Genomic DNA, 288358 nt, shown 5'->3' on the forward strand with positions numbered 1-288358 from the left:
TAAAAGTTGGAGGCGTAACAGCTAATTTGGAGTTTTTAATTGAAAACCAGCGAGGTCTGCAAATCACTGATGTGTGAACACAGCTCTGCTTGATTCTCATGGACTGTGCTTGTAGCTGGAGTTCTTTAATCCTCATCTCTCAGCCTGAGTGTTCTGGTGTGCTCTGCAGCTTCCTGCCCATCCCAGCTGAGCTGGTTCTGAGGCCGTGGGATGGGATTTTGGGACTGGCCTGCCGTTATCCCCAGAGCCCAGCCCAGCTCCTCCTGCACCACCAACTCCCTGGCTGGGGCTGCAGGGGGACCTAGTCTGGAAAAAGCTGATTTTCCTGGAGGTTCTGCCCAGTGGGAGGAGTTTTCTGTGTCTCTGGAGTGGTTCAGCCAGGTTATTTCCAGGCTCCCAGTCCTCCTTCAGCTCTGGGACTGCTGAGTTACAGCTGGTGGCCACCAGAGCCTGGCAGAGCAAGAGTAACAGCTCCAGTTTGAAACTATTCCATGTAAAAATATGTTCACTTGATGAACCTCCTTAAATCCTTTAACTGTAAAGCTCTTGTGGCTCTTCTGAAACCTCAGATGTTTTCAAACCCACTGTAAAAGCTGGAATTGCTGCACACAGCCCCCGGGAGTGCTGCCAGCCCTGCTGGCTGTGTGCAGGAGGTGCAGGTACATCCCTGGACCTCTCTCTCGGTTCCTTGTCTGTTTATCCCTGCCAGGATTGCAGTTTTCAACCTTTCAGCCTCAGTTCTTTGCATTAAAAGATTGTAAATTTAGATGATTCTCCATCCTGATTGCTCAGTCCTTGGGGAATGGCTGCTGTGCCAGGATTTAGGATTCCATCCTGTAAGTACCACGGTGTCTGCAGGGGCCTAGATGCCACAAGGCTTGGATTCACCTGGAAATGTGACTTCATCTCCATCATTTATCACTCTGCCATCCTTGTTTTCATCACACCATCCATGTGCTTATACTTTGTACTGGACAGCTGAAAAAATATTTGAAGATCCTCTGTGGAAGAATTCCTGTTGAAGCCCATCAGGAACATCCTTCCTAATGAGGGAGTGAGTGCAAACTCCAGCTTGGTGACACAGAACCTGTTGTGTTGGTTTATAGAACAAATTCATCCCAGTAAGATCAATACAGAACTTTTGGATAGAAAGGAAATGTCTGTCTAGTGAAAAACACACAGGGAAGTGGCTGCAGAGTAGAGATACTGCTGAGAGTTGATCTCCTGAGGATAGTTGGTGTTTAACCTGAATTTTGGATAATTTATTTATTGGAATTCTCTCAGGGGGGCCCTTGTGGCTCTGCACAAGTCCCTGCCAGGAGGGCACAGCCGGGGGGGTCGGGCTCTGCTCCCAGGGCACAGGGACAGGAGCAGAGGGAACGGCCTCAGGCTGGGCCAGGGCAGGCTCAGCTTGGCCAGCAGCAGCAATTTGCCCATGGCAAGGGAGCTCAGGCCTTGGCAGGGGCTGCCCAGGGAGCTTTGCAGTGCCCAGCCCTGCAGGTGTCCCCTGCAGGTGGCACTGAGTGCTCTGGGCTGGGGACAAGGTGCCCATGGGGCACAGCTGGCACTGCATGGGCTGGCAGGGCTGGGCCAGCCTCAATGATTCTACAATTAGGACTAAATTCAAAGAGATCTTACAGCTCATCCAGTCCCACCCCTGCCATGGACACCTTCCACTATCCCAGGCTGCTCCAAGCCCCAGCCTGGCCTTGGGCACTGCCAGCCACAGCTGCTGTGGGCAGAAAGCAAGCTGATAACCAAAGAGCACATCACCAGTTTCTATGAAAAGGTGTATTTTGAACAGTATATGTTTTGACTCCTTCCCACTTCTCTGATGGTCCAAGTTTTACCAACCATGAGAGCAGCCTGCTTCAAGTCTTGCTCCTTTCCTCGGTCTCTTGGGCCTAAAATTTGATAATTTGGGCATGGGGCAGAGCTGGGACTCCATGGGCTGGGAGGGCTTTTCCAGCCTCAGGGATCCTGGGATATTTTACTTGAAATTATTCATGTTAAAGTGCACAATACCTGCCCAGCAAAGCAGTCCAACAGTGGTTTTCTGTTGCACATCCCTGTTTTTGTGGGGTTCTACAGGAACAGCTCCATGTTGGAAATTTGCAGTTGGTTTTTAGTTTTCCACCTCATGACGACTGCAGAGCTGTTCCTTCCTCACTGCTGAAGGAGCCTGGGTTGGATTTCAGCAGTTCTCTGTAGGAGCCCTGTCAAATTCATGGGGTCTGCCTAAACTTGAGGGGGTTTGCAGTTGCTGCTCGTTATCTTTCGTGGTGGATGTTCTGGAGCATCAGAGTTAATCCCAGCTGGGGTTGTTCAGCCTGGAGAAGGTTCCAGGGACACCTCAGAGCCCTTTCTGGTACCTAAAGGGGCTCCAGGAGAGCTGGAGAGGGACTGGGGACAAGGGATGGAGGGACAGGAGCCAGGGAATGGCTTTCAACATTAAGGAGCTGATTTAGGTTAAATAGAAGGAAGGCATTTTTCACCAGGAGTGGTAAAACACTGGCAAAGGTTGTGGCTGCCCCTGGATCCCTGGCAGTGCCCAAGGCCAGGCTGGGCACTGGGGCTGGAGCAGCCTGGGACAGGGGAAGGTGTCCCTGCCATGGCAGGGGTGGAAATGGATGATTTTGAAGGTCCCTTCCAACCCAAAGCTTTCTTTGATTCTGTTAAAAATGGGTTAAAAACTCCTCAGATTTGTTGTTGTGTGATCACTGAGTCCTGCTGAGCACTGATTTACGAATCTCTTGTGAAATCACAGGAATTTTAACAATTTCTTGAAACTTCAGGTTTTATGGGTATTGCTTGTGGTGTTGAGTAATAAAAGAGGAGCATGGCTAAGGCAGGAGAAATTAACAACCAAATCCCCCTCCTGTAGGCCTCCCCTTGAGAAAGGAGATGGATTTGATGGATGGGATTGTCCAAAACCAGGGAGTTAATGATTGGAAAATGATACATGGAAAATCAAATGTTTGTTCTAAAGAAATTCATGGAAGATCTCAAGCAGAAAATTAAAAAAAAAAAATCTTTCTTCAGGATCTGTCTTCCCCTTCCCAAGCTGGGGACATCTTTATCACTTCCTGTCATTTTCCAAGCTCTCTTTCCCTTCAGATTTTCCTGCCAGCTGGCTCAGGCAGGAATCCAGGACTCCTTCCCATCAATGGCAGCAGCTGGTGGATGGAATTGATGATTCTGAGACTGCAGGGATGATGATGATGATGATGATGATGATGATGATGATGGAGTTCCCTTTACCCAGGACAGGAAGAAAGGCTCGTCCTGAATGGAGCACGTGGAGCTGAACTCAACGAAGCTTTTCCTGATTTGTTCTCCAAGGAAAGTCCCATTTTGGAGACCTTTGGAGTCAAGAATAAGCTGAGGGAATTCATCCACAGAATCATGGAATGTCCTGGGTGGGAAGAATCCACAGGCATCACCCATTCCAGCTCCTGGCCCTGCCCACAGCCCCAACAATCCCAACAATCCCAACAATCCCAACAATCCCAACAATCCCAAGCTCCAAACTCTCCTGGAGCTCTGGCAGCCTCAGGGCTGTGCCCATTCCCCATTTAGGAATTAAATTCTCAGAGCCTGAGTGTCACAACCTCAGTGACCTGGGAGGAGAGATCAGGAGTCTCGGGAGCCAGGGCCTGGAAAAGCAGAGCTGTCCCAGAGCTCCTCCATGGGAGCAGGGATGGAGTTCTGTCAGAAGTCCAGCGCTGGCACTTTGGCTGGAAGAATTTCAGTGCCCTTTTCATCTGGTTTTCAGTTGAAGCTGTAATTATTTCCCTCTTCAGGAGCACCTCAAAGTATTTTCTGCCCCCATCCCAAATTCCTGTCCTTTCACAGTTCTTCCTTCCCCTTCCCCGCTTTCCACTCTCACCCTTCTCCCCTTTCCCAAACTTTTTCTCCCTTTTCACATTTTTTCCTCCTTTTTCCATCTTTCAGCTTTGAATTTTCCCTCTGCTTTTCTTTTCCTCCCTTCTTTTTCCATCTCTGCCTTTCCTTCTTTCCCCACTGCTTTTCCCTGTTTTCTCTCCCCTGTTGCTTTCCCCATCTTTCTGCTTTTTCTTCTCCCTGTATTTCTTTATTCTCTTCCTCTCTTTTTACAGCTTTTCCTGTGCCTTCCTTGCTTTTGTTTTCCTGCCATTCTTCCCCTGTTTTTTCTTGCTCCCCATCCCCTGCTCTTCCCTTCCTCTCCCTCCTTCTTCCCCTTTTGGTTTCCTCCCAAGTCTTTGCTTTTTCCCTTTTTCTTCTTGGTGCTTTCAGACTTTTCCCTGCTTTGACTTTTCCTCCCTTCCTTTGAGTTCTCTTCCATTATTTTTTCAGGATCTTTCTACACCCCCCTCCTTTATTTTCATTACTCTTCCCTGTATTTTCTTTTCACTTCCCATCTTTCCTGCTTGGTTTTTTCCTGTCTTTCTTTCCCGCTTCCTTTGCCACCCTTGATTTGCATTTGCTTTCCCCCCACTTTGCTTTCCCTTCAGGTTTTTCCCCCCTTTCTTTCCAATATTTTATCTTTTCCCCTTCTTTTTTCCTCCATCATTTCAATATTTTTGGGTGCTTCTGTGCTTCCTTTTCTCACTTCAGTACTTTTCAAATTTCTTCCCCCTTCCTTCTCCACTTTTTTCCAAATGTTTTCCAAGTGCATTTTTTCTTCTTTTTGGTCATTTTTCCATCCCCTCCCGGTTTTGTCTTCTTTTCCATTTTTTCCCATCTCTTCCATGCTTCTTCTGGGTAATTTAATTTCTTTTTCCCCCTCTTCCTTCCTTGCCTTTTCTTGCTTTTCTATTCTTATACTTTCCTTTCATTTCATGCTGTTATTCCCACTCCCTATCCTTTCCAATACTTAAGAGACTTTTCTCTACTTTACAGGTCCTTTCCTTGCTTTTCCCTTTTCTCTACTTTTCCTTTCCCATTCCCACTGCCTGCAGTGCTTTGACGTAATTTTCACTGATTTTTCAGGTATTTTCTTTCTTCTCCCCTCCATGAAAAATTCCCTGTTGTAACCATCTTGATTTCTTCCGTTCTTGATCTTTTCCTGCTCCTTTTCCTTTTTTCCTTTTCCTTTTCCTTTTCCTTTTCCTTTTCCTTTTCCCTTTCAATCCTTGTAACTCTTCCTGCTTATTTTCACTCCTTTGCAGGTCTTTTTCTCCCCCATCCTTGTCTTTATTTTCACTTCTGAGGAAGGAAAGAAAATCTTTTTTTTTAATTTTTTTGGTGCTTTTTCCCCCTATATAATTCTAATCAGATTCCACTGGACCTGTAAATGCTCCATTAATACTTTTTAGTTTTTATTTAACTATTTCCCCATTTTCTGTTTAGTTTTTTTGTCTTTATAACCTTTTGTTTTACAGGTGTGAAAATGGTTGAGAGAGCTTTTCTCCCTAAATTGGAAATTTCCTAAGGAAAAAGGGTTGCCCAGGGGAAAAAAAAATCTTGGGAGTCCCAACCTGTCCTGGTGCAAAGATTTTCTCATTTTCTGTATCCTCAGCAGACATTTGGGCAGAGGGTGCTGGCAAATCCCAGAAATGATGTGGCAAACTGGGACAAAGTTCATGAAAGCTGTGAGAAACCTGAGAAAGCTCCCTGGGGCTGGAATCCAGGGAATGGCACTGGGATTTCTGCAGCTCCATGGAAGGGCCCTAGGGGGAAGGAGAAGAAATGAGGGGAATGGAAAAGCTCCCCTGCATGGAGAATGGAAGGCAGAGATCTTGATTGAATGAACAAGTCCAAAAAAACAACAGGCTGAGTAAAGCAAAAGGTCAGCAGGCTGTATTTAACAAATGCCTCATTTCTGGGTAGCTTTGGAGAGACTCAGGCTGATCATTTAATGAGAAAAGACAAAAAACCCTCTAGAAACTAAAAATACACCCGGTATTTATATTTATATTTATATTTATATTTATATTTATATTTATATTTATATTTATATTTATATTTATATTTATATTTATATTTATATCAGACCTTCTGCACAACTTTGTCAGGTGAAACCTTCTGCACAACTTTGTCCTTATGAAATTGTTTTGCTTGAAAAGTTGCAATGGACTGGAATTTTTGAGTGGGAAAATCCAAATTTTTCCATGTGCCATAACTCACTGCCACGAGTCCCACTGGATCCACTGATGGACAATGGAAAATCAGAATTAACTCACTGAGCAGAGCCCCCCTCAGCCCTGGGAGCATCAATCCCAATTTTTGAAGGTTAGGATAAACTTCTTGGCTACTTCCAGGCACAAAAAGCTGCTTGAGCATCCTTGCTGCCTGTGGAATTTGGGAGAAGATCCACAGGAGATTCCATTCTGTGTCCATGAAAGGGCACAGGTCCAAAAAAACAACAGGCTGAGTAAAGCAAAAGGTCGGCAGGCTGTATTTAACAAGTGCCTCATTTCTGGGTAGCTTTGGAGAGACTCAGGCTGATCATTTAATGAGAAAAGACAAAAAAAACCCTGTAGAAATTAAAAATACACCTGGTATTGATATTGGTGTTTACACCTGGTATTTATATCAGACCTTCTGCACAACTTTGTCTTTATGAAATTGTTTTGCTTGAAAAGTTGCAATGGACTGGAATTTTTGAGTGGGAAAATCCAAATTTTCCCATGTGCCATAACTCACTGCCATGAGTCCCACTGGATCCACTGATGGACAATGGAAAATCAGAATTAACTCGCTGAGCAGAGCCCCCCTCGGCCCTGGGAGCATCAATCCCAATTTTTGAAGGTTGGGATAAACTTCTTGGCTACTTCCAGGCACAAAAAGCTGCTTGAGCATCCTTGCTGCCTGTGGAATTGGGGAGGAGATCCACAGGAGATTCCATTCTGTGTCCATGTAAGGGCTCCCAGGGCTGCCCTGCAGCTTCTCCCCATCCCAAATCCAGGTTCAGCCCCAGCTGCATCCCACAAAAAGCTCCTTGTCCCTCTTTTCTTGGGCTCTGGCCAAATTCCCACAGCTGGGAGCTGGGGCAGGCGTGGTTTAAAATCCAACCAAGGATTTTGGAGGGGTAATAGGAGAAGGAGGAAAAAGCAGATCTGAGCAGGGCCATTTCTCCTGACTTGTTTTCCTCAAATTTGGAAAAAACTTCAGAGCAGTAACTCCCCATCATTACCTGAAATAAACTTCACTCTGCCTGGGTGGAAGGGCCTGCTTGACAAACATTCAAAATATTGGAGTTGCAGTGGGTTCTTGACACATCTGACATGGTCTGCTGGGGTCTAATTTTAGCTGCTGCTCTGCCAGCCCTCAGCACTCCTCCCAAATTCTGAGCCTATCTTTAGAAGCAGCAGCCTGGGCCTCATGCTTTGCATTGAGGCTGCAGAAGTCAAAGCCAAATTGAAACAAGTGCCTCAGCATTCAATTCTTTTCACTTTTACTTGGTTTCACTTCACTTTAAGGTGTTCTCTTAAAGGGAGAATTTAAATGAAATCTGGTTTGCCCTGGGACACTGATGGTGCTTTTATTAACTGGGATGATGTTGGTTTAATCCCACAGACCCTGGTGCGATCTCCCCTCAAGTATTAATTTAGGAGAGGGAGAGAATGAACATTTCTTATCTGTGCCTTCATCCAAAGCTGTGTGGGCAGCAGGAAGGGATTGGGGTTGGGGTTGGGATTGGGGTTGGGATTGGGATTGGGGTTGGGGTTGGGGTTGGGTTGGGGTTGGGCCCTGCTCAGGTGATTCCCCACCTGCAGAGCTGCCCCAGGCCTGGGCCCAGCCCAGGGAGGAGCTGGAGCTGCTGCAGAGAGCCCAGAGGAGGCTCCAGGATGGGCAGAGGGATGGAGCAGCTCTGCTGGGAGGAAAGGCTGGCACAGCTGGGATTGTTCACCTGCACAGGAGAAGCTTTGGGCTGAGCTCAGGGTGGCCTTGCAGGGCCTGCAGGAGCCCCAGGAAAGCTGGAGAGAGACAATTTCCAGGGCATGCAGGGACAGCACCCAGGGAATGGCTTCACACTGAAAAATTACAGGTTTAGATCAGATAATTGGGAAAAATTTTCTCCCTGTGAGGGTGGGGAGGCCCTGGCATGGAATTCCCAGAGCAGCTGTGGCTGCCCCTGGATCCCTGGCAGTGCCCAGGGCCAGGCTGGACACTGGGGCTGGAGCAGCCTGGGACAGTGGGAGGTGTCCCTGCCATGGCAGGGGTGGCTCTGGATGGGCTTTGAGGTCCTTTTCAACCCAAACCATTCCATGATTCTGTGAAAGGAAATGTCTTTGGACACATGCCCTTGTCATGGGGTGAGTAAATTCAGGTGTGTCCAGCCCCTTCCTTCTCTCTGGAGTGATGGTGACTCCTGATTTTTGTGATTCTGACAATGAAGCTTCAGACAAACTCCGGTTTTTCCTGAGTTACAAACCCTGCTGCCAAAATCTGTGATAAGGGAGCTTTTTATAAAGGATTGTTTCAGTCTTGTGTCTTTTTGCTTCTGTTGGAATAATTTCTCTTTTGGGCACAAACTGACCCAGCAAATAAGACAAATGATTACAGTTCTGCTGGATGGGTGTCCCTGCTCCTTCCCTGTGGGAACAGGGAATGTGCTGAGCAGTTTGGGATTTATCTCAAGTAAGAGACAAAGGAAAAGCTCACAAGACTCTGCTGAAGAGACAAAAACCCAGAGCCCAAACCCAGAGTTCTGGATTTTGTTTGGGTGTACCACAGGCAGAGAAACTTCCCAAGGCTGAATTCCACAACCTGGGAAAACCAAAAAGATGTTTTGATGTTCACTGGGGAACTTTAAAAGCTCCAATGCAGCAAAAGTGGAATTTGTGCTGTTTCTGGGGCAGGAAGGCAGAAGTTCTAACTCAGACCAGGATGCATCAGCAGAACAGAATTCCAGAAGGGGAAATCCACACTTGATGGATCAGATAAAGTGCAGAGGCTGCAAGTGTCAACACAGAAATAACTGAGAGTGGATTTGAGGTAAGAGATACGAAGGAGGAGCAGCTATTAATAATGAGAGACATGGGAAAAATCCCACAGCCACCCAGGGGGGAAACCTGAGAGCACAAATGCTGCTGGGGGGAGCTGTAAAAATAGCAAAGGCATCTTTGCAGGGGATGCTTCTCAGTCCTGCCACTGCAGGAATGGAATACAAAATGCAGCTTTCTAGAGCTGGAGGTCCCCTAGCAAGTGAAGGTTTCTGGAGCTGAGCAAGCCCAGAGCAGAGGAAAAACCTTGGAGAAACAGCTGAGCTGTATCAGGTGACTGGGTTTGATCCAGGGCCCAGAGCAGGAGCACTTGGACACATCAGTCAAGGGTGGAACGTGACAGGAACGGAGGGGAGGGGATACAGCTCAAAGAAAAGGAAGAATTTAAGGGAGCCACAAAAAAGAAAGGAGTAAAAACCATTTTGAAATCCATCCACCCTTCTTGTGCAATTCTGATTTTTAATAGGCAAGGAAAGGGGTTTTTCCTGAGATAGGGTGGGGATATGGAGGGAAAAAAAATGAGTGGAAAAGGGAACACCTGGCTGGTAACAGGGATCTTTCCATGAAATACAGCTGAAGGAAGTGTCTGCTGAGAGTTCCCTCTTTTCTTCCCATCTCTGTGCATGATTGGAGCCTCTCTGACTGATTTGCACTTTGTAGGAGAAACATTTACCAAAAATCCCCACTTTCCTCTGCTTTTCAGTACTAATATAAAAATCCAGGCTGTCATGGAGGAGGTTTGGAGTCACTGTCTGTGGCAGTGCTCAGGAGCAGTCTGGATGTGGCCCTGGGGACAGGGTTTGGGGTGATGCTGCTGGGGCTGGGCTGGCACTGGGTGATCCTGAAGGTCTTTTCCCACCTTCCATGTGAAAATGGTAAATTGTGAACCAGTGGTAGCATGGACACTTCCAAGTACTCCAAATCTTAGGACATTTAGAGGAAAACATCAATTTTCATGGATCAGAACAAGACCAAACATAAAAAAATCCCCCTAGGGAATGAAGTGTTCCACATAAAATCTCCTTGTGCTTCCTGCTGTTCACTGAGAACCACCAGGACTTCTCAAAACCAGCAACATCTTCTTTCTTTTGTTGTTGTTGCTCCAAATAACCCAAATTTACCCAGAATGATTCCAGCCAGCTTTGCTGGTGGCTCCTGCTCCTTGTTCAGGGCTGATCCCATGGGACAGCCTGGCCTGGGATGGGCTGGGATGGCCCAGGCTGCTCCAGGGAACCCAGGGATGTGGCACCACCAAACCAGGAGGGTTTGAGGCCATCCCACAACTGCTGAGCAGCTCTGGTGCCACTCCAGCTCTCATTTGGGAAAGGAATCCCTGCACACCCCTGAGCTCAAGGCACGACGCCACTCCTGAGCCCCAACACCAAATTTCCTGATTTGGTGTCACAACAACTTCAATTCCCTTGAGAAAAAAAACCAACAAAACCAAAACAACCAAAAAACCAAACCCAAAAACAAAAAACCAAAAACAACAACAAAAAAACCCCAAAAAACCCACAAAAAAAAACCCCAAAACCCACAAAAAAACCCACAAAACCCCCCCCAAAACAACCAAACAAACAGAATTCAAACACTGATTAAAATGTTGCTTTCTTGTTCTTCTTCCAGCACATTTTAGCAAAATATTTATCAGCAACACGGCTGTGTTAATGCAGATAATGTGTCCCTGGTTTTGGAGGGTGTGGGTTCGTGATTTCTCTGTATAAAGGCAAATTTTGCCTGAGTTCTGTGCAAGGTGATAATTTTCCCTGAAAAGTTGGTGATTCTTTTTGTCATCTTAATCCTTTTTCCAGGAGTTATGTGATGTAAAATTTGGGGTGAAGGGATTAATAATCTGTTGACACCATATAAAACTGGTTCTGAGTACACTCAGTTCTTTAATACCAGCAGGGGACTGAAAAATAGAAAATTCTCTTTCTCCTCTTCTTTTTTTTCCACAAAAAAAAAATCTCAGAGCCTGATTTTCAGATTTTTATATTTTATATGTAATATATACATAATATAATGTATATAATACATATAAATACATTATATGTACTGTAAATATAATATAATATAATTAATATAATATAATATAATATAATATAATATAATATAATATACCCGCAGGTGTAGGGCTTGGTTTGTGTTTTAATGATTCATAACCCCAGGATTGAGAGAATTTTTTGGCACAAAGAATTTGCTAAAATTCTTACCCATTTTTCATGATTTTTAACAAGAGCAGTTTGAATCCAACCATTCAATCTGAATGTTCAGTGCAGAAGGGATGAGGTGCAGTGTTTGACCTCCACTCTTATGGAATCACAGAATGGTTTGGCTTGGAAAAAACCTTAAAACTCATCCAGTTCCAAATCCTCCTTAAATAATAAACATTATTTAAGCTGGGGGCTTAAATAATATTTAAAAATTAAAAATTTAATTTTTAAATATTATTGAAGCCCCCAGCTTTGTCTGCTCTGGCAGTTTCTGATTATCAGGCTGCCAGCTCCAGGTTTCTCTCCAATCCATCTCTGCCTTGTCCAACTCTCCCCTGTAGTTCAGATAAAGTACAACCCCTGGCCTGGCCATTCTTACATCAAGTAAACTTTCAAATAATCCACAACTGTCAACATCTGGAAAAAGCTGGAAAACAGCCAGAATTTTGGAGAAAAAAACCCCAACCAACTCATGGAAAACAAATTTTACTTTGGGTTTGATTTTTCTCCTGGGAAGCTGAGAAGCCTCAGAGAAAAAGGAAAACAATTCTTATCTCATTTGCTTCTCCTGTGTTGTGCTCATGTGGAATGTGTTTGGAGATTGTTCACCCACAGGTGATTGTTCCATTGCATTCTGCTGGGAGTTGTTTTCACTCTTTGGCCAATCAGGGCCAAGCTGTGTCAGGACTCTGGAGAGAGTCAGGAGTTTTCATTATTATCTTTTTATCCTTCTGTCTGTGTCCTTTCTGTATTCTTTAGTACAGTTTAGTATAGTATTCTTTAATATAATATAGTATCATAAAATAATAAATCAGCCCTCTGAGAACATGGAGCCAGATTCATCCTTGCTGCCTCCATCTGGGAACCCCACAAATACAACACCTCCATGTGCCCCAGCTTGGTCTTGGGGCCTTTGGAACACCCAAACTCGTGGAGCTTCTGGAACACCAAAACTCCTGGAGCCTTTGGAAATCCAAACCTCCTGGAGCCTTAGGAACACCCAAAACTCCTGGAGCCTTTGGAACACTCAAACTCCTGGAGCTTTTGGAGCACCAAACCTCCTGGAGCTTTGTGAACCCTAAAGCCCCTGGAACTCCAAACCTCCTGGAGCCTTTGGAACACCCAAACTCCTCCTGGAACTTTTGGAACACCCAAACTCCCTGAAGCCTTTGGAACTCCCAAACCTCCTGGAGCCTTTGGAACACCCAAACTCCTCCTGGAACTTTTGGAACACCCAAACTCCTCCTGGAGCCTTTGGAACACCCAAACTCCTCCTGGAGCCTTTGGAACTCCCAAACCTCCTGGAGTCTTTGGAACACCCAAACTCCTGGAGCTTTTGGAGCACCCAAACTCCTCCTGGAGCTTTGTGAACCCTAAAGCCCCTGGAACACCGAACTCCCTGGAGCTTTTGGAACACCAAACTCCCTGGAGCTTTTGGAACACCAAACCCCCTTGGAGCCTTTGGAACACCCAAACCTCCTGGTGCTGGAGGAGCCTTTGGAACACCAAACCTCCTCCTGGAGCTTTTGGAACAGCCAAACTCCTTGGAGCCTTTGGAACACCAAACCTCCTGGAGCCTTTGGAACTCCAAACCTCCTGGGTTCTCCCTCCCTCTGGGTTTCTGCAGTGGCACCTCCTGGAGATCTTCCCTCTGGAGCTGCTCCTGCAGCTTTTCCTCAGAGGATTTACCTCCAAGTGTGCTGGGGGAGCTCCTGTGTTCTCCTGGATCCCTTCTCTCCTCCCCACCCGTCCCCATTTCTGTCCCACCCCATCCTCTGACGTGGGGAAAACTCAAATCCATCTCTCTCCTCCTCCCTTGTCTGTTCCTACAGCTCCACTCAGACTCAAGGCCTCAGAAATTTAAATGGAATTTATATTCAAATGCAAATTTCTACATTATAAATGAAAAGTGTAAATTATCAAAAGTGTTCTTTTCTTCCTCCTGTTTCTCTTCTGCACTGGAGAGTAACTCTCCATAAATAATAAACATCATAGTTTTATGTATAGATTTAATTTTCCTCCTTGAAACTTCTACTTTTTTAGTGTTACAAAAACCATAATAATGGTATTTACTGATATTGAAGCCTTATCTAATTTAACAAAAATTCTGCATTGCTGCCTTTTCTCTTCATATTGTTCTGTTATCTCTGTCTCTCTTTGTAGCTGAGATTTGTCTGCTTAGGGAAATTTATCTAAATTAGCTGCTGGAATAATTTGAAGTGGATTTGTTTGATTGCACAGAATCAGTTTGTGGCACTTCACTCAAAATCTCAACAGCTTCAATTCAGTTTATTCCACTCCAAATAATGATCAAATAAGGTTTAGAGTTCACTCTCTTGGGCTTTTCAGAGGTAAATTTTAAAGAATTTGAAGAGTGAGGAGTGGGATGTGGCCCAAAGGATGGGCAGGATTTAGTGCAGGACAAGGACCAAGGACAAGGAATGGAATAAAAGGCTGAGCTCTCATTGAGAAAATGAGTTCTGGTAAATTAAAATTAAAATTTTCCCAATTATAAAGCACATTTAAATAAATATTTTGTCATTTGAAAGCTGATTGTGGTGTTACATGATAATCTGCTGGTGCAACATTTAGAGGAGGTATAAAGAGAAATAAACATTGATATCACGGGAGAAAAAACTGTGCAAAAGCAGCTTTCAAGCTGTCCCAGAGACTGAGATCACCTCACCTGAAATTATTGTCCTAGAACATATTTTCACTTTTTTTTTTCTTTTATTTGCTCTCAAAATACATTATTTGATGTGCTTTTAAAATGGAATACTCTGATCTTTACCCACTGCCAGGTGTTTGGAATTATTGCTGCCTCAAATCTGCTCTTACCTGGCAGGACAGGACCAGGGACACTCTGGGTCCCTGGAAAATCAGGAATTTTGATGGTTCCTGTTTATTTACTGAGCTGATTTGAGCAAATATTGTTTTATTAGTTTATTCCTAAATTTCTCTGTGAGTATTTTAAGGCAGATACAATTTCCTAAGTTTCTAACCTAGTCCTGTTAATATTCAACTTCTGAGATTCAGGCAGAAATGCAGAAAAAATGAGTTTGATATTTGGTTATACATTATTATTTCTTATCCTTCTGGGAATGAGTTTTTCTCTTCTGTTGTCTTCCCCTCTTTCCTTTCTCTTTTTAAATTTTTTTTTTTTGGCAGATTTTCCATTTTCTCTCTCCCCCCTCCACTCTTTTACCCTTTATTCCCATTTCTTTTTTTCCTTTTTTCCCCACTTTTCCCCTTTCCCCATCTTTCCATTTTCCTTTCCCCCCCTTTCCACTTTTCCTCTTTTCCCCTTTATCCCTTTCCTTTTTTGCAATTTTTCTTTTTTTCCATTTTTCTTTTCTTTAAATTTTTCTCCCTTTTCCCCTTTTTCCCACTCTCTCCCTTTTTCCCCCTTTTTAATTTTCTCCCATTTAAAATTTTCCTTCTTTTGCCCCCCTCCTTTGCCTTTTCTCTTTCTTTTTTCCTCTCTCTCCTTACCCCATTTTTCTCTCTTTTCTCCTTTTTCCTCCTCCACTTTGATAATTTGTACCCTGCTGGGAGGAACCTGCCAGCTGAGGAAGGAGATGAGGTCTGAGCATCTGCAGTTCCATATTTAAGATAATCCAAGATTTAAAAACTCTCTCTGAGTCAGTTCCAGCGGGAATCTGAGCCCCCACTTCCTAAATCCCAAGTGGGTCCTTGACATTTTGGCCCAAACCCTTCCCAAAATCCAATTTTTGGAGGAAAATGTACAGAATGTCAGATTGGGAATAGTTTAATTTTATCTGTGATCAAAGTCTGGCAGTGACTGACTCATTGTAAGGGCAGGTTTCTTCATTTCCAGATATCTCCAGCAGTGTTTTTTATTAAAATAACAAAAATTAATGCCTATTCCATTTTACAGTAGGAGAACTGATTTAATTTGATGCCTGAATTTGTTCATTATCTGCAAAGTTGAGCAAAAATTGGTTTTTTTCAACTTATTTCAAGCAAGTCTCCAGATGAACAAAACATTTGTTCTCATAGCAAAATGCTTCATTAATTTATTTTGGAAATGTGAGGGGGAAAAAAAACCTGTGAATGGAAGATTCTGTTCTGATCTGTGAAGTGCTGGGATTTAATTTTTGGGATTTTTTTTCTCTGAGACAGTTCACTGGATTGATCTTGTTTTAATTATCAGCTCTAATCCACAGATTCCTCAGTAATTAATAATTAAAGACCTAAAATAATAAACTACTTTTTTACAAAACTAGAAATACTCTTGGAAGGTCACGTTTTCATGGCAAATCAGTCAGAACTGACACAAAGAGAGAACAAACGCTGCCTAAAAAAGAAAATGGAATTTATTATTTAAATTTGATGTAATAGAGCCACACCCACCCTCTTCTCTGCCAGTTTCCTGGGAAATTTCAGAGTCATTTTTGGTGACAAAAATGAAGTTGGAGTCTTGGAGAGGCCAAATGATTTTTGTGCATGGAACAGATCCCTCTTTCTTTTGAATCCAGGGAGTTTGGAAACAATGGCATCTCTCTTGGAGTTACTCTCCTGCATTTCACAAGGGGAAAAAAAATTCTCTGTGGGGTTGAAATTGTGAATTTTCTCCCTTGTCTGTCCTCATCATGGAGATTTGATGGTGGTGACTTGTCCAGCCGAGAATTTTAAGCAATAAATTTGGTCGTGCTTTATTTAATGCATTTATTAATAGGAATTCTGTGGTGATGATTTGTCTGGCCAACATTTTTAAGCAATAATTTTGGTCATGCTTTATTTAGCGTATTTATTAATAGGAATTTTGTGCATATCAGAGAAATGACACATTAAGCTGTGAAAAATGGCTCAGCGTGGCTGAGCTCTGAACTCCTGATTCCTGCCCTGTGTCCAGGAATTTTCTTGGCTTCATCTGTGGACTTTGCACTCATTTTTATTCCTCCTTTCCAGGAATATTTTGGATTTCCATCCCTGGCAGTGTCCAAGGCCAGGTTGGACACTGGGTTTGGAGCAGCCTGGGGCAGTGGGAGGTGTCCCTGCCATGGCAGGGGTGGCACTGGGTGGGCTCTGAGGTCCCTTCCAACCAATTCCAAGGGATTTTGGGAAGAGCTGGTCCATGTTCAGCATCCCTGAGGAGCACCAGCAGAGATCCAGCTCCATGATCCCATCCAGCTGAACCAGGAATGCTGCTGTGAAAAGGAAACAACTTCCACCACCATCCGAGCAAGATTCCTTGGAGCGACTCCAAACTGTGACAGTCTGGGCTGCCCAGCCCAAATCTCACTGATCTTCTCACATTAGAGACTTCTCATTGTGGTAGCAAAACCTTCTTTTTTTAAAAAAATGCTATTTTTAATTTGGTCAGAGTTACATCTTGGGAAGATTTGGGAAGATTGAAGAGCTGTGGTAGGGATGTGATGCTCCAGTGAGGGATTTGGGACGTGATGATGGGGAAATGGCCAGGGAAGGTGACTGTGAAAGGAATAATCCTTCCCTGAGCTGGAAGGAGCCCAGAGGACTCCAGTGCAATACATGAAGGAAAATGTGGTAGGATAACAGTTCTCCAGCAGTTCTCACAGCTTAAATTCTCCAGGAAAGTCAGTGCAAATGATTGCCTGTAATCATTTGAATGAAAACAGCTTCAGCTGTGAGCTCGGAGCTGCTGCCGTTGATTTTAAAAAAAGAAAAAAGGAAAAACAGTAGGGAGAGCTCTCCCCATCCCTGCCCTCTGGAAAAAAATCCCTAAAAGCAGCTGATGTCACCAGAAACTCTGAAGTTTTTACTCTGTGTGGATGACACGTGAGCTGGGAGGAAGGAGGGATGAGCTGTGGTTTGTAGCTGTGAATTTGCCCGGAATAGAAACCAGATTTCACACTTGTGGTGAAACAGGAAGATCCGAGTCCCTCTGGAACTCTATTTTCGGATATGATGTCTCTGGGCTCTCCATGGGAAACTCTTGGAGCATCAACAGGCAACAAACAGGGCAGTAGAAGTGGTAAAACAACTGCACCTCTGCACTGGAGTTGCCACTGGATTATAATTTCTGGAAATCCAGAGGATCTGACAAAACTGTGAGGATAAATCGGGAGAAAGAAAAACTAAACCCAAAAAATGACTCGTGAACGTCTGACACCACCTCTCCCCTCCAAAATACCAAACCCTAGACGTTTCAAATCCACTCAGGAAATGATTAACAAATAACAGCTCTCAGGTCTTGTCCTTAAGAATCATTTGCAGCTCAAAGCCCAGATTTATGCCTGCTCTCCACATGCTTCTTTCCAAAGAGGTGTTTGGGAGCTGAGGGAACAAGAGTGGAAGAGGAGCCAACTCCTCGTGTTTTAGGTTTGATTTATGGCCTAAAAAGTGCTTGAGTGGGGTAACCTGGTGTTAAGGAGGCTGATATTCTGAAAGTGAAGATATTTTGATGGGCAGGGAGTGCCACAGCAGGAAAAATTTAATGTTTGACAGCCAGAAGCTCTGGTGGTGGCTGCTAAAGGAATGTCCAAGGTGCCCAAAGCACAGGAGACAAATTATGTTGAGCCTCTCATTCACACCCACATCAAAGAACTGGAGGAAATTCTATAAATTCACCACTTCAAATCTCCAAAAGGCAGGAGGGCCGGATATCCCAGGTTTTCTGGGAATGACAGAGTGCATCCCCCCAGGGCTGTGCTCTGCTGGACAGTGAGGATCACACAGCTCCAGCTGAGGAGGTGACAAACCTGTGAGGAGGTGACAAACCTGGGCATCATCCTGCCCCAGCCTTTTACCTGGAAATGCCTTGAGGGGTGGGCTGGGCCCTGGGAATGAGGGATATTCCATTCTTCCATCAAAAACCCCAAAGATTTCACAGAATCCTGGAATTACAGAATCGCAGCACCCTGGAATGGTTTGGATTTGAAGCCACCTTGAAGATCGTCCAGTTCCACCCTCTGCCAGGGGCAGGGATCCTTCCACACTCAAAGGTGAAGCTGGGCTGTTGGGAGAATTCCAGAGCAGGGCAGCCCTTGGCAGAGGGGCTGGAGCTGTCAGTGCTCCCGTGGCTCTTGGGTTTGTATTTGAGAGAAGTGGGATGTGCTTTAGGACATCCCTGGGCTGAAAGGAGCTCTGATTCCAGACCTTCCCCTCCCTAAACAGCCCAGAGTGGTGCCCTGTGGCTGGAAACAGAACAGGGATTTCAGGAATTTCATCCTCCCCTGGTTTTGGAAGGCCTGAGTGGCCTCTTTAACTCCAACAGAGGAACACGAGCAACCCAGGCTTGAAACCAAAACCCTGAAGTGAACTTCAAGAACTTTTTGTGTCCCTCCTGGGTTTGGCAGCTGCTGAATTTGTTGGGGTGGCTCCCGTGGCTTTGGTGTTGTAGAGCAAAGATGCAGATCAGAACAGCTATAGACACCCACCAGGACATCTGCATTCTCGGGTGATGCTTCAAAAATCACTTTGGTGATTTATTTTAATTCTGATAAGGTGGTATTTGTTGGGAAATGATAAAGCTGAGCTTGGGGTATTTGCTGAGGGTCACATTCTCACTCAGCAATGCTTCTGGTCAGTGAAGAAGGAATTGAGAGCTCCAGGAGGTAACTGAGAGCTCACATTTACCTCTGGAAATTCTTTCTCACCTAGAAATCTCAAGATAATCCAAGAAAAAGCCATAAAAATATATTAGTGAATGAAATAGAGGTGTAATGGGTCTGGATTAATTCTGTAGCCAATTACATTAAGATGTTACATTAGCCACGTCCCTTAAATATCATTTACCACAAATATTCCCACAGGGAATTGAGCTTTCCTTGAATATTGTTCAGGACTAAGAGCTGAAATTCCTGGGTGAAATGATTTACTGTCAATGAAAACACCACTCAGGATATACGGCTTGAAAATCCATTGTTAATTAACAGCATTCAATTCTTAATTGTCTCCGTACCAATTCAGTTGAAATCATTGACACAAAATACATTGTTAAACTGCTTAATCAATCATTGTAGAAAAATAGAGGTGTTTGATAGGGACATTCTAGTACAAAGTTTCCGTGAAGCTTCCCCGTTTGAAAGCTTTGGAGGCTTCTATATTTTTTTTTTTAAAGCTTATGTTACAAAAATGAGATCTCATAAACTTTACAGTCCGTACTACATGGATACCAAAGACGAGAAAATACAGGGGGGGAGAGAGAGAGAGAGAGAGAAAGAGACAAAACACACACACACCTTAAGCTGTAAGTGCCCTATTCACAAAAATAAAGCTTACACATGCGCATGCCCCAGTGGCGGAAAGTCTCTTTTTCCGTGCTGAAGGACACAAAAATAAAAAGGTTTCATCAGGGCCCTGAGCTGCAACTCAAATTTTCTCAACCTGCAGCAACGACTTCTAGAGTGGCCCAGTGAATTGTGAGAGCAAAAAGCAGGTTTGTCCTCGGAGGGAAAGCTTTGCTTTCAGCTCGTGCACCTTTGGCGCACGCGGGCGGCCCCAACGCTTCCAGAGGGGCTCTGGAGCCCCCAAAAACCCCAAAAACCCTAAAAACCCTCATCAGCCCTGCTGGGGAGCCATGTTGGTGGGATGGATGGGCTGGAGCACGGGGCTGATGCTGGGGCAGGAGGATGAGCTGTGGCCAAGAGCTGTCTCTCAGAAATGTCCCAATCTTCATCCGCCCAAAAATCCTCATCCTGCACCATTCCTTGCATCCTGGGAATGTCTTTTAGGGGAAAATGTCAGTGCTGAAACCATAAAAACCTCTTCCCATCCAGCCTGATCTGCCCTGGTGTGCAACCCTTCCCTTCCCCAGGCCCTGCTGTGCCCTCCTCACCTGAGGCCCCCCCAGATCAGCCACCCTCTCTGAAAATTAACAAGGGGCAGTGGTACCAGCAAAAAAGAAAATTTAAAAAAAAAAGGAAAAGAGGTGTGAATTTAATGCCAAAGCTATATCACAGTGCAAATTTTCCACCTGCCCACCAAGTTTCTCCTGAGGTTTATTTTTTTTTCTCTTTTATTTCAATGTAAAGTTTTAAATGTAAAGTTTTCTATACCAAAAAAAAAACCAAAAAAAAAAAAGCTTCAGATTCTCTTCAGTGTTTTCTTTCTTCCCGGAGTAGGCAGGCATGGAAAAAAACCCCCCAGAATTAAGGCTGCAGCTTCTCCTCCTTTGCTGGCAGAAATGCTGTTCTTGGTGGAGCTCCCCCACTCCTGTGGAAGCAATGTGAGTTCCCTCTGCCCTGGGATGGAATGCCCAGGGATTTCCAGGGATTTACAACAACCAGGGAGTCGCCTAAGGTGGAGGAACTCACTGAGGAAGGGCTCCCCTGAGCCAGGCAGGATCCACCTGTGTGTTCTCCTGGGAATCCTGGTGGAAGGACACCTCCAGGGACGCCGTGCCCCCCGCGCCTCAGCACCAGCAAATCGCAGATGTCATGGATTCCAGCTCCACACGAAATCCAGCTGTTTCTTTCCCAGATGAAGTAGCTAAAATCTACTGGCTGAGGTGCAACATTCATTTTTCAATGGCTTGTGTGTGTGGGGTTTTTTTTGTGTGTAGCAAACTACTCCACTGAAATCCCATGGGAGCAGATTCCCTGGATATTGCACGTTAAGGATAACACCTCCACATGACACATGCTTGTTCCATGAAAAGTACACAGGAAATTCTGGTTAGCCATGAATTTGCCACAGCCTCAATTTTTCAGTTGAACTGCCCCCAAAAAAGAGTAACCAGGAAGGGTTTTGCCTTATTTGTAAACATTTTCACAGTATGTCAGGAATACAATTCTCTACCCTGCCCTCTCCCAGACTTATGGCTTTTTAGAGTGAGTGAAACAATCTGTTTGGCCAACAGTGAGGTACTCTAAATAGCTGCCAGTCTGGTACACTGAAGAAAATGTTATGCACTAGAAGAGTCATAGAAGGGAGGGGAAAGAAAAATAAATTAAAATCAATTTTACACTGCAAATATTTGAAGAGAAATGCCTACTCGACGGGTAGTTAGTTTTTGCATCCCAATATTTCTAGAGCTCTGTTTCTAAACCTACATTAATTACACAGCTGTGTACATTATTTAGAAGTTCTTTACTACAGTACTTTTGTACATGCGGCGTTTATTACTAAATGTAGAGAGAAATAGTTACATAAGGCATATGTACAGGGTCGTGGGGGATTGCAGGTCCCTCTGTTCACCTTCCTCTTAAAGCTGCAAGGCCCATTCCACTGTCACCCAGTCTGTGAAAGTGTCCTGAAATACATAAAAACTCAGCCAAGGCCCATTGCTTTGGTGGGCATTAATCAGTCTTTCCTTTAAAATCCCTTGCATCCATTTCCTTTGCGTTCAGGGATTGGATTTTGTGTTGTTGATGTGGAAAAACCTGGAGGTCTGCACTGGAGAGGGGCCACCAGTCCCTGCCAGGGGGAGATTCCACCATCCCTGATGGGTGTTGCAGCTTTAACCCACGCCTTGGCTTAGTCTGGGGTTGAAGTTGGGATTTCTCATCTAAAATGTTTATTTTCCGTGAGTTACCAATAACAGGAAGAGAAAAAAAATTAAAGGCGTGTCGCAGAAAGAAACAGGGAGCAGAGAGGGAGGAGATAAAGGAGGTGGCCTTTATTTCTCCCCTGGTCCTACACTTTGGACTCATTCTCCAAGTTGGCCACGTCTCCGTTTCTTTCATTTTGGTCTTCTTGGTTCTTCTCCTCCTCCTCCGTTTCCAGCTCGGCGTGTTGGTCCAGCTTGCTGGAAACAGACCAGGTCAGGGGCAGTTCTGCTCGGCTGGCCATCTCTGCCAGCTCTTTGGCACTGTAAACGGGGGTGTTGGTCTCATAGGTTTCGTGAAAACTGTTGTAGTCAACCTCGTAAAATCCATCCTCCAGCGTGAGCACGGGCGTGAAGCGATAGCCCCAGAGGATCTCACTGGTGATGTAGGAGCTGCGAGCCTGGCAGGTCATCCCTGCAACAACAGAGAAGGAATAAGTGCTGTAATCAGGACCCATGGCTTCCCCAAGTCCCTTGATTTATAGTTTTTTCTGTCTGTAAGAAGGACAGAAGGAGGTTTGACATCACACGAGGTGGAGCTCACACAGCGGGTTTAGGGAGCGCAAACTGACGCCCTTTGCTCCTGCGTATGTGCTGAATAAGAAAGGCTCAGTCCGCCAGTGAAGATTTTAATATTAATTTCTTTATCAAAAATTTCTCTTCTGCCTGTGCTTCACCAACTCACCTGCTGTGGGTCTCAGGTGGGGTGGGGCACTGTGCCATCCTCTGTCTCCTGGCTGTCACAAACCCACTGCCACATGCCCATGGTAACAGGAACTGTCACCAAAGCTTCCCCCTGCTGGAGCCCACCCTGATCCCCTGATCCAAGGGTTCCCTTCATGCCTCAGGTTTTAAATTTTCTATTTTTCAGATGCTGTGCTGCTTTAGTGTGTGGGTCTGAGCTTCATATTATGGGATGGTGAGCTCTGTGCACAGAGCAGAGAGACAAAACAATTCCTGCTCCAGCTGGGTACTGTGGTATTTTCTGGGTACCCCGTCACTGGGAGGAATGCTGAATCTGACTCCATGTTTTTAGAAGGCTGATTTATTATTTTATGATACTATATTATATTAAAGAATGCTATACTAAACTATACTAAAGAATACAGAAAGGATACAGACAGAAGGCTAAAAGGTAATAATGAAAACTCATGACTCTCTCCAGAATCTGACACAGCTTGGCCCCGACTGGCCAATGAGTACAAACAATTCACATGTTGGATAAAGAATCTCCAACCACATTCCAAGGCAGCAAAACACAGGAGAAGCAATTGAGATAAGAATTGTTTTCCTTTTTCTCTGAGGCTTCTCAGCTTCCCAGGAGAGAACTCCTGGGCAAAGAGATTTTTCAGAAAATATGACAGTGACAGGGCACCAAGGCCAAATGATCCAAATCTCAGGCCTGAGAGCACAAACACCATGGGCTGGAGAGAGAAAAACAAGCAGGGTGGGACTGCATGGGCTAAAACTGGAATTGGAAAAATTGTTCTGCCTGGTGGGAAATAGGAGGGACAATTTTCTGCAGAAATCAAGAAGATTAATTGGACTATGTAAAACTTACAGCTCATTAAAAACAAACCCTCCTCCGAAATGTTGATCTCCATTTTTAATTGAGGCTCCCATTCAGCAATGATTTAATTCCCATTCCTTTTCCACAGCTGGATTAAACATTTTCAGTGCTAGAATAGAAGTTAGGATTTTTCAAGTCAGTGAAACTAAATTATGGGGATTGGGTAAAGGAGACTTTTAATTTTAGGCAGCCAAGCTACCTTGGCTTTTTGTTGTTTTATTGTTATTTATTATTATTAAAAATTTTTATTGGTTTGCTTTTAAATGGGATTAAAAAAGGTCTTTGTTTCTACAAGAAATTGAAGATTTCATGGTAGCTTAGACAATAAAATGTTGTGTCAGACACTCGTATCATGCAGTGTTTGCCTTTGGGATGAGAGCCATCAAAAATAAAATGCTCTAAAACAATCAGGGGGAAAGGTTGTTTCAGAACCAAGGTATCAAGCCCATGTTTGGGCTGAAATACAGCGATTTTCCAGCCCTGCCATTTCCACACAGTGAAAACCTCATTCAGCTTTTGTTTTATTCAAGACAGGCCTTTTTTACAGCAGCACCTTTTCTTTTCAAATTCCATTTCTGGGATAAAAAAAGGGAGATGAAATGAGGAGCCAAGAATTATGGCCCACAACTGGCTGCACCTCTCTGACAGTCACAGAGGTTTCGAGGTTCAGCAATTTGCTGCTGGCACTTGGCAGGACCAGGCAAAATTCCTGCTGCAGTAAATTATCTGGGATATCCCAGAAGAGTAGCTGTTTTCAATCATTTTGTGGGAATTCTGCTCCACAGTTCAGCCTGGAGTAAGACTCAACAGCAGATTGTGCATGGAGCACAGGGGTGTCCCCATGTTTGGGCTGAGTGGGTTTCACTCGTGTGCAGGAGAACAAAATTTGGTCTGGGGTCTCCATTTGGGAGCTGAGGCTTCCTGTGATGCTCCTGTTGAATTCCTTTCAGTCTGCATCCACAGCAGCCTTTGTTGAGGTATCCCTGCAGAGGTTTTGATCTATTTTGTCAAAAGGTTCATTTGGATCATGAGAACATCTCTCAGGATGAAAAGTGTGCCCGGGGCTGTGTGTTCTATCCCCATCTGTCAGAGCTGGGGCAGCTCTCTGCTGTCCATGGGGCAGTTTTTTCTTTCTCTCTCCCACAGCCAATCCTCCCTGCAGGAGATCTCTGCTGTCCATGGCCACTGAGTGTCCCTGCAGGGCTGATCCAATCCCAGCATCCCATGGGGAGATGCTGCATTGCCCAGGGGAGGAGCCAAGCATTCCTACCTGGATCCAATCTGAGGTGCTGGGACAGCCCAGCAGCCTCTGCCCAGTGCATTGCCAGAGGAGCAGCTTCTGCTGCCCTGCATGGCCAGAGGGAGCCCAGGCCCATCTCCAGCAGCCCTGGGGCTGCAGAGGAAAACTCCCCCCTTGTGCAGGATCCCTGCTCCAGCAGAGCCACAGCTGGCACTGCAGGAGGGCTGAGCCCCCATGGGATGGGGCTGTGCCACCCCCTGACACACAGGGGACAGGGACTGCTCTCACTCTGGCAGTGGTTTGTTTTGTATTACTGCAGTTTTGTTTTTATATTTTCTTTTTAATATTTTTCCTAGTAAAGAACTGTTATTCCCATATCTTTGCCTGAGAGCCCCTTAATTTCAAAATTACAATAATTCAGAGGGAGGGGGTTTACATTTTGCATTTTAGGAGAAGCCCCTGCCTTCCTCAGCAAACACCTGGCTTTTCAAACCTGGCTTTTCAGAACCTTTTGAAATCAAAACTAAATGTGGAGGAAGTTCTCAACCCCTTGAGGTAAATTCCTGCAGCCTCCTGATGGAGCTGTGGCACTCAGGAAGCAGCAGAATCCTTGTCTGGGGCAGGGGGGAGAAGATGGGAGAATTCTGCTTCACCACTGTGACCAAAGAATCCCAGATTGGTCTGGGTTGGAAGGGACATCAAAGATCTTCCAGTTCCAACCCCTTCCATGGGTGGGGGTCTTCTCTTAGGTCAGGCTGCTCCAAACCCTGTTCAGCCTGGCCTTGGACACTGCAGGGATCCAGGGGCAGCCACAGCTCCTCTGGGAAATCTATTCCAGGTCCTCCCCATCCTCACAGGAAACAATTCCTAATTCCCAACGTCCTATCTGGTCAGGGCTTTGGTGTTGAGGTGACTCTGAGGTGTTAGAAAGTTTCTTTTTCTCAGATATGAGACTGAGGAAGAAGATGGGATTATTTGGCTCTTTTCCCCAAGGTTGTTTAGTTGCTCTTATTTAATTCATTGTCTTTCTGACTCACTGAGGTCTCTTTCACTCACTGAGGTCTCTTTAGTAGGGTGGGTTGAGGTACTCTGACCACCCTCAGGGCGCTGTTATTTTTTAATACTAAAAACAACATGTACTTTATTTACAATAATTCTTCAATACTTGTCACTCATGTTAGACAGTTTGTCTCTACTCCAAACTAATTCAAAAGTGTCACTATCACAGCTGAAAATGGAGGACAAGAAGAAGAAGGAGAAAGATTTGACACGCCCAGATTCCTCCATCTTGCCTCTTGAACCCCCATTCTAAAAACTTCAAAATTCTACTTTTCTACTTTGTGATAAATTCACCATCATTCTACTCAAACTCTTGTGGTTTGTAACTCCTCACACAAATTTGGTAATTGTTTCCATGGGTTAAAATCAAAGGCACAGGTGTCTTTGACTCCGTGCCAGGGTCTCTGAGCCCCCTGCCAGGCTCTGGAGTCCTCCAGGGCAGCCAGGGGAATGTCCTGGGTCCTGACACCCATCCCTCCCTCCCTCTGGCAGTGGGAGCCATTCCCTGTGTCCTGTCCCTCTGCAGAGAAATCCCTCTCCAACGACCCCAATACTGAGGGAATTGGATGAACCTGCACCTTTCCTGTAGCTCCAGGAAACCCAGGTGGATTTCCAGGCTCCCACCTGGGACCCACCAGCTCTGCTCTGTGCCCTGCTGACCTTTTGCGCTCCAATCTGTTTGCTGAAGGATTTGTCACTTTTTGGGGCTATTTTTGGGTGCTCAGGAGAAGAAGAAAGCAGCGTGGGCTATTAAAAACAAGGCAGAGGCTCGGAGCCAGGACCCCCTGCTTGATCCCCCTCTTCTCCTGCAGACCCTGTGTGGGCTTTGGCAAATTCCCCAGCTTTGCTTCGCTGGCTCTGTTTCTCTGCTGTGCCACCAGGAACACGCTGAGATGGAGAAGCAGGAGATGTGCTGGCACTGGATTCTCTGCCTCCTCCCTCCTCTAGAATTTTTTTTTTTTTTGCTGTCAAATTTGTACTAAACAGCTCTCCCTGGTGTGAAAATGATTGCCTCAAGGAAAAGGAAAAAAAAGACAGAAATTTGGAATAAAATTTCCAGAGTGCCACTAAGTCAGTGTCAGAAACATTCCATGGGAGTTCATTGGTCCTCTTTAATCAAGCTAAAAAGAAGGAAGCAAAATGTTGTGTTGGACCCTGAATTCACTGCAGTATTTTAAAGCTGGAAGCATAAAATCATAGAATTTAGGTACAGCTGACAATAGAGATATGGTAGTTCAGTTTATTTGAGTAAAGACCCCACAAATATATATAATTTTATATAATATATATTTTATATATATTAACATATATTTATATATTATAATATATATTAATATAGTATAATATGATATGATATAATAAAATATAATACAATACAATATAATATAATATATAGTATAGTATAATATAACATAATATATATTATATTATATTATATTATATTATATTATATTATATTATATTATATTATATTATATTAATATATAAAATATATAAACATATATATAATGTATAAAAAGATATAAATATATAAAAAATATACTATATAATATATAATATATAAATATATGTAACTCTAAAAATATATATCATATATGAAAATGCATTTATATATATATATATATATATATATATATATATATATATATATATATAAAATCTCTCATTCAGAGGTAGCAAAGGGGAATTCCCAGGGTTTCTGATGACTTGGTTCAGAGCACACCTGGAAATTGGTTGTTTATCTCACCCTGAGAAATGTCAAAACGTCCTGAAAGAAGCCAAAACTGCACAGGTGCCTGGGAGCCTTTTAAATATTTTAAATATCTTTGCTTCAGCATGTCTGGAGTGGAACCCTTGTGTTGTGGGGTTGTGAGGCAAAGGGAGTGAGGATGGATGATTTTTATTCTTATTAGAATACAAGGAGTTAACTTTTGCTGGGTTTTGTTTGTTTTCTTTTTCCTTGTATAACATTAAAACTGGTAAGGTTTTTTTTTCCTGCCAAGGATACGTGTAATTTGATATTTCTATTTCCACCTTTCTTACTCGGGAGGAGATCACCATATTTGAGATTTTATTTGCTGCCACCATCTGTGAGTGCTGCTCAGGGGTCTCAGTGGTAGCTGGGGAGGGAGCAGGGACCATCTCCATCCCGAAAATCCAAATTGCCATGGAGTGAGTGGGCTGGAGCAGCTGCTCTGACCACCCCAGCCCGTAAGGAAATCACAGCTCTGCAGGAGAACATGCAGATTATCAGCTCCCATTTGCCCAGAGATGAATATGCACAGGAAACTGGAGCCATAATTTCAAGTCAGTTGAACTTTCTGATGCTCTGAATTCTATTTCTTGCTAAAACAAATAACAGGCATTAAAAAAAAAAATGAAGTTCATATTAAGTTAAATTCTAAACAAAATCTAACTTGAGTTGTTCAAAGCATTCTGGTTTCATTCTGACTTCTTCAAATGTGATATCTTGTGTAATGCAACACCTAAATAAGAAAGAAATGGGCATGCTTTAGTCTTTTACAAACTGTTAAAATGCATTTTTCCCCCCCTGCAGGAGATCTCAATGCCAGGGAAATGATATTTTCCAGTGGAAAAATGCTGAATTAGAAATGCTTGATTTACTTGGTTTCTGTTTCTCCTATCAGGAATTAAATGCTGGGTAATTTGTGTCTCATTTTTTGCCTTCTGACAAGTGGTACCTGCTGAGGCAGGAGAGTTTGCCCAATCCAGCCTCAAATGTGCTGCCACTTTTAGCAAAATGTACCAACATATTCTCAATAAACTGCTTGTAAAGAGATGGTAATTTTACCCAAAAATTGCAATTTTACCATAAATTTACAATTCAGCCAGTATTTAACCTCAATTTAGCCTCATACTCAGGCTGTGCCCAGCAAATCCTGATGTGTCTGAATTTTGATGTTGTTTTCCAGCTGATCTTTTCCCAATGGGTGATGATTACATTTTTCTGCCACCTAAATGTTGGAAATTTATTAAATCCAATAATGTCAGACCACAGAGAGAGGAGCTGGTTCCAGAACTGGCACTTCAAAACTGGGAGCTCAGTTCAGAGGAGCTGGGACATGGAATGCCAGGATTCTGTGCCCTGCTCTGTGCTTGGCTCTTGGGATGCATTTATGGATCCAGAGCTTCCCCAGATTTCAGACCAGCACCACACAAGAGCTTTATTTTTCCTTCTGGGTGCCCACCACGGGGGGATTTGTGGGAATTTTGGTTAAAAGAAGCTGCAGCTCCATTTTGCAAAGCACTGAGGGAGGAGAAGAGCTGTCCTGACCTTCTACAAACACACTGTTATAACCCAAGGGATTTCTCCCCATTCCTGCAGGTGGGATCTTCTCCCCTGCCATGGTTCACGAGCATCCTGCTCCAGAATTCCATGAAAATATCCAGGAAGAGGCAGCAAGGCTCTGATTGCAGCTGCTGCCTCCCTGGAGAAGGGTCCTGTGGGGTTTGACACTGAGCACTGGGAGCTGAGCCACCAGTGAGGGGCTGAGGGGACCCTGGGTGGATCTGGGTGGAGCTGAAATGATCCTGGATGGATCTGGATGGAGCTGAGAGGATCCTGGATGGATCTGGATGGAGCTGAAATGATCCTGGGTGGATCTGGATGGAGCTGAGAGGATCCTGGGTGGATCTGGATGGAGCTGAGAGGATCCTGGGTGGATCTGGATGGAGCTGAGGGGATCCTGGATGGATCTGGGTGGAGCTCAGATAATCCTGGGTGGATCTGGATGGAGCTGAGATGATCCTGGGTGGATGAGAAGCAGGTTCCTCTCTCTCCAATCCTCACAGGGGAGGCAGAAGTTGGGAATTGGGCACATATAAAATACAAGTAGGAGGTGAAGAATAGAAAACACCCGACTCAGAAATGTGCATTTTCATCCCAGAAAGGCAAATGTGACCTGGGCTGCATCCAAAGCAGGTGGGCAGCAGGAAAGGGATTGGGATTGTGTCCCTGTGCCCCCTCAGGTGATTCCCCACCTGCAGAGCTGCCCCAGGCCTGGGCCCAGCCCAGGGAGGAGCTGGAGCTGCTGCAGAGAGCCCAGAGGAGGCTCCAGGATGGGCAGAGGGATGGAGCAGCTCTGCTGGGAGGAAAGGCTGGCACAGCTGGGATTGTTCACCTGCACAGGAGAAGCTTTGGGCTGAGCTCAGGGTGGCCTTGCAGGGCCTGCAGGAGCCCCAGGAAAGCTGGAGAGAGACAATTTCCAGGGGATGCAGGGACAGCACCCAGGGAATGGCTTCAAACTGAAACATTACAGGTTTAGATCAGATATTAGGAAGAAATTGTTCCTTGTGAGGGTGGGCAGGCCCTGGCACAGGTGAAGCTGTGGCTGCCCCTGGATCCCTGGCAGTGCCCAGGGCCAGGTTGGACACTGGGGCTGGAGCAGCCTGGGACAGTGGGAGGTGTCCCTGCCATGGCAGGAAGATGGAACTGGATGGGCTTTAATGTCCCTTCCCACCCAAACCTGGAATTCTGAGATTCTGTGAAATGCATTTGGCCTTGAAGGAAAGGATTGAACATTTTTTGTGCAGGATCTCTTCCAAGATGGGATCCTTCAAGGAATGTGCATGGAAAGTCAATCTTTAGTGGAAAAATAAACCCAGCCCTCAACATCTGTACCTGTCCTGGGGAGCAGGCACTCAGCACCCAGTGCAGTGGGACTGACACCAAAACAAGGCACTGCTCAATTCCTACTCATGGGAATCAATGCCAAAGGGATGGCTGGGAGAATAAAACCCTTTCCTTGGAATGGTGTTTTCTGCAAAAGAAACATTTTCTGTGACACTTTGTACCTGCTGCACACTTGTGCTGTCACTGCTGGGGGATTTCATTAAAACATCTCATTAAAATAGAAGTGTGATCTATTCCACCACTTCTTCCACACCTAATTCCAGTCTGCATGTTTGGGTGGCTTTTGTTCCTCTCCTTAAAATGCTGAACATCCAAGATTTGCTCCGTGCTGAACTTTCCTGACTTGGAGCTTTTTCTAAAAATGTCACATTTTCCTGTGGAAACGTTTGCACGCCAGGATTAAAGACAAAACAGTGTGAACACGCAGCTTGGCATGCTGTAAAATCCAGGAAATAAGGCAAGATTGGGAGCTTTTTGACAGCAAAATCTGTGAATCACCCACCAAATATCCTGGGGGCTGTTTTGAGGTTTGTGGCTGAAGAGAGCAGAGGGGGAGATGAAAGAGAGCCCAAGGTAAAGCACTTGTTCCTGCCAGGCAGATGCTGGTGAGAAGGGATGCTTGGAAATGCAGCACAAGCAAAGGTTCCAAAATCACTGGAATTTTTGGGAAGCAGCAGCCCAGTTCCAGTTCCAAAATCCCTGGAATTTTTGGGAATCATAGCCCAATTCCTGTTCCAAAATCACTGTAAAGCCATAGCCCAGTTCCAGTTCCAAAGTCCCTGGAAGTTTTAGGAAGCAGCAGTCCAATTCCAGCTCCAAAATCCCTGGAAGTTTTGAGAAGAAACAGCCCAGTTCCAGTTCCAAAATCCCTGGAATTTTTGAGAAGGCACAGCCCAATTCCAGTTCCAAAATCACTGGAATTTTTAGGAAGCAGCAGCCCAATTCCAGTTCCAAAATCACTGGAATTTTTGAGAAGGCACAATAGCCCAATTCCAGTTCCAAAATCCCTGGAATTTTTTGGGAGCAGTAGCCCAGTTCCAGCTCCAAAATCACTGGAATTTTTGGGAAGCAACAGCCCAGTTCCTTTTCCAGAATCACTGGAAAGCCACAGCCCAAATCCAGTTCCAAAATCACTGGAGTTTTTGGGAAGGCACAGCCCAATTCCAGTTCCAAAATCCCTGGAGTTTTTGGGAAGGCACAGCCCAGTTCCAGTTCCAAAATCCTTGGATTTTTTGAGAAACCACAGCCCAGTTCCAGTTCCAAAATCCCTGGAATTTTTGGGAAGCCACAGCCCAGCTCAGTGGGGCGGCCCAGGCAGTTTTGTAACTCTGCCTCCTTTTAGGTGGGCTGGGACAAGCCACACGTGGGTGGGTGGAACTTGATTTTAGAAGAGAAAACTTGAAGAAATCAGCTTTTCTAAAGATATCCTGTGTGTTCAGAGATGATATTTTTGTCTTCTGCTTCACCTGAAGGAGTGGCAAGAGGGCTGGGGGAGAGGAGCTCCATGGTTTGCAGAAGGAAGCTCTGAATCCCAAGCTCTGGGAGGAGGAGGAGGAATATCTGGGCTGCTTTTGTTACTATTTTAAGTGATGGGCTTGGGTAGATCTTATCCCCTTTAATTTTCTTGGTGGGAGAGAATTTAAGCAACCTAACATTTGTTGATGTCATTATTTAATGTGATTGATCAAGGCCTTAATAAAAATCTCTTTAAGGGAAACCATTAAACACGTTAAGCTCCAAGTTCATCTGACACCACAATGCTCTTTAATTGAAATTTAAATGAGGGTTTATTGATATCTTGATCACAACAAAAGCCTCAGCCAATGCCAGGCTCCCTGCAGCTCTGATTTTTGATGAACTTTTGCAGGCCTTCTTGCAGTTCTGCACTGAAAATCATCTGTGCTGTAAATCCTCCCACTGAGTGGCAAGTGGGTTTTGATTTTTATTCTGAGTTGGTTTTTTTTTTCTGTTCATGGGATGAGAGTTATTAAGTTGATGCTTTCAGGTTAATAATATTTGGCTATCTGACAATGTGAGCAGCATATTTTGAGATGCAGGAGGGAGCAGAAAGTGGCTGCCTGGGGGAATGAGATGCAAAATCTTTCCCTTCTGAAATGCTGTTTAATATTCGAGTTATGTCAGATTTTGTATCCATATTTATCTGCCTGGCATCCTGTCTAATAGTAGAAGCTATTAATACACCTGCTGGTAGATCAATGACCATTTTGGAAAAATAAATATTCACTTGGTTTTCATTGACTTTGGTTTTATTGGAGGTGGTGTGGAAGAAGCTGATTAATCTTTAATTACTGTCCACATTTAGCAACAGGTCCAATGAAGGAGAAGAGCAGGAATAGGGTTGGGATTTTAGGAAAGCTTCAGTTTTACTCTTCTGATATTTCTATTATGAAAAAAAATAGGAACAACACACTTCAAGCTCTGGGCTTTTCAGTCTGGCACTTTCCTCAATGCCTAAATTCATTTAAAGTAGGGGAAGAGGGGACCAAAAAACAGCATAAAGCTGTTTTTTTTTCTATTTCTTCATATTTAAACAGACAATATTTAAACTAATTGTTTCTGGAGTAGTGCAGACAAATCAATCTATGGCAAAATGTGTCACATTTTCCTCAAACAGTCCAAACTGGTGATGGAGCAGAGAAATTCTAAGTTTCTTTGACACCTGCACCTCACTTGTGGAAGCAAGACAGAGTCATTAGGACTTTTTAATTTTCCTTAGTTTAACAATAATTATCTTGGATGAAAAATTTGAGGAAAAATTTGTTTGTTTTAGTAAGAAAAAAATAAAGAACTTGAGAAGAGTGTGTGTGGAAAGGGAAGCAAGGTGAGGGTGCTCACATCCAAACTGCAGAATTCCCACAGGAGAGCTGCTTAAGAGGATGGAAAAGAATCTGGAATTAAATGAGGGGGCTTTCAAAGCAGGGAAAACTTTGTATAAAAGCCTCCATAACGTCAGCTCTGCCGAGTAATGAATGAATTCCTGTTCAGCCCTGGTTTTGTGTTCAGCAAAGCACACAGCCACGGGTTTTGGAGGGGGGTGATGGTCTCGGGGTGGTGATGGATGAGAAGCTGCCCAGGGCAGGAGCTGTCCCTGTCTTGCTCAATCCCAGCTTCCCTGCTGGGGCTCCTTCCATCCTCAGCATCAGTCATGAGGTGGCACTCTTCTCCCAGCAGAGATGCCTTGGAAGGGAGAGTGTGTCTAAGGGAAAAAATAAAAAAAGCAGCAGTGCCTGGAAAATATTGAAATATCGTCGAGGGATTATTGCAGAAGTTGCTTTGGGAATGTTTGGGCAGGGAGGATGTTGTGTGGTGGTGGCAGGGATGGGTTATTTGTAGGGATGGGTTATTTGCAGGGTTTGGTTATTTGCCGGATGTACCTTGCTGAACTCTCTCTGAGCTCAGGATGGAGCTTTCCCTGATTTCCCCCTGATTCCCAGGTGGGTTTGGGGCGCTCATGGCAGCAGCTGCAGCCCAAATCCTCCTGCATGGCAAACACAGTGCCACAGCCTCCCTCCTGCAGCTTTCACTGCTGCTGTCAGAGCACTGCTGCCTTGGAACCCCTCCTTGATCCAGAGACAAGGAGCATAAACTGGACATCCCTCACTGCCAGGGGTCCTGCCTCACCCAAATCAGGGATCCCAGGCTCAGAGGGAAACAGGGAAAAAACCTAAACCTGAGCATTTCTGGCTAAAACCATCTGTCTTTAATGTTCATGTGAGTGTTTAATGAGAAATTTTTAAATTTCCTGATTCTAGCCCCAGTCAGCAGCAGATCAAACCAGCAGCACTTTCCAAGGAAGGACCTGGGGACACTGAGCACATGCAGAGGGGCCAAGGAGGCTGGAGAGGGGCTGGGAACACAAACCCTGTGAGGAAGCCCTGAGGGAGCTGGGGGTGCTCAGCCTGGAGCAAAGGAGACTCAGGGCTGCCCTCCTCACTCTGCACAGCTCCTGAAAGGGGCCTGGGCTCAGCTGGCCCTGGGCTCTTTCTCCAGCAGCACTGACACAACCAGAGCACACAGCCTCCAGCTGCACCAAGGGAAATCCAGGCTGGAGAGCAGGGAAAAGGTTTTTCCAGCAAGGGTGAGAAAGTTCTGGAATGGCTGCCCAGGGAGGTGGTGGAGTCCCCATGCCTGGGTGTGTTTAACAAAGCCTGGATGTGGCACTGGGTGCCAGGGTTCAGTTGAGGGGTTGGGGCTGGGCTGGACTCGATGGCCTTGAAGGTCTCTTCCAACCCAGGGATTCTGTGAATTCTGTGAATTCTGTGAATTCTGTGAATTCTGGGAATTCTGTGAATTCTGGGAATTCTGTGGATGGGTATTTATTTTTCTGTTCCACACTGCAGACCTGACCCAGATCTCCACAGTTTTACACCTCCATGGGATCCTTGCTAAGTCCCAAACACCCTAACAGATGTCTGCTCATGGGGCAGCATCCCCTGGCTCCTGCTGGGTTCCTGAAGTGTGTTTAACCTCCAGCGTGGGAAACAGAAATAAAATTTGATGTGGTCTCTTTGAAAACTTGCCAAGTGCTTAGACAGGACAAGGGGAATGGCTTCAAACTGACAGAAAGTAGGGTTAGATGGGATATCAGGGAGAAATCCTTCCCTGGCAGGGTGGGCAGGGCTGGGATGGAATTCCCAGAGCAGCTGTGGCTGCCCCTGCATCCCTGGCAGTGCCCAAGGCCAGGCTGGACACTGGGGCTGGAGCAGCCTGGGACAGTGGGAGGTGTCCCTGCCATGGCAGGGGTGGCACTGGATGGGCTTTGAGGTTCCTCCAACCCAAACCAATTTGGGATTCTGTGATTCTCTCCATGCTTGCAGTGGATCAGGTTTGGGTGCTGGGGGAGCTCAGGGATGGGTTTATTCCCTCTGGTGTTTCCTGCAGAGTCAGTCACAACATCTGGGAGGACTCATGGGACAGGCAGGACACAAGGCAGGTGATAAAAGGGATGTGAGCCTGGGAGATGTTCAAGAAGACATTGGGGTAATGCTGAATCCAGCCAGCTCTGAGCCCTTCTCTCCTCCCACCACAATGAATTCTTCCCTGGCTGCCAAATCAAACACCCAGCACTGCCCTCACCGTGTGATCCAAGAAGAGGAGCTTATTTTAAACAGAGAGACAAAAGAAGCAAATATTGTGCACAAAGCCCTTCCCTAAATCTGGGAGTGCTCTGGGACAGGTGACAGATCAACAGGGCCACCTTGGCTTCTCCTCAAAGCACAGCTGAACGTCTGGGCCCTGAGGTGAGGAGATGCTCAATCAGCACCAAGGCTGAGCTCCTGCCTGGCCAAGCTGAGCTCAGCTTCTCACAGCTGTCTCAGAAAATGGAGACTCTTTATTCACATTAATCACACATTTCTAAAGGGAAAAGGGAGACAAACCAGCAATTGTTTATTCCCAGTAGGAATGTGAGTACTGGAGATTAATTGGGAATATAACAACCCCATCCCAGCCTAAACCCTGACATTCCACATGGCACATGCTGGGCCCTGCTTCCACAGAGCATGAATGCAACTCACTCAGTACAACCCAGATCATTCTGTTCTTGTGTTTCCTATCAATTTTCCAATTACATTTTATTCCAATTCTGCTGGAAGTGCAGGTCAATGGAAATACAACAATACAGGCACAGAAATTATTTTGCCAGCAAGTTTGCATGGGGATCCAGCAGCCCAGCAGGGAATGAATTATTGAAGCTCAGAAAGAACAGGACCAGCAATATTTGGCTCTTATTTCATGACCTCATATTTCTTATTTCATGACCTCTTATTTCTTATTTCATGACCTTTCATCTGGAGGTCTCTGAGGTAGGGATTTGTTATTATTTTTCTTTTCCAGTGAGGAAGCTGACGAAGGGAACAGTGAACTTGACCTGAGGCCTCATGGAAGATGGGCAGCAAAGAAAGGCTGTGGTGAGGATTTGAACATCCTGATGTCAGGTGGAATTTGGGCCAGCTGGATTTTTGTTGGCCTTTGGTGGAACCAGGAGGATTTTCTGACCTGGAGCACTGATTTAGATTTCATGGAGAACAACAGTTTAGGAACAACTTTTTTTTTTTTTTTTTTTTTTTTTTTTTTTTTTTTTTTTCCAGGTCCTGCAATTTCAGTCCAAGTTTTGGCTCAGTGCTGGGGTCTCAGCAGATCTCAGCATCTTTCCTAAGACCTTTTCTCTCCTCTGCTTCAAGCAGGGCAGGGTATGGGTGGCAAAAGTGGATGGGTTGTTTGGGGAACAGGAGGAGGATCAGATGCAACAGTCACAGAACACCAAAGTGTTTTCCTGGAGCAGCATTTGTGCTTCCTCAGCCTTCTCCTCTCCTCTGTGCAGTGGAGCTCTCTCTTCCTTTTAATCAAGACTGCAAATTTCCTTCTCACAGAATAATGGAGCCTTTGCCTGGGGGAGCTGGGGTGACACTGGGGGCCTGTGGCATGGGCAGGGACCCCAGGGCAGTGACTCCACCTTCCCCCGTGCCCAAAATTAGCAAATCCTTCATGTGGGAGCCTTGGAAATCCTCAGTCCCTTCAAATGCCTGATGAAATCTGTTGATTATCATTAAAGGAGAGAATTCCTTGTGTCATAAGAAGGAAAGAAGAGAATTTAACTGGCAGCAGGGAGAAGACAATTAACAGACCTCAGAGCAGCACTGGGAGGGTTAAGAAGCTGTCACAAGAAAATAATTGGGAAATCATGAATTAATTTCCAATTAATTGGTTGGGTTATGTGGATGCCCCATCCCTGGAAGTGTCCAAGGCCAGGCTGGATGGAACTCTGAACAACCTGGGATAGTGGGAGGTGTCCCTGCCCATGGAAGAGGCTGGAATAAAATGATTTTTAAGGCCCCTTTCAAGCCAAACCATTCTGAGATTCCATGATTACAAACACATGGTGAAACTGAGCAAAAAATCACCACAAAATATCGTGGTGTGACAGGATTAAATCAGCCAACCCAAGCAGTGAATCTCTGCTGCACCACCACAGTCCAGAAATGTTTGGGGTTTTGTATTTTTGGTGAAGTCTAATGGCATTTCCTCACTTCCTCCCTCTCTCCACTCACAAAAACATTTGTAGTGCTGAAAGCTTCACTCCATTTCTAATTTGGGAAGATGCTGTGGCAAAGCTCATAATTCTTTCCCTGCAGTTTAGCAGGGTAGTGTTACACAATTTGGCTACAAGAAATCCCTGTAATAAATGACAGCTCTTTCAGCCTCTTGGCAGTGTAAGGCCCAGCCATCAGTCTTGTAAATGTTCCCATAACCATTGAAAAGTTGAAATAATTTGGAACTGTGGCTTAACACATTATTAATCCCAGAGCAAAGGGTTTGCTCTGGTCTCAGCAGGAATATGAATGCAACCTCCTGTGATTCTCTCAGGTGGCAGCTCAGGGATAAAAGCTCAGCTAATCAGGGGCTGCTGCCGTGATTGGACACAGAATTCAAGGCCAACATTCCTCAAAATTCAGTCAGGTTTGAAGGCTTTCACTTAATAAATCTCCTTGGGAACGTGGACAGGTTGTTTGTGTGTCCCTGGGGGTGTTTATCACTGAAAGAGGAGGAGATTAATGAATCCTTCACTGTCCTGACTGAGAGTGAGACACTGAGCCAGCCCAGAGGAGGCTCCAGGATGGGCAGAGGGATGGAGCAGCTCTGCTGGGAGGAAAGGCTGGCACAGCTGGGATTGTTCACCTGCACAGGAGAAGCTTTGGGCTGAGCTCAGGGTGGCCTTGCAGGGCCTGCAGGAGCCCCAGGAAAGCTGGAGAGAGACAATTTCCAGGGGATGCAGGGACAGCACACAGGGAATGGCTTCACACTGAAACATTACAGGTTTAGATCAGATATTAGGAAGAAATTCTTCCTTGTGAGGGTGGGCAGGCCCTGGCACGGGCTGCCCCTGGATCCCTGGCAGTGCCCAAGGCCAGGCTGGACACTGGGGCTGGAGCACCTGGGACAGTGGGAGGTGTCCCTGCCATGGCAGGGGTGGCACTGGGTGATTTTTAAGGTCTCTTCCAACCCAAACCACCCTGTGGCTCTGTGAGCTGTGCTCCCCCTCACTCTGGACTGGCATTCCCTTGTGAACAGGCTCCTTGTGTTGGTGTTTTTGGGCCCAGCAGTGGCTCCACTGCCCAGGTTTCCAGCCAGCCAAAGGGACCAAAGTCACCAACAAGGCAAGACCCAAACCAAGCTTCACAAAAGCCCAAATTTTCTTCTTGCTGCATCACTTGGCTTTCAGCAGGGAGTGCATTAAGTCTGGATGGGAGCAGGTAGCAAAGCTCTCTGAGGGGATGGAATCACTCTGCAGGATCCCATTTGGGATCTTTGGGGAAATTCTCCAGTTTTTCATGTGGCTGCTCAATCACATGGATGTTTTCTGAATGCAAATGTGTCAGAGTGACAACAGAAAGAACCTTCCAAAGCAAACAACCCCAAGATGAGGATGCCATGCCTGGTGTTGTTCACCTCTAGAAGGTTTAATTCACCTCATGAATAATGTGGCAACAATCCCACAGTTTTCCACTTTATACTGTGCCATGTTTGAGCCAAGCCAGCCTGGCCTGTGGTACCTTGAGCTGAATTGCTGTGAACAATTCTCTCCAAAGAGGGAGCACAGTCAGAGCCCTGACACTGCAAAACTGGGATAATGCTGGAGCTTGTTGCTAACAGGAGAAAGATGGAGATTAAGATGACAACCGCGGGAGAAAATCCACTTTGCAGCCTTTTTTTACCCTGTCATCTGTAGGAGAGAGAGCTACAAGCACAGCTGATGAGGTGTGATGCTTTAGAGGAGGAGAGTTTGGATTTGCAAGGAGCTTTGAATGTCTTGTTTTCCCACCAGCGCTGCCATCTCCCTTGATAAGCTCATTTCAAAAGTTAATGGACCAGATCCTTCCCTGTGCTAATGCTGCATTGTGCTGCTTCAGAGGGGCAAAACAGCACTAAAGCAATCTGCTCCTGCTCCTGGAGCTCTCCCCTGTCCCAGGAAACAGGGATCAGCCAGAAGGGACCATCCAAAAACCCAGAATCTGAGAAAATCCTTCAGGGTAAGGCGTGGGGTGAGAGGTGCCACCACCCCCTCTCATTCTGAGGGCAAAAAGGATTTTACTTTACAAAAATATGCTACTGATGGAACAAACGTTATTCCCCAGGAGTGGAAGAGCATTAAAAGAGTCCAAGGTAGGCATCACCACCACCCCTCCACCCAAAGCAGGTCCCTGTGCTTTGGACTGCATGCTCAGAGGGAGGCGTGAAGACCAGAGAGGGATAAATTGCTTTTTGCTGTTCCCCTCAGCTGTGCTGACTAAACAGACAATTCCCTCTTCTCTCTTGGTGTCAGCACGTGGCTGTGGTCGGGGCTGAGCAGGGCACCAGCTGCTCTGGGCTGTGAGGGGGAGGAGGGTGACCCAGCAGGGCACTGCCACATCAGCTGTGACAACTTCAACTGGACAGTTCTAATTTTAATTTTAATTTTAGTCTGCTGCTCTAAATCAGACTCCAAGCCAGGGAGAGGCACTGGAGGAGGGACTGTGAGAGCCCAAGTGCTGCTCTCCCTTTGGCTCACCCTTGCCATGAGGATACAAACCGAGCTGCCCACAGCAGCTGGAGCAGGAGCAGCAGTGAATGGGCAATCAGGCTGGGCACTGCCACACAGCCAAGGGTCAAACCTCACTGCTGCAGCTGAATTCTGCCCCCACCCAGACTCCAGACAAGCAATCTGCTCTCCAGAGATGTTTTCCACACCAAGAGCTTAAGGCTGCTGTCGGTGTTTTTCTCCTGAAGGAAGAATTTCGTTGGAATTAGTTCAGAATTAAAGATTTTGGGCAGGTCTCAAGAGCAGCTGGTGGTTCCCCTGCATTTCAGGTGAATCCACTGACTTTGGGCCCCTCTTCATCTCCTACCCAAAGCAACACTGGCCATAAATCCAGGGGTCCAATCCATGCAGAATGCCAAACACCTCACCTGCCATCCCATCCCTAGAGAGAATCTAAACCTGTGCTTGTGTTCAGGGTGATCATTCTGTGGGACCCAAAAAACTGTGGGTTGTTTCCATCCTGGGGAAAGGTGGTCAAAATGGAACTTTTCTGTTTGTACAGAGGCAAGACTGAGGAATAAACTCCTGTGACAACTGAAACTCAATAGCTGCCATCAGAAGTGCCAGATATTTTTAACTTTATCTTTTTGAAACAAACGCAAAATAGAATGGATCAAAGTTAAAAAAAACCCAAAACAACAGCCACCACAGCTAGCATACAATTCTGCTGATGAAGGGAAGGGATGGATGACTTCTGATAGAAAAAAACCTTTATTTCCTTTTCCTTTTTGTCTGTTCTTTTCTATTTCCTCATCAAAGGATGGCAGAATGTCAGACTGACACACCATCAGGTGTAATCCTGAGCTGAGTGAAGGCTGTAATTTGATTAAGGTGCTCTGACAGGTTTTGAAACAAGGAATGAATGAACCTGGAGGATTTAATTCATTACAAGTGTAGGTGCTGCATAATGCAGTGTTCATGAACCTTTCCTGCTGCAGCAGCTGGAACATCCCTCCACTTTCTGATCCCGCTGAATTCAGAGGGACTGAACAGGACCTGTGAAAGGGCAGCTAATGAGGTGAAAATGCAGGGAGGTGGATTCAGCAAATGAAGCCCTGCAGTGATCTGACAGCTGCTGAGGAAGCTCTGTGGAAAAGGAGCTGAAACTCTCCCAAAACACTGAATTGCTTTGAGATCAATTCCTCATCTCTCAGCTCAGTGGCACCAAGTGAATAAACCACTGTCCCTTGACAAAGCCTCTGCTTGCACAGGGGGCTGCTGCAAAAACTTGTTGAAACTCAGTGAAGTTGATTAAAGCCCACAATGTGTCAGCACAGACACAGAGCTGGAGGTGAACAGCTGTAGGTCAGCATTGAAGGGATTTTTTCCAATTAAAGTATTAAAATTTCCTTCTTCTGTGTCCAATATGAGGGGTTTAGCAGCTGGGTGGGAATCAGGCAGTGGATTAGACCTAATTACTCTTGGCTGTAACAAATCAGGGCTCTGGGTGGCAGATAAGGAGATGGGATGGCCTTGTGGAGCTTCCAGGGGGAAGTTTGGTTCATCCATTGCCTCTTTTTTTTATAGTATTTTGTATTTTGGCTACAAGACTCTGAACACATTAATACCCAAGTGTTTTTCCATTCATCCAGCACCAGGAAGGACTGGTCCCTAGTTATTTTTTGGTTTTTTTTTTCCTGATGTAAATTCAAGTTTGGATCACTGTGCTCCGTGTGGAACAGACAATACTTCTGAGATGCTTTGCAGACAGAAACAACATCATCATAAATACAGGTGTAGTCTGGCCCCAGAGAGAAGGGAGGCTCAATCCTCTGGTAGAAGTGAAGGAATCTCTTTTTCATTCCTGAGAGTTGACTTCAGCAGCACCCACGCACTGTTCCTTGTGTTGGAAACTTTAATAACTTCACTTGAAAATCCTGCCTTTTTGATGGCAGTGGAAATAACATGACTTTTAAACAAGTAGAGGAGACTGTCATTGAAGTCGAGCCAGCTATGTGGGAGTCAGATGATTAAGGTAGATGTGGTGTAGGAGGGGAGAAATACTATCATTTGGAAAAAAATACTGTATTTTGAACAGGTTTAATGTTCTCTTCCAGGAAAGGGGGGTTGTTATTATTAAGAGCATTACCAACATTAGATGCAGGGCTTGGTTCTCTGTTGATGTGCCTTGGCTCTAATTGCTCCCATCCATGCAAATTGCCTAAAAATGAGTCTCAGTTATCACTGAGCTGTGCAGCTGAAGTCTGGGGGAGCTGTGTGCTCACTTCTTCAGGTGTGGGAACAACCAGGCAGAGGGTGAGATGGGAGGGAGGGATCTGCTCTGTCCCCCTGGGCTGTGCCAGTGTCTGTGTCACACCAGGGATCCATTTCTGATCCTGTCACAAAGTGTTTCATTCCTGTGGCCCAATCTGAGTTTTATCTCAAGGCTGTGTGATGCTGTTCCTGTATTTTTTGGACAGAAATTGCTGCTCCAGCAAGGATGTCTCAGGTTACAAGATGTAACAGGGGCTGTGTGTTCTGTTCCCATCTGTCAGAGCTGGGGCAGCTCTCTGCTGTCCCTGGGGCAGTTTTTTCTTTCTCTCTCCCACAGCCAATCCTCCCTGCAGGAGATCTCTGCTGTCCATGGCCACTGAGTGTCCCTGCAGGGCTGATCCAATCCCATCATCCCATGGGGAGATGCTGCATTGCCCAGGGGAGGAGCCAAGCATTCCTACCTGGATCCAATCTGAGGTGCTGGGACAGCCCAGCAGCCTTTGCCCAGTGCATTGCCAGAGGAGCAGCTTCTGCTGCCCTGCATGGCCAGAGGGAGCCCAGGCCCATCTGCAGCAGCCCTGGAGCTGCAGAGGAAAACTCCCCCCTTGTGCAGGATCCCTGCTCCAGCAGAGCCACAGCTGGCACTGCAGGAGGGCTGAGCCCCCATGGGATGGGGCTGTGCCACCCCCTGACACACAGGGGACAGGGACTGCTCTCACTCTGACAGTGGTTTTTTGTTTGTTTGTACTATTGCATTTGTATTTTTAATTTTCCCTAATAAAGAACTGTTATTCCTATTCCCATATCTCTGCCTGAGAGCCCCTTAATTTCAAAATTATAATAATTCAGAGGGTGGGGGTTTGCATTTTCCATTTGAGGGGAGGCTCCTGCCTTCCTCAGCAGACACTTTCTCAAACCAAGACAAAGGATAACTCAGCACGTGCCCACAGCAGCAGGAGCAGCTGCAGAGGCAGCAATGCTGGGTTGATGCTGAAAGGTTCTGTTCTTGTTTGAAGCAGGTTCCACCTCTGAACCTGCAACCCCTCTGCTCCTCTCTTTGCTGCCCATCCTGCTTTTGGGAGCTTGGCACCTGTGCTGGGCTTGTCACTGCTTTCTCTCCGTGGGATCAACCCAAAGCCAAACAATGTCAAAAGACTGAGATCTGAGCATTTCCCCTCCTCAGAATCTCATTCCAATGTGGGAGAAAAGCCCGTTGTGCAAAATTTGGGCGTTCAAATTCAGAACTTGAAGTACTGCTCACATTTTTTTCATAATCAAGGGATCTTTTATTCCGTTGTTCTAACATGATACAGGGGGGAGGAAGCAGAAAACCTGCACCAACCCTTAATAAATAGAATATATGGGATAGATTTAGTGGGATATCTTTTGGTCTGGATGTGAAATCTGAGTGCAGTGATTATGCAAAATCCCTGGTGGGGACGTGGTTAGACCTGACTCAAAGCAACAAATCTTTCTGCTGATTTAGTGAACACAAGTGCTCTCACATGCTCTGAAAACTGCTCCAGCTCAGGATCTTGGCATCTTGAGACCAAAAAAGTGTCCTCTGGGCAGCAGCAGTGCCTTCCAAAAGGCTGTGTTTTACCATCAAAACGCTTTTGTGCCATAAACAAACCCTTCTGCACCAGCAAATTTCCTTTTCTCCTCCTTGACAGACTTGTGCAACGTTTAAACCGGTAGGAAAAGAAGATAAACAATAATCTGTATGGAAAATGCTTTATACTGAGCAGATACTTCCTTTCTGAGCACAATTATTGGTCTCTGAGTCTGCAGTGGAGGAATTGGTTGATATTAAACCTTAACCCCAATGACAACCACGAGGTGCTCGGTGTTAGCAAGTGAGTTTTGATTTATATCAATCCCTCTGTTTTCCTCCAACCTTTCTTCCCACACATCCACAAAAAGAGTTAGAGGACCTTGTAACTCATCTTGCCTGGGATTTGAGTGACCATGTGTGTTTGAGTGGCCTCAGCCCAGGCCCTTTCCTGGTGTTTATTGCAATCTCATGAACTCAGAGCTTTTCCAGCAATCTGTGGCTCAAAACTCACTGAGAAAATCACATTTCTTCCTTGACAGACTCCAACTGTTCCCAGGGTCTCTTTAACACCAAGCCTTCAGGCTCACAATAATGGAAAAAAAGGCAAGATTTTCCAGCCTGGAGAACAGAAGGAAACTACCCCAGCACAAATAATACTTTTTTACAAGATTTCCCAGCCTGAGCTGACTGTAATTACATGACATCTATGGAAAACACACTTGCTGCCTAATGCCACCACCTGCTTGGAATATCCTCTTTGTATCAGCATGGTCTCATCATTTCCTTCCAGTGTGATGCCACGGGGTCTCATGATAAACACTTTATAACACATATTATAAACACCAGCATGGATTAATAGCACAACCTGCATTTTCTGGGCTTTCATGGCCCCAGTTGCACGCTAAGTGTCATTTTTGTGCCACTACACCTGCTCCTCCTGCTCTTTTCTTCTCCTTTTGTCCAAACAACCTACAGGTATGTTGTGTATTTTGTCCATTTAAGTAAGTTATGGCCATCCTCCATGAAATTGCTTTAAAATGGATTTTTCCTTATCTTCTCCAGCCCTGCAGTAAGTAGAATAGTGCAGATAAGGTTTGTGGAGCTGTGTTCACCTGGAAGGTGTCTGGCTGAAGGGAGCTGCTCTCCCTGTGACATCCCTGGGCTGGGGATCCTGACATCAGCTCCTGACATCATCTCCCTGCCTGGGGATGCTGATATCCCCTTGCAATTTTGGGGAGTAAGACTGAAGGATGCTACTCCAGCTGTCTCAGCACTGCCCGGAGTTCTGGGGACTCCATGGGGTCCCTCCTGCATCCCTGCAGGACAGTGCCCAGGTTTTGGTGTTCTCACCTCTCCCAGGTGCCTGTGGGACACTGAGGGTGTGCTGAGGGGGGAGAGAGGGGCCTGGTTACCTGACAGGGATGATATTGGTAAAATATTGTACAGTCATGGAATGGTTTGGGTTGGAAGAGGCCCTGAAGGTCACCCAGTGCCCCCCCTGCCATGGCAGGGACACCTCCCACTGTCCCAGGCTGCTCCAGCCCCAGTGTCCAACCTGGCCTTGGGCACTGCCAGGGATCCAGGGGTGGAATTCCATCCCAGCCCTGCCCACCCTGCCAGGGAACAATTCCTCATTGCCAAGATCCCATCCAGCCCTGCCCTCTGGCACTGGGAGCCATTCCCTGGGTCCTGGCACTGCCAAAGGGAGAGGGACTGAGGCAAAATCCAGGTCTCCAAGGGATTTTTCCCAGTTCACAGGACAATGCACCAGGCCAGGAATGGGATGGGCCAAAACCACAACAGCCATGGCACGAGGTTTGCCTGGTGTGAGGACTGGGCAAAGGATGGGAAAAGTGCTGTGAGGGGAGAAGGAATCACAGGTTCAAACAGAAAAGCAGCCAGAGAATCCCAGAATCCCAGAGTGGTTTGGGTTGGGAGGGGTTTTAGGGATCACCCAGAGCCACCCCTGCCATGGCAGGGACACCTCCCACTGTCCCCAGTGTCCAGCCTGGCCTTGGGCACTGCCAGGGATCCAGGGGCAGCCCCAGCTGCTCTGGGAATTCCATCCCAGCCCCTGCCCACCCTGCCAGGGAACAAACTCCTTCCCAATATCCCATCTAACCTTATTCTCCCCTTTTTTTTTTTTTTTTTTCTTCTTCTTTTTAATTCTTTCCCTTTTTTCCTCAGTCCCACAGCTCCCCTTTACTCTCAGTGCAAATCACCCAAGAATTTCCACCTCTCTCTTGGCTGCTGTTGCATCCCTGGGGATTGATTTCAGCCCCTAAAGGATAATCAGGCTCATTTTGTGCTGCCCTCAGGCTGTTCCCATGTCCCAGTGGATAAAGCTGGAAATCAGAGCTGGCTGAGGAGCGAGGGGTCGACAGCCCCAGCTCCTCGTGCCCTGGCTGTGGTGCAGCCCTTGGGGGGAAGGTGCTGGGCAGAAACTGCTCTGATTATTTAAAGCTTCCTGTGCATTGGATTCTGGCCACTTTGGAGACATCAGGAAAGTTTGACTGGTGTCTTTTCCCCAGCAGAGACTCTTCAGAAGACTACTTTGAACTATTAGGATTCTCTGTCCCCTGGGTCCTGCCAGCAAGAAGTGAAAGAGTTTAATCTGCACAAAAAAAAAATTCCAGGGGAACTCCTGGAAATGTTTTAATTTTATTTTTCTTACCATGTTACTCTGTTGTGCTGGGTGTGATATTTACACAATATAATGAAAAGAGGTTTAGGAGAGATGGGATCTCTGTCTTGGCTGCCATAAAGAGCTGCCCTGAGATCTGTGTCTTCAGGAATCTCTGCTCCAGTTCTGTTACCTCTCCAATGGAATTCTTAGCCCACGTTTGTAATGGCCCTGCTACACCTGCTGGAATTTTGGCTTTTGGTTCCTTTCTTGGTGACAGATTAAGCATCAAACCACAGATGATAGAGGGAAAGTGTGGTGGGAGGGATGGACTCAGAACCCAAGGAAAGGCAAAAGAGGAAGAAGAATTTCCACGGACTGAGAATTTTTGTCCATTCCAGTGTCTCTATTTGCCATGGACAGTTTGTACAGTAAAATATTCCGGGTTTGTTGGGTCTGTCCTCGTGGAATGGCTCTTTCCATCCATCTGCAGGACAGATTTCCTGAGGGAAGGACACCCTGCTTGGACCCACCCTTCCTCCTCCCATGGCTGTGAAGTCACCTCAGATCTTGCAAAGCCAAAACTTCCAGTGTGGGTACTTTATCTAGATTATAAACATTCATCTGCTTCTAACCTTCCATTTGCCTCTTCATTAGAGCCTTAATTACTTCTTCTCTGAGGCCATTAAGGAGCTGACAGGCACTGCACAGCTCAATTCAGTCCTTCAGGGTCCCAGCTCAGAGGCCACCAGAGACTGAGTCCTGCTCCACAGGTCTGGGAGGGCTTTGGATTAAAACTGTGCATGAAACCTTGGATCCACACTGGGAGGGGAGGGTTTGGGACTGAATTTCTATCACTGGTGGCTTTTGAGTGCTTCATGGGTATTTTACATCCCTTTGGGGGGTAAAGGAAGGTGTAGCAGGGTTAAAATTCATGTTTTATGTCTCAAACCTTGGATCTTGAGTAATTATGAGGGGTTTAAAATCCTGATTTAGTTGTGATCAAGCCCTGATGGGAGTGCCTTAAGGAGGAGATTCAGCCCTTGATTCATGGTGGGAGAAGAGCATTTTCCTTGAAATGCAAAGCAAAGCCTCCTCCCCTTCACAGCTGTGGAGCTGGGGCTGCTGCCTTTGAAGCAGATTTTTGGCCAGACAAGAACCTTTGACTGCCTCAAAACCTTTGGCTTTGGACTCCTCTGCACTTTTTCATGGCATCTGTCACAGCCCTATTGGCAGCTAGAGACTCATTGCTGCACTTAATATCTGAAAAAAGTGGCTAATTTGTTGTCTTCCCACTGGAAAAGGAGATTAATGGAAACAGAATTGGAAAATGATGAAAATGGATGGGGGTTTTTCCCACTCTGGAGAATCTAAGTGTAATAAATTAATACTTATGCAAGGTTGCAAAAAAAAAAAAAAAAAAAAAAAAAAGAAGCTAATGGCTGGTTAAAAAAAAGTGCCAGCACAATTTAATTGGAGTGGCTGACTCATAAATCTTTGAATCTTTTTTTTGTTCTGGGGGTGCCTGGCAGCTCTGCCACAGTCAGATGGATTTTTTTTTTTTTTAGGGGAAGTCCCCCCCTCTCACTCTCTCTCTCTCTCCAGTTCACTTTGGTCTGCAGCAGTCAGAAATGTGGAAGCAAAGTTGTCAACCTTGATGTTGTTTAAGGCTCCCCTCAAAAAGTCTGGAATGTCCTGTTAGACACAGTTGTGATGATGATAACAATGATAACAATGATAACAATGACAATAATGATAACAATGATGACAATGACAACAATGACAACTCAGCAATTGTTTGTAGCTGGGTTATTTTGCTGGCAGCCAGAGAGGAGCAGGCAATCCATGGCCAATCCATGCTGGACACTCATCTCAACCTCCAGAGGGGCAGAAAGATGCCAGAGATGCTTAATCCACAATTTCTCCAGTGGTGACAGAGGAGAACAATGAAAGCTCTGAGCTGGGCTATGAATTTTTCAAAGCCATTCAATTCTTCACAGTTATTAAAAACAAGGAGGAGCCAGCGTGGAGTTTTATAATCACAGGCAAATTTAGGCTGGAGGGGATTTCTATCCACTTTTGTGACATCAGTGGCACATCCTGATATCCTCTTGGATATCCTCACCCTCTTCTAAAAATCTTTAAAACTCCATTTATTGCACCTCTGAATTCCCTGACAAATCCCTGGAGCTTTGGCTCCCCTTTTAGACTGGGCCCCTACCATGGAATGTCCTCCAGAAGAGATTTGGGCTGCTCTGACCTCACTTTGCTCCTGGTGGGAGATAAATCCTCCTCAGACCTGCCAGTGGAGATTATTTGTCCAGTTCATCACTTTGTAAATTCAAACTGCTGGGAGGAGCCTACAAAATACCCCAGAGTGTGAGTTACCCTCCCCACTACTCATTTCTGGGGAGTTCATGGAATTCAGGCATATATTCCCTCTGAATTCATCTTTCTGAATCAAATTTTAGCATTCCTCAGGTATCTCAAACATGTTCCTCATAAGCACTGGAATTTTGGTTTTGGAGATCTCCTTCCTTTGTGCTTTGTTTTGAATGTTTCTTTAAATCAGGTTTCGTTCTGGTGTAAGTTGTAAGAATGGGATATCTCATATTCAACAATCCTGTATTTATTAAAATCCCATTTTATTTCAAGCTAAAGGTTCATGTCATTCTACAGAAATCCCAACTAAGGAAAAATTGCCAAAATCAGGAAGCAAAGAAATCTTGGAGAGAATTGTGACTTTCTTTACATCATTCTTGGGAATATTGGGAATGAAGGAGAGGGAGTGAGTGAGCAAGGGCATGGCAGGGAGTCCAAACTTTGATTTTCCTTGGAATGCTGTGATTGAGACCACTGAGATCATTGCAATTTTTTTGTGATTTGTTTTCCCTTAAATCCCCTGAGGACTTTTTTCAGAGGCCTTGGGAATCCCAAGAACTGTGCCACAATGGGACTTTTTAGTGCTGGCAGCTGCTTTCTAGGATAAAGAATTCAAACTCATGAATTTTCTGTATTTTTTCCATGACCTTTATGAACTGTGCCACAATGGGACTTTTTAGTGCTGGCAGCTGCTTTCTAGGATAAAGAATTTAAACTCATGAATTTTCTGTATTTTTTCCATGTCCTTTATGTAGCCAGTGGTGCTTCTGCAGTCCATAGCCTTGTTCTTTTTAATCTATCAACTGTTGAGTTTGAATTTCTGGTTTAATTCACAACTTTGCTCATTCTCTAAGCTTTTAGGTCACTTTTGGCTTTACAACTGCTGCTCTATTCAATTTTGTGACAACTTTTTGCTGAAGGTGAATAATCTCTCTGCTCACATTCTTTAGAAACAGATGTAAATATCTGTAATTTTAGAGGGGCCTTCTGGTTATCAGGGTGTGTAATGCAAAGTGATTCCAGGCACTTTAACTCTTCTTAAAATCCTGTGACTCCAGACACTTAAAATATTCTTAAAATCCCATGATTCCAGACACATAAAATCTTAAAATCCTGTGATTCCAGACACTAAAAATCTTAAAATCCTGTGATTCCAGACCCTTAAACTTTTCTTAAAAACCTTCATTTTATCCTTCATTACAATTCAGGGAGACAGGAGGAAAGAATATCATACAGCTGGAAGTACATAAGCACCATGGGGAGAAGTGAAAAGATCTTTTAGAAATATGGGAGGGAGCAGAGTTCAGCAAAAATACTCCCAGGCTTTTGAACTGCAGGCTCCCCAGACAGGTTTCATATCTGGAAATCAAGCTGAGCAAACAAGGTCATCAGCCTGAAAGAATCAGTTCATTCCAGCAAAATTCCAGGGGCGAGACCCTGCCCTGACTCAAATCCATGCTGGGATTTCACCACCATCATCTCCAGGCAGGTAAAAACCCCAGATGACCAAAAATGAAAGTCTAAAATTAGAAATACCAGCAAAATCTTTCCTTTTCCAGGAAAATATTTCAGGGCTGATCCCTTTTTTTTTCTTTACACTGTTCCTGGAGCAAGGGGGGAAGCTGAGCACGCTCCGGTTCCTGGTGTCATCTTGGGAAGTGCTCTGGAATGGAAAAGGGACTCCAGTGGCCCCCAGCACATCTGTGAGGGGCTCAGGAATCACATCTGCACTCAGAGAAGGTGGAACATGTGCAGTGAGCTCATCCTGCCTGGGGGAGGCTCTGACCTGCATAAGGATGGGCTGCCCTCTGCAGAGCACCCTCCCTTGGATTTGCCAGCTGGGCACTGGGCTGGAAGCACGGGAGATCAAGTGTCTGGAATCACAGGGTTCTAGGAAGTGTCTGGAATCACAGGGTTCTAAGAAGAAGGGTTTAAGTGTCTGAAATAATGGGGTTTTAAGTAGAATTTATATGACTGGAATCAGAGGATTTTAGGAAGAATTTGTGTGTCTGGAATGACAGGGTTTTAGGAAGCGTGGGAGTGTCTGTAAACACGGAATTTTAGGAAAAGTTTATGTGTCTGGAATCACAGATTTTAAAAAGAGTTCAAGTGTCTGGAATAATGGGATTTTAGGAAGAGCTTAGGTGTCTGGAATCACAGGATTTTAGGAAGAATTTAAGTGTCTGGAATCAGAGGATTTTAGGAAGAGTTGAAGTGTCTGGAATCACAGGGTTCTAGGAAGTTTAAGTGTTTGGCATCAGAGGATTGTAGGAAGAGTTGAAGTGTTTTGGATCACAGGAGTTCAGGAAGAGTTTGAGTATCTGGAATCACGGGATTTTAGGAGGAGTTTAAGTGTCTGCAATCACAGGGTTTTAGGAAGAATTTAGGTGTCTGGAATCACAGTATTTTAAGAGGATTTTAAGTGTCTGGAATAATGAGATTCTAGGAAGAGTTGAAGTGTCTGGAATAACAGGATTCTAGGAAGAGTTAAGTGTCTAGGATCACAGGATTTTAGGAAGAGTTTAAGCATCTGGAATCAGAGGATTTTAGGAAGATTTTAAGTGTCTGGAATCAGAGGGCTTTAGGAAGACTTGAAGTGTCTGCAATCACGGGATTTTAATAAGAGTTTAAATATCTGGGATCACAGGATTTTAGGAAGAATTTAAGTGTTTGGGATGGCAGGATTTTAGGGAGAAGAGTTTAGGTGTCTGGAATCATAGGATTTTAAGAAGAGTTTAAGTGTCTGGAATCAGAGGATTTGAGGAAGAGTCGAAGTATTTTGGATCACAGGGTTTTGGGAAGAAGAGTTTATGTGTCTGGAATTACAGTATTTTCAGAAGAATTTGGGATGACAGGATTTTAAGAAAAACAATTTAGGTGTCTGAAATCACAGGGTTTTAAGAAGAATTTACGTGACTGGAATCAGAGGATTTTAGGAAGAGTTTACGCGTCTGGAATCACAGGATTTTAGGAAAAATTAAAGTATCTGGAATAACAGGATTTTAGGAAGAAGAGTTTAAGTGTCTGAAATCACAGGGTTTAAAGGAGAATTTATGTGACTGGAATCAGAGCATTCTAGGAAGAGTTTAAGCATTTGGAATCAGGGGATTTTAGGAAGAGTTGAAGTGTATAGAATAATGAGATTCTAGGAAGAGTTTAAGTATCTGGAATCACAGGATTTTAGGAAGAATTTAAGTGTTTTAGATCACAGGATTTTAGGAAGAAGGGTTTAGGTGTCTGGAATCAGAGGTTTCTACAAGAGTTTAAGCATCTGGAATCACAGGGTTCTAGGAAGTTTAAGTGTTTGGCATCAGAGGATTGTAGGAAGAGTTGAAGTGTTTTGGATCACAGGGTTTTAGGAAGAAGAGTTGAGGTGTCTGGAATCATGGAGTTTTAAGAAGAATTTATGTGACTGGAATCAGAGGATTTCAGGAAGAGTTTAAACGTCTGGAATCAGAGGATTTTAGGAAGAGTTTATGAGTCTGGAATCAAGAATTTTAGGAAGAGTTGAGGTGTCTGGAATCACTGGATTCTAGGAAGAGTTGAGGTGTCTGGGATCCCAGGATTTTAGGAATACTCTGCTGGTCAATGGAGAGGGTGCCAGCCCAGCTTCCCACTGTGCCTTTCTGCTTGGAAAGCCGAAGCAGGGCCAGAGTTAAGGGAAATTTTGGGATCCCGTCATTGCTCTGGCCATGGAGATCACGAGCCCTGCAGGGAATAACCTGTGCAGGCTCAGCAGTGATGAGCAAAGACAGGATTTTGGGCACCTCTCTGTGCTTGGCCCTGCTTTAGGAAGGAACAATGTTGACAGGGGAGGCTGTGGGAGTGTGGAAAGAACTGGGACCTGCCCTTTCTCCAAGCCCAGAGAGACTTTGGAGGGATTGCAAAGACAGGAGGTGCAAAATGAAGCTCTTCTTGTGCAAGTCTGGTATGTGGTCAGCACAGAATTATTTCCTAATATCTGATCTGTTAGGTAATCCCTAAATACCTGTCTTTTAGAGATCTTACCTTTTAGTATGAGTTACTGCTTGATTCTGAATATCCTATTTGAACATTTAGGGCTGAGGAAGCAGCTGGAGCTGTGAAAAGCTGAGGAATTAATTGGTGAGAAAGGTGTGAGAGATGGACAAAAAGCCATTCTCAAACATTCATAACAGGCTTGCAAAGTACAGCACTACCCAGAGAGTAAAGCTGTTAAACAAATGTGTAATCCCTTTTCCCTGAAAGTGAGATCCAGCAACATTTTAGCTTTAATATTCCTAATCAGCATCTCCTTTTTATTTCCCACAAACACTGCTCCCTGATTTCTTGCTATTCCTCATAGCTTTGACTATTGTGAAATTGTAATTACCTCCTCTAAGTCTTACAATCCTCTTCAGCAATGAAACTCATCTTTTTCCACCTGTAGAGAAATCTTCCTGAAGGAAACATGCCAATGAGATGGGAATTTCTTTCCCTGCTGGCATTTAGAGCTCCCCTCCTGCTAATGCCTATCGTTTTCTGTGTGAGAATAAATACCAGTGGAATGCTTTGTTAGACTCAGTAAAATTAAAATGGGATGGAAGTGAAAGGGATTGCTGGCAACTCCAGGGAAGTGGGGATGTGTGAGAAGTCAAACCTTGTCCAAGTCTAGCACCCAGCAGCAGGAGATGTTAAAACTCCTAAAAATAGGAAGGAAAGCTGCAGGCTGGAGAGCCCTTGTGGTCTGATCATTTCTGGAATGAAGATGATCCAGTTTGGAGCAGAAGCCACTTGTTCCTGACCCTGCTCAAACTGCATTTCAGTCACATCCTGGAGCACAATCAAACCCACTTTTGTCCTTTCTCTTGCAGAAACACTCAGGTGGGAGAAATCCTGGTGTTTTTCTTCCTGTCACCTGCATGCCCTCAAGAAGCAGTTGGAGAGGGTAAATATTTCTTCCTTGAAGAGCAGTAGAAAATTCAAGTGAGAAACTCTAACCCCAGCAATTTTTATTTGGAGAGAGAGCAAAGTCTGCTGAGAGGTTTTGAAGGGTTGGAACTGCTTAAATCCATATCAGAGGGAGACATTTGCTAGGGCTGGGCAAGGCCAAGGGGTAAATATGGCATTTCATCCCAGAGAAATCAAACCCACAATAAACCAGTCAGTCAGAGGGGCTGCAGGGAAGAGGGCAACAGCTTTATACAATATTTGTCTGGTTGATAACACTGTTTACTGTATAAATAACCATCCAAGTGAACATTTTATTGCTTTGCACACATGTTTTCCACAGCTGGCAAGTGTGGTTGTTTCTGTGGCTGTAAAACCTGCTGCAGATGCTGCTCTCAAAGCTGCCCCAGTGTCAGAACTGTAAATGAACCCTATTCTGAGTTTATTTGCAAAATTATCCCTCTGAACCTGAAGTTCTCTGGCTAGCTTTGTTGCTTTTTTGTTTTTTGGGGTTTTTTTTGACAGCTACAAATGTGCAGATCATTTTCTTTCCTTGGAACTGCTCAGTGCTCAAATGTTTATTTTTAGGCAGAGGGAATTGCCAGATTGTCACCAAGTGCATCCCACTGGCCAGATACAACTTCACAAGTCTTGTTCAGAATTTTCCTCTTTCTCACCATTTTTGCCCCCCTTTTATTTTCATCTCTCTCTCTCTTTGAGTTTATTTCTCTCAGTTTCTCTGGCTATTGTACACTACCTGACCTTCCCACTGCACCTTCCAAATTTAAAAGGCTTTCCTTTCCTCCTTATGGGTCTATTTCCTTATCAAAATTATACATTTGCCTAATTTTTTAAAATACCTACTTTGCTTATGATGATAAGACTTCCCTTAGAAATAGATTTCACCAGGTGAAAAAGGCTTAAAAAGCTTAAGCCTATGGCTAGGATCCAATTATCATAAAATATTCCTAACTGTAGGTTATTTTACATTTAAAACCCTGGAAAATGGGCTGCAAAATTGTGGAAATTCCAGATGTGTCATCCAGCTGCAGTGAAGGTTGGTTGGATTTTTTCCCCCCCCATTTTCAAGGCTCCTCAGTGGTTCCACAGCAGCCTAATGTGCTTTTGCTGTCCCAAAATCAATGTTTTTGACCCCTGGAGAGATGTGCACCACCACCAGGAAAAGCACAGAAATAAATCTTTGCAAAAGTTTTATCCTTCAAATCCAAAGACATATTTTGGAATGTTGCTGTAAATAAATACATTTAAAAAATGCATATTGAAAGGATCCATAACAAGTATTTTTAAAAACCAGGCTTACTTTGAGTGTTTGGTGGTGCTGGATGAAGGAGTCAGATTGACTTCATGTTTTTGGAAGATGCCTTGCTGAGGATTCTGCCCTCAAAGTGATTTTCATGGCAGAAAGAATGGGAATAATCAAGGTGTAGGGATTGTCCCTGGGATAATACTTTGTTATGTGCCTCAAAAAAGACACATCCACTTCTTTTTGCATCTCAGGAAGTTATGGCAATGCTTCCATGGGGAATTAAGGGATCCTTGAGTTGAACTTTCTGCTGAATTTTAATTAGGTTCATTATTTTAATGTCATTTAAGAAAATGCATTCTTCTTAATTTCCTGTCCTAACACACAATGCAGAATTCCCATGACAATCCATAAAAATTGTGTTTCATACAACAGATAAATGTGATTTTGGAGCACTCAGTGTGGAAATTATTATAAATGTATTTACCTGTCGAGTCAAATTTAAGCAGAATCAATAATTAATAACAATATTAGCAAAGGTTTACCCTTATCATTTCCCATTTTATTTCTCATGGAAGCTCCATCTGAGCGGGGAAGCTCTGAAAACAGAGAAAAGATTGTTTTTCCCTGCTCAGATTTGGGAGTGGCTTTTCTGATGGATGACACAACCTGATGACCTCAGCCTGGTTTGGATCCCTCAGCAGTGACACCAAATGGGGACACTGCTGTAGGTGACATCACATTTCCCTGGCTTCAGCCTTTATAATTTTATAATTTTGGATTCCATAACTCTGCTGGCAGGAATGCAGGGCTGGGCTTTGCTGCTGGGAGCAGCTTCTTTCCCTGTTCTCACCCTGCAGCAGGTGGGAGAAGGAAAGGTGAGTATTTGACTGCCAAAATCGGCTTTCAGTGTTTGCCAGCATGCAAATAAACAGAAATGTTTGTAATATTTCTGTAAATTTGTGTCATATTTGTGTGAATATTTGTAAATTAAAAGAGTGAAAATTCCAAGTGTTGGTAGAAGGTTGGCCTGAATGTACCTTCAACAAAAATAACTCAGTGCAAGGGGTCAAAGCACAGCACAAGAAGCTACTTATGCACAAATATGTTTTAGGAGTTGTGCTGGTAATTCTGGCATTATTTGATGCCCTCTGCTCATATCTCACTCAGCAGGAGACTTTACCCAAACAGAACAACCTAAAATGGGAAACGGACCCCATCCAGTGCAGGGGAAACTCTTTAATCCTGGATATCTTCCGTGGGTTTCCAAATTCACTGCATTCAGTTTCTCTCTTGATAAGGACTGCAAAGGTTTGAGATAATGACAGATGTGATTTTATCTCAAACCCTGCCAGCCCAAGCAGTCTGAGGGGGTTTGTGCTGCAGTGGAGGTTGGTGGTGGCTGAGTGGGAGAGGTGGCCAGGCCAAAGAACAGAGCAGCAAAGAACACCCCTGGGAGAGAGCCCTGGGGTGTGCAGGGGGGAAAATGAGGTGAGAGAAGGGGGGGCTCACAAATAGAGATGAGACTCTAAACCAACAAATCCACATCTGCTGCACTGCAGAAATATTCTGTCTTTTGATCCTGTAGGTGGTTTTGGTGAGACATTTTTTATTCTGCCACTACTTGCCAATCTCTTTGCTGGAAAACACAGTGTTCAGCAGTCCTGAAAATATCCCCCACCCCCTTGGGATGTCAAGTTCCTTCAGCTGCAGTTCTGAGATCTCAGGATGGTTTCAGGGAACAAAGAGCAATTTCCCCATCGTCTCACCCGAAGGTGATGCAGATGTTTGAAATCTCGGTGCTTACTGCACAGATCAGGAGCACTAAACATTTCATCTTGATTTCTCTTCAGTACCACCTACTTCCTGGAAAATTTGGAAAGCCTTGCATTTACCACTTCAAATTCCCTGCCAAGTTCCCTTCAGTTTTTTGTTGTGGGTTTTTTTTTTTTTCCCCTCTGCTCCATTTTTGTCTCACACGTTTATTATATGGTGACAAATGCAGTTTTCTTCTGACACCACATAATAGATGTGTGAAACACACACACATGTTCTAGTAAGAGACTGCTCTTTATTTCCTGGCTCCAGTTGCAAAACATGAGTCAGGGTTGGAAAGGTTGTGCCTCTGTCAGAGCTGTGGAATCCACATGCTCAAACTTTGCTGGGTTTTGCTGCAGTCGTGGGGAAAAATGGCAAATCTCATTCTTATATTTCTATAATCAGTGTTTTCTCATCCCCCAAGCACATCAAATCTTCATTTTATAATAGCCATTCCCTTGTGTTGATTATATTTACTCATTTCAGGCATTGATGCTGTTATTAACAGGAAAAAAACACCTCCAGCTTCTAAAACACAGATAAAAGTACCCTCCTATAATTCTGGCTTTAATACAAAAAAAAAGAAACATTATTTTAGTGGTGCATTTGCTGTGGATTTCAAGCACATTTTTCCCCTGCACCAAGTGATTTCTGCTGTTCTGCTGCATGATTGCAGGTAACAGCCACCCAGCACCTCCACGAGACTCCGGTGACACAACATTCCTTGTTTGTACATCCCAGCTTCCAGTGTTCTGTGCACTCCTGTGGGGGGCCCCAGTCAAACACCAACTCAGATGAGACCTTTTGTGAGCTAGAGTGGAACAAGCCCCATGTTACCAGTTAAAACAAAAACCAAGGAAAACGAGCAGGCAAAAAAAAAAAAAAAAGAGAGAGAGAACTGAACATATCACTTCCTACTGGATCCAGCCTTGGAATGCCACAGGGCTGGCAGTTGTTCTGCAGATACCCAGGAGTGATTGGAAGCAGCAGGACCACGGTGCTTCCACATTAATCACAAACAGAGTTTTTGCATTGAATTTTTTTTTGTTTTTTTTTTGTTTTTCCCTAAGCAATTTTATCCCACAAGGTCCCTGTGGTTGAGCTGCTCCTGCAATAGAATGACAAATAACTGGGTGACATGCTGTGAAAAATTTAGAAAATGAGAGATGCTATCCCATTTTCCAAACAGAGCAGAAACAACACTAATTCCGTTAGGCAAGATGGAACAGACAATTAAACTGGGCATGCTTTTAATTCTGAAGCTCACCAGAGAACGAACTCCTTTTTCAAATGCAACGACTGTGGAAGTGATTCCTTTAAAACGAAGCAAAACCACTGATTTTCCTTGCTAAAATTAAAGCATTTACCTCATACAAAGTATAAGAAATGTTACCTGTTGCCTCCACCATTCCTTCTAGGATTACAACAATTTCTAGCTCCTCTTTGGGCAACTGGGCTTTGGAAATCTCCCAGAAAGGACTCTGCTGGTTAATCTCATGGCTGATGATCAGTGGTGAAACCAAAAAGAGACGATCATCCCCTGTGTAATAACCTACGTTGATATCTGTCTGGTTGAGTGGTATAAATTCCCCCTCCTTTGTCTGTTTGGATTTGATCAACTTGGCTCGTATTGATGCCTCTACAATGTGTGAATTCCTAAGGTCTCCTACTCGGAACATCAGACACAGCTTTCCATCCCGCATGGAAATGACTGCGTTTGTAGAAAAAACCAAGGTTTCTGCCCTCTTCTTGGGTTGGGATATTTTCACAAACATGCAGCCAACCATGAAGGCGTTGACGATAGAACCTAGGACAGACTGCACTAAAAGCAGGATAATTCCCTCGGGACACTTGTCCGTGATGACCCGGTAACCGTACCCAATGGTGGTTTCGGTCTCGATTGAGAATAAAAAGGCTGAGACAAACCCATTGAGGTTGCTGACGCATGGGGTCCACGTGCTGTCCCCTATGTGATCCATGTCCCCTCGCATGTAGGCAATGAGCCACCAGATCATGCCGAAGAAGAGCCAGGTCACCGTGTAAACCATGACAAAGATCAGCAGGTTGAACCTCCACTTGAGATCCACCAGGGTGGTGAAGATGTCAGTCAAGTACCGGTAAGTCTCTCTGACATTCCCGTGGTGGACGTTGCATTTCCCATCTTTCCGAACGTACCTCTGGATTTTCCTCTTGGCACATTCTTTGCTGATGTTTTTTGGCAGATCCTCTCTCGCTTGTTTGGGCAACTTTGGTTGATGGATTGTGACAGGGCTCTCGATGTCCTGCTCCATTGAGTCTTCTTCCAGGACGTTGGCTGCCATGGAAAACAAAAAGACACGGAAAAGTCATCATTCCTCTTGTAATTGCTCTAAGTCAACACACAACCTTTTCCTGTGTTAATCAATAAAATGATCATCCTTGTTCTTTGCTAAATCCATTGTGTTTTGCTAACACAAAAATTGGATGCCAGGCACCCTCATTTTATTGCTACACAGAAAATAAAATTAAAGCAAACTCTTGTTTCTTATCAAGTCATCCTATCCACACCCATATATAAATTCCACAAGATGGGTTTAGGCAGATATCCCGTCCCCCCTCGCCCCTTTGCAGTTTAATGAATGAAATTTTTTATGCACCAAAAAAGATCTTAGGGAGATAAAAGATATAAATGAGGCAATGGATTCACTTGGGGGGGAGCAGAGAAAATGAGCTATTGCTGAGCTATTTCTTCCATCAATTGCATTGCTGTGGGGAAAGTATTAAATAAGTACAAGAAGGTTTGTTTTTTGTTTTTTTTTAAGCCAACAGCTTTTAGAAAGAACCAATCCTCTTCTTGTTGAAGGAAAGTTGTAATATCTATCAAGAGCAATTCAAGCACACTTCCACAGAAAATCAATGTCTTGCTGATAATGAGACAAGGAATTGTGTGTCCTTCTCCCAGCAACGTAAAACCAACGGTACTTCAGATTTCATTTGAATTCACTGTGCCTGTGGCCTTTAATTCAAGTGTACCTTGTCCTCTAATGATCTGGGCCTTTTTTTTTTAGTTTCCCAGCCTTTAGAGATAAATAGCTTTGTTATGGTTGTGTGCCAGGGAAAAAAAGAGTGCACTGAGGAGGAGAGTGCTTTAATCGAATGTGTTTTGCATGGAGCACATGGTGAGGTCTGGGGTAATTGTTGTTTTCAGCTGAAATTCTTGTGTTTTCTGGGGCTTCTTCCTGCAGGAATTTCAGCTCTTGAATTCCTAATTCTTTCCCTTCTGGCTAGCTGCTGTCATTCTTCTGCCAGACTGTAAAGGGAAAAATCTTCTGGTGCGTCTGCCCAGGTGCTTGACTTTGAATAGAGAATTTCAGAATGGTTTGGGTGGGAAGGGACCTTAAAATCACCCAGTCCCCACCTTGTGCCATGGTCAGGGACACCTTCCATTACCCCAGGTTGCTCCAAAACCTGTCCAACCTGGCCTTGGACACTTCCAGGGATCCAGAGGCAGCCACAGCTTCTCTGGGCACCCTGTGCCAGGGCCTCGTTACTCTCATAAGGAAGGATTTCTTCCCAATATCCCATCTAAAAAGCAGCACTGCTGTGATTTTGTGCCATTCTTTATGGAGTGTTGCTCTCAGTTGGGCCAGTGTGGCTCTAAAAGCCTTTTTCACTCCTAGAAACATGTGCTGTGCAGCAGATCCTGTGTGGAGTCTCACAGCACCTGCAGAGAAAGATCACAGACCCTTGCAGAGTTTTATTGAAATACCCAGGGGGGAAAAAAGGGTTAAGGGTTGTAGCCTGGTTGTTTCTCCTCCTGACCTGCTCCTCTTTCAAAGAAAGTCTCAAAGCCCTCCAGCAGCACAGAATCTGAGAGCAATTCCATGTTTTAAGGCCGTGCCCCCCATCCTGTCACCTTTTCAGTTTTCTGTGTGTCTCAGGAGAGCCTTATCAGGGCTGATGGCAGTGGCAGCACTGGGAGCTGTGTCCCAGGGCCCTCAGTTCTGAATGAACTCCCTCAGTCAGTGACAGTGTGACTGCTTGCATTAGCCCTGATGCTGGGCAATGCATGACAAAACACAATCAAAAGGCATTGCAGGGTCTTTGTGAGGCAGACTTAAGCCAAAGCCAGAAAATTTGAAGTTAAGGCTTCACATTTTATGCTCAGCTCTCTGTTGTGCCTAAGGAAATTCCAGTCCACAGGAGTTATCACATCACTGCAGCAACAGAATCCTCAAATAATTATGAACAACCTCTGAAGGCTCTAGCTTTTGAGGCTTTATGTCAAACTACTAATGCTGATATAATGGGGTTCATTATCTTTCAGGCATTATGAATAATTTCCTTTCCCTTCCCAGTCAGAGCCTGGCCTGGACACAGAGACCAGGAGTGGGAGAATCCTGTTGGTTTAGAGAACATTCCTCACTCCTGGCCCTGCTGTGAAAGGGAATCATATCCCAAACCCCACTGTCTGAGCATCTCTTACCAGAAATTATCCTGGGAGGGGACCCAGGGGCTGATTTTACTCCTTGAAGCAGGAAGAATGTGAAGGGAATTTCAGGGCTGCCCTCCCACCACACCACTCCTGCGTTCCATGCAGTGTTTATTTCCTATGGAAGTACTTTGAGCACCTTTAGTTCAGACAGCAAATTTTTACTGATGCTTTCCAAATGCTCTTTGTGGATTTGTGCATCGCAAGCAGCCTGACCTGGCTTTCACAGCATGAGGGAAGGGCCACATTTTGGCAAGAGTCCATGGGTTTTGTAGGAGCAGGGAGCTGCTGTCACAGTAAGTGGGATCAGCTTGTGACAATTCCAACGTGGGAGGGTTTTTCTTCACCTGGAGAAGTTGTAGTGGAGCTGGTTCTCATCTCACTTTGTAAAGGGGCAGCTTTGGACAACAAACCCAGTGTTTAACCAAGGTCTCTCTCATTACAGCATTTATTTGACACTCTTGCAGACATTTCAATCTTCCTGAGGGCATCTGGCCATTTCTAAACTCTCCAGGCTCTTCCCAGTGCTGTCATTTCTCAAGTCTCTGAGAGGAAAAAATTAGGGTCAAGCTTTTTGTCTTTTCTTGTTTTTTGCAAGATGCCCTTTCCTTCTTTCCCTCACCCAATCCTGCTATGGATGAATTCCTTTGTGGAGAGTTTCTGAATCAGAACCACAGTTTGTTATCCTCTCCTGGACTGAGTTTTCACTCCAGAGAGAACCTTGGGAGCAGCAATTCCCAAAATAAGTGATCCAAAGGTTATGCATCTGTGTGTTTCCATGGAAATGCTCGATGAATAAGTTTTAAACACATGGCAGGATCCCTGCTCACCACTGAGGCTGAGGAACAGCCACATACTGTCAGTGCCTTTGCCACAAAATACTTTGACTAATTATATTTTTACTTGATATCGACCCAATTAACTTCTGCTGTTTATTTCATCTAATTTTCCTTTTGGTTACATAATGGCTGTCAGGGATCCAGGAACAGGGGAGTGAGTAGCAGCAGCCTCACTTGAGAGCTATTTTTGCTCTCTCTGCCTTTCTTCCTGACAAAAATATATACATATTATTAATCTGCACTGCAAAAAAAAAAAAAAAAAAAAAAAAAAGAAAAAAAAAAAAAAAGAAAAAAAAGAAAAAAAAAAGAAAAAAAAAGAAAAAAAAAAGAAAAAAAAAGGAAAAAAAGAAAAAAAAAAGTATTTCTGAACTCTTCCTCCTCTCCCAGCAAACATTATGTTTGTTTGAACACAACAGCCAGGTAATGAGCCAATCCAGGCCAATTTAGAGGATTCTGTTCAAATGATCTGCTTTGGTTATTCTCTGAGGCAAAACCTACAAGACATATGAGATTTCAGTGATTTGTTTAATTTCCCAGCAAATGACAAGGAGTTCTCCTAAAAAAGTCCCTGAACAGTTCACTTGTGTCCTGGCTGTGGCCAAATTAGCTAATTAAGTGTGCCCAGACCTATTATTTAGTGTGGAGGGCAAAGAGTGGTGCAGCCCACACTTGGATTATTGAACTCCAATTGTTTTCCAGGCAGGTTAGTGTCATACAATCTGCCAAACAGGAATAATCTGTGTCCTGAAATGGAGCCAGGAGTTGTGTGTGCTCAGTTCTGCACTGGTCCAAACCATGCCAGGGGCTTTTGAACTGTGCCAGTGCTCAGAACATTTTAATTTTCTAGCAAAATTGCAGGAAATGTTGTTGTCATGTTCTTGTCTACTCCAAAGCAGCACTGGAAAGGCACAGTCCTGATTTCCCAAGCACATCCTTTTATTTAGAGCCTGAAGAACAACATGAAACCAGTGTCAACAACAAAACAGCACAGGATACGCTCTCTCCCTTTGAGGCTGAGAATGTAACACAACAATATAACCCTTAAGCAATCGTTTTATCACCAACAATGTGATTTTTTGGTGTATTTTGGTAGTGCTGCAGAGAACTTGTTGTGGTGCTGTGCAAACACAAAGCAAAAGGAGGAATATGAAGGGCCTGTTTGTCCAATTTAAATACTGTGAGCCTATTTTGGTTGCAAAATAATGAGGAGTTTCAAAAGAGAATATTGCAAATCAAAACTGACCTTTCTGTAACAGAAGCTGACCTAGAAAGTTCCGTGGACGTTTCACTGCAATTTAGTGATTTTAACTCTTGTAACACAGTTGTGAACATTTTGTGTGCAAATTCATTGAAAATGTCCCGATTGCCAAAATCATTTACAGTCTAAAAATTGCTCTCATGGGTTTTACTGCATGTAGAGAAATGTGTTGAGCAGACACTGTGATTCCTGTCTGCATTCCCCCTTTAACCTGGTGGGATGAGGGCCACTTTGAAATGAAGGTCCAAGTTTGGTTTTTGGGAAGTCTCGAGTGTTTTACCTCTCGTTTGCTGTGGTCCCCAACCTCCCTGGCACTGCATCCATCCATTTGGCAGGACCTGGTGGCTGTTTGGGCTCCCCTGTGGGGTTGTTGGGCTTTGCACAGCACAAGGAATTTCTTGTAGCCTTCAATACCCCAAATCCGCGTTGTTCCGTTTCTGCTCTTGATTGCAGTGGAAGAAGTCAGAGAAGGGGAGATTTTGGAATGCTTTGCCTCATCTCTGGATGGCTTTTGTTTCAGAGCTCTGCAAAATCTTGTTTGTGATGAGCATAAGGGGCACAGGAACACAGGAATTCTGGGAATAGAGGGGGATTTGTCTGTGGGATGAGCCCAGCCAGATAATCCACACTGCAAGGCACCACAAGATATGAGGAGAAAGAATCTTGTTTAGAGTAAAAAAGTGGAGTCTTTTATGATCAGCTAACAACTGTAAGCAGTCATTATCACAGATCCTTTTCCCTGAAAAAGAAAGGAATTAGGATCTGGTCCTGCACTGCTGAAATCAATGCAAGATTGACTATTCACTCAGCTGGAAGCATTGCTAGGCCTCACTTTGAAATGTTGGAGTGCTCAATAAACACTGACTTGGCAAATCTCTTCAAGACCCAAATTGCTTCTTTGCACCCAGGGAATCATAAACCTAATTTCAGAGGGAGCATGTGTATAACTGAGATTTATTTCAGCAGCAGCTTTCACTAAAATAACATGAAATGAGATATATTTATGATTAGAAAAAAGATTTGTTTTTTTCACATTACCTGCTTCATCACTGCCTTCTAATCCAACTTGATAAAAATAATATGTTCTACTATTTTCATTTCTTTTAAGCCTGTACAGCTGCAAGAAATCAGTCTGAGTAACACTCTGTGTCTCTGCAATACAAACATTTCCATTCATTCCTGATTCTTGGCCCTTTTATTATGGAGGGTGGAAAAATGAATCTGATAACTCAAATTTAAAAACACATGACTCCATTTTTGGTAGTCATTTGACCTTGTAGTTTTTGTCTTGGATTCTAACCAACTTCATTGCAGAATTTACCACTGAAGGCTCCAGAATGCTGTTTTTACATCTGCTTTGCTAAATTTGTCTTCATTTGAATCACAGGGAAGCCAAACAGCCTTGGCTGGGTAACATTTATGGGGCAATGTAAGAAGTCTGCACCTGGCTGTAGGAAGGTTGTGAGCCTGCAAAGATGTGCAGAGACAGTTGATTATCAACATCTTCAGCCTTTCACAAGGCTGTGGGTCCCAAATTAGATTATGGAACTTGTTTGCTCCCTGAGGCCTGAGCTCTTAGAGTCAGGCCATCTGTTTATTCAGAGCCATCTCTAGAGCAAATGCCTGGCACTGAGCAGTGATTTCTGGAGTAAGGAGAGGTTTCCTGTCAGATTAGTCTTTTACCAGGTTTGTAGCTCCCAGAAAAACTTGAGCTCGAGCTTCAGAAAGGTATTTCTGTGTCCAGGGCCAGGCTGGACAGGGCTTGGAGCAACCTGGTCTAGTGGGAGGTTCCCTGCCCTTGGAAGTGGATGAAATTTAAGGCCCCTCTAACCCAAACCATTCTGTGATTCCATGATTCCATCATGTCCTTGTCCTATCCACAACCACTGCAGAAATCAGCCTCCTCCTATTTCCTCTGACAAGGTGACAAAGCTGAGGTAAAGCATTTTTTGCAGTCAGAAAATGCTTACTATTGTCAGTGCTGCTGCCAGCAGTGGCACAAGCTGCCAGCAGCTGTGCCTGAGGTTGGAAATGGGGCTGTGTGTTCTGTTCCCATCTGTCAGAGCTGGGGCAGTTCTCTGCTGTCCATGGGGCAGTTTTTCCTTTCTCTCTCCCACAGCCAATCCTCCCTGCAGGAGATCTCTGCTGTCCATGGCCACTGAGTGTCCCTGCAGGGCTGATCCAATCCCATCATCCCATGGGGAGATGCTGCATTGCCCAGGGGAGGAGCCAAGCATTCCTACCTGGATCCAATCTGAGGTGCTGGCACAGCCCAGCAGCCTTTGCCCCCTGCATTGCCAGAGGAGCAGCTTCTGCTGCCCTGCATGGCCAGAGGGAGCCCAGGCCCATCTGCAGCAGCCCTGGAGCTGCAGAGGAAAACTCCCCCCTTGTGCAGGATCCCTGCTCCAGCAGAGCCACAGCTGGCACTGCAGGAGGGCTGAGCCCCCATGGGATGGGGCTGTGCCACCCCCTGACACACAGGGGACAGGGACTGCTCTCACTCTGGTAGTGGCTTGTTTTTGTTTGTTTGTACTATTGCATTTGTATTTTTAGTTTTCTTAATAAAGAACTGTTATTCCTATTCCCATATTTTTGCCCAAGAGTCCCTTAATTTCAAAATGATAACAATTCAGAGGGAGAAAGTTTGAATTTTCCATTTCAAGGGAGGCCCCTGTCTTTTCAAACCAAGACAAGCTGCACATCCTGGCCACACTTTTGCCTTTTGCTGCCTCTGGGTCAGACGTGTCCCCTGACTTGCTGCAAGGTGTCCTTGTCTAACGTGATCTCTGAGACTTCTTTTTCCAGTTACTCAACCCCAATTATTTCTGCCAGTTGCTATCAGGTGTCTGAATGCCAGAATTTTTGTCAGCTACAAAATTTCTTGTAAAATCTCCTGAGAACTCAGCTTTTCTTCTCCATGGGCTGTACCAGGAAAAGGAGAAAGCATGAAAGACTTTTATTGACCTTATTGCTATCAATTTTACACTGTGCTTATATGCTTTGCCTGCTGGAAATAATAAATAAATTAATTCAAAATCTGCTTAAATCAATGAATATTCTGGGTTGTAAGGAACCTCTAAAGGCTTCAACATGCTGCTCAACACAGAACCAACTTCTACAGAGTGCTCCTCTGAGAAGAGTAGGGCTTCATCTTCTCTGCAGCTTCATTTTTGCACCTGAGCTCAGCCTTCCGGAGAAATTCCATGAGGGCTGGTTAAATCCTGATTTCTCCCTGTGTTCTCTTTACTGATTACGTGGAAAAAGAGTATTCCCAACTTCTGTGGGAAGAGATTGTCGAGATTTTTTTCCCATCACAATTTTCCTGACTGAAAACTCTGGGAATAAAACTGAGCTGATCAGCTGAGCTATTTTGTGTTGATAATTCTGGCCTAAACATTTCACACTGATAATTCTGACTCATTTAATTCTTCACTATGTAGTATCTCTGGTATCTGGGGAGTTCTCCTGGTTGTTTCTGGAAGTGCAAATAGGAGTTTGGCTGCCCTGTCCATTGGTGACTACACTGCTAATTTAGCAAATTAATTGTTTTGGCTTTGGCCCAATTAGTGCTCCAAGAAAATACCTGGGAAGGGTTTGGGAGACAGGATGTGCTCCCATTCAGCAGCATGGATGAGATGGAATCAGATTTGGCTTTTTTCACTCTTATCTGCCAACACAGTTCCACCTTTGCTCCCTCAGACACCTCCACAGGCTCCCATCTCACCCCTGCTTAAAGCAACATAAACCCCTGGCCTGCAACACAGACCTCACCTTGTTCCAGATAATTTGAAGTGGCAAAAAAAAATCACTGTTAATAAACTAATTATGTCTTAAAACCAAGAGAAAGTCCTCACAAGACTTAGGACCAGGTGCTCTGCAGTGTGACTTGGACATCTTGTACTGCTTGGTCTCAAGGCTGCAGAATCATTCCTGGTTTTATTTAACACTGTAGATGGAGTCAGCTTGGTGGTGAGGCTGGTGCATGTTCCAGCATGGGAAAAGTTTGGAAATCAAGGCAGGCAGCTTGTCAAAGTCTGTGTGTCCAGTTAGGTCACCAGAGAGGAGGGAAATGCACCCTCTCAGAAGGAGTTGTCACCAATTTTCCTGCTGGCAGGAGAAGCCAGCCCCTCTTTCCTTGCTATTTTCTATCCCAACTCTGTTCCTGTCCTTCCCCCCCTTTTTCCCCTGAAGCCAGGGTGTTTTCCCTTCAATCTTTGTCCTTGGCACAGCCAAATCCAATATTTTCCAGCATTGCTGAACAACCTTGAGGCAGCCTTGTGCCTGAATATTCACAGAGCTCCTTGGGCAGGTGCTGGAACCACCTTGACTATGCCAACACACTCTGACAGCTCCTTTGCTTTGATCAATGAACTCTCCTAAATAAAAGGCAGAGGAATGATGGAGAGGAATATTTTTGGTCAGAAAGGAAGGGCTTGATTCAATCAAGATGCTGAAGCAGTGGAGTGAAACCAATAACATATGCAATGGTCTAAGGCTGAGGAGCAAGGCCAAGAGCTTCTAGAACTTTCCTTCCAAAAGGGGCAGAAGAGTTTAGATGTTGATAAAGACCTTGGATCTGATCAGTTTCAGGTTAGAGGATATGAGATGACTTTGAGAGAGTTCACTTTTCCTCTGCAAAACATTGTTTGCACTGAACAACCCTTCTCTGGGTCAGGATGGTCACTGGCTGGGGAAAGCCCTGCCACTTGTGCCAATGCAAAGCAAATATTTCCACACTCCTGACTGCCCTTTGATACCAATTTTGCAGCTTTCTTGGGCAGCAAAATTTTGGGAGGACAGCTCAAATCCCACTGGTAAAGATGAGGTGTTTGAGCTAAGAACTGTCAATTCCTATTTTTTTCCCCCCCAAAAAATACAGACTACAGGGAACAGAACGACTTTGGAGTACAGATATGTGATTCCTCCTGCCCTCCAGTTTTTGACAGAAGAATGAAAACATGTCAGAAACTTCCCTCCTGAAATTGTATTATTTTCCTCAGTCAGTTTCCAGCCAATCTGGCTGCCCCCAGGACACAGACATTGCCCAAGCATATTGGTTTGCTTGCTGCTGTTACTGCTGCACAAAGTTAAAGAAGGGGTTGAAAAGACTGGAAAAATTGAAACAGAGAAGGATAATAATTACTTTTTAAATCTGGTAATGGAGATTTCTTTCTTGACAACTTCCCTGAAGCCAAAGGAGAATTTTGATGGCTTTTGCTTCTATTTCAGGAGAGCAGGATGCTCCTCCTATACAAAACTCAGGCAAGACTTCAATTTTTACACACTTGAGAAGAAAAATCACCGTAATATTTCACTGGGGAAACAACATTTCTGTGGCTTCTGCTGTCCCTCATGGTGGTGACTTGCAGGATGTTCACAGTTTTCTGTTGGTTGAGGTGGCCTAAGATGCAAATCCAAACTCTGGCATCCAAATGTTGCCTCAAATAATATCTCAGGGGCCAGGCAATTACCCCCCTTACAATTAGTTTATCTCAACAGCTCTTGTGTTCTTTCCATGCTGCTCCTTCTCCATTTTTTTCAGGTGATAATGGAATTTTGGCTGCTTTTTTTAAGCTAAATAATGAGGCCATCACTGCCTTCATCCCCTTTCCCTGCCAAAAGAAGTTACAGTGAAATACAGAGACCTGGTTTCTTGCTGATGATTTCCCCTTTTGTGCAGTTTATAGACTGCAGAGGAGAAAATAACTGAGAAATCAGGCTGAAAGTGACATTCAGAAAAAAGAAATTTTAAAAAACCCTGCATAATTTCAGCTGGGTCAATGTTTGGTTTCAGGCTGTGGTGTTTTGATGACCTGGAAATGGTGAGTTCAGAATGGCACTTTAGCAATGTTTCCTAAGGAAATGAGCCTTATCCATCACCCTGTCTGGCCTCCTCTGAATCATTTCTGAAACTGTGGTTGGTATTTAGGCTTTTGGATCCCTTTCAGAACTTCACTGAGCTTTTGGAGCCCTCAGAAATCCTAAATTCCTACCAATGTCATGAAAACAGGCTGAGTGAACCACACTATTGGACGCCAAGAAATCCATCTCTATAAGAGGGAGCTGCAAGAAATATTTCTTTTTTTTTTTTTTCATGAGTGCTGCTGCTCCCAAAGCTCCAGCCAAATATTTTTCAGTCAAATATTCCAGTCAAACATTTTTTCAAACCACAATTCTCCTTCATGTCCCTGTGAAGTATCTTCAAGAGGAAAAAACCCCTGCTCCTGCTTTGTGTGCTTGGATTTTCCAGGCTGCATCTGCCTGATTCTCATTCTCCACCTTCAACCTCAGATTAGTTTAGGTCAGACTTTGTGGGTTTGCCCACAAAACAATCGGAGTGCAAGGAGATAAAACAGACTCAATTCATGCTTTTTATTTTTTAAGTAAGAGTTTGAGTAATCATATGTTTGATTTCAGTCCAGATTTTTTTGCTACTTTTGTGTAATCTGAATGAAAAAGCTCATATTTTTTTTCTGCAATGAGCATCTGCCCCACAGGATTTTATACTCATTTTATACCCATCTAAGAAGTTGTTCAAAGATGAATTCACACAAGGACAATATCAGACCCAACAAGAGTAGAAATATAAGTTAAAACCACAAAAAAAATCTTTCCATGTTAACAAATAACAACATTTTGTCTTGAAATAAGCAATTCGGTGGTGTCTAAACTACCATTGTGCTATTTCACTTAAGATACATAATAAAGTAAATAGGTCTATAAATTTGCTTGAAAAAATCTCAAAGGAGTTGCTGTGAAATTGCTATAATTGCTCTAATTGCCATTATCCTTTTCTATAGGGATACAAGTAGTGGGAAAAAAAAACTATTTAGAAGCAGGGAAATATTTTTTGTAAATTGGATTTGATTTGATTTGATCAACAGTATTTTCCAAAATACCTTATAAGGGAAATTAAATTTAATTTCAAACGTTCAAAAAAGTTTTATTTTGGCTGTGAAATGCTGAAATTCTGGTACTTTTAACAATAGTTTAATAATTCAGATTTGCACTTCTTTTTCACAGTAACATTTTACCCAACTTTAGGAAACAAAGTTGTTCAGATGAATTAAATAAACTCAAAATGGAGGGATTATATGAAAAACTCTGTAATCTCTATTTTGAGTGAGGTAGGGGTTTTCTGCTTGTTTTTCTTACTTTGTTAAAAAGTATAAAAGACTTTTTGATTGCCCTTGATTTTTCCTGTAGGTTTTTCTAATCTGGCTAAAAATAATCCATCATTCCCCAGGATTTTTCCATGCACGAGTCACCAGTTTCCTCTCTAAAAATAAAGGTCCTTTGAGGGCTAACTGGAACCTTTTGGAAAAAGGAGAAAGATTTGGCAGTGCTGGATTTCCCCATTTACCCCAGATTGCAACATCCAATTTCTTGCAAATATCTGAGGGAGTCTTGATGGCCTTTGATTCTGGGTGGCGGAATGGAGAGTTTAACATAAAAATAAAATGTTGTTGTGGAATTATGTTTTATTTCTATGGTGTGGAGGGATCTCACCAGTGCAGGCTGCACTGGTGTTATGATTTTTAAATAATTGAGATTTTAGAGGGTACATTCAGCTTGCAAAGCCCATCTATCCCTTCTGGAGCAGGCAAAGCTCAGAGAAGCACAAATAATTCAAAGCTTTTGTAGCCTTCAGATGTCTTGAGAGAAAAAGGGAGTTTCTGCTTTTTCCATCTCTCCTGAATTGTGCAGGGAAAGTGAAATGAGCCAGCTGCCTTTCAGGGATGTGGCCATGGACAGCAGAAATACAGATTGCTCTTGTTAGGGCTGCTACGTGAGACAAGGAATGTGCTGCACTAAAATGTGAATTTCATGTCTTTTTTAGACAGGTACAGACTCACTTAAAGAAATAGCTGATAAAAGAGCTGACCTTTTCAAGAGAAAACAGTAAACAAAAATATTGAGCCTGCGGAGGGGAGCTTTTGATAAATAATAGACTGGTAACGAGAATATGTTTCTTGTACATCCAAATCCAAAATTAAATGGAGAACTGAGGTGGTAAAAATAGACTTTGGCTGCTTCAGAGCAGCTTTCAGTGCATGAAATAAGGCTTGAACATTTGCAAACAAATGAGGCGGTGCTTTGGGAAGGTTTCTGGTTTTCTTCTGTGTAAAGATAACTCAAAGACCCACCCGTGAGGTGGAGGCCAGTGGCAGAATGGAAATGCTTCTCTAGGAATGATGATGGAATCTCAGAATCATTTGGGTTGGAAAACACCTCCAAGATCACTGAGTCCAACCTGTGACCAATCCCCGCCTTGTCACCTGCCCAGAGCTCTGAGTGTCACCTCCAGGCCTTCCCTGGACACCTCCAGGGATGGGGATTCCAAACCTCCCTGGATAGTCCCTGCCAGGACCTGAGCACCCTTTCCATGGGGAAATTCCTCCTGACGTCCAACCTGAAGGTACTGATGGGGCTTTTTCTGCCTTCCCTGGTGCCCAAGCACCATGAAAGCCACCCTGGATGGTCTAAAAGTGGGACTGGTGGTGGCTTTGTAGATGCCCAGACTTTCTCAATATGGACAAGTTGCAAGTGAGGTCTTCCAAATCAGAGCACATTCTGATGCCTTAAATATTAGCTTTCATATTCCCCAGATTTTGTACTGCATTAGTGTGTAACTGAACTTCATATGAAGTGTTAGCAAGTTCTCCTCACAGTTTAGTCTGACAAAACAATCCTTTTCCAGGCCCAGAACCAAGGACACTGTTGCAACTTCAGGCCCAAAAAGTGCAAACAACAGGGAATTGAGGAGAGCAATCTGGGAGGATGGGACTGCATAACCTGAAAATGTAATTGGACAATTAACCCCAATATGGAAATGAACCAAAAACTATAAAAGTGTGAAAACTCGTGACCCAGGGTCCATCTTGGGTGTAGCCCCACCTGGGCTCTTGTGCTGCCCAAGGTGGATCCTTTAAAGGCCTTTCTAATAAATCCCTGCTTTATTCCTTTAACTCTGCCTGGCCTCTGTTCCAGGCAGCTTCTCAAGGCCATGGCAGAAATGCACCTAGATTAATTTTTAGAGAGAAAATCTTCAAAGGTCTGGTTGTGCTCTGGTTTGCATTGAAGCATCAGAGGACATGGATGTGGGGGAAAGAAATAAGGGTGCTGGAATGCCCAAGATTTGGAGGAATGGTGGGCAGAGTGAAATATTTGGGACCGTAATGTGTGTGTTTTAACAGAGAGAAGGAGAAAGAGAAGCAGCTGGTGAGGAAGGAGGAAGGAAGAAGGAAGGAAGAAGGAAGGAAGAAGGAAGGAAGGAAGAAGGAAGAAAGAAGGAAGGAAGGAGGAAGGAAGAAGGAAGGAAGCACTGCAGCAACAGAGAGAAGGGACTGTGTTTATATTTGAGGGGTGACAGGAAAGAATTTGCAGGATCCAGCCTTGTCTCAGTTTGTTTACAGGGTGAGATAGTTTGTGTGTTATGGAGAACATTTCTATTTAATTCCTTTTAAATCTGGTGGCAAAAAAACCCTCTTATCTTTGAGCTGTAACTTCCTTCTCTTTGTCCAGGATGAAGTTTTCCAGGCCAGGTTGGATGGAGCTTGGAGCAGCCTCGGACAGTGGATCAGGCCATCAAATAAATGTTAAGGAAAGCCTGTGATGTTCAGCCTGAAGAGGGTGAAGGCTGAAAGGGTTGCCATGGAGGTGGAAAATGGAAAATCCCATGGATCTCACACAATGAGTTGGGTTTCAAAACACCTGAAGTTTTTTGGTTTTAAAACCAGTAAATTTTCCTTTAACAGCAGGTAGTGGCTTCTGTAACTTGTTGCCTCTGGGAAGCTGTAGATTTGGATAATATCAGGAAATCTGGAATTTTGGCAAACCTATTGAATCCTAGAATGGCCTGGGCTGAAAGAGATCATCCAGTGCCATCCATAATTAACACTGTTAAGGTTCTTTCAAAATTCTGCTTTTCTACCCACAACTGTGAAGCTCAAGAGTTACTGGATTATTATTTTGGTAAGGAGAATTTGACACCCAATAACTTGAAGTGTTCAGGTTCTTGGGCTGATGAATGACATCAGCCAGGCTTGGACCTGGATAACTCATGGAATCATGGAATCACAGAGAGGTTTGGGTTGGAAGGACCCCAAAGATCATCTCATTCCACCCCTCTGCCATGGCAGGGACACCTCCCACTGTCCCAGGCTGCTCCAGCCCCAGTGTCCAACCTGGCCTTGGGCACTGCCAGGGATCCAGGGGCAGCCCCAGCTGCTCTGGGCACCCTGTGCCAGGGCCTGCCCACCCTGCCAGGGAACAATTCCTCATTGCCAATATCTCATTTAACCCTTCCCTCATTCAGTTTAAGCACAGAAAAGGTCTTTGACTAGGCAGGGTTAGACCCTCCAAGGGCTCTAATGCCAGCTTACACAGGAATAAGTGAGAAATGGATCCCCAGGCTCATGTACTCCCTCTGTCATGGCATTTTTACATTTTTTAAATATTTTCCCACCTGTCCAATACACACATTTCTCTTTCTGAAGCCATGGGCACACGCTGCAATCCTCACAGGGGGTTCATTAGAAGTGGACAGATACTAAGCAAGATATTTTGCCTCTCCTCTGAGACAATGTTGTTAATGTAAATACTGTGATCAGTTGACATCAGAAATTATTTGGCCCTAATTCAGTGCTAAAAAAACAATTTCTGAGTTCAAATATAGAGCCTTACATTTATTTTTTTTTCCTAGCCTTGCTAGTTTCCAAGGAGATCTAACCATGTAGATTGTCTGCAAAGGTGGTAATTAGCCAGCAATGAACAAGATGGACACAAAGAACTTATTGGCAAAAATCAAAATTTCCAGGCAGTTCTGTCAGAGCATTCCTTTTCAGACATCCTAATTTGCCTCACACCATGGTTTTGTAAACAACTGGCTTTCAGATCACTGCTTGAGCAGAAAAATGGAAAATGTCCTCAGATTGATGCAGATGGGATTTTTTTTTTTTTCAGAATATCTAGCAATTAAACATATGATCCAACAAATTCTACTGACTATAAATAACAGTTTGGGCTTATAACCCAGTGTTCAGAAAAAATGACAAAGGGAGGGGCAAAGGCTGGGTACAAAACATGTTCCCCTTTTTATGCAACACAGACTTGGAGTGAGAAATCTTGGATTTACCTTTGGAGTAAAGCAAAGACAGGATTTGAACGTGAGCTGTCTTTTGTATTTGATGGGAGTGAAGAAGGGTGAAGGAGAGATAGGAAGGGTCTTTACTCTCTCACTCTTGGGAATATCACCTGAATTTCTTTATTAATCTAACCCACCAATTTAACATTATTTCAGTATACAATATCTATATTTTCCTCCTTAGAAAAGCTGCTGTTTAGTTGAAAAGTATTTCCTTGTTTGACAAAAATATATAGATTTTAAGCTAGAATATTATGTTCAGTAAAAAGGCTTTTTCCTGTTAAATTTCCTCATAGTCTCTGTCACAGTGTAACTTTCAGGCACATCTGGAATCACACTAAAGGAGAAGCCTTAGAAGAGAAGTGCTTTGAAATATCAACAGTGAAAGAAGGGTCAGTGTGGCTGAGAATTAATTCTTGAGAGTTACCTGGAGACAGCCTGTGTGGAAAAAAAGGGGGAAATCCTCCAGTTTATATCTGGATTGTAACTTTGAGAAGTTGGAGTGAGCTGGGGGTTGGTTTCTTCTGCCCTGTCCAAGGGAAAGGAGGAGAGGAAATGGCCTCAAATGGCACCAGGGCAGGCTCAGGTTGGAGATTGGGACAGAAAATTTCCCTGGCAGAGTGGTCAGGCCTTGGGCTGAGCTGCCCAGGGAGGTTTGGAGTCACTGGAATTGTCCCAGAGCAGTCTGGATGTGCTCTTGGGGACAGGGATTGGGGTGATGCTGGTGGGGCTGGGGTGACACTGAAGGTGTCTTAATGATTCTGTGATTCTCTGATGATGATTATGATTTTCCAAAGGCCTGGATGAAGTTTTTGCCCTTGTTTCTGACTTTCCCACCTCCATGTATATCAAGATGGATCTCCTTTGTGTTAACAAATGGATATTTATTTCCATCTACACCGAATGTGTGGGAATCATGTGTGAAATGAATAGTGAGGACCTGAGGTATGTGGAACACAAAACAAGGAATGTGCATTCAGGAGGAGTGGGGGAGATGCACAGAAACCTCTCCTTTTTTTTCTTTTTTTTTTTTTTCTTTCTTTTTTCCTGTATATAAACACAATTTTTTTTTTTTCCCCACTGGATACAGAGCTCAGAAATGGTGATTAAACCCTTTATTTTGGAGCTGTCACTCCTCCTCCAGCTTGTGAGACTGGTATTTTGTACTGTACATGAAGCTGCAGAAACATTTTTATCTGATGCTTCCTTGAGTCGGCAACAGGGAGCAGCAGCAGAACAAACATTTCCCTCTGGCTGCTGGACACAGCCCCGGAGCCCAAGAGGGCAGGGAGTTTGTAACTCAGGATTTGTGGTGGAAGCTGAAATGATCAGCAGCAGCAGGGTGAAGTGAAGAAAGCACTGGTTTATATAATCCCAGCCTCTGGCAGTGGAGGGGGTTGGAGGATTTACCTGCTCACGTTCACAGCAAGGGAAGGTGGCCTGGATTGAGAGGTTTTTTTTGCTCTCTTTGGACCTCTGCAAATGCTGGAATAAAAAAGATAACAGCCCAAGAACTTTCTGTGGATTATTATGCAATGAGATAATGGGGTCCTCACATTTCTTGGTCTTGTTTATCTACAAGGACTCTAAAGAGAGCTCCAGCAAAGGGTCACCAGCAAGATTCCTTGAAGTTTGATAAATTTGGGACTGGGAGCAAAGAGAATTCCTGCTGCATGGACACCTCACCCTTCCAGGGCCTCAGAGATCACCTCTAAAAGAGAGAGAGTCACTTATGGACCCTCAGAGCCACAGGATGGGTCAGGCTGGAAGGGACCACAGAGGGTCCCTGGTGCCACCTCCCTGCTCCAGCAGGGCCATCCCAGAGCACAGGGCACAGGGCTGGGTCCAGATGGCTCTGGAATGTCCCCAGGAGGAGCCCCCAGAGCCCCTCTGGGCTCTGCTCAGGGCTGGGCACCGCCCAAGGCAGAAGTTGTGCCTCCTGTGCAGGGGAATTGCTGGGCTCAGGCCCTGCCCGTGGCTCTGGGGCCATTGCTGGGCCTGGAGCAGAGCCTGGGCCTGCTCTGACCTCTGCACACAGGGACAGACACAGGGACAGACACAGGGACAGACACAGGGACATCCAGGGACAGACACAGGGACAGAAACAGGGACAGACCCAGGGCCAGGCAGGGCCAGGCAGGGCTGAGGCCCCTCTCTCTCCCTGGGGCTCCTCTCCAGGCTGAGCAGCCCCAGCTCCCTCAGCCTTTCCTGGGCACGGAGCTGCTCCAGGCCCTTGCTCAGCTCCAGGAGCTCCTGGCCCTGCTGTGCTGAGGAGCCAGAGCTGGACACAGCAGCCAGAGGTGCCCCCAGGGCTGGGCACAGGGGCAGGATCAGCCCTGACCTGCTGGCAATGCCCATCCCAATGCACCCAGGACACCAGAGACAGTGAAAGGGAAAGAAAAGGTGTAACCACCCACACTGGGTGTGATTTGTGTGGGTACCAAAGAAGCTGAAACCCTGTTTCTAAGCTAATCTAAGCTGCAACCCCATTTCTAAGTTCTAAAGCCCCGTTTTTTAAAGTTAATCCTAAATCTGGGGTTGATCCACAGCAGGAGCTGATGGCCTGACCTGCCACACAGGTGCCCCCAGGGTCCCCCTGGTACCCTGCTTATTATCTCTGTCTTCTCACACAGAGCAACATCTGCAAGCCACGAATAAAGCTGAAGTGGTAAATGCCCATCAGTTACAGCTGATTTCAGGCTGACCCGAGCAGGCAATCTGACCTCAGTGCCATTCACATGGAAATGAAGTACAAGCTCCTGTTGCAGGGATGCTGTGGCTAAATGAGAAACATCTTGTTTTCCTTCTGTGATCACTTTTAACAAATTGCCCGACTCGCTGGCTTTCACCTTCTTTCTTCTGCAATTACCTTGATTATTTGCTTTACATTTAGTATTTGTACAACTTGTGTCTAGTAAAGCCTCCCTGTGGAATCAATGAATGAATCAATCAATTTCTCACTCACCCTGCTCATCCTCTCAGTCCAGTTTGAGTGTGCTGGTGTTATTTGGTCCAGCCAAAATTAATAACTGGAGCTAAAAACTGCAGCTGGGTGCACTGGCGTGTTTGTAGGAAGCAGAAATATATTATATGATCTCCACATTGGTAGGGGAAAAACAGTGCTTAGTGTTGTTCACAAAATTTTCCCTCTCCTTGGCAGGCTGAACACATTTAATCTTCTGTGGTGTTATCCCAGGAACATTAATGCAAATAAAGCTGGCCTGGAATTTAGTCTAAGGGAAGTAATTGCTCAGTCAGGAGTGGCAGAGTGACATTTCAGGGCCATACTATCCTATGCAGCAGATCCAGCAATTTTAAAAGACCTTTTTGACCTTTTGATTAAAAAGACTCCCAGCATTTGTTCTTCTCCACCTCCTCATAAAGCTGTCACTGTTTGCAGTCCTTCTGTTGCATTCTCTTCCTGCCTAAAATAAAATGAAACTGTTGCCCTCTGGGCAAGTGACTTGGAGCTGGAGAACCAGCCTGGATCCACAGGAGTGCTCACCCACACTCTGTTCTCCTAGGGAGAGCAGAACCAGGGGACAAACAGGGGGCTGGAATTCTGTCCATGGCATCTCTGGCCTAGCAAGGCACCTAATACTGGTCCAGTATTGCCTTCAAATCCACTTTTACTTGGTCAAGTGCTCAACTTGTCAGGTCCAAAAGCACAGGGTGAGCTGGCCGTGGACACTTTGGGTTCTTGGCAACTTCTGTGGAATCATAGAATGTCCTGAACTGTGAGGGACCCACAGGATCATAAAGTTCAGCTCCTGGCCCTGCCCAGACCCCCAGCAACCCCAGCCTGGGCATCCCTGGCAGTGCTGGCCAAAGGCTCCTGGAGCTCTGGCAGCCTCGGGGCTGTGCCCATTCCCTGGGCAGCCTGGGCAGTGCCAGCACCCTCTGGGCAAGAACCATGCCCTAAAATCCAACCTAAATTTGCCCTGGGCCAGCTCCAGCCCCCCCTGGGTCCTCTCCTTGGTCATTGGAGGTGAGGCTTTTGTCCAAGTGGCCACTCCTGAACTGGCCTGATATTTTCACAGAGGGGTCAGAGAGGATCAGAGAAAAAGAAAAGTAAAAGCTGTCTTTGTAATTCAGTAAACTCCAGCCCAGATTGATGCTTTGTGCAGGCTGCCCTAGAGCAGAGGCTGGGCAGAGCTAAAGAATAAAGCAGGGATTGATTCAAAGCATCTCCTCCATGGATGCACCTTGGGCAGCACCAGAGCCCAGCCAGGGCTGCACCCAAGATGACCCAAAATGGCCCCAAAATGCACGGCCGGGCACGGGCTCTGTCCCTGGGATCAGTTCTGCTCCATTTGCACCTTGCAGTTCATTGTCCCATCCCAGCTTTAGCCCCTGCAGTCCCACCCTGCTTGTTTTTCTCTCTCCAGCCCACGGGGTTTGTGCTCTGGGGCTGAGATTTGGATCATTTGTCCTTGGTGCCCAGCTGGAGCAGGAATTGTTTTGTCTTCCTGCTCTGTGCACAGAGCTCCGCATGCCCTGATATGAAGCTCAGACCCACACACTAAAGCAGAAAAATATAAAAGCTAAAGCATGAGGCATCGTTTCCCCCCTTTAGAGGCTCAACAAGGCCTTTACCTTGTCAAGTCTCTATTCTAAATATTTACTAATAATAGGTTTTTAATAACAGATAAGTATCTAACAATATATATTAGATTATATTTAATAGAATCTTAGAATCATTAAAATTGGAAAAGCCCTCCCAGCCCAACGAGTCCCATCTGTGCCTGATCCCCACCTTGTCCCTAGCCCAGAGCACTCAGTGCCACCTCCAGGCATTTCTTGGACACCTCCAGGGATGGACACTCCAAACCTCCCTGGGCAGCTCTTTCCAATTTCCTGCAGCTCAGGCTCTCCCTGCTGGGTTGGTATTGGGGTGCTGGGGGCAGCTCCTGGGCTCTCCTGGGCTCTCTGCTCCTGCTAATGCCAAGCAGTGGCTGCCAGGGCAGAGAGGGTTGCCAGGGAGGAGTGGGAAGATGCTCCATGAGGTGCTTGAACAGGGGGGGTTCCATGGTGGAGGGACTCAGGAGGAGACAATTTTCCATTGAGGGAGCTGGGCAGGGGCTGAGCCTGGAGAAAAGGAGGCTCAGGGGGGACCTCACTGCTCTGCACAAGTCCCTGCCAGGAGGGGCAGTGAGGGGGGTCAGGCTCTGCTGCCCTGTCCCAAGGGGAAGGAGGAGGGGAAATGGCCTCAAATGGCACCAGGGCAGGCTCAGGTTGGAGACTGGGACAGAAAATTTCCCTGGCAGAGTGGTCAGGCCTTGGGCTGAGCTGCCCAGGGAGGTTTGGAGTCACTGGAATTGTCCCAGAGCAGTCTGGATGTGGCCCTGGGGACAGGGACTGGGGTGATGCTGGTGGGGCTGGGGTGAGGGTGGGACTGGTTTTTGATGATTTTGTCTCTTCAAAGACTGAAAAGAAACATCCAATTAGTTCCATGGTGGAGAACCAAAGGGAAATACAACTGAGGAAGGACTGCCTTCTTCTGTTGTGAATATTCTGATATTCCAAAGAGATTATGCATTTACAACATTTAGAAATTAAAAATCCTATTCCTACTACAGAGACTGGTAAAAAGATCCCATTTCTGGCTCTTCTAAGTCCATCACAGTGCCCTGAATCCCCAAGGTTTTTCCTGTTGCAGTTGTGTTCCTCAGGAACTATTTCAGTTATCTTTGCCCCAGTTTAAAAGTTTTTTTCAGAATGGAACTCTTGGGGTGCCTCTTCCAGATTGGGATCTGTAACATCCTGACCAATTTTTAAAAATTGCATAAATGTAATCTATTCACTCATATGGTTTTTTTTATGGATGTGCTGATATTTAGCTTTAATAAATCCACTTCCTGCTAGCTGCAAATTCCAAAGAAACTCTCTTATGGAAAAGGACATTAGGAGGATTGCAAGCATTTAATTTTTCTCCTGACCCTTGCAAACATGAGTATGAAAGGAGGGTGATGATCACACTGTTGACAAGGGGTATAATTAGCATTTGCTTACACTTCATAGTTCCTGCTCTGGGTGAAGTGGTGGATGGATGATAATTCTTTGGAATGGAAAAGAGAGGCTTTGGAAAGGGAGAGAATCTGTTGTTATAAATGAGGGAATTTAAAGAGGGCAAAACCATAAGTAGAGTTTAATAGATGTGGGAAATAATAACAATTCCAGTTGTGTTTTTTTTCTATGGGCTTTTCATCCTTAATAACTTTTCTGTCTAAAATAAAACAAGAACACAGTTGATTTCCCAGTTGCTCTGGGGTGTCTCGGAAAGTAAAATCCAATTTTGATGTTCTATCATTTTTCTTTGCATTTTTTTAGAGCTCCCTCTAAATTTTAGGGCTTTCTAGCACAGGGTTTGTTAAAAAAGTGCTGGAAATCAATACCACTGAAATACCTTGTTTTCTCAGGCCCTTTTTTTGGATTGAGCACTATTCTTCCATGTTTTCAAAGGAGCTGAAAAGGCCACCAGGATGAGCAGAGGGATGGAGCAGCTGGCACAGCTGGGATTGTTCACCTGCACAGGAGAAGCTTTGGGCTGAGCTCAGGGTGGCCTTGCAGGGCCTGCAGGAGCCCCAGGAAAGCTGGAGAGAGACAATTTCCAGGGCATGCAGGGACAGCACACAGGGAATGGCTGCCAGTGCCAGAGGGCAGGGCTGGGTGGGACCTTGGCAATGAGGAATTGTTCCCTGGCAGGGTGGGCAGGGCTGGGATGGAATTCCATCCCTGGATCCCTGGCAGTGCCCAAGGCCAGGTTGGACACTGGGGCTGGAGCAGCCTGGGACAGTGGGAGGTGTCCCTGCCATGGCAGGAAGATGGAACTGGATGATTTTCAAGGTCCTTCCAACCCAAACCTCTCTGTGATTCCATGATTCCATGAGTTCTCCTGGTCCAAGCTTGGCTGATGTCATTCACCAACCCAACCTGAACACTTCAAGTTATTGGGTGTCAAACTCTCCTTACCAAAGTAATAATCCAGCAATTCTTGAGCTTCACAGTTGTGGGTAGAAAAGCAGAATTTTGAAAGAGTCTTAGCAATGTTAATTATGGAGGGAAAATGAGTAACAGCCAAGGAGAAATCAGGGAAGGCACAGCAGAGACATTGCTCTGCCTTTTCAAACAGAGCTTACTGACCAAACCCTGTGTAAAAAACATCTTCCAGCATTCAGTACCTCACATGAATGAAATTATTCATTCTAATTGTGGAATTTGTCAGCATTTCAGGTGAGGCAGCTTTATGTTGAGGATAATGTTCAGAAAGCAATAAATCTTCCTACCAGTCCTACTATTCTCACATCCCTTTTAAGGAAGAAAAAATATCCTTTCCCTCATACAAGATATTTTGTTTTTCATCCTAAATAATATTTTTTTATTCCAATCTCTCCCCCCAAAAGCTCCAAGAATAAGGATGCCCCTTGCATTGAGGTTAAACAGGACATTTTACTCAAGTGGATTCACAATTGTTCATTTCAAACTGGAGAGGGGACAAGGGAAGAAGATTTTTCCTTTCCATGTCTGATGCTTCCTCCTCAAATAACATTTCATATTTTTGAACTTTTTCTTAGATGACCTCATAGAGATTAAAGCTTTTCTATTGTGAAATTAATGAGAATGCTACCATTTTTTTCCTAGCTGTGACTTTTTGAACTTCAAGTTCAAATTACTGCTTTTTTCAGAATTTTCCTTTTCCTTTTCCTTTTCCTTTTCCCTTTCCTTTCTTTTGTTTTCCTTTCCTTTGTTTTCTTTTCCCTTTCCTTTGTTTTCCTTTGTTTTCCCTTTTGCTTTCCTTCTCTTTCTCCTTCTCCTTCTCCTTCTCCTTCCCCTTCTCCTTCTCCTTCTTTTTTTCTTTTTCTTTTCTTCATTTTCCTTTAATTCCTTTTCCTTCCCTTCATTCCTTTTCTTTTCCCCTTTCCCTTCATTCCTCTTCCTCCTCTCTTCCTTTCTTATTTCTTCCTCTCTTTCTCTTTCTTTCTTTTTTTTTTCTCCCTTCCCTTCAGCACCAACAAGGGCAATCTGAAGGTTTTGTGCAGGAACTTTTCAGGAAAACCATTCCTATTCCATCTCTGTGCTTTCCACTCTGCCCTTCCAAGAGCTCTCTTTTGTGCCAGATCTCCTGGGCTCTTTCCCCATTTGTGGAGCTGTAAGTGGAAAATGAAGATGCAGCTGAGCAGGAGATGCTCTGTCACATGAGTTGATTTTTGTTCAGCAAGGAGTTAAAAGTTCTTCCAAAGCCATCTACTTAATAATTGTTTCTTTTTGCTACCTAAATCTAATTTTTTAAATATTGTTCTGATTGCACTGTCCTGTCTTGTTAGAGTAGATTCAGCTTTTATGCTGTGTAGTAAATTATTCTGATTGAGTTCCATTTGTCTAATCACTTGTCACAATAAACAATTAATTTTTAGACAAGTACACCTGATGTGTCATCATGAAAACCTGCGGGATGAGGTTGTAAAACTCAAAAGAATGGGAATGTTTTGGGAATATTTTGGAAATACTCCCCCACATCCAGTCCAGCTCACCCAGCCCAGCTTTCCTGACAGGGATGTTCAAATTGTCTCTTAGTGAAGCCTGTCCTAACAAATGTCTGCTGAGTAATTTTACTTAAAGAATTATTTCATTTGCTTTTAACAATCTTCAGCCTCAGGATGGTGCTTAGGAAAAACCCCAATCCTACTAAAATATTACCATAAGCTGCTGCTCCCAGGCTATTAAAAGGCACAACAAACCATTAACTGGTGGTACCCAGTGATTAAGAAAATCTTACACAACTCAGTGTTGGGTGGATTATTCAGTGCTCAGTCAGCCTTTGTGCTTCCTGATCATGGGAAGATACAAAACATTTAAGCTTAATTCAAATACTACCTTTGGGCTGTAGAACTTTATCAAAGCATCTTAACTTTTGTTTTTCTAGCACATAAAAACTTGAAAACTTACAGGGACAGAAATTAGGAAGATCAAGGAAATGAAGTTGATTTGCTCTGTGAATACTGATTTCTAAGAATATTTTATTTCTGTTAATTGTTTTGTTGAGTCTGTTCTAAATACTGGACAAACACCAATGGAATTTTTCACTTTGGTAAAGTTTAAAAAAAAAACCAAAAACATTCCATGTAGGGTTTTGTACCTTTACGTTGACTCTACATTTATGACAGAGAAGAAATTCCTTTTTTGTTTTGAGATTTTCACATAATGGGTGATTCTAGAAAGTGAAAAACCCCAGTAGTGTTCAAAGACCTGTGGGCAGGACAGTGAAAATTCCTTTTCAGGAATCTTTTAGTTCTTTCCCTTCCTGCTCAGGCTCCCAGTCTGAGCTGAGTCATAGAAACTCTGAATATATTCCTGCCTGCTGTCCCCATCTAGACCTTAATTTTCATTTGTTCTGTAACCTGCCTTAGGTGGGTGATTACAAAAATGAGTAAAAAGCAGCTTTGTAAGGTTTTGTCTCTAAGCCTGGCTGGCTTGCAGCTGAAACAGGAGGTGTTTAATGGGCATCCAGCACCACCAAATGTATCCTGAAATTTCAGTGTGGGCTCATTATAAAAACACAGCACTTGGAAATTGCTCATCTACAAAGTGCTTTGAATTACGCTTTTTTTTTTTTTTTTGGTTTTTTTTCTTCCCAGTTGTCTAAAAAACCAAGAAAACTTCTTTCTGGTGTGTTTTATCCTGCACTGGAGCTTGGCAGTCAGGTGCAACTCAGTGCTGAGATCAAGACACACTTTTAAATTAAACTGATTGGTTTAAAGCCATAAATTAACAAAGCTGGGAACCACAGATTCCATGGAAACCAGAAGTACCTCAATCAATACAGATCTAAAATCAAACCCCAGATTCCCTGGTGCTGGCCCAGCCCTGCCAGCCCATGCAGTGCCAGCTGTGCCCCATGGGCACCTTGTCCCCAGCCCAGAGCACTCAGTGCCACCTGCAGGGGACACCTGCAGGGCTGGGCACTGCAAAGCTCCCTGGGCAGCCCCTGCCAAGGCCTGAGCTCCCTTTCCAGGAAGAAATTCCTCCTGAATGCATTTCTTTGATGTAATCATGCCTAGCAAGTAATTAGCAGAGTAATTTTCCCTCCTGTCTTTGGGGGGCCTGGAAATCAAGTACAACTGGCAAGGTTTAAGAAACAAAGCAAAACACTCCCCCCTAAAAAAAACTCCAAGAAAACTGAGAGTTTGAATAAATAAATAAATAAATAAATAATCACTGAAAAAGTTTGAAGCTCTTGTTTCAGCTCCATCTTCCCAACGTGGAAATGATTACTTGGTCCCAACTGTGGTGTTACTTGGGGTTTGTAGCTGTTCACCCATGACCTGCCCACACCCATCCTATGAAATCCCAACCTGCAGGACACTTCCTGACTTTTCTGCCTCCTTCCCAGCCTAAACTTTGATCCTGTGCCTGTTTGAAGACTTGTGTGTGGAGAGCTTTTTGGATAATTGGCTAGCTGAGAAGGGCCACTTTGATGTGATACCGTTGGATAAGGATAGGGGAAACAAGCTGGGGATTAAGTAGTCAGTGTCCAATCACTGACAGAGGTCATGGTGACCTTCGCTGCAACATGAAGATGGGGGAGAAAATCTTTTGCCAGAAAATGAAGATAGCCTAGGTAGAATAGCTATAAGAATGTAAACATAGAAACAAAATAATCATTAGAGCATAGAAGTAGGTGTGGTTGATTTAAGTGTGCTTTAACCAATAATGAGCTCAGCTTTTGCAATATGTATAAGCTTCATTAACACCAATATAAATACGTGTGAGTTATCAATAAACTCTGAGATTTGCTGTTCACGCATATTGTGTGATGCAATTCTTCCACCATTCACGACACTTGTGGTCAAAGCTGAATAATTTGTATTTTATGGCAGCTTCTGTGGTTTTGGTGAGGTTGTGAAGTTTTAATTCTGCGTTGCAGGAAAACCAAACCCTTAGAAATGCTTTTTGCAAAACATCTCCCGTGGAAAACATCCCTTTTTGTCTTGGCAGGATCAGACTTTTCATCTGCCTTCCCTTCTGCAGTCCCTCTGGCATCCCACCTTAGAAACCCCTTTCCAGTGCTGTTCTTCCTGCAACTGGAACTCACCTTGCTAAATATTTTGGCTTGTAAAGAAAAACACTTTTCAAGATTTTATTGCTCAGAACCATTCCAGCAGGTTTGACTTCCCAGGGGGCCTGTCCCCTGCTTCCCTATGTGTGAAAACAGTGTAAAACACAGGGACTTAATGGGATCTTCCCAGTGTAAAACACAGGGACTTAATGGGATCCTACCAGTGTAAAATACAGGGGCTTAATGGGATCCAACCAGTGTAAAATAGATGGGATTAATGGGATCTTCCCAGTGTAAAATAGAAGGATTTAATGGGATCTTCCTAGTGTTAAATATAGGGACTTACTGGGATCTTCCCAGTGTAAAACACAGGGGCTTAATGGGATCTTCCCAGTGTAAAATAAGAGGGACTTAATGGGATCTTCCCAGTGTAAAATACAGGGACTTCATGACATCTTCCCAGTGTAAAATAGAGGGCCTGAATGGGATCTTCCCAGTGTAAAATAGAGGGAATTAATGGGATGTAGGACCTTCCTCTGACTGTCCTCATGTTAATTTATTTGGAGCATGAAGATACCATAGGAAATACAGGGTAGGTTAAAGATTTTGTGCAAAATCTGCAGAACGCCCTGAAGTTTTGCCCTTCTTTGCACAGAAATCTGGGAAGTGAGGAGGAGCAAAACTGAGAGAAGTGCAAAACATTTCCACAGCTGTCACCATGATGTTTTCTGAAAAATCCCTTCGCCAGGATTTCTTCTCCTGGGAAGCTGAGAGGCCTCAGAAAAGAATGAAAACAATAATTATCTGCTGCTTTGGAATGTGGTCTGGAGATTGTTTACCAACAGGTGAATGTCTGATTGGTTCCATGTGAATTGTTTTTAATTAATGACCAATCACCATCAGCTGTGTCAGACTGAGGAGTCAGGAGTTTTTCATTATCATTCTTTTCTATCCTTCTGATGTCTCCTTTTTCTTTCTTTAGTACAGTTTTAGTATATCATTTTCTTTTAATATAATATCACAATATAATAAATCAGCCTTCTGAGAACTTGGAGTCAAATTTTCATCTCTCACCTCGTCCTGGGGACCTCCCAACACCACACACAGCTTTGCTGTGCCTGTGCCTTTCCCCTCTCCCACTGACCCAAGCTCTTACTCACACTGAGCTCTTGGGGCCTCTCATGTGAGAGGCACCACGTTGTACCAGAGTTTTGAGGAGTAGCCAAGGTCTGCACGAGGCACAGCAGCGCTTGGAACATTGTCTCCCACCCAGGAACTGCCAGCTCTTGTGTCCTACATCATAAATGAACCACTGGGTGTTGCAGTGCATGAAATAGAGGCTCCTCTGAGTCCCTCAGAGAGAGAAGGGAATGCAGGGATTGAATTAGAGCCTTTGGAGAAGCTAAAATCTATTAAACCACACAGACATGAAGTAAGGGTGTAAGTTTAAGTTTTAAGTAAGTAGAAATATATTTCAAGTGCCTCAAGAAACTGTGTTAGCTAGTCAAAGGCCCTAAAGCCCAGTTTAAAGTTACCTTTCACAAAATTAACTTGACTCCAGACACAATGAAAACATAGCAGAACATTGCTTACATATCTAGATAGAACAGACAGAACCATTTGTGTGAATAGATAAAACTAAATGTGTAGTTTTTGGGTAAGAACTGACACTACTTTTATACATTAGAATCCTGCCAGGATAGGTTCAGGAAGAATGTTTTAGAATTGTGCTTTTAGCTGATTGGATGATTTATGAATAAAAATCCCCAATATTTGCACCCCAATATTCATCAATTTGGAATTTGCACCCCCAATATTCATACATTTATGAGTATTGGGGTGCAAAAACAAAAAAGAAGGAAAAAAAGGTGTGGGAGCTGCTGCTGCTGCTTAGAATGTTGGGACTTCATGCCAGAAAGCTTTTAGCATGGACTTTAATAGTCTGAAATTTCACCTTCAAGTCTGATATATCCATGCAATAAACAACTTTACAGCAACCAACAACTGCTCTTGCCCCTTTGAAGACCCAAGGCCCATGAAGAACTCAAAGAACTCGACAACTGGGGACAAGGGACTGGAGGAAGAGATTTTCTGGGACGAGCAGAATAATCAGTGAGGGAGCTGAGGTTTTTCTGGGTTACCTCTGATTTAAGAAGGCACTAATGTGACTGTGGAGCACTGAGCAGCCTTTGATCTGTGAGTCATTCCGTTCTGGGCCCAAGCAGGGAGCATCTGCTCCCTTTGATCCACGGGCACCCTCTGCTCTCATGATCTGCTGTCCCCAGGGCTCTGGGGCTGGCTGCAATCTGTTAAGTGGACACAGGGAAGTTGCCTTGGCAAGGACTGGGAGCTTCACAGAATCCCAGAAGTTTTTTGGCAACAGATGCTCTTGTCAATTCAATTTGCCTTCGGAGGCTACTCAGACAACTGCAGCGTGTGCAGCACATTAGACATGATCTAAAGCAGAAAATTTATGCTGTTGGGTGACACCAGAAGTACAAATTAGTCTCTTCTCTGCTCCAGCTGGGCCACTGCTGCTCCCCCTCTGTCACATCCACTCTTTCCATCCATTCACTGCAGGAACCTGTCACCTCCTTGGTGACAATGTTCAGGCAGGTTGGCCTGCTCTCTCTTGGCACCATCCCACTGTGCTGTGCTCCCTCCTCCATCTCTTCCAGTCCTACTCAGTTTTCCCTCCCCAAAATATCCCCTTTTGTTTGCTTTGAGGGAAAAAAAGATAGAATTTGTGCTAAATAAAGCCTATCCAAATTTGTTCTGTTTGGCCCTGCCCTTCTGTGGAGGGGGGGATGGATTACAGGTTGTTTACACCCTGAGATGAGCCAGAAGTATTTACTGACTTTTATTGCTGGTGCTGCAGTGAGTCAATGTATTAGGACAAAATGCTATTTAGAGCAATGGAAGGGATGGATACTTCAGTGACAGCATTGATTTTGATCTAACACAGACTAATGTCCCGTGCTGGCACAATGCAGATCACAGCCAAACGAGATCCTCACTTGCTGCAATGGGAAATTATTAAAAAGCAGCTCTCAGTAAATGCATTAGCATATGGTGGTGTGGCTGTGGCTCTGTCTGCGCTCCACAGGCTCATGGAGAACGTGAGAAGCTCTCCCCTTCCCCAGCTCCTTATCCAGACCTTTCCCACTTGGAGAAGAGCAGTGAAAAGAGGCCAGAGCTCCAGTTTCAAACTTCTGTGCTGGACACCAGTTTGGACTCTGCCTCCAGCTGCCCAAGGCCAAAACTGGATCCATCTTTCCCATTTAGACTCTGAGGAAGAGGTGGTCCAGAGGAGAGCAATTCCATCATTGGAGGTGTTCAGGGTCAGGGTGGCTCTGAGCAACCTGGCCTAGAGAGAGAGAGATGTCCCTGTCCATGGCACTGGGCTTAGACTATGAAGATCCCTTCCAACCCAAACTGTTCTGATTTATTTTCCTTTCTTGACAACATATTATTTAAATAAACCTCATTAGCCATGGTTGCCATGCTGTTTTTGCAAAGCAAAATAAAAATCCTCCACAGGTCCACATGCAAGATTTAATTTCAGTTCTCTGTCCCATTTGTACACAAAATTCCAGTGCTGCAGAGATCCAAGGCAGCCAAGACTACCCTCTGCAATTCATGGAAGGAAATAAAAATGTATCATGTTAACCAGGAGAGCAGCAACCATAGAACCAGCCTTGATTTTAAATCAGAAAATCAGAATAGATTGGGTTGGAAGGGACCTTAAATTTCAACTCCCACTAGACCAGGTTGCTCAGAACCACATCCAGCCTGGACTTGAACACTTCCAGGGATGGGGCAGCCACAGCTTCTCTGGGAAAACTGTGCCAGGGCTCCACCATCCTCATTGTAAAAAAAAAATCTGTGCCTTATATCTGATCTAAATTGAGTCTCTTTTATTTTAAACTCATTATTCCTTGTCCTACTGCAACAGCGCTTGGCTGTGTTGAGCTCAAACCTCATGGCCCCACTCCTGAGCTTGTCCAGAGCCCTCTGGGTGGCAAAAAAAACTTCTAAAAAAGACTCTTAAATGAGATTCCTCTTCTGATCATAGCAATGATTCACCTGCTGAGTGATTTTCAATTTTTGCCACTCCAGTGAGAAGAAGGTACATTTTGAGCATTGGTGTTTCCTGACATCTGGATAAACTCACAGTGAATTCCAGGTACATTCATCAAGCCTCAGAAACTTCCTGTGTTTAACATTATTAATGTAGAATTTCCAATTTCTGGTGGACTCAGAGTCTGATCAAATCCCTACAATCTCTCTAATCATATCTAAAAGTCATTCAGGTTCCTATTAAATGCTCAGAGAAACACTCAAGAGAAAAAAACAAAACCAGAGAAAGCAGGACAGTAAAAGAAAACTATTCTGAGAGTTGGAGAGTAAAGCAATTAACTACTAGATGCTTTCTTTCTTCCTGAAAGTCCAATCTTAGGGTTTCCTGAAGGAAACACAAATAAAAGGAAACACTTCCTTCCTATGTAGCAGAACCAGCCTGTCCTAATCCATTGTGTTTTCCTACAGACTCCTCAGCTTCCAAAACCAGAAATGAACTTCAGTCTCTTTACAGTACAAGGCAAATTTTAAAGTTTCAGGTCTCCCAGCCCTTGAGGACTTTATTTAGGGGAAATGTCTGGTGTGCACAGCAGTGTTCCTGCACAGCTGGGGAGCCTGGGGCAAAGGGAAGGCTTGCAATGGTTCCTCTGTGCCTTTCCCACACCTCTGAACCCCTGGCACAAAGCAGCTCTGCCCAGTCTCCTCCTGCAGCAGGACAGGGAGCCCTGGAGAGACAGCTGGGAGAGAAACCACAGAATCCTGGAATGGTTTGGGTTGGATTGGAAGGGATCTTAAGGATCCTCCACTGTCCCAGGCTGTCCACACCTCCCACTGTCCCAGGCTGCTCCAGCCCCAGTGTCCAACCTGGCCTTGGGCACTGCCAGGGATGCAGGGGCAGCCACAGCTGCTCTGGGCACCCTGTGCCAGGCCCTGCCCACCCTGCCAGGGAACAATTGAACAATTCCTCATTCCCAATATCCCATCTAATCCCACTCTTTGTTGATTTGAAGCCATTTCCTCTCATCCTGACCCTCCATCCCTTGCAAATCACCCCTTTTCACTTTCTTGTGGAGTCCCTTCAGGTCCTGGAAGGCCACAATGAGGTCACTCACCCTGAAGCCTTCTGCAGGCTGAACAAAACAATTCAGTTTAGATGATCCATAAGGCCCCTTCCAACCCAAACTGTCACCAGTAGGTGAAGCTTTATGAAGAGAAAGCCTAAAAACCAGGCTGGAGCCATGTTACAAGGCCTTCCCTGTAAAAATCCTCACCTATCAATGACATAAAACCCTTCTATGATTCTGGGGTGACTCAGCCACGGCCCTGGGCCACCAGTCCCAGTGCTTGACCACCAATTTCATGAAGAAATTTTTCCTAATAGCCAAACTCCAACTTCCCTGTCTGTGTCCAGAGGTGAAGGCCAGCCAATGCTCAATGTCTTTTAGGGTCAAATCTGATGGTTGCTCACTCTGTGCTATCAGGGCAGTTTTGAATTTTGTTAAAAAGTGATTTTCTTTTGATGCCTTGTGAAAGCTGCCCTAGAGCAGAGGCTGGGCAGAGCTAAAGAATAAAGCAGGGATTGATTCAAAGCATCTCCTCCATGGATGCACCTTGGGCAGCACAAGAGCCCAGCCAGGGCTGCACCCAAGATGAACCAAAATGGCCCCAAAATGCACGGCCGGGCACGAGGTCCTCCACCCACATTGGAGTCAATTGTCCAACCACAGCTCCAGGCCATGAAGTCCCATCCTTCCTGTCCTTCTCTTCCCACTCTGTTGCCATCCATGCTCCTGGGCCTGAGATTTGCATCATTTGTCCTTGGTGCCCAGCTGGAGAAGGAACTGCCCTGTCCACCCACTCTGTGCACAGAGCTCACCATCCCCTAACATGAAGCCCAGACCCACTAAAGCAGCACAAAATCTGAAAAATAGAAAAGCCAAAACTTGGGGCATCACTTTCTCCAGTTGCTGCCTTTTTGGCCGCTTTACCCAAGTGGAGGGAAAGCTGTGAGCTCCTGGTTTCTGTGGATTTCTGTCTCTGGGTTTTCCTGGTTTCTGTGGCCTGCAGGGCCAGGGCAGCACTTGGTGGGTGAGAGAGGAAGGAGGGAAGAGGGAAAAGGGAAGGAAGATAAGGAAGGAATGAGAGAGGGAAGGTTTCTCTGCTCAGGACTGGCTCTCTGCACTGCACAGTGTCCTGGGAAGGAGTGAAATCCCCTTCCAGAATGCAGTGCCTTGATACTTTCCTGTTTTATTTTGCTTTTCTCCTTGTGCCAACTGTCTGACCTGACAAGGCTTCCCTTTGCTTGCTGAATAACACAGCTCCCTCCTTTGCCTGCTCTCCTTTCTCCCTCTTTCCTGGGAAAGAGATATTCTCTCCTTTTGTGTCCACATCCTTGTGCATCCTCTTTGATTGCCCAAACTTTCCTGCATTCAGTGGCTCCATCAGTTCCCAGATGTTTATTTGCATATATATATATCTACACCCCAGGACTCCCCCCCTCCCCAACTTTTGTAAAAACATATAAATATTTGAAGCAGAAACCCATGAATGTAATTTCCCCACTTTTGTTATTTTTAAAAAGTGCTTCAAACATTGCAGTGATGGGGGGAGAGAAAACAAAAACCCTGCAGAACCCACACTGGGATGGAGCCTTATTATTGTGCATTAATAGGGGAGGGCTGTGCTGCTCCTTCAACACGAGTTGAGTGTTATGTTCCTCCAGCATATGGAGGGTTTGTTTGATTAGGGCTCTCCTGGGATCCATTCCACATCCTGCCCATTTGTTTCCTGAGACAGAGGCTGGGCACGAGCCCCTTCCCTGCCCTCTGGGAATGGCTCAGTGCCCTCAGCCAGAAGGAGGAAGGTGTGGTGGGATGACAAAGGCAGCGCTGCTGCCAAGCAGGGAATGGCTCCTGGAGGGAGAAACACAGCCTGCAGACACCCTGAGGAAGCTTCCCTTCATCCCCCAGCCCTTACAAATGTACAAATGTGCTGTCAGGCACATCTCCCTCGTCAAGTGCTGGGCTTGAAAGCTGAGACAGGTGCAAGGAAGGATGAGATGCACGGGAAAATTAGGAGCTGTGGGTACATGTGGGCACGGAAGGAACACTTCAGCAAAAAAAGCTGCATTTCTATTCTGAGGGTTTGTTGCTTTTTTGTGTCTCCTTCGCTCTGAGATGGTGCTCAGATGTGTTTCTCCTTTGCTCATAATACTGGCAACTTTCTTTTGGACTTGCATGGGAATCAGAATGAGAAACAGGAAGAAATTATGGGGCTGCCAATGACTGGAGTCCTGAAAGAAACCTAAACAAGAAAGGAGTGGCTTATTCTTAACAGGGGAGGACACTGCTCCTGGAGTTCCACTCACATGGGAGGTAAGGTGACTCCACACTGCCTGTGGAAGGTAATTATATCTTCTAATAGATCAGCTCATATAATTGGGGTAAAACCCAACCAAACAAACATGCTTATAGGCAGAAACACTCCCTTTTAGTTTGAAAATGGAGTGTAGGAGGAATATATTAGCAAAGTAATAACCTCCCTACAGGGGTAACTGGATGAAATATTCTTGCAAGTGTTACACAGAACCTTTGGTCTCTTCTGGCCTCAATAGCAGGAGAGAAAATATGAGGGAAAAAATCCTCCTTCCAGCACAGAATAATCTGTATTTCTTGCTGATGGGAAGCTGTGGGTTTATTGAGAAGGGTGACCTGCACAGCACTTCTGCTTTCAGCTGCAGAACAAAATCCCTTTTTCTTTCCCCTTGACCTCACTGAGGCTGCCTCACCCCCTACCAGTGCCTGAATGATGCAGATCTTTGCAAATGACACAATTTTCTTTTCCACTGCCAGATTTGGTTTGTTTTTGCTTTTTTTTAATGCAGGATTGTTGGGGAGCTTTCTTTAATGAAAGCAGGTGGGTGTCTGTACAAAAACCTTCTAACTCTGTTCTTTTCTTTGCTGTCCTTTTTACCAGGCCTCAGTTGTCCCCTTGAAGTGCAACAGTGCAAGGAAGGCCCTGCATGGGCCTGTAAAATACAGAAACACAGGCTGTGAAAATGGTTTTATGGAAGAAAAGGAGAGGGATGGGACTTTGGCCTTGTGATTTTCCTTGGATGATTTCTGGATGTGAATGCAAAATGCAGGGAACTCGCAGAACTTTGGGCCTGGAAGCCAAAGCTTAGAATGAAACCCAGGATTTGATCTGAGACCTTGGGAAAGGCTCCCAAACTGAGGTGCTGGAAGGGAGAATGGGGATTTGTGGGTTAAAGCAGAGACAGGTTAAGCTAAGGAAAGGAAACTTCAGAGTTTTAGAGTTTCAGATATAGAAAAAATAAAAGCAGTTCCAGAGGTAAACCAGGAGTTTAGAATGCAGCACTGTAGGTTTGTGTGTCAGAACACAATTGGCTAAGAAAGCTCACACTGTAACATGGGTCCATGAGATGAAATATTTAGGGACTGGGTCAAAAACATAAATATCCATGTTGGCAGTGTTTTATTGGTCAATAATTCCTTAAAAGGTCTTGTAACTGAGGGTCTTGGGACCTTCTAAACCATGCAGTGAAGATGTGAGCTGAACTCACCCTTCCTGCCTATGCAGGAGATAAGAAAAATAAACCACATCATCAAAAACAATTCAGAGGTCCCGTCTCAAATTCCTTCCAAAATTCCCCACAAGTGAATTATCACATCTGATGGCACACAGAATTCTATTGGGACATCTTTGACAGGAAGAGAATGAAAGATCAGGATATGCAAAGCACAACAAAGAAAACTTCTGCACTTGAATTACAACAACCCCAAGCAGCTCCAGGCTGGGCAGAGGGGCTGGAGAGCTGGGAAAGGCCCTGGGGGTGCTGGTGACAGGGGCTGGACACGAGCCCAGGGGTGCCCAGGGGGGCCAGAGGCCCCTGGCAGCTGGGCTGGATGAGGAATTGTGTGTGCAGCAGGAGCAGGGCAGGGATTGTCCCTCTGTGCTGGCTCTGAGAGCCCCTCCAGGGCTGGGCCCAGTTCTGCTCCTGCAGGAGAGCCCTGGAGGGGCTGGAGCGTGTCCAGGGCAGGGAACGGAGCTGGGCAGGGGCTGGAGCCCCAGGAATTGAAACCAGAGCTGAAACCAGAGCTGGTTTTAAATCTATGCTGCATAGGCAGAGTGATTTCCCCTCCTGCAGCTCTATCTTGCCTTGTTGAATTCAGCAGAGGCTGCTGCAGGGGCCACCCTGAACAGAACAAGCTGCAGAGTCACCACCCAAATTATTCTTATTATAGGGAGGAAAAAGATATTAAGAAGGAGGAGGCCAGAGGATGCAAAACCCACATGATTTTAGTTAATGTAACCAACTATTTAGAGTATAATTGAACCATTAAGTGGACCTGGGTGTTAATTGAGAGAGGGATATTCTTTGGTAATATAATTATCTACTGCCATTTCTCTTTTGGCTGTCATGCATTCAAGCCTGGCTCAATTATCTATTGTTCCACTGAGTTTATTACTAAGGTCAGGCTCTGCAAGACAGAGCAAATTTCTGTCAGTTTGCCTTTGTCTGGCTGTGTGGCAGAGCCCATGAGGGAGTCAGTAATTCTGTCTGCTGAGCTGTGGGTAAATGGTCCTGAAGAAAAAGAGTGAAAAGCCACACTGAATAATAAAATAATAAAAATTTAAAAAATCCTGGTCAGCTGAGCACTGTTCATATTTGTGCAGTGAATGAGACAGGGCCCATAGAAACAAGAGATGGTGTCAGTGTTTAATTAATTGATCCTCCATAATTAATGTGCTCAAGCAGGTGGGGAGGCAAAGTTCTCCTGTACCTTCTGAATAAGCACATTTCCTGATTTCTCTTCTTTTCTCCCTGCCACATCCAGTAAAATATTGTGCCTGAAGCTGACCCTCAGCAAGGAAGATTTCAGCCCAAGCAGTGACTCTGAGGGGAGTTAAAACAAGCTGAAAACGTTGCTGCAATAAAAATTACAAGGCAGCTTTAACAATAGGTGATAAAGCTGGGGGCTCCAATTAGGTTAATTTGGCCACATTTAAATCCACTGTGAGCAAGAGGAGGTGTCCCTAACTCCTTGTGTTTGCCCAAAGCTAGATTAGGGATTAGGACAGGAAGTGCAAATATTTGCTTGCCCCCAGACAAGCAAGAGTGGCACATTTAGTCCCTCTTTTCGCCTGAAGAAATTTGCATTAGCAGAGGGTAAAATATCATGCTGCAAGCAGAACTGCAGAATGTTCTGGCCTGGGAGCCACAGGTGAGGAGATGGCAAATGAAGATTTTAGGTGTCACAGCTGCCTGCCAGCCTGGAGCAGCCTCTGAGCTGAGAGGAACTCCAAATGAGAGGTGAGCAGAGCCCCTGGTGAGTGACAGGGGCCGTCCTGGAGGATGCTCAGAGGCTGATGCACTTTGGGCTCAGTCCTCCTGCTCCACAGGGATGTCACCTCACTGCCACTGCAGCATTAATAAATGCCAATGATTTGCATTCCTTCTGGTGTCTCCATAGACCTTAAAACTCAATAATTCTAAAATCTGAACGCATCACCAGGTTAGTGCTGCCTCCAGGCCTGGGCCCAGCTCAGGGAGGAGCTGGAGCTGCTGCAGAGAGCCCAGAGGAGGCTCCAGGATGGGCAGAGGGATGGAGCAGCTCTGCTGGGAGGAAAGGCTGGCACAGCTGGGATTGTTCACCTGCACAGGAGAAGCTTTGGGCTGAGCTCAGGGTGGCCTTGCAGGGCCTGCAGGAGCCCCAGGAAAGCTGGAGAGAGACAATTTCCAGGGGATGCAGGGACAGCACACAGGGAATGGCTGCCAGTGCCAGAGGGCAGGGCTGGATGGGATCTTGGCAATGAGGAATTGTTCCCTGGCAGGGTGGGCAGGGCTGGCATGGAATTCCATCCCTGGATCCCTGGCAGTGCCCAAGGCCAGGTTGGACACTGGGGCTGGGAGCAGCCTGGGACAGTGGAGGTGTCCCTGCCATGGCAGGAAGATGGAACTGGATGATTTTCAAGGTCCCTTCCAACCCAAACCATTCTGGGATTCCATGGTAGATTGGAAAATCCAAGTGCCAGGTTTATACTGTGCTCTGAAGTGAACTGATCCAAAATTTCCCCTCATGATCCCTGGAGCTGCCTTTGACAAGGGGGATGGATTGTTCTAACCAGCCCTTCTGGAAACGTGACAATCTCTCCTTCAGAGGTGAAAGAGAAAGACCCTGCCAGTGCAGCTGACTCTCTTAGCAGCACTTGTGGGAGTGCTTTATTATTCACTTTATTCAGAGCATGATAAACATCCTAAAAGCTGTTGTTCTAAATAATGAGCTCAACCTCGACAATGTGCAAAAGGCAGAAATCAAATCTTCAAAGATAACCCACAAAGGTGCTTGAATGAGGAGCCGCCTCATTTATTCTCACAGTGCCGTCTGAAAACAAAGCCAGCACATTAGCAGGTAAATTGGCCTTTAGTTTTGCATTTTCATTCTATTTAATTGTATATTAATAGCTTTTGTCTGATATGAATTATTTTCAAGTAAGAAGATGATTTTTTTGATGTGCAAGGTGTGATTGATATGGAAATATGGCTGAAATTCAGGAAATGCAGGAAGAAGGATGAAGTGAAGAACTTTGGGTGATGGGAGATTGAATTAGAAAACAATCATGAGATGTGAGCTTTCTTTTCTCCTGCAGGAATGGGAGGTGAAGATAATAAAGATACTGTTGCATGTGCTGAATTAATTTAATTTTTCTAATTAGAGTGAATTGTCAGATGCTGGAAATTTCCTAATGTTGCTCCATATTTCTCCTTGCAGCTTCCCTGTCAAAACAGCTCTGTTTAGTGTCATCAAATCCCTGCAAATTTATTTGCCTTGCTGACTTCCTTTGCTCCTTTGGGCTTCCCTGAGCTCTTTCTTTCTCCATAATTTGGAGACTTTAAGCAGTGTTTAATCAATCCAGGATAGCCCAAGGTCTCACTAGTGTTGCTTGGCTCTCCCAGTGGTGGCCCTTGCTATAATGAAGCAGCTCCAATTATCTCACCTTTCCAAAGGGTGACTGGGATTGAGGCTGCTGAGATATTTGCACTGTCCCTCCTTCACTTTTGGGGTTACCCACAGGCCACGAGACTCACAGGTGGCAGAAAATGAAAATGGAAGCGTGCTGATCTAAACTGGGAAGAGGCAGAGAGGGAGAAAAAGGGGGTGTTCCCTATTTAATGAAGAAAAAGGGGAGGAAAGAGGATGCACCCTCCTCAAGGGAGCTGCAGCTCAGAGCATGACATGGCTTTTTGCAGGTTGGTTTAGGTGGGTTATTCCTGAATTTGGGGAGTGTGCAGCTCCTGCTCTCTGCTTTCAAGTCACCCTGCTCCAGTGGAATGGGGCACAGACATCAGCCAGCAGTGTCACCAAGCCAGCAGTGTCACAGGATCCTTCAGGTACCTGTTCCCTCTCAAACTGAATGGGCAAAGGGAGACCTTTCCCCTCTGTTGAGCTGCAACATCAAGGAAATCTGTGCAGTGCCAAAGGAAATGAAGCAGAGCTGAACATCAATCTCCTTGCCTGAGGGTCTTTCTGGTGTCTGTCCAAACAATTGGGAAGGATGAAGGAAGAGAAAATAAGAAGCCTTGGGAAGAAGCTGGTGGGCAGGTTCAGACTGAAGAATTCCCTGCTGTTGAAACAGTATTTTGATGAAAAAAATGGTTATTTGGAAGTCTTAGAGATGGAAGTCTTAGAGATGTGTGCATGTGCCTGGTCAGGAAAAGTTTCTCTATATCCTTGATGATCCAATGAGCAGCTCTCATGAATGGTTCCTATTTCACAGAATCATGGAATGGTTTGGGTTAAGGATCATCCAGTGCCACCCCTGCCATGGCAGGGACACCTTCCACTGTCCCAGGCTGCTCCCAGCCCCAGTGTCCAACCTGGCCTTGGACATTCCAGGGATCCAAGGGCAGCCCCAGCTGCTCTGGGAATTCCATGCCAGCCCTGCCCACCCTGCCAGGGAACAATTCCTCATTCCCAATGTCCCATCCAGCCCTGCCCTCCTTCATCTTGAAACCATTCCCTGTGTCTGGCACTCCGTGCCCTTGTGAAAAGTCCCTCTCCAGCTCTCTTGGAGCTCCTTTAGGTACTCAAAGGGGTTCTAAGTTCTCAAAATTCCCTTTATTTCTCCTTGGAGAGCCCTGTCACCCTGCTCTGCCTTTCTGCTGCAGAGAGGAGTCACAGCCAAGAGACAGCAACCCAGAAAAATCTCAGTTTTGTGCTGAGGCTTCCAAATATCAAGTCAGAAGGGAAAAAAACTCCTTCACACTTTAAGGCAAGGTTCTAACTTCCCTCTGTGCTCCCATCATGGAGGTGCACACCAACACTAAGTTACTATGTCTTTAATTAGGTTTTGTGTTATTTTGACAGTTCATCATCCTCTTCATGAATTATATAGGAATTTGGATATGCTCTGCTTGTTTCTGAGGGCAGAAATTTAATTGCAGGAGTTTTGTTCTCAGGTTGTCTTGAGGAGTTTTTTCTGTCAGTGTGTCTTACTAGTGCTTTCTCTGCAGTGACAACTGTTGAAATGTATTCTTAGTTAGCCAAAAAAAGCACTTTTGTTATGAATAATGAGAAAAAGCTTTGACATGCAGTGAAAACCTCTCCTAGTGTCAGAATTAATGTTTGTTTTACCATGGCTTGTGGGAAGTTGTTTAATTTTCATCTAGGATCATTAAGGTTGGAGATCTCCAGGATCATCAAGTCCAACCTTTAAATAGGATGTGAAATTTGAATATTTTAAATACTTTTTTTGACTGCCAAGTGAAAAGAGCTGGAGATGTGAGGTGCAGGTATCTTGGCCTGCTCTAGATGGATTTATTGGATTTAATCAGTGAGGTTTAGGGGACTCTAGGTCCACATTGGGATGAAAACTTGTCCTGCCCTTGCAGAGACTTTGCAAAATGCTGCAGGGCAGAGTCAGAGATGTAGAAATGTGCACTGCAGCCCCCAAAATGCCCATGTGGGTTATTTCTCCCTCAGCCAGGTCTCTGAGGCACCTCAGATCTCATTGCAGCAGCAGCTTTCATCTGCTCAGATGGGTGAGATCATGAGTGATACCTGCAGAAAATGAGAAAATTCACTTGATTTTCCATGACACAGAGAACATCTTGGCTTTTGATCACTTGCAGGAAAATGAGGAGGGAGCAAGGAGAGAATGTGAATAATTAAACCCATTGACTAATGCCTTCCTGTAGTTTCAAAGTGCTAAGTCTGATATAGCTGTTTAATTTCAAAGGCAACTGAATTAAGTTTCCTCTGGTTGTAGAGCAGAACTTGGAACCAACAAGACAACAGCAGGCGAGAGCAAAATGAGTGATTTTCTCCCAGGTCAGCACTTAGCACTCTCAGAGTTAAACATTTGCTGGAGAATTATGTTTATAAATCACTTAGAGCCCGAGTTCACTGCTAATCCTTAAACAGGAGCAATGGAAACCCTTTCTTTGCACAGAACATTTTGGACTGAGGAGCCTCAGGGGACAAGGAAGAGTTTCTTTCTGCAGGAAGCCAAAATCTGCACAAGAGAGCTGTGCCTTGGTGGTGACAGAGCACATCCCACTTCAGACTCATTTTGCAGCTTCACTCCCAACCTTTGGTCAGGATTTGCTTTCTCTCCAGGAATGGGATAAGGGTGGCAAAGGAGGGAATGATTCTCAAGAGATCTAGGTGGATTTACTGGTTTTGAACTGGAGTTCAGATGCTGGGGTTTAAATCCTGGTCTGTCCTATGTCACAGACACATTTTATGAAAAATCCTTTTGCCAGGATTTTTCTCCTGAGAAGCTGAGAGGCCTCAGAAATGAAATGTAACCAGTGGTTATCTGCTGCTGTGGAATGCAACAGGTGCATCTGGGATTGGCCTCATGTGGTTGTTTCTAATTAATGGCCAATCACAGTCCAGCTGGATTGGACTCTCTGGTCAGTCACAAGATTTTATTATCATTCCTTTTCTACTCCTTTCAAGCCTTCTGATGAAATCCTTTCTTCTATTATTTTAGTATAGTTTTAATATAATATATATGTCATAAAATAATAAATCAGCCTTCTGGAACATGGAGTCAAGATTCTCATCTCTTCCCTCATCCTGGGACCCCTGCAAACACCACCACAGTCCTACTCCTTTCTGCTCTCGATGACTTGGAATGTAGAAATTATATGAAGGATGTGAATGGACAGAGCTGAGTGAAGGTGAAAGGAAAACAATCCCTGGGAGAAGATGTCAGGCTTCTTCAGCACAGGGAGAGAGCCCAGAGGAGGCTCCAGGATGGGCAGAGGGATGGAGCAGCTCTGCTGGGAGGAAAGGCTGGCACAGCTGGGATTGTTCACCTGCACAGGAGAAGCTTTGGGCTGAGCTCAGGGTGGCCTTGCAGGGCCTGCAGGAGCCCCAGGAAAGCTGCAGAGAGACAATTTCCAGGGCATGCAGGGACAGCACCCAGGGAATGGCTGCCAGTGCCAGAGGGCAGGGCTGGATGGGATCTTGGCAATGAGGAATTGTTCCCTGGCAGGGTGGGCAGGGGCTGGGATGGAATTCCACCCCTGGATCCCTGGCAGTGCCCAAGGCCAGGTTGGACACTGGGGCTGGAGCAGCCTGGGACAGTGGGAAGTGTCTCTGCCATGGCAGGGGTGGCACTGGATGAGCTCTCTGGTCCCTTCCTACCCAACCATTCTGGGATTCTTCCCTCTGTACCTCTCCCAGGCTGGAACTTGCCTCATTTAAAATGAGGAAGGATCTGTACCAGAGCACAGCTTTGAGGTCATCCAACACTGGTTGGTTCTGCAGACATCCCTGTTCCAGCAGTGTCCCTTGGACAGCAGAGCAATCATTTACATGGCCAGGAGATTACTTCCCTGTGCTGGAAAGCCACACAGATTTGTCTGGTGTCACTCAGTGGACAATCCTGTTGGCCTTGTCATTCAGCTTGAAAAATTGATTCCATTCTCCTGGTTTTAGCTCTTGGGATTTTTTCTTCTCCCTGAAAGTCTTGTGAGGCTCTGAGGGAGCTGCATGGTCTGGCACTGACCTGACTAATGCAGGGATGGAGCCAGCCATCATTTCCAAGTTTAAGAACCATCTTCTTGATCCTCCTAAACTTGGAAAATCCATAAAATGGTGCTTCCCTGATGCCTTGTGCAGGCCGCCCTAGAGCAGAGGCTGGGCAGAGCTAAAGAATAAAGCAGGGATTGATTCAAAGCATCTCCTCCATGGATGCACCTTGGGCAGCACCAGAGCCCAGCCAGGGCTGCACCCAAGATGAACCAAAATGGCCCCAAAATGCACGGCCAGGCACGGGCTCTGTCCCTGGGATCAGTTCTGCTCCATTTGCACCTTGCAGTTCATTGTCCCATTCCAGCTTTAGCCCCTGCAGTCCCACCCTGCTTGTTTTTCTCTCTCCAGCCCACGGGGTTTGTGCTCTGGGGCTGAGATTTGGATCATTTGTCCTTGGTGCCCAGCTGGAGCAGGAATTGTTTTGTCTCCCTGCTCTGTGCACAGAGCTCAGCATCCCAGAATGTGAAGCCCAGCCCCACACACTGAAGCAGCACAGAATGTGAAAAATAGAAAAGCTCAAACCTGAGGCATCATCCCTTCTAATTATAAATCTTGTGAGGACATGGAAGCTAATTTTCTGTCTTTTATTGGTGATCAATAAAAGGAGGAGGAGACCTTTTAGACTCCAGATTGTTCCAGTCTGAGGCCAGGGCTGATGGCACAGCATTCCTAGTGGAGAGCCTGAACATTCCATGAACAGGAATAGCTGTTCCCAAAGAGCTGACAAGCTCAGAAATCAGCACCTTTTCCTTCTGCCCAGCCCTTGGTTTTACCTCATTGAACAAATCTTGGTCACTAAAGGAAATATTTTGCTGCAGCTGAGGTTGTGCCACTTCCCAGCTCTCATAGGACCTCGGCTCCTGTGCACAGAAATCAGACATTTCACCTCCCAGTCAGTAAATGTGGCTTTGGCAGCAAAGCAGAAAGTGCCTGGGTGACAGCCTCAAAGGAGGGGACTCTGCTCTGAAATCAGTGTAACAAGAAGTGGGGTGAAAACTGCAAAATACACTTTTGGTCTGTGTCAGAAGAGGAGGATAATTTAGGGAATTGATGTTTCCCCTCAGTCCTGTGCCTTCTCCTCTCACCCTGAGAGCTCTGCACCGGGCTGTGATGGAACCTGTGTTATTAAAATGGAATTCCTGGCTGGGAATCGAGACAGCCACATCCTGATCCCATGTGTGCCACCCAAAGGATGTCACTTTGCATCCTCCTCCCTGAAACACTTAGACTTACAAAGAAGTCCTGATGTATTTTCACATTAAATAAGCCAACCCTAATGACTGCTGAAGGATTCAGCCAGCAGGCTGCAAAACTCTTTAAAGATTTCTTTTTTTTTTGTTTGAAGGGCTCTTCAGGAAAAGACTCCTGGGAAAATGACACACATGGGTCTTCCTTGGCTCGTGGTGTGGAGTCACAGCAGCTGCTGTGTTTCCTTCTGCATTTTTTAGGTGAGCTCTCAGCAGAAATCTTTCCTCTCCGTGGAGGGGGAAGTTGGATGTTAATTGGAACAGAAACCTTAATTCTCTGTGATGCAAATCCCAGAACACAGAGTGTGCTGCACTGCGTTTGCAAAACATGCTAAGTACCAAAAGGCTTTCCACAGAAGTATTTTTTTCAGTTTTTAAAAACTGTTCTTGCATTGCATTCCACTTTCAGCACCACTAGAAGATGACACATGGTGAAGATCCCGTGGGCTGAATGCACTACACTCCCAGGCTCTCTTTGTTCCACACTGCATTCCTGTTTCCTGCAGGGATTGGGATTTCCCTCACAGCCTTCCCTTTGTGAAAAATGCCTATTTTATGATTGGCTTTTTGCAAATATTAAAATGAATATTATATGTGTTATGTCAGAAAGTTATGCTGTATTAATTTTCTTAAGTAGTGCCGTATTAGCATTTTCATAGTATGGTAAATGTAGTTTTGTAGTTAAAATGTAACTTTTGTAGTTAAAATAGAAACTATGCATGCGGGATATTTTTTTAAAGAAAGGAATGAGGTGCTCACACCAGATAGCAGCCACAGGACACCTAAATCTTTCAGAGAAAGAGAATTTATTGTTCTCTTATCAGAAGAAACAAACTTCTTCCTGCCTTGCTCAGCTCTGAAGGTGCTGTCAGGATTCAGCACCTTCAGGAGGAAGAAGCTGACGATGACCAGACAGAATTCTGTGTTTGAATGGAATTTATGCATCATGGATGAGGTGTATGAATATGCAATGGGCTATTGCTTTTAAGGGTTAATCCTCTGTTAATATAGGTCCTTTTTTGGGCTTATTTTGTCCTTAACTCTTTGTTCTTCTTGTCTCATATTGTCCTAATCCCAATTGTTCAAATTTTTATTACTTTAATTACATTACTATTTTAATAGCCATTTTATTATTGTTAAACTTTTAAAGTTTTAAAACCAAGTGATTGACATTTTTTACATGTTAGAAAGTTATGCTGTATTAGTCTTAAGTAGTGCTGTATTAACATTTTAATAGTATGGTAAATGTAGCTTTGTAGTTAAAATGTAACTTTTGTAGTTAGAATAGAAACTATGTATGTGGAATATTTTTTTTAAAGAAAGGAATGGGGTTCTCACACCAGATAGCAGCCACAGGACACCTAAATCTTTCAGAGAAAGAGAATTTATTGTTCTCTTATCAGAAGAAACTAACTTCTTCCTGCCTCGCTCAGCTCTGAAGGTACTGTCAGGATTCAGAGGAAGAAGCTGACACTGCCCAGACAGAGTCCTGTGTTTGAATGGAATTTATGCATCATGGATGAGATGTATTGTTCCAGATTTCCAGGCAAGATGGATTCCATTCCTATCTGTATGGCAGCTGTCTCTTGTCAGGTGGGCAGTTTGCCTTATCTCTCTCTCTGAGTGCTCACAATCACTCCTCCCTCAGGAGGGGACATCTGCTGATAACAGCCATTGAATGTCCCTGCATGGCTGATAAGAACTGCAGCATCCCATTGGGAGATGTGAGCCCAGAGGGAGGAGCCAAGCATTCCTGCCTGGATATAATCTGGAGATTCTGGAACACCAGCACAGATTCTGCACTGCATTCCCAGAGGAACAGCAGCTGCCTCTTCTCCCATTGCATCTTCAGAGGAAGAGACTGCACCTTTCTCCAGGATCCCTGCTCCAGCAGAGCCACCCCTGGCACTGCAGGAGGGCTGAGCCACAATTCCAATGGTTCTGCTGCCAGCACCCTGACCCACAGGGTGTCAGGCTGGGTTCTGACTCTGGAAGTGTTGTTTTAGTTTAGTGCATTGTTTATTTTATCCTTTTATTTTCTTCCCTATTAAAGAACTGTTATTTCCTGCTCCCATATTTTTTTGCCTGAGGGCCCCCTTAATTTAAAATTTATAGCAATTAGGAGGGGTGGGGAGGGTTTACAGTCTGCATTTCAGGGGAGGCTCCTGCCTTCCTTAGCAGACACCTGGCTTTCCAAACTGAGGCATGTATGAATATGCAACAGGCTGTTGTTTTTAAGGGTTAATCCTCTGTTAACATGCGTCCTTTTTTCGAGCTTATTTTGCCCAGAAAAAGGTACCCGGACTGTCTGTAACTCTTTGTTTCTATTGTTTCATATTGTCCTAACCCCAACTGTTCAAATTTTCATTACTCTAATTATATTACTATTTTTATAACCATTTTATTCCTATTAAACTTTTAAAATTCTAAAAACAAGTGATAGGTGTTTTTCACACCTTCCTGTCCTCTGGCTGCTCCACACCAAACTGCCTTGGTGGCTCTGTGGACTGGTTTTGACTGGGATAGAGGTAATTTTCCTCTCAGCATCTGTGTTTGGGATTTGTGATCAATAACCCAGGGGGATTTCAGCTGTTCCTGACCAGTGCTTGCACTGTATTTTGTTCTTACCAAGGCCCTTAGGAACAAACTTCATATTTAAAGGGTTTGGATTTAATTTAGTGAAGGAAATTATTTTCACTCAACAATACATTAGATGTAACTACTCAATTTCTTTCTTTTATTATCTTCCCACATGGAGCTTCTTTTTCTGTCACAATAAATGAATGGCTGAGCAACTCTGAATATCCTGCCTAGAAAGCTGTAAACCATAGGGCTCTTTGTGTGTTTGACCACAGTTTCCCAAATTTTCTGGATTTGATTAGGAAGGATAAGATAAATTTTAATTTTTTTTTTTACCTCTAAGGGTGACAGAGATAAAAGCAAACCTTGGCTTTACCAGCTTGGATGCCAATCCCTCCATTTTTTTTTCTGTTGTGGAAACAGAAATGGAGGGAAAGGGTTTTCCCCAGAGCTCCCCAATCCAGATTCCCAAAATGGGCATTTTAAGCTATGCAGAAGCCTTGGAAGAGCTTTCTGACAGAGCACTGGGAGTTAGGTGGTGTCAGTGCTTGCTTTGATATTTCATTAAATGCCCCCTGGACAAAGTTAGGCAAAGGGAAACAGCTGGCAAACGTCAAGGAAAAGCTAAAATTAAATTCCTTAGTGAGGAACATGGGTGGATTTTCCAAGCAGGCAGTGTTTGATGGTGCTACAGGAAAGTTTTCTATTTGTCCATGTTTCATGGAGGCAGGAAAATGGGGAGAATTGATTCTTGTAAAGGAATTTAGGAGAATACAGATTCAATTCTCATTTGCTGGCTCTTGTATGGAGCTGGGAAAGAGTTTTCTCCTTTCATGGAGGAATTGCCAAGGATTGATCTCCAGCCTGAGCTCCTGTGTTCCCATTGCAAAGATCATGAGAGTATCTGAGACCAAACCACAGCCTGGAAAGCCATAAGAGCTCTGAATGGAAGGAAAATGGAATATATGCATGAGCTTGATTCAGCTCTAAAATGCAGATTGTTAAAAGTGCCTTCTTGATGACACAATCCAAGTGACATTTAATGAAAAATAGGATATTTTGAAGTGGAAGGATTGGAAAATATCTCAGTGATAGCAATGAAAACAAGACACCAAACTGCCCCGCATATGAGGGTCATACATCACTAAAATAGATGAAGGTAATAGGAATAAAGGACTAATTGTATTTTGGAAGGTGAACAAAGAAGAAATAACTAATGGTTCTATGACACAGTTTGAGGGTCTTCTTGTTTTTCTCTCATTTTTTTTAACCAGCAGGAAAGTGTCACAAAAATGACACACCCAAAACCCTCTCACAAAATGAGTGGTTGCATTTTGTTTCTAAGGACTTTTTTTCTCAGGGGCTGAATCAGTGTTTCAGTAATAACCATCAGATAAAGACTCCCAGGGATCTGAGGTGCTCTTGATATCTCTTGTCAGGGAAATTTGGGGAAATTTATCAGGTTCTTTCTGTCTATTCCTTTACAGGGAGGGAGTGTCAGGCATTTATTTGGCTGTTGTTTCTATATCTGGGAAAACTTTGTGTCTGTCTGTCCATGTAAATCTATCCTTGTATCCATTTGTTCATGCCCATATGTATATCACTCTTTTCCTAATAAAAACAGGTACAAGATGCTGTTAATTCAACAATTTGGAACACTACAATCAAAACTGATGCATTAATATTACTGCTCATTGCAAGCAAGAGCATATGCTGAATTTTATGCCCATTTTATTAGGATCAGCAGGTTCCTTGATACATTTGGAGCTGCAGCTTAACCGATCAGTTTTATTTGCATTTTCGTGGGCACCAATTCAATTGCAGGAGCTGCTCTGCCAGGCATCATGAGGTGCTCGGGGGCAAGGTTTGGTTTGGATCTCTGCTTGTCTCTCCTTAGTGCTGGTGTGGTGCTTCAAAAGCTCTGCTTGTGTGAGCGACAGATTTCACTCCGTCCCAGCCAGGAGAGATAAAACCTCTGCTTTCCTTCAGAAATACTTCTTGCTATGAGCTGGCACTAAGGGAACCCCGGGCTCTTTAAGCCCTGAGTTGTTGCAGCACCATGGAGGAAGGGGGGGTCAGGCTGTTGGAATGCTCAGAGGTGAGAGGAACAGTGGATTTGTCTTTACAAACAAGCTGTTGGTCTGCTAGGAGATAAAACCAGCACTGGGAGATAAAAGAAACAATGGGAAGGATTTCACTGATTGATGAATGGAAAAAGATATTTGCTTTTACAAATAAACTTTGGGTTTGCTGATAAACGAAATTAGACATTGAAAGATGAAACAATGAGGAAGAAAAACCCCTGATTTCCATAAGAATTAAAAATTAAAAGAGAGGGTTATACATTAGAGGGGAATCTTTGGGAAATCTTTGGTTACAGGTGCATCAGGGAGTCTATACCTCTCAAGTACCTCAGCCAATGGGGAAAAACCCCTAAATTCCATAAGAATTGAAAATGAAAAGGGTGGGTTATACATTGGAGGGAAATCTCTGGTTACAGGGGTATTGGGAAGTCTGTACCTCTCAAGTACCTCAGCCAATGGGGAAAGAGAGAAGGGAAATGCAGCAGGGAAATTGGGATAAAAAGGGAGGCTGCATCCTCCAAAAATGTGAGAGATCCCAGGGGAATGCCCCATGGCCTCTCCCTTTATTCCAATAAAGTAAAGGGACTGCTCTGTCTCCTTTTTGGACATAAGCCTCTGGTGTTTGTGGGTTAATTTTCCTAACAGAGGGAAGGAGAAATTCTGGATTTTCCTTCCCCAGCATCCACTTGGCAGTGACTGCCAGCTGCTGTGGGGCTGTGTCGTCTGCGGGCTCTGCACCCTGAGACTCGGTGCTATTTCTGAGTTGCCTTCAAAACCCTCACTGCCTGCAAAGGAACACTAAAAACCTCTCCCTGTGCCTGAGCATTCTCTGGGAATTCAATGAAAGGATCACCCTAGGGCATTTCTGACTGAAGGCAGCGAGAACAGCTCCCGTGGATGTGCTGCTCGCTGAGTATTTAATGGCACTTTGGCACATCCCTGAGGGCCTTTTCTGGCACAAACACAGAGCTCTGCACCTCTGGCCCCAGGGGATCTGCCAGGAGATGGTTCCTGGGTTTATGCTGGGGAGCTGTGATTCCTCTTCCCTTTACCCTTCTGCTCAGAGCTGCCTCCATTGCAAATATGCAGAGAAACCTTCCTGACTGGAAAATTTATGGAATCACAGAATGCTTTGGGTTGGAACGGATGCTTTCCACTAAATCAGGATGCTCCAAGCTGGCCTTGGACACTTCCAGGGGTGGAGCAGCCACAGCTTCTCTGGGTGTTTGAGCTGAGCCATGCACACACAGCCGAGAGGAGAATTGCTGTTCATGCCCTAATCATAAAAAGCAAAATTAAGCTTCTGAACTGAGTGTTTACTGGTGTTTTTCAGTCCCATCTTAAAGGCCAAATAGACACCAGGCTGCTTTCAATCCAGTGGAGGGGTGGAGAGCCCCACAATCCAAACAGCACATGAACCTGTAGAACCAGATTTTGTACTAGAACAGCAGTTTTTCCTGTCAGCCTTAAAAACCCCACTTTCAGTGGGAAATACATGTGGAGAAGGTACCATTTCCACAGGAATAATTCAATTCTACCAGTTCCCTGTGCTTCCAGGTGAGATGATGTGAGGCTGCTGCTGAGGGTAAAGCAGGGCAGTGCATTCCTTATGTGTGAAAGGAATCACAGGATTAGGCTCAGTTCCTGTCCTGGGTGTGCAGGCAGGGATTCCTCTCAGCATAATTGGGGTATTTACACTTTTTGGGGAGCTGGCAATGAGCACTCAAGGTGGCCTGAGGTGTTTCTGTTAACAGCCTCAGTTACATTTCTACAGTGATGTGTCTCAGAGGACAGCTCTGCTTCTGCCCCAGGCACAGAAATCTGTTCCCAGCTTTTCCCTAAATATATTTTGGCTTCTCCAGCAAGTCTCATTAGCAGATTTATTTGACTCTGGCACATGACCATTGAAACCAGGGGTGTTGCTGCCCTTCAAACACACAAGTTGCTGCAGTGCCCCACAGCTCTTTTGGAAATACAAACCCATGTTTGCGCCTCAGTCTCACCCTGAAGTCCTTTGGAAAGGTAAAATGAATGTTTCTGAGGGGCTGAAGGTAAAATGAATGTTTCTGAGGAGCTGAAATAACGTGGCAGTGCCTTTAAACAGCAACAAAATTAAATAAATTGAATTCTTATTGCCAAACATTCTTGGTAAATTGGCTATTTTCATTTTTGCCCACAAACAGCTAAAAAGGATTATTAAATCTAAGGAATACAAATGCTAAGTAATATGAAGAGCTTGAATCAGACCCAGAGTTAAAGCTGGAAATAATTCTGTCCCTAATCCTCTCTGTGGTGCCCTGTGGTAAGATTGGTTGTCATGCCAAAATCTAATAGTCTGCTTTCATCCTCCTTGGACAGCAGGACAAATTGGCCAGAGCACATTTTCACTGCATTTGGGCTTCTAATTGCACTCCTAGTTGGCTTTTAGAGGAGCATTTCAAATGTTCCCATCATTAGCACCTGAAAAGAAGTCTTCTCTCTGTATAAACCTGAAATGGAAGTTCAGGTTGCTTATGGAATACATGATTTTTTATTGACTTTTTAAAAAATATATTTTCCTCTTGCACATTTAAGTAATGCTTAAGGTGTTATCAAAAGCTTCAAACTGCCGGCTCTTTAGTCTTTTGTTTCTATTCATGTCTCTTTTTTTTGGCTTTAATCAGTGAATTTCTTGGCTTGGAAAACTTTCACACATAGCAACACCTTCAAACTGTGCATGCAATATATTGATATAGAGATGTGTGGAAGGCATTTGGGTACTGAAATCCTCTTGAAATATTTTTAAACAACCTTGGAAATGTGTATATAACATATCATCTCTGTAGCAACGCTCTTTAAAGACAAATTAGTGGGTTTACCCCTTCTTATAGCTACTGGTATGGGAATGGATTAACTGGGAGAGATTGGGAGGTGCTGGCAATGAAATTACTGATGCCAAGTTCAGATTCCCTGTGAGATCTGAAGATTTTTTTTTTTCCAGCTGAAAATAAAAGGTACAGCCTGGGACTGCTGCAGTGATTCATTGATTGACCTCTCCAGAGCTGGTTGCAGCTGCTTCAGCAAATGTGGCTGTTGCTGGTCAATAGCTGGGAGGGCTTTAGACAGTCCCTGCTGGCCCTGGTCACCCTGCCCAGGCCTTCTTTTTGTGCTAATTGGTGAGACTGGCTTGGGACCAGCTGGAGAATCTGACAATGGAAGAAGTGGGTCAGATACCTTGATTAGTTCTTGAAGCAGAGAGGAATTTCTCCCAGGTTTTCTGGCTGCTCCCTGCACTCCTGCTTATGGCTGGCAGTTGACAGGAAGGAAATAATTTCCCTGGGTCTGTAACTGCAGGGTAGAACAGGCAGAAAGTCTGGAATGTCTGCAGGAATCACAGAAGGGTTGGGTTGGAAGGGACCTTAAAGATGATTCAGTGCCACCCCTGCCATGGGCAGGGACACCTTCCACTGTCCCAGGCTGCTCCAAGCCCTGTCCAGCCTGGTCTTGGGCACTGCCAGGCATGAGGAGTCCACAACTGCTCTGGGAAAACTGTTCCAGTGCCTCTCTGCCCTCACAGTGAAGAATTTCCTCCTAACATCCCATCTAACTCTACTCCCTTTCAGTGTGAAGCCATTCCTCCTTGTCCTGCCACTCCATCCCTTGGAAATAATCTCCCTCCATCTTTCTTGTTGGTTCCTTTCAGGTACCAGAGTGAGTTAATAATCAATAAAGAGCATGAGAAATAAAACTCCAATACTTTTCTGCTAAATTATCTCCTGCTCTGAGTTGCATAAGTGGTTTTAGTTTCTCTGATCCTGTGCCCTGGGGCAGGGACTGCATTTTCAATTTCTGTAGAGAGTAAGGAACATCACAGTTCTCATCAGACAGCTTTACAAACAAGTGATGTGGATGCTTGGGATTCTGTCAAACTGTGAGAGCATGAATGGCTCAGGATGGGGAGTTCACTTCAGACACTGCACTTAAAAACAGGTGTGTGTTCCTCAGGGATGTCCTTCCCAAGACTTCTGGTCCAGCTGGGAGGGAGTTGCTGATCCTGGTCTGGTACAGAGTTAAGCCAGGCAAATGATCCCAGGATCATCTGAAGGACCTGGAAGTGGATGGGGTGAAGGGAGAGATGAACCTTTCCAAGAGGATCCACAAAACCCTGCAGATGATCCCAGGAGGGACCTGAAGGACCTGGAAGTGGATGGGGTGAAGGGAGGGATGAACCTTTCCAAGAGGACCCACAAAACCCTGCAGATGATCCCAGGAGGGACCTGAAGGACCTGGAAATGGATGGGTGAAGGGAGGGATGAACTTTTCCAGAAGGATCCACTAAACCCTGCAGATGATCCCAGGAGGGACGTGAAGGACCTGGAAGTGGATGGGTGGAGGGAAGGATGAATTTTTCTGGGAGGATCCACAAACCCCTGCAGGCTGAGCTGCCTCTGCTGCCCCGGAAAGGGCAAGGCTGGCTCTGCTTAGTCCAGACTAAGTGCTTCAGTAATTATCAGCTTCTTAATTGGTGGTGGAGCTGACTGAGCCTGAAATGCCCTGGAGAGTGCTGATTATTCCCTTAAAATGCCCTGCTGTGAACTGCTTGGAGAGCCCCTGAGGGTGGTCAGAACATCCTGGAGAATCCTGTTCAGCCAGGACAAGCCTTTCCCACTCTCTGCCAGAGCCAGCACCTGACCAGGCAGGTTTTGTGCCTGCTGTGACCTGCCAGGCTGTTTTTTACTATGAGCCAGGTCTAACCCAGCTGGTTTAAAACCAGCAGGGAATGTTGGCAGGAGTCATGGCCACAGCAGGGAATGCACTGCAGGTGCATCCTGAGCCCCCAGTGCGATGATTTACCTACACCAGCTGAGCCTGTTGCATGATGAGGACTTCAAATTTTGTCCTGGAATACTGGAGGAAAAAAAAAACCCCAAAAACCCAACCAACAACAACCAAAAAAACCCCCTATAATGGCTAATTGCATAAGAAATATATTGATGTTTTCCTGGCTAACTCCTGATACCCAGAGCTCTGTTCTTACATGAAATTCATTTCTCCAGAAAGGAAGTTCTCCTGCCCAGGAGGATTGATTTCAGATGGGAGTTAGGGAATTAACTGAACAATTACAAATAGAGAAAGGATAAATAAGGGTAAATAAATAGCCTTCATAACTTGGTGTGTTCTTACACATAAATAATGGAATGCTGGAGTGGTTTGGGTTGGAAAGGACCCTAAAGTTCACCCAGTTCCACCCCAGGGACGTCTTCCATTGGACCAGGTTGCTCCATCCCCATCCCTTTTCTGTCTCCCATCCTTCCATCCACTTCTACAACTGACAATTATTATTTCTACTTTTTTTTTTTTCCTGGAGGCAGAGTCGATTTTCAAATATCATTCAGAGAATTGCAAAATAGCCCTGGTTTGAATGGACCTTAAAGAACCATCTGGTCTTCTCCATTTTATGGAGAAGGGAACCCACTGAGATTATTTTCCACCCTGTCCAATAATCTCTGGAAAATCTCCAGCAATGGGGACAGGGGATGTCCCTGGGGACGTTTTCCCTGTGGCTGGTTATTGTAACTGTAAAAAAATTTATTTTTAGGCCAAAATGACGTTGAGAATTTTCAATTCTGCTCCTGTTTTCAACAACCAATGCAACAAGGTGCTCAAGGTCTGTTGCAGCAGGAATAAGGATATTTGTTTGTTGGCTGGAAAGATTATTAGTTCTAAACCTCCGATTTAGACTATTTTATTAGGAATGTAGGCATTAAGTCAGGTAACACAACAAAATCGTGGTGGTGGAAATATCACCAGGCAATTCACAAGCAGGTGGATTTGTGCAGTGATCTCTTCCTGAGGGAGTGTTAAGGTTTCACATGAAAGCTGGAATACCAAATTCCAGCCTGCACTTGGCTATTTTAGCCTTGAGAAAAACACAAATGCATTTTCAAAGAGAAACACCAGGTGCCCAGAGCCATTCCAGTTGTTTTGTGTGAAATGTTGTGGGTTTCAGTTCATGAATGCTGTTGTTTGATGTACTTCAATTTGCTTTATTTTTTTTAATGTAATGGATTATTAACAACATTCTTTTTTTTTTTTTTTTTTTTTTTTTTTTTTTCTTTTCTTGGTGGTTTCTACTCCCTGTGTGCATTTTGTGCAATATTGCTGGAGGGTTTTTTTGAACTTGCCTGGTTTGTAGGCAGGATTGAAATGGTCCCTGAGAGGATCTACAGGCAAAGGTGTCCATGTGCATCAGGAAACACCCCTGGCCCAAACCATTGCCAGTACTGCAGTTAGCACAGGCTTGGAGACAGATTTTTTTTGTCTTGCACGGGAAATTTTGGCCATCCAGAGGTAAATGAGCTGTAGCTCTGCTGAGGAATACCTGATCCAAGGTAACCACTCAAATGAGAATGTGCTCTGATTTTTTATAAATTTATTAATACATAATTTTATTTTCTATCTGTTAATTCATTCCTAGATTATAGCTTTGACCTTGGAATATAAATGGATTTATTAATTTATTTAACATAAATTTATAATAAATCTACCTAATAACTAATAATAAATATTTTGTTTATTCTTTATTAAATAATAAATTTATTTAACAAATAAATTTATTTGTGATATGATGGATTTTGACTTATTATTGCACTGGTTTCAGCATCAGTGACCAGAAATCTGCTCCTGAGCTCCAAAACCAAATTCCCTGTGGGAAGAGAGGCTTTTGATAGACCTGTAGTTCTTTTTTATAGGCCTTGCAACAGCTCCTGAAGAATCTTTGATTTAGGCAGCACCTTTTATCTGCTGTGCTACTTCTGCTGAAGAGAATGTTTATTTTTGTTTATTTTTCAGTTTTTTTTTCCCTAGGGTTTATTTTCAGGCAGTTTTTTTTTTTTATTTTTTTGAAAGGACTTTAGGTTTTTGCTGGCAACTGACGTCAACAGGATATTCTGTTTTCTTTGGAAAACTTGGAATTCTTGTGATGGGAGAACAGAGGATTCTCTTGGCCTTTTCACCTCCAGTCTTGTCTGTGGTGTGACCAGGAGCTCTCAGCAAGAGAAGCAAGGAGAAGACACAGAGAGCAGAGATTTGAGACATTAAATTCAGACATTAAGTTGAGAAGTTTGAGACATTAAATTCTGGCAATAAATTGAGAGGTTTGAGACATTAAATTGAGAAGTTTGAGACATTAAATTTTGAGTGGTGGTGGGAGATGTGGCTCCCTCCTGTGCAAAAATCACTGGAAGAGGAAAGAGGTGATGATTCACTTTGTGTGTTCCAGCTGAGGGCAGAATCCATCCTGAACCAACTGGAATTCCTGCACTTGTGCTTAGGAAAGAGTGTGGGCACCTCGTGGAGCTCCGTGGGTGCAGGAGGGAACACACAGATGGAAAACCATGGGAGAGGGTGGATTTCCCTCAGGAAGCTCTGCAGGAGGAGCACTGGGGCCATCCTGCCCAGCCACCTTGGGAAATGAGTAATGGCACCCTGGGAGCACAATGGGGCTGGGGGGAGGGAAAGGAAATTTCAAGGAAAGGAAAGGAAATTTCAAGGGAAGGGTTAGGGAGGGAGGGAGGGAGGGAGGGAGGGAGGAAGGAAGGAAGGAAGGAAGGAAGGAAGGAAGGAAGGAAGGAAGGAAGGAAGGAAGGAAGGAAGGAAGGAAGGAAGGAAGGAAGGAAGGAAGGAAGGAAGGAACTTGTGCACCTTGTTTGGCTCTGTGAAGGAGCATGGGGGTGTTTCAGGCTGAGCAAAGTGTGTGTGTGCACTGAAGTTTTTGGGAATTCTCCAGGAAGAGACTGAGCTCCTTGGGAGATGCCTCATGGACAGCCACCAGCTCCCAGAATCACAGACTCTGCCTCTGCCACGCTGCTTGTGTGGAGCAGGTTTGCACTGCTGGGGGCACTGACAGCCCTAAATGCTGACATGGATCTTCCAGGGCATTTTGGGATTGAAGCTGCAGAGACTTGGAGCTGGAAGAATCAACTGTTCCTAAACCTGTCTGAGAGAAGTAGGTCCTGCAGGACCAGGAGGGATATCATGGAATCAGCATGGTTTGGGTTGGAAGGGACCTTAAAGTTCATCCCATGGGCAGGGACACCTTCCACTGTCCCAGGCTGCTCCAAGCCCCAGTGTCCAACCTGGCCTTGGGCACTGCCAGGGATCCAGGGGTGGAATTCCATGCCAGCCCCTGCCCACCCTGCCAGGGAACAATTCCTCATTGCCAAGATCCCATCTAATGCTACTGTCTATTAGTTTGAAGCCATTCCCCCTTGTCCTGTCCCTCCAGGCCCTTGTGAATATTCTCTTTCCATCTTTCTTGTCAGCTCCTGCAGGCCCTGCAAGGCCACCCTGAGCTCAGCCCAAAGCTTCTCCTGTGCAGGTGAACAATCCCAGCTGTGCCAGCCTTTCCTCCCAGCAGAGCTGCTCCATCCCTCTGCTCATCCTGGAGCCTCCTCTGGGCTCTCTGCAGCAGCTCCAGCTCCTCCCTGGGCTGGGCCCAGGCCTGGGGCAGCTCTGCAGGTGGGGAATCACCTGAGGGGCTCAGGGACACAATCCCAATCCCTTTCCTGCTGCCCACACTGGAGCTCAGCCCAGGGCATGAGGGGTTGTGGGGCAGGTCCAGCTCTCACCACCAGCACCCCTGAGTCCTTCTCCTTCTCTGCATGGGAGGGATAGGAAGGGATGTGCTGGGAAACTTGTCAGGGGAAGCTTGCAAGGCATCGTTCTCGCCTTCTCTGCTCCTGGCTTTATCTCCTGCATTTGCATTTGTATAAGCACCAAGTCAGAACAGAAGTTGAAAATCTCCCAGATAGCAGAGATTTGAAATGCTGCCTGTACAACTTTGCTGAAATATGCATGGAAGGAATTTCAGCTAATACATTATGAATTTTGGTAATGCCACGTCTCTGGCAACCTCAGATACAGATCATGAACATGAATATTTGGAAAATATTCACATAGTGAGGGCTTGGGCTCTGCTGCCAGGGCACAGGGACAGGAGCAGAGGGAACGGCCTCAGGCTGGGCCAGGGCAGGCTCAGCTTGGGCAGCAGCAGCAATTTGCCCATGGCAAGGGAGCTCAGGCCTTGGCAGGGGCTGCCCAGGGAGCTTTGCAGTGCCCAGCCCTGCAGGTGTCCCCTGCAGGTGGCACTGAGTGCTCTGGGCTGGGGACAAGGTGCCCATGGGGCACAGCTGGCACTGCATGGGCTGGCAGGGCTGGGCCAGCCTCAGGGGATTTTGGGATTCTGTGAAAATTTGTTGTGTGTGTCTGTCTGAACCTGCCTGTGCACACACCTGTGTGTCACACAAATGAGATTCTATTTTTTTGCAATCAATCCAGGGTTTGATTTTATAATCACAGAGGATTCTGTCTCGATGCACATTGGAGATAAAAATATTTGTATCAATTTTTCCTTTTATCCCTTCAGTTCCTGTTTAGTGACTCTCTGTTCCTAATGCATTTATGGAATAGAAACGAATGATTTCATGAGCTATTTATACGAAAAACCTTTAAAATAATACTTAAGGGGGATTTTTTAATGGAAGATTTTATTTATGATATAAAATTGGAATAAATAATTGCACACTGTGCAGAGCAACAATTCCTTTCTGTCATGCTTTTACAGTCTTCATAATATTCATATCTTTAAAAAATTGGAGTGATAACTTTCCTGTGGTGCCTTCCATCAAGACTAGCTAGAACATATATTAAAATGACAGTTCATTAGGGTGTTGCCAATGTAGCTGCAAAGCTTTCTATCATTTTCTGAACTGTTATTGCTTATATAATAAAGCTACCAGCAAATAATAATCTTCATGTCACACACTGCTCTTGGGATGGATTTATTGAGGTGAATATAAAATAATGTGAAGTAATGATTACAGGATAGAAAAACAAGGAGTTACCCTATCAGTCTTCTACACCACTAAAGATGAAATGACTGCTGCAGTAAAATAATACTGTGACAATTTTGTCACTTTATTCTCAAGATGGTGCTAAAGGACTGTGAGCCATTTAAATTTGGGGGCTAAACTGCCAAAAAATGGCATATTTTGCTTTGTATGAGTTGATGTAACAGAAAAAAATTGATTAATTTTTGTTTTAAAATGTGTGCGTGTGCTTGGAGTGACACCAGTTGGCTTTGTTAAACAGACTTTCCTCATACTCAGATAGAGCTGAGTCCATCAGGTGACCAAATTTCACAGTCAATTTAAGATGAAACTCTTAATATATAAAAAAATCTGCACCACTAATTCAAACACGAGCTAAAAGCACATGAACAGCCTGGATTTTGAGGTGAAAATGCAGCACAGGTTGTCATAGCTGAACAATTGCTGGGTTTTACCATGAAGGCCGTGCTAATGAGCAGCACTCAGACCTTGTAGCTCCAAAGGTTCTGGTGCAGCACCCTTGGGAGAGCCCATGGAGAGGGCAGAGCCTCTGGCAGCTGCTTTAGCTTGGATTTGAGGACATTTATGGCTGTTTCTCTCTGTAAAATAACCAGCTGGCCTGCTGCTCTTGGGTTTTTATGGAAGTGGCTCTGGACTGGGGGATAAATCCAATCCCATCCCATCTCCAGTGCTGTGCCTGCCCTCACCCAGGGCTGTGGGTGATGGCCCTCACCTCACTGTGATGAGGGGGGGATGAATTTCCTGCCTTGGAGGCAGGGAGAGATGAAAAATGTGAAAAATGCAAGTGTTTCCCTGCTCTACCTGTGAGAACACATTCCCAGGGATTCTGCTGGATGGCTTTTCAAAGGCAAACACGTCTCCAACTCCTCTGCCTTTGATCTTCCATCTCCAACAGGCAATTTAACCACAGCCTCTTGATTTATTTGAGTTTATGAAGACTGTTTTCTTTATTCTTACAGGACTGGTGGGCAGAAGCAGCCCAGAAATTCTGCCCAAAATGAAATAGGGGAAGCTGATTTTCTCTGTGTGGGGAACACAGAGGGTGCTGAGGGCTCCTCTCCATCCCTACCGCAGGGGCAGGTGTCTGCCTGAGGGAGATCAATGATTTCTGCTGCTTCCTTCCCCCTGGTTGTCACTTTCTGCCCATGTTTTATATCCCCAAAGAGGCTGTGTTCTCCCAAACCATCAGCACTGGGTGCCTTGTTCCAGCACCTCACTAGGGAGGATGAGGAGTCTGATAAGGAATAGGTAAGTTCATGAGAGGTCATGAGGGCCATGTGCTTTCTTCTGCTGGAAACCAAGCCAAGAAGGAAGGGAATTCCTCAGGGCTGTGGAATTAGAAGCTGTTCCTCAGCAAATGCTCTTCATTAATGAAAGCCAGGCCTTGCCTTTCATGGCCTGGGCCAGAGCTGGCAGCAGAATCAGATCAAGGTTCAGCATCTCTGAACGGTTTGGCTTGGAAAGGACCTTAAAGCCCACCCAGTGCCACCCCTGCCATGGCAGGGACACCTCCCACTGTCCCAGGCTGCTCCAGCCCCAGTGTCCAACCTGGCCTTGGGCACTGCCAGGGATCCAGGGGCAGCTCCAGTGTCCTGGGTTACAAGACGTAACAGGGGCTGTGTGTTCTATTCCCATCTGTCAGAGCTGGGGAAGTTCTCTGCTGTCCATGGGGCAGTTTTTTCTTTCTCTCTCCCACAGCCAATCCTCCCTGCAGGAGATCTCTGCTGTCCATGGCCACTGAGTGTCCCTGCAGGGCTGATCCAATCCCATCATCCCATGGGGAGATGCTGCATTGCCCAGGGGAGGAGCCAAGCATTCCTACCTGGATCCAATCTGAGGTGCTGGCACAGCCCAGCAGCCTTTGCCCAGTGCATTGCCAGAGGAGCAGCTTCTGCTGCCCTGCATGGCCAGAGGGAGCCCAGGCCCATCTGCAGCAGCCCTGGAGCTGCAGAGGAAAACTCCCCCCTTGTGCAGGATCCCTGCTCCAGCAGAGCCACAGCTGGCACTGCAGGAGGGCTGAGCCCCCATGGGATGGGGCTGTGCCACCCCCTGACACACAGGGGAACAGGGACTGCTCTCACTCTGGCAGTGCTGGTTTGTGTTACTGCATTTAAAAAAAAAATTCTTCCCTAATAAATAACTGTCATCCCTACTCCCATATCTTTGCCTGAGAGCCCCTTAATTTCAAAATTATAATAATTCAGAGGGAGGGGATTCACATTTTCCATTTCAGGGGAGGTTCCTGCCTTCCTTAGCAGACACCTGGCTTTTCAAACCCAGACACACAGAGCTTCTCTGGGCACCCTGTGCCAGGGTCTCCTCACTCTCCCAGGGAAGGATTTTTATGTCACTGGTGTAAACCCTAACAAAGCTTCACCCTGAATTCAGCCCATCACCACCTCCTCCAATCTAATCAAAGATTGTGCAAGATCCAAATATTTATACACCCTCAAATATATGCTTATATATATAGTGTGTTTGTATAGATCCATTTCAGACACTGAAGAAAAACTTTGTGGCCACGGAAATTGCTGCCTTTTAAATGAAAAAAAAAAAACCCAAACCCATAGAACTAGGTCTTTAATTCCTAGTACATCAAATATTACCTCTCGTTATGCAGGAAGAGAATTGAGGAGATTATTAAAGCTTGAAATTACTGAGCTGTTTGTAGAAGTAGTTAGTGAATGTGGGCAATAATCTGTTGTTTAAAAAGCAAAATCCCCAAGGATCTGGAGTCCATGTGTTCAGTGTGCAGGCATGGGGTGTCTATCTAATAGATTAATATTTCACAGGCCAAGAGCAATTTGCATGACAGACTGTAAATTAGAATGGCTCCCAAACCAGCCAGTACAAATGGATTCTGAGCAGTGTGAATCAATAACAGACACTTCTCCAGCAGCTTCCCCTCTGCTGGGGGCTCACAAAAGCTCAAACACCACATCTGTCGTGCTGTTGTCACCTTGGGAATGTCTGATAAGACACATCCCACCCACATCTTTGTTCTCGTCAATTCTTTGACATTTTTTGTTGAAAATCCTGGCACAGAAATGTACATTCCTATGTGGAAAATTCAGCTCCTCCCAGTCTATGCCTAAGAAAATAAAATTTTTTATATACAGGTGTGCAGCTGGCATTTATTTGAGCACAGTGGCCTCATAGCCATGATCAGTGGTGATCATAGAGAGACACACTGCAGATGAGCATTTCCAAAGGGACACCAACTCTCTGTTTTCCTGTGTCCCACCTACAAAGCATTCATTGGAGCTGCTCTTCTGAAAATGCTCCTGCTCAGTTTGGTAATGGCATCTTTAATTTGTTTGTTCTCATCAAGGAGTCCATGAACCCCTCCTATGCTTTTGTAGATCTGCAAAGAGTTTTCTGTGCTCTTCTCTTGCTGATCCTCAGCTTCTGTGCTCTTTCTCCTTGGATCTCATTTATAAGCACCTCTTATTTTCTTCTTTTTCTTTGTTTGTTTTACAAACGCATGTTCATTCCCAATGATCCTACATCCTTCTTCGATGATAGGATGAATCTTTTTGTCATTTATTTTGTGTGAGTTATTATTAAAAAAACAGCTTTCCTCTCAAAAAAACCCAACTCAAACCAAAGCACCACAAAACCAATTACAAATCCCAATAGCTCCACTCCCATCAGCCTGATCCCTCTGTTGCAATAATCATGGAATGCCAGAATTGGTTTGGGTTTAAGGGACCTTAGAAATGATCCAGTGCCACCCCTGCCATGGCAGGGACACCTCCCACTGTCCCAGGCTGCTCCAGCCCGTGTCCAACCTGGCCTTGGACACTTCCAGGGGCATGAAATCCACAGCTTCCCTCTACTTTTGTCCCTGTCCATTATCCCTCACCCTAAAGCCTGATGGTTTTGAACAGTGAGTATTCAAGGGCATACTTCTATTACCTGTAATTTCAAAGAAATGTGGATTTGAGGAGGTTATCCATGTGGAAATAGGATATTAAGATTCTCACCTTTCTCTTCCCTCCTTGCAACTTTTCTCTGTTTCTGTTGGACTGTAATTAATTCTCTGAATTTTAGTTTAATTTCTTCCAGGTCTATCTGACAGCTGAATATTAATATGCCTGATAAAGGAATTTTTACTCTCCCCCTCTCTTCCAAACCTCTCTCTTGTCTTCATTCCCAGCTCTGGCTGTTGGTGTGAACAGAGGGCTCTGTTATTTCTGTCTCAACAGCACTTCACCATTTCAGAATCATCTTTAATTCCTCTGCTTTCCCTCACTCTTTCACTGCTTGCTTGGGTCTTCTTGTATTTCTTCTCTATCTGATCACATCCCTGGGACTGCTGTAATGCAAACTCTGTGTGACACACAGAGTGAAGCACAGTCTGCAAAGCTGCTGCCAAGATATCCCTTTCCTGCCTCTCTCATCCCCCTCCACTCTTCCCTGCCCCACTGGTGTTCCCACTTTTTCTGCCCTCTGCCTGTATTTTTTTTTCCTCTCTAAAGTTTCTTGTGCCTTTCAGAAAGCACAAGGAACCAGATCCTGGTTTTAGAGCTGCTCTTTTCTCCTCAGCCTCTTCACCCTGCACCTTTTACAAGTGTTTTCCCTCAGGAAAAGTCCCATCCTAGGGAATCTCCAGATCCCTGAATTACACATTTTGTGCTCTTCCTTGTGAGTGTGAACCCTCTGCTGCAAGAGCTGCATTCATGGCTTGCCACAGTATTGTGACCGTGTTCACAGGGGTCCGAGGATGAGGGAAGACACCAGGATCTGACCCCATGTTTCAGAAGGCTGATTTATTATTTTATGATATATATTATATTAAAACTATACTCAAAGAATAGAAGAAAGGATTTCATCAGAAGGCTGGCTAAGAATAGAATAAGAAAGAATGATAACAAAGGCTTGTGGCTCGGACTCTCTATCTGAGCCAGCTGGGCTGTGATTGGCCATTAATTAGAAACAACCACATGAGCCCAATCCCAGATGCACCTGTTGCATTCCACAGCAGCAGATAACCATTGCTTACATTTTGTTCCTGAGGCCTCTCAGCTTCTCAGGAGGAAAAATCCTCAGGAAAGGATTTTTCATAAAAGATGTCTGTCACAACAGTATGGTGTGATTGTCTGATATCCTAAAAAATGTAAAACTCTGATGGAAGACTGGCATGGAAAGGAGGAGGAATGGGTGGCTGGGAAGTGAAGTATCCCCAAGGACTGTCACAGCTGCCTGGTCAGTCTTATTGAACAGGTTCTTTCTAAGTCTCAAGGCAAACACTATGGATTTATCAGTACTTTTCTGTGCATAAGAGGAGCACAGAAGAGGAAGAAACAAAGCAGCCTTTTATTTCTTTTTTTTAACTCTGCAGCAATCCATAGATGCTTGGCTGAGATGGGCTAATATTAAAAAGAAAGCACATTGTCGCACTCTTCCCACACCTCTGAGCTACAGACTGAACCCTCCAGAAGAGACAGCACTCCCTAACATCTGACTGGAGCACATTGGCTTTCCCTGTGCCAAGAGGAGGATGGAAATGGTATCAACACCTTGCTTTAAAAACGCTGTGAGCAAAGATTAACAAAAAAAAAACTCCCCAAAAAAACCAGAACAGAAGAAGGCGGCTTATATTTGGAGCTCAAATTGTGATTTACACTGACAATTTCAGTGGTAAGCAATTTCATTGCTTTACTTTTTAAATTTTTAAAATTTAGAGGTTTTTACCTCTTAGCTGTCCCTGAGGTTATTAATTACCTGGAGCACAGCAAAGCACCAGCAGCTCTGGCAGCACTGCCCATTTTCCCTTTCCCATCTCTAAAAGCAAGATATGTTCTGAAAGTAGGAGATAAAAGCTTTTCCTTTTCCTTTTCCTTTTCCTTTTCCTTTTCCTTTTCCTTTTCCTTTTCCTTTTCCTTTTCCTTCCCTTCCTTTCCTTTCCTTTCCCTCTCTTCTTTTTCCCTTCCTTCCCTTTTCCCTTTCCCAGTTTCCCCATTCCCCTCACTCCTCACTGTTCCACATCCCATTGTGATTCCTCACCACTCACAAATCCCAGTCCTTCCCCAGATCCTCCCCCCAGCACATTCTGCTGTTTCAGTTCCCCAACATCTCTGGCTATATTTAGCCAATTTATCTAACTGAGTAGGGAAAAAAAAAATCCTTTACTTTCTGTAGGGAATACCAGCAAAGCAGCAAATATTGCCATGGCAACGAGCCTCTCAATCCATCAGGCTCCTGCAGTATCTAATACACAATCTGGAAGGCAGGGACTGGCATGGAAAAATGAACATAACATATTGGCACTTCAGGATTTAATATCCCTTCCCAGTGACCTTAATTAGCTCACCTTATTTGGGGTAATTATCCAATTTTGGAGAGAAACTTCTCTTTTATTTGGCTTTCCCGAGGAAAGCCAATGTGTGATCTGCCTTCATTAAAATGCAACTTTTGACTTTTTCCCCACAAACATGCCACAAAATGGGAGTTTCTATAGTAACACACAATGCAGGCTCAATTTGAAATTATAATCTTTTGATAAAAATGAGTTTCCCCCAGCCCCCTTCTCTATATATTTCCTTTTTCTTAAAAATTTGGTTTTGCCACTCAGCTTTACCTCTTCTCTGTTCCTAAGGAAGTTTGAAAAGAGTTTCTTAAAATGAAAAAGCACTGCTGAACTTAAAATTACACATTCCCACCCCTCATTTTCATTTGTACATTATAAATTTTATATAATTTGGTAACTTTTTCACCTCGTCTTATCTTCAATTATTAAATTTGTTTGCTATGGCTGTTTTATCCCATGGAAAAAAAAGAAGTGCACTGCAAGGATTGTTAGAAAGGCCTTATCAAGTTTAGTGATAGGCCTTGGGTTTTTGGGTTTTTTTAGACAGATTCTGTTATGGGATCTGTTTATCATTCATTCAATTAAAAAATTTTAAAAGAAATTAATCCCTGATCAGAGTCAATAACATTTAAGAAGCATTTCCAGGCATTCTGCTGCTGTGTGGGAAGATGCAGATCAATAAAATCTTCTGTCAAGGCTTTGGAAGTGGAATTGGGAGGGAAGGAAAAGAGAAGAGTTTGATTGGAGCTGGGGTGTCCAAAAAAGGATCTTGCAGGAGTGAAATGTTTCATGGAGACCCAACCTGGCCCTAAAGTTTTCCAGGAAATCCACAACTTTTCTGGATAAACTCTTGTTCCCTGATGTACCTGACTAGCAATCAATGACGTCACACCTCACTGGGATCAACCTCTCATATTTATTGGGATAAAGAAATAATTTAGATAAATAATAAATTAAATAACTCTTGTTCCCTGATATACCTGACTAGCAGTCAGCAAAATCACACCTCACTGAGACTTACCCACTCAAATCTATTGGGATAAATAAATAATTTAGCAGTGTTCATGAACCTCTCCCTTTCCTTTTCATGTTCTGATCATGGGCACCTGATCAAGTTAGGAGGCAGAGAAACAGTAGGAGTTTTTCTGTTCACTTTCAGGGGGTTTGTATGGTGCTTTTCAAGATTTCACTTTGAAACATTACAGCCCAGCACACATGATTGAATGGATTCTAAAAATACACAGCCTTCACCCACAAATTAGTGCACCAGCATGAGTTACTTGTGCCTTAAATAGTAATACTCCCCTAAATAATAATGTTATCACCAAAAAGAGACTCAACTGCATGCAAGAGCAATATGCCATAGAAAGCTAACTTAGCAGGAGGTCTGGAGATAGTTCTGTTCTGCTTTATTAAAAAAAAAAAAAGAAGAAGAAAATTTGCCAGTACACCACCCAGGAGATCTCAGAGGAAATTATTCTTTACCTGTCATTAAAAGAACTACTCAAACAATACTAAAACACAGAACACAAGAAGAAATTTAAACTGCCACCCAAACTGTCAAGTGAAAGTATAGGTTTTAAACCTCAACAAAAATGTGCCATTTCTAAGGACAGGGAGTGATGTTGTTTGTTGTCCTTTGGTTTGCAGGTAGGTGAGCAAATGTTTCATGACACATGACATGACTTCATTGTGTAGGATCCCAGGAGAAACAGAGGAATCCTGTGATGTAGAGAGAGCAGGCTCAGCCTGACAATGATAAATATGTCAGACAGTGACAATCATTGTGTGATTTAGCTCTTGTGAATGAAGGAAAATGGTAATTGAAAGTGTCATGATTTGGAAGCACAATCGTCTCCCCATCACTCATCCTGAGGCAGTGGGAGGAGAACGCAGCTTCCCTTTGTTCCATGGGTGAAGTGGGAGCTGCCTGAAGCCATGGAGGGACACTTGGAGTCAGACAGGAGGCTCAGATCTGACCTCCCAGATCCTGGAATCTCAGAGTCCTTAAGGCTGGAAAAGTCTTCCAATGTCACAAAGTCCCAGCTGTGCTGTCACCTTGTCCCCAGCCCAGAGCTCTCAGTGCCACCTGCAGGGGACACCTGCAGGGCTGGGCACTGCAAAGCTCCCTGGGCAGCCCCTGCCAAGGCCTGAGCTCCCTTGCCATGGGCAAATTGCTGCTGCTGTCCAAGCTGAGCCTGCCCTGGCCCAGCCTGAGGCCGTTCCCTCTGCTCCTGTCCCTGTGCCCTGGGAGCAGAGCCCGACCCCCCCGGCTGTGCCCTCCTGGCAGGGACTTGTGCAGAGCCACAAGGGCCCCTGAGCCTCCTTTGCTCCAGCCTCAGCCCCTGCCCAGCTCCCTCAGGGATTCTGGACATTCCTCTGGCTGTCCTGGACTGCCAAGACCCCTGCCAGGGGGCTCAGAGACCCTGGCTGTCACAGACATCTTTTATGGAAAATCCTTTCCTTAGGATTTTTTCTCCTGAGAAGCTGAGAGGCCTCAAGAACAAAATGTAACCAATGGTTATCTGCTGCTGTGGAATGCAACAGGTGCATCTGGGATTGGCCCATGTTGGTTGTTTCTAATTAATGGCCAATCACAGCCCAGCTGGCTCAGAGAGTCTGAGCCACAAGCCTTTGTTATCATTTTTTCTTATTCTATTCTTAGCTGGCCTTCTGATGAAATCCTTTCTTCTATTCTTTGAGTACAGTTTTAATATAATATATATCATAAAATAATAAATCAAGCCTTCTGAAACATGGGGTCAGATCCTGGTGTCTTCCCTCATCCTAAGACCCCTGTGAACATGGTCACACCTGGCACAGAGCCCAGGATGCCCCTGTGGTTTTGATTATGACCCATGGAGCAAATTACCAACCTTAGATAAAGATCTGCAAGCCACAAAAGTTCAAGTAGAATGATAGTGAATTTATCACAGGGTGAAAAAATAGATTTTTGGGGTTTTTAGAATGGGGGTTCAGGGGGCAAGATGGAAGGAACTGGGTGTGTCCAGCCTTTCTCCTTCTTCTTCTTGGCCTCCATCTTCTGCTGTGATGTTGGCACTTTTAGATTGGTTTAGAGCAGAAGCTCACTGTCTAACATAGGTGACAGGTATTGGGAAGTAATTGTAAATATTGTATATGTATTTTTTTATATAAAAAGATAACACCTCCCCCGGGGGCAGGCAGAGTGGACCTCAGCTGGACAGGAGAAAAAATTTTATAGATAAGATACAAGAAACAACCTTGAGACCAAGAACTGAAGAGCTCTGACTCCTTCTTTGAGTGCCGGGCTGGGAAAAGAGACTTTCCAACACATCTTGGGGTCACTGTGAGCAGCAGAGACCCTGAGCCTCCCTCAGCCCCTCCTGGGGCTCCAGCCCCTTCCCAGCTCCATTCCCTGCCCTGGACATGCTCCAGCCCCTCCAGGGCTCTCCTGCACTGAGGATTTCAGGTGCCTCCGCACCTCAGTGGTGTCAGGGGGCAAGGAGAAATGCACCTATCTGAGGAACTTTACCACCACCTGTGTCTGCCCTGGGTTTTATTTTGGACGAACTTTTCTGTTTTGCACTATTTTTCTTACAGGGATGTGCATTAATAAATGTACTTATGGAGTGTGAGGATGGCCAAGTGGGGGGAGTTCAGCAAAGAACAACCAGGACTGCAGGCTCTGGGTGCTGATTTGGATTATAAAATCTAACATGGTGATTAGAGAGAGGTTCTGCAAGCTGGCAAATGTTTGAAGAAGGGAGATAGGGGAATTATTTAGGAAGAAAGAGCAATCTCTCATTACATGGCAGAATTTCAGTGCAGTGCCAACAGTGAGGATCAGCAGGTGAACACAGCTGTGTCCTCCTTTTCCTGCAGAGAGAGAAACCTGTGAGACATTCCTGGGCAGGAGCAGCAAAGAGAGGAATGCTGAAATCAGGGATTGACTGATTTGGAGGAGCAGAACAGCCCCATTGCCCAACCCCTGGCTCTGAAAACAGTGCTGGGCTCCCTCAGAAGGGGACAGATCTTGCAGGTCTCTGCCTTCTTCTTTGTTTATATTTTAACAGCTCTCTCACTGTGGGGAATGACTCTCACTGGAGTCTTTCTGGTTTTCTCGTCCATGTAGTTCAGGATATTTTATGGTGAAAGGAATAGTGGTAAATAAAGTTAGAAGAGGCTGAGCTGTGAGTATGGACAGTCACTCAGCAATAACACTTGGAATTAATGTGTTCTGTGCACACACTTCCATGCATTATTTGCCTTTAATATGGGTAATATTGTCCCTGTTATCCCCTGACAAATGTTTGGAGAGCAATGAAGGCAGGTGAAAAATACAGAGAGAACATAGTCCAGCTTCAGGGATTAATTTAATACCTGATTAAAAGGCAATTAAAAGACATCTGTCCAAAACACCCTGAAAAAACCTTTCTCTCATTGTTTATATTGGAAAGTGCAACTGGGCCCTTTTCCCAATGAAGTTGGAGATTTCTCTTTCACATCAAATAGTTTATCTTGCCATGCTCTATCATATTTTCCAGTCATCGATTTTGGACACCTTTGCAAACAATTTTCAAAGTCTAGGGTTTTAAAAATCCAATACTTTATGGTACTACATGTTTAACAGCTGTACTTATACATCTCAAATGCTTTATTTTTTTCTGGTTTGTTTTTCCCTTAGCTGTTGACCAGCATTCTTTGCTGTCTCCCACATTCTATTTCCTAGAACTAAAATCCATTGTGGTCTTTTCTCTGCTTGATAAGGCTGATCCAAGAGAGAAAGGCTTCTACAGCTTTCAGAAACATTGATCCTTTTTTTCACCCTTGAATTTGACTCATCTGCTCTCTGTGGAGACAATTGATTAGACATTTTTAATGACTATTTTTTTATCCTGAGTGAGTATGAACTCCCTGCTCTTTACAGGTGGAAGCTGCACTTCCAGCACTGTGCAATGTTCACCTCTCCAGCTGAAGAAGTTGGTTGGCACCTCTGGAAGATTTAAGTGGATTTTAAATAAAAGCCACAGGAAAAGCTCTGCATTAGAAGAGCCTTTAAATTATGAAACCGAGCCCCAGATAGAATCATGGAATGGTTTGGGCTGGGAGAGACCTTAAAGATCATCCAGTGCCACCCCTGCCATGGGCAGGGACACCTTCCACTGTCCCAGGCTGCTCCAAGCTGGATTTGAGCACTGCCAGGGATAGTGAGAGGGCAATTCTCCCTGGCCCACAATTGAACATACACTTATTATTTGGGTGTGATGAGAAAATGATGTCTCAGTAAAGGCTTAAACCATTTAATTGACATTTTTGACCAAGGTCCTCAAAATCTGATCCTTAAAATCTGAAGTGACTTCAGCTTTCATGATTAAATTTCTACACATGCTTAAATTAATTATAATTTCCAACCTCCCAGGCATATATTTGCCCTCTGAAGAAAATTTCATTCCTGAGTGTATCTCATACCACAACTCATCCACAGTCACAAATTTTCCCTTCAGAAGATGTTGGTGCAATAGGACCATGGATTGGGATTGTAGAGAGCAGTGTCCTGGGAAGATGGGAAAGTGTTTTGTCTAAAAGTGCTTTATCTTTGTACCTAAACAACTTTGATGCAGCAGGGAATGCAATCCCACCTTGTCCTGGGAAGGCTGGGACTGGAAAACCCAGCTTGACTCTGCTGTGGGCCCCAGGAATGCAAAGAACATTGAGAATGTTTAAATAGTGGCAGCCTGACTGCAGCCTCTATTTTAGAAGCGGGTGATTTAGCAATGGGTGACCTGGAGCTAATAAAAAGAAAGGAAAATATATATAAAAGTGGAAGGAACAGGAAATACTCTGTTTCAAGGAGAAGTGGTCCAGTGTAGCTTATTTGTAATCACTGTTCCTAAATAGAAAACCAGAAATTTTTACTTCATTTATAATTCAGCTCTTGGTTATCTCATCCCTGAGATTTGGAATTTAATTTTCACAAAGATTTTTAGCTTAGCCAAGGAATATTAGCAATGCTATCAAAATTTAATATGTTTTTTGAAAAATCCAAGCTTCTAGAATCAAATGACTTTGTGAGAGTCTTGGTTTTCATTTGGGGAAAAAAACCAACCAATTTTTGTCCTTCACACTTGCAGAGAAAAGGTAAAGATAAGACCCTTAAAAGCTCAGAAAATGCCAAGAAAATGCTCTTCACAATGTTATATACCCATGACTGGAAAAGCTGTCAGTCATCTTCCTGCCTAAGACAAGTTTCCTTTGTTAATTATTGCATAAATAAGTTCACAGCTCTTCTAGGCCCCTGTCAGTGCATCACTGAGACAATAAAATTCTTGCTTTCCTGCATAATGAATCCCTGCTTTAGAATTTGATTCTCCCCTCAAACCTGACCTTTGTCTCAAAGAATAAACTGTTTTTTTCATTTAATAACAGCAGTGTTCTTTCTGTGCTTTTGATTGTATGCATCAGCTAATTTCTGCTGAAACAAGCAAAACAACAATAATAATAAAATCATACATCTTCTGGTTATTTGTAATTCAAATTTGACCAAAGATTTAGGGAGTTAAGTTGGAAATGAATGTTATCAACCTACATAAACAGTGTGGAATCAACAATAATTAGATGTATCACTTCCATCTGTAGCTTAATATTTGGTACAAAACTTCTTCTCTAGTAATAACTGTAACAACAGAACATGAGATAAGGAAAATGCATATTGTGGGAAAACCAGCCTTCCTATTCTGCTCTTGGCACACCTCAAAAAAAAAAAAAAGGATAACCAGAGGATATCTGGATATTTTCAAAATAAATTACTCCCCCAAGCAAAGGCAGATGTTTTTCTTGAATAACTTTTCCAAGTGTTTTGGAGTTTTTGCTTTTGAATTTTGCACTCTGTAACAAATGGGTGGCACTTGATACCAGTGTAAAACGTTGAACTGGAAGTTTGTCCTTAGAAATGTTTTCTGAGAGGGAATAATCAGGGCTCTGGAGTGAGGAGATGAAAGCCAGGTTTTAGGATCAGCTCTCAAAGGCCTGGTTCTGTACCTGCACAAGGGGCTGTGCTCACCCAGGGCAGCATTGCTGCACCACTGACTGCTGGTGTGGGCATGAAAAGGTTAAAATCACAGAATCATAGGATGGCCCTAAAGATCATCCCATCCCAGCCCTGCCATGGCAGGGACACCTCCCACTGTCCCAGGCTGCTCCAATGTCCCCAGTGTCCAACCTGGCCTTGGGCACTGCCAGGGATCCAGGGGTGGAATTCCATGCCAGCCCTGCCCACCCTGCCAGGGAACAATTCCTCATTGCCAAGATCCCATCCAGCCCTGCCCTCTGGCACTGGCAGCCATTCCCTGTCACTGTCATATTTTCTGGAAAAATCCCCTTGCCCAGGATTTCTTCTCCTGGGAAGATGAGGAGCCTCAGAGAAAAAACAGTATCATCTCATTTGCTTCTCTCTGTTTCACTGCTTTGGAATGTGGCTGGAGATTGTTTACCAACAGGTTTGATTGGTTTCATGTGAATTGTTTTTACTTAATGACCAATCACCATCAGCTGTGTCAGACTCTGAGGAGGCAGTCATGAGATTTTCATTCTCATTCTTGTTAAACCTTCTGTCTGTGTCCTTTCTCTTTCCTCAATATAGTTTTAGTATAGTATTCATATCATATCATATCATAATAAATCAGCTTTCTGAGAACATGGAGTCAGATTCTCATCTCTTCCCTTGTCCTGGGGACCCTCATAGACTCAACCATTCCCTGGGTGCTGTCCCTGCATGCCCTGGAAATTGTCTCTCTCCAGCTTTCCTGGGGCTCCTGCAGGCCCTGCAAGGCCACCCTGAGCTCAGCCCAAAGCTTCTCCTGTGCAGGTGAACAATCCCAGCTGTGCCAGCCTTTCCTCCCAGCAGAGCTGCTCCATCCCTCTGCCCATCCTGGAGCCTCCTCTGGGCTCTCTGCAGCAGCTCCAGCTCCTCCCTGGGCTGGGCCCAGGCCTGGGGCAGCTCTGCAGGTGGGGAATCACCTGAGCAGGGAACAGGGGCACACTCTCCCCCTAAATTCCTGCCAACAATTCTGTAGATGCAGCCCAGGAAACAGAACACAAGGCAAAGATAAAAGATGTAGTACTGGAGGGAAAAAGGTGGAAGTAGGAATTTTACAATGTCCTATGGCCAGAGAGAAGGTTGGATCTGTATTTGCTGTAATGTCCCATACAGCAAACATTCTTACAGGTCATAAACCACTAATTCAAAATCATCAGAACTGCTCAAAAAATTAAATTCCAGACTGCCCTGGCACGTGTAAATCTGGAAATGCTGTGACTTTCAAGTAACTCAAAGCAGAAACATTTTTTCTCTTTATAAATTCTCCCTACAAGTCTGAGAGAGCAATAGGGGCACTTCAGGCTCAGACACCACAGACAAGAAAAAGAAACCTTTAGGGAAAAGCACTTCATGATAATCCAACTCTCTCCTGGGGTTTGTCTGCTCCTGAAACTCCTTCAGGTTGGCTTATATTCTTTCTACCCTCTCTGAGTAAAATTCATGGTATCCATAATTCAGAAGGTTTTATCTGGAGCCATCTGAGGTCTCAGTATTCATCATTTGGAAATACCTCCACGGACATTTGGAGCTCACATTTTTGTAACAAATGAAGGAACAGCCTTATTTTAAAGCAGCTCTGCTGCCTCTGGCTGTCCTCAGGCAGGTGTGTGTGTGGAGTGGCTGGGCAGCAGAGCAAGCAGAGCTGGTCCCTGCTGAGTCCCTGCTGGGAGAGCAGATCTGAGCTGGATGTCAGTGTCTGACACCCAGCCCTGCCCATTTCCCATCCCTTCCCAGCCTGGAGCAGCTTCCCTCTGCTCATGGCACCCCAGATCCACATTTCTGCAAAGCTGAGAACTTTGACAGCCTCAAAATGACTTTTCTTAAAGACACCAACATATCTGGCTACTCACTAAACACCCTGTAGTGCTCATTCCACAAAGCATTCCCAATGAGGATCATTCCTGAGGACTGGAGAGTTCTGTAGAGGATATTTCTCTAAATAAATATTTTTTATTAGCCAAATAGGTCAGGATGAACACTTGATTCCTTCCTCTGCTGTTAAATATTTGCTCTCCTACCTTCCCTGCTGGGATTTAGCCATTTGCAGGCCTGGTGATGGCATTTGGGTTAAAAACGATCACTGGGGCATGGGGACCTTGAGAACAACAGGGAAAGAAGAAAACAAAAGTTGCAAGGAAAATAATTTCATTCTTGGCTTCCTGGATGTGCTCAGCTTTTAAGTATTCTGAGGTTATATGAGGAAAATTGACTAATTCAAGCCATAAAGAAATTTTAAAATGCATATGGATTTTAAGGCATTATAAAGGAATTCTTGGACAGTTCCCTGGGGCTCAGTGTAATTGTGGTGGCTTTCTATTAATTCTGTGCAAGAGTTGTAAAATAATAACTTGAGGCAAAGAGTGATGTTATTTGGTATTCATTTCTGCTTCTGTATCAGCTCTTAGGGACTATCCTGAAAAATTTAGCAGAACATTTCTTGCTAGTTTGTACTTTAACTGTTGTATTAAAATGATTTTCCCCCTCACTTTTTTTTTTTAACTTTCAAGGAAAACAGATCTCAAGTATAAGACTCTGTCATGACACCTCATCTCTTTCCATCACCATAAAAGTTCTATGGAAAGAGGACAGAAAATAACAACAATGCATTTTTTTCCTTACCAATGTTCCCTTCAACGTGACAGAGCCTCTGAGAATGGAAATGCAAAATGTGACAAAAATACAGACTTATTCCTGCTGGCAAAAAAAAAACCCCAAAAAACAAAAACAGCCTTGGAACAACCTCTGCATCAGTGTTCCCTCAGTCTCCCTCTTGGTGTGTGGTGTGATGTGAATCTCAGGTCCAGGGGCTTTGATTAGAGCAGAAACATCCAGAAAATCTTTATGGAGGAGAAGGGGCAGTGAGCAGTGCTTGGCAACTTCAGCAGGGTGTTCTGAGAGAGAGAAAATACAGAGCAGTGCTGGGAAGGGGATTGATTTTTCCTGGGGCTGTGCAAAGAACAAAGGGAAGAGAGGAGAGCAGCTCTTGGGTGAAACAGGAAGGCAAGTAATAATTCTGTTATATTGGTACCATGATCAAGCCATTTCTCCAGGTCTCTGAAACCCTCTCAGGCCTTGAATGTCCTTCTTTATTTTCTCAGTTCCAAGAAAAAGGTCCTGCAGCCCAAGTCGAGGTCCATTTATCTACTTCATTTATCTCATTTTACTCTGCACCAGTTTTAAAATAAGTACTGCTGTACATTCCCTAAGAATTTTATTTACACCTTGCAACCCTGTCCAGGATTTATTAAAAATATTTTAAAATGCCACGAAATGATCTGATAATTTCATAAAAGCCTTGCATGAAGTATGAAAAAATCCTCACACAAAGCAGCAGTAAACCCTTTAAACATCATTCTCTCTCAAAGTTAAATCAGATAAAATAATTGGCAGGACAAACACAGCGAAGGAACTGCACAGGGAATTTTTGGGGTTTCCCAATCAGTTACAAAGTGTTCTGGGCCTCTCCTCTGACTCCTCAGAGCACTCAGAGGGTCTGATTGCTTTCCCCTAACGCTTTTGGGCAATATTCCTTCACCTTGTTTCAGAAGGGTTGGGCAAAGTCCAGCAGGTCCCTAGTGAATTGGGAGATACTATTTATCTGCTTGATAAGAGGTTCCTCCTTTGTTCCATCCATCAGGACATGATTACACATCAATCCAACATCCAGCAGCACCTGGTGGGGTCCTGGGATGCTTCTAGGGGTGACACTGAACATCCACAGGGATTAAAGGGATTAAATATTAAATTATATTGCACTAATACTATACTAAATTACATACTAAAGAGATACTACACTAAAGAATATTATACTAAAGAATACTAAAAAATCCTTGTGAGTGAGAGAGCCAGGACACAGCTTTGACCCAACTGGCCAAGAAATCCAAACAACCTTCACCAGTGTCCAAGTAACCAATCACTTTGGGTAAACAATCTCCAGAACACATTCCACATGTGCAAAAACAACAGGAGCAGTGAACAGAGATAAGAATTGTTTTCTCTTCTTCTCTGAGCTTCTCACTGCCCTTCTCAGGAAAAATCCTGGGAGAGAGTTGTGTCTGCTGCTCTCTGTCTGTGAAGAGAGCTGTGGCCACAGTGGCACAGTCCTTTTTTGGGCCTTGCTAAGTTGTAATTTTGTGATTTCCTCTGTTACCACCCTGGCTTGGCTGCACCATGGAGAAATACTTATACTTATTTTTATATATATATTTATACTTTTATATATATACTGCAGCAATATAAAATCAGAGAATCCCAGAAGAGTTTGGGTTGGAAGTGACCTTAAAACTCATCCAGTGCCACCAAGGACACTTCCACTGTCCCAGGCTGCTCCAGCCCCAGTGTCCAACCTGGCCTTGGGCACTGCCAGGGATCCAGGGACAGCCCCAGCTGCTCTGGGAATTCCACCCCAGCCCCTGCCCACCACCCTTGGCAGGAGGGTTGGAACAAGAAGATCTTCAAGATCTCCCAGGCCTGCTGCACCTTTTGGTGGGATTGGCTGTTTCTGACATTGAAGTAATTTTTTGATAGCTTGTAGTGGTGGCTCTGCCCTGCAATGAGATGGGTAAGGAGATACAGGGAATGATTTCAAAAGGTAACAAAGGGTTTGGGGGAGTAAAAAGTCAGGGAAGTGCTGCCCTAGGAACAAGCTTTCTGTACAGAAGCAGAAAAAAGTAACTGGAAAGAAATTTCTGACATAAACACGTTGTGCATACCTGTGTTTCTGTCATTCTGTAGTCTCTGGCAAGCACAGTGAAATATTTCTCCCTTTTGAGTCAATTCATTTAAGATTCCATGAGCTTTGGAGATGATAAATTTTGGGTAAGAGGCAGTGGTCTCCCAGGATTTCACCCTAAATGGTCTCCAGATTGTGTCCATTAATGAATCATTCAGTCTGAATCTCTCAGCCACAAAAGCTTACAGCCACTACTCCGTTACCTAGATCCCCAAATATGGCAAAAATACAAAGTACTTATTGCTGGGCACACATTTAACACAACACAAACCTCTCACAAACCAGAGAAACCAACTGAAAGCTTTCCAGATACATCTCTGGCCATGATTCCTGTGGGATGAATGTGGCACAGGCAACAATCCTGAATAATTGCACTGGATTTAGAGTGACCTTCTGTAAGCTTGTAAAGGAACACATGAATCAAGTAAATTAGGCACTTATTAAATCCACAATTAGTTACATTCTATTTAAAAAAAAACCCCTCAGGCTTACAAAGTCAAACATGGAGCAGGTTCTTTGCTGGATTTAAGCCCAAATAGATGTGATTTAAGCAGTGCATGAAGAAAATAGCAGCCCTTGTTCTGGGGATTCCTATTTTCTTTTGCTTTATTTTTTTTAGGAGTGGAATGATTCATGATGAATTTGGGAGTGAAGAGAGGGCTGAATGAGATCCCTGGATGCAAGCACTGCGTTCTGGGTTTGTGGCTTTATGAGAGGGAGGGGGACAGATGGAAAAAGAAAGTGGTTGAACTTCCTATTTGTACTCACTCATCGACTCTGTCAATTTGGCCATCTCTGTTTCTCTTTGGGGCTTCTCCTGGGGGAACAGACAAAATGAAAAACAAATATATATATATATATATATGTAATAGAGAAATAGAAATACACCTGAGTGCAAGTGGCAATGTGAGGGGAGGACATTCATCCATTATATATTTCTATTTTATTTAGGGATTTAACTTCACTCCTAAATAGCCTGAACCTCTGTGGGCTTTTTTTTTTTTTTCCCTTGTAATTTCTCAAATTTTTCTACTACGAAGTGTGAAGCTTGTATTTATTTATCTGTGTGTATCTAGCTGGAGAAATTGAAATTATTCAATCAAAGTGATAACAGAGGAGGAAGTCCTCCCCACTTTTTCACTCTCTGCTAAAATACTCCAGTGTGTTAGGCCTTCCTGACAAAAGAGCAACCCACAAACCTCTTACAGTGCAGGAAAAAAACACTTATTTGGAAATAAATAGATTTTCTATGGGAGCTGGAGTGTGTGGTGTGGCACTGGGCTGATGCTGAGATGAACTGAGGTACTTGAGAGACTCCCAAGCAAAACTGCTGGTCTTTGTTTCTTGTTCCTTGCATTATTTTCTTTTAATTTAATTTTTTTTTCATTTCAGATATTTGTAGCTGAGACAGAAACTTGGTCAGTCAAGAGCCCTTGAATTTGATGAAAATCCAATGTCTCAAAGCACAGCTCAGCCAGAGCTGTGGAGGCTGGGCCCAATCTCCTGATTTCAGAGGCAAAGTTTGGGCTGAATGAAAACTGCAAAGCCTGTGAAACTCCAATGAAGTGGTTTTGAGAGGATGTGGTGGGGCTGTTGTGACGCCTCTGTGACTCCCCACCCCTCCACCTGTGTCAAGGCTGTGAGAGTGGCTCTCCTGAGTCACAGGTGAGCAGATCACAGCTCTTCATTCCTCAAAAAAACCTCAGTAAGGGAAATGTGACTTTAATGGGCAGTATCCCCAAACAGGAGCTCCTCATCTCAGCTCTGGGACATGGTGCAGGGTTTTGGTGACCTTCAGTAGCTGCTGGAGTGGCTGGGGACAGGACTCAGTGTGGTGACATCTCCCTTTGACCGGGTCTGTGCTAAAAACGGCACCAGGGAAAGGCACAGGCTGAGAATTCCCAGAATTCCCAGAATCCCTGGGTTGGAAGAGACCTTCAAGGCCATCGAGTCCAGCCCAGCCCCAACCCCTTAACTGAACCCTGGCACCCAGTGCCACATCCAGGCTTTGTTAAACACACCCAGGCATGGGGACTCCACCACCTCCCCGGGCAGCCATTCCAGAACTTTCTCACCCTTGCTGGAAAAACCTTTTCCCTGCTCTCCAGCCTGGATTTCCCTTGGTGCAGCTCGAGGCTGTGTGCTCTGGGTGTGTCAGTGCTGCTGGAGAAAGAGCCCAGGGCCAGCTGAGCTCAGGCCCCTTTCAGGAGCTGTGCAGAGTGAGGAGGGCAGCCCTGAGTCTCCTTTGCTCCAGGCTGAGCACCCCCAGCTCCCTCAGGGCTTCCTCACAGGGTTTGTGTTCCATTTGCCACAAATTGTAGCTGCCAGGTGTTATTTGGCAGGACAATGGGGTTTTCCAAGGCCCTTTGGGTGTGACATGAACAGACCCTGCTGCAGGGGTGCCAGGCTGATCAAGGGCAGGATTATTTCCTAACTCCAGAGGACCTGAGGTCTGCCCACCTCTACTTCAGAATTCCAGAATCCCTGAGGTTGGAAATGCTCTGCAAGGTCACTGAGGCCAAGATCTGCCCCATGGGCACCTTGTCCCCAGCCCAGAGCACTCAGTGCCACCTGCAGGGGACACCTGCAGGGCTGGGCACTGCAAAGCTCCCTGGGCAGCCCCTGCCAAGGCCTGAGCTCCCTTGCCATGGGCAAATTGCTGCTGCTGTCCAAGCTGAGCCTGCCCTGGCCCAGCCTGAGGCCGTTCCCTCTGCTCCTGTCCCTGTGCCCTGGGAGCAGAGCCCGACCCCCCCGGCTGTGCCCTCCTGGCAGGGACTTGTGCAGAGCCACAAGGGCCCCTGAGCCTCCTTTGCTCCAGCCCCAGCCCCTGCCCAGCTCCCTCAGGGATTCTCCAGCCCCTGCCCAGCTCCCTCAGCTTCCCCTCACAGCCTCTCCTCTCTCCTAAATACCTTATCCCAGTCCTGGCTTTTATCTGGTACAAAATCCTCAAGAAATATTTTCTACACCAAAATGCCACTACTGGCACTTCACAAAGTTGGACTTCTACTGAAAAAAAGGAAAAGGCTCAAATGTCACAGTAATAGGAACTAATGGCATTCATGAAGCAAGCAGATAATGCTTCAGAACTGCATTTATACACCCCTGAGAGCATTTTATATGAAAAGAAAGGTTTAAGGTTATGTCCTGGATCTGAGTGAGGACAATGCCCTAAGCCATGCTGATAATGTAGAATCCAGCATCAGATTCATGCTTTGCTATGAAAGCAAAAAAAAAAAAAAGGAAGGAAGAAAGAAATAGCACAAGAGTGTAGTTTTTTTTACAAAAAAAAAAGGTCCTCTATGAAAGTTTTTTTTGCATGGCATTAATCATCAAAGGAAAGAACAGCACTCTGAAAACCATCAGGAATTTGTGTCTGTGGTGATTTATAATGTGACCTTAAAACACCTCCTTTTGCTACAGAACTCAGACTTTATCAGGAGTGAGCAGTTGGGAAAGATCAATTTGAGCCCAGGAGATGGAGGGCTGGATTTATTAGACTAATAACAAATTGATATTAAATATTATTACTTTCCTCTAGCTTATCATTAAATACATTTCACTAATGATGAAGTCTCATGACAAAAAAGACTTGAATGGCATTTCATTTTAAAGTAAAATGCTATTATTAAATATAAAAGTATATTATTAAATATAATATAAAAGGACAAGTTTTTTAGTTTATTTGACTTTTCTTAGAAGTTTTTGAGTTTATTTGACTTTTCTTAGAAGAAATGCCCAGGACTACTGAAGTTCTGGTCTTCCTTCTTTAGTAGATAAAAGTATGTTTGTATACATCCAATTCCTGAATACTGAAAGTTTTTAAATTGCATCTAATTTCCAGATACTTTTATTGAAAAAAACCCAAACCTTTGGTACTGTTATCAATGAATTTCAGACTCTATGAAATTATTATATAAAATTTTCTCCTTTTTCTTTTCTCTAATGATTATCAGGATGTGCACACATGCACCCATGAAGATCTGGAAATTAGAAAATTTTTCCACTCATCTGTTTCTTCAAAATGGAATATTTTAAGGGAGCTAGAACACCTCTAAGAAATTTGTTTTTTGATGGCAGATAAAGAAGGAATTCCAGCCTCTCTGACAGAATGAGTTCTAGCAGATTAACTTGGGGGAGAATCAAACATTAAAACATACTTTTGTTCCTGATTTTAGCAGATGTGAGTTTGAACACAGGCTGACAGCAGAGTGAGATTTGCTGCCTTCAAAAAAAACCCCAAATCCAAACCACAAAACAAGACAACAAAAAAAGCAAACAACAAAATGAAACAAGATTAAAAAAAAAGCAAACAACACCGTGTTTCATTTCAGGACAGGAGTTGCCTTTAAGGGCTGACTGTGGCTGTATTTCCTCTGGAGATTGCTGGGTAAACAAGAATTGCCACCTCAGAAAACACATCAAGAAAAGGAGGACTCATTTTTTATCTCTCCTAGCACAGTGATGCTCCTATTTCAGGTTTTTCATAGCTCTGTAGTCAGCACAGAGTGATTTCTGCAGGGAATTTTGAATCCTTGGGCTCTTGCTGCCAGTGCCTGCTCTGAGGTGAAGAACCCAAATCTTCCACAAACTCAGAGGAGCAGCTGAGCCAGACCCTGCTCCTGTTGTGTGTGGATGTCTCACATGGTTACTGACTTCTGGGTGCCTGAAAAGCAGCAAATTCTGCTTTTCATACTTGAAATGATGTGAACTTTCCAAAGTGCCAGCAATAGGAGATGTTGTGGTGCAAGGAGGGATGTGTGAAATTTAAATTAAGTGAAGCATGATAACTTCAACTTGCAAAAAGGGCCGTTTCAAATTCTGCTTTGTACTTTTTGCATTGTTTGTTAGTTCTTTCATTCAACTGAGGGTGTAAGAAAGAAGATGCAAACTCGTTTTCTACTGGAGTTGTTTTCTTTCTTTTTTTAAAGCTATTTCCTTTCTATCAACTTCCTTCAGACCAAAGAGTGGTTGCCCAGTCCTACAATATCTGAGGCTGTGATGTCCTGCCTTGCACTGAATTTAATCTCAAATTATTGTCATGCTGTTGCAACATTTATGGGTTTATAGGGACAACATAGAAAGTGAGGCCCTCACGTCACTCTTTCCCTTCTCAGCCAAAGAAAATCAGGAACTTTTGGATAAAACTCTCCTTGTCTGACAGCCTGTGCTGCAGACTCTGCCATGCTTCTGTCAGAGGGGTACAAGAAGACGTCAGGAGTGCCAACCAGGCAGCACAAAAATAACATTTTCAATGTCAAGCAGGAGAAGATTGAATCAAATTCCAGATGGGAATCAAAACATTGAGTTCCCAGGTCACTTGTCTCATAATGGAATATTCTTGGACAGGACAGTGGATGAACTCCTTGTGATTTTTCTAATGGAAGGACAAGGGCACATCCTGAAACTCCCTCTCCAGTGGCTGTTGGCTTCAGCTGGCACTAATTAATGAGATCATTATATTTATTTTCACAGGGTCACAGGATGGGTCAGACTGGAAGGGACCACAGAGGGTCCCTGGTGCCACCTCCCTGCTCCAGCAGGGCCATCCCAGAGCACAGGGCACAGGGCTGGGTCCAGATGGCTCTGGAATGTCCCCAGGAGGAGCCCCCAGAGCCCCTCTGGGCTCTGCTCAGGGCTGGGCACTGCCCAGGGCAGAAGTTGTGCCTCCTGTGCAGGGGAATTGCTGGGCTCAGGCCCTGCCCGTGGCTCTGGGGCCATTGCTGGGCCTGGAGCAGAGCCTGGGCCTGCTCTGACCTCTGCACACAGGGACAGACACAGGGACAGACACAGGGACAGACACAGGGACAGCTGGAGACAGACACAGGGACAGACACAGGGACAGCCAGAATTCCCAGAATTCCCAGAATCCCTGGGTTGGAAGAGACCTTCAAGGCCATCGAGTCCAGCCCAGCCCCAACCCCTCAACTGAACCCTGGCACCCAGTGCCACATCCAGGCTTTGTTAAACACACCCAGGCATGGGGACTCCACCACCTCCCCGGGCAGCCATTCCAGAACTTTCTCACCCTTGCTGGAAAAACCTTTTCCCTGCTCTCCAGCCTGGATTTCCCTTGGTGCAGCTCGAGGCTGTGTGCTCTGGTTGTGTCAGTGCTGCTGGAGAAAGAGCCCAGGGCCAGCTGAGCCCAGGCCCCTTTCAGGAGCTGTGCAGAGTGAGGAGGGCAGCCCTGAGTCTCCTTTGCTCCAGGCTGAGCACCCCCAGCTCCCTCAGGGCTTCCTCACAGGGTTTGTGTTCCCAGCCCCTCTCCAGCCTCCTTGGCCCCTCTGGATGTGCTCAGTGTCCCCAGGTCCTTCCCAAACTGAGGGGCCAGAGCTGGGCACAGCATTCCAGGTGTGCCCTTAGCAGTGCAGGGACAGAATGACCTCCCTGCTCCTGGGACAGCCAGGGACAGACACAGGGACAGACACAGGGACAGACCCAGGGCCAGGCAGGGCCAGGCAGGGCTGAGGCCCCTCTCTCTCCCTGGGGCTCCTCTCCAGGCTGAGCAGCCCCAGCTCCCTCAGCCTTTCCTGGGCACGGAGCTGCTCCAGGCCCTTGCTCAGCTCCAGGAGCTCCTGGCCCTGCTGTGCTGAGGAGCCAGAGCTGGACACAGCAGCCAGAGGTGCCCCCAGGGCTGGGCACAGGGGCAGCATCAGCCCTGACCCGCTGGCAATGCCCATCCCAATGCACCCAGGACACTCTGCTGGCCCAGGGACAGCTCGGTGTCCCTCAGGACTCCACATCCCTCTCCAGCAGGTCTCCCCCAGCCTGTGCTGGTGCCTGCAGTTATTTATTCCCAGGTGCAGGACCCTGATTTTGCCCTGATTGAGTTTCAGACAGTTCTCTGCCCATCTCTCCAGCCTGTCACGGTCCCTCTAAAAGCCTGCATAGCCTTCAGGGAAGGTTTTCCTTTGTTTTCTGCATGGCTAAAACATCTCTTGTACTTCTGAAGTGCAGAGGTTCACCAACACATCAGGAATCTACTGAGGTAATCCAAAACTTTCAAATTTCTGACAGTATTTCATCAGCTGTGGATCAGAGCTCACATCCATTATATCCATTACACATCATTTTATGAAGCTTTCTTACTTTTGAAGTAGCAAATCCCTGGTAATTCAATTGACACATCCTTGAAGGCAATAGCTCCCCAATCACTAAGTACAAATTCAATGAGCAAGAAGCAAAGAAGAACCTTTTTGGAAATTTTAGCTCGGAGTAATCTATCTTGGGATATCTTCAATTACTTTTCAAACTACATGAAAACGGTTTCATGTTGGAAACATTATTAAGTGAGAATAATAGAATTTAATTTTATGGAGTGTCTTTCCTCCTCGTGACATCTCCAAATGCTTTGCAGTAATGAATTAGACACAGGTTCTGGGGAGATGGTGTGTAGGCAAATGCAGCTCTCATTATGTGCTATTCATTCCAGCAATAGCCTACACTCAGTTCTCAAAAGCAGGGCTTATTTTAGGTGGAGAGGGATTGTTGGAAGGAGCTGGAGCTCTTCCTCTGGAAAAATGCCGTAGGAACTTCCATTTCTATCTGCAAACATATCCAACAAAGGAAAAAAAATAGCTTAATAGCCCATCTTTAGGGCCTTGAACAATGAGATACTCTGTGTTATTGCATTATTTTACTATTACTAGAATTCAAGCTTCATGCAAGGCCTGCCTAAGCCTGTGGGAGTTGCTTTTCCTGCCTCCCCATCCCAAAATAGGAAATAATGAATATCTTGTTTATTTTTCCTTTTCTGTCTTGCCTGTCCCAAGAAAGGAGGTTGGTCCCAACTGCCTTTTTTTTTTCTGGTTTTCCAAAATTAAGCGTTGGGGCAGGGCCTATAAAGACAATTTCATGCAGGACCCAGCACTGTGTGATCTCCAGCAAATTGGCTTCATCCTCAGCCTCAAAGCTGAGCACTAATCTGCACTCCCTTGCAGTGATCCCAGCACTTGAATGGCTCAGAATGCGTTTTATAGGAATATCCTGTGCTTGGCACAAGAGGTGATTTCAATTTGCATCAGCTGGAATGAGCTTAAAATACAATATTTGAATAGATGGAGTGAGCAGAGTTCAAGGAGGGAGTGCCTGAGCTGGGTTCACCAGGGTTATGGAGCAGCAGGGGTGAGTTGGGCTCATTAATGTGTTCAGACCTCATAAAACACTCTCAGGAGCTCTAAGATGTCTTACATGGAGGAAATTTGCATTAGCAGCAGGAGGAACTGAATTTATTTCCCTGGGTTCTAGAATTGAGGAGTTTTTTTACATTTCTCATAATTTTTGGTGAAGTTACTCATCATTCACACTTGGTCTGTGAAATAGGGATGGAAAAATCTCTGGTTTTTTCCAAGCAGAAAATCAAGCAGCAGTTCTAGAGGAGCTTGTCAGGTCCCCTCAGACTCAAGGGACAAAGCTCACAGAATTGTGGGTTAAAGCCATTGCAAATGCAGTGTCATTCTCTAAGTAGGAGGAACAAATATTCACATATTAAACAGTGGGGATGGTGTGTGGTGGTTCTGAGCGTAGGAAATCCTTTTAGGGGCAGAATCAGCAGATTAAGGTTACTATCTGCTGTGCAGTAAACAGGAACAGTTACTAATGCTCTTGTATCTGCCAGACCATAAATAAATAAAATAAAATTTGAACAAGATAAGGAGAAAAGAAAAAGAGCATTTGCAGGAGAGAGAATATTCATATCTATGAAAAAAAGAGTGAGAGAGAGACAGACTTTATGGTTTTGACATTTGAAGTAAGATCTAAGCTGTAGCAAGTCTCAGGTTTTCATTTTTACTTAACCTGAAGAACTTCACAATTTTAGACTATAAAATTCTATTGCAGAGAACATGAAACTGAAAACTTATTAAAAAACCCTGCCTTTGGCAGTGAAACCTCAGAGCTGAGGGAATCTGAGTATCCTTAACTTACAGGGGTGACAGTGTCAGGAGATGCAGATTATTTTAGCAACAATTCTGGCTTAGGTTAATAAAATAAATAAATTTGGGTACCTACAGAAGCAAAGTGGGAGCAAAGCAATGTTGTGGCGTGATTACATGATTAAAGGCAGTTATATTTTCTTAGTTCCTTTGCTCTAGAGGCTGAATTTTCCTCTCCCACTACAAAAATCCTACAGGGAGTCAAAAGATTTATTTGATTCCCTCAGATTCCAGTAAAAATACATCTATTCCAAGACAATGAGTTGGGCTGACTGAACACCATGAGAGCTTCCACTCCTGTGTTTTCCAGCCAAAAAACTGCATGTTCTGCCTGCTTTTGAGAAGCTCAGCTTGGATGTTCTGACAAATTATGGATGCAGGTAATTGCAGTGGAGGATTTCAGTCTTATAGCCAGCATTTCCTGCCTGCACTGTGAAATTCAGCAAGTGTAAGTTCTCCCTGGAAATCAAGGAGAATATCCTGGCAACAAAGTGAGGCAGGGATGCTACACTGAGAAGGTTTGAAAGCTTTTTACTTAGGCTTGGACAAACCAGCATAAATTACATCTCAGCAAAAGGTCTTCAAGGCAGAGTGGATAATCTTCTGTGTGCTCTGCCATGGAAATCTGCAGGCTGCAGGTGGGGTGGCTGTGAGCAGTTAATGCATGCTGAAAAGCTCTATTTTCAGTGGAAATGTTCTTACCAATGCACAGACCTTTGGATCAAACTCTTAAGAAACTGCTGTTTTTCTTTTTAGGCCACAAATCATGAATATATTCTGAATTGTAATAGGAGAAATGTAAGTTAACTTGAGATAACAGCAGCTACCCTGTTTTTAAAAAAAGAGTTGGTAGAAACCCAAAAGAGGAGATTCTCTAAAGAAAAGAGACTTAAAAATGCTTATCCAATCTTTTCAGCTGTTAATAATGCATATGTAGGGTTTTTTATGGGCTCATTGCTTCTGTGCCCCCCAAAGGGAAAGTCTCAACTGGTTGCTTGTATTCTTGTAGCAATAAATTCCAGATTTCAATAAGAATCACTGTAAGAATATTTACAGACTGAGGATTTCTGATGAAAAATATAAGTAGAAGCATTGCCTGAACTAATCTAGAGACCATTATTTAAACTATTTAAGAGAATAATGATCTAATAAAAGAAGTTTTGTTTATTACTTGCCTTGATGCATTATAAAAATAACTCATAACTACACAGAGCAGATCAAACATCTCAAACCTGAACCTATTTCCTTGGGTACCTTGTGAGACTTAAATGATGAACACAGAACAAGGGGAACTGACATTTTTCTTTGTTTTGTGCTGTGATCATGTTCCCTCAATGAAAATTCTTGAACAAGAACTGTCTGCAGTGTCAGGTTTGGCTCTGATTGAACAATACCAAAGTGTCTCACACAGTTTCCAATTTTAGCAGCCTTTTGTTGTTAAATCTATCTCAAAAAAAGGAAGAAAATCTTCAAAAGCTATGAGATGTTGGAAAAGAACAAGTAATGTGTCAGATGAATGCAAGAATGCTAATAATGATAATACCTCCCTATCCTACTGAAAAATACCTGAAAATACCTCCCATTTACTACTCCCTGAGAGAAAATCAAATTTTTGGTTGCTTGCACAGATCTTTTTGGGCCAAACTGAAAAAAGTAATAAAGAAGAGAAATGCTGAGGCACTGCTGAAGCAGCTTTTGGTTTATCTTCACCATTAACTTTTCAGAGCTAAAGAAGGCAATAATAGGATCTGCAGCAGAAATGATCCAAGGATGGATATTTGGACACAGCCTCGTGATTCATGTCCCTAAGTTCAGCCCACTGAAAGTTTTTATGCGGGGTCTAAGCGGGGTTTTTGGGTTCCCTGTAGCCCCAACAGAGGGAAACCAGCTCCTCCACAGAGGAATTATCCAGGAATAAGCAAAGGAATCCCTGGGGGAAGTGCTCAGCTCATTAAGGATGGAGTTGAGATGATTAAATATGTGTTAAATGGGTAAGGCAGGGGTGTGAGGCCACCTCTCTCTGAAATCCTGGAGTTATTGTGCTCCTTGTGCCATGCCAAGGGTTTGTTCCCTCCCCTCCTGTCCTCCTCTCCCCCACCTTCATCCTTGAGAGGAACAGTGGATTTGTCTTTACAAACAAGCTGTGGGTCTGCTGGGAGATAAAACCAGCACTGGGAGATAAAAGAAACAATGGGAAGGATTCACTGATTGATGAATGGAAAAAGATATTTCCTTTTATTATTTATTTATTTATTTATTTATATTTTTTATTCTTTTGCAAATAAACTTTAGGTTTGCTGATAAATGAAATTAAACTTTGAAAGATGAAAGAAACAATGAGGAAGAAAAAACCCTAAATTCCATGAGAATTAAAAATTAAAAGGGAGGGTTATACATTAGAGGGAAATCTCTGGTGTCAGGCATTCTGGGCAGTCTGTACCTCTCAAGTACCTCAGCCAATGGGGAAAAACCCCTAAATTCCATAAGAATTGAAAATGAAAAGGGTGGGTTATACATTAGAGGGAAATCTCTGGTATCAGGGGTATTGGGAAGTCTGTACCTCTCAAGTACCTCAGCCAATGGGGACAGAGAGAAGGGAAATGCAGCAGGGAAATTTGGATAAAAAGGGAGGCTGCATCCTCCAAAAATGTGAGAGATCCCATGGCCTCTCCCTTTATTCCAATAAAGTAAAAGGACTCCTCTGACTCCTTTTTGGACATAAACCTCTGGTGTTTGTGGATTAATTTTCCTAACAGCCTCTTCATTTCCTTCTCTCTTGTCTTACCCAGTCCTTCACCTTTCCTAAAACAGTCTCCTTTTCCTTTTCTCTCCATCTAACTTTATCCCTCACCTCTCCCCTGCCTCTCTTCACACTCCCACACTCCCAAAGGAGCAGGTGTGGAAGGAGCTGTCACAGGGAGCATCCTCCCTCTGTGCCCCCAGTCCCACACGTGGGATTATCCTCCCTGAGCAGCCTCGGGGCAGGGGCAGCTCTGCCTGAACCCCAGGGCTCTGTCACCTCCTCACTTCAGGCTGAGGAGATATTTTAGTAATTAATGCCTGCAAGGAATTATTGCAGAATCCCAGAATGGTTTGGGTTGGAAGGGACCTCAAAGATCATCTCATCCCACCCCTGCCATGGCAGGGACACCTCCCACTGTGCCAGGCTGCTCCCAGCCCCAGTGTCCAACCTGGCCTGAGATGCTTCCAGGGATGTGGAATCCACAACTTCCCTCTACTTTTGGCCCCTGTTCATTATCCCTCACCCCAAAGCCTGGATTATTGTTTGGTGAGGAGAATTTGACACCTGATAACTTGAAGTGTTCAGGTTCTTGGGCTGATAAATGACATCAGCCAGGCTTGGACCTGGATAACTCATGGAATCATGGAATCCCAGAGAGGTTTGGGTTGGAAGGACCCTAAAGATCATCTCATTCCATCCCTGCCATGGCCAGGGACATCTCCCACTGTCCCAGGCTGCTCCAATGTCCCCAGTGTCCAACCTGGCCTTGGGCACTGCCAGGGATCCAGGGGTGGAATTCCATCCCAGCCCTGCCCACCCTGCCAGGGAACAATTCCTCATTGCCAAGATCCCATCCAGCCCTGCCCTCTGGCACTGGCAGCCATTCCCTGGGTGCTGTCCCTGCATGCCCTGGAAATTGTCTCTCTCCAGCTTTCCTGGGGCTCCTGCAGGCCCTGCAAGGCCACCCTGAGCTCAGCCCAAAGCTTCTCCTGTGCAGGTGAACAATCCCAGCTGTGCCAGCCTTTCCTCCCAGCAGAGCTGCTCCATCCCTCTGCTCATCCTGGAGCCTCCTCTGGGCTCTCTGCAGCAGCTCCAGCTCTCCCTGGGCTGGGCCCAGGCCTGGGGCAGCTCTGCAGGTGGGGAATCACCCAGTGCTGATATCCAGTAAATATAATATATTATACCAGAGATATGGATGAATTTATTGTAAATAACAGAGAAATGTGAGATGTCCACTAACAAAAAAGCAGAACAGGGTGAAATTCATTACCCTGTGGCTCTCCTGGTGCTCAGACCAAGCTGTGACTGCTCCAGGAGGCTCCTGCTTGCCATCAGCTGAGGATAGAGACAGAATCCACATTTCCTGTCCAAACCAGCCCCAAGGGCTGCTCCCTGTGAGGGAATGCCAGCTCAGCACAGTGAGAGGCTGCCTGGAGATCCCCAGGGAGCCTCAGGAAGCCACAATCCCTGTCAACAAGTCAATTATTCTGCAAGAGCCTTGTCCTGGTGCTGTTCCTGCTGCAGCTCTTCACCTCAGCAGGTTTTGTACTGTGTGTGTCTGGGGGATTGGGATGTATTTTAAGGATGTATTTTAACTGGAGTTTCCAGACAAGCTCTGGGTGAGTCAGACTAAAGATTTACAGCAAATCTGTGTGTTCTTCAGGCAGTGCAGCTGATGGCACTTCCACTGTGCAGAGTGTGCTTCAGACACAGTGCTCTGTGATGGAGATGTTTCAAACTGTGCTAACTCGAGTCCTTCCTGAGTTTAAACACCTCCAAAATAATGCCTCATGCCACTGATTAAAGGTCAGCTCACAGAGCTGGCCACTGCTGCTGCTTTTAATCTTATTAACTGTTAATAATGATAAAATATTCATAGCTGTAAACTTGTAAAGGGAGAAATTATGTGCTCAAATGGAGATAAAGCATTTTGTTCCATTGCAGACAACAAACAGAGATGGGGGAGGTTTCTGGCAGCTCCTCAGAGGATCCACCCCTGCAGTTCACCAAAACCTTGCCATGCAAACCCAAATCCAGTACAAGCTCCATTGTCTCCTGCATTTTAAAATTAGGAGGAAGCTCAATATTAGTCAGAATTACATTCCCTGAGAGCTGGTTTGTGAAATTTTAATCAAGAGTAAATGCAATCAGAAGGAGTACTTAATTTGTCTCTCCATTTTTAAAAATCCCTCTTATTTCCTATTGTAATGCTCTCTTTTCTCCTCCCCAAATGCTAGGTTATGCCCAGAATTCATTCAGTTGTGTGCAAACCTGGTTAATAAAATGATAAGCACCCAACCATTCTCGTGCTGTCCTATTAACATAAGTGTTCTACCACTCTGCAGACTGGATGTGATGCACAAAAATCTCCTGAGTTTTGCAGCTTGACTTGATTTTAATGTCTGCTGCATAATTCTCAAATGTTTAACATTTCAGAAAACTCTGTGTGATTTAAGGGTAAATTAATCTTTACTCACTGAAAACTGGAGCAAGATTTAGGTAAGATATTTTGCCATTCCTCGATGCCTTTTAATTAAAATGCCTTCTTGTTTGTTTTGAAAAATTCAAAGCTCTGCTCCTGGGCATTTGTAGTAGAAGAGATCAGATCCAGGCTTTCCAAACCATTCCATGGAACAGCTCGTTTTTCTTTGCAAAGCCTGAATGTGCAGCTTTATGGACAATTTTTCACCTCTTTCCCTTTTTTTAATGCATCTTTCCAGCACAATTTCAGCTGCAGAACCTGGAGGATGTGATCCAACCCAGGCAGGTACACCCTGACTGTGGAATTATGTGCAGGCAGAGCTGTTCTCCATCTTCATGGAGCTCTGCTGGATGTGTCAGAGCAAGACAGAGATGTCTCAGTGCAGGGCCAGGGCTTACAGCTCCAAATTCCTTCCTGGCTCTTTAGTGGTGGTTAAAAAGCCCCAAATTAAAGTATTAAAATGGTTTGCATTGTACTGAAGAGAAATCTTCTTTTCTGACTTTATTAGTAGTAAGATGTCTTTATTTTTCTGTCCACCCTCTGAAATCAAGGCTGATGATGCAATTCCTCAGATCAGGATGATTTTGCTAAAATATTTGTTATGTAATTATAACAAATAATTACATAACAATTATTTGTTAATGGAATTATAAACAAATTTATAATTACGTAACAAATTATTTGTTATGTAATTATAAATTTGATGCTGGTGGGAAACATGGCTGCAAAAGGTTTCATAGGAAAAAATGTTAAAAAAATAAGATGAGAAACAGCAGGATGAGCAGAGGGCTGGAGCAGCTCTGCTGGGAGGAAAGGCTGGCACAGCTGGGATTGTTCACCTGCACAGGAGAAGCTTTGGGCTGAGCTCAGGGTGGCCTTGCAGGGCCTGCAGGAGCCCCAGGAAAGCTGGAGAGAGACAATTTCCAGGGCATGCAGGGACAGCACCCAGGGAATGGCTGCCAGTGCCAGAGGGCAGGGCTGGGTGGGATCTTGGCAATGAGGAATTGTTCCCTGGCAGGGTGGGCAGGGCTGGCATGGAATTCCACCCCTGGATCCCTGGCAGTGCCCAAGGCCAGGCTGGACACTGGGGACATTGGAGCAGCCTGGGACAGTGGAGGTGTCCCTGCCTGTGGCATTTCACAGTTGCATCCTTGAAAGTCTTCATCCAACCCTTCTGAGGATCTGCTTTCATCTCACCTGCCCTTTCCATATCCTTCCATTCTTGCTGACAATCTGTCCTGGTGAAAAATTCAACTCAGCTTCAACATTTCCAAAAAACTTAACATTCAATTTTTAATTTGTATTTTTCATTCTACTTCTGAACAAAGTTGCTGATGTAACTCCCAGAAAAATAATTTATTGCTGATTTCTTTCTTTTTTTCTTCATGAAAAGAAACAAAACTTTCCCCCTCTCACATTTCCCTGCATTCTAGTTTTTCTCAAAGTTGCTCATTTAAAATTTGGTGCTGCTCTTCATTGTGCCCATAGCCACCATCACTTTGTGTTTTTCACATAATTTCTTCTTGGCAGTTTTTCTACTAAAATTATGATGAGTCCAAATTTTCCAAGCTACCAAAAGTTCCCTGATCCCAACAGCAGTGCTGATTTCTTTAGAAATCAGGCTCTGAGTGTTTTAATAGAATCATTATCCCTGTGTGCTGTCCCCACAACCAGAGCCTTTCAGCGATTTGGATCCAATTGGAAAATCACATCCCAAATTACAATAAATGTGGGGACATGCAATTACCAGCCCAGAAGGCACTCCAGTTTCCAGGCTCATTTAGCCATGTTTTCCCCAGCTGAGCCTGCCAGCCAGGGCATTAATTAATGTTTTATTCTAATAGGGACACCTGCCCATTAGGAGCTACCAATTCTTTGTCTACAAAGAAAGCTGTCAGAGGGTAATTTCCTTTTGTTTCCCACTGCTCAGGTCCCTGAAAGACAAATTTTTCATTATTATACAGGAATGAGACCTCTAGCACCTCTGGATGATTTTAAATTTTCTACTTAGGAATGGTTCCTTTGGTTGGTTTTTGAGGGGTTTTTTGTTGGTGGGGTTTTTCTTGGTCTCTATTTCGCCTTTTCTACAAGGTCACCTCATTTCTAAAATCATTTCTTTTGTGATTTTAGAGGAATTTTAAATTCAAGGAGACAGAAATTATTGACATATTACTAAACTGGCCCAGAAAATTACTTTGGCATGCTCAAACACATAATTAACAGTAGTCAACAACTACTGGATTTATCACTTCATACTCCAAAAATGTACAGAGAATATTTAAATCCAGAACTTTGTAATTAACTTTTCCTTGATGGAAAAGAGAAACACCCCACGGTACATTTTTAGTGAATAAAATCTGTCTTGCTTTAAGATCCATCAATGAATTCTTCAGCACATCCTTCATTATTATGATTTTAAGTCCTTTTTTTCATTATGCCTGGCACAATGCAGCACATTCTCTATTACAGATGTTATAGATATAAAATCTCCAATTTTGCAAGTCCTGGTGACCATCTGAGCTAGATCAGAGTAAATTCAGAAGAGCCACAAACCATCACCTGGGGGTTTATGTCACCCTGTGTCCCCTCTGGCCCCTCTCTTGGTAGACACAAAGGAAAATACAATTTTCTCTGTGTTTGGATTTTTGTCATGATTTAAATCTGATTTCTTTGGTGTTCTCTGAATCCAAAGGTCTCTGATCTACACGATGTGTTGGGTTTGAAATGTACAGCTTTTCCCTCATTTCTCCCTCTTCTTGCTGCTGCTGCTGATTTTAGTGAGCCAAAATCTTGGACTCCTCATGAGAGACCCCCACTGAGAGGGAGTTTGTGCCACAAGAGAGGAGTGGGGCTGCTCTCTGTGGGAAGAAACATCAGAATTTGGCTCCCTGTTCTTGGCAGCTCAGCCTGGGGAAGAGGAGGCTCAGGGGGGACCTCATTGACCTCATTATAGGTTGGATATTAGGAAAAATTTTTCACAGAAAGAGTGAGAAAGTTCTGGAATGGCTGCCCGGGGAGGTGGTGGAGTCCCCATGCCTGGGTGTGTTTAACAAAGCCTGGATGTGGCACTGGGTGCCAGGGTTTAGTTGAGACTTGGGGCTGGGCTGGACTCGATGGCCTTGAAGGTCTCTTCCAAGCCAGGGATTCTGGGAATTCTGGGAATTCTGGGAATTCTGGGAATGGCTCTGCACAACTCCCTGACAGGAGGGGCACTGAGGGGAGATTGGGCTCTGCTGCCATGTCCCAAGGGAAAGGAGGAGAGGAAATGGCCTCAAATTTTGGAAGGACCTTGGGACACTGAGCACATCCAGAGGGGCCAAGGAGGCTGGAGAGGGGCTGGGAACACAAACCCTGTGAGGAAGCCCTGAGGGAGCTGGGGGTGCTCAGCCTGGAGCAAAGGAGACTCAGGGCTGCCCTCCTCACTCTGCACAGCTCCTGAAAGGGGCCTGGGCTCAGCTGGCCCTGGGCTCTTTCTCCAGCAGCACTGACACAACCAGAGCACACAGCCTCCAGCTGCACCAAGGGAAATCCAGGCTGGAGAGCAGGGAAAAGGTTTTTCCAGCAAGGGTGAGAAAGTTCTGGAATGGCTGCCCGGGGAGGTGGTGGAGTCCCCATGCCTGGGTGTGTTTAACAAAGCCTGGATGTGGCACTGGGGGCCAGGGTTCAGTTGAGGGGTTGGGGCTGGGCTGGACTCGGTGGTCGTGAAGGTCTCTTCCAATCAGGACATTCTGGGAACTCTGTAATTAAATGGCACCAGGGGAGGCTCAGGTTGGAGATTTGGACAGAAAATTTCCCTGGCAGAGTGGTCAGGCCTTGGGCTGAGCTGCCCAGGGAGGTTTGGAGTCCCTGGAATTGTCCCAGAGCAGTCTGGATGTGGCCTTGGGGACAGGGACTGGGGTGATGCTGGTGGGGCTGGGGTGGCACTGGGTGATCCTGGAGGGCTCTCCCAACCCTGGTGATTTTGGGATGTCCTGCAGCAGCCAGCCAGGTTTCAGAGAAGCTGTTCCCTGGCTTGGCCATGGCTCTGTGCTGAGTTTGGGACCTGGCCAGGAATTTGTGGCAGATGCTCGGTGTGATGGGTCCCTCCTGCTCAGACCCACCCCAGACTGAACCCTGTGGATGGGTCAGGGTGTGATGTGGGAGGGAAAGGGGAAAAATCAGCATTTGGTGTTTCACTTTAGACCTTGAAAGTCCCAAATTCTTCTACTTCTCTGATGGAAGAGTATGAAAACAGCTTAATGGGGAGGAGACCTGAATGAAATCACCCCAGAATGAGGTAATGTGCAGTTTCAAGTAGATTATGTGGACATGTGCATCCAAGGAACACTTTTTTTTTTTCTTTTTAGGGTTTTTTTTTTCCCCAGCCAAAACACTGACACTTAGATGGATGAATCATTGGTCTTATCTGGCAGTGCTGAAGGAAAATTTAAACTGGTGACTTCTTCTTTGTAGTTTAATGGTGTCATTACAACAAAGATTTGTATTTGATGTGTCTGAAAAAAAAGAAAAGGTCTAATCTCTCATGTATGGACATATTGATGGTAATAATTTTGTTTGCCAACTTCTGTTGTGGCTTTTTGACTTCTTGTTGTGGCTTTTTTAAAATTTAAACATTTTGAAATGCAATTGTTTTATAAATTTATTTATTTATAAATATATTTATCTATTTAAAATATATATTTTTATTCTGTTTTTCTGCTGCAACAAGTCTGTTGTGACTGGTGTAATTTTTTACCCCTTCTAGAAGCATTACAGTTTGGAGATCACTTTCAACCCCATTTATCAGCGTAGTTGAAGGTTTCAACCACATTAATTTATTGGAATTTCATTGAAAATTGGCAGCTGAGAAGGAGCCATTGCTATTAAGCAGTGGAGGATTTGCATGGGACAGTTCCACAGGAATTTGTGCCTTCTGCTGCTCCAAAAAATATTATCCACAAGTGGTGGAGAATATTCAGCTTCAGAGGCTCAAATGGTGAAAGTTCTGTGATTCATTAATTCTAAGTGGCTTCCCTGAAGGTCTCAGTAAGTTGTGATAATCAATAAATTTACCCCAGGGCCCAGTTTCAGCTCTAGAGTAAGTCTTGTCTTTGGTGTATTTGGTTAAGTTGTCAATTTTTAGGTCTGGGCTGAATGTTTTAATCAGGGAATAGTTTTTATGGAAATATTTTGCTTGCACTGTTTCCTGTGGCTGTGCAGCTTTTTGTATTTCTCATTTAGCTACAACAAAGTTACATCCTCCTTACTCTAGATGTGACAGGAATAACTCCCTGTGTAACTCTCCTGATCAGAATGGTTTGGGTTGTTTTGGTTTTTTAAAAGTTTTTAATAGATATCTCTCAGAAGTTACATCACCCATGGAAAAATGAGTTTGATTCTTCATTTTATCCATCTCCATGAGAAGTTGTTCAGTAGCAGAATGAGAGGACCAGTTTGATGTAAAGAAAGCATTAATTAATTAATCCCTTTGAGAACTCAGTTTAATGTTATTTTGTCCCTTCTTCTGCAATAGTTCCTTTGGTATTTATTTAAGTACCTTATTTAAGTTCCTTTGGTACTTCCTGGGATGACCTACTGCTGACTGTACAATGACTGTAATGTAAAATGTAGCATTTTTGGCTAAACCAAATTACTGGTGGTCTAAAATCCTTGACAAAGCCTGTTCAGCTGCTTGCCAGCCTTAATTATAGATTTGGGCAGTAATAATTTATGGATTTAGTCAGTGATAGTGCAGTCAGGACAGGAGTTGCACACCTGTTTCAGCAGCTGCTTGAAAGCCACTGGAATTGTTTTGAGGTGGCATCATGAGGGGTTGAACCGATAGAATACTCCCATTATGGATGGATGGTCCTAAAATGAGAAAACTCCATGAAATTATGAAAAGCAGGTGCAGATGATGCCTCAGGTTTCAGCTTTTCTATTTTTCAGGTTCTGTGCTGCTTTAGTGTGTGGGTCTGGGTTCACATTCTGGGATGGTGAGCTCTGTGCACAGAGCAGGGAGACAAAACAATTCCTGCTCCAGCTGGGCACCAAGGACAAATGATCCAAATCTCAGCCCCAGAGCACAAACCCCGTGGGCTGGAGAGAGAAAAACAAGCAGGGTGGGACTGCAGGGGCTAAAGCTGGAATGGGACAATGAACTGCAAGATGCAAATGGAGCAGAACTGATCCCAGGGACAGAGCCCGTGCCCGGCCATGCATTTTGGGGCCATTTTGGTTCATCTTGGGTGCAGCCCTGGCTGGGCTCTGGTGCTGCCCAAGGTGCATCCATGGAGGAGATGCTTTGAATAAATCCCTGCTTTATTCTTTAGCTCTGTCCAGTCTCTGCTCCAGCTCAGCCTTCCCAAGACATCACAGAAGGATTTTGGAATGGATGAGGAGAGGCAGGGAACACACCTTGCTGTTTTATCCCGCAAAGACCAGTCCAGTAGATTCTGGATCAGAATTATAAAGGGTGAATTTTATTTTTCCCCCATCAATTTGGACTTTTTCTGCTCATCAGGACAACTCCAGACAGATTGTGTGATGACAATCTTCTATGTGCTGTTTGAATATATAATAGGAATGGGATCCAGCAGCATGTGCATACGTGGTGCAGAACAAAATGTTCTGCAAACCTTGACAGAAAAGTCTGTGTCCTTGCCAGAAATAAATACCCTTGAAAGACATAAAAAGCTGTTAATTTGTGTACAGTCTATCAGGAGGGGAAATTGAGAGGTGAGACAGGGGAGATTTTGTGGCCTCTATTACCTTTTACCACTTTTTTCTTTTTTTTTAAATAACCCACCAAGATCCCCAGTCTCTTTTTGGGAGAATTGCTGAGCTTCCTACAGGGAATTCATTCATCCCAATCCTTGTGAATTATTTAACTCCTTCAGGGCTGCTCAGAAGAATGTTACTTTGGTTTAACTTTGATTGGAAAAGGCACCTTCTTTTACCTTCTATTCGTGGTTTCTTTTGGCTGTTCTTTCACACCCTGCCAGCCTGGTGAGCACAGTGCAAATTATAAAAATCATTGATCTGCTTGCAGCACAGATGGAAACTGGTGGGAAATTCACCCAGGCAGGTGCTGGCACTCTGAAATAAAATGGGAGTCGATGTCCAGCCAGCTCTGAAAGCACCTTGTGGGACACACCTACTTCTTTTGGCACTTAAACACCTCAAAAAACAACTGTCACTCTTTTATTTTAAACACTAAAGACACCAGATTAAATTTCTATAAATGATAATATATAAGGACCATGATAAGGTTGTATTTCTACTCCTGTTACTACTAAAATACTGATTTTTCTAAGCAAGACCTTTAATCTATGCTGTGAGCAACACCAAGTGTGCCCTGGCAGTGCTGAAAAATGAGTTTGAAATATGTTTTGAGAGGTTTATAGGCTTTTGCTGCACTCTCTGTGTTACATATTTTATTCCAAGGGCTGTATTTACTTGAGGATCTCTGTACTTGGCTGATAATGTTTCACATTTTAGTGGAAATTACTTCTGGAGTTGTAGTACAAGCTATCACCTCTGTGGCAACTTCATGTGTCCCAAATGAAATGAGGTGTCATCTAATGGAATTTATTGGAGTGGATATGTCTGTCCCAGGGTGTCCTGCTAGGAGAGATCTGTCAACACATTGTCACATCTCTAACAGGTGCAAAAATAGCCAATAAAATGATGATCCAGCCCTGACAAATGTTCTTTGTTATCACACTTTAGTGTGGATTAGGAGAATTGCATCCTGAATTCCTGTGCTCAACATTCCTTATCAATTACCCAACACCGTGTCCTGCATTTTTCTTGCTTGGAAAAAAAATAAAGCATTTTTCTTGCTTGTTGGAAAAAAAATAAAAAACCATTAGGTTAAAATATTGATTTTTTTTTCTCCAAGCTGGACAAATTAAAATTTAATTGTAGCAAACGCCAGCAATACTTCCTACTAAGCAAAGATTTCAGAAGTAAAATAGGCCTTTGAAATACCCAGTTGATTTTTGCCCCAAAGTCATCTCTTTAGGCTCCCAGCCAAATATCTGAACTGGCTGGAATAGAAACCAATCCATAGAGCTTTTCCAATTGTGCATAAAAATAAATGAAGTGATTTGGATTATGGGCAAATCATTCAATTTGGATAAAATAGGGACCTACGCTTCTCCAGATTTTGGGGGAGGGTATTTTTGACCTCTAGTCCAAAGACAATTGCACTGAGTCCTGTCTTCTATCCCCAAAAAACTTGTATCCATTTTCTAATCAGAAAAGGTAAAACAGTGCTATGAAAAATCCTAAGGCTTTTATCTTTTTTGGATGCAGAGAGAACCACAGTGCTGGAAGCCATTTGCAAAGTTTAGTTAATTTTATTAAAAAAAAAAATAGAATTGTAATTGTCTGAAGCGAAAGTTTTTGCAGTTGTCCTGTCTTTGCCTTGGGGAGATTGATTTTATATATCAACCCATAATTTTTAAATTTCTTTAGGAACTCTTGGTGCTTTATAATTTTTTTTAAAGTTCTGTAATTGAAGGAAGGAGTTAGACATGGATGGTGACATCATGTTCAGGAGTGTTTTATGTGCAGATTTTTTAAGGCTGTGAGGGTAAATTGCTTTGCAAAGTGAGATCAATATTTTATTTGGTCAAATTAAGATGCATCCCCTCATAATACAAATTCTTCTTGTCTGCAAAGGGGAAAATCTCTTTCTTTTTGTTCTAGAGACCTTTGCTGATTTTCTAATTTTTAAGATTTTTACTCTAACTTTTCTAGATTTTGCATTTTTGACTTGCTTATTTATTTTTCAAGAAAAAAAAGGATCAATTATCAGAATCACCTACCAAGAAATCATTGACCAAAAACTAAAGACATTAAAATAATACCCAAGAAGTGAATCTGAATGAATTTAAGGCAGGAGGAAATACCCACAAAATCAATGATATTCTAAAATCAGTGATTTCCTCTACTTAGAACACATCAGCTAATTTTGATCAAATTTATTTTCCTGTCATGGTCAGCTCAGTCTTCTGCACACAGTGCTGGTTTATAAGGCAGGTTTGGGATTTAGATGTACCATTCATGGACCAGTTAGTAGATTAAAGAATAAAAAAAAAATAATAAAAATAATAAAATAAAAATAATAAAAATAATATTAAATGTGAATAATAATTATAATACAATACGACAACATTACAACATAATAATTGATAATATTTAATTATATTATATTTATTTTTATTCTTATTTTTAGTTTTAATTTTTATTTTATTTTAAAATTTTTATTATGGTTATTTTTTATTTTTATTTCTATTTTTATTTCTATTTTTATTTCTATTTTTATTTCTATTTCTATTTCTATTTCTATTTCTATTTCTATTTCTTTCTATTTCTATTATTTTTGTTATTATTTTGCAGATTGACTCCAGGTTCAATTTTTCATTCATTGCCCATTGGGACTGACTTTTCCCAGCTTCTGCCCTTGTGTTGTTGTTTTCTGGCTGGAGCTGAGGGCATTCTTTTATTTTGATTAAAACTGGAGGATTACATCTGACTTGCCTGGCATGTGGAGCTCCAGCATTCCTGGGGTTTAAACAATTTGCCATTGCACCACTCTCTCCTAATTTAACTTCCTCCTCCTAGTCAGGCTGAAGAGCGCATTAAAAGTTGGCAGAGTCCACGACTTTAAACTAACTTGTGCAATAACTTGATAAATAATTCTGACAAATCCTTGTCTCCTGCCTACTAATCCCCTTTTTGTGGGATTAGAACATGCAGTTTGCAGCTTAGATTTGCTACAGCAAGGGGAAGAAGATCCATTTTTCAGCCTGGGTGGTTTCTCACGTGTCAGTTTTCTTGCTGCTTGCAGAATTCAGACCAGAATGAATCGTGTTCTGTGATTTTTTTGCTTATGGATGAGTGAGTTTTTCTTTTAACTGTGTGTTAACATATTACCTCGTTTCCTCTTTAATGTGCTGACTCAGAATACAAGGGAGTAGACAGATGTTGTAGGGTAGGCTTTGATTTATTTCTGTTTTGTGGTAGAGGAAAGGTGAGCTGGCTCCAAAAGCAGCACAGGCCCCTGACAGTTCGAATTCACTCTTTGAAAAAAAATGTGAAAAAGCAGGAGTAGAACCCTGGAAATCAAAGGTTTCATTCTTCATGCTCCTATTTTGAATAACCTTTCAAATGAGGCTTGTTTTTCACCTGTGATTTCAATGTCCCAACTTTTGCAGCCAGCTCCGTCCCAGCCTCTGAGCGACCTCAGGAACAGGCCCAGACTGTGGTGGAGCTCAGCCCACACTCGGAGGCTGAGGAGAATATTTATTCCCTCAGAACTCAGCTAATGTCCTATAAATGGCTGAAGAATTGAAAAAAAAAAAGCACTTGTGGAACCTAAGGACTGATATTTAATGCAATTGGGGATCTTCTGTTCTCTGCAAACAGTTTATCACTGAACCAGTCAGGATTCTGAGATAAAGAAGTTATAAAAGAAATGCCAAATGCACTTCCCCAACCTCCACAGGCAACCTGTGGCAGTCTCCAGTTTCCCTCAGAGTAAGAAAAGCATTTCCTGCTACCCAGACAAAGCCTTCTGTGTTTCAGGTTGTGAAAAGCACCTTTACACCCTCATTTTAGGTGTTTACAGGCATTGATAAACCCTCCCTGAGTTTCTCTTTTCCAGGCTGAGCACACCCAGCCTTTCCTCAGGGGACAGAATTCCCAGTTCCTTTTGTAGCCATTCCCTGGACTCTTTTCAGTGTATTTATGTATTTTTAGGAGTGAGGAGCCCAGAACTGCTGTGCTCCAGGTGTGTTGGAACCCAGGACATCCCTCTGTCTGTCCTGGAGGGCTCCAGCCCCTGCCAGGGGGCTCAGGGACCTTGGCACAGAGCCCAAGACCCCTGTGCCTGTGATTCTGACCCATGGAAAAAATTACCAACTTTATGTGAGGATTTACAAGCCATGAAAGTTTTAGTAGAATGATAGTTAGTTAGTCACAGGGTGAAAAGTAGAATTTTGGGGTTTTTAGAATGGGGGCTTGGGGTCCCAAGATGGAGGAATCTGGGTGTGCCTTGTCCTTCTTTCTCCTTCTTTCTCCTTCTTCTTAGCCACCATCTTCTGGGTGATGGTGGCACTTCTGGAATGGTTTAAGGTAGAGACAGAGTGTCTAACATAGGTGATAGATACTGGAAAATTATTGTAAATAAAGTACATGTAGTAAATAAAATTATTGTAATTGTAAATAAAGTACACGTAGTTTTTAGTATAAAAAGACAACACCACCCTGCAGGTGGGCAGTGTGTGCCATGGGCTGACCTGCCAGACTGACCTCAGCAGGCCAGGGAAAGAATGTGACAGATAACAGCAAATAAACAACCCTGAGAACCAGAACAGAAGAATCCTGACTCCTGCTTTGGCTGCTGGGCTGGGAAAAGAGACTCTGACACATCTTGGGGTCATCCTGACCACAGAGACCCCTGGGACTGGTGTGCTGAAAAGAGGGAAATTCTCATTTCTTCTCCTTCTCCCACCTGTGTCAGGAGCAGCACACGAATGGCTCAGCCCAGCTTTCCCCAAGCTCTGTCTCTACCATTTTATGCATTTATCCTCCTCAGACCAAGAACACCTTTCATATATCTCTTTAATTTGTAGTAAGAACCTCTGACTTTGCTCCAGAGCAGCTCTGGGCCAGCTCTGGTGTGGCAGCATCCTTCAGGCAGCCCTGACTGAGAGCAGACCATGGTTTTAATGCACTCATATTTACACTCCACACACTCAGAGCTGATCCAAAGCCATCTGAAACCAGTGGGAAGCTTTCTCTTGGCTTCAACAGGACCTTGATCAGGCCCTTAATTAGTTATACTTCCATTATTGCTCAGCAGGAGTCTGAAGGCAGAACCTTGCACATTCCTGGCTCTTTTTTCCTTTCCTGTTATTGAAACACGGAGTGACGAACCAGCCTAAGGTACAGTAAAAAAGTGGGGTTTTTTTCCCTTTCATGGATTCACAGAAATCCACAGCTCCTTTTGTTTTCCTTTTATTTGTTCCCTCCCACAGTTAGCACATTCATTACTTGCTTTTTCAGCTTTTCTGCTTCCAGTTACAACAACCTTACTGAAAAGAGAGAGAACATGGATCCAGACTTAAGCTAAAAGCAGCTTAATCTATAAAATCATGAGGGTGATACTGGTTCTGTTATCCCATTTTGAGAAGTAACTTTGAGCCTTATGAGCCTAAAATTCCTAGTGCAAGCCTGTGGGTGCTTGGAGTGCAGCTCAGGCTCGAAGTTCTAGCAGAGCACAATCTGCAGCCCTGCAATCCCACACAGCTCTGCAAAGGTCGCCCCAGCAATGAGGATTATTGTGGAAAAAGATTTGGAAAAGCAGAGGTGAGTGTACCCTAAACTGCACTGAAACAAATTATTTCAGACATATCTCAAAATAGTCATTGTAATATACAGGCTGATCAGTTTTTTTTTGCTTCTCACCTGTTGGATTTCAGCTACTCCTAAATTAAACCTCTACTGGTTCATCCTGTCTGGCACTACAGGAAATTGGGATGAAAAGTATCTGTTTTGCTCTCTCCTAAAGATGTCACAGGGACTCATCCTCTGGAGGTCTCTGCCTCCTTTAATTAGTTAGGAAAGGTACCCAGATAGGGGCCCAACCTGGAATTTGACTTTTTGGTGAGAACAAGCCCTCCTCCCTTTCACTGGGTGTTGTGAATATTCTCCATATGTCCAGTTCTGGCTTCTTCACTTCCAGAGAGCCCTGGAGGGGCTGGAGCATGTCCAGGGCAGGGAATGGAGCTGGGAAGGGGCTGGAGCCCCAGGAGGGGCTGAGGGAGCTGGGCAGGGGCTGAGGCTGGAGCAAAGGAGGCTCAGGGGGACCTTGTGATGCTTCAGGGGGGAAATGATGCCTCAGGTTTGAGCTTTTAAATTTTTCTGCTCTAGTGTGTACTTCTGAGCTTCATATGAGGTGAGCTCTGTGCACGGAGCAGGGAGACAAAACAATTCCTGCTCCAGCTGGGCACCAAGGACAAATGATCCAAATCTCAGCCCCAGAGCACAAACCCCGTGGGCTGGAGAGAGAAAAACAAGCAGGGTGGGACTGCAGGGGCTAAAGCTGGAATGGGACAATGAACTGCAAGATGCAAATGGAGCAGAACTGATCCCAGGGACAGAGCCCGTGCCCGGCCGTGCATTTTGGGGCCATTTTGGTTCATCTTGGGTGCAGCCCTGGCTGGGCTCTGGTGCTGCCCAAGGTGCATCCATGGAGGCCTTTGAATAAATCCCTGCTTTATTCTTTAGCTCTGCCCAGCCTCTGCTCTAGGGCAGCTTTCTCAAGGCATCAGTTTTGGCTCTGCACAAGTCCCTGCCAGGAGGGCACAGCCGGGGGGGTCGGGCTCTGCTCCCAGGGCACAGGGACAGGAGCAGAGGGAACGGCCTCAGGCTGGGCCAGGGCAGGCTCAGCTTGGCCAGCAGCAGCAATTTGCCCATGGCAAGGGAGCTCAGGCCTTGGCAGGGGCTGCCCAGGGAGCTTTGCAGTGCCCAGCCCTGCAGGTGTCCCCTGCAGGTGGCACTGAGTGCTCTGGGCTGGGGACAAGGTGCCCATGGGGCACAGCTTGGACTCGACGACCTTGGAGGGCTTTTCCAAGCTCAGGAATTCTGGGATTCCCTGAGCTCAAAGCATGGAGCCTCCTCAGCTCTCTTTGCCACAGCAGCAGAGCAGGCTGGGCTGCTGGGGGAAACGTGAGGACAGAGCTGGAGAGAACAGACACCTTTGTCAATAAAGTGTAAACTCACCATCCCCACCCTTGGAAAGCTCCCAGGCTCTCCCTGGCGTTATCAATACTGCCTTTCACCCAGCAGAAAACCAGCTCACCCCCCAAAACCCATCTGCACCGTGGTATTTGAGGCACAACCCGTGAAAGCAGGGAGGGATCCATCTGGCCTGGCTTTTATGGGCTCTGCATTTTTACTGTCACTTTTAAAGAAGTGACGTTAACACCCACCTCCGGGTGAAGCCCTTGCCTGTGCAGCTCTGTGCTAAAAACATTCCCTTTCCCAGCTGGAGAGCCTGCTCCTGTCTGTCTTCCCAACCTCTCCAGCTCTTCTTTCCTGTTGCTGGTGCAGAGCAAGAGGCTGAAAACGTCTGCAGAATGTCTGTGTGTCTTTGGGGAAGGTGAGGAGAGGCGACTGCTGAGGCTGAAGTGCTTGAAAAGGAATTTTGGTGACATTGTCTGAATGTAGAATCACAGAATCACTTTAAGGAGGGACCTTAAAGATCATCTCATTCCCACCCCTGCCATGGGCAGACACACACGTTCCACTATCCCAGGCTGCTCCAGCCTGGCCTTGGACACTTCCAGGGATGTGGCAGCCACAGCTTTTTTGTGCCAGAGCCTCCCCACCCTCACAGGGAACAATTCAAAAGGAACGGCCACTGCTTGAAATTAGGATCTAAAGTAAAATTTACATGAAAAATGTCTTCTGATAATTGTTCATAATTGACCTAACTGACATATTTATATATGTGTGACATAAAATACATTTTCAAAGTTCAGGCTGGATCTGTCACTTCATCTACCACCCTTTCCCTGTGATTGCATATTGCCTGCTTTCCATAAATAATACACTGCTCTTTTCCTGCTGACTAAGGACACTGCTTCTTAGAAAGGGCTTTCATGCTGCTCCTTATCTGATAACACCACTGAGGAATCCTGGATGAAAAGAGAGAACTTTGCTATTGTTTCAAGCCTCAAGAATTCACAGGTAATTCTGCTGCAGTAATTTCCACCATGTACAGTTGTTATACCTAAAAAGCCAGACATCAACCTGCACAGTTTGAGCTGTGCTAATTATTTCTTATTAAGATGTGTGGGCAGGTAGGGGAGATTCAGGGACAGAAAACAGCTGGAAGTGCCACCCCTGACCCACAATAAATGATCTGTGGAAGGTTTTATAGACTCCATAAAACTTCCCTGGTCTTTTAGGGATGTGGTGCTTTCCTGTCCAAATGTACAGAGCCAGGCAGCAGTTGTTGAATAAGATAAGGGGTCACAGAAGCTGAGCTCTGATAACTGGCAGAGCTAATCAGGTCATACTCTGACATCTTAGCAGAATTTTAATTGGAAACACATGCTGGGACCTGGCATCATCTACATTTCCATTATAATGCACCTTCCATGGCAGCAGTGCACAATGAGGGTTCAACAGCCTACAACAACAAAACACTTCTTTTTAAAAGCAGAAAAAAAAAATCTTAAGTTATCAACTGGACTTATTAGATTTGCCTTAGCTTGGTTAAATTTTGGAAAATTCAAAGATTTTGCAATATTTGTCCCTCAGAGGTGCATTGGTTTTTTTTTTTTTTTAAATTGAGGGGGTAGGAGGATGATATTTAGGAGAACAGGGTGGGAGCAGTCCCTTCCCAAATGGACAGGAATTGCTCCAGGGGTGAGGAATCAGTCGGGGCAGTGGAGCTGGGAGTGCTGCAGGGGCTGTGCTGGAGGAATCCTGGCAGACCTGGAGTCATTAAGAGTGGACAATGCCCCGTTCCTGACCCACAGATGGGGCAACTGAGAGGTGTTTTAAAAACTTTTATTCCATTTTCAGTCTCATGTGAAGGGTGAGACAATACAGATGTTATCATTTATGCCATCACAATCAAAAACCAACTATTTGCTAATTACAATGCACTATAAACATTTCTTAACCTATCAACTTTTTACCACATTATACTGTAAATATCTTAAAACCAATCATCTAAAACTACCCTCATAAATCCTACTACAATACATCTTGCATAATTCTATTTCTCCAAAATATTTAATCTTATTTATAAAACCATACTTTAAAACATTTTTTAACTCCATTTCTCTCTCAACAATATCTATCCTATTCCATAACATTTCTAAATCAACATTTCTTATCTCAAAGTTTACATACAAATACATGCTATATAAACCTTCTGTCAAACCCTAAGAGCTGGAAGAAATCTACTTCCCACAATTAAAGTTGTTTTTCCTGTTTTTTCTCAGTGTATCTCATGAGTGCCCTGTCTCTTCCATGCACACTGTGATGGATTCACTCTTGCTATGGATTAAACTTTTTTTGGAATTGTATCACAATGTTGGAATTGTATCAGAATGTTGTGACCAGGACCTGTGGAACAGCTCAAATTCTCTGCCCAGCACCTGTTTGAGCACCTTTGCACCCCTTGGTGCTGTGCTGTGCTTTCAGCTCTTCCCTCAGGTGATTCACACCCCTGAGCTCCCTGCCACAGTGAGGTGATTTCTGCAAATCCATTCACAGCACAAATGCATCTCCTTTAATTTGCATTTTAATTTTACTACATTTCTTTTCCTTGCCATCCCTCAGCAGTGACTTGAACTAACTCCTTTCTTCTCTCCTTATTGACTCCTTCATGCCAGAAGAATAAAAAAGAGAATCATGGAGAAAGAATTGGAGCAAACCCCTTCTGTCCAGACAGCAAAGTACCTTTGTTATGCATTCTGTGTGTTTTACTCAAGTGGGAGACCCCAATGTGCTTGCAAGTGATGTTGTGCTGACAGAACCAGTGCAGAACATAAGAGAATTCACAGTGAAAACTGGGGAGGAAAATGTGATATTTGCAGTCAAACAAAGTCCTCCACAGACTTCTGACTACATAACCTTTAATAGAGAAAAAACAGGTATTAACAGCTGCTTGCAGATTTGCAGTGTTGGAGCAGAGGTATGGAACTGCAAATAAAATGGAACTGGGAAGCTGCCATCATTTTCAGAACTGACAAGAATGGTGGATATTTAAATATTTCATCTGGGCTTGTTATGAGCTGGCATTTCTCTGTACTTATTAATAACTGGATGTGCTGTGGCTTGAAAAGGTTTGGATGCAGAAAACCTGGAGGGATCCAGCTGGAGAGGAACTCTGGAGGGTGTCCTGGTTTTGGCTGGGGAAGGGTTAATTTTAATTTTTAATTTAATTTAAATTTTTCCAGGTTTGGCTTTAGTATGAAAAACCACACTGAAGTTCAGTGTTGTGAACAGTTTTCCCTAAATCCAGGATGTTTCAGTGTCTCATGCTCTGAAAAATGAGGAGATGCACACAAAGTGGGGAGGAAGCACAGTCAGGACACTGACCTGGCCTGGCTAAAGGGATGTTCCCCACCAGAGGACACCATTCCCAGTATGAAACTGGGAAAGCTGACTGGGAGTGGCTGCTCAGGAACAGGCTGGGAACAGACAGTGGGGGGTGAAAATTGTGTCGTGCATCACTTGTGTCTCCTGGGTTCTGTCACTCTCTCTCCTTTCCATTACTATGATTATTATTATTATCAGTAGTACCAGTGTATCATATATAGTATATAATATAATATAATATAATATAATATAATATAATATAATATAATATATATAATAGATAATATACAAAATATAATATGTAATATACAATATATAATATGCAATATATAATATATATTATGTAATATGTAATATATAACATAATATATAATACATAATGCATAATATATAACATATAACATATACTACATAAGATATATATAACATATAATATATAATATAGCATATATATAGTATATAATATATAATATATAGAATATAAATATATAATACATAATATACATTATTTATAATAATATAATATAATATAATATAATATAATATAATATAAATATATTATATACTATACAATTATTATTATTATTATTATTATTATTATTATTATTATTATTATTATTAACCATTATTTTGGTTATTACACTGTCCTTATCTCAACCCACAAGGTTTACTTGTCCTCCTGCTCACTGGTGGGCTGGGAGGGAGTGTGAAAATCAATTATTTGTCAGCTAGGGTTAAACCACAACAGGAGGGGAAGGGATGGACTTTTGTACAAAGGGCACCTGGATATGGATGAATATGTCACATAGTTTGGGATGAGTGGCAGCAAGATCTTCTTTTAAGCCTCTGGTTTAAAGCAAGATTAAGCCAGTGTGTCCTGAAAGTCCTGGTCTAGATGGAATTATTTGAGAATTCCATTTCTGTTCTGTAATTAATCACAGTTTCAGTAGGGCTGTAGGTACAGCTGATACAGAGGAGAGAGGTGTGTGTAAGGAGAGATAGAGAGGGGAAGCTACAAAAAAAATGGGGAGGGACTTTTATGAGAGCCTGGAGTGCCAGGACACAGGGAATGGCTGCCAGTGTCAGAGGGCAGGGCTGGATGAGATCTTGGCAATGAGGAATTGTTCCCTGGCAGGGTGGGCAGGGGCTGGCATGGAATTCCATCCCTGGATCCCTGGCAGTGCCCAAGGCCAGGTTGGACACTGGGGCTTGGAGCAGCCTGGGACAGTGGGAGGTGTCCCTGCCATAGCAGGGGTGGCACTGGGTGATCTTCAAGTTCCCTTCCAACCCAACCCATCCTGGGATTTTTTGATTCTCTGAATACCAGCACAAATATTTAGTGATGTTTACACCATAACCTGTGGGTCCAGCAGGCAGGTGTGAGGTGGATTCACCATTTCTGGAGTTCTCATGACAAGACTGGGATATCATCCAGAAAAATCTGATTTTCCAAAGACCAGCTCCTCACCTGGGGTTATGTGGTGAGGTCTGCAGGTATGAGGGGATAGCACCAGACCCCTGCTGTTGGAAACAACAGAAAAAATGATCTGTGAGTCATGTTCTTCCCTGGATTTTCAGGCTCTGGCCCTCAAAAGTGGAATTTAGCTAAAGGCTGAACAGAGAGAGAATAAAGCAGTGGCTGCCACTGATGCAGGGGCATTGTCTGCACAGGTCCCTGGGAAACATGGAATTTGTGTGTCCTCCCTGCCAGCAGCCAAACATCTTTCTATAGATCCACACTCAACACAGAAGGGAGAAGGAGTTCAAATATTGTTGAAATTTCCTTTGAATCACCTGCTTTTAATGAGAATGTTCTAAAATGTGTGACTGTGGAATGCTTCATGCAATGCCAGCTCTCACTTTATCAGAGAGCACTTCCTTCTGTGTCCCTGTGTGACAAACTCCTGTTTTTACAGCTAATTAATCATCTATTTTGTTAAGTGAATATATATTTTTGCATTTAAACTCACTGAAATTCAAGTTTCAGGCTCCATGAACCTGATCTAGTGGAGGGTTCCCTGCCCACAAAAAGGGGTTGGAACTAAAAGAGCTTTAAGGTCCTTTCCAACCCAAACAATTCTCTGATTCTTTGGTTTGGTGTTGAATCATCTTTTGGAAGAGTCTCCAGCTTCTGGGGGTTTGAAATAAATGTAGTTACTCATTTTAATTTTGGATTAAATTTAGATGCAAGTCACGTGAAATCATGCAGTAATCTAAAAATATCTCGTGCAGAGTCCTGTATATGATTCCCAAAGAGATAGAAACAGCCTAAACAGATATATGATAATTCTAGGGGAGTTTTTAATGTAGGTTTTCTGTGTTTATGAAGAGAATATTCAGTTTTGATATCTATGTTTGGAGCAGTTATTCTCTCTCCAACACGTGCCCAGTGAAATATGAAAAGGAGTTTGAGCATATCCTCACATCAGGACCATTTTGCTTCAGGTTCATTCCAGAAATTCTGCCTGGAAACCTTTGGAGTAACACAAGCAGATATTTCACACATGATTCATGAGGCTACATCCAATGTATTCCCCCAAACTGCTTTTTAAGGAGTTTTAAAATTCCTACTCCTCCCAAACCCTGAAATTTTTCTCTGCTGGCAAGATCCAGAGTATGGAACAAAGGTAAAAGCCATAAAATCTTCAATTCCCCCAGGAACTTGCCCTGTCCCTTTAGTAACACATCCCTTTCTTTTCAAGAGGATGTACCAAATTCAACTTCCACTGGAATTTTCCCTGCAACCACATTTCCCATGGATAACAGATTCACCCAGGAAGCTGAAGAAATCTTAGGTGGCAATTGTGGAATTAATTTCACCTACTTTTTTTCTTTCTTAGATGATTTCTGTTGCTTCCAGACATCATCTTATCCCACTGCAAACAGGATTTGAGGCAGGAAATATTTATTTCCTCCTCACTGGCAGGGAGCTGTCCAGCCCAACTCACCCTGCATGCCTGAGTTTTTTGACTGCTGGCAGGGCTTACATGGCTGATTTTTATGAAGATATCTGGCAATTATGGCAATTTTGGGCCATTGAAGTGTATTGAAACACTGTTCCATGCAGCTTTTCCCTTTCTCCTTTGCATCATGACTCTCTTCTCCAGTTGCTGAGTGCATCTCTGTGGCATTCACATTCTCTGAAAAAAATTCCTTCGCCCAAGATTTTTCTCCTGGGAAGCTGAAAGGCCTCAGAGAAAAGGAAAACAATTCTTATCTCATTTGCTTCTCCTGTGTTGTGCTCATGTGGAATGTGTTTGGAGATTGTTCACCCACAGGTGATTGTTCCATTGGATTCTGCTGGGAGTTGTTTTCACTCTTTGGCCAACCAGGGCCAAGCTGCGTTGGGACTTTGGAAAGAGTCAGGAGTTTTCATTATTATCTTTTTATCCTTCTGTAAGTATCCTTTCTGTATTCTTTAGTATAGTTTTAGTATTCTTTAATATAATATGGTTTGGTGTATTGTTTGTAGTATTTGTAGTATTCTTTAATATAATGTGGTATATCATAATATGGTATATCATTTGTAGTATTCTTTAATATAATATGGTATATCATAAATTATAATATATTAATAATAAATTAGCCTGCTGAGAACCTGGAGTCAGATCCAGGTTCCTGCCTTTGTTGGGGCATCCCTGCAAATACAATACTGCTCCAATTTTCCTGCTGGAACTGCCACCCAGAGGATTTACATTTTGTATTATCTAGTATTTTATTGTGTGATCTCACAACCAAACTTCGGTTTTGGACTATATTTTCTTTTCTCTTTCTAGTAATTAACTAAAATAAAGAAAAAGTGACATCTGGTGCCTAGCCAGGTATATATTATTTTTATTTTTTACATTCTATCAGTGACATTCCTAATATTGTGCACTTGACCAATAGGTAGATCATTCTTATGTTTGTTTGGGGGTTTTGTTTTATTTTATTTTCCACAGAAGACATCACATTTAGCTTCCAGCAAAAGAACTGTGATCTATAATGCATCATTTTTCTCCTTCCACCTATCAATGCTGGATTTAATAGCGCTCATTCTTCAAATGATTTATTGCCAATGACTGCAATTTTCACTTTCAAATTGTGTGTCTAATGTCTGAATTATTCAGCATTTTATGTAAAGTTGTGTATTAGGTAAAATACATCACACTTAAGTCTTTTTCCTGCTTTATTGACGAAGCTTGAATTCAAAAAGATCCTGAGAAGTTAAAATACAAAAGACAACTCTGAAGGTCCTTCTGCAGTGCAAGTCAAAGGAGTGTCATGGATTTTACATCTATTTTTCATCAGCATTTTTGCTGCAGTAAGGACACATCCCAGACTGTGTAAGGAGTGGGGAATGCCACGTTTGAGCAGGGGGAGTGGAGGAGAAGGCTGCCAAAACCCAGAGCACAAAGGAACGAGGGTTTAGGCTCAGAGGTGGCTCAGCCTGGCATTGTGTGAGGGAAGGAAGCAGCTTTGCTGCCCAGCTGCTCAAGGATGCCAACATTTGCTCAAATCCTGCCAGGGGGCCGGGTGCCAGTGTCAAAAACGAGCAGAGTGTAACATCTGCTTTTTGTGATTGCTGCCCAAAAACCAGAGAGGAGCATTCTGCTGGCTGGAAAGCCCTGCAAGGGGTTTGGAGTGTTGTGCTTGCCTTTGTGCTCTGCTGCTTTCCCCAGCCCACCAGCAGCAGGCACCTCAAGAAAAGGACATTTTAGGGTTGTCATTCAGGCTCTTCCTGTGGCAGGGCTGTCCTCTCCTCTCTAGCACAGATGGTTGGTGTAGGGATGGAGAGAAAACCAGGGCTGGAAGGCACAAAGAGGTCATCTCTGGTGCCAAAAGGAGTCAGGTCCCTACTAAGAATCAACATCTTAGTCTGGAGAAAGCAAATGTGGGAAGAGATAAAAGAAAAATAAATATTCTTGACTGAGAGACACTGTTTTACAAACTATAAAAGCCACATGAGGCAGAAGCCTTCCACACACACCCCCTGAAAGTGTTCAAGACTCCTCCCCAGAGCCTGGACACAGATTCTGTGGTTACTTTCTTAGGAATGGAGGGAAAGGATCTCAATGCGTGGCCCACCAACAACTGGATGGTAAGATACATTTACCAACTGAATGATTAAACTCTTTTATTGGCCTTTATTTTGTTGCAAATGACTTAAAAGTTTCTCAAATTGCTCCCATTCCAGTGCAGGTGCACATGGAAAGGACAGAATTAAAATATTTAGTGAGGGCAGGAATTTCATGGATTTCTCTAAGTTATATTTGTTCTTCACTAGCTGTAAACATTAATTAACCTTTAACCTCATGCTGTATACACCTACTAGTAGTTTTCTTTTTGTCTTTACTCCTGTGTAGTATTCAGTTTAAGTCTTATGTCTGTTAGTTTTGTGTCTATTAAATAAACAATTCATTCTATAATAGACCAAATCTGCCATTATTAAAGAACTTGCGAATGAGAGTGGGTTTTGGGGTGCTGGCCACCTCAATAAAGCTCCTGCCTGCTGCCAGGGGGCTGGGAAAAGTCAGGGACTTACCTAAACTCCCACATCTATTCCTAACACTTCTCCAGTCCTAACTGAGCCTGGGGTGCCTCACTCAGAGCTCTGGGGCTGTGCTAATCACAAATCCTCTGAACAGAGAGAGACATGGCTCTCCCAGGAAAATCCTGGGAAGCTGTGAGAAAGCTCAGAGAAAGAATTAAAACAATTATTATCCCAATCTCTGCACCTGGCAGGCAACCTCTGTTTGCCAAAGGTGTTTACAAGAGGGAGTTGTTGCTTCTTGACCAATAGGTGAGAGAAGATTCCTAAAGGCCAATCAGGTCTTAGATCCACTATTACTTCTAAAAGAACTGTGCATTTCTAATAATAAAGTGCTTTTCATGCCTTCTGATGGTGGAGTCTCTGTATCACCTTTGTCTGTCCCCAATACCCCTTCAGTGACAGGGGCCTTCCTTGGGAAAGGCCTCTCCTCCTTCTCCTTCTCCTTCTCCTTCTCCTTCTCCTTCTCCTTCTCCTTCTCCTTCTCCTTCTCCTTCTCCTTCTCCTTCTCCTTCTCCTTCTCCTTCTCCTTCTCCTTCTCCTTCTCCTTCCCCTTCTCCTTCTCCTCCTCTCCTCCAAATCTCTCCACCAAAAGTTTCCTTCTCCCTCAGGATCTGCTCCTGGCAGACACAACCAGCCTGTTGGAACCCAAAAGCAGCTTGGTAAAACATCTGCCCTGTGTTCCTGAAATGCTGAACACCTTGAGGTTTGGCTCAGAGCAACGTCGAACAGCTTTGGAAGGATTTAAAGTGGAGGCTCTGTGGTGGTGGAGTCATCAGGCACGAAGCAAGGCAGATGTTGGATCCTTGTTCTCAGGAGTGGGATGCTCTTCTTCTCCTGGGCCTGATTCACACATTCCAGGGTGGAATATGTGAGATCTAGAGCATGTTTGGGAATTTTGTTCTCTGGCTGTTTCCAGTCCTTTGTTATTCTAGCCAATTATTCTTGGTTTTTTGTTATTTGTGTTTGTGGCCAATTAATCCTGTTTTAGAGCAATAGTCTGTGTGGCTATTAGAGTTGAACCTGGTTTTTTAGACCTTTTCTTCATTTTGTTGAGATCATTTTGGATGCTAAACTTACCCTCTAAAATACAAACCCCATTATTTTATCTGACAGAATTGGGCATTCCACAGACCCAACTGGCCACATCCTTCCATGCTGTCAATGCAGCCCTGGACACCCCTCCTTGGCATGTTTTACAATTAATTTTGTAGCCATGAGAAGGTAATTTCTCCTGGACCAGATTTCCCTGCTTCCTGATTAGAACACTGTGGCAGATGGTGTAACATCTTAATAAAATCAAAATATATGACCCTCCTCAGCTTCTTTCTTAGCCTGTGTTGATCTACTGTGGAATGAAATGAGGCAGCTTTGATGCAATGTGCTGTTGATAAAGCCATTTTGGCTTTTATTTCCTGGTGCTTAAAGCAGTTTTTACGTTTTTAAAGAGCTTAATTTAAGGTGAGTGGTCCATAATTCACCAATTTCTTTTCCTTTTTCTGCCAAACATCCCTCACATTTAAGACAGGCACCACAAGTGCTCTCTCCAGCCTGCTGGGATTTCCCTCATCCTCCATGAATTCTAAGATAGACTTGATGTTGTCTCAAACTGGTTTTTAGTGTGTTCTTAAGGCTTAATTGATTTAAGAACATCAAGATTTATGTTATATCCTATCCCGTTATAGGGAAGGATCATTCCTCTTGGGTTGAGTAACTCCTTGCTCACCACAGCCCTTTCCTGTGCAAAAATCCACAAAAAATGCTCTTTATCCTGTCTAAATGTCATCTGTAGCTTTCCTTTCTGTTGAGAAGTGGGATAAAAGTCTCCCAGCACTTCCTCTTGCTACTGATCTCCTCAGGATTAATTTCTTGCTATTACTGTTGCCTCCTCCAGGCTGAACTTCTCGTTTCTTGGCTTCCAGTGTTAACCCCTATTTCCTTCAGAAATTATCTTTAAGGTTACGGCACTGTGTGCTTTGTTCCCGTGAGGTCAGTGTGAAATTCTCCACTTGGCTCAGTTAATCTCTTATCTTTTAATGCTTGATATGGATTCCCCTGGGTATGCCCTTTCTCTGGTGGACAGCTTTCCCCAGCTGCTGCAGTTTTCTACAAAATTCCCTCAAATCCCTACAACTGACAGCTCCTGGAATCTGTGGGATTCTTCCAATTGCTCACAAGAGGTTTGAGATTCTGATCCTTTTAGGTCAGTGATCTATTTTCAATCCCCAGTGTGCTAGCACCTTGCTCCTCTCCTCTCCTGTCATTACCTGGCACTTGAGTTGGGTCCTTCCCTGTGCAAAACATGTCTGGGAAAGCACAGGACAAAATTCCTGAGCACAGGATTGCACCAGGAACTCCTCATCCTGATCATCTCAGCTGTTGGCTGTGCTGATGCAAAAATACAGGAAATTAAGGGGAATAAGGTTGAGGTGTTGGGGCATGGGGTGGACTTGATGATCTCGAAGGCCTCTTCCAACCTTGTCGTTCTGGGAATTTTGGGAATTCTGGGAATAATCAGATTTGTTCAATGGATTGACTTAATCCCATTTGGAACCTTTTCATGAGTGATTCTAAGCATGGCTTTGATTCCAGGCCCCTTCCAAAGCCCCTGGTGTTTGCACACAGCTGGAAACTCAGGTGCATTTGGGTTAGAAAAGAGGCTCAAGATCACCCAGCCCAACATTCCCCACCAGTGCCAAGGCCACCACAAACCCACGTCCCCAGGTGCCACACCAGAGTGTCTCAAAGATCAAGATGCCCAAATTCCTCCCTCCTCTTCCTCTGTGCTGCCACTGGTTCTGTGGCAAAAGCTTTGCAATCATCTGAAGGTGATGAAGGGAGAGAGAGAGATGGAGAGTTACTTTTCATGATGGCCTGGAGTGACAGGACAACAGGGAATGGCTTCAAACTGAATGAGTAGGTTCAGGTCAGATACTGGGAAGGAATTTTTCTCTGTGAGGGTTGGCAGGGGCTGGCACAGGGTGCCCAGAGCAGCTGGGGCTGCCCCTGGATCCCTGGCAGTGCCCAAGGCCAGGTTGGACACTGGGGCTGGAGCAGCCTGGGACAGTGGGAGGTGTCCCTGCCATGGCAGGGGTGGCACTGGGTGGGCTCTGAGGTCCCTTCCCACCCAAACTATTCTGTGATTCTGTAATTCTGTGATCTACTGTGCCCTGTGTTAAAATGTTCATGCTCTTGGTTATGTACATTGTGATGCTCTTAAATTTAACTTGAACACAACATGTTATATTTAAAACTTCATCCTGTAACTTGTATTTTGTAGCTTTTGAGAGCTGCTGAGGCAGTGCCTTCCTGAACAGTTATTCCAAATGAATTCTGATGCTTTGTTTTAAGGCAGACACTGAATCCTGGGGTGAATTAAAGGTGGGACATTTTCTTGTAGAGAATTGCTAACTTGGGCTCTGAAAGTTGCACAGCAGTGTTACTGTGAGTGTTTTCCTGTGCCTGGAACATTTTGAGGACAAAATTTATCATTCCAGTAGGAGACAGAATATATATCCAGTAGGGAAACAACAACCATTCCAGAACAGGTGAGGGTTTGTGCTAAAGAATGGAATTTACTCCCTTCTAATCTGAGCAAACTAAAATTTGCCTACCTTGAAATCCTCAAAACAGGATAATTCACCCATTTGTTAACATACTTAATAATAAGCCTGAACTTTAATATTTCTTGAGGAAAAAGGAGCACCTTCAGGAGGGATGTGGGAAATCCATCCTGGCTCTTGGTAGGAATTATTCTTCAGGCAATAGCACCACACAAAAATTTTAGTATAAATGAAGTTTTTGCACTGCATTTGTTCCATGCTCTGTATGCCCAGAACTGAAGGCCTTATGTGCATGCTGCATAGTGAGATTTTAAAAAATAATAAGTATTGCTACTCAATTAATGTTTTCTATTCATCCCTGTTCAGGCACCTTGGGAGAAATTCCCACCCTTCCTGAAGGAGAGACTGAAACCCTTCCCTGGAATATGAGCAGGTTTACAAAGGTGCTGCATTCCCTTGGGCTCTGCTGTTTGCACATCCTTCCCTCCCCTCTCCATCCCAGCACTGCAATTCCAGGGGGAATTGGTCAGCTCTGAGTTTGTGCCTCTCTCCAAGGAGACACCTGGACGTGGCTGGGCTGAGCTGGGCTCTTGAGCTGGGTTTTGCTCCAGCTTTTGCTCAGGGCTGGTTATGTAATGCTGCAGCAGCATGGAGAGACAGGAGCTGCTCCATGAGGAGCAGTGGGATGGAGCCCTGAATCCCACCAGAAAGGTGAACAGCCTCAGTTTGTGACAGCTAAAAGGACAAAGTGCTTTAATTTGGATTATTCAGATTAGGGGATAACTGTGCCAGGCAAAATGTGCATCTCTGGGTGTGTGCAATGAGCTGCTGCAGCCCCAGGATTTCATCCAGTGACCTGATAAAAACATGGATAACTGGGTGCTAAGCATGAGGATCCTGTTTGGTGCAAATAGGGGGCTGTTTACAGGAGCTGGCCATGGAATTCTTCTTGCATCTCTTTCCATCAGATCTTCTCTTGCTGGCCCTGTCAGGGCTGTGGAGCTGGGAGATGCCGTGTGCTGCATCTTCTGGAGCCGTGCTAGGCTCCAAATGTTCCTCTTTCTGTGGGAGTTGCTAGAGGCAGGAGAAAAGCTCCTTTTTGAGATGCTACTCAAGAGTTCAAAATGCTGGAAATTAGCAGAGAACCATGATTTGATTTTGCAGAGGATGTGAATCCACTGAGGGCTCTGAGACTTTGATGGATCTGAGGGAGGATAAACAGAGCCCTGCAGTGTCACCCTCCAGGTCCCTGTCCTGATGCCACAGGTTTCTTCCCTAAAATAAACTCTCCTTGTGTTTATTTTTTAGTAAGGACTCTGTTCTTTCATCTTGGCTCCTTGCCTGTAGAAGGGGCACAGGTTAATTAGGGTTAATTGCTTTTTTTTGTTTAGAAAATGGCATTTTCTGCCTGCCTGTGGTTTGTGTTCTGAAGGGTTTTCAGCACTTCTTAGCCCCTCAGCCTCATATTTTGAGGACAAAATTTATCATTCCAGTAGGAGACAGAATATATATCCAGTAGGGAAACAACGACCATTCCAGAACAGGTGAGGGTTTGTGCTAAAGAATGGAAATTACTCCCTTCTAATCTGAGCAAACTAAAATTTGCCTGCTCCTTAAAACAGGATAATTCACCCATTTGTTAACATACATAATAATAAGCCTGATATACACAATTATAAGCCTGAGCTTTATCATTAATATTTCTTGAGGAAAAGGGAAGAACACTTTCAGGAGGGGTGTGGGAAATCCATCCCAGTCTGGAGGGTAACTATGGCACATTCTCAGAGGCACAGTGGGGATGAAAGGCTTTGTTCAGCAGCCTTGAAAAACTGAATGGGAAAAAAAAAATTTTTTTTTTCTCTTTTTTTTTTCTTTTTTTTTCTTTTTTTTTTTTTCTTTTTATTTTGCTACAGATATAAGAAGCAGAGGGAAAAGAAGGTGAGGCAAAGATCAGCCACTTGAGGGGGAGTAAATAATGAATATTTAGTTTATTTCAAGCACCTGAAACAGCTCTGATGCCTTTGGGCACAGTCTAGAGATGTCTGTAGTCATGAAGCTGAGAGAGAAACTGGAGAAAACAGTTTGTACAAAAGCAGAGTGGAGCAAGGATTTATTTGTTTCAGAATTCCTTGTAATCCTCTTGCTCTGCTTTTAATGGCAAAATGGCAGCTGCTTAATTCAAGTCACTGCTGTAGCAGTGTAAGTCAATCAGAAATTTCAGTGTGTTAGGAAAAAAACCCCTGATTATGTGATAGTTAATGCAGTTAATTCACATTTTCAATTATTATCCCACAAGGATATGCCTATGAGGAAAATACCACTGTGCTGGAAGTTCTTCCACAAAGATTGATAGAGATGACAAAATGTAATTAAGGGTTTCAATTTATTCCCACTGAAATGAGTTGGGAAACTCTCAGTCACTTCAAAAGCAGCCGCCACCTTTTATGTTTGGCTGAGATCAAAAATATCCACTTGGAAATATCAGAAGCAAACAAGGAGGGCTCAGAAGTAACTAAAGCAAAATTCCTGGAGAATTGTGCGTTCTCTGTCGGCTCTGGCAGTGCAGAGCTGCTCACACAACAAATATTTGCCAACTGAGTGATTAAAATATTTTATTGACTATATTATTAAAGTATTTTTATATTAAAATAGATCAATATTTAATTTTATTTTTATTTACAATATTAAAATATTTGCCAATAGAGTGATTAAAATATTTTATTGACCCTTTCATTGAAATATTTTTATATTAAAATATATTAATATTTAATTTTATTTTTATTGACAACATTAAACTATTTGCCAATTGAATTATTAAAATATTTTATTGACTATATTATTAAAATATTTTTATATTAAAATATATTAATTTTCATTTTATTTTTCTTGACAATTCTTAAACTATTTGCCAATTGAATGATTAAAATATTTTATTGACTATTATTAAAATATTTTATATTAGAATCTATTAATATTTTATTTTTATTGACAATATTAAAATATCTGCCAATTGAATGATCAAAATATTTTATTGACTATATTAATAAAATATTTTATATTAAAATATGTTTGGATTAAAATATAGCAATATTTTATTTTATTTTTATTGACAATATTAAAATATTTTGTTGCAAATGACTTGAAAGTTTCTCAAATTACTCCTATTCCAGTGCAGGCGCACGTGGAGAGGAAAGAATTAAAATATTTAGAGAGGGCAGGGATTTCATAAATATAAAATTTCACAAAGGAAAATTCCAAACCCATTCCTGGACTGGGATGTTGTGCGCCTACTTTCTGCATGAGAAGGCTTTAGAAATGAAATATAAACCTTCCAGAAATGTGACACAAATCTGAAAAAGATTGCCAAGAAATCATCCAGTGATGGACTGTTCACACAGAAAATCAAGTTATACCCTGAGAATCAGCCAAGCTAGCACCAAGAGACCAAAGGATGTTCCAAGTGGAAGCAATTGTGAAATCTGAAAATTAAAATAATGAACATTTAAAACCAAACTACATAAACAATTCCCCTATGGCTGTAACAGGGAAATGATTTATTGTCCTTTTAGGGAAAATAAGGAGGTGGATTTAGGGAACAATGGGCTGATTAACTTTCCTTAACTCCTTGGGAAAACTAGTGAATATATTCTCAAAAAAAGCTATTTCCAGAAAGATGAAATACAAGAACATGGTCAGGAACAGCCAGCTTGGATTTAGAACTGTAGAATGCAGAATAATGGAATGTTTTGAAGTTCATCCAGTTCCACCTCTGCCATGGGCAGGGACACCTTCCACAGTCCCAGGCTGCTCCAAGAAAAAATGGCTTTGGACACCTCCAGGGATGGGGATCCCACAATTTATTGTCTTTCCAGGCAATGAATTTATCCATGGCTGGCCAGTCTGACAGATTTTTACCCCAAAATGTCTGGATCTGTAGGTGAAGGTAGAGCAGCCAGTTTTTAGCAAGATTTTCAGCATTATCCCAAATTTTTGCTGGCCAAAAAAAGGACAAATGGAGTGGATGGATGGATGGATGGATGGATGGATGGATGGATGATGGATGTATGGATGGATGATGGATGGATGATGGATGGATGGATGGATGGATGGATGGATGGATGGATGGATAATGGATGGATGGATGGATGGATGGATGGATGGATGATGGATGGATGGATGATGGATGGATGGATGGATGGATGGATGGATGGATGATGGATGGATGATGGATGGATGATGGATGGATGGATGGATGGATGATGGATGGATGATGGATGGATGATGGATGATGGATGGATGGATGGATGGATGGATGGATGGATGGATGGATAATGGATGGATGGATGGATGATGGATGGATGATGGATGGATGGATGGATGGATGGATGGATGATGGATGGATGGATGATGGATGGATGGATGGATGGATGGATGGATGATGGATGGATGAATGGATGATGGATGGATGATGGATGGATGATGGATGGATGGATGATGGATGGATGATGGATGGATGGATGGATGGATGGATGATGGATGGATGGATGGATGGATGATGGATGGATGATGGATGGATGGATGGATGGATGGATGATGGATGGATGGATGGATGGATGGATGATGGATGGATGGATGGATGGATGATGGATGGATGATGGATGGATGGATGATGGATGGATGATGGATGGATGGATGATGGATGGATGGATGGATGGATGGATGGATGGATGATGGATGATGGATGATGGATGGATGATGGATGGATGGATGGATGGATGGATGGATGGATGATGGATGGATGGATGGATGATGGATGGATGATGGATGATGGATGGATGGATGATGGATGGATGGATGGATGGATGATGGATGGATGGATGATGGATGGATGGATGATGGATGGATGGATGATGGATGGATGATGGATGATGGATGGATGATGGATGGATGGATGATGGATGGATGCATGGATGGATGGATGGATGATGGATGATGGATGGATGGATGATGGATGGATGATGGATGATGGATGGATGATGGATGGATGATGGATGGATGCATGGATGGATGGATGGATGATGGATGGATGATGGATGGATGGATGGATGGACGGACGGACGGACTGTGAGGAGGAGTGGGAAATGGGCTTGGTTGGCCTTTGAAGGGTTTGTAGGTTCAAATCTCACAGCTCCTGGTGCCCTTTTTGGTTCCTTTTGGGGCACCCAAGGAATCTCAGCCTCCAGCTGACCCCAGACTGGGAGGAGCAGAGGGTGCATGTCACAGATATATTTTATGAAAAACTCTTTTGCCAGGATTTTTCCTCCTGAGAAGCTGAGAGGCCTCAGAAACAGAATGTAAGCAATGGTTATCTGCTGCTGTGGAATGCAACAGGTGCATCTGGGATTGGGCTCATGTGGTTGTTTCTAATTAATGGCCAATCACAGCCCAGCTGGCTCAGACTCTCTGGTCAGTCACAAGATTTTATTATCATTCCTTTCTATTCCTTTCAAGCCTTCTGATGAAATCCTTTCTTCTATTCTTTTAGTTTAGTTTTAGTGTATCATTTTCTTTTAATATATTATATATCATAAAATAATAAATCAGCCTTCTGAAACATGGAGTGAAGATTATCATCTCTTCCCTCATCCTGGGACCCCTGGGAACACCACCACAGATGCACAGGGATGCCACTCAGCCAAAAATGAAAAATTGGTGTCAGGAACCTCATGAAGTTCAACCAAAAGAAAAAAAACACCAAGTCCTACACCTGGCAAAGAGATTGATGTGTTCCCATCAATCCAGGCTGGGAACCACCCTGGGATAAAATCTGGGAGTTCCACAAAGATCCAGCTTCATGTGGATCAGCTGTGCAACCTCCAGCAGTGAAGGATGAACTGGGATGATACACTGGGATGTTCTGGGAACAAATGGCTGAGGAATGGGATTATTCCCTCTTCTTGGCACCTGTGAAGGACTCCAGAACTCCTAATTTATTTTTCTGTGATTATGTGAAATTATATAATAATTCTTATATTTGTAATTTTTAATTTTTTTTCCTGAGCTAATTTAAGATCCCTGAGAGGTGTTAAATCAGATTAATAAATACACATACATGGGACAAGACTCTTTCCACATGCACCAAAATCCTGGAAGTTGGGAAGACACAAGATTATGTCCTTGTACATAATTAAATCCTTGATTATTGGCTCAGGGGAAAGAATCACAGGCAGCATAAAGCCAAAGCACTTGATTTTCCAGTTAATTTTATGAACATTTCCATCTGGGGACAGAAACTTTTTAAACTTTTTTTAAACTTTTAATTCTAACAGTTCTAATTTTGACCTCTCTACTAATCATTAATTCATGTTCATCCAGCTGCATCAAACTACACCAATCCCCTCCTTTTTGCCTCCCACGTTGGTGTGTGAGATTGAGCAGAAGTGCTAATTCTAATTTATTGAGTGTGGCTTTGATAATTACATTTAGAACTGGAGAAATTTAGGTTTTTTTTTTGTGTGTGGGGTTCTGTTTTGTTTTGTTTTGTTTTGTTTATTTTTCCTTGTGGTTTTTCCTGATGATTCATCTTCACTAATGATGGTCAATTCATCTGAGGTCAACTCACAAAAATGCAGTTTTTAGACTATGATGAAATGTGGAATATGTGCTTTGGGTCCAGCCTCACTCAACTTCAGATTTCACTGGAATGAGAAATTCACCTGAAGCCAGAAATGGTGGAAATTTCAAGTTTTTCCTCTGTGTAATTTGCAAACAGTGAAGTTGGATTTCTCTCCCTCCTCTGCTCACAAGGAGGGTGCCTGAGGCGTTGCTTTCAAGAACAAAATGAAGATTTTTCTTGCCATTCCAGTTGCCACTGTTTGCTCCCACCTTTTCCAACTGCACAGCCCAGCTCCTGGGCTGGTTTTTGTCTTGAAAATTATGGGGTGGCCCTGCCTACACATTTGATGGTTTGAGCATCACTTGGCCTTTTAATGGGCTTTTTATGGACTGGTTACTGCCATAAATTGTCAAGAGCTCGTTAGTGCACTACTTATTTCTGGAAAACTTCATTAAGGGGAAGTAGGAATAACTCTGTCTTTATTCTGCATTTCTAAAAATAACATGTAAAACATAACAGATGGCTTAATATTTTTATTTCACCATTTCAGCTGCGCTCACCTCGACCGCTCTTGACTGACGTTCCACGCAGGTGCCAACAGCCATTAATTTTAAAATAAGCTGCTTTGAAAGCTGTTTTCCTATTTACTCCTAAATCCATGCTTTGGACCTAAGGCAGGTTGGTTTTAATTAAAGATCCTGCAGGAACACTCAGGCTGCAGCAAACCTTTGTGTCGATGCACATCCACCTCTGTTAAAAATGGGTTCTTTAATCCTGGGGAGCTGCAAAACCCCCATGGGAGCACCATGGGCTTGGGTGGTGGCCAAATGTGAGAAACTCCATCTAAAATCATCACAGTGGGAAAGGATTTGGGGTATTTGTAGAGGTTTCTGGAATGTCCTGTTGGATCACCTTCCCTGGCTCTGCTTTTACACCAAAAAAGCACAAACAGGAGCAAAGTTGAGGCTGGATTGTACAAATATTTCTGATGGCAGCCTGAAGGAATGGAAGCTGCATGTCAGACCTCTCTCTCCTACATACCAGCCTGTTTAAAATAAATTTACATTTAAGGTCTGATATGAAACCCCTTGAAGTGAAGAGAGAGACTTTAATGCTCTTTGACTAAAATGCATTTAGCAGATCTCATATTTTCTGTGATTCTATTTCTGTAGCAGCTTTGGTGGGTTTTACTATTCCTGAGCATTTCCTGCAAGGCTTCCTCCACTTTCTTTTGTTATTATTATTTCTGCTCATGGTAATATCATAAATCTTTCCTCTGCTGTAATTCTAAGGCCCTACCTGATTTTCCTGCTTAAAATTCTCTTCTAATATTTGAGCTGTGCCCAAACCCACCAGCCTGGCTTCTGAAAGCAGCTGGAATTAAAAACAAAACAACAAATAAACCATGAGTTCTGCTCTTTGCATTATCATTTATTATCATTATCATTTATTATCATTATCATTATCAATTTTTAAAATTATTTTTTATTTTTTTCTTTGACTTTAGATAGTTTTTCTGCTGAAGTTCTGGAGGTGAATTGGCTTCATATCTGCTGTCCTTGTGTCTTACCCCATGGAAGAGCAAAGCTCTTTCCTGCAGAGTGTCAATACCAGGCATTTGCTGCTTATACACAGAGGGTTCTCCTTCTTTTCTGGAGAATTTATTAAAAATAATTATTCAAGGAAAAATATTTTCTGTGTATCCAGGAGGCAAATGCTCTGGTAGTATTGGGTCAGTGAATTCACTGCTGTAGCTTAAACCACAAATTTGCCACTTGCAAGAGGCAGAAAATAATGATCAGCAATATCCAGGTGTTGCAGGTCACCTAAATTCCAGGGAGCCATTCCAGAGCTGTGGAATGGGAGTCTTTATGATCAAATTCTAGGGCTTTTTTTTTGTTTTAATGTCATTTTCCCTTCTCTCTCAAGCTCTTCTCCTTCCCACCCCTTCCAAATTTTAACCATCTTATATTTTGATATTGCTTTCCTTCCTCTAGACAGAAATGAAGAATTCAGCCAGACCCAGCATTTGGGACTGCAGCAGAAGTTTAGGGTAATCCTTAAATCTTTAAGTCCTGTTTTAGGGAAAGGTTTAGTGGTGGTGAATGTGTGGGGAACATCTACAGTAAGTCAATCTTTACCAAGAAAAAAAAAAAAAGAAAAATTACATTGTAAATGTCCAACACATAATTATAGCCACCATCACTAGAATATTCCAGATATTGATGGAATATTTTCTTGGGCACTACAATGTTCTGCTGGTTTCTCTTGCAGGTCTTAGTGGGAACTTTGGTGTATTTGGGGGGAGGTGGATTAACACTGCTTTGTTTGTAAGCATGGAAGGCTTGGGATGCACTTTCTGCTTTAATGTAATTATGCCTTGCAGATAGAACCCAGCAGCTCCCAAGGACTGCTCACATCCCTGTGGGACACTCAGCTGAGACAAACACGTATCCAGTTTATTGAACACGATGAAGCACCTGAAGGATTGGGATTCCCGTGCAGAGTCACAGCAGCCCTGGCTTTGGAGATGGCTGGGCAGGCAGGGGGGGTGGTGGGATGTGCCCAGCTTGCTGGACACTGGTGGCACTGATGGGACGGGATCCAGCTGCCTCCTTCCCCTGCTCCCCTCTGCAAATGCTGCTGGGTGAAAGTCTGATAACCCCCAGCTCCCATTCAGTGGAGAACTAAATGAGACATTTTATTTATTTCTCATCTAACAGCTCTGCTCTCCTGTATTTTACCAGACAAAGCCAGCAGCACACTGAGGAGAACACACCAAAACTGGCACAGCTTTTTTTCCCTTTTCCTTTCCTTTCCTTTCCTTTCCTTTCCTTTCCTTTCCTTTCCTTTCCTTTCCTTTCCTTTCCTTTCCTTTCCTTTCCTTTCCTTTCCTTTCCTTTCCTTTCCTTTCCTTCCCTTCCCTTCCCTTCCCTTCCCTTTCCCCCTTTCCCCCTTTCCCCCTTTCCCCCTTCCCTCACTGATCCACAGCCTGCTGCAGTTGATAGCAATCCTGAGATCATTAAACAGCCTCTGGTTTTAATTAATTAAAGATGCCTCCTTCCATTTCCTTGCCCACCTGTGTCCTCCCTGCCCCTGCTGTTGGTTCCAGCTCTGAGAGTCCAAGGCCACCTCTGGGACCAGGGGGCACTGAGCCACCTCAGGCTGCAGCTGGAGAGTGTCAGGAACAATGTGAGATAAAAATAAGCCTGACTTCTACATAAACTTGGTATTTTTGTAAGCCAGACAGGAGGAGAGTGATGCAGGACAGCACAAGTTTAGTGGGCACAGTTCTGTGAGGGAGCTCTGGAGACAGGGATTCATCTCCCACCCCTTCTGCACCCAGAGATTTGATTTAATTACTAGACAGGCATCCCATGAAACTTGAGGCAGCAAACTGTGGCATCTCTAGAACCCTCCTGAGGTCTTTGATGGAATAAAATCACTTTTTGGAGTTTCCCTTTGGGGTTGCCCTGCTCTTTTCATTGACCTCATTGCTCATTGCTTCCCTGACAGGAGGGGGAGGCTGGGGGGGAGGTTGGTCACTTCTCCCAGGGCACAGGGACAGGAGCAGAGGGGAAATGGCTTCAAGCTGGGCCAGGGCAGGCTCAGCTTGGACAGCAGCAGCAATTTGCCCATGGCAAGGGAGCTCAGGCCTTGGCAGGGGCTGTCCAGGGAGCTTTGCAGTGCCCAGCCCTGCAGGTGTCCCCTGCAGGTGGCACTGAGTGCTCTGGGCTGGGGACAAGGTGCAGACCAGTCACAGCTTGGACACAATGATTTTTGAGGTCTTTTCCAGCCTTATTGATTGCAAGATTCCATTCCAAGATCCTCCAAGAAGCCCAGGGAAGCTGCACTTCCAAAGCAGGCAGTGCTTTTTGGAGATCTTCCTGTGGAAACCTGGCCCCATGGAAATCGATGGGGAATTACCTCTGCCTGTCCAGACAGCTATTGAGCTGTAAGGAGCTTCTTAATTACAATCATTTAACATAAATGCTTCTTTTCAGGAATGGGAAATTGATCTGGCAGGCTGATAGAAACTGCAGGCTCTGTGTGTCTGCAGGAGATGGTGGGAGAAAAAGCAGGAAGGTAGGAAATACCCTTCTCTCATTCTTCAAATAACTGCTCTGAGAAATAATTTGACAATTGCTCATTGTTCTAATGAACCCCTGCTCGTGATTATGATAAATACAAAATTACAGGATAATTTCTCCTCTGCTTTCATTGACAAAGTTGTCTGTATTGACAAGACACAATGTGATTATTTTTTATAAATGGGAAGCAAAAAAGCAGAGGATTTCCTGCAATGCTGCAAAGTGCTCTGAGCTGGAGAGGCTGAAGCAGGGATGGTTGTGATAAAGCACTGCAGAACAGTTGATTAGAGCATTGAATTAACGATGCTCTCGTGCAGGCTCTCATCATGCCATTCCTTCCCTCAGCCTCCTGTTTCACCCTTTCAATCTGCACATCATTGTTTTCTTGTCCAGAAGTGTTTTGGAGGTTTTTTTTTTGTTTGTTTGTTTGTTTTTTTTTTTGGTTGGTTTTTTTTTTTTTTTTGGTTGGTTTTTTCTCCCCAGTGTTCTGCTCCAGAGAGTCTCCAAAAAAAACCTGTGCACATTGGCTTCTTCAGGTCAGCCCCCAACAGTCTCTACAGAGGAGAGGAAGGTGGGATAATCCAGATCAGCTGCACAAACCTCTGATCTCCAGTGTTTGTTTGTCTCTGAAATGCCATCACTGCTGTGGCAGTGGCAGTCAGACCTGGGGCTGCTCTTCCTGAAGGCACAGCTGAATTTAAAGACCCAACACAGGTCAAAGGGTATGAAATGAAATGAAATGAAGTCAAGATTGAGGCAGTTTCTGTGATGGGTTGTGGAACTGTCTCCAAGGGTTTGTTGAAGAAACTCTCCCCAGCCAAGCTGTCTCTAACCTCCTTTATCCATGGGGCACGTGAGGATCAGGCCTCAAAGCCAAATGGAAAACCTCACATTTACATTTTTATTTGTACCCCAAACTCATAAAATCCCAGTGAAGCCTCAGGTTTGAGCTTCTCTATTTTTCAGATTCAGTGTGTGGGTCTGGGCTTCATATTGGGATGGTGAGCTCTGTGCACAGAGCAGGGAGACAAAACAATTCCTGCTCCAGCTGGGCACCAAGGACAAATGATCCAAATCTCAGCCCCAGAGCACAAACCCCGTGGGCTGGAGAGAGAAAAACAAGCAGGGTGGGACTGCAGGGGCTAAAGCTGGGATGGGACAATGAACTGCAAGATGCAAATGGAGCAGAACTGATCCCAGGGACAGAGCCCGTGCCCGGCCGTGCATTTTGGGGCCATTTTGGTTCATCTTGGGTGCAGCCCTGGCTGGGCTCTGGTGCTGCCCAAGGTGCATCCATGGAGGCCTTTGAATAAATCCCTGCTTTATTCTTTAGCTCTGCCCAGCCTCTGCTCTGGGCCAGCCTGCACAAGGCACCACCAGAATGATTTGGGTTGGAAGGGACCTTAAAATCATCCAGTGCCATGGCAGGGACACCTCCCACTGTCCCAGGCTGCTCCAAGCCCCAGTGTCCAACCTGGCCTTGCACACATCCAGGGATCCAGGGGCTCCACAGCTGCTCTGGGCACCCTGTTCCTCGGTTTTAGGATGAGTCAGGGGCTTCCTAGGGCTGAGAGGTTTTCCTGAGGATGTGGATGTCCACAGAGGTGTCAGAGTCTGGAGCTGAGCTCCCTCACTATGGACGTGGCCAGAAAGGGTGGGGAGGTCACTGGCAGTCAGGATTAATAAGAAGCTCCCTGGTTTAAGTATTTGAGCCTTCACAGTCTGCACTCACACACAGAGTTATTAATGCAGATGGTTTAAAGAAGAAACTCCTTAATTCTCTGTGGAATCATAATTTGCTCCTGTGCATTGCAAGCTGTGTGTGCAAATGTTAAGGGTTTTCTGACTGCAAGGCAGGCTCTGCCCTTGGATAGACTCTGTTATTTTCCCTCCAGAGTGAGACAAGAAAGTAAATACTTCTTGGAAGTAAATAATTTCCAGCTGAAGACTGGTGGATATTGTGGACACAGACTTCCAGCTACCATTAATGTCTAACCTGAGGTTGTAACTGGAAAATAGCAGCAGAATGGGCTTTTGCCTTGTGGCTATTTTTTAATTCGAAGCTCTCTTGAGTAATACTCCAGAAAAAAAAAAAAAAAAAAAACCAAAAAAACTTCTCTGACCAGCCCTTGGCACTTATGTTAAAGCTTCTTGTGCAACCTCTGGCATAAATTTGGGTTTCTGCAGTCAGGGCTGTGGAGAGCCCTTTCACTCATGAAGATTTTCAATGTGTTCAAGGCCAGCCTGGATGGGGCTCTAAGGAAGGTTCCCTGCCCATGGCAGGGGGCTGGAACAAGATGATTTTCAAGGTCCTTTCCAACCCAAACCATTCTTTGACTCTATAATTCTTCAATTTTACTGGGCATTCTGTGACTCTGAGGGTAGAAATTGCCTATTTTTGAAGAATTTGAAAATCTCCCCTCTTTGTTTTTTTTGTCCTGTATCTGAGGACAGGATGTTCTGCTGGCCATATGTAGGAGCTCGTGAATAGACTGCAAAAAATGCACTTTAATGAGCTTTCCAAATGGAAGCAAGGTGTGTTTCCTCACTGCCGAATTCCCCTGGCCCTGGGTGACATTCTGTGAGGCAGAGCATGGGCGAGGAGTTAAATGAGGAGGCTCTGAGGAGTTCAAGGAGGAGTTAAAGCTGCTCTGAGCCCCCTTATGGGCAGGATCCATACCTGCCATGCTAAGGACAGAAAAATCCCAGTCCCTTCACAGGAATTTTGATCACAGAGGTTTTTCCTCCTCCAGAACCCGCATGGACAGGGGTGATCCCATGGGTGTCCTGCAGAGTGTGGGGTTGGGATGGGCTGGTTTGGGATGTCCTTTTGGCAGAGACTCCACAACACAGTCATGAGGCTCTGCCAGGAGTCCTTGGGCATCATTAAAAATTGCAGTGCTGTGTGGAAAAAACTGGATTCAATAACCTCCAATTGTTCAATACTTCTATTCCAGCTATTAATAAAACATAAAAATTGTATTTTCAACATCAGCAGCATTCTAGCAAAGAATCTGGAGAAAACCTCCAAAAGCCAAGCAACTAAAAGCCAAAAAAAAATCTTCCAGAAAGCCAAGTGGGACTGAGATTAAAACTTTTCCTTTGGGTTTGCTGCCTGGTAAAGCTGGGGTTTGTTCAGAAACATAATATTCTGCACAATCAATATATTAATATTTATATATTGATATATAAAATATATAAAATATATATTTATATATTAATATCCCCTTAATATATTGGGAATATTGCTTCCTAGTATCAAACTGCCTCCACCAGTAAAAATTGTACATTCACATAAATGTAACACATTAAACCTTATATCTTTTTAAAATCTGCCAGGGCTTCATTGTCCCATCTAAAAAATAACATCCTGGAGCAGGAAGGTGATGGAAGCACTGAACAAGGTGCAAAGCTTTTAACAGTAATGAAAATCAAAGAAATTATACAACAGAAATGGGATCTTTACAGTGCATCAAGCACTGCTGCTTAAGACATAAATTAATTTATTTGGGAGAGCGTTAATATGAATTATTTTACTTCTTGCTTTTATAAAAGGATATAGACAAGTCCTGAATAAAACTGGTTTTATACGTAAAAATGCAATGAGAAGATTGTGACAAACACAGTAATCCTACACCAAAAGTGTCCAGAGTTCCTGAGAGGTGAAAGAAAGAACATAAAGCTTATACCCCTAAACCTATTGTGAAATATTTGAATATATCCCTTGTGATGGGGATTTTATGTAAATGTAAATGAAATTCTGTTTCTCTGACACAGTTTGAAGGAGAGATCTTATTTTCCTTCCAAAGTGCCACGTTTCAACAAAATCACTACAAAACAAGGCTCCGAGCACATGCTTGTGAAAAAACAAGCCTTTTCTGCAGTGAAATTATGTATCTTGGGAAGCTCAAACTGAACGTGGTGCAAATGCACTGGCAGGAATCCCACGAAGAATTGAGCCTTTCACTAATTGAGGCTGTGGTTGTGGGGCTTTTGGGTTGGTGTTGCTATAATTAATCCTTTCCTCATTTGCTTATGAGGCAAAATCATTTGGTAATGATCTGATGGCATTGTTGTGACGCTGCAGGAGCCCTGCCTTATGTAAGGAAATCAATAACCTCAAGTATTGCAAAGGCTTTGGGAACTGCCCTCAAGAAGAGTTGGCTCCTGTTACTTCTCATTTTCCCACAGGAAAGTAATGAGTTCCCCAGCTGGTACTCACAGTTCAGGCCTTTATTCCCATATTCCCTGGGAGATAGGCTTGGAAATGGGAGGCCCAGCATTAAAATATCCAGGTCTCCATTTCCATAAAGGCTTAACTCATTAGTTCACTTCAGAAGCTGAGTTAGGGCAAAATGTGGATTTGCAAGGAAAAGGATTTGTTATTCCCAGCAAGGAGTCCCTGCAGGGAATCACAGGATGGTTTGGGTTCAAAGGGACCCTAAGGATCATCAGGGACACCTTCCAGTAGAGCCCCACCCCGGGCATTGTAGGAATAAATAAAAATCCCAATTGACTCTCACACTCGGCTAGGGCTCACCTAGGTGTTTGTCTCTTCCAGAATTCTTTGAAACAGAGAATTTATAAGCAAGAAGGAAGGCAGGCAGAGCAGGAAACCAGTCCTGGTGTGATTTGATAGATTGCTGATAGTTAAAGCACAACGCAGAGAGGCCAGGGATCTGGATTCCAAACCAATAACTCTCCATGTACCTATAGTTTACTGCCTATCAGCACCGAGGCAAGATCAAATAAATTTCGTTTGCTTAATGAAAAACGAACGTCCTGACACGGTGAACAGCCCAAAAGTGACTAATCCATCTCTATCTCCCCCAGTGAATAGTATTAATTATGTTGTTTGCTTTCCTAGACTAATTTTTTCCTAGTCTGAGGTAATGACTGCATATGTAACTGCTAGAACGAGATAGGTACAGGTGAGCTGAGCCAGTGATTTACAACCCATCAGAGCAAGAAATGCATCCTGGCTGCTGGTGCATTGTCACTAACCCAACACTTCCACTTTTTCTGTTTATTTAAACTGCTCCCAGCTGTCTGAGGAGAAGAGGGCTCTGTCAGGAGGGGTTTTTGCAATGAGCTGACCACGGCTGACCGGCACAAACTCCACCTGTGCCCCTCAGCAGTGGGACAGCTCCCTGAGCTGAGCGTGCAGTTCCCTCCAAGTGCTTTTCTCCACGAGTTTCCTGCAGGCAGAGCAGCCGAGGTTGGGCATTTCTCAGTTCCTGCAGGGCTCCCTCCCTCCCTCCCTTCACGGGTGTTGTGTGTGTCCTGCTGGGGGATGCAGCAGGACCTGTAACACCGCACAGAGAACCGCTGCAAAACAGCCCTAAAAACCAGCCCCGAGCGAGCTGCTGGAAAATCTGTCATTTTTTAACCTCTTTGCTCCCAGCTCCTGCGTTCCTTCGGCTCAGGAAAGTTTAGTGGCCCTGCCTGAGTCTTCCCCTGGCTCCTGGCGCCCAGCAGGGAGCGGCTCGGGGGGGATTTTAACACCGGTGGGGGCTTCTCCCGCTTTTCCCAGCGCAGAATTCCCGTTCCAAAGCCCCCGAGCCGCGCATCCCCCGCGCATCCCGCGCTCCCCGGCCGCTGTCCGCGGTGCTGGAGCAGCCCAAGGCAGAGCCCCGGGGCTGTCGGAGGGGTTCGAGGAGCAGTGAGGGAAAGGGAGGCATCCTAAGCATCCTAAGCAGCCATGAGGAGCGAGCCCCGAGGCAGATTCCCGGAGAAGATGCTCCGGGCACGGCGATGCGGGAGTCCCCGGCTCCCCGAACCCGCGGTCCCTTCCCCGCCGCGCTCCCCCGGCCCTTCGAGCCCGCTTTTACCACGAGACCAAACTTTTGTCCGTGGGATCTTTCTCCCCACCTTTGGCACCGGACCTGGCCGGGAAGGGACGGCGAGGGCCGGGGGGGGAGTGGAAGAAGGGGGGAGTTCTCCCTTACTTATTTATTTATTTCGCTCTTTCCTCCCTCAGGTCGCCATGGTGATACCGAGCTCGCTCTCCCTCCCAACAAGAGGAGACGGGCACCCCTCCGTGAGCACCCCCGTGTCCCCGGGGGAGGCCGTGCCCTCCCTGACCGCCCCCTCATCCCGGCTCGGGCTCCTCTCTCCGCCCGGCCCCGGCTCTGCTCATCCTCGCCCCGCTCCCCGCGCTGCCCTCCCGGCGGAGAAGTGAGACGGGAGCAGCACAAACAGCCTCGTCCCCCTGCTCCTCTCCCCTTCCCCGCTCTGAAGTTCTGCCCACCCCGGGCACCGCCGGGCGGGACGCGGTGCCGGTGCCGAGCCCCGGAGCCGGGGGAGGCGGCGCAGCCCCGGCCCCGTCGCGGCGGCGGCGGCAGCGGCGGCGCCGCTTTTGCCCGAGGGCGTAGGGATGGGGGCTCCCGCTCGGGAGGCTCCCGGGACGGCAGCGGGAAGCGGGGGGACCTCGGGGCCGCCCCGCCGAGCCCCCCTCGGCCGCGGTTCTGCCGCTGCCACTTCGCCCCTGGCCCGGCGGGCAGCGGCCGCTCGCCCCCGGGTTACATAAGGAACGCGCCGCGCATCCCTCGCCACGGCCGCCGTGCCCGCTCGGGAGGCTCGGGGGGCTCGGGGGGATCGAGGAAAGGCGATTTTTGGGGCAGGGGAGGGAGATGGAGAAACGCGAGCCTTGAGGGCACAGGCAGCAAACCCGCTTACCCCGAGCATCCCCCGCGCAGCAGCGTCCCCTCGGGCAGGGCAGCCCCGCTTACCTGGCGGCTGCTGTCACTCCATGCCGGCTCCCCGCGGGACGGGACGGGGCAGGGCGGCTCTGCCCGGCGCTGCGGGGCTCCGGCTCCGTGCGCACCGGCTGGCTGAGCGCCGCTGGCTGTCACACGGCCCCGAGGATGCTGTCGGGCGTCTCCATTCCCCACGCCCGCTCGCCCACCCCCGGGGGCCGCGGGGCTCGGCCGGAGCGGGCAGGGCCGTGCGGGGCCGTGCGGGGCTGTGCGGGGCTCCGGGCGGGCTCCGGGCGGGCTCCGAGCGGGGGCTGCGCTGGCCCGGCGGGCGCGGAGCGGAGCGCGGAGCGGAGCGCGGAGTTGGCGGCAGCAGCGCCCTCTGCGGGCGGCGCGGGGCGGCGGGGGCGGCGCGCTCCTTCCGCGGGGGCGGCCCCGCTCCGCCTGCGCCGCCCCCGCTGCGCTCCCTCCGCGGGATGGATGGAGGGATGGATGGAGGGATGGATGGAGGGATGGAGGGATGGAGGGATGGATACCCCGCGCTGTCCCTCCCGCCGGGATGCGGCTGCCTCGGGAGCGTCCCGCCTACCCCGGCGCTGCGCCCTCCCCGCGCAGGAATCGCGGAATGGTAGAACGGGTTTGGGTTGGAAGGGACCTTAAATATCGGTTAGTGCCATCCCCCCCCTGCCGTGGGCAGGGACGCGTTACACTCGCCCCGTTTGCTCGGAGCTCCATCCAGCCTGGCCTCGGAGCTTCATCCAACCCGGCCTCGGAGCTCCATCCAGCCCGGCCTCGGAGCTCCATCCAGCCTGGCCTCGGAGCTCCATCCAGCCCGGCCTCGGAGCTCCATCCAGCCCGGCCTCGGAGCTCCATCCAGCCCGGCTTTGGGCACTGCAGGGGATCCAGGGGCAGCCCCAGCTGCTCTGGGCACCCTTTACCCTCACGGCAAAGAGAGAACCACAGGGGCATCCAGGGAACACCAGGGTTTGCGTCCCGCAGCCCTCCGGCACATAACCAGGGCAGATCTCACACCCCATCCCCTTTGGGGCACTTCCCAGCATCTTTACCTCCCTCCTCACTAATGGAGCCTTTGGCGTTGCTTTCCCACTCCCAGGCTCAGCTGAAATTGGCCACCAGCTCCCACATTCCTGCTTGGAACAGCTGCCAGGTGAACAGGCAGGTGCACACCTTGAGACATCAACAGATGCTTTACTTCAACCTAATTTGCTGAGAAAACCTGGCTGGAAAGTAGAGCCCTGAAGTCCTTTCAGACATCATCATCATCATCATCATCATCATCATCATCATCATCATCATCCTCCTTTCCAGGCCACTCCACCTGCTGAAAAGGTGAAATGCTTCACCTTCTGTGTCTGCACTGTGATAAATTACCCATATTCCATTTCCATTCCCATTTTGTCCCAAGTCAGAGGGAAGCAGAATGGGATTGTGGATTTTCAGGTAAAGTAAAGGACAACAATTTGCACTTTCAAAAGTTCCTCTATAATTTTTTGTCTTCGATTAGCAGCAAGGCCAGCTCCACACCCCATCTGTGCTCTCTGACCATGGATCATCAGTGATTGAATTTTTTTCTCCTTCTGAGAAAAAAGCAATACTTTATACTTTAAACCACCACTACTTTAGCTTGTAAAATCTCCTTATTTGCATTTCCTTTCTCACCTCACCCTTTCTTCACACCTTCCTACATTTCCTAATGTACTTTCTGGGAATAATTTCTTTTTTCCTCTCTGAAATCTCATTTGAATCTCATGCAATTGTGTGGTGGATGTATTATTATATCATCTGAGGTTAAGAAATGGCTGCATTCTCCTTCCTTCAGCTTTTCCCATAAAAGGGAACCTGGCTGAAAAGAGCAGCATGAGGCCTCTTTTTCCTGGGAGATTTGCACAAGTCTTAATTTCTTCCTGCAAACTACTGTTCCTTAAATCTCCTCTCTTGTGCTAGGACCAAATCTCCTGGAACAGGAGCTGTTCTCCAAGCTAAAGTTGCTTTTCTAGAGCCTGCTCTACTTGTTACTCATTTTTTCCTGCTCTCATTTGCCAACAGAGCAGGAAAACTGGGCACATTCAAAATGGAGAAAGTGTTTATGTGAAATGAGGACATGGAGGATCTTATCCTTTCTGCCTTCGCCATCCTGACACAACGTGATGGGTTATAGGCCCTTTTAACTCTATTAATTGTTAAATATTTCAGGAGAAGCAGCATGTGAACGGTTAGGTTGAGCTTGGAACCATAACAGCATCATTTAATTGCACAAACCCTTGTGCTTTCCAAATGGCAATTTTCTCTTGGGGCACAAAACCTGAAATGGCTCTGGAACAGGTGCACAAATAATTATTTTATCCTTAGCCTGCTGTCCCCCTCCAATCTATTTGTCTCAGTTGCAGCTCACTCAGTGTCATCTCCCTGCAGAGCCTCTCAGGGTGAATTAATGCTCATGCTGAGAGACTCTGAAGGGATCCCTGCTGCTTTCTGAAGGTGCCAGGCAAATCCCTGCCTGCTGAGCTGCTGGGATTTCCTTTCCCTTCCCATTCCAGTCGAAGGTCAGGGCAGCACCTGAACTGGCAGTGCCTAAATCTGCTGGTTCAGGGTGATCCCAGTCACTGGGGTTTGGCTCCGCTCCCTCCCAGCTCCCTTTGGGCACACAGTCCCAGAAACAGCTGGAATTCCCCAGATTTGTGCTGTGCCTGAGGGAAGAGTTTATGTCAGGAAGCAAAGTTTGTATTGATGCCTCAGGTTTGAGCTTTTCTATTTTTCAGGTTCTGTGCTGCTTTAGTGTGTCAGGCTGGGCTTCACATTCTGGGATGCTGAGCTCTGTGCACAGAGCAGGGAGACAAAACAATTCCTGCTCCAGCTGGGCACCAAGGACAAATGATCCAAATCTCAGCCCCAGAGCACAAACCCCGTGGGCTGGAGAGAGAAAAACAAGCAGGGTGGGACTGCAGGGGCTAAAGCTGGGATGGGACAATGAACTGCAAGATGCAAATGGAGCAGAACTGATCCCAGGGACAGAGCCCGTGCCCGGCCGTGCATTTTGGGGCCATTTTGGTTCATCTTGGGTGCAGCCCTGGCTGGGCTCTGGTGCTGCCCAAGGTGCATCCATGGAGGAGATGCTTTGAATCAATCCCTGCTTTATTCTGTAGCTCTGCCCAGCCTCTGCTCCAGCTCAGCCTTCACAATGCATCAGGATCAGCTTGAGGATTTTGGAATTGGTTTTGGATGGTTAAACAATGGGAAAAGCAGAGGAATGGCTTGATGGGAGGAGATGGGCACATCCTACCTGAAATGCTTAATTTTGGGTTTGAAATTAGCACTCTGCTCTACTCAGGCCATTGAGGAGAGGATCCCACAGAGGTGAGAGCACCTTAAAGAAACTTCAGTTCTGATGTGTCCTCTGGAGGGTTTTGCTCTCCCTCACCTCCTGTTCATTCTCTGGGGGTTGTGCAGACAGATTTTATGGAGACAAAGTGCCTGAACCAGGCTCTGGCACATCCTTATCCCCCACCCAGTTTTCATTTTGCCAAAACAACAGAGCATTTATACACAGAGAAATCTCTCCATCACATCTCTAGGAGGGATTTTTGGGGGTATTTGCCACTGGTATTTCAGTGAATCCACAGCTCCCAGGACAAAATGGGAATGCAGGCAGTGATTCCCATGACCTTATCCTGCACTTTGTGCAGATTCATGTTGGTGTGATTTAATTCAGGATCATTGAGGCTTAAAAGAGCTCCAAAGTCATCAAACCCAAGCTGTGCCCCATCCCCACCTTGTCTCCAGCCCAGAGCTCTGAGTGCCACCTCCAGGCCTTCCTGGGACACCTCCAGGGATGGGGACTCCAAACCTCCCTGGGAGAATGAATCCAACACATAAAAACCAGCATTTGGACTCATGAAACCGGGCAGAGGCGTTGGTTCTTCACTTCAGGTTCTGAAATGTTGACTTTTCTTGGTGTACATTCCTCCTTACCTCTGAAAGGGATAAGTAGCTAAAAAGTAGTTAAAAAGTTGGAGTAATAATACTACAACTAGTAAATAGTAGTTGAAAAGTAGTGAAATCCAAAATGTGTCTGCAGAATTTTGGCCACAGAATAGAGTTTGATCCATAAACTCTGAGCTTTAATTATTTTGAAGAGTCCAGGTTTTTATCCTGTCTCAAAGGATCCCTGTTTATCTGCAAGCCAAGAATTTTCCAAAACTGCAGCATTTACCTGCAGATGTCAAAATAACTCATGAGCACATCAAAAATCATCTGATTCATGATCAAGATGGGCACTTTGACAGTCCTGGGGCTGCCTGACCCTGACCTGTGGCTCTTCAGGTGCCACCATAAACCAAAACCCCATGAAAATGAAAAGCTGGGCCTGCTCCTGGAGGTCTTTTCCAACCTAAAGGATTCTGTGATTCTGTGATCAGGCCTGGGGGTGTTTTGATCTGCAGAGGGAACAAATCATCTGGCAGCTTGGGAGAAGCCTTGCCTGGAGCTTCCTTTGCTCCTCCTCTTGTTATTACACTTTCCCTGCCTGGCCTAAAAAGTGTAAGTCTAGATATTGCCTCAGCCCATATGGCAACACTGAAAGCTTTTTCTTTTTTTTTTTTCTTTTTTTTTTTCAAATTTTTCCTGCACAGCAGCAAGGGAAGATGTGGTTGGAAATGTCTGCTTAAAGATCAGCTCAAACAGTTTTGGTTCACACGAGCTGATAATGTTGTCAGAGGGTCAACATTTGCTAATCTGAGGGGAATTTTAAATCCTCAGGAGGTTTTTTAGTGTGCTGGAGGTGGGGGAATTTTGCAGAGCAAGCCATTAGGAGCTGAAGGGAAGATAAGGAGAGACCAGTGGGTGGAAGCTGTCTGGTTTTGTTTTCTGGCAGGAAGAATACCAGAGGGAATTCTCTTTCCCAGCCTACCACCCCCATTTTTCCCCCCTTATTTGCACATCAAGGCCTGATTTTTTTGGTGTCTAACATTTCCATGGTCCAATCTGGCAAACCTGGTGCAGATGTTGTGAAAATTCTCATATTTAAGGTTGCTTTCCTCTGCAAAAGCTCCTCTTTCACTTGCTAATCCTCCCATTTCTGGATGTCAGGCTAGGGAAGGGCTATAAATACAGAGTTAGGTGTCTCAGCTGCCAAAATTTATTATGGAGAGCTTGGCAATAACCTTCTCCCCTTTGCCCTTTCTCTCTCTCCTGTATTTTGCAAGCCTAAGTTTATCTTTTCTGATATTTTTGGATAGAATCTCACACAAAAAAGCAACTTTCCAGCCTACAATTGAGTACTTTGGTACCAGGGGAACAAAACAAAGCAAGTAAGTCAACCTAGAGCTATTGATCTTCATGGGGCATTATAAAAGCTGCTTATGTAAAGCTGTTTTGCAAGCAGAGACCCAATGGCAAGCCTGGAATTTCGCTGCGTGCAGGAGCAAAATCTCCCCATCTTTCTCCCAATATCCCATTTGCTGTGGAAAAAACCTTCCCTGAAAATGGAACTTTGTGTTTTCTCAGTTTGCCTCTTCCTTTGCCACCTGCAGGGCAGGTCCCAAACATGTGGAGCTTTTCTGTTTCCTCACGTTAAATTTAATTAATGAATTTCTGTTTTATTTATTTATTTATTTATTTATTTATTTATTTGTGACACTCTACTCCTCTGCTTAGTTTTCATTTCAACTCTTTAAATCCCAAGTGGTTCCCTTCAGCTCTCTTCTTTGTCTGCCATTCCTTAATCCATGGTGAAATTTAATTTTCAACAGATTTTTGTAAATTTTTGTAATGTGGGCCAGGTTAAACACTGAATTTGTGGTCTTAATTTTATTTATTACAAAGCAGTGACAGAACCACAGAACACTTGGGGTTGGAAGGGACCTCTGGAGATCCAGTCAAAGCCCCAAGGAGCCCAGTCCAGTCTGTCACTGTATCTCTGTCACTGCATCTGCTCTTTCCTCTCAATTTCCTCTTCCTCCTATTTCTATTTCAGCCTCCCATTTCCTGAAAATTCATTCATAAAACCTCTCAGCACTGTTGTGCTGTTCTAAATTAGGAATACAGGCCCAGACCCAGTGTGCAGGATGATGGGATCATGTCTGCACTGGGCTGTGCAGTTCCTTCCTTCCAGGAATACCTGGGATTTCTGTTTATCATAAACCAAATCTGGTTATTCATAGGGTTTTTTCTTGTTGTGTGGGTTTGTTTGTTTGTTGTTTCAAGTTCCTGCTACAACTCCTGGACAATTACTCACTTCTCTGATGTTTAGAAATTCCCTTTGACAGAGCACTTTGCTTATTTATTTGATTTTTTTTTTTTCCTGTGGTGATTTCCCCACTAGCTTAAAACCATGGTTACCTCATTTTCTCCCTCTCCTTCATCTGAGCTGATACTTTTATAGTGAACAACTTCACCCCCTCTTCACCTTTATTTTCCCAGAGTTCAACTGGACCAATCCTTGCTGTTTTTCCCTCGTGCCACGAGCTCTCCATATTATCCTGCTGGTCTTCCTCTGCTCAACATCAGTTCAAATTCACCTTCCTGGTGCAGAAGGGAGCAGGATTGTGACAGAGCCCCTGCAAAGGGCTCATCAGTGTCATGTCCAACAGGAACAATATTCCCCGTTCCCTACAGGAACGTCCCCAGCTGATGAGATGTAGGATCACATTTACTTCTTTGCAGTGGCACTGCACTCATGGCTCTGCTCTCCTGTCACTGAGGGAGGAAAAGTCAATTCCTTCTCTTCCCTTGTCAGTCCAAATTCCATAACTGAGGGCAGGAATTTCTTTTTGATTCCTGACTCTGCACTTTGTCCCATTAAGGTCCATGCCATACCTATTGCTTGACTCCAGTTTTCAAGGTCGTGCATTGGGATATTCCCAATCTTCCTGTTATCTCAATTTGGGTAATGGACACATTTCAGAGCCACTCTGAAATATAAAATGGTTTTGGCCACGTGCCCCCTTCCCTTTTAGCTGACTTATTGTTTAAACTGACTGCAGAGGAAAAAGCTAAAAAATGTGAGGAGCCTCATTGCTCCAAATCCAAAGCAAGGTGCTGAAAATGGAAAGTGAGGTATTGGAAATCATAGAATCATAGACTGGTGTTGGACAATGCTCCTTTTCTGACCCAGAGATGGGGCAACTGAGAGGTGGTTTAAAAACTTTTGTTCCATTTTCAGTGTCATGAGAAGGGTGAGACAATACAGATGTTATAATTCACAATCAGAAGCTAATTATTTCCTAATTACAATACATTATAAGTGGTTCTTGGCCTATCAGCTTTAGCCACACCATGCTGTAAATGCCTTAAAGCCAATCATCTAAAATACCCCTCGTGGGTCCCACTGCAATGAATCTTTCACAGTTCTGTTTCTCCAAACTGTCCAGTCTTATTTTGCAAGGCCACCTTTGAAATTTGTTTCCAGCTCCATTTCTCTCTCAGCAATGTCTGTCCTATTCCAGGGCATTTCTAAGCCAGCATTTCTTGTCTCAAGGTTTGCACACAGATGCACACACTGTGTGAGCCTTCTGTCAGGCTTGGAGAATTCCCTACAAAGCCATTTCCCATCAAGGTCCAGGATGGGACAGGGACACCTTCCACTGTCCCAGGCTGCTCCAGCCCCAGTGTCCAACCTGGCCTTGGGCACTGCCAGGGATCCAGGGATGGAATTCCATCCCAGCCCTGCCCACCCTGCCAGGGAACAATTCCTCATTGCCAAGATCCCACCCAGCCCTGCCCTCTGGCACTGGCAGCCATTCCCTGGGTGCTGTCCCTGCATCCCCTGGAAATTGTCTCTCTCCAGCTTTCCTGGGGCTCCTTCAGGCCCTGCAAGGCCACACTGAGCTCACCTCAAAGCTTTTCCTCTCTAGGTGAACAATCCCAATTCTTTCAGCCTTTACTCATAGGAGTCGGTGGCTCCTTCCTGCTGTAAAATCAGTGTGATTTTGTGCTCTTGGCTCCATTTCTGCAGTTGCTCCACAGCAGGACTGACTGGCTGTTCCATGGATTTCTCCACATCTTCAATAATTCACTATTACCACCTCCCAGTTGGTGTTAGAGAGGGATAGGTTGTTCCTTACAGGATGTCTCAGGTTACAAGCTGTGGCTGGGGGTGTGTGTTCTATTCCCATCTGTCAGAGCTGGGGCAGTTCTCTGCTGTCCATGGGGCAGTTTTTTCTTTATCTCTCCCACAGCCAATCCTCCCTCAAGGATGTCCTGATTGCCAAGCAATTTGTATTCTATTGCCATCTGCATGGCAGTTGTCTTCTGTTCATTGGGCAGTTTGCCTTATCTCTTCCACAATCACTCCTCCCTCGGGAGGGGACACATCTGTTGATAACAGCCATTGAATGTCCCTGCACGGCTGATAAGAACTGCAGCATCCCATTGGGAGATGTGAGCCCAGAGGGAGGAGCCAAGCATTCCTACCTGGATATAATCTGGAGATTCTGGAACACCAGCACAGATTCTGCACTGGATTCCCAGAGGAACAGCAGCTGCCTCTTCTCCCACTGGATCTTCAGAGGCAGAGACTGCACCTTTCTCCAGGATCCCTGCTCCAGCAGAGCCACCCCTGACACTGCAGGAGGGCTGAGCCACAATTCCAATGGTTCTGCTGCCAGCACATTGACCCACAGGGTGTCAGGCTGGGTTCTGACTCTGGCAGTGTTGTTTTAGTTTAGTGCATTGTTTATTTTATCTTTTTATTTTCTTCCCTATTAAAGAACTGTTATTTCCTGCTCCCATATTTTTTGCCTGAGAGCCCCTTAATTTAAAATTTATAGCAATTCAGAGGGGTGAGGAGGGTTCACATTCTGCATTTCAGGGGAGGCTCCTGCCTTCCTTAGCAGACACCTGGCTTTCCAAACCGAGACACTGGAGATCTCTGCTGTCCATGGCCACTGAGTGTCCCTGCAGGGCTGATCCAATCCCATCATCCCATGGGGAGATGCTGCATTGCCCAGGGCAGGAGCCAAGCATTCCTACCTGGATCCAATCTGAGGTGCTGGGACAGCCCAGCAGCCTTTGCCCAGTGCATTGCCAGAGGAGCAGCTTCTGCTGCCCTGCATTGCCAGAGGGAGCCCAGGCCCATCTGCAGCAGCCCTGGAGCTGCAGAGGAAAACTCCCCCCTTGTGCAGGATCCCTGCTCCAGCAGAGCCACAGCTGGCACTGCAGGAGGGCTGAGCCCCCATGGGATGGGGCTGTGCCACCCCCTGACACACAGGGGACAGGGACTGCTCTGACTCTGGCAGTGGTTTGTTTTGGGGTTTTTTGTACTATTTCATTTCTATTTTTTTTTTCCTAATAAAGAACTGTTATTCCTATTCCCCTATCTTTGCCTGAGAGCCCCTTAATTTCAAAATTCCAACAATTCAGAGGGAGGGGGTTTACATTTTCCATTTCAAGGGAGGCTCCTGCCTTCCTTAGCAGACACCTGGCTTTTCAAACCAAGAGAAGGGAAAAGCTGAGTGAAAGGAAGGTTTGTGTTTGACTGTGGGTAAAAAATGATGCTCAACCCCCTTTATTGTGCCTAGAAATGTGGATTCTTGCTTGGGGTTACTGCTGGCAGTGCTGTGAAGGGTATGGGAGCTGAAAGGGCAGAAAGGCTTAGTGAACACCATCAGTTATAAAAGCAAACAGGAGAACTCACTCCCCCAAAGTGATGATTATAAATGGCTCAATTAAGTAAACAAAGAAGTAGTTAAAAAAAACCCCAGCACTGATAGATATTAGATAATAAAATTAATTATAAACAGCAGCCAAAATGCAGCAAGTATGAACTAATCAAAATACTTAATTAGGCTTTGCAGTAGCTACTTTTCTCCCTACCACTGTTTATTACAATTTTATCTGGGGGTTGGTGTCTTTGGTAAGGCTCCAAAGAGTTATAATAACTGGTTTAAAAGCCTTATGCTCCTACAAAATAGTAATATTTTGAGACATGGTGCAGTTCAGGCTGATTCAGCATAGCAAGGAAGGACCCCCTTGCCCTAAATGGAGAGATCTTATGTTGCCTCTGCCTGCTCTGCACCTTTTGTGGTGTTCAAGGGGCTTCAGGTACTTATAAATGTGCTAAATCTGAGCCTGACAGCTGCCATTTGGGTCACTGCAGGTGGCTTCTCCAAGGAGTACAGGTAATCTGATATTGTATTTAAGGAGTTAAAGATCTCTGTGAATAAAAGCAAATCTGAGTGCAGGAAACAAACTAAAGAAGCTGCTGGCAGTTTAGTGAAAAGGCCTTGTAGATTGTAATGGAGATATTGGTGTCCTCTGAGGTAAAAAGGAAGGAAAAAGAAATATGAAAGGAAGTTTTATTCTGTTGAATTTGGGCAGGTAAGAAACAGCTACCGTGATTTTTTTGGCTTCTGCCCTAGGTTCAAGGCAGGTAGGATATGGTGGTGATTCTGCAACCTCCCTGCCAAGGCCTGAGCTCCCTTTCCATGGGCAAATTGCTGCTGCTGTCCAAGCTGAGCCTGCCCTGGCCCAGCCTGAGGCCGTTCCCTCTGCTCCTGTCCCTGTTCCCTGACCCTCACCAGTGAGAAAAGTGATAAAAGTCAGTGAAGGGATGGCACTCAGGGGAAAGCTGAAACCAAACTGGAAGAGGAGTCTGGTGAGAACAAGATATATTCATTTATTCAGATGTAAATGACAGAGAAATGAGAAAATCTAAATTCAGAGCTACTTAAAAAAAATAAAAATCAAGTCTCTTCAATTGTTTTGGACCCCGCTACAACTTAATGGGAAACTTCACAGATGTGAAGAAAACCGGAATTTTGGTTACCTGGAAGCAATTTTGGAATTTTGGTTACCCGTTCTCTTCCATGTATGCCAAAGGATCTGTAGTCATTAACATCACTGGAAGATTTGCCTTTGCCAGAAAGTGCTCAGGCAAAAAAAAAAAAAAAAAAAAAAAAAAAAAAAAAGCCAGACAGCTGAATTTCATCAAATTCACAGATCCAGTTCCATGGAGATGTCAGAACAAGCAAATGGATGAGTTAAAAATGATCACAGCACAAAATTTACATTTTCATTTTTGCTTGAGAAACAACAGAAAGCTGTGTACATCCTGCTTCTGGGGAAGGCAGGAATTATAAATCCAAAATAATAAATGCTGCATAAAAATAAAGCATTCACAGCCAGTTTGCTTTTGTACAGTGTCTACAGCCAAAACTCACTAGCCAATGCTGTGAGATTTACTTCCAACGGAGAAGGCCACTTAAAATGCAGGAACTAATGGGATTTAATAAAACACAGTGTAACACACTCCTACTTTCATTTTCACAAATGAATATGAACCTCAGAGAACAACAAAAAGCATGTAATCACTCTCCATTCCACAAATAAAATCTGTCTGACCAAAACCACACTGCTGGCTTTGGGAAATTCCTATTTGGCCTGCTCAGGCATTTTCAGAGGAAGGAAGGATGCAGGAACATTTCCATGAGTTTTGATCATGCTGTGGGCAGCCAGTTAATAAATAATCCTGACTCTCTGTGAAAATGCAAACCACTCAAATGCACAATAATAATATACAGAGTCAGATCCTGCTTTTAGAAATGTCAGTAGTAATTTTGCCTTTGTTTCCAGAGGGTTAAGGCTTCACCCAGGAGGTTTCTACCCTCCAGCACTTCCCACTCCTAAGTGGTGATAAGGGCTTATATTTTAATTTCTGTCACAGCAATAACAGGGGGAAAGCAGCTCTTTTTCCCTGAGCACACTTTTCTTATTGCACCACAGGCTCCTAAATAGAAACCTGAACAACCACAGATCCAAAAGCTCTCCAAACCTGAGAGATTTGTGCACGTCTCCTGGTGGAAATGGCTGCTTTAGTGACGGGGGTGGAGTGGGAGCTTCAGAAAAAGTTTATTAAAGAATCCCAGCCACTGAGTCACGAGTGCTGGAAGGCCCCCACTGGATTTCTGAGCTTCTCAGAGGGGAGCTGGACCCAGTCTTAGCCCCAGAGGTTGTCACCAGTTTAAGTTTTACTACTTCATCCTGAAGGTTTTAATGATGGCAAATCAGATACATCATACACAAATGAATTAAAAAAAAAATAAAAATCAGGTCTCTTTAATTGTTTTGGACCCAGCTACAACTTAATGGGAAACTTCATAGATGTGAAGAAAACCAGAATACATCATACACAAATGATTTTGTGTATGATAATAAAGATAATAATCTTTATTATGACAAATGATTAGAGGAAAAAGATTCCATCAGAATCATTTACTACACAGAATAAAAGCTAAAACTACACTAAAACAGTTCTATTAAAGCTAGGAAAGTAGAAATTTTTATTAATTAGAGATTGATGTAAGTCACCTATAAGGACAATCGTGGCAGTTCCTTCTCTTCACCTCCAGGACTACCCCTGGGGCACCCCCAAAGTCCCAAAGGAGAGATCTCCATGTTCCAAGAGGGAATATGTTAGAAGAAGCTTCCAGAAGGAAAGAGGGCTGGGCTTCCATAGTGGTTGAGAGCCCTGACTTTGTTTCCCCAGCATCCTCACCCTTCAGAGGGAAGCCTGTAAAGTCTTATTAAAAAAACAAACAACCAAATCAACAACTACAAAAAACCTAAAATCCAGGATAGTTCTGAGTTAACAATCCTCTGGTAACCCTTCCAAATGCTGGCCTGAAGCAGTCTGGGCTTCTCCAGCACTGCAGTTTAAGCTGCCAATAATTTGGTGGATCCTTCCTGCTCACTCCAGGTGAGTTTAGCAGCTCACCTGCCAAACCTTTGCCAAATCTTTGTCTCATTATCAGAATGTTCATTCAGGGTTAATTGCCAGATTGAATTTTTTATCATAATTCAAAACCAAAACAACATACTGCCACGTCTTAATCCCTGCTGGGTTTGAAACCAGGACATTTTTGAATTGCTTGAGTCTTGGGGTCTCTCGCTGCTCCCAGTGACCCTGAGATGTGTTAGAAAGTCTCTTTGCCCAGCCCAGCAGTCAAAGGAGGAGTCAGAGCTCTTCAGTTCTCAGTCTCAAGGTTGTTTATTGTTCCTTATCTATAAAATTCTTTCTCCTGTCCAGCCAAGGTCTGCTCAGCAGGACAGTCCAGGCACTCTGCCTACCCTGGGGTGGTGTTATCTTTTTATACTAAAAACTACGTGTACAATATTTACAATTACTTTCCAATCCCTATCACCTGTGTTAGACAGTGAGCTTCTACTCTAAACCAATCCAAAAGTGCCACCATCACAGCAGAAGATGGAGGCCAAGAAGAAGAAGAAGGAGAAAGGCTGGACATGCCCAGATCCCTCCATCTTGCCCCCTGAACCCCCATTCTAAAAAGCCCCAAAATTTTTTTTTTTCACCCTGTGATAAATTCACTGTCATTCTACTTAAACTTTCGTGACTTGTAATCCTTCATACAAGGTTGGTAATTGTTTTTTTCCAAGGGCTAAATCACAGGCACAGGGGTCGTGGTCTTTGTGCCAAGGTCTCTGAGCCCCCTGGGCAGGGGCTGGAGCCCTCCAGGGCAGCCAGAGGAATTTCCTGGGTTCCCACACTTGAGCACATTGCAGAGCAGGGCAGCCAGGTCAGAGCACCCTGCCAGGGTCAGCAGGATCAGAACCAGAGCCACACCTGGAGCCAGGGGCACCTGGGCAGGGACAGCCCAAGCCATGGATCCCTGCTGCCCCATCTGGGCCAGCCACAGAGCTGACCTGGTTGTGTGGGCAGATCAATGCCAGCACCAAACAAAAATGCAGGCAGAGGGCATTTCCAATGAGTCCTCTCATGTTAAATCCGTCATGAGCTGAGTTGCAAGAAGTAAACAAGGAAAAAGTGGGTGTGGAAATTCTGCAGCATCAGTGTGAGATTGCCCTCTCAGTGTGAAATGAAAACAGGAGGCAGCCAAAGTTGCCAGTTCTGTTTTGTGTGTGCACAGCAACGAGAAGGTTAGTGTTGTTGTTTTTAATCAAGTGCCCCTCCAGCACTTAAAGTAGGATAATCCATAATAGATAATGTTTCCATGGGAGAAACAGCTGGCTGGAAGGAATTAGAAAACAAGCTGGAAATATTTTTGCTGCTAATTCACTGGGTCAAAGCCAGTCCACATTGGTTGCTATCAAAAGTTGCCACCATCTGTTGCATGGGGGCCTTGGTCTGCCTGTTCCTGGTGCAGAATTCCATTCTCCTACAGGAAAGGGGACTTGAGGGTGTCCAGAGAAGAGCAATGGAGCTGGGGAAGTGTCTAGAGAAGAATTCATGTGAGGAGAGGCTGAGGGAAAGGAGGCTCAAGGGCTTTTCACTCTGCCTGACAGGAGGTTGTAGTGAGGTGGGGGATTGGATTCTTCCTCCAGGGAAAAAGGGACAGGAAGAGAGGAAAGGGCCTCAGGGGAGGCTCAGCTTGGAGACCAGGAAGAATTTCTTCCTGAAAAGTGTTGCTAAACATTGGGAAAAGCTGCCCAGGGAGGTTTGGAGTCCCCATCCCTGGAGGTGTCCAAGGAAGGCCTGGAGGTGGCACTGAGAGCTCTGGGCTGGGGACAAGGTGGGGATGGGGCACAGCTGGGATTCCATGGTCCTGGAGCTTTTTTTCAACCTAAAAATCCATTTCTGACTGGTTTTGCTCCTTATCTTCTCTCCTGCTCCTCTGCTGGCTGTTCTCTCCCTTTGGTATTGAGCCCTGGCTTTGTTTTTCCCAGCATCCTCACCCTTCAGAGGGAAGCCTGTAAAGTCTTATTAAAAAAACAAAAACAAAACAAAAAGCCCAAACAAAACCCCCCAAAACAAACAAACAAACAAAAAACAAAACCAAAAAACCCCCAAAACCAACCAACCAACCAAAAAAACCCAAAAAACCTCATCAAAATCCAGGATAGTTCTGAGCTAACAATCCTCTGGTAACCCTTCCAAATGCTGGCCAGTGGCCTGAAGCAGTTTGGGCTTCTCCAGCACTCTGCTGTTTAAGCTGCCAATAATTTGGTGGATTCTTCCTGATTTGCCAGGGTCTAAATTACTTCCCTGCTACTGCAGCTCAAGTGCTGACAAACAAACAGTTTGTTTTCAAGCAAAGCAGAAAGCACCACTTCTGCACTCCCCTCTGTCCCTCAAAATGTTTAAAGAATTTAGGAAGGGAGGAAATGCACTGCACTGAACTAAACTGTCAGGATTTCTGCTTGAATTGCAGAAGTAAAAGTTCTGAAATATGAGATTATGAAGGCCCTTTCACTGGAAATGCTTTTTAGTTCAAACTATTTTTTTAAAAGAAAGACAATTTCCCTCTTGGTGCGTGGGATCAAATGGAAAGCCAGTTGAATAGAAATAGAAGGTTAATAGAAAGAGTCTCATTTACTTAATAGGTTTGAATCAGGTCCTTTGGGATTACTGATGGTTTTGAGAGGGAATTTTTCACTTTTTTGTCTCAATAGCATGTCCTGGCTCTCTGAGGGATCAGGACAGGCTGGATCCATGGGCTGAGGCCAGATCGGTCAGGGTCAATGAGCTCAAGTGTTGAGTGCTGCCCTTGGGTTACAACAACCCCAGGGAGCTCCAGGCAGGGCAGAGGAGCTGGAAAAGGCCCTGGGGGTGCTGGGGACAGGGGCTGGACACGAGCCCAGGGGTGCCCAGGGGGACAAGAGGCCCCTGGCAGCTGGGCTGGATGAGGAATTGTGTGTGCAGCAGGAGCAGGGCAGGGATTGTCCCTCTGTGCTGGCTCTGAGAGCCCCTCCAGGGCTGGGCCCAGTTCTGGCTGATGCCTTGTGCAGGCTGGCCCAGAGCAGAGGCTGGGCAGAGCTAAAGAATAAAGCAGGGATTTATTCAAAGGCCTCCATGGATGCACCTTGGGCAGCACCAGAGCCCAGCCAGGGCTGCACCCAAGATGAACCAAAATGGTCCCAAAATGCACGGCCGGGCACGGGCTCTGTCCCTGGGATCAGTTCTGCTCCATTTGCACCTTGCAGTTCATTGTCCCATCCCAGCTTTAGCCCCTGCAGTCCCACCCTGCTTGTTTTTCTCTCTCCAGCCCATGGTGTTTGTGCTCTGGGGCTGAGATTTGGATCATTTGTCCTTGGTGCCCTGTCACAGTCATATTTTCTGAAAAATCTCTTTGCCCAGGATTTCTCTCCTGGGAAACTGAGAAGCCTCAAAGAAAAAGGAAAACAATATTATCTGATTTGCTTCTCCTGTGTTTTGCTGCTTTGGAATGTTGTTGGAGATTGTTTATCCAACATGTGAATTGTTTTTACTTATTGGCCAATGAGTGCCAAGCTGTGTCAGACTCTGGAAAGAGAATAATGAGTTTTCATTATTATCTTTTAACCTTCTGTCTGTATCTTTTCTCTATTCTTTAGTACAGTTTAGTATAGCATTCTTTAATATAATATAGTATCATAAAATAATAAATTAGCCTTCTAAGAACATGGAGTCAGATTCAGCATTCCTCCCAATGACAGGGCACCCAGAAAATACCAGAGTCTCCAGCAAGAGAAGGAATTGTTTTGTCTCCCTGCTCTGTGCAGAGCTCACCATCCCATAATATGAAGCCCAGACCCACACACTAAAGCAGCATAGAATCTGAAAGATAGAAAAGAATATAAGTATTTTATATATACAGAATATAAAAAATATAAAACCTGAGGCATCATGGCTCCTGCAGGAGAGCCCTGGAGGGGCTGGAGCGTGTCCAGGGCAGGGAACGGAGCTGGGCAGGGGCTGGAGCCCCAGGAGGGGCTGAGGGAGCTGGGCAGGGGCTGGGGCTGGAGCAAAGGAGGCTCAGGGGCCCTTGTGGCTCTGCACAAGTCCCTGCCAGGAGGGCACAGCCGGGGGGGTCAGGCTCTGCTCCCAGGGAACAGGGACAGGAGCAGAGGAAATAGTCCAACCCCAAATTTCCTGCTGAATACCAGGATTTGGACACGTTGAGACAGCTTTAGTTTATCTCCATCTGACTCAAAAGCCCAGCTCAGTCTGTGGACAGGCCAACTGTGCAGTTCCAGTTGAGTTTTAATTGGCCCTAACTTTGTAAAAGGCTCTGTGGTTGAGCAGGAAACTCCTTTGATTCGAGGTCTCTGTGCAGCCCTGGCTCTGCAGGGAGCTGGGTGGAAATTGGGGGGATCAGAACTGCCCAGGGCTGCCCCCAGTGCCCCCAGGCCGAGGGTTAATGGCTGCTGCTAATGAGGGGATGTTTGGGTACAGCTGCTGACCTGCCCTGTGTGCCATTTGTATCACTCCAGAACACTTGGTTTGCACACAGCAGGGAAGAAAAAGAGATTGATTTGTCAATTTATGGGGCTTTTCAACCCACATTCATCGCTGGAAACATATTAACTCTCCTAATTAGCTGGGGATAAAAACCTGTTAACAGAGAACTTCTTGCTGGCCTGGGGAGTTCAGCAGAACCTTGCAGTTCCTGCTTTTCTCTGTCTCCTTTTTGTGAACTGTCAGAATTTCTCCTCAGCCCTCTATGATCATCTCTTTTATGGTTTATATAAATTCTTTTTACTGGTTGGCTGTATTTTACTCCCTTTGATAAATGTTTCTTCAGGGGGATTGAGATGAGTTAAATGTTAAGGATTTATGACCTTGCTCATTTTTTTTATCAGTTCCTTGGGAAGATTTATGAAGTATTTTAACATCTCTGAAATGCTCTTGATTGTTGATGGGGGAAACTTCTCAGGCCACTGGATCTTGACTGTCCATAAGGTGTTTTTTGTCCCTCTAACCTAACAGCAGTAAAATGGGTTCAGAAGTTTATCTGTGCTTTATTCCTGGTACAGAAAGGAGGAGCTGCTTAATATAGGGATGTCATGAAAATATGGTACGGTACTGCATTAAAATATGGCTTATTTTAATACAGTAAAAAATTAATTCAGTAAAAATACAGTAAAAATTTAATTCAGTAAAAACTGAATGGCACAAGTTATTAAATGTTAATATACATAAAATCATAATTGCAGCTTGTACTTGCATACTGATATACAGATATATAAAATCCCCACCTCCTGTTTATATAAGTAGTTACATCTTTGACTCTCTTTGTAGGTTCAAACCCAGCTCTGATTCCCTGCTGCTGGAGTTTGCAGCATCACTTTTATTTCACTATTAGACATTTTGTTTCCTACACAGCTTTGGGATTTGCACCCTAAAAGTGCTGACTGTTTTCCACTTCAGACTTACTGCTGAGACTTGAGGTGTCCAAATAATGTTAAAAACAAAGCACTGGCTTGGAAGATGGAGGCAGACAGCCTGAACTTGTGCACCTTGTGTGCCTACTCTGTGAGTAAAGGCTGGCAGCTTACTCAGCACAGCCAGCTCCCAGTTTCCTCCTGGTTGTACCATTTTCTGGCAACCAGTCACTAAAATCAGCAGAGCTCTGGTGAAGTGCTGAGCTGCTGGGGACGTGGAGACAGGAGATGGGGAAATATTGAGGGAATCTTAAGTCACTATTTCTCAGAGACTGAGAAATATTCATTTAGAAGTCAAACTCTTACACTGAATAGTGAAATCCTGCTCTTTTCAGCAAGGCCCTTTCCCTGAAGGCTGGCAGAGGCATCTTCACCCTCCTGTGGTGGCTTTCTACCCCTGTAAGTTATAAATGAGGATTCTTTGATCTAGGATGTCCCAGCAATGTGCTCTAGGACGGGCCAGCCTGGGGTTGGAGCACTGTGGTCCCTGCCAGTCTCACCAGTTTTGGGATTCTCTGGGGTTCCTGGGCTCTGTTTCCAGCTCTGCCACTCATTTGATGCCTGACTGGGGTATTGTCTGAGGTTCCTGTCGTTGGAAGTATATTATGAATCTGACTCCATGATATGATATGATATTATGCTATATTATGCTATGTTATATTATAATATATCATATTATATAATATCATGTTATATAATATCATTATATTATATCATATAATATTGTATTATGCTATATTATATATTATATTATGCTATATTATATTATGCTATACTAAAGAATAGAGAAAGGATACAGAGAGAAGGCTAAGAGATAATAATGAAAAACTTGTGATTCTCTCCAGAGCCTTGACACAGCTGGGCTGTGATTTGTCATGAATTTAAAACAATTCACATGAAACCAATAAAACAATGGCCAGTTGGCAAACAATGTCCAAACTGCATTCCAAAGCAGCAAAACACAGGAGAAGCAATCAGATAATTATTGTTTTCATTTTTTCTCTGAGGCTTCTCACCTTCCCAGGAGAAGAAATCCTGGCAAAGGGATTTTTTCAGAAAACATGACAGTGACACCTGACCATGGGAAACTTGCACTTTTTGCGAAGAAATTGGTCAGCCAGAGGAGAGTCTCCTGCATGGTGCTGCAGGCTGAGCCCAGCTTTAGCCTCAGACGGTGCTGAGCCCCCTCAGGCCTGGCTTTGTCAGGCAGGGGGTTGCACACAGGCTGGAGCTGGAGACAAATCCCATCTGCTGTGCCAGCAGCAGCCAGGTGGGAGGGCCAGCAATCCCCATTTTCTGGGTGTCAGGCTCTTGCGTGACAACTCTGGGACAGCAGGTGGGATGTGCTGCACATGGGTGCCTTGGGAAAAGCTCACAGAGAACCTTTGGATGCCCTGCCCACCTCTGGGCTGGAGTTTGTCTCTCAGCCTTCCAAGCTGGTTTGCCCTTAATTTGTCCCTGAATGTGTTTCTAAGGACAAATGGTTTGTTTATGGTTTAGCCATTTGGCTTTCAGCTCTTTCTGGCCCTGAAGCCACTTTGAAGTGACCACAGAGGTAGAGCCCTGGGAATGCAGGGGCAGGACAAGGGGAATGGCCTCAGAGTGACAGAGAGGGGGGCCAGATGGGATATTTGGGTGTGGAAACCCAGGGCACACAGGGAATATTTCTGTGTCTGCTCTGGGGTGCCCTGACCCCCAGGGCAGCACTGACTTTGACCCTCATCCATGGAGAAAGTTTCCCAGACTTCAAGATAGACCAGAATCCACAAAAGTGTGAAATAGATTATAGAGAGTAGTGTGGGTGCATCACTTGGTGAGAAATTGAGGTTTTGGGGTTTTTAGTATGTTGTGGATGGCAGCAAGATGGAGAGCACAGGGTGTGGTCCTGGGTTTCTTCTTCATGCTTCTTCTTCCTCCTTCCCATGGGTTTGGGTGGCATTTTGTAATTGGGCAGAAAAGTCCCCATTGCAGCTCTTTGGGATCAGTTATTGGGGTAAAAGGGAAAATAATCCAAGTGTCAGCTCTTCATTGGATAGTTCAGTCTTAAAAGACCTTGGAACAAGAGATTGTTGGCCATTTTGTGCCTTGTAATGAAAAGCTGCAGAACTCACAGCAGTGAGACTGTTTTACTGATAAGAAATAATAAACACCTGAGTCTGAACATGAAACACCATCTCAAGTGCCTTCAATCCAGACCCAGAGAAACCCACAACTGGTACCCCCACAATTGGCAATGAGGAATTGTTCCCTGGCAGGGTGGGCAGGGGCTGGGATGGAATTCCCAGAGCAGCTGGGGCTGCCCCTGGATCCCTGGCAGTGCCCAAGGCCAGGTTGGACACTGGGGCCTGAGCAGCCTGGGACAGTGGGAGGTGTCCCTGCCCCTGTCCCACCCTGGAAATGGATGATCTTCAAGGTTCCCTTACAAAAACCTTTCTTCTTCTCTTTCCCCTTCCCCAACCCACTCTATAGTTCCATGATTCTCCGATCTCAAGCACTTGTATGAACATCTCTCACTTACAAAACAGGCAGGGAAGTGAAAACCACTTACGTGTGTGCTTATAATAAAATTTTCTCTGCCTATTTTAAGCAGAGTATTTGGAAAAAAAAATCCCATAACTCCCAAAACTTCCTGCTTTTTATCCAACATTTTCTGGTGCAAAAGGTTAAAGGCAAAAAGCATATTATTGTTTTCACCTTCACTGGACACGTTTGCAAACAATCACATATGTTTAGGGGATTTTGGTGCCAGCTGTAGTTGTACCAAACGATACAATATTTCATAAATAAACTGTCACTTATTCAGCATCTTTATTTAGAGGTGCTAAACAAGAGACTTCTTCTCCCTGCCTGGTGGAATGCACATGGAGAGAAAAATGTGAGCAATGTAACCCATGGAATCATTTCCCTTCTCAGGGCTGGTTACAAATAAAGTCCTACAGCCAAACCCCCAAGCTCAGGGACTCCTCCTGCTTTTTAAAAGAGACCTGTGTGGGTTTCTCAGGGTCAAATGAGCCCTGACTGGGGGTTAAAGTCATCCAGCAGCAGCTGGAATGAGTCACTTGGAGGTCAGCATTCTGTTCACTCTGGGATTGCACTCCTGACTATGACTTGGAAAAAAACAAGTGTATAAATATAAATAAATAAATAAATCATCCTGTGGTGGTGTCGAGGGTTCCCATGACAAGGTGAGAGATGAGAATCTGACTCCAAGTTCTCAAAAGGCTGATATATTCTATTCTCTTCTATTTCTATTCTATTCTATTCATATTATATTATATCCTATCATATCATATTAACATCATAAAACTATACTATGGAAAGAGAAAGGAGTCATCAGAAGGCTAGAAAAGAATGAATAATAAAAATCCATGACTGACCAGAGAATCAGACACAGCTGGACTGGGATTGGTCATTAATTAAAAACAATTCACATGGAACCAATCCAAGATGCACCTGTTGGTGAGCAACCTCCAAACCACATTCCAAGCAATCAGATAATTATTGTTTACATTTCTTTTCTGAGGCTTTTCAGCTTCTCAGGAGAAAAATCCTGGCAAAGGGATTTTTTATAAAATATCATGGTGACATCATCCACTGGTGTTTTTAGAGTATCACAGCTACCACAGCTGATAATCAGGAGTGTGCAGAATTTTTGTCCCATACTATTCTATATATCTTCATGGAACAGCCTGCTTGGCATAGGATTTAAAAAAAAAATTAAAAATCAGTGGTTTTTAAATTGGAAAATATTTAAATCAATTGAAGCATGAGTGCAAGAAAAATAAACTGTATTAATTCTGCTCAGCATTGGGCTGGATATTTCCACAACTTGAAGTCTGGAGGAATTTATGTTCAGCCTGTTTTTTCTGTTAATTACTTTTTGCATATAACATGAGAGCTCCTCATGAGTCAATTGTTCGCAGGGTTTTGTGCAATATAAACAGAATTCTAGGGATGGAGTTGGTAAACTCTGTGCCACAACTTTTCAGCCTTTCCTTCCATCTCCATAGCCTTGAACTCCTCACACACACACACGAGGCTCTCCAAGTGCTGGAAAGCCTCTGCATTCTGCACTGTGCAACAATTAAATGATGGGGTAAGGATTGTTAGAAAAGAGCTTTCCTCACTGTCACTGTTGTCAAAATTATTGTGAGTAACATTCACTGGAACAAAAGCACCTCCAGCCTGGATTTAAAGCTGGAATTGTAACAATTCCATGCTGTCTGGATGAAGTTTGTCCTGAAATGCAATATGGGAGGAAATTGATGTTTTTCCTCAGTGGTGGCAAACCAGGAAAGAGAGATCACTTATTCAAAAAGCAATTTTATTCCTTCTGCTTACAGAAGATGTGTTTTGGCCATGTCCTTTGTGCTACAGAATCATGATTGGGTTTATTTCTTCTGAAATCACAAGTTGAGAGCAAACAAGTTGTACTCTCTCAGCAGGGTTTGGAACACTGAAGAGGTGTAAACACATGTTGGGTTCTGAGCATTATTCATAATTAGAATATGATGAGAAAAATTAGAGAGCACCCAGATGGAAGGTAAATGTTTCAATACTTCTACATGACACACAGTAGAGAATTATTGATTTATTTATTTTTCACTTGAGAATTCAGTATTTGGGTTTGGTGCAGTCAGTGTGATTAACTCAGATCCTTCTGAGATCACACATCTCTTGGCTTGGGTGGAATCAGAGATGCCAGCTGTGCTTTCCTGCTCATTTGCACCTGCACAGCCCCCACAGTGTTGGTCCCAGGGACAGCAGCCTGAGGGGGCTTGCATGGATGGACTGGGGAGATGAATCAGCCTTTTCTTGTGGCTCTCATTCCCCAGGATCAACAGCCCAATCCTCCAGCCTTTGTTGAATCCGGGGCAGCATCCTACAAAAAATCCTAATTCCCTTTAACAGCTTCGGTGGTGAACACCTTCTGTGGTTCAGATTACAGAGATTTCACTGGAGGTGGCTGTATGAATAATAAATAAGAGAGAAAAAGTTGTAAACACTCCCTAATATTTACTTGTGTTGAACATCATAAAATTGGGAAAACTCATACATTTCCTATCTCTGGAGATCTGAGGGATCCAAATGTGGCCCAGTCCATTTACTTAAAAAAAAGCAACATCTTTGCCTTGATTTCTATCTCTACAAGAGAATTTTGTCATTCACTTTTGGTCCATGTTGAGATTTTAAGGTTTAAAAAGGTCACCCAAAAAATCAAATTGCATCCTTCAGAAAAGAATCTTCAATTAAAGCATCTATTCCAAATAATTCCCCTCTTGTGAATAATAAAATAATAATTAATAAACAATAAATAATAAGTCTATAATAACAAACAAACTAACTAACTAACTAAAAATAAATAATAAAATACTAATAAAATAATATAATAATATTAAAATAATTCTCTTGTGAATGGAAGGCATCATGTTGTTCTTCACACTGGACTGATCACAGTTCTGTTAAAAATAAGTGTCTTAAATCTGCTGCCAATTTATTTATACACCATTCATAAGACCCATTCTCACCAGACTGAAGTTTCCTTTATTATCAATTATTTTCTCATCCCCAAGGTATTCAGAATCATTAGCTGGGTCCCTTGGTGCACCAAACACAGATGGTCCTGCCAAATACCCACATCTTACACAGTGCAGTTGTTTTTCCAGCCATTGGGTGAATTTATTTTTCCTGTAGCACTCTCTTAGTTTTCATTTTCTCATTTTGGATTGTGGACCATGGGGCTGATCATAACGAATCCATATCACTCCTGCCACTGCCACTGCAAAATCACCTTTTTGCTGGTTCTCCCCATGGAAACACAAAGATATTATAATTTGAGCATATTTTTTGTTGAGCTCTGTGACTCCTGTGACTTTGAGACTGTTGCACAAGCTCTGCCAGTGTCTGTTCTTGGGGTCTAAGCTTTCCTGGCAGAATAATACAAGTTTTGCTCCTACAACTTTGCTTTTTCCACTCTTTACCTGCACAACTCCTCAATATGTTCAGCTCAACAGGCAAATCAGGTGGCTTTGTCTAACTGCTCAGTCCTTGATGTTATTTGCCACTCATTGTGCCCTCCTCAAATTTCATAAATATCATTTTATATCTCCACATCAGTGAGAGCTGAGCAGGCAGAAGAGTGTCTTGTACGAAGAGCCTGAATTGCAATGATTCATTTGTAAAACACCTTTGTTATTTCCCTCTGCTGATTTTCCAGCTTTTACACTCCAGGGTTTTGTCCTGAAATCAGTGCTGGAATGTAAATTGCACTTCACAAGTGAAGGTTGATTTTATTTCAGTCCAAATCCATCATTTATATACCCACTAAATTCTACCAGGGCACCATCTGGTGAGGAGACAACGGGGTTGAATTACACATAATGCAATTATGGTGTGAAAACACAGCCCTCTCTGCTATTCATTAGATTGTGTTCCTAAAATACTTAGTAAAGATTAGAATGTAAACTAATAATACTTTTCATTAGGCCCATAAAAAATATCTCTGCAGATTTCACAGTGTGTGCATCTCTTAAAAAATGTGAGGCAGCGTTCATTGAAGGCATAAAAGATGGACCAAAAAGGACTTTTCAGCATCACTCCTGAACTGCAGCTTCTTCACCTTCCTCCTACACTCTTTGAGTTTTAATTTTAATCCATTAATTTTAATTATGTGCCTGCTGGGCATCATCCCTGACACGTGACACTGCATCAAAATAGAGGTGGAATTATTTTCTACAGAAGTGGCAAAGCTTGAGGTTCACCATGAAAAGGAGCTGGTGGAAGCTGGTATTGATGAAAACATTTTGGGTTTCCCAGGGATTTTCCTGGGTGCTGGAATTTGCAGCATCATGTTCTGCCTCATGTCCCTCAGTAATCAAACAATTACTGTACACAGATATCCCTGCAGGTTGTGCTGGGTACAATTTCATCTTGCTCTTTATGCTTTAAAACAAGCCCTGAGAGATTTTTCTGTGGTTATTCCAAACAGATTTTTCCCATGTTGTATCAGACTGGAATCTGTATTTCCAGAGGATTTTCTGTACCTTGCTTGGAGCCACCTGGGCTAGTGGAAAATGTCCCTGGTTAGAACTGGATGAGCTTTAAGGTCCCTTCAATCCAAACCATTCTATAGTTGTATTTTATATATTTATTTTATATGAGCACAGATTTTTAAGGGGTAAACAAACAAAGAAGATAAAAATATGAGATTAAGAGAGAAGCTGAACATCCAACATATTTATATAATTGGGTTTTTTTCTATGCATACACAAATATTTGTAGATATTTACCTAAACCTGATAAGGAAGTCCTACATTCATTCCCCATGTTTATTCAAACCTCTAATTTCTTTATCTATATTTAAATACATAAAATATTTACATATATAAGTGCAAATATTTTATTAGGCTTATGTGAACAACTCATAAGTTGTTCTCTGAATCAGATTTTAAAAGCATTTTATGCTGTGATAAATAACAGCTCCAAGTATTTAATGGAAAGCTTCATGGTCAATATCCATCCTGGAATTTTCATTTGTGAGGGAAGAAATTTCCTGGCTAAAAGAGACTGGGATTCTGCACATCACTTTAAGTTTTTATGTATCAGGTTATGACTGAGATTCTGATAAAAAATCTGCTTTATTTTCCTTGTTCCAGACTTCTAGTGAGAACAAAACATTTGAACTAGAGGATAAATAATGGGAAAGAATATTTGGATAGGATTTTTGGTGGTTTGTTAACTAATTATCCTTTTAAATCAAATTCAAGTTCAGTTGGAGGTCCCTGATTTTAATATTATTTTCTGAGAGGTGGATATGTTGAGAAAAACAAGAATAGTGGTGATTTTTCTTCATGTGACAGGGTATTCACACAATAAAGGAAGTAAATAAAAATATAGGAAGGAAATAAAAATAGAATTTTTCTACTAAGTAAAGGAAGTTTTGGATCCATGACCAATTTCTTTCTTCCCTAGGAAGGGTGAAAGCCTCAGCAGGATATTTTCATACTGCAGTGGTGGTGATTTTTCTGCTTTAATGGACTCACAGAAGATCCTAAGGTGGCAAAAGAAACAACACTTGGAGTAAATGCTATAAAATCCTGACCTGAAAAGAGCAGTGCTCTCTTTAGTAAGAAGAAATTTGATTTTTCAAAATACAGATGTCTCATTTTGGTAGATTTTACCTGGCAGTATCTATCAAATATAAAGTGATTCTTGATTTGAAGGAATTACCTCTCAGAGCCACAAGTTTAGGTCACTGAAATTGGTTTAGTCCTTGGGCTTCATTTCCAACAGCTGAGCCCTCAGCTCACTGAATTTCTTGTTGCTGCTGAGGTTAATTTATCAGAAAACAAAAATAGATGTGAAGTTTCACCCAGAAAAGCCCGTGTTTGTTTAAATTCTGCTAAGGTTTTTTTTAGTCATAAATATTGCTGGCCTCCAAATGAGTTGTGTGGGAGTAGGATTCCTATGTGTCCATATTGCCTGCAGGATAATTGAAGTTGATGTGTTTTTTAAACTTCATCTCACCAAATGCAAATGAAAGATGCATGGTAGAATTCGTTCACTTGGCTACAAACAGGACTGATTTTCTTCTTGCTTTGGGTTTTTTTTTTTTTTTCTTTTCCTCAAGCTTGCAAAAGTAGAAGTTGAAAGGTTGGCATGGAAATTCTTGTCTTGTTGGTATAAAATTATTTTTCAGCTTCAGCTGGGGATATTTTAATTCAGAGCCTGTTTGGGTACATGAGGATCAGATCTATAAACCCTGCCTATTTTTTTTTTTTTTTTTAGTTCCTTGGACAAATGAAAGCAAAAATTCACCATTTCTGTGCTTCCCTGGCAGCTTTACATGGAGGGACCATTTATATTTGCAGGGATAAGTTGTTCACTACCTGAGTTTCAACTGAGGCTGTTAATCTGTGACAGAGGGGTGCCCTCAGCAACGTCTTTTTAAAGATCAGTGAACCAAAACTTGCCAGTCTTTAAGAGAACAGCATAACAAAAATTCTCTGCTGGCCTGGGAACGACATCATCCATTGCTGGCACAGCTGCAGAAGATTTTCACACTGCTCCCCTGACTCATCCTGTCCCTCTGCATTTCCCTGCATGCAGGATTCGTTCCTCAGGAATTGGAGGGGTGATTTTTCACTCAGTCTTTCAGGAAATGGCTTTAGCTAGCAACAGTAAATAAGGCAGATGATGAACAAAGCTAAAGTTACTGCACAGGTTCATCGCTGCTTCCGTGCTTCTTAACAGAGTGTGATGGGCTGAGCTGAGAATATATTTACTTAATGTGAGCTGGAAGTCAACACAGATACAAATCTTGAGATCCTAAGTACAGCCTGATCCCTGATGAGCTACAGAGTTTTGATAGCTGACTCAGGCTTTAGACTATTTAGCATCAGCAAAAGCCTAATATTTACAGTGGAGCTGACACAGGAAGGCTCTAACCAGGGATTTCTGCAGCTTGGTATTTAAATGTTTGGTACCTGCAGGTACCAAAGCCTGAAGCAAGAAAAAGAATTCATCACAGCATTCATTTCAGAGCCCATTTCATATTCAACCACAGCGTGCATTGTCATTTATGGAAAAATCAAGAGATTTCAAAATCTATATTTTGGGATTCGCTTGGGGAAGCTGTTAAAAATAACTGCATTAAGGGAATGTGAAAGGAGAAAAACAAGGATTTTTTTTCACATGGGTAGCCTGTCCAACCTGGGACCAACAAGAGGAAAGTCAATGCTTGCTTAGGTAGCCAAGAAGGCCCCTGGCAGTGGGGCTGGATGAGGAATTGTGTGTCCAGCAGGAGCAGGGCAGGGATTGTCCCTCTGTGCTGCTGTGGAACCCAAGAAATTCCTCTGGCTGCCCTGGAGGACTCAAGACCCTGTCAGGGGGCTCAGAGACCTTGGCACAGAGCCCAAGACCCCTGTGCCTTTGATTTAGCCCTTGGAAAAAACAATTACCAACCTTTATATGAAGAATTACAAGTCAAGAAAGTTTAAGTAGAATAATAGTTAGTTTGTCACGGGGAGAAAAATAGATTTTTGAGGTTTTTAGAATGGCTCAGGGTCCCAAGATGGAGGAATCTGGGCGTGCCTTGTCCTTTTTCCTTCTTCTTCTGGGCCTCCATGTTCTGGGTGATATTGGCACTTTTAGATGGGTTTAGAGTAGAAACTCACTGTCTAACATAGGTGATAGGTATTGGGAAGTTATTATAAATAGTGTATATGTAGTTTTTAGTATAAAAAACATAACACTGCCTCTGAGGTGGGCAGAGTGCCTCAACCCGACCTGCCAGACAGACCTTGGGGGGTCAGAGAAAGAATGTGATAGATAAGAAATAATAAACAACCTTGAGAACGAGAACAGAAGAATTCTGACTCCTTCTTCAACTGCCAGGCTGGGAAAAGAGACTTTCTGATGTATCTCAGGGTCACTCTGGCCAGCAGAGATTCTCCCTCTGTGCCGGCGCTGAGAGGCCCCTCAGGGGCTGTGCCCAGTTCTGCTCCTGCAGGGCTGAGGGAGCTGGGCAGGGGCTGGAGAATCCCTGAGGGAGCTGGGCAGGGGCTGGAGAATCCCTGAGGGAGCTGGCCAGGGGCTGGAGAATCCCTGAGGGAGCTGGGCAGGGGCTGCAGAATCCCTGAGGGAGCTGGGCAGGGGCTGCAGAATCCCTGAGGGAGCTGGGCAGGGGCTGGAGAATCCCTGAGGGAGCTGGGCAGGGGCTGAGGCTGGAGCAAAGGAGGCTCAGGGGCCCTTGTGGCTCTGCACAAGTCCCTGCCAGGAGGGCACAGCCGGGGGGGTCGGGCTCTGCTCCCAGGGCACAGGGACAGGAGCAGAGGGAACGGCCTCAGGCTGGGCCAGGGCAGGCTCAGCTTGGACAGCAGCAGCAATTTGCCCATGGCAAGGGAGCTCAGGCCTTGGCAGGGGCTGCCCAGGGAGCTTTGCAGTGCCCAGCCCTGCAGGTGTCCCCTGCAGGTGGCACTGAGTGCTCTGGGCTGGGGACAAGGTGCCCATGGGGCAGATCTTGGCCTCAGTGACCTTGGGGCTCTTTTCCAACCTGAATCATTCTGTGATCCCATGAAGGTGTTGGGTCCCAGGTATCTTGTGAAGATTTCTCAGCTCTGTGGTTACAGTCTGGCATTTTAGAAGTTTCCAGGAGTTGTTCAGCACAGACCCTCACAGAGAGAAGCTGACCTGACACCGGGTTTGTTTGACCACATTGCAAGGTGTGGTCTGGTGCCAGAGAAGTTTGAAATCCAGAAAGCTCCAAAGCACTCTGAGGCCTTCTTGTAACCTGCAGCTCCAGGTGATTATGGAAATATGAGAGAAAAAGCTTGGAGGGTCAGCAGAGACAGAAAACTTGGTGAGAAGCAGCTCAATGAATCAGGTTGCGGGGTGGAAAAATGGATGATTTGGAGAGGAAGGGAGCATTTTGTCAGAAGGGAAAAGAGAATAAACTATTGGGAAAACAAATGGCCTCTGCAGAGAGATTGGGAAGGGCTTGGAAGGGGCACAAGTGAAGGAATAGGGAACCTCCAGGCACCAACAACAGGTCTGAGAGGAGCTGTGATTCCACAGCAGACTTTGGATCCTGATAATTTAAATGGATGAATCCTGGAGCTTTTCCAAGGGCTTGCATCCCTTGGAGTGCCAATCCTTTCTTTGGTTTTGTAAATTCTTCTGAGGGAGTTTGGTGCAATTATTTTATCCAACAGCCGTGTAAGCCCTCAGGGTGGGATTTCCCTCACTTAACTTCAGACAGATCCCAAGCAGCCATCAGCAGCTGTACAATTCACCTGGGACTCTGTGGAGCCAGTGCAGACAGCTGCAGCTTTCCTGGGAGGGATTCTGCTGGTTTAAATCTCTTTTAAATGTCTACCTGAGGAGGAGATGAGTGATGCTGTAGCCCTTTCCTGTCTAAACCCACCTACACCGTTCACTGCCTGCTGTTCAGTGCCTCATGCATATTGAAAATTGTTGTTTGCCATTTCTCCTGCTTTACTGAAAGCTTTCAATGAGTTGTCTCAGGGAACAGGGATTATTCTGGGGAATTTCTTGGCTGTTCTCTCAGGCTGAAGTATTCTCACAGCAGTTTGTACAGCCTTCAAGTTTGGGGAAGGTAAAAGAGGGGGGAGAGAGTGAGTGAAGGGGATTAAATTCATTATCTAGTAAACAGAAATATATGTTAAATGTTTCCTGTGGATAACAATAATTTATTCAGTTCAAAACTTCAGAGAGCTAATTAAAATCACAGTTTTACAGTGCAAGCTTCCAGCAGAACTATTTTTTCCCAGAAGGTAGGAATATCAGAGTATTTTTAGGCAGGGAAGAAATTACTTGAGCTCGTAATTATATGGGATCTTTGCTGACATGGAGAGACTGGCAAAGTCAAGATGTGCAGGCAGGAGCTGAGATCTTCCTGCAGAGAACTTCCACTCAAAGCAAAGTTTCTTTGGCTTGGGGATCACAACTGGTGGCCCAGAGTTTATGCAGCAGGTTGAGGTGTGGGAAATGGATTTGTAGAGGAAATTTGTAGAGGAAATGGATTTGTATTTGTAATTAATAATAATTAATTGTAATTAATAAACAATTAAAGTAATAATACTTTAATTGTTATCATAACAATATTACTAATAGTACCTTGAATACTTCACTGTACACAAAAAATAACAAACAAAACCATCAAAGAAGTTTTTCTACCCAAGAGAGAGGGGGAAATGTAGGAAATGGATTTGTAGAGAGCTCTCAGGGCCTGACAGAAGGCTCACACAGTGTGTGCATCTGTGTGCAAACCTTGAGACAAGAAATGCTGGCTTAGAAATGCCCTGGAATAGGACAGACATTGCTGAGAGAGAAATGGAGCTGGAAACAAGTTTCAAAGGATGGCCTTGCAAAATAAGACTGGACAGTTTGGAGAAACAGAACTGTGAAAGATGCATTGCAGTGGGACCCACGAGGGGTAATTTTAGATAATTGGCTTTAAGGCATTTAAAGCATGGCGTGGCTAAAGCTGATAGGCCAAGAAACACTTATAATGTATTGTAATTAAGAAATAACTGGCTTCTGATTGTGAATTATAACATCTGTATTGTCTCACCCTTCTCATGACACTGAAAATGGAACAAAAGTTTCTAAAACACCTCTCAGTTGCCCTATCTCTGGGTCAGAAAAGAGTCTTGTCCAACATTGAGCTTTGCTGGGTCCCTCAATCCAATATTCCCAAAGTGGAAGCTTGGGATGCATTGCCCAGCTTGGGCTTTTTTTGTTTGTTTTTGAGGACGGAGATAACAGATATCTCACATCTTCATCTCCCCTATCTGGATGATCTAAATTCTCATGGATTTATTCAGTTGGAAAAGGCCTCTGAGAACATCAAGTCCTGTTAACCCAGGGCCATTGTCTATCCCTAAACCACATCCCCCAGTGCCACACCCACTGCTGATTCCTCTGGATGAAAAAAGGCAACCCAGGTTTCCTAAAAGTCCTTAAAAAGCACAATAAAATCCCAAAAGGTCCTTCCAGAACCTCAAGCCTTACAAAGACTAAAACATGCTTATATCCTCTTTTAGATGTTAAGGACAAGGAATAACACAGCAATAAAAAGGACTGGAAATTAAATAACCTAAACAAGCTGGGTGAATTTGTGGTCCTGTAGAACTACTTAGCTCTCTTAATAAAATATCTTAGCTCTCTTAATAAAATATCTGCTTAACAAGATAAAAACTTAGACCCATCAGAGAATTTTCCATTTTTATTGTATAATCTTTAAAATGAATGTTGACACATAGACATTTTCAACATTTGGTGACTGAGGAAAAATGCTGAGATGCAATTGGGGTTTTTTTGCCTGAAGACTGAGATTGCAAAACCTGGAACAACCCTTTTTTTAAAATTAATCTTTGTGATCAGAGGTGGAAGCCCTGTTTTATGAATGTGCACTCACACCCAGTGTCTTTTTCAAAGAGCCAGTTGAAATCTTTTAAAATCTTTAAATCTGGTTTTAATAAAAGCAGGTCACAGTAGCAAGAGGCAGAGTATGAAGCTTCTAAGGAGATAGGAAGAAAAATTAAAAAATGAATGCTTAAGAAACTAAGAGAAAGAACTTTAATTTCTATACAGTGGGGAAATGTGAAAACCTCAGAGAGAAACCAAAGATTTTCCAGTGTGTGCTTAAAAAAACCCCAAATTCTAACCCTTCAAAAGCCAATGATAGACTGACCTGGCCTTCTTCGGCAGGGCTTTATTTTTTTTTGAATTATAAAGGCTTTTTTACAATTACCAGGTTTGCCCTCTAGGCTCACCTATTCAGTTTGAGAGGACAAAGTTATTCTGGAGATGATTTGGAGCAATTTTGGGGGTTTTTTTAGGGGAAAAGGGAGATTTTTTTAAAATGCAGGTGAAACTGCCTTGTTCTTTGAGCATTTTATGATGCTCAACAAGAATCTGGCAGTTTTGAAAAATGTACTGAGTGAGACATTGTGGTGAAGCCTTATTATTTGGACTGTGGGATTTGCTACCAAATTTACTACATTGCATTTATTAGGAAAATCCCCTGAATTATTAACACAACTGAGGGATCTCCAGGATAATGAATAAAGTATATTATGAGAGGCTTTGTGCTTGCTTATTGCTTGTCTTTGATTATTCATCAATTTGCAGCCTGTGGTAATTCACAATTCATCTGCCAACCATTAATGTGAATTACTGCTGGGATTATGGCTCTTTGCTGCATTTCCTTGCAATGTGAAAGAGAATATTGAACAGTCAATTGTCCAGGATGTGCCTTTACTATGCACATAATCAGAAAAAAAACCATAAGCATACAAGTTGTGGATGTGCTTTAAGATCTGTCTTGAGTATTGTTTTTATTTTATGAGCCTTAAGGGAAAATCTGTTCAAGGATTGCCTTTACATTCAGTTTTCCTGCTAGAAGAAAGGGGAAATGGAAAAAACAATTAATTCCTTCATGTACAAATTTGCCAAAGGGAAGAATATGTCATAAAATCACAGAATCATTGTTGGGAAATGTGGTAAAGCTCAGTGTTATCCATCCTTTATATTAATTAACTGGATTTTTAGGTGTTAAAAAGATGAGTATCCACATAAATCCCTGTCATTCACTTATTTAAATAACCAAGTTTTATATTCTTGACTCAATATATCTCCTTTTCTACTTGTATGTTTTACAGTTTGTAATGCTTTTTTCTCTGTTTTTTCAAATCTTGAAATTTTGCACAAAATTGAGGAAACTTTATTTTAATGCTGATGTCAAACTTCCTGTTAAGTTGTTGGAAGGTATTTTTATTTTTCCTTAAATCCCATTAAGACAAATGGAATTTAACAAGATTCATAACTACACCCTGGCCCAACACTGAAGTATAAAAGTGATTTCATTGAATTAAAAATTTTACACATCTTACATTGTTTATTTTGAAAGAAAAAACTTCTATTCCACTAATTGTGCAAATTACTTCCAGAACCTGGATATGAAAGCTCCCAATATATGTGATTGTCAAGCATAACTCACTAATTATTAATTAACTTCATTAAGTAACAGCTGCTGTGGAGGGAGAGAAAGAAGGAAAATGTCACTTTGTGGGTTAAATCAAAATAAAAGAAGGTTGTGTGTGTCCATTGCAAGGTCAAAATACTTCCCTATTTTCAACTAGGAGCAACTGTGGCTCCAAAAGTCTGCTTTGTAACAGTAAATGAAATTTAAACCCCCAGATGTGGAATTTTCACATTCCTGCAGAGCTGCACAATTTACTCTGCACAGGTAGCTTGTCTTAGGTATTTAAAAATAGACTTCATGTGTTTTAATTAAAAATTACTGCCTAATAAATTCTGCAACTCTTTGGCACAAAGGCCATGACACGTTAGCAGGAATTTCCAAATGAAAACTGCATTCCCAGCACCTTCTGGTGGGTCCTTTCATCACTTGGTCAGCTGTTCTGTCTCTTGATTCCAACAACAACAACATCCAGCTCACTGAGAAGGAAATTAAATTTCAAATATTGAGTCCCTCTAGAGAATGTCTCCTCGTGGCTCCCTTAATCAAAATATGCTCCACTTCAGAGAGGAAATTAAATCAAGGTGGCCAACTTCCCCCTGCTCTGTCTCCCCCCATGAACAAATCAGCCAGAGCTGCACTGATTTATTGAGGAAAAGAGTGATTTCTAAGGGGTAAAAAGTGCATTTGGAATGATAACACAATGCCCCTGCAAAGCAGAGCAGAATAGAATTTCCATTCCTACTCTAACTTAGCAGAAAATCTCTTTGCAGTGTTACCAAAGGTGTTATAAATGTCCACGTGGAGGAGGATGAACAGCTGTGCTCTGGGATGTGGATCCAGCCAGGTGTGGCAGGGAATGTAGGGATGGATGCAGATTTAAGTTTAGTTTTTGGCACTTGCTGAGCTCAGTGTGGGAGGTATGAGGTGCTTGGAATGTCCCTGGTCCTGGAAGGGAGCTTGGACTCTCAGGATCTCCTGAGGGAGACAATTCCCACTCACAGGGAGGTCCCAGGAGAAATCAGAAAGTCTTGGAACCAGGAAAATAACCAACAAAATTCCAGGGATGACTCTTATCCAGCTGGAAAGCAGGAAAATAACAACAACAACAATAACAACAACAAAATAAAATAAAAAAAAAATCCAAGGATGATCCTTATCCAACTGGGAACAAGGAAAATAACCAAAAGATTCCAGGGATGACTCTTATCCAGCTGGGAACCAGGAAAATAACCAAAAAATTCCAGGGATGACCTTTATCCAGCGGGAAAGCAGGAAAATAACCAAAAGATTCCAGGGATGACTCTTATCCAGCTGGGAACCAGGAAAATAACCAAAAAATTCCAGGGATGACCTTTATCCAGCGGGAAAGCAGGAAAATAACCAAAATATTCCAGGGATGACTCTTATCCAGCTGGGAACCAGGAAAATAACAAAAAAAAATCCAAGGATGATCCTTAACCAACTGGGAATAGGAAAATAATAAAAAAGATCTGGGGATTACCCGTATCCAGTTGGGAAGCAGAAAAAGAACAAAAAAAAAAAAAAAAAATTACTGGGATGGCCCTTATCCAGCTGGGAATAGGAAAATAACCCCCAAATTCCAGGGATGATCCTTATCCAGATGCTAGACCTCCCTCAAAAGTTTTATCACAAGCTGATGGCCTCCAGGTGTGTATCAGACCTCTGTTGATTTTTTTCCTTTTACTGTTTCCATGCAAAATCTCCAACACTTGGAGCAAAGTTTTCAACTCATTTTGTGAGAGAAAACTCACATAGGAAAATAAATTCAGAAAACAAAATGGATTTTTTGGTGCTTAATAGGAAGGTTAGTGGGAGATGTTTAATGTTATGTAGGGGAATCAGGTACCTGAATCCTGTTCATTTTCTATGGGACTCAGCTGCCATCTGTGCCTCCAGAGTCCAGCCCTTAACATTTTAATTTAAAAACCAGTCTCCAGTTAAAACAGCTCAAAATCTATGTAGGTTTTCCAAAACTAAGGAAAATTATTTTGAAAACTGTAGCACCTTTTGTCTGGGTTCTATGCAAAAGCATCCTCCAAACTAAATATAGCAGTTTTTATTCCCCGGCACAGAGGAAAACAAAGAGACCTATGTCTGTGCATAGGATTAGAAGACTGGAGACAGGATTTATTTCAAAAATAACCAGCCCCTGGGCTGAGAGCTGATCACTGGAAGTCCTGCTACTCTGTTCAGCTGATTCAACAGAGCATGAGCTGGAAAAGGCAATGTGCAGACACCAGACTAAAGTCTAACAATTAAAACACCTCCTAATGAAGCAGCAGTGCAGCATATGTCTCCCTGTCAAAAGCAAATCGTTTAACAAACATTACCTTGGATAATGTATGCTGTTCTGAGGGTGACTCACAGAAAGTTGGTGATTCAATGACCTATCTGGGTCTTGCTATTGTTAGATTGCCAGCTCCAGCTCCTTTTAAGTGCCACTCCAACAATGAGACTGATTAGGAGAGCGAAGCCTTATCAAAATGAAGCTATAAAAGGACTATTTTGCATGTTTGTTTGGAAATGCTAAATCCTAAATCTGGGCCTTATCTCAGCACTGAGGTGTCCAATCAAATGGTGTTTTACCCAGTAGCAACAAAGTGGCCTTTACCCTCATCACTGCACACTCAACATGAATCCCCAAAATCTACAGAACTGCATTTTGGGGCATTATTTCCTTGGGGAAATTCAGCAATTTTGTGAAGAGTTAATTATTCAGATAATTTGTGTCCAGAAAGTGTTAATCATGATACTGTCAGCTGGTTCACCTGTTCCTGCTCAGTTCATGGTCATGATCAGTCCATGCTCATTTCTTGGCCCCATCTACCATCACTGAGACAAATTACTTCTTGGAGACTTTAGTCTTGAACTTCTCTCTGAATCATAAAATCACAGAATGGTTTGTGTTGCAAGGGAATTTAAAGCCCATCCAATTCCACCCCTGCCCTGGGTGGAATTCCACACCTCCCACTGTCCCAGGCTGCTCCAGCCCCAGTGTCCAACCTGGCCTTGGGCACTGCCAGGGATCCAGGGGCAGCCCCAGCTGCTCTGGGAATTCCATCCCAGCCCCTGCCAACCTTGCCAGGGAACAATTCCTAATTCCCAATATCCCATCCAGCCCTGCCCTCTGGCAGTGGAAGCCATTCCCCCATGTCCACTCCATCCCTTGAAAATAGTTTCTTTCCATGTTTCTTGTCAGTTCCTCCAGGTGTTGGAAAGTCACAATTAGATCACCCCAAAGCTGAATAACTGCAGCAACAAGATTTCTTGTTGTATATTTTTCAAGACAGTGGGTAGATGTTGTAACAGACTCACAAACTAAAAAAAAAAAAAACAAACAAATATTAGTGTTGTCAAAGAGAAGTGTAAGAAGTCACTCAAATGGCTCCATGCTGGAAAAGTTGGCTCCTTGGAATTTAATTCCCATTTATCCTCAAGCAGCAGCAGACAATGACTGTGAGATAAATAAATAAATTTATTTTATTTTCACTGATTAATCCCTGGTGGAGATGTGAGGACACTGAAGTATTTCTATAAAGGGCTACAAGGTTAATTTTTCTTTCACTGTTGTGAAATACAAACTGTCTCCTGCAATACCCTGGACAGCTGGTGGGTTGTGATTCCTGCTTGGAGATCCAACCCCAGCTCCTCCAAATTCACCTCTTGGAACCCTGGTTAATGAGAATTTTGGGCTTTCTGTGCTGCCAGGCATTGACCCCAAGAGAACACTGCACTGACCTGAGGCTGTGGAGAAGCTTCCAGAATGGAATGACAGAACTGGGATTGTGGGGGTGGAGTTTGGATAGAAGTGTGTGATATCACAGGGTGGGAAACTCAGAGTTTAAGGGTTTAGAATACAGGAATAGAGAGAAAGCAAGATGGAGGGTTTAGGGTGGAGGCTGCTCCCTCTCCTTCTTTCTTCTTTCTTCTTCTCCTTCTCCTGCTTCTCCTCCTTCTTCTCTCTTTCTTCTTCTCCTTGTTCTCCTTCTTCTTCTTCTCCTCCTTCACCTTCTTCTCCATGGGTTTGGGTGGTTTTGTGTCATTGGATATAAAAGTCCCCATTGCGGGCATGGGTGGTTGGGTATTGGGTTAAAAGTGAAAATAATTGAGGTGTCATTTCTTAATTGGACAGTTTATCCTTCAAAGGCCTGGTAGAAAGAAAGAAATGGCTTCATGTTTAGTTTGTTGGAGTGAAGTACTGCAGAACTCAGGGTCTGTGAGACTGTGACAGAGATAAGAACTGATAAACATCTGAGTCCCAACAAGAAATACCCTCTCACACACTCACCTTTATATTTTATATAGGAACACCATTTGTGTTTGTATTAAATAACTGCATTTGAGCAAAGGTGGAGGAGTTGAAGAGACATTTTACACCACATTAAGCTCAGGTGTGGTTTATTCATAGAGGACACAGAAAACCAGGTTATCACAGGGTAAGAGTCCTTCACACAACAGCTGATACAGGATGGCAACTCATGTGTGCTTTGTGTTTGCCCTGGATTTCCCCTGCAGAACAGGATGTGATTTATGCAAACGTGGTTTTTTCAATGAAAGCTGGATGAGTAAACTCAAATTACCTTTCCTTTCCTGCCTGCAATGCACACGTAAGAGAAAAGGAGAGCAGCAGATGCATATCAAATTTATTGTTTCTTGGTATCCCAGGCAGGGCAATATTTGCTTCTCTACCAAGGCTTGACTGGACTCTTTCTAAAATTGGCAGCTATCACTGACTTGAATGGGCTTAAAATTCAAGCTAAAGATGTCTCTTTGTGTAAATAAGCAACATATTTTATATTCTCAGCCAGTATCCTCTAGCATAGCCTGAATGTGTTTGTGAACAACCCATCATTACATCTTAAAAAAAACCCCAAAAACCTCAACATTTGTTTGTTTGTATAACATTTGTTTTAACTCTGTGAATTGTTTATGCTTGGTGGGAAGTGATCACAAAATCTTAACGATTTGGGATTATTTTGGGGACATCTATGGCAGTGCTGACTCCTGATTCCTCTACTGGCACACACCAGTCACTCTGAGTTTCTGTGCTCACTAAAACTGGGCTGCAATTATTAATCTTGATCTGGAATCTCATGCTGGTGTTTGAAAGCAGCAGAATTTCCAGGGCTATCATTACAGGTGTGTGAGTCACATCCCATCCTGAAGTTTTTTGGGTTGTGCCACTTGCTGTGGGTAACATTTACACTCAGCTTTGCCACAGAATGCTAATTCCTGCATGGTGCTCTCCAGGAGCCAAATTTTGTGCAAATATTCACTACCTAAGCCTTGCAGAACATTTTCTGTGAGTAAATATGTTGTAGTCCTCAGAGGGGCAGGGAGGAGAGAGTGGGAGGGAAAGGAAAGCTCTCCTCTCTTCTCAAAGAGCAGGAGCAGTTTTCCCTCCTCTCACAGATTTTTGTGAAGTGTTTCCCTTCTTCCCTGGACTCTGGAACATGGATTGCTTTCTCTGTTTCTGTCCACTTGAGCCTGGTTTTGTCCTTGTTTTATAGGGAAGATAACTGAGGGAAGAAGGGGAATTGCACAGAAACCCTGCAGTAACTCTGGCACGGATTCATTCCGACCAGGAGCACTCACCATTGCGCTGCCCCTTGCTACACCTCTGTATTTAACTTTCTTCTTGCCAAAATGTTTCTGTTCAATGGTTTTAACATGAGATTTGCACCATTTTATAAGAAATCTCCGTAAAGAAAACACTCATGGATCTAAATGTCAGAAGGAAAAAGAATGAATTCACATTTGGCTGCTGAAACACCTCTATGATTAATTGGAAGAGAATCTCAGAATTTGTCAGTGAAACTGTATCATGTCTCGTTCAGATACAAAAAGAACTTTGAATACAGTCCTGGTCCAGCATAGGAGGAGAGATTTTATGTTTTCATCCTAGGCCTTGAGAGGCATTTCTGTTCCTTTTATTCTGGGTAGAGATAGAGAAAATTACAGAGAAAATTTCAAGCCCTTCTGTGTCTGGAACTGGAAGTTGCTCACACTGCTCCATTCAGTATAAACATGGGAAGATCACTGGAATAAGTGAGTTGACACAACTGATTCCTCATATTCTTAAAGACAAGTGTGCTCTGATGCTCTCAGAGCAACACATGAAGGTCAGAGAGGGAAAGCAGACTTTCACAAAAGTGAATTTTTGTTTTTGTGCTCTGAATTTACCAGGCTGAAAATGAGCAAAGCCACAAGGCAGAGATGCTGGGCCAGGCTTTGCTGTATCTATCCATGTATCTATGCCAAGCACAGAAAAATACCAAGGACTTGTTAAGTGATGTATTTTAAGTGATCAGCTACACGGGTTTGCAGTCACGCACCTCCTACAAGTGCCAGTGATCCATCAGCTCTCCAGCACGCAGGCATCTCATTACAATGGAGAAATCTCCTCAGATTTGCCAGATTTGTCAGATTTTCCACTCAATGTAAGCCCTTTGTTCATTGCTGTGTGCTGGACTTTGTGTGCTCTATCCTGTCCTCTCCTCAAATCTTTGTTTTCCTGATGTTGAGTGAGTTGTAAAATGTGGCCTCGGCTAAAGCCTGAGTTGTTTTATTTTGCTTTCTTTGTTGCTGAGGCCTTTCCTGCTCTGAAAACACATTAATATTATCATGGCTAATATAGATATATAGGTATATATCTTATATATCTTATAGATAGCTTGATTTTGAAATAGAAACCAGATAGAAGCTATCCATCACTTATTAATCTATCACTTTCATTCAAATATGAAGGTTTACTTCTCATGTGTTTTCCAATCTTTTGCAGTGGGTCTGCTGCAGAAAATCTTTTTTTATATTATCATGGATTTCTTTTTATATCATGGATATATTTTTTATATTATCTTTTTATATTATCATGCATAGTATAGATATATAGATATATATCTTATGTATCTTACAGATAGCTTGATTCTAAAACAGAAATCAGATAGAAGCTATCCATCACTTATTAATCTATCACTTTCATTCAAAAAGGAAGGTTTATTGTCACATGTTTTCCAGTCTTTTGAAGTGGGTCTGTTGTGGAAAATGCCAGTTCTAAGAGTGGCAACAGGAAAAAAAGGTGAATTTTTCCTTGTAAAGTGTAATTTCAAAGGTCTGTGTCACCTGACTACAGTCCTCATTTCAAATCAGGATGATGATTATAACAAGGATAACAGTGGTGAATTACGAGAAGAAATGTTTCTGCTGTTTGTGGGTGTTCTGAGCCAAAGGGATATCATATTTTTGCCCTTTCACTGAAATCCAGAGAAGACTGTTAGAAAAAGGGTTCAGTTACCATCTGTTTCGAACATTCAAGGCACAGCAGCCAATGCCCATGGGATGACATTTGCTGTTGTGTAAAGTACAAGTACAATGTCTCCTCTCCAGTTACCCTCCAGGCTTACAAGCTCCAGGAGTACACAGGATTTTCACAGTGAGTTGCACAACAGTGGATTTCAGCCAAAAAGTAAATGATAGCAGCTCAAGGCAGTATCTGTAAAGCCCTACCTGAGTAATTCATGACAATGTCATTTTTTCCCCTCCTTGCTCAAATGCCAGACTTGTTGATTTGCAAAATATTGCAAATGCTGCCACAGGTTTTGGAGGAATCTGCCCTCTTGAAATGCTGGGAAAAAGGCATGATCTTATCATTTGATGTAGAGACAGATAGGAGGTTGGACTTGATGACCTTGGGGATCTTTTGCAACCTGTGAAAAGGGTAGAAGTCTGTCATCCTTAGAGACAGAATCCTACATTTAACTGCTGTCCCTCACCCTTCTCCTGTATTTTGACTCTGTGGGGCACAAGCACCACCTCAGCTCTTGCTGATGGCAGTTCTAAATCCTTCCCAGCCAGTAATTCCAGGGCAGGAGTTTGAAATGAATCTGTGACAGCAGCTAAGTGTCACGCTCCTCTAAAGTACAACATTAAGTAAGTGGATTTAAAGCAGGTGGCTTAAATGCTTTAGTGGGGACCATGATGAAAGGAAAAGCCTTGGCAGATCTGCAGGGTTGTCTCTGTGATTGACATCCTCAGGTATCACTGCTGCTGCAGCTGGGACCTGGAATTTCACATCTTAATCCATGTTTGACTAATTTTGGAGTTCTGAGGGGTTGGCAGTGACAGAGCAGAGTGTGAGCACACACAGAGGGAGAATGAGCTCCTGATGCACCACTGATCCTGACCATGCATGGGCTGGGTTGTAAAGGGCATCTTTGCAAGGGGACACTTCTCTGGCAGACAAAATTGAGAGCTGAGCATTGAATGACAATGGAGAGAGCCTGAAGAGAGGTTTGTTCTCTTTTTGTAAAGAGTTGCCCAGGAGAGCTGTTACTTCTCCCTATGCACATCACAAAATTAGCACCATGGTGTGGTCAGATCAATCAATAATATAATCAATAATGCCTGATATTAGGCAACTAAAAATTATCCTTGTCATATCTGCTGCCTGTTTAGGCAGAGGAGAGAGAAAACCCAGTGGCTGTACCAGTTGTGGGTTTCTCTGGGTCTGGATTGAAGGCACTTGAGATGGTGTTTCATGTTCAGATTCAGGTGTTTATTATTTCTTATCAGTAAAACAGTCTCACTGCTGTGAGTTCAGCAGCTTTTCATTACAAGGCACAAAATGGCAACAATCTCTTGTTCCAAGGACTTTTAAGGCTAAACTGTCCAATTAAGAACTGACACCTGGATTATTTTCCCTTTTACCCCAATAACTGATCCCAACGAGCTGCAATGGGGACTTTTCTGCCCAATTACAAAATGCCACCCAAACCCATGGAGAAGGAAGAAGAAGCATGAAGAAGAGACCCAGGACAACACCCTGTGCCCTCCATCTTGCTGCCATCCACAGCACACTAAAAACCCCAAAACCTCAATGTCTCACCAAGTGACACACCTACACTACTCTCTGTAATCTATTTCACACTTTTGTGGATTCTTATCTATTCTGGAGTTTAGGAAACTTTCTCCATGGATGAGGGTCAGAGTCAGTGCTGCCCTGGGGGTCAGGGCACCCCAGAGCAGACAGAGAAATATTCCCTGTGTGCCCTGGGTTTCCACAAAACCCTCCCAAGCATTTATTTGTCCCAGATGTTCATGTGTAAAGCATAGACATGCTCAGAGAGCTCCAAAGGCTGTTTTTTCCTGCTGAAGAGAGACTTTGACACCACTGCCATGAGCCCCACACATAAACCAATCAGAAAGGCAACAATTCAGTCTTCAGTCATGATTTTGCAGAGTGGGCTAGGCCAGAATTACAGCATTCAAAACTCACAGAGCAACCTTTTGGGTCATTGCCCTTCTCTTTGTTTGTGGAATGAAATAGGGATCCCCTGGGGAAGAAAGGAACACCTGTCCAGGTAATTATCATCACCCATGCACACACAAAGGCTTAATTGGAATTGCACAGAAAACAGCAGCTCTGTTGTTTCCTTGCACATCAGGACTAATTTTGCAGCCTCAGTATTTTCCTCACCCCTTTTTAAAATATGAATATATGTGGATGTGACAGCCTGGTCAGAGAGAGAGGAAACGAAATAAGTTTTCCCAAAATCAACTTGTAAAACTTTAAAAAGTTAAAAATAAACAATAATAACTTATTATTTTAAACAACCTACAAGTGTTTTCCTACTCTCTGTTTTCCTCAAATTTTTTTCTAAGAAAAATGTTTTGTTAATTAACCAATCAAGTAAAATGTATTGATTAATTAATCAATCTAGTCTATCTGTATCAGAATAATGTCAGAATAACAAAATAATAATAATAATATCAGAATAATAAAAAGAAAGACCTCAAAGTAAAACAGCTATGAAGTACAAACGAGCCTTCTGGTTAGTCTGTATCATTTCTTACTCAACAGCAACAAATATATTCTTTTTTATTGCTTGAATGTCTAGGAAGAGTTAAATATCAAGGGTTCCAGGCAGCGGTGTGTGAGTTGTAACAACTGATTTTGTGGCTGATTAAACCATGTCAAAGTTGGAACCTGATGTCTTATTTTGAGTGTGGAGGAAGACACAGAGGGAAAAAGAAGAGTGACTGAGAGATAGATATAAGTACCTGAAGTAAATTGTTCTATCACAATCAGATAAAATTTCTGGCAAATATGGAAACCTGAAAGGCTGACAGGCAGCAAATTTAGGAAATATGAGAGGCACTAGGAAAGCATCAGCCCTCTCATTAATCTGGTACTGATGAAGTTTTTGTTACATTACCCATTTGAGTATTATGTAACAAAGCCAGAGTTTCTTCTTCTCCAGAAAAATTAATGTTCTATGAAACTTGCTGCTGCTTTAATATTTTCCTATTAAAGTGGCATAAAATGCTGTTATATCATTTTAAGGAAATGAATCGATGTTGGCCCAGTTTATTATCAGTTCTTGTCACCAACTGTTTCTGCAAGCTGCAGGAAAGGGAAATGATCATTTCAAAGCTCTCTGATCTAATGAGAGTCTGTAAAATCTGCTTTGGGATGAACCCTGCCCTTCAGATCCCCAGTGTGGTCATGGAATACTCACTTTACATTTGGACAAAACCTGGAAATTCACCTTCTCACATCTCTGAAAGGCCTGTGGAAAAGAGGGATTTGTGGTTTGTCTTTTGTTGAGTCCCTCCTGTGGTGTAGACATCCCAGCACAGCTCACAAGTGTCCTCCCCTAAAAGAGAAAAATAGATTTCAGCAATGACAATGTGTATTTTGAAGAGGGCACATCTGAGTTACTGTGTGATCTGAAAAGGGAAATGGATCTGAAAAGGGAATGTAACCCAAATTTAGGATTAATACTTTTTCAAACCCCCATCCTGGTATCCTCTTCCCTGCCACAAAATTCACTGTTCCCTTCCTAGTGATCAAAACTGGTTTAAAATCAGGCTCATGAAAAATGGATTTTAAGGTATTTCCACGCTTTATTTATTTGATTAAAATTCTGGCCCACATTACTCCAAATTCTTCTGTGTTGTAATTTGTCCCAAGAATTTCTGTAGCTTAAACTTCATCTGTCACAGATTCATTTTTCATGCAGGGATTCATCCAGACATGGTGTAATAGCCTTGTCCACCATCTAGGCCTAGATTTATTATTTAGTTTTCATTAGATTTTTTTCCTATTTTCTCCTTAAGACTCAGTGATTTGAAGAAATTGCACTATGCAAATACTTTTTGAGAGTGTCAGCTCTCTCTATTTTTTCCACTTGCTGGAGTAAAAATATTGCTGTCATTTCTCTTTAGTTGCAATTTCATGAAGCCCAATACTTAATTTTAGGATATTAAACCACCAAGAGTTTTCATTTTTGATTAAATAAAATCCCTCTTCATGTAAAACACAGCCATTTTTAGGACTTTTCTGAACCCCGCTTTTGGTTTTGTGGGAGGGTTTAGTTTTATTTTTTAATTTTTCTTTCTCATTTGCTGCTCTAATCCACAGTGATTTTCTAGGAACAAATAAAAAACCTTTCAACCACTTCTAATCAGTCCCAAATGTATCTCCCATCCACGTTGCCAAGGACTGTATTCCCTGCTGGACAGGCAGGAATCTGCAGCAGGCACTGGAGTTTTTATAACAACCACTTTTTAAACACTGTGGAGTGAAATCAAAGCTGGTTCTGTCCTCTCCCAAACAATTCCTGCTAAAGCTGCCTCATTCCCAGCAGGAGATGTGGAAGGTGAAGGAGAAAGGTCTCATCTGAACCATGGGGTTGTCCAGAGGGACCAGGACAAGCTCCAGAAGTGTCCCAGGGGTATCTCGGAGGTTTGACAGCACCAAGGGCTGGTGCTGCCCCTGGCTTGGGACAACCCCTGGGATCCAGCCAGGCTGGGATGAGCAGATGGAGCAGCCTGGGAGGAGGATCTGGGGGTGCTGGGGATGAGATCTGGACCTGCCCCAGCCCAGAACCCCACAGTGAGGGGGGGATTGTGCCCCTGTGCCCCCTCAGGTGATTCCCCACCTGCAGAGCTGCCCCAGGCCTGGGCCCAGCCCAGGGAGGAGCTGGAGCTGCTGCAGAGAGCCCAGAGGAGGCTCCAGGATGGGCAGAGGGATGGAGCAGCTCTGCTGGGAGGAAAGGCTGGCACAGCTGGGATTGTTCACCTGCACAGGAGAAGCTTTGGGCTGAGCTCAGGGTGGCCTTGCAGGGCCTGCAGGAGCCCCAGGAAAGCTGCAGAGAGACAATTTCCAGGGCATGCAGGGACAGCACACAGGGAATGGCTTCACACTGAAACATTTTGCAGGTTCAGATCAGATATTAGGAACAATTTTCTCCCTGGGAGAGTGGGGAATAGCATTCCCAGAGCAGCTGGGGCTGCCCCTGGATCCCTGGCAGTGCCCAAGGCCAGGTTGGACACTGGGGCTGGAGCAGCCTGGGACAGTGGGAGGTGTCCCTGCCCATGGTAGGGGTGGGATGAGATGATGTTTGGGCTCCTTCAAACCCAAACCATTCAGTGATTCCATGATTTCTTCCTCTTAGGAGTTCCTTTGAACCAGAGCCCACCAGGCTCTGTGGGGTTTCAGATGTGTCTGTGTGTTATTAAAAATGCATCTTTGCATTGCTCAGGGAACAAGCCAGATGAATGTGGGAGCAAACAGAACATCTCCCTGTCCTCCAGACCAGCCCTGCCAACATTCCAGCCCTGAAAAGCAGCTACAAAACTTCACCAGGCATTCACTTCAGACAAACACCCCTGGAATAAGCAGCCCAGTGACTGCACACACACACAGTGACTGCATTTGACCCTAATCATGGAGAAATGTGGAGACAGAGGCCACCTGTATAAAGAGAGTTTGGCCAATAGATGCAATGATGTCACGGTGGTATTTTATGAAAAATCCCCTCCACAGGATTTCTTCTCCTGGGAAGCTGGGAAGCTTCAGCTTCTCCCTGTTTTGCTGCTTTGGAATGTGATTTGGAGAATTGTTTACCCAGCATGTGAATTGTTTTAACTTAATGACCAATCCCAGTCCAGCTGTGTCGGGACTCTGGCTAGTCACAGGTTTTTAGAATTCATTCTTTCTAGCCTTCTGATGTAGCCTATCTCTTTCTCTTTCTTTAGTACAGTTTTAGAATAATATAATATAATATAATATAATATAATATAATATAATATAATATAATATAATATAATATAATATAATATAATATAATATAATATAATATAATATAATATAATATAATATCAGCCTTCTGAGAACTTGGAGTCAAATTCTCTTCTCTCACCTTGTCCTGGGATCCTCACAACACTACACAATCATGCTCATTTTCCCCTGCTCACCACCCCCTCTTCCTTTTCAGGATTCCCAGGTGGAATACACTGAGGGCTTGGATATTTTTCCCTGTGGATTTGACTTTCAGAAGCAATTTTTTATTTTTGAAGGTTTTGACTCATGATAATTCATTTTAAAAATAGGCCCTTCCTTGCGTGCCTTTCATGCCCAAATGCCAGCTCTACTTCCAGTAGACTGGAAAGTTTCCTCTTTTTTTTTAATGTGAATTGAAGACTGGCTGGTCAGCTTTCACTACTGATTGAATCCTTCAGCTTTGTTTTGGATCATGATTATGTTTGATGATGAATCAAGTTAGTTTCTATGCTTGACAACCGGTAAATAAAAAAAAATCTAGTTTAAAAAATTATTTCAAGGGAAATGAAGTTTGGAGAGGGTGGAAAAAGCCCCCCAGTCTAATGAAAGCCAAATTCTTGGAAATAAGACTAGGGGACAGATAAAATTGAAGTGAAATGCAAATTATAAAGACAGCTTCTTTGCTGAATCAGGCAAGTGTCCAATTCACTGTTTCCATGAAACATGGTGCTGTGTTCACTTGTCACAGAGGATTTGTAAATTCCAGCAGGTCTCCTGTTTATTCCAGCCATTGCTCCAGCAGATATTCCATATTTGCTGTGTTTTTAATATCACATTTAAAGAAATTAACACAGATTGTGGGCTGGCATGGAAAAAAATCTCCCTGGGGAGCTGCAAGTTTGTACCCTGCCTTGGGTAAATGAGTCAAACCCCATCACCTCTCCCCTCTGGCACAGGCTGTGGGAAGCAAAAGCTTCAGCTCTCACCTGCTCAACAGGACATCTCTGCTGGAAACCTTGTGCAAGAAATCATTATGGAGATGCCAAAAGGAAATAATAATGATTTCACTGAGACAAGAGGCCACCAGTTACTTTGAGGAGCCACTGAGGTAATTATGTGCTGATAAATTGGGTAATAGTGTATTTTGGGACTTTATGTCATTTAGGTGTTGCACAGATCATCTTTTCCTGCCAAAGCTGATTGATGTGGTCTGTAAAAAGCATGAGGGTGGTCAAGGGCTAAACCCTGAGCACAAAATGCCTGCAAGGAATTCTGCAGTGGCAATTCAGTCACTTCAGAGCACGCCCAAAGTGCTCCTATTCCCTTTCTCCTCTCTTATGGACATCATTATTTGCAGCATTTGATTGTTGCAGCTCTGTGGTTTTTCATTGACATATTCCTTCTTGTATTGTAAAGACAGAGCACAAAGAATCAAATGTCCAATTCCTTGTCATTTTTCAGCTCAAAGTGCCTGAAATAATGTCAGGGATTTTCCCTGTGTTGCTGGCTGTAGGATGCTATGATTGAATTATTCTGGATTTCTGATGGCAAAACACTGGCAGAGCTCTGTGCAGGTACAGGTGGCTGGAGAGCTGACAGGAGACTCTCTGCATGCTTGGTGTGGTGGTGTTCAGGAGAGTTTTGATGGTAGTGGAGTCTAACCTGATAAAAACAACCTCTCTGTGGTACAGACTCAGGAATTCCCTGCTCCTGCAGCAGGGACACAGGGCTATCCCACCAGCACTGATGCCCTCTTTGCCTGTCCAGTGCCTCCAAATATGCTGATCTCATGTAAAAGGTTCAAAAACAATTGGGCAGAAGGATGAGACAAGAAGACAGATTGTAGAATTTCATTTTTTTAAAGGAAACTATGGGAAACCCCAATGAATTGTTAAAAAATCCTTCCCCTCCCCCCAGTGGCTTCACATGCAAAATATCCATAAGATCCCATCAAAACTGTGTCCAGTCACTGCAAATTGATATTTAGCTGTGCCACAGGCATGGTGGCCTGTGCCACCAAAAGATGCATCTTGGGTGGCCCTGATTTCCCAGGAGGCGTTAAAAAATCTGACTCCATTCCCTGTTCCCATTGTTGTGGTGCCATGGATTTTCTCACACCAGGCACCGGTGTCCCAGGATTTTGTTCATCTCTTGCACCCTGCCTCTGATCTGGAGCTGCACCCTGCCAGGACACCAAACAAAAACCAAACAAGAATTTCTTTTGCATTCCTGGCAATTTTGAACCATGTTTAATGACCTGCTCCTTTCCCTTTGTGTTGCAAAAATCTGGGGACTCTTGCCAGATCCTGGGGTCCAGAATTCCTCCTGCACCACTTCCAGCCTGCTGCAGCCACGAGGGGAAGGAAAGCAGCTGTCACACAGCCACAAAGCAAAAAACACTGAGATTTTTGAAAGTATTTTCCCTATTTCATAGGTTTTCCTTTAAACTGTCCCCTCCATCTTCTCCACACTTTGCATTTCACTCAGATCTTGTTTTCCAGCCTTGTGTGCATGTGTGCCCTGCTCCCAGACTCTCCTGGCCTGGAAATTGTGCTTTTTTCCCAAGGGGAACACTCAGACTTTCTCTTTGAAATCTGCCTGGAGCGTGGCAGCAAAAATCCTCCATTGTCATTTCACATTCAAGGAAGGAACAGGGGAAGGAAGGTTCTTCACTCCCCAGTTGTTGCAAAGGGGAAGAGGGAATATTTTTGTCAGCTGTCCAGACTAGGTGGTATTTTTATTTTATTTTTTTTTTTTTTTTGTTGCACTGCTGGGCACAGAACTTGTGAATTCATTTCTGTCTTCAGTCATTAGGCAGGTACTTCCAAACATTCAGCCTGGGATTTGGCAGCCTGCTGGAGCACTTGGGTGCATTTTATTAAAATCATCTGCTCTGCAACGAGGCAGAGAACACGTGAGATTCCCTCACATTTTCACTCTCTCAGCCTGGAATAACCATTCCCTCCTTCACACTGGACAAGGCACCAACTGGGCAGTCTCAATTTCAGCTGAATCAGCAGCAAAATGCATTTCCTCAATTTAGACTGAGGGCTGGACATGGATTTGTGCTGCATCCTACCTGGAATTAGATTATTCTCAGTATTTATAGCAGATAAATACTTCTATACTAGAAGATAAATTCTTATATACTAGAAGATTATTTCCAGTATTTATAAAGACTCCTGAGGCAAACATACTTTCCTGACACCTTTTTGGAAAAAGTTTCAGCTCAGAGTTATTTTCTACTGGCTTGGCTGTTTGTATCCTAATTTTCTGGCATTTTTGGTCTGGTTTCTCTGTGACCCATAGTTCAAATGGCTCTGGTGGAAATACTCTCCTTGTAGCACTGTAGAAATGGGCAGGTTTGGCTGCAGGATATTTATGGGATGTGATGCAGAAAACATCCAGATGTTGGGGTTTGGCTATTACAAATAGAGCTTGTCAGCAATTAACTGAAAAGCTCTTATTTCCTTCTATATTTTTGTTTAATTTGGAATTCTGGTAGTTTTTTTCCCCCAAATATTCCAAACTCAGTAGAAAGCAGATAGGGTGACAATGAGTAGCCTGGCTGTAAATGGTTTGGAAAGAGCTTTCAAAATTGTCAGTGTAATTTTTATCACAGAATCACAGGATTGTTTAGCTTGGGAGGGACCTTAAAGATCCAGTTCCAACCTCTTACCATGGGCAGGGACACCTTCCACAAGACCAGGTTGCTCAGAATCCCTTCCAGCCTGCCCTTGAACATTTCCAGGGATGGAGGTGTTCCCACACCCCCTCTGGGCAAATACAAAATAGTATTTTACTACTTTGATCTATAAAACTTCATTTTTAGTGACTATTTTGCATTTTTCCCCTTAAAATGTTTCAAGCACTAAGTAAAAAGAAAAAAAGAATCAATAATGTTAAGAAAAATACGTATTCTTATTATTCAGAAATTACACAATGGGAGTCAAGTCAACTTTTTTTTCATTTTTGGAGTTGTTTTTTAACTGCTGCACTCTGGCAGAGGGAAGACAATATTTTTGAAAACTCAAAAGATCTGGTGGTGCAAGGAAACCACTTTCAGCTGGTCCTAAACATGACAGATTTCATCAAAAAACATTTTGTACTAAAATATCCTTAAGAAATCACAGAAACCTCTTCAGGTCTTGTGTTGTTCCCTTCAGAATTTTTGATGATGAGGAGCAAATGAAATTAATTTTGAGCCTTGTGAGGAGCAAATGAAATTAATTATGAGAGTTGTGTGTGTATGTCTTTGAGTGTAGAATAGTTCAGTGTTAGTCCTGGACTAAAATGTGAAATTATGATCAGAAAATCTCCACTTTGCTTCTCACAGTAAGAGAAAATACATTGCCCATGGCTGGAGTTATGTAATATCCACCTATATTATGTCTTTATATAATTTGTGCAATAGATTTGGGGACAATAAAATGGGTATTAAGGTTTTGAGAGGGTCAAAGTGCCCCAAAAGGAATCTGCTAAAGAATTCTACCCTCTCCTCTCCTGGAGCCTGAAGTCTGTGAGAATGTGAGACAGAGGGAGAGCTGAATGTGTGGGAAAACAATTTACCTGGCAACATGTCTCATGTTTGCTGACTGCTGAGGGTGAAAAACCTACAGATCTGTGAGGAAAAAAAAAATAAAAAATCCCCCATTAACTTTGCTGCCAGAAGAAAATACATTTAAATTCCACTGTAGGTGCTTTTAAAATAAATCTGTAATTCTAACTCCAACAAGTGCAGCTGAGCAGAAGAACCTCAGCAGAATCTGCCCACTTTTTTCTGGGTTTTTGGATTCAGGGGACATGTGGGAACATGACTGTGAGGGGCCTGCAGCCCCATATGTGTGGGGATCCTCTTGGCAGCCAGAATCCTCCTTCAGGGAGGGATCCAAGGCAAGTTCTTGGTGTGCTCCTGGGGATTAATAAAGCAGCAGAATGGGAAATGGTTATGGGATATGGGTACAGTGACTGTGTGAGGAATGAAGTGTTGGTTATCTCTGTGCTTGGCAGGTGACTGGGTAAAAAATCCTCCTGAAAGGTTGCATCAATTGCAATGTTGGGTGACAGGAGCCTGCATCCTCCTGTTAGTTTAAAATTACCCCCTTATCATTTATAAGGTCTTCTCTCATTAGAAAGTAATCTCTCATTAGAAAGTAATCATCCAAGGCTGTTAACATTTTCAAATATTTTCCTTACCATAAATGAAGGGCTGCAGGTGTCCTGTTGACCTGACAGAGAAAAGGGGGAGTCTAACTGGGACATTAATGCAGGTGGATTTAGGAGGGAGGCACATCAATAGTTTTCTCCTGGTTTTTCTAGACCCCTTAGAAAGAAAGTGAGATGGCCTTTGACACCAGCCTTGCTCATTTGGCACCTGTACATGGCTGGTGTCACATTTCTTTTCATTTCCAGTCAAGGAGAGCCTTAAGCAGCCTCACCTTCACCTTCATGGACAGGGAAATGGTGGGATGGTTCTTCTGTGAGAATAGACAGCAATTTTCCCCTCAGTTCTGTGCCAGTTCTAGTGAGTTACTCTTATTTATTTCTTCATGGCTGGTGTATAAAGGGCTTTGTTGCCACCTGACAGACACTGATTGCTGACCTAAAATTGTGAACACATCACAAAGTTCAGCTAAAACTGGAAGGGCTGAGAAAGGGTTTGAGCCTGCAGGCTTCACCTGGAGCTGACCAAAGCTGAAGTGCTGAAGGGCACTGGTGCTCTCCAAGGTGTTTGAGCTTTTACAGATTGGGTCAAGCTGGAAGGGACCACAGAGGGTCCCTGGTGCCACCTCCCTGCTCCAGCAGGGCCATCCCAGAGCACAGGGCACAGGGCTGGGTCCAGATGGCTCTGGAATGTCCCCAGGAGGAGCCCCCAGAGCCCCTCTGGGCTCTGCTCAGGGCTGGGCACTGCCCAGGGCAGAAGTTGTGCCTCCTGTGCAGGGGAATTGCTGGGCTCAGGCCCTGCCCGTGGCTCTGGGGCCATTGCTGGGCCTGGAGCAGAGCCTGGGCCTGCTCTGACCTCTGCACACAGGGACAGACACAGGGACAGCCAGGGACAGACACAGGGACAGACCCAGGGACAGACACAGGGACAGCCAGGGGACAGACCCAGGGACAGACACAGGGACAGACACAGGGCCAGGCAGGGCTGAGGCCCCTCTCTCTCCCTGGGGCTCCTCTCCAGGCTGAGCAGCCCCAGCTCCCTCAGCCTTTCCTGGGCACGGAGCTGCTCCAGGCCCTTGCTCAGCTCCAGGAGCTCCTGGCCCTGCTGTGCTGAGGAGCCAGAGCTGGACACAGCAGCCAGAGGTGCCCCCAGGGCTGGGCACAGGGGCAGCATCAGCCCTGACCTGCTGGCAATGCCCATCCCAATGCACCCAGGACACCATTAGCCCTTAAAATCAGTGCTGAGGGAAGGAGAGAGCTCCAAGGGCTCAGCCCTCACAGCAGAGCAGCTCCGAGGGCTCAGCCCTTGCTCACTGTTCTCAATGCTGATTTATGCTGCGGGGGAGCAGACAATGCCTCAGAACACAATAATAGACTTTGGGTTTGTTTACTGACTTTCATGCCCTGAAATGCTCTGAGCAAGCTCCACAAATGGCAAGTTAAATGTGATCAGTTCCATGTGCTGCAGAGGTCCGTGGGTGGGTTAACCCCCGGAGACTTTCCACTTGTGAACCTGCAGCCCACCTCTGCTCCAGGCCCTGCACCCTTCAACTCCACTTCTCTGGCAGTTTTCCCCAGAGATTTGGTGGCAGACATCTTCCCTTGCTGGGTCTGATGCTGTTGTCCCCATGCTGTGACCTCGAGAGCCCTGCAAGCCCAGATCCTGCTGTTCTGGTGGCCCTTTGTGGGAGGCAATATCTGCCCACAGCTGTGGGCTCAGCTGGTAAAGCTTTGGGATATAAACATGTCCCGACACCCTGTGTGCAACAAAAGCCTGAATGGACAAAATTCAGCAGCCAGTCTGAACTCATCCTGACTAAATTTCTGTCTTAGAGCATTTCCAGCTGCAGAAAGCACCTGCTGGGCCAGGGTGTTAAAGATCACCAACCCTTTTCACCAATCCCCCCTCTTCCCTCTGCTTTCCTTTGAACTTCTGTCCCATATTCAAATTAAATATCAGAATCCCAGCAATGGATTCCATAAGAAGCAAGTGGCAATTCTTTTTCTCAGCCTGGCTTCCAAAATAAATGAGGCTGGTGTGACCCATCTGACAGTCAAACCCTCTCTCTGATATATTTTTAACCTGTTGGGAAAATCATCCTGCAAGTCATTAAAACAATAAAAAATATTGTAAATTTGCTCCACCAGGGGAAAAGAAATAGCATTCAGGTGTGTAATTCTCATATCCATCTTCACATTAGTTGGCAGCTTTGCCAGTTCTCACTCATTTAAACCTTTGGCAAGCTTTAAACATTAATTAATGTACTGTATTATCATTTCTGTTCAACTGTTTCTGGCAATATTTGGCAAGTTCTTGTTTCTCCTTGCCAATCTCCTTGGTTTGGATTGTGTGAGGAAATAATGTATGCACAGATCAGGCTGTGACTGGGGAGTTATTGCTTGATAAAACCAGTGACTTTCTTTTCCTGATTATTGCATTTTAAGCTGTGTTTGTGACAGACTGTCTGACATATTAGACATAATAAAGAGCCAAATAAACAGTATTATTGAAATCCATGTAGAAGATAGGTCAAAACTCTGAGAAGAAGAAAACACTGTTAATTATAGATGGAAGGCTGGCTTCTGAAAGTGCTGCAGGGCCTGTTTTAAGGATGTTTATCTCCAGTAGGTTATGAAAAAGTCAAAAGATCACATCCTTATCAACAAATATGTATAAAATAAATTTAGAAATGAATATCCATTATATTCCTTTATCGAGTTATAAAGATAAATGAGATGCCACGAACTAAACTTTTATCTTCAGTGACATGATGTTGTTCTGTTTTCTAGTTTTGTTTCCTTCCTCAAGTTTTCTTTTCCCCTCCAAGCCAAAATGTTTTTTTCTTCCCTGTGCTCAGTTGAAAGTAAATGAGTCTTTAAATGATTTCTCGATTTTTACTGATCCTTGCTACTCCATAGTTTTGTAATCAAAAACATCTCGAGTGTAAAGGAACAGAGGCTTCTACAGCAACACCACATGCTCACTTAGGAGGATTTGTTATCTTTTGCTACAACTTTAGCTTTTTCTGACAGCTATAAGTTATATTAAAGCTTCAGGAATTCTTAATCTGTTAAAAATATTTTTCCTTTCCCAGACCCTTAATAGTGAGTGATGGTTTGAGCCTCTGGAGCTTAATTTTATTTTGATTGGCCTGGGTCATCCCCTGGTATGTGACAGTGGGCAGAAGTTATTTCCATAATCCGATAATTTGCAGATTGTGTCAAATAGGAAGATAAAGCAAAGGGCCATGGATGTGTCACAACCTCTTGCTAATAGTTTGGGGGAGAGTACTAAATATTTATGGGATAATTAGCAATGCTTAAAAAGCACCAGGAAGTGCATAGATGTGGGAGAAGCTCTGAAGGGACACATGGGATGAAGAGAGACGCAGAATCATAGAATTACTTTAATTGGATGGGATCTTAAAACTCATCCAGCTCCACCCCTGCCATGGCAGGGACACCTTCCACTGTCCCAGGCTGCTCCAGCCCCAGTGTCCAACCTGGCCTTGGGCACTGCCAGGGATCCAGGGGCAGCCCCAGCTGCTCTGGGAATTCCATCCCAGCCCTGCCCACCCTGCCAGGGAACAATTCCTCATTGCCAAGATCCTACCCAGCCCTGCCCTCTGGCACTGGCAGCCATTCCCTGGGTGCTGTCCCTGCATGCCCTGGAAATTGTCTCTCTCCAGCTTTCCTGGGGCTCCTGCAGGCCCTGCAAGGCCACCCTGAGCTCAGCCCAAAGCTTCTCCTGTGCAGGTGAACAATCCCAGCTGTGCCAGCCTTTCCTCCCAGCAGAGCTGCTCCATCCCTCTGCTCATCCTGGAGCCTCCTCTGGGCTCTCTGCAGCAGCTCCAGCTCCTCCCTGGGCTGGGACCATGCAGCTGGGAATTGGTTTTGGAAGCTGCTTAGGACCTTTTGCAGGTCCCTGTAAGACAGAAGAAAGCAGAATTTTTCTTTAGCTACTCAACCTACCCAATTGGAGGATTTGCAGAGGCTGTAGAGCACTGGAGGTCAGTGACACTGGAAGTCAGTGGCCCTGCCTGCCTGTATTGTAGCAGGAACCTTCTGTACCTGCCAACATCTGCATGAAGTATCTTGTGTCATTAACATTTTCTGAAAAATCCCTTCACCCAGAATTTTTCTTCTGGGAAGCTGAGAAGCCTCAGAGAAAAAGGAAAACAATAATTATCTGATTTACTTCTCCTCTGTTTTGCTCCTTTGGAAAGTGGAGATTTTTTTACACCCAGGTGATTGTTTCATTGGATTCTGCTGTGAATTCTTTTGACTCATTGGCCAATGAGTGCCAAGCTGTATCAGGACTCTGAAGAGAGTCACGAGTTTTCATTATTATCTTTTTAGCCTTCTGTAAGTAGTCTTTCTATATTCTTTAGTTTAGTTTAGTATAGTATTCTTTAATATAATATAGTGTCATGAAGTAATAAATTAGTCTTCTGAGAACATGGAGTCAGATTCATCATTCCTTCCTTCCTTAGTCTGGGCCAAACCCAAATACAATAGTGTCTGGAGGTGGGAAGTGCATGGAGACAACTGGGCAGGGATCTCACCCCACTCCTGGTTTGTTTTTGTGGTTTAAGCTGTAAATCAGCAGACTGCTGGAATTCCTGGAATTGGACCTTCCTGTGGCACTCCTTGTCTGACTTAAAACTCCCCACTGCACTCAGGCTCCCAGATGGATTTGTAGCACCTTCTGCTATTCCTCTGCATCTACAGATGTCAAGCAGGCCTGTGGAGTCTCCTGTGGTGAGGGTGAGATCCTTTAACACCTGTCTCCTCCTTGGATGACTGCCATGCCACGTCTGACACATTCCCTGAGGTGTCCCCTGCACACACTCCAGTCCCACAGCTCTGCCTCCTGGTGCACCCGGCAGGAGCAGCTGCTGCTGCTCCAGACATCCCTAAATTCTCCCCTGGCAGCTGAATCCCATGGTTTTGGAGCAGATATGCTCTCTTGTTGTGTGGCTGGATAACTTCAGCCTGCAGCCTCACGTGTGTGGCATTCATATTCTCTGAAAAAATCCCTTTGCTCAGGGTATTTCTCCTGGGAAGCTGAGAAGCCTCAGAGAAAAAGAAAACAATTCTTGTCTCATTTGCTTCTCCTGTGTTGTGCTCATGTGGAATGTGGTTGGAGATTGTTTACCCACAGGTGATTGTTTCATTGGATTCTGCTGTGAGTTGTTTTCACTCTTTGGCCAATCAGGGCCAAGCTGTGTCAGGACTCTGAGAAGAGTCACAAGTTTTCATTATTATCTTTTTGGCATTCAGTAAGTATTTTTTCTGTAGTCTTTAGTATGTTTAGTATAGTATTCTTTAATATAATATAGTATCATAAAGTAATAAATTAGCCTTCTGAGAACATGGAGTCAGATTCATCATTCCTGCCTTTGCTGGGGCATTCCCTGCAAATACAATACATGTGCGACCCTCACATTTGGGGATTTGACAGACCTGTAGAAGGAACATATGTGCCTGTGGGAATGGTGACATTGTATGGAACCTGCAGCATCAAAATGCTTTTTCTTCATGGAAGGAGGCCTTGGCAGGGGTGCCCTGGGAGGTTTGGAGTCCCCCTCCCTGGAGGTGTCCAAGGAATGACTGGATGTGGCACTCAGTTGACAGGTGAGAAGTCAAAGACTCAATAATCTTGGAGATCTTCTCCAACCTTAAAGACGCTGTAAAAAGAGAGGACGGGCATTAATGGAGACTGGCATAGGAACTGAGCTGCTGGTGGACTGAGACCACTGCTCATGGCTGGAGAGATCTCCTGTCCTTGATTTTCAGTGCTGGCAGAGCAGGGATGGAGTCTCCAAAATCCCTGATGATGTTCTTCTTGGGGTGCTAAGAGAGGCTGAATGGGAGTTTTTTGTGGTGGAGAGGAAGAGGGAGTTGTTTAGAACTCCCTTTGAAGGATGGTAGCCAAACCACCATAAAAACTTTCATTTATAATTCCTTAGATTCAAAAGGATGTTTAAACACCACATTTGTTTACGTGGGTGCAGACCAGGGTCAGAACACTTATTTTGCACTTCCTTTCATTCCTCTGAAATGTAAATAGATTTCCTGATGTGCTGAGTGATTTGTTTTAGTGCACAAGAGTACTTCCAAACTCTGAATTGAAGGACTTGCTGGGCACTGGTTTTCATTTACTGAATTGTATTCCCAAAGAGAGGCACTGGGATTATTGAAAGGTATTTATGTCTCTAATGATGCCTTGGAAAAACAGGTCACAGCTGAGGTCATGTTGGCTGCCAAGTGTTGAGAAACTGTACAAATACATCTCTTGGTCTGTGAATAAACATCATATTTCTGCAGAATTATGTTTTATTTGCACTTTATAGCATTGGTGTTTCAACCTTTCATTAAACTGTGCAGATATTTGGGGATTTGCAGTTTGCATTTTAAGAAATAAAAACTCTTGCTTTTCTACAGTGATTGGTTCTTTTGCAGTTATTTATACAGTGTTGACTTTTTTTTTTCCACAGGTGTAGGTAGCAGTCATTTTTATTCCTTTTTTCCCCTATTAAGTGCTTGAGTTTAAAGAATTACTAATTAAGTTCTTCATTAGCTAATTTGTGTTGCAAAACACAGAGTTGGTAAAAGGTGCTGTTACTTCTGAGAACATTTGTGCTACAAATGATTTTTTCTACACTTCAACAGAAAGTGCCTGAATATAGGAAATAAAAAATATTAATTTTAACATACATTGAGTGATAAGTCCCAAACCTCTTCTTTTAGGTCATTATAAATCAACACTTGATTGTCGTATGCAGATGCAGTAGGAAATGTGACACTAAAGTTAATTTTTAGATCCAAGTACCTAGAGCAATATTGGTTCACAAATACAGCCATGAGATTTATGGACACAGAACTTTCTTTTTCACGAGCAAACAGAACATTCCCAATTGTTTCTCAGCTGTTTTTTAATTTGAAAAAAAATAAAGAATTTAGTGTTGATAAAAGCCTAGCAAGCTGCTGGGGACAGTGTAGTTCCTCCTGCAACTGCAAGGAAGTAAATTGGTGTTATTAGTGGAGGAGGAACCATTCTCTGTTATTCAGGTTGTTTAATACTTCCCACATAAGAGCTTGTATTTAATTCCAATCTTCCTACTGAACTTGAATTCTGCTTGGATGAAACTTTTCCAGAAAGGCATGTGATTTAGGTGGAAATTTTTGAAAGAGAGAGGAGACCTTCACTGAAATAATTTGAATTCTGTAAGAGACTCAAGGAAATTTTTCACTCCAGTGAAACCTCCAATAATCTTTTCTTCAAGTTAATCTTCACCCCATGTGCTTGGGACTTAAGCACAGGTTTTAGCAAGAGGAATCCTTTTGTAATTGCATATCCATAAGCACGTTCCAGCAGAGCAAGATCTTTCCTGGAAGTGGAATTTCAGGCACCTGGTGGTTACTCTGTCTTCCTTTGGAGAGAGGAGGAACATGCTCTCAGTTGAATCCAGCACCTAGAACCTATTGTCCACTGATGAAATCAAATTAAAATACTGTGGGAAGAACTGAAGGTGGATAAAGAGCCCGGCGGACGATACCAGCACTCAACATCCATGCTTGGACTGGAAGCAGCTCTGAGGAATGTCACCATGATATTTTATGAAAAATCCCTTTGCCAGAATTTTTCTCCCAAGAAGTTAGAAGCCTCAGAAAAGAAATGTAAACAATAATTATGTGATTGCTTGGAATGTGGTTTGGAGGTTGCTCACCAACAGGTGCAGCTTTGATTGGTTCCATGTGAATTGTTTTTACTTAATGACCAATCCCAGTCCAGCTGTGTCGGGACTCGGGTCAGTCCAGTTAAGTTTTTATTATTCATTCTTGTTTAGCCTTCTGATGTCTCCTTTCTCTTTCTTTAGTGTAGTTTCAGTATACCAATTTTTAATATAATATATATCATAAAGTAATAAATCAGCCTTCTGAAAACTTGGAGTCATTTCTCATCTCTCACCTCGTCCTGGGGAAGGAGTGAAGGGAGATGCCAAGGGATCCCTGCTGGAAAAACTCATGGGACTGCAATGCAAACCACTGGCAGTAGAGTAAAAATACTGACATTTTCCAAGGAGTTCCCTTTGACATAAAAGAGTGAAAGCACTTCAAATGTTACTGGTGTGATGTAGAACTTTGTGACATCTGAAGTTTTCATTCAGGCTAAATTATATTAGCTACCACTAAGACACTTCACTGAAATTGTTGTTTCATGTTGTCATTCAGTCTTCTGACATTGTAGGACCACCTCTCAAAATGTCCTACACAAGAGATTAACTGGTTTTAATTCAATGATTTTGCCCTGACTTGAAACTAAAAGTCCATTCTGTTGTCTGCAAGTGGGTGAAATGAAAATTGCAGTAAATACTTGCAGCTTTAACTCCCTGCCCCCTCAAACTCTTGTGGAAAGTGCTCTTTTTCCTCCCTCTTCTAATGTTGTATTCCCTGAATCCTGAGCCTCAGCAAGACTGATGCATTCAGTTCATTACAATAATTTATAGCTTGCTGCAGAATCCCATGGAGGTAAATATGAACAAACTCAGTTAATTAGGTTTTCTCACAATGGTCAAGGTGATTTTATTAGTGGCAAATCAAAACTTTTCTGTTCTCCATTTCCTCCTTGCTTTGGAACAGCATATTTATCAAAGAACCTCAATTTTTAGATGTCCAATGCATTAATTTTCATTGTGTTTATTTGACATCAGCTGACACAAGGATTCTGTCGTGCTTGCAAGAGATGATTTTATGAGTGAATCACATTAGGAAAAGCCCAGAGTAAGGGAATGGTTTTGCAGGATGATGCTGAGGACTTGTGACTCTGAGATCCACAGTGAAGCACTTCCATAATCCTTCCATAATCCTATAAGCAGTGTGTCAGGAATTCATGGATATTCAGAGGGCTCATTTCAGAATAAACAAATTAACCTCAGCTTCTTAATTTTCCTAATGTTTTTGAGAGGGTTGAAGGGTGCTCTCTGAGAAGAGAGTGAGGTTGTGGTCCTCTGTTAGAAATCTGTCTGCAATACCATAAATCACTTACCAGATTAAATTATTAAAGGACAAAACAAATTTTAAATTGAAATTATAAATCAACAATGAAAAAAATCAAGCATATTAGATTACTCAAGTCATAGAGCGATGCTAGTCTGACAGAAATGAACGGAAAATGGAAAATCAAACAGAACGATGAAAACATGATGATGGATCCACAAAACAGAAGCAAAGAATATTAAATTAGTTTCCTAAAATATTAAATTAAGCCACTAAATTAAAAATGCTCATGTGAAAGATACGCTTATCTCTGTATTACATTATTGCCCTCTCTTAATGGTGATCAATTATTTTATCTTGTCAACTCTATGAAATCCTGCCATGGGTAAAGAATTTTTCTCAGGATATGTGTTGTTTGTTCAGCCATTCCTTAAACAATCTGTCGTGGTTTGACCTCAGACTGGGCTGTACAAAGGGGAGGTGGCCCCAGAGGTGGCTGGGAGGTTCAGAAAAAGAGTCCCCTCTGCTGCTGGATCTCTCAGGTGGAGCTCTGATGGTGAATTTGGGAAATGGGGGACAAATTTTAGCCCAGTCACTGCCATTTACAGCCCTTCTAACTTCCCAAGAGTGAATCTCATGATGAAAACATTGCTTATGAGGATGGGTGGCTGCATACAATTATTTTCTCTTTCTCAGCGTTTAGATTTGGAGGTTCCAGGATTTCTTGAAAAGTCCTTGGACAAGGTTACTTCTTGGAAATGGAGTTTCTAGGCATTATTGGGAATAAATAATAACAACAAAAGTGATGATTTCATCACCATAGCAACTGAGGTAATGGCAGAGGTTGCCCAGAGCAGCTTTGGCTGCCCCTGGATCTCTGGAAGTGTGCAAGGCCAGGCTGGATGGGGCTTGGAGCAACCTGAGATAGTGGAAGGTGTCTCTGCCCATGACAGGGCGTTGGAAGAAGGTGATTTTTAAGGTTTCTTCCAATTCAAACCATTCTATGATTCCATGACAACATTTTATTTCAATATTTTAAATTTAAACCAAAATGTGTCCTGGTTGTTCTGCCCATGGAAATGATTCAGAGTGGATCTAAATTTCTTGTATCACATGGAGGATGAGCTGACTTCGGGGAGTGCCTGGTTTTCCATGGACTTTGGAGAAAATGTTGGATTTTCTTTGGACAAATTGAGTTAGATGATATCTTTTAGAGAAGCCAGCCAGGCTTAGCCACAGACCAAGGCAGAAAACTCTTGCTTGAGACTGTCATGGAAACATTTGGGAATTTCCCCTGTGAAAAAAGTCCTGTCAAGGATAAACTACTGAGAAGCAGTTGTAGTAACACTTTGCTTTTAATATGCAGTTTTCAAACTTGAGGACTTCCCCAGCTGGTCAGTCTTTTAAAGTGGGATTAGAAGGAAGTTTCTGCAGTATATTCCACTGGGAAGCAGGGAAATGTTAGATGTGTAGATTAAAGAAAAAGGATGACATATGTGGAGGAAAAAAGGTCTTTTTCCCTGTGCAAATGCACTGAGAAGTCTGTGGGTACCTTTGAGGTGTGCAAGCCAAAGGCAGATCCTTTGAGGCTAATTCAATGTGACAACAGGGAAGAACTGAGCCCACCAGTCCCACAAATCACTCACTGTTTATGTTTTCTACCAGAATGCAAATGTTTCTGTTCAGATGATGTCTTGGTAAATGCAAAGGCCACAAACTTCTTCCTCTTTCCATCAGGGGAAAGCTTTCCCATAAAAAACCCACTTAGAGGCCATCAAAGACATTCTGTATGTTCTCTCCAGCCTATTTTCTGTTCCCTCTAGTTGTGTAAGAGCCTTAAATTAGACCTGATTCTTTTATCAGCACAGATTGGATGTGTCATGAAGGAACTGGATCCCAGCTGGGTGGTCCCAGCGTGGAGCATTTTCGCAGCTCCTCGGAGGCAGGTGAGACTTGGATCCACACGGGCTCCATCCCTGCCCTGTCATCATCCCGTTGTGGAGAACCAGATTTCCTGGATCACAGGGAGTGCATTCCTGCTCTACAACACCTCTACAACAGAGATGTGATCAGCACTGAACTCATTTCACCCTCTGAAAGATATATGGAAATAGATTTTATGCAAGCAAAAAAAAAAAAAAAGATATGTTGAAGCTGGTTTGATAATGGGTAGAATTTTATTTTATTTTATTTTATTTTATTTTATTAAATTTATATTTCTTTATACAAATTATATATTTCTGACCTTATCTGGACCTCACCTGGAACAATGGAAAACATTTTAACAAAAGATTCTTCCACTCATTCTGCAATTCTGTGACTTGGTAGAGCCAAATTTTGGCAGGACCTCCATGCCTGTACACATAATTTTTAAAAATCAGTTTTGATACACATACGCAGCACTATGTTTTTAATAATACTTTATAGTTTGGAATGTTTTCTTGTACCTGTTCTATTAGATTTGTACTAATTAATAAAATTTCTCTATTGTTATAAATTGTTTTACTGCTCAGTCTCATGTTTGCCAAGAAAAGACAGTGAAGAATCAAAAATCCTTTAAAAAAAGGCGATTGACAAACACTTCCCTTGTCGTATCTGTCTGGTAACACTTTTCTAATAACTTCAGCAAGTCATGAGAGAGAAGCAAATTACGCTTCTTAATTAGGGAATGTATTTTGAACCTCATGAGAATCTTAAATCACACCACTATTTTTGAAAGCAAGCTTAAAAGCCTAATTTTAGATTTGCCATTTTGAAAAAGATAGTCTGTGTGTATTAAAAACTCTCTATTAGCCTATTGAAAGCCTAATCATTTCAGTTTTGCAGAGTGACAGATTCTCTGCCATTAAAAGGGTTTAGTAGGAAAATGGATACTTTTCTTTGATTCACATATTTCTTTAGAATTTAAATTTCTATTAAAGCTGCACATGAGGAAACCTCTATGTTCTGTTGGCTCTGTGGGCCAACAGTCTTAGCTGTAATATTTGGGAGATTTTTTTCTGCAAAACTACTCTGACATGGCCTTGCAAGATCTTGTTTTGAGTGGGGGTGTGTGGTATTTTTGGGGTCCCCTGTCATGGGGAGGAAAGATGAATCTGACTCCATGTTCTTAGAAGGGTATTATATTATATTATATTATATTATATTATATTATATTAATATTATATGCTATATTAAAACCATACTAAAGAACAGAGAAAGGATACTTACAGAAGGCTGAACAAGATACTAATTAAAAACTCCTGACTCTCTTCCCAGAGTCCAACACAGCCTGACTGTGATTGGTCATTAAGTCAAAACAATTCACATGTTGGATAAAAAAAAAAAAAAAAATCTCCAAACCACATTCCAAAGCAGCAAAACACAGGAGAAGCAAATGAGATAATATTGTTTTCCTTTTTCTCTGAGGCTTCTCAGCTTCCCAGGAGAGAAATCCTGGCCAAGGGATTTTTTCAGAAAATGTGATGGTGACAGGGGTGAACTCCAGCCAGCAACTGACCCCACCCAGCTCAGTCCCCACTGGGACTGGGGAGAGAATTGGAGAGGAGAAGGGAGAGAAGTTGTGGGTTGAGGTGAAGACAGTTTAATAGGTAAAGAAAAAGCTACACTCACAAGCAAAGCAAATCCCAGAAGCCATTCCCCAGGACAGGCAGGTTCAGCCATCCCCAAAACAGCTGGGATCCATCACATTTAACAGTGACTTGGGGAGAAAAACATCATCACCCCAAATAACCCACCTTCCTTCTTCTTCTCCCATCTCCAGACTCTGATGCCATGTGGTGTGGGACATCCCTTGGGACATTTGGGGTCAGCTGTGCTGGCTGTGTCCCCTCCCAAGACTGAGTGCAACCCTCGTCTCCTCACAGGTGGAGTGGGGTGAGAGGCAGAAAAGGCCTCAGCTCTGTGCAAGTGCTGCCCAGTGAAACATCCCTGAACTACCAACTCTGATTCCAGCACAAGTGCAAAGCACAGCCAAGTTTCATCTTCATTCTTCCATCTCTTTGGATCTGGCCTGGATGAGGAATTGTGTGTCCAGCAGGAGCAGGGCAGGGATTGTCCCTCTGTGCTGGCCCTGAGAGGCCCCTCCAGGGCTGAGCCCAGTTCTGCTCCTGCAGGAGAGCCCTGGAGGGGCTGGAGCGTGTCCAGGGCAGGGAACGGAGCTGGGCAGGGGCTGGAGCCCCAGGAGGGGCTGAGGGAGCTGGGCAGGGGCTGAGGCTGGAGCAAAGGAGGCTCAGGGGCCCTTGTGGCTCTGCACAAGTCCCTGCCAGGAGGGCACAGCCGGGGGGGTCGGGCTCTGCTCCCAGGGCACAGGGACAGGAGCAGAGGGAACGGCCTCAGGCTGGGCCAGGGCAGGCTCAGCTTGGACAGCAGCAGCAATTTGCCCATGGAAAGGGAGCTCAGGCCTTGGCAGGGACTGCCCAGGGAGGTTGGTGGGGGTTTCTTGGTTGGTTTTGGTTTTCTTGTCACATTTTTCCTGGCAGCTCTTTCACCCTCTGATCTGACTGAATTTGAATGTTGTTGATCCATGCTGCAAATGAGCAATTAGTGCTTAATGGTTGTCAGACACCACTCTCTTCATTTATCAATCTATTTAAAATTGGAGGAAGTGGTTGGAGACAAACAAGCAGAATTACCATGCAAAGAAAATAGAGTTAATTGAGCTCAAATATTTGCAGTGTATCAAGGTAAGGGTTTACAAAATACAAAGATGTAAACAATGATTTTCCTTAATTTTTCTCAGGACTGAACTGAATATTGAAGGAGGCTTTGTTGGTTGAATCTAAAGGTGCCAGTGACTCAGCAAATTAGACATTTTTAATATCAACATTACTCTCAAAATACAGATTTCTTTTGATTCTCATTCTGTTTCCAGCCTTGTGGTTACTCTAAAATATTTTTTTTTCATTATTCTAAAGACTGAGTGTGAGGAAAAGGAGTGTTATTCCTCCTGTGATTCATGGTCCAGCACAGTCAGTAGCAATCTCAGACTTTTGCAGGCAGGATAGCACAGAACCCTTTCCAAAAGCACTGAATCAAATTGCTGTGATGAGATGAGCAGCAGCATGAGGGCATGTCTTAGGTTGGAAATGGGGCTGTGTGTTCCATTCCCATCTGTCAGAGCTGGGGCAGTTCTCTGCTGTCCATGGGGCAGTTTTTTCTTTCTCTCTCCCACAGCCAACCCTCCCTCCAGGAGATCTCTGCTGTCCATGGCCACTGAGTGTCCCTGCAGGGCTGATCCAATCCCATCATCCCATGGGGAGATGCTGCATTGCCCAGGGGAGGAGCCAAGCATTCCTACCTGGATCCAATCTGAGGTGCTGGGACAGCCCAGCAGCCTCTGCCCAGTGCATTGCCAGAGGAGCAGCTTCTGCTGCCCTGCATGGCCAGAGGGAGCCCAGGCCCATCTGCAGCAGCCCTGGAGCTGCAGAGGAAAACTCCCCCCTTGTGCAGGATCCCTGCTCCAGCAGAGCCACAGCTGGCACTGCAGGAGGGCTGAGCCCCCATGGGATGGGGCTGTGCCACCCCCTGACACACAGGGGGACAGGGCATGGTCTGACTCTGACAGTGTTGGTTTGTATCACTGCATTTTGATTTTATTTTTATTTTCTTCCCTAATAAAGAACTGTTATTCCTATTTCCATATCTTTGCTGAGAGTCCTTTAATTTCAAAATCATACAATGTGGAGAGAGGGGGTTTACATTTTCCATTTCAGGGGAGCCTCCTGCCTTCCTGAGCAGACACCTGGCTTTTCAAACCAAAACAGAGCACCACTCTGACTTTTGGTGGGATTGGTTGGAAACAGAGCAAAAAAGTTGATCTGATATAAGGCTGGAAGAAGGAATCAAAATAGATTCATGACAAGTCTGCTGGTGGTTCCAAAAAAACCCCAGACACATTCCTTGTGGGATGGAATGCCTTTGCTCCTGTTTGGATTTCCACATGGAACACACTTTTTTGATGCCAGCCTGGTGCTGCCTCTTTACTTTATGGGAAGTGATGGAAGCAGTGGTGGAACAAGCATGCTGTCAGCTTTTACAGGATTGGAAGTGCTGTTTGCCCTGTTCAGCAGCAGCTGAATGCAATTTGAACTTCATGATGAGTTCAGTAAGAAGTGAAGGATGACCAGGAAGCTGAAATAAAACCAAATAAAAATTTGTCACTGTCTAGTGGAAAACACATGAACACTCTGCCTGCTGGTGGATGGACTGCCTTTATTCCCACATGGACATGATGAACTGCTCATTTGGGATGAGGAAAGACATTTTTCTCTTCACTGGCAAAAATCACAGAGGCATCTCAAAAAAACCCATTTTCTGTGCTAACGCTCTCTGCTTCCTCTCCTTTCTTTCTCCCTTCAAGGAAATGCTGTCAGGTTGTTTTTTTTAAAACTGGAGAGAATCACGGTGACTGTGATCACAAGGATCTGCTTTCCCAGTTCAGAAATAGGAGAAGTGTAGCAGCTTTCCCCCTCCTTTCTGATAGCACTGGTACAAAGTGAAAATTTGTCTCCTTTCCCCATTTCCAGGCTTTCCACAGCAATTCTGTTCCAGGTGTCACTTTGATTTTTACCTCATTTGCCCCACGGTTGAGAGAGTCATGGCTCAAATCCAGCAGTGCTTTCATTTCTGTTTCCTGCTCTGAACAAATGGACAGAAACAGAGCCAATTCCAGTTGGATGAGCTCTGGAGAGTGAGTGACCCAATCACTTCCATGTGCAGAGTTAGCAAAATCCACACCAGCAGGGCTTTGACAACCACCCAGCACCTTAAATTGTATCAACTTCCCAACCTGGTGTCACAGTTCCTCTCTATTTCTGACACAGAACTGATGAGTTTAACATCATAACTTATTTCTGAGTTTATTTTTGGTTGCCTGCGTGTGTGAGAGGGGATTTCTGTTGTCATTTTTGTTGGCTTTGGAAAATTTTGCTGCTTTTTTCCTTTGGCTCAGGATCTTTGATGGTGGAGGCTGGTAATAAATTTTTGCTGTCTTGACTCCACTTGATCTAAAATTACCTTTTCAGATAAATCTTGATATTTTACACTGTGGTGCACAAGATGTGGCTACATCTTCTGTTTTACAATCCTCTTTTGTTTCCTCCATCTCCTATAAATCATGTTTCCTATTTCTTTCTGGTTTATTTCTTAGTTTACACCATTTGTTTAAAAATGCACAAGAAGACAAATGTTTATTTAGAATTTCAGCTTTTGTCAGAATTTTTTACAGCATTTTGGCAGCTTTTACCTCAGAACAAATCCATCCTGTTCCTCCTCACCTTCAGGTCTGAAAATCTGCATTTCTATCCCTGTTAGGTTCTGCTGTGCTGCGTGCAGGAATATTGGCAGGAGCAGAAAGATGGATTTGAGGTTGTCAGTGAATTTCAAAACCTTTCCAAGAAAGCCTTGGGGAAAGGGAGCTTCTCCTTAAATTTGCAATTGCTGGTGAGTGGTTTAAAGAAGTTTTATTAATAACTGCAGGCGTTTTAATAAGGTGACAGCTGGTAGAATAATTTAATGGACAAGCTTGAAAGATTATTTCTTTTTCTTCTTCTCTCAGAAACAAACTGTTCAAACTGCAAATAAACACTAGTGGGTACAGAATCACACATTGCTGAGATGGTAATGTAGGTTTGGTGATTTGCATATTCAATTAGGAATGGCTAAGTAGGCATTTTAACCACTGCAATTACACTCAATTATCCTCAGTGCTGCAGCCCTGGAATACCTTGGACAGCTCAGGATGCCACTTTCCACCCAAGGAGCAGTGTGAACACAAACTGCCTCAGCTGGCAGTTCCTAATTTTCAAAATTTCACCCCAGGCTGGACTTCAGTAGTATATTTACCCCTGAAGGAAATGGAAAACCAGTGATTTCAAAGATGGAGAAATCTGAGTGGAGTCTGTGTAGAGGTTCAGGTACGATGTCATGGACTGACTGAAAAAAACAAATTTCCATTGTGATAAAAAATAAAATAAAATAAAATGTGGTCTTCAAAGGGAATGGCCTGCTATGCTTCCTAATGAGAAAGTCCAGGAGATCCTACAAAGAGTTTAAAATCACACGCAATCTATGAACATGAGTCTTAATCCTCTTCCTCTCTGGGACACCAATTTAGCAAAGGATTTTAGCATGTGTTTATCTCCATTCCTGTGAGTAAAGCACTTGCAGCACTGGAGTTGACAGAATTTATGGTTTTTTATAAATCTGAGCATGAGTCTTGCTAAAAAAAAGTTGGATACCCTTCCTGAGGCTCTGGCATATCCAGAGCTGAGGTTCCATGCAGCAGACAGGGCCTGGTGATGAGCAAAACTGGCTCAGAGTGTAATGCTTTGAGATTAACAGGCAAATAATTTTGTTTTCTTTAAACTGGTGTGAAAAACAGGAACACTGCTGGAGGAGAGAAAGGAAATGGTGTAATCCACCAGGATTCAGTGGTCAGAGGGAAGAAATCCAGGGCAGCTGGTGAGTGTGGACTTGGCTTTCAACAGCAAGTGCAAAAAAGTCAGGTGAAATGCCTCTCCCTGGTGTAAAATCCTGATCACCAAATATCCCATATAGCCACTATGTACAACAATCAATAAACAAAACCATCAAAAATTCTTTTTCCATTCAAGAGAGAGGGGGAAATGTAAGAACTAGATCTATAAAAAGTCTCAAAACCTAACAAAAAACTTATATAGTATACATCTGTATACAAACCTTAAAATAAAAAAATACTAACTTAAAAATACCATAAGGCAAATATTGTTAAAAAAGAAATTAAACTAAAAGCAAGTTTCAAAAAATAACCTTTCAAATAAGACTAAATACTTCAGAGAAATAACACTGTAAAAAATGCATTATAGTAAGACCCAGAAAAAGTAACTTAAAATTATTAGCTTTAAAACATTTACAATATAATATAACAAAAACTAATAAACAAAAATCCACTTATAATTAAGAAATAATTAAGTTCCAATTGTAATAACATAAATTATAAGATCTGTATTATCTCACCCTTCTCATAAAATCAAAAATAGAATAAAAGTTTTTAAAACACCTCTCAATTACTCCATCTCTAAGTCAATAATCCAACATTCCACATATTCATGGATGGCCTGACAGCAGGAACAGAGGGACAAACAGACATTGTCCTGCTTGGAGCAAAAACACTCTCCTGCTGTGGCATTCACATTCTCTGAACAGAGAGAGACATAATTCTCTCTCCCAGGATTTTTCTTGGGAAAGGCAGTGAGAAGCTCAGAGAAGAAGAGAAAACAATTCTTATCTCTGTTCACTGCTCCTGTTGTTTTTGCACATGTGGAATGTGTTCTGGGGATTGTTTACCCAAAGTGATTGGTTACTTGGACACTGGTGAAGGTTGTTTGAATTTCTTGGCCAGTTGGGTCAAAGCTGTGTCCTGGCTCTCTCAGACAGTCACAGGTTTTTCTTTAGTATTCTTTAGTATAATATTCTTTAGTGTAGTATCTCTTTAGTATGTAATTTAGTATAGTATTAGTGTAACATGGTACAGCTTAATAAAGCAAGCACACACACACAGAATAATGAGGTTGGAAGAGACCTCTGGGATCATCAAGTCCAACCCATGCCCTAACACCTCAACCAGACTATAGCACCCAGTGCCATGTCCAGGCTTTGTTTAAACACATCCAGAGATGGTGATTCTACCACCTCCCTGGGAAGAGCATCCCAGTACTTTATTATTCTTTTTGGTGAAAAATTTCTTCCAGTTTTTCAGCCTCCTGAATCATGGAGTCAGAGCACATCATTCCCTGGCTGGGGGTGCCCTGCATTGATATTCCTGCCACTGGGAGTCCTGGAGCCAGGCTGAGGGAGCTGGCAGCCTCAGAGTTCTCCTGGAAACGACCCTGCCCAACAACCAAACCATAAAAAACCATCTGCTGCCTCCATGCATGGGGCAGAGGAGAACTTGGCTTTTTGAAGTGCAGGATTTCTCCTGTGAGGCCATGGAAACACCTCACAAGAAAGTGCAGTCTGCTATCAATCCAGGATTCCTGAACTGCCCTCTGAAGGATTTTGGGAGCACCTGACTCCCTATGTTTCCAGGATCATGTAATTTTCTAATTTAGATAGTCTGAATCACACATGGGGCAAGAAGCCGAAATTTCAGGTGCTGCAATGCTACATTTAAGGTGTCTAAAAGGAGAACTCTGAATATAGGTCTCAGTATCTAATGTGTGGGTTAGGTACAAATCACTACCAGGTTCTAAATTACAGGGTTTAGATAATTCCAGGCTCCCATCATTTCAGACTAATTAGTGCACACTAAATTTCATCCTTGTCAACTGGGAAGAGCAGTGCAAAATCAGCCAGTTTGGGGTTTGTTTGAATACCTTTTCTGCAAAGGATCACACAAGGCCTGGCTGTAGGGACTGAGCCAGAGTCTTTCCACCCCAAATATAAGAGGAGATGATATAAAATATATCAGGAAAGTATATAAAATAAATGAGAAGAGGAATGCAACTCAACCTGAACCAGGTGCTTAACCTGAACTTCCTGATGTCCAAACATCCTCTCTGATTTCTTAATTTGAATGACAATCATTTACATCTTGTTCTGTGCGAGGAGAGATCCTCAGCTGATGTTCAGTGTCATTGCACAGAGGGGAAAGTTGTAAATTTATAATTGACATCTCCTAGGAGCCCATGAGGTTTGATGACTTGGTGTCTCCCTTGACTTCAGGGGAGCTGGAGAAAGATTTTGGTTTTTATGAGGTTGCCAGCACGTTTTTATCGTTCAGTTTAACTGTACTCCCCTGTATATTTAATATATATATAGATATGTATATATATGTACGTATATATATATATGTAAATATATCTATATTTAAAGACTGTAGTTCCCCAGTGCATGTCCTTATCCCTTCCAACAGAGCTGCAAAGTCTGAAATAGAAGTGGGTTATTTTCTCCTTGCCTAGGGAACACTAGAGCTGCTTGTGACAAATATGCTATCCCCCAAAAATATAAGTATGCTCAAAAGAAGCAGGGAACAGCCTCTAAACTTGGACATTAGAATTCTTTTGTGTGTGACAGGACTTTTTTTTCCTGTTTTTTTTTTCTTTTTTGATTCTCAAATGAATGAAGGGGTCCCACAAGTGTTCACAACACCAGTGAGACAGAGCACCAGAAAGTCCCTGAGAGATTTTGTCCAAACCTCAGTAATCATGTGTGTATTTAACAACCTGAAGCACAAATGGACCAAGAGGGATCCTTGGAGTGCAGGAAGGCACTGCAGAGGGATCTGGGCGGGCTGGATGGATGGGCCAAGTCCTGCCCTTGGGTCAGAACAACCCCAGGGAGCTCCAGGCTGGGCAGAGGGGCTGGAAAAGGCCCTGGGGGTGCTGGTGACAGGGGCTGGACACAAGCCCAGGGGTGCCCAGGGGGGCAAGAGGCCCCTGGCAGCTGGGCTGGATGAGGAATTGTGTGTGCAGCAGGAGCAGGGCAGGGATTGTCCCTCTGTGCTGGCTCTGAGAGCCCCTCCAGGGCTGGGCCCAGTTCTGCTCCTGCAGGAGAGCCCTGGAGGGGCTGGAGCGTGTCCAGGGCAGGGAACGGAGCTGGGCAGGGGCTGGAGCCCCAGGAGGGGCTGAGGGAGCTGGGCAGGGGCTGGGGCTGGAGCAAAGGAGGCTCAGGGGCCCTTGTGGCTCTGCACAAGTCCCTGCCAGGAGGGCACAGCCGGGGGGGTCGGGCTCTGCTCCCAGGGCACAGGGACAGGAGCAGAGGGAACGGCCTCAGGCTGGGCCAGGGCAGGCTCAGCTTGGACAGCAGCAGCAATTTGCCCATGGCAAGGGAGCTCAGGCCTTGGCAGGGGCTGCCCAGGGAGCTTTGCAGTGCCCAGCCCTGCAGGTGTCCCCTGCAGGTGGCACTGAGTGCTCTGGGCTGGGGACAAGGTGCCCATGGGGCACAGCTGGCACTCCATGGGCTGGCAGGGCTGGGCCAGCCTCAGGGATTCTGGGATTCTGTTCCTCAGCTGGGCTGGCTGAAGGATCCCACAGAAGTTGTGCCAAGCACAGCAGGAGCTGCTGCATTCAGAGAAGTGGTTAAAGCTGAGCTGGAAGATGTCTCAGGCAGGGAACACACCTGGGGCTCCTTTAGGTACCCACACTGAACACAACTTTATCAAGGTCCAGTTCTGGATTTGTCCCTTTATCTCTCTCCACAGAACAGGCTCAGCACAGCTCCTATCACTCTGTGTGCACAGATTTACACACAGGGTGACCTTTTCCCTGATCATTGCTGTGATGGGGAGAATTGGGCAGTAAGCAAAGCAGCACAGACATTTGTAGTTGAACATGAGTTAATTGCAGACAAATCTGGTTTTATGCACCTTGGCATCTCTAACTGGAAAAGAACAGAAAAGAATTAGGACACAAGGGAAATCTGGGCTGGGGATTAGCCATTACTAGCTCAGAAATGCACAAGGAGAAACAAGGGAGACTGCATAGAGGGGAATCTGTGTGAGGAACATTATTTATTTGTCTCTATTAGAGATTCTTAGCATTCCTCCTCAAATTCTGATTTCTGGAGACTAAATTGAAGAAGATGACAGGCTAAGATTGAAAAGCACAAAATTTGCTTTTGCATCCTCTGCCCCAAGATTCAGCTTCTTCAGCAGCCAGAGAGAGGGACAGAGTCCTGCACTGAAAAAAAGAAAGATTCCCTTTCTCCTGGTACTTTATTTCATGCTGTCTTTGCAGGTGGCCTTGGTCCTGTCACCATCCAATGCTTCTTCTGTAATGAATCACAAATCTCTGTCCTTGCACTGGAAATATTAATTTGATGGAAGAGGAATTTATACCTGAAAGTGCTTTGATTTGGTTTTTTTTTTCTTGATTATATCTGCTCTGTAGTTTATAAAAATAATGGTGGTGATGATAATAATAACTCCCCCTCCAAAGTGCCCCTTGCTTTGAGCAGGACAGTGATTTTTAAGGTATTTTGTTGATAGTCTCTGCTTTTCTTGAAAGCTGTAGGATGCAGCGTTGATGTGAAAATGTCATTGCATGTTATAAAGAGAAAACTGAATTATGGCAGTGACAATTAGGAAAGCCTGAAAATGTGTCTATTAAACTCTGTTTTACACTTCACATTTGGGTGAACAGCTCTCAAGGGTTCTGTCTGAGCAAAGTAATTAAATTTGTGTCTAACTTTAAGGTTACACTTAAAGTTCTAAACTGAAAAGGAAATATGTGCTCAACAGATTTGGTCATTTGCACTTCACAAGCAACTTTATTTGAACTATTTTGAAGCTGAATTTTCATCCTGTCTTTTTTCCTTAGTGTATCTCTTTGTTTTTATCAGCCTAGTCTACTAAAATCCCTGCCACAGTGTCCAGATGCTTTCCTTGGTTTCTTCTGCCTGCATTTTGCAGTGCTTTGGTAACAAATTGTTAAACAAACACATTTTGAAGGTGAGTGTTGCTGTCTGCACGTGATTGTGAATGAAAGGTGGAAAAAATGTGCCTCCATCTTTCTGGAGGAAATGCTACCAAGTTGGAAAAGCAAGATTGCTCCAGAAAGCTGAAGTTACAAGGTGACTTTGAGGTGCTGAATGCTGTCACAGACCTATTTTCTGAGAAATCCTTTCGGTGGGATCTTTTCTCCTGAGAAGCTGGGAAGCTTCAGCTTCTCCATGTTTTGCTACTTTGGAATGTGATTTGGGGAATTGTTTACCCAGCATGTAAATTGTTTTTACTTGATGACCAATGACAGCCAGCTGTGTCGAGGCTGTGAGCAGTCACAAGATTTTATTATTCATTCCATTCCTTTCTAGGTTTCTGATGCCTCCTTTCTCTTTCTTTAGTATAGTTTTAGTGTATAATTTTCTTTTAATATAATATATATAATAAAATAATAAATCAGCCTTCTAAAACATGGAGCTAAGATTCTCATCTCTTCCCTCATCCTGGGGACCCTCAAACACCACCACAGAATGCAGGTGATTGATCACCTTTGAAGAGGGGACCAAGATTTTCTGGGATGCACAGAATAGTTCCTCATGGAACTTGAGCAACTGATGTAATTTAAGATGTCCCTGCCCATGGCAGGGGATTGGAACTGGCTGATCTTTGAGGTTCCCTCCAACCCAAACCATCCTGGGATTCTATGAGCCAATGGAGTATTTTTATTTTTGGGTAGAAAAGTCCCTCTCATTAGTAGCACATCATTGCAGTGAACATGCAATCATCAGGAAATACTGTCTTTTATCCTTTTATAATACACTGGGAACTTCAGCTCTAAAGGAAGTTTTAATGTGTGAAGTGTACATGGTTCAAAATTAGGCTGCCAACAGAACCAATTATATCACTTCATTTTTCAATCAGGGCAGCATTTTTGCAGCACTTACTTAAAACATATTTATAACTTAATGGCTGTGACTATTTCATTCTCAGGATTTGCTTGCCTAGAAGCCAGTGAGGAAATAATTCTGCCTGGGTATTTGCAGTTACCCTTCCTTCTTGATCAATTCCAGTTTACACTGGTATGAGTGTAAATTCTCATATATGAGGTATGAGAATTTGCAGCACCATTTACTTCAATAAGATGTGAACAGAGATGTGATTATTTTTTGTTCAGCCTATCACTGTCCTGATGATCCTTGCAATTATTACTTTGGGCCTGGTTTTGGTTTTATGGTGGGATTTCATCCCCCAGAGAGTGAGGGGACTTTCCCTAAGAGCCACAAGTGTGTGGATGCTGTGACCCCAAACCTTGTTTGCACTGAAGGTGAAAAGAGGCTGCAATCAGTCTGTCACTCCACAGAGTGCAGGGCTGACACTGGAGAGGCTGTAGAACAACCTGAACAGCTGCTGAGGACATTTTTTCCCGTGTAACTCTCCCTAGGATTCTAGAAAACAATCGACCTCTCATATGGACAGATTGCAGGCTGGACTCTGAAGTGTGCTCTCACTGCAATGTGAAGATTATTATTAAAGAAGATTATTTCTGTGTTTCTTGGCCAAAAGCCTTTCAATAACCAGGTGATTTGATGGATAATGTTTGGATGAACATCTCACAAAGGACAGTTTTTGTAGTTGAAAAGAATGAGAGGTCTTCACAGAATCACAGGATAGGTCAGGCTGGAAGGGACCACAGAGGGTCCCTGGTGCCACCTCCCTGCTCCAGCAGGGCCATCCCAGAGCGCAGGGCACAGGGCTGGGTCCAGATGGCTCTGGAATGTCCCCAGGAGGAGCCCCCAGAGCTCCTCTGGGCTCTGCTCAGGGCTGGGCACTGCCCAGGGCAGAAGTTGTGCCTCCTGTGCAGGGGAATTGCTGGGCTCAGGCCCTGCCCGTGGCTCTGGGGCCATTGCTGGGCCTGGAGCAGAGCCTGGGCCTGCTCTGACCTCTGCACACAGGGACAGACACAGGGACAGACACAGGGACAGACAGGGACAGACACAGGGACAGACACAGGGACAGCCACAGGGACAGCCAGGGACAGCCACAGGGACAGCCACAGGGACAGCTGGAGACAGACACAGGGCCAGACCCAGGGACAGACCCAGGGCCAGGCAGGGCCAGGCAGGGCTGAGGCCCCTCTCTCTCCCTGGGGCTCCTCTCCAGGCTGAGCAGCCCCAGCTCCCTCAGCCTTGCTTATCTGCAGTATTAATAAACCCATTAGGTTCTAAATCAAGTGTGTAACAATCAAGCTTCAAAGTTACAATTAAATGATCATTTTATCTGTCTTTTCTGTTGCACGATCCATGAAAGCTTCTATTTGATAAACAGTGCAGCTGTTAATAATGGGAGGAATACAAATAGGAGTAAGAATGACAGGCCAAGATCTGCCTGCATGCTAACCAGCACAGGCTGAGCTAACAGGGGTACTTGGGAGAGGGGGAGAGGGAAAGAAAATATTTTTCATGCAGATATCTAAAGTTTAAAACTTGCAGAGATGTAAAGGCAGTCGCTCACTCACTCTGAGGAGGATTGTGTGTGAGCAGGGGACATCCTGTCACAGCTGATTCCTGTCTGCTCCTCCTGGCCCAGAGTCCATCCTGCACATTATAAATCAGCATCTGGGAAGGGGTTACACTGATGGAGAGCCTGTGCCTGCACAAAAAGTTGGACAGATCTGGGCAGAAGCACACAGAAAGCCAAAATTCCCAGAATTCACAGAATGACCAGGTTGGGAGAGACCTTCAAGGCCATCGAGTCCAGCCCAGCCCCAACCCCTCAACTGAACCCTGGCACCCAGTGCCACATCCAGGCTTTGTTAAACACACCCAGGCATGGGGACTCCACCACCTCCCTGGGCAGCCATTCCAGAACTTTCTCACCCTTGCTGGAAAAACCTTTTCCCTGCTGTCCAACCTGGATTTCCCTTGGTGCAGCTGGAGGCTGTGTGCTCTGGTTGTGTCAGTGCTGCTGGAGAAAGAGCCCAGGGCCAGCTGAGCCCAGGCCCCTTTCAGGAGCTGTGCAGAGTGAGGAGGGCAGCCCTGAGTCTCCTTTGCTCCAGGCTGAGCACCCCCAGCTCCCTCAGGGCTTCCTCACAGGGTTTGTGTTCCCAGCCCCTCTCCAGCCTCCTTGGCCCCTCTGGATGTGCTCAGTGTCCCCAGGTCCTTCCCAAGCTGAGGGGCCAGAGCTGGGCACAGCACTCCAGGTGTGCCCTCAGCAGTGCAGGGACAGAATGACCTCCCTGCTCCTGGGACAGCCAGGGACAGACAGGGACAGACACAGGAACAGACACAGGGACAGACACAGGGACAGACACAGGGACAGAATGACGTCCCTGCTCCTGCTGGCCACAGGATCTGCTCTGGTGCAGAGGTATAAATGTGCAATTCTCTAAAATGGAGAGAAAAATGGAACGGCTGCAGGTTTACACCAGAAAAATTTGGGTCATAACATGTCCCAGAGGTGTTTGGATTACTGGCTCACACTTTTTTTATGGGTGGGGAAGGGGACACAGCAGGGAGGCCTGGGTGACAGTCAAAGGAACACAAGCAGAATTGCTTGGGCTGTTTGCAGGCTGCATCTGGATTTTAATGTGTTTTTCTGGAAACATTTCCACCTGGGATAAACCCTCAGAATAACTGTGCTCTCCTAGATGGCCAGAAGACAACAATGACCAGACTTCTAATTTAATGAAAAAGCTTTTTGATGGGGAAAGGAAGGGTGAAAACTGAATTTCAGTGTTTCAGTACCTTAGACCAATCTAGGCTTTCATTTTGGGTCATGTCTCAACAGTTTAGAAAATCCCTTCTGGATTCTTGGGGTGGGATTGTTTTGTTCAGGACTTTAGATTCCAATGGATTTTTAAAGCTGTGTAAAAGAAGTAAATGTAGCCAGTGGGATCTGTAGCAGGAATATTACCCCATATCCTCAGAAAATAAAGAGGATTAGCTCCAGAGGAGAAGGAGATGTCCCAGATGTCCCAACATCTTTCTAGGCAGTTACACCACCAAGGAACCAAAGCAGCTATGGCTCTTGTGGCTGATTGACAGTGCTCTAGAATTAGGCTGTGCCCAAGTCATTAGCAGCTCTGTAAAAGCCAGAATTTGCTGAGTGTTCCTTACCTGGGTGCCTCTGCTAAATTTGACACAGCTCTTCCTTCAGCTTTTTTGTTTTGTTTTTATTTTGTTTTTGTTTTTTGGGTTTTTTGGTTTGTGGGGTCTTTTTGTTTGTTTGTTTGTTTTTGTTTGGTTGGTTTTTTGATTTTGTTTTGGTTTTGTTTCTTTGTAGTTTGTTTTGGGTTTTGGTTGTTTGTTTAGGGTTTTTGTGGTTTCTTTTTTTTTTCTGAGTCTTATAACAATAATAATGTTCTAATGAGAAATCTAAAAGTTGTTGCATTGGCAGCAGCTGCCCAAGAGCCAGGAGCTGGTTGGTTGTCAGGGCAACACCAAGAACACCCAGAGCAATACCCAAGGAAAAGCTTCTGCTGACTCTCCCTTTGCTTCTTTTTGTTGGGGAGTGGATGCTCAAGTTCATTTTCAGGGGTTATTTAAAATATCTCAGTGATCTAAATGTCTAAAAATCCGTAAATAGACATTAAAATGACTGGCTTTGTAGTACTTCCCTCCCCTTCACTGGATAAATGGAATCAGGAATCATGAAATTAATGAAATTAATTCCACAGAGTCATGGAATCATGGAATGGTTTGTGTTGGAAGTGACCTTAAAGATCACCCAGTGCCACCCCTGCCATGGCAGGGACACCTTCCACTGTCCCAGGCTGCTCCAAGCCCCAGTGTCCAACCTGCCTTGGACCCTTCCAGGGATTGGGATCCACAGCTTCTCTGAGCAATATGAATACAAACTGAATTATTTATTGTTTTCACTCTCTATCTCATTTTAAACACCAAGGAAGCTTTTGCAAGGCTTCCTCTGGAGATCATTTTTTTCAAACACTCTTAAAACTGAGTGTCATCCCTGGTGCCAGACACCAGAGCATCCCAGAGCTGCTGCTGGGAGCCAGAGGGGAAATCAGGGCTTTTGGTCTTGCCTTTGTGAACAGAGGGGAAGAAGCATGGAGAGGAGGAGGGGGAAGATCTCCAGGGCAGAGGAATGCTGGCTGCCATCTCTGGAAGTGTGCAAGATGTGTCTGGATGTGGCCTTGGGGACATGGTTTGAGTGATGATGATGGTGCTGGGGTGATCCTGAAGGGCTCTTCCATCCCTGATGATTCTGGGATTCTTGATGACTCTGTAAATGAAAGTTTGCAACAGAAATGCTGTTTATGGTAGGGATGGGAACAAGAGGCTGTGGATGGTGATGGGGATAGGAATGGGAATGCTGTGCTCTCAAACATGAATTGTATTAAAGGTTGGTGTCCCAATCCAGGTGATATTGACCTGTTGATTTACTTTGCTCACTTTCTGCAGTCTGTGCCTTCCAGGTTTACAATAGTTTATATTTTGATATGCCTATACAAGCAAGAAATCATGGTTAATATTGCACTGCATCCATTCCTTTGATTTCTGAGGGGCAGCAAGGTTCCCAGAAACAGCAGCCAGTCAGCTTCTCAGTTATCCATCAGAAATACAGGAGAGACTGGGTTTTAACCCCCAGGGCAGCTGTAACTGGGCTGGTGATGCCTGACTGCTCCCAGAGCAGAACTCCTGTGTCATGAGTTCAGTGTTCCCCAGTTCCTCCTCCTGGAGGATGGGACATTTCCCTGTGGTGAGACTCCTCCAGTTCCCCTCTCCACCTGATTTCTGTTTCAACCTCAGTTCTCCTTCTCTGTTTTACTCTGACCTCTGTTTTTGGGGGATTTAATCACAGTGATCCTAATACCCACCTTAGCACTTCTGAGTGGGCACCCAGCAAGACACAAGACCGGTATTTCCTCTCCTGCCCAGGAAAGAAAGGATCTGAGGGGAGAACACACACAGAGGAGAAAGCTGTTATTAAAAGTGATATGCAAAGTATTTTTGAAAGATTTGGCTTTTTCTGTCACCTCACCTTGTTTAAGAAACGTCTGGGAATGTTTCTGAATTATATTTTGTCCTCTCTTCCCTGGTTCTCTTTGAGAGCAGCGTGAGTGGGAGTGTCGAACGGATTTGATCTCACTTGAGAGGGAGAGTGTTACATCTTCAAAGAGGGCTGTTTTTCTTCAGAGAGGTTAATCAGTCACTGAAGTTAAAGCAGAGCAGTGCCAGTGAACACCAAACTGTAAAGACTGAGTGTAATTTCCATGAGGTGTATTCATAGATGTGGTGAAAGAAATTGTAGCCACGTTGTGATTTTGGTGCTAATATTTGTTCTGTGACATGTCTAGAGAGCTGGCAGGAAACCTGGAGAGAGACAATTTACAAAGGATGGAGGCACAGAACACAGGGAATGGCTTCAAACTGACAGAGAACAGGGTTAGATGGGGAATTAGAAAGGAATTGTTCCCTGGCAGGGTGGGTAGGGGCTGGGATGGAATTCCCAGAGCAGCTGGGGCTGCCCCTGGATCCCTGGCAGTGCCCAAGGCCAGGTTGGACACTGGGGCTGGGAGCAGCCTGGGACAGTGGAAGGTGTCTCTGTACATGGCAGAGGTGACATGGGATGATCTTTAAGGTCCCTTCCAACCCAAACCACTCTGTGATCTCCTGACTCCATGATCCCATGATTCCAGGATTCTTGTCATCTCTAAGTGTAGTTTTACCTGGAGGTGTGAAGAGCCATTAAAACAAGGGTCGTCAATAACTTAAAGATGATTTTTGCACCAAAGCTTTTGAAACAATTCCATGCCAAGCAACATCAACACTTCTTGCAATTTGGCTGCTTTTCTCATGTCCTCATAGCCAGATTTTTCAGCTGTGCTTTTGTACACTTACATGCGCATGATGGAGAGGATTCTTATCTTGTGCTTTGCTAAGTCCTCACCTGGTGACAACAAAATCAGAAATCTATCTAGCAGTTTATAAATGCTAGAAATTACTCCAGTGACCTCCCAGTCTAGGTTTGATTATTTAGGTTTTTCTATTTCTACCATTTCTACCCATGACTCACGAGTGCTTGCTGGGAGGTGGGAATGAGTGCATTATTCTCCAAAATTTATTTGTCTGAACTTGCTGAGATCAATCACTTGGCTTGACTCTGTCCTCTGCTTCTTTGTGTGACTTCAGCAACTCCAAGGGACAGACACCCTGCTCAGGGTGACCATTGGTGTTAGAAAGTCCATTTTAGGGGAATTAAGTGCTGTTTTGAATAGCCCTGCCACAGTTCTGTGTTGCACCAAATTCTAATTCACAGCATGTAAATCACTTTCCCTCCTGAGCTGAGTGTGTGCTGATGGCTGCTCCACCAGAGAAGAAATGGCCAATTATTTACTATCAAACTTAATGGCTTGCCTGAATAAAACATGTGTTAGGAATTCTCTGTCCCAACGTTAGCAAGAACCTGTCACCAAAGGCATTGTTTTCTCCCAGGGCTGTCTGTCACAAAAAGCAGAATACGGCGGTGTGCTCAGTCTCCGTGACTCAGCTGTCAAAGTTTTATCTCCTGAGCACACAAGAAATATTATTTGTGTAATGAAGCTAATAAGCACGTATCAGAAAGGTTGTATTTCTCCCAGAGATGAAGCAAAACAGTAGTTACAACCCTCAGCAAGGCAGTTCTGTAAAATTCCAGGCACAGAGGAAATGTTTCTTCTGCGGGAACACATTGTAAAGCAGAGGAAATGCCAACTGTGCTGGTTGTTTCCAGGCCCTGAAGCCAGCTCCAGCTGAACAGGAGCTGTGTAAAAAACAGTTTACAGACCAAGGAGATGGACCTGGAGGTATTTCCAAGCCAGAATAAGAAAAGTTCATGCTGCAGCAATGAATAAAATGCTGCAGCTATTAATCTTCATCAGTGGAGTGTGTGACTCTCCCTGGCCCTGCTGCAGATGGAACATCTTTATCCTAACAAAAGCTCACTGAAAGCAGGAATGTGCCATAAGTCTTTGATGGGAATACATGGCCACATCCACAATCTCCACTCCCAGTGTCATTCCTGATAAATAACTAGAAAACTCCATTACTGAAGTCATAATGACATTTTATCCCAGGCAATTAAAATCTGTGTTGACCCTAATTTTTTGTTATTTTCCATCCCACTTGTATTGGTTTCTCTGGGTCTGGATTGAAGGTACTTGAGATGGTGTTTCATGTTCAGACTCAGCTGTTTATTATTTCTTATCAGTAAAACAGTCTCACTACTGTGATTTTGGCAGCTTTTCATTAGAAGGCACAAAATGGCCAACAATCTCTTGTTCCAAGGTCTTTTAAGACTGAACTATCCAATGAAGAACTGACACCTGGATTATTTTCCCTTTTACCCCAATAACTGATCCCAAAGAGCTGCAATGGGGACTTTTCTGCCCAATTACAAAATGCCACCCAAGCCCATGGAGAAGAAGGAGGAGGAAGAAGCATGAAGAACAAACCCAGGACCACACCCTGTGCCCTCCATCTTGCTTCCATCCACAGCATACTAAAAACCCCAAAACCTCAATTTCTCACCAAGTGATGCACCTACACTGCTCTCTATAATCTATTTCACATTTTTGTGGGTTCTGGTCTATGTTGAAGTCTGGGAAACTTTCTCCATGGATGAGGGTCAGAGTCAGTGCTGCCCTGGGGGTCAGGGCACCCCAGAGCAGACACAGAAATATTCCTGGTGCTCTGGGTTTCCACACACTTGTTTGGGTTTTTTTTCTATTTAAGAAGTGCTCCATCAGTGGATGCCCCTGTCTTTAGGAGCAAATAATTTTGCATTTTAAATACTTTCTGGTTTAATTTTGTTCATCATCCAAAGCAGCATATGCAGACACCTGGGTTTACAGCTGCCCACAGTGTTTGTTCTGTGCAGGAGTGCATGGCTTGGGACAAGTTAGATAAGAGATAAGGGATCAAGTGGCATCAGATTGTACAGATAATGCCAATGGAGTGACCTGGGTGTCCCTGCCAATGGCAGGGGGATTGAAAATAAATTATCTTTGAAGTCCTTCCAAGCCAAATCATTCTATGATTGCATGATTCTATTCAAGCACAAGAAAAAAATACTGCTACACAGAAATTAAAATTAGGGTGTGATTTTAAATTTCACATCCTAGCCCACAAAAAGTCTTAAAATTCAATGTTTTTGTGAGAAAACTGGTCCAGTTTGGAACTTATATTTTGATAAACTGAGATTTTTAATGGACAAGTGTTCCCCAGGAGCTTCATTACCTGTCTTGTAAGAGTGCAGCAGGTCTGGGGATACAAATAATCACATTTGAGGAACTTGAAATTTCCTTGTATCAGTACATTTTGCTTTTTTTAGTTCCTTGAAGAAGACCTGGGATTAAAAATACGTGTGGCAGTTAGTTTCCTTCTGCTCCCAGAGTTGTTCAGGCTCTGTGCTCACTTCTTTTGAAATAAACCAGCCATGGTTTGGTTGTAAAGCAGAATCTCATTAAGGAAAATTAATTGGTTCACCTTTTAATCAGGATTCATGGAAGATTATTGTTTATCAGTTCACTGCCAGGAACAGTTTTGACTTCTCAATAAATCTACAAATTGGATAGGAGGTGGAGAGAGGTTTTTTACTTTTCCTACTCATGAATCAGAACAGCTTCTGCCTACTCCTTGTGGAAAATAATGTAATGATTTGGCCTCATTTTAGCCTTATCAATTTTGATTGTTCTGCTCATTTTAAGTAACAGACAGATGACCTGTTAACAACTTCTACTGGTTCCATTCTAGTGATCAAACCTGCAGCAACCTTGCTCAGCATTTTCCATTAGGTAAGTGATGACAGAGGTTAATTCACTTACAGCCTGCAGCACCATTCCTGCCTCTTTAAAAGGAAAAAATTAATGCAGTCATAACCTCAGAAGAATCAAATATGATTGTGAGTCTCCACTCCCACTCATTTTATAAGCCTGTCTCTTCAAAATATTCTTTTACTCTCCATCAAAATGCTATTTATTGTCTCTCTCTCTCTGCAGACACAGTTATTAGACATTTCATATGTAATGCCTCATACATTTTCCCACTCACAGGGGTTTAAGCTGGGGGAGGGTTGAATAACAAGTAGAAATAGATGAAACTAATGGCATTATTGCTATACTGGCATAATAAAAGCTGTTTTAAATGTCTTGAGATGTAAAACCATAAAATATCTTAATGTGAACTGAATAGAAACAATCTTTATCTTTTAAAGCTGTTTCTATAAACTAAGGGACCTGTTATTTAGCAATTAGGCCCTACAGTAGTTTGCCACACCTGGTGATTTCTTGTATTTAACAACAGTTAAATATTCTTTTTTTTCACTTTCAAGGCAATTAAGTGAACTCTCAGCCTTCAGTTTTCTAGATGTGCCCAAATAAAGAATATTTGATACTTCGCTTAGCCTGAATTTTGGGTTGTTCTCTACCTCTGAAAAGTGGGACATTCTGCCTTGAATATTTAAATATTGATGTCAGAATTGAGCAGGTTGGAGTATTTCAGGTTTTGGAAGTGGTTTTTTTGTCAAATGTGTGAAAAACTGAGACATTTTCAGGCATGCAGAGCTTTCAGCAATCACACGTGTTCGTCAGCCTACGTATCTCCGGTCCGGAAAGGGAGCTGGGGATAGAAAGGAGGTAAAAGGGAGGACACCACGAGCAAGATGCACTTCTCCTTCCAAAACATCCCAGAAAAAGGGAATTCTCACATCTACCCCAGAGCACACACAGTGGAGAAGGTGAACCTTGGTTATTCTGCATGCCACAGGACACACTTTCTCTTTTCTTCCCCAAAACACTTGAAGAAACCTGGGTTTGCTCTGCTGCAAGAAAGACCTGAACATGACCACGTTTCTCAAAGGAAAATGAAATATTTCCATGCCCAGCTAGGGTTAGCAGGATATTGCTACACTCTCAGTTTTCCCTGAAGCATGAAAACAAAATCAGACTGGCAAGAGGGATTAGTTTTGGAAGTTGCTTGTCTTTTGTAAAGCAAGAGAGATTATTTCAGGGAACAATTTCGAGTCAAACCATGACTTAATCACTCTGGATCACCTGAGAGAATCTTGTCTTTCTCCAGGAATTCCAGGCTAACCTGAGAAGTCCAAGGAGTGATGCTGGTGCCTGTAATCAGGTACAGTGAACACTCCCCACCACACCTGTTGTTATTTCCCAGCACACTAAAACGGCATTTTCAGCTTCCCAGCAACATCAGCTACTGCAGAGAAATCTGCAAAACACGTGCCACCACTTTTGAGACAGAACTTCATGTAGTGAAGACCTCTCTTTCTAAAAGGATAGGACCATATGGCCCAGCACTCCAGACTGAAGCTGTATAAACTTATATAAGCTTCTGCTGCTGCTGAACACCACACAGGCTCAGTCTAACTAAGGAATGGCACTTTGTTCTGGAAGAATTTGCCTGGATACCTAACTGGCACTCATTTTCTCAGAAACCATGAGAATTGAGGTCCGTGAGGACTCCCATTTGTCAGGAATTTAGCACATCTTTTAGTGAAACAATTATCTTCTTTGCTCAGAACCCCCCAAGCAAACCAATCTGAACTCCTGGAGGTGCAGTTTTTTCTGAATTTGGCAGCAACCACTCCTCAATTGTTATGAATAGGTAAGGAGGGAATGATTAATCTGTGAATTAAATTTGGACATCAATCCCCATCTCCTAGGCAGGAACTTTTTGTTGGTTTGGGTTTGTTTTCAATTTTTTTTTTATTAAATTGAATTGAAAATTATTATGAATCATAGAATCCCAGGATGGTTTGGGTTGGAAGGGACTGTAAAGCCCTCCAATACCCCTGCAATGGGCAGGGACACCTCCCACTGTCCCAGGCTGCTCCCAGCCCCAGTGTCCAACCTGGCCTTGGGCACTGCCAGGGATCCAGGGGCAGCCCCAGCTGCTCTGGGCACCCTGTGCCAGGCCCTGCCCACCCTGCCAGTAAATATAGCAATACACTACAATGTATTTGATATTCCTGACTGAAATGGGCATCCATTTTCTGACTCAGCTTTGTCTTTTCATGCTGATTCTACCTTTTTTTTGCATTTTTTGTCTCAAATAAAAAGCTAAGCCAAACCAGGATGTGAATTTACAGAGTGCATGCCAAACAATCAAGCAGTACTGGGGGGTGCCCTTGATCATGTAGCTGGAGGTGACCTCGGCTCTTGCAAACCTGTATGAACATCTGGAGAAATATCTGGAGAAGCAGGAATAGAAAAGTGCATCTACCTATCCCCAGGAGGGGCTGAGGGAGCTGGGAAGGGGCTGAGCCTGGAGCAAAGGAGGCTCAGGGGGGACCTCACTGCTCTGCACAACTCCTGACAGGAGGGGCAGTGAGGGAGGGTCAGGCTCTGCTGCCCTGTCCCAAGGGGAAGGAGGAGAGGAAATGGCCTCAAATGGCACCAGGGCAGGCTCAGGTTGGAGACTGGGACAGAAAATTTCCCTGGCAGAGTGGTCAGGCCTTGGGCTGAGCTGCCCAGGGAGGTTTGGAGTCGCTGGAATTGTCCCAGAGCAGTCTGGATGTGGCCTTGGGGACAGGGTTTGGGGTGATGCCGGTGGGGCTGGGGTGGCACTGGATGGTCCTGAAGGGCTCTTCCAATCCTGATGATTCTGTGCTTCCATGGCTGGTCCTTTACTGACTTTTGCCCAGCCTCTGGTCCATTTCTCAGCTTGTTTTCCATGAATGTGTTCCCCAGAGCTTGAGACCCTGGCAGAGAAGATGGTGCCTGAGCAGCCTGACATGGGGACACTGCTGCCTGTCCCTTTTCCTCTTGCACTGGTGTGGTATTTTCAGGCTCCCCAGGATGAAGGAGGAATTGAGAATCTGACTCCATGTTCTTAGAATGCTAATTTATTATTTTATGATATTATATTAAAGAATGCTATACTAGAACTATACTAAAGAATAGAGAAAAAATACAGACAGAAGGTTACAAAGAATGATAATGAAAACTCCTGACTGCTTCAAGAGCCCCAACACAGCTGGACTGTGATTGGTCATTAAGTGAAAACAATTCACATAAAACCAATCAAACAACCACCTGTTGGTTAAACAATCTCCAACCACATTCCAAAGCAGCAAAACACAGGAGAGAAAAATGAGATAATCTTGTTTTTCCTTTTTCTCTGAGGCTTCTCAGCTTCCCAAGAGAAGAAATCCTGGTGAAGGGATTTTTCCAGAAAATATGACAGTGACACACTGGCCACGCTTTTCTGTGTGTTCCTAAATCTGCTTTGTGAAGATACCCCCTCCAGCAGCATTTCATACTTGTGTCACCACAGGCAGAGGGTGCAGCTGTTTTCTGGGCAGGTCCAGCCTGCAGAGAGAGCAGTGGCTCAGTGGAGCTGGGCAGCCTGTGCTCTCTGCAGTGTTGATGGTACAGGACACTGGTTTTCCCTGCCAGCAATATCATCCCAGTGTCCTCACACTGCTGGGCACACACAGAGTCAGCTGAATTTCCTTCCAAGGGCAGAGCCCATCTGCAGGAGTGTTTGTGCTGTTTTGAAGAACACAGAGGTTATTTTTTCTGTTATGAATTGAATCCCAGATGTGCCCACTGGAGCTTTGAGGCAGTGCTGGTGCTCTGTTTTCAGTAAGATCACACCTTTACTTCCTCTGTGTCCACAGCATCATTCCCATGGTTTCTGATGAGAATTTAATTGACAATTCAAAATTTCATCTACAGTGCACACTTTGGCTGCAAACCTTAGCCCAGGAAATCTCCTAACCTGCTCTTACACCCAAACCATGGGGGGAGAGACATGCCCAAGGGCCAGCCAAGCCAAGCCTTGCCCAGCTGCAGCTGCTGAGCTGTTCCCTGCAGGAGAAGGAAGATTCCAGCACAGATTTAGTCACCAACCTGTATATGATTTGTAATCTTGTCCCAAACCCTTTTTACTGCTGGCAATTCTGGAAATTGCAGCTGTAAGACAATTGGCAAGGCTCAGGCTTCACTTGAAACTGTCATCTGTTAATTTATTACTTTGTTGGGATGCAGCTGCTGTGTGACCACTCCTGGGCTGTAAGAACCACTGTTGGAGGTAGTTCAGCAGCTTCTGGTGCACTTGACTTTGCATAAGTGCAACTTTTGTCCCTCTGCCTGGTGCCCAGGCTGCACATTGAGGGGAAGAGAGGTTCACCCAGAAGTGATGAGGTAATATTGCTCCCCTGCAGAGATGTTCAGCTCTGAATAAATAAGACAAAACAGCAAAGGTCTAGAGATGGTCAGCAAACAGAGCCCAGAATCAAGGGCAGGGGTAACATCGGACAGCTTTTTGGCCAGGGGTGTAGTGCCAGGTGCTGATCTGTGATCTCTTGGGAATGGTCTCCATCTCTGATCCTGTGGAGCTGCCAGTTCTCAGGGGAGGGGCTGCTGCTTCTTGCAGGTCGAGGAGGGGACCCTGCTGGGCCAACCACCCCCAGCAGAAGGGGAACCCATGACCTCTGTGCAGGACCTGCATTAAAAAACTCCTTGGAAGCACCAGAACCCTGGCTTCACGTGTGTGCAACCTTCTCCTGTGTGTGTGGATGCATCCCCTCTGCTGTCCCCTCTGAAGTCCCCTCCATCCTTCAGCCTCTGTGACCTTGCAAGTGCAGCCCAATCCATGGCACAGCACAGAGAGCTGAGGGCTGGGGCTGCTGCCACTGCTTTTTCCTCTCTTTCAAGCCCAGCTGGATCCCTTTGCTCTCCCTTCCTCCCTGCACATGGCATCCTAACATTCGCCCTGAAATTCCAGAGCTGCTCAGAAGACACAATGATGAGAGCAGCACAGAAGTCCACACTGCTTTGTGAATTTGTTTTCCCTGAGTGCCAGAGGACTGTAAAGCAGCACCAGGTACAGGCTGCAGACTGATTTCCTTTGGAGCACTGTGCCTGTGTATCAGAGAAATCCTACTTTGAACCTGGATATTAGGGCTGTGAATGTGGCTGCTTCCTACTAATTCCCCACCTCCCTGCAGCACTGTGCCTTGTCACAGTGGGATGTGGCATTAATCACTGCTGTACTTCACCTGGAGCCTCATTTAATAGGGTTTTGTTGAATAAGTCAGAAAGCAAAACCCAGGTAGCTTTCCAATTACAACAAGCCTCAGTGATGTGCATCCCAGCTTAGCCAGTGGGCTCTTTTCTTCCTTTCTTCCCTCCTTTTTTTTTTTTTTTTTAGCAGGCATTTGGGTTTTTCACAGCACTTAATTGCCTTTATCTAGAGAGATGTTAATTGTCAGTAATCATTGCTTGTCCACATGAATGAGCAAGGAGAACCACACTATGTTGCTGAGGAGCCCATGGGCTTGGCAGAAAAGCTCTAGGAATCACTTACTGAGGGAAGAAAAGCTCATGCTGCTGCACTATTTGGTTTGCTTCCATTCCCTCATTTGTCTGAAATGTTTACTGAGCACGGCCATGCTTGTCCTGGAGGCTGGAACCAGTAAATTTTCCTCTTTTAAATCTTTTTCTTGCAATTCTCTGCTCTGGCCTCAGGAATTACAACATCAAGAAAGCCAAGTGGTGTTCAGAGGTTCCATCAAGCTCAGATTTTGTGTGGGTTTTTTTTTTTTTTTGGGGTGATTCTGCCCTGCTTAGGTGATTTCCCATCTGCAGAGCTGCCCCAGGCCTGGGCCCAGCCCAGGGAGGAGCTGGAGCTGCTGCAGAGAGCCCAGAGGAGGCTCCAGGATGAGCAGAGGGATGGAGCAGCTCTGCTGGGAGGAAAGGCTGGCACAGCTGGGATTGTTCACCTGCACAGGAGAAGCTTTGGGCTGAGCTCAGGGTGGCCTTGCAGGGCCTGCAGGAGCCCCAGGAAAGCTGGAGAGAGACAATTTCCAGGGCATGCAGGGACAGCACACAGGGAATGGCTGCCAGTGCCAGAGGGCAGGGCTGGGTGGGATCTTGGCAATGAGGAATTGTTCCCTTGCAGGGTGGGCAGGGCTGGGATGGAATTCCAGCCCTGGATCCCTGGCAGTGCCCAAGGCCAGGTTGGACACTGGGGCTGGAGCAGCCTGGGACAGTGGGAGGTGTCCCTGCCATGGCAGGGTAGGAATGAGATGATCTTTAAGGTCCCTTCCAACCCAAATATTCCATGATTCTATAACACTGTCACAGTACAGGTTACACTATTTTCATTGATCACAACAGACCAGAGCTTTTATTTTCAGTGTTATTTGAAGCAAATCACAGCTTTTGTGCAGCAAATTCATTTTGCTACTCTGTGCAAAAATTCCTTCCATAGGAAACGGTTATTGATGTGAAACCAGACCTGAAACTTCACAGATGCAGAAACACTTTGGGAATTCCAGGGCGTTTGGGGTCACAGTGGCTGCTGCAGCCGAGGTCTGCTGGGGCTGGGGCTGCCAGGAAGCCAATTAGGAAGGATTTTTGTCTGGTTGCAGCAGCCTGGGCATTGCTTTAACCTGAGCTCAGCTGGCTCTGCCTCCCCAGGGAGAGCATTCCTGCTCTGGATAGTGCCAGCACACGTGTGCTGCCCATCCTCCTCCTCCTCCTCCTCACCTGGCTGCTCACAGCTGGCTGCAGGGGCTCAGAGAGCCTCAGCGAGGGAGAGGGAATGGGTTTGCTAAAACAAGGAATTTTCTGGCTCTTTTTGCCACAGAATCAGACTCATCTCTGATGTGTGTCCTGGTTTTACCAAATCCTCCAAATTTGTTGGGATAAACCCCTCCAAAATCACCTTTTAAGTGTTAATGAGTCAGGCCTGACTTTATTCTTGGCCAGGGTTTGTGTCTGGCCTCTGCACAGACATAGACACAAAACTTTTTAATTTATCCATTTATAGCAGACAAGGAAATTAATGCTCCTGCTTCTAAATAACTGTGATGCTTTTTCAGGGCCTGGTTTTTGATAGTTGGGGCCCCACAGATGAGGCTGCTGTGAGAAGCTGCTGGAAGCTTCCACCACGTCCAGCAGAGCCAGACTCGGAAGGTGGCTCTGGAGATGGACAAGCTGCTGGCCAAGGCTGGGCCAATGAGAGTGGTGGGAACTCCTCTGTTAAAAGGTATTGAAGAGGAAAATCAAAACAAAGTGGGGCACACACAGTTTTTTCCTAGCCAGAGAAGAGGAGGAGGTGAGAACGTGTGAGGGAAACAACATGGAGACACCAGGGTCAGTGGAAAAGGAGGGGCAGGAGGAGCTCCGGGTGCCAGAGCTGAGATTCCTCTACAGACCATGGTGACCACCATGGTGAAGGAGCTATGTCCCTACAGAAGAACATGGGGATGCATGGGAGATGCAGAGATGGGGATCCACGGGGGGATGCAGAGATCCACCCACAGCCCGTGGGGATCCACGGGGGATGCAGAGATCCACCCACAGCCCATGGGGATCCACGGGGGATGCAGAGATCCACCCTCAGCCCATGGGGATCCACGGGGGATGCAGAGATCCACCCACAGCCCACGGGGATCCATGGGGGATGCAGAGATCCACCCTCAGCCCATGGGGTCCACGGGTGCAGGGACTGAGCAGTTGCTGCTCCCAGGGCACTCCCTGGGACTGAAGTGGAAAATCCCTCAATGGCTCAGAGAGAGGAGAAAGGAAATCTGGAGACTCTGCCCTTAGGCATCACAAATTTGATTGGAAAACAAGAATTATTTTCTAATTTTTCTTATTTACTAGATTTTAGCTTCATGTATGGAATTCTAAATCATTCTTATTCTTCTTTTTCTCACTATTCTGCTTCTTCTTTTCTTATTCTACATATTTTCACATCCTACTTATTATTATTGCTCTTCTATGCATTTTAAAATTTGCTCTTCTATGCATTTTAAAATTCTTATTCTTATTACTATTCTTCTTCTATAGCTTATTATATTCTTATTCCTCTTTTTCTATGGATTTTATAATTCCTTTTCCTATTCCACTTCTTCTATGTAGTGCTAAATTCTTATTCCTATCACTACTCTTATTCTTCTTTAAATCTTTAAATTCTTCTTCTTCCTCTTGTGTTCATTGTCTTTGTCATTGTCTTCACCTTCATCTCTGTCTTCTGCATTGTCTTTGTCAACTTCTTTGTCTTCATCGTCTTCATCTTTGTCATTGCCTTTGTCATCTTCATCTTCATCTTTGTCATCATTGTGGCCTTCATCACTTCTGTGCCATCTCTGTCTTCTCCACACTCCCATTCCGTTCCTGTTGGTTCCCCTCTGCCGTCGTTCAGAGCCCCGTGAGTGCCACAGCCCCGCGGGAAGGACGGCTCTGGAGCAATGGCTGCTGTTGGTGCCGTGTCCCTGCTACTCCTCGGGCGGTGCCGCCAGGCAGGGACAGCACAACCGCCCCTGCAGCGCCTGCAGCGCCCGCCTGAAGCGGGAGGGACGTCTCCTCTTGGCACACAGCTGTCCATGGAAGGCCTCCATGGGAGAAGCCACATGTCCCATGGGGGCTTGGCCTTCCAGGGGGGCAGGTGAGGCACACAGGAGCCCTGAGCTGCATGGCTCCGGTGCCTGCTCCTCAACCCAGGCCTTATGAGGAAAAGGCACGGGGAGCCTGTCTGCCTCTAAAGCTCTCCATTTCTGCTCCTTGCCTTCTTCTGGGGGCAGCTCCAGGATGCTCACCTCATCCCAGGTGTCCCTCTCCGGGGCCAAGGGCTTCATCCGGGCACCGGAGCGGGACCTGACTTTCCAGGGGTTCTGCACCTGCTCTGGGTTGCTGTTGTCTTCCCAGCTGGAGTGTACAGAGAGTCTCTGGTTGTTCCCTTGGGACACGTCCTGGCCAAGGGATGCTTCTTCTTGGGAAAGGCCTTGGCCGATGTGTTCTTCCCAGTTGGAAACTTCTTTCCAGCTGTTTACATTTCCAAGGGACATCTCTTCCTCTGCATGCTCTTCCCAGTGTGACACTTCCTGGGACAGCTCCTGCTCTGCACGCTCTCCTCGCTGGGACCCTCCTTGGGAGCTGTTCCTTTCTCCCAGGGACAGCTCTGCCTCCTGCACACCTTCCTGCTGGGAAAGCTCTTCCTCCATGTGGGATTTCCCAGGCACGGGGCTCTGCTCCCTTTGGGCTGGAGCTGCTCCTGCTGCTCCTGCAGCATCCTCCAGAGCATCCCGTTCCTCCAGCTGCTGCAGCTGTGCCTGGCTCAGGAGCTGCCCAGAGCTGCTCTGCTCCCTGCAGGGCAGGGCAGGGCTGCTGTCCTGGGTGCTGTAGGGGACACTGGGTGAGCTCCGTGTCATCAGGGACCACAGCTCCTCACTGGGGACAGGAGACTCTTCTGCCTTTTCCTCCTCCCGGGCAGTGACAGGCTCGGGGGGCTCCTCCTGCCCAGCAGCTCCGGCCGGGGCAGCAGCTGCTGGCTCAGCCTCCGTGGGTCTCTGTGGGGCAGGAGAGGCTCTGGGCAAGGCAGGAGCTGCCTCTGCTGCCAGCGCTGTGCCCACGGCGCTGGAGGAGCCGGGTCCGTCCGAGGAACAAGGCTGGGGCTTCTCCTCCTCCACGGGGCTCAATCCTTTGTCCCCAGCCCCGAAGGTGATGTTCTCCTCCCACGGGGTCAGCTCTCGGACTTCGTACTCTGCCTCAGGGGACAGCTCTGTTTGCGAGTCGTATTCCCCCTGGGACATGTCTGGGTCACTGGAGGAATCCCAGGGAATGTCCCAGTCCGAGGTGTCCTCATCACTGCCTCGCTCTGCCCCCACTGACCACGCCGCCGGCCCCACCAGCTGCTGCTCAAAGAAGACTCTCAGCCGGACGGATGAGGGGCTGAGGGGGCTCAGCGGGGCCGGCCCCGGGCTCTGCTCCCCAGCCCATGTGGCTGCTTCTACCATTTCCACATGCACGCGTTGCCCCAGCTCCAGCGGTCCCTGCGGCTGCCGCTCGGATCCCTGCACCTCCAGCAGGGCCCGGCGCACGATCTCACAGCTGAGGTGCCGGGCCAGGTCCAGCAGAGCCTGGCTGCGGCCCGGGGGGCTCTGTGGGGCAGGGACCGGGCTCTGTGTCCCTGCTGAGGGCAGCTGCTGGCTGGGCATAGGAGCCTCCGCTGCCTTTTCCTCCTCCCGGGCAGTGACAGGCTCGGGGAGCTCCTCCTGCCCAGCAGCTCCGGCCACTGCCGGCTCGGGCTCCAAGGGACTGCTGGGGGCAGGAGAGGCTCTGGGCAGGGCAGGAGCTGCCTCTGGTGCCAGCGCTGTGCCCACGGGGCTGGGGGAGCTGGGCCCCGCCAGGGAACAAGGCTGGGGCTCCTCCTCACTCACTGGGCTCGAGGCTTTGTCCCCAGTGCTGGAGGTGACATCCTCCTCCCGCTGGGACAGCTCTTGGGCCCCAGCTTCTGCCGGTCGGGACAGCGCCTCGTCACTGCTGTCCCTTGCTGGGGACGATTCCGGCTCTCTCCGGTGTTCCCACGGGGAGAGGTGGGAGTGCAAATCTTCTTCCCCTGGCGAGAGCTCCTGGTCCCTCTCAGCTTCCTGCTGGAACAGCTCTGGGACATCTTCCCCCTGGGAATCTTCGGGCACACTCTGGAGGGACAGCTCCTGGGATCTCTCATCTTCGGCCCAGCCAGACTCCTGCTGCCCTCCCACAGCTTCTTCCCCATGGGACATCTGCTCCATTGCAGCTTCCCACTGGGAAAGCTCATGGGCCATGCCACCAAAGGTCCCCTTGTCCTCCTTGGTGTGTGACAGTGGCAGGCCTGACCTGCCTGACCTGACCTGGGTGTGTGGCCCCAGCTGAGCACGGGGCTGGGGCACCGGGACTTGGGGGTGGCTCTGGGGGCTTTGTCCTCGTCCGTTGCTCTGGGCCTGTGGCACAGACAGATCCAGGGAGTTGCTTCTGGATCGTCCCAGGGTGGCTCTCTGGGCACCCCAGGCCCTGTGTTGCCCCTACAAACCCTCAGGCAGGATGGGGCTGTCTGATGTCACAAAGGTCTCTGGCCACCACCATGTCCTGTGTCATAAAGGGCCCTGACACAGAGCGCCCATGT

General features: G+C 44.3%; 1 protein-coding gene across 2 annotated transcripts; it reads right to left on the bottom strand.

The window, feature by feature from the left end:
* Positions 1 to 18992: 18992 nt before the first annotated feature.
* On the bottom strand, positions 18993 to 193736 carry KCNJ6 (potassium inwardly rectifying channel subfamily J member 6). 2 transcript variants are annotated; one of them, XM_071430134.1, is made up of 4 exons: positions 193164 to 193736; positions 136131 to 136179; positions 57914 to 58834; positions 18993 to 22050 (listed from the first exon to the last, which is right to left on the bottom strand). In XM_071430134.1, the coding sequence occupies exons 2-4, from the start codon at positions 136153 to 136155 to the stop codon at positions 21725 to 21727; spliced, it is 1272 nt and encodes a 423-aa protein (XP_071286235.1). In that variant the 5' UTR covers positions 136156 to 136179; positions 193164 to 193736; the 3' UTR covers positions 18993 to 21724. The 2 variants fall into 2 exon arrangements, with proteins under 2 accessions (XP_071286235.1, XP_071286236.1); XM_071430135.1 differs by lacking the exon at positions 136131 to 136179.
* Positions 193737 to 288358: the final 94622 nt, after the last annotated feature.

Source organism: Agelaius tricolor, unplaced genomic scaffold, assembly GCF_023055355.1.
Source record: "Agelaius tricolor isolate 1412-34295 unplaced genomic scaffold, bAgeTri1.0.p SCAF_7, whole genome shotgun sequence".
Lineage (NCBI taxonomy): Eukaryota > Metazoa > Chordata > Aves > Passeriformes > Icteridae > Agelaius > Agelaius tricolor.

Bases quoted from the DNA above. Each gene is read 5' to 3' on its own strand.
- KCNJ6 (XM_071430134.1), bottom strand. From the start codon at position 136,155: ATGGCCAAATTGACAGAGTCGATGA. The intron at 58,835-136,130 runs GTGAGTACAAAT...TTTCCATGGCAG, and splicing joins CAAATTGACAGAGTCGATGA to CCAACGTCCTGGAAGAAGAC. The intron at 22,051-57,913 runs GTAACATTTCTT...CTGTTGTTGCAG, and splicing joins AGGAATGGTGGAGGCAACAG to GGATGACCTGCCAGGCTCGC.